Source organism: Mobula hypostoma, chromosome 5 (assembly GCF_963921235.1).
Source record: "Mobula hypostoma chromosome 5, sMobHyp1.1, whole genome shotgun sequence".
NCBI classification, from domain to species: Eukaryota; Metazoa; Chordata; class Chondrichthyes; order Myliobatiformes; family Myliobatidae; genus Mobula; species Mobula hypostoma.
Genome location: NC_086101.1, coordinates 22,874,254 through 23,123,200, shown reverse-complemented (window position 1 = coordinate 23,123,200; position 248,947 = coordinate 22,874,254). Strand labels below are relative to the sequence as shown.

Below are 248,947 nucleotides of genomic sequence, written 5' to 3'. Positions count from 1 at the left end.
TCAACAGCATTTAGTGATTAATTCCAAATGATCTGTTGTCCTGTTTGATGTGAGGTTGAGGAGAGTATTGAGGTCTGAAAAGAATTCAAACAATATCCATCATAGAATGATTTGGGAAATTATTGAGTGAGCACAGAACAGCATTCAATACTATTTCCCTAACCTTGGTTTTTAACTGCTGGGCATTGGGTCAATCCACCCCACCATTTGGTATTTATGAATCAGCGAACTTGGATATGTTTGGTATCACCTCAGTGTCTGAAGGTGATGTGAAATCAGAGATGAGGTCAGTGGGGTGAGGTGGGTGGAAACAGACTCTTAGATGCCATGAACTAACTGGGAGAAGCTGGGTGGGACTGTTGGTGCAGAGAAGTGGAACTGTTGGATGGAAGAATGAAATTCAATCTAGACTCAATGCTGTAAATGATATAGTTGTGATATCAGGGCAACTCAATGCATTGGAGGTGTGGGAGCAAGGAAGAGCTGGTGGTGTTTGGAAATCCTTGAAGGTTGACAGACTAGTTGCAGTGGTAAAGAAATCACATGAAATAGGACTATTGAATCATCCCCTTATGTGATAACATGGGATTTTGACCTTCCAATCTACGTTACCATGGTCTTGTAGTTTATTGTCTGCCTGCATTGCAGTTTCCCTGTAATTCTGCACTCCGTTATTGTTCTACCTTGTACTACCTCAATTCACTGTTGTAATGAAATGATCGATTTGGATGATACCATACCAGCTTTCTGATCCTTTGATTTATTCAGTGAGAGAAAATGAAATAATTAGGATATTAAGGGATGCTGACACATCTTGTAGTACAGATTCAGGCTCAGCTGGAATATTGTGCTCGGTTATGTGTAGCTCACCGTATGACAGACATTATTCAGGATACAGAAGAGACTTACTTGATGGACAGAGGGTTGGGGAAACTCAATTCCATATGGACAATGGGAATATGGAGAGAAAGAATTACAATAGGTTTTGAAGGAGATGTTCCAAAGCTTGAAGGATTTCATAGAAACAGTTTCTGGGTAGGAAAATGAAGTTTCCAGGTCAAGAAGAAAGAGTAGCTGACGAGGGCAAATTGGACAATGTTACCAATCACAAATGAGAAGAACAAATTTCATTTTTTTGTCTGCTTCACAACTTCCCAAAGCACCTTACATCCAGTGAAGAGCCTTTGGATCTGTGGGAACTGATATAATGTAGAAAATATAGCCAATATCCAGTCAGCAAGCTCCCACACAGGGCAATATGACCAGATTATCTGCTTTAGTGAAGCTGATCGACGGACAGTTTCATTGCACTCTCTTCCTCGAGATGGCACCATTGGTTTCTTCACATTGACTGGAAAGTCTGCAGAACCTCAGGTTACATCAGATCTGAGAGGCAGCATGTCCAACACACAACACACCCTCACTGGACTTCATTGGAACTACTCAACCTGGACTTCATGCTCGTCCCTGGAGTGGGACGAATGCAGAATTTTCTGATCAAGAGCTGTAACAAAAATATTTTAAAATTCATTCCTTATTCTTTTCTGATTCAGCAGTAGCAGGTATCCACAAAGGAGGCACTGTACATGTGTTAAAGTCATAAGATTCCAAGGATTCTAAGTACATTATTATCAAAGTATACATGCAGTACTCAACCCTGAGATTTATCTTCCCCACAGACAGCCACAGAACAAAGAAGAGCCATGGAACCTGTTCAAAGAAAAATAATCAAACTTACCCTCCACTCCATGCGCAGAAGAAAACAAATCACGTAAACGGCAACAAATAAAATGAGTTAAAACACATATAACACAAAATCAAAAGACATAGTTCAGTTCAGCTCAGTGTTCATTAACTGCAGTCTGCTCTGATTCAAAATCACCCAAAATAGCAACAAAAAAGGACTGACTCAAAAACTAGTTTTGTAGCTTGGGGAAAAATGCATACGCAGGACAACAAATATTTTTTCGGGTATTAAATTCCTTTACCTGTTTTAGATGTTTTAATGCAGAGAGAGGGTATCAAAATAAAAATGACAAAATAATTTTTAAAAAGTTCCTGCTGTTATAATCTCAATTTAATTTTGGTCCACACCCTTGTAACAGACGCAGTATGAAAATTAAACAAAATATGCAAAACCAATACGGTAATGGCAATTCTAAAAAAAAATACAAACAACATTAGAATCCCACCAACCCCGTACCTTGCACACAACATCAAAAATATCAATAAATACATCTCATCTTAACTACTTTGGCACACACGTGCTTAACTTTACCTAACTTCCAAACACATATATGCTTGACTTTGAAACAAGTTCTCCTCGTTCATGCTACTAGGCCGATGAAGAAATTCGCACAACCACGCAATCCAGCACTGAAAAACTTACTCGCGAAAATCTTTCCTCGGCAACTTTGGAAAAGCAGTCAAACGTCACTTCCTCCAGAAAAGGTACTCTTTGTTTTACCCCACACCTACATCACCATTTTCTCTTAAAGGCACAGGCAGCTATTTTAGCATCACCAGGGTGAATACATAAGTGCATTTTAACAACAAAAATAATATTTAACAGTCACCTGGTTACATTCTCCCCTGTACAGGTAAGCATCCTCGATTACTCGCTCACTGCAAAGGGATTTTTAACCTCTTTAACTGCTTCTCTGAATGGAGCTGAACCTGGACGAGCCAGTATCTGTGACACTGCTGCAGGACTTATGGAGGCCGCATCTCGGACTGACCTTGGTCCGTGATGTGGGTTAGAGTGCTGTCCAGCGTTTACTCTTTTACTCCTGTGGGGTACTACAACAGGAGGACCACCAACATCTGACCCTATATAGAAACCATAGAAACATTACAACACAGAAACAGGCCTTTTGGCCCTTCTTGGCTGTGCAGAACCATTTTTCTGCCTAATCCCACTGACCTGCACCTGGACCATATCCCTCCATACACCTCTCATCCACATACCTGTCCAAGTTTTTCTTAAATGTTAAAAGTGAGCCCCCATTTACCACTTTACCTGGCAGCTCATTCCACACTCCCACCAGTCTCTGTGTGAAGAAGCCCCCACTAATGTTCCCTTTAAACTTTTCTCCCTTCATCCCTAACCCATGTGCTCTGTTTTTTTTCTCCCCTATCCTCAGTGGAAAAAGCCTGCTTGCATTCACTCTATACCCATCATAATTTTATATACCTCTATCAAATCTCTCCTCATTCTTCTACGCTCCAGGGAATAAAGTCCTAACCTATTCAACCTTTCTCTGTAACTCAGTTTCTCAAGTCCCGGCAACATCCTTGTAAACCTTCTCTACACTCTTTCAACCTTATTAATATCCTTCCTGTAATTAGGTGACCAAAACTGCACACAATACTCCAAATTCGGCCTCACCAATGCCTTATACAACCTCACCATAACATTTCAACTCCTATACTCAATACTTTGATTTACAAAGGCCAATGTACCAAAAGCTCTCTTTACGACCCTTATCAACCTGTGACGCCACTTTCAGGGAATTTTGTATCTGTACTCCCAGATCCCTCTGTTCTACTGCACTCCTCAGTGCCCTACCATTTACCTTGTATGTTCTACCTTGGTTTGTCCTTCCAACTTGCAATACCTCGCACTTGTCTGTATTAAACTCCATCTGTCATTTTTCAGCCCATTTTTCCAGCTGGTCCAAATCCCTCTGCAATCTTTGAAAGCCTTCCTCACTGTCCACTACACCTCCAATCTTTGTATCATCAGCAAATTTGCTGATCCAATTTACCACTTTATCATCCAGATCATTGATATAGATGACAAATAACAATGGACCCAGCACTGATCCCTGTGGCACACCACTAGTCACAGCCTCCACTCAGAGAAGCAATCCTCTACTACCACTCTCTGGCTTCTCCCATTGAGCCAATGTCTAATCCAATTTTCTACCTCGCCATGTATACCTAGCGACTGAATTTTCCTAACTAATCTCCCATGTGGGACCTTGTCAAAGGCCTTACTGAAGTCCATATAGACAACATCCACTGCCTTCCCTTCATCCACTTTCCTGGTAACCTCCTCAAAAAACTCTAATAGATTTGTTAAACATGACCTACCACACACAAAGCCATGCTGACTCTCCCCAATAAGTCCCTGTCTATCCAAATACGTGTAGATCCTATCTCTTAGTACTCCTTCCAATAATTTATCTACTACTGACGTCAAACTTACCAGCCTATAATTTCCCGGATTACTTTCTGAACCTTTTTTAAGCAAGGGAACAACATGAGCTATCCTCCAATCCTCCAGCGCCTCACCCGTGGATACTGACATTTTAAATATATCTGCCAGGGCCCCTGCAGTTTGAACACTAGTCTCCTTCAAGGTCCGAGGGAATACCCTGTCAGGTCCTGGGGATTTATCTACTCTGATTTGCCTGAAGATAGAAATCACATCCTCCTCTTCAATTTGTATTGGTTCCATGACCTCACTACTTGTTTGCCTTTTTTCTATTGACTCCATGCCACTTTCCTTAGTAAATACAGATACAAAAAACCTATTTAAGATCTCCCCCATTTCTTTCGGTTCCATACATAGCTGACCACTCTGATCTTCAAGAGGACTAATTTTATCCCTTACTATCCTTTTGCTCTTAATATACCTGTAGAAGCTCCTTGGATTATCCTTCACCTTGACTGCCGTCTTCTTTTAGCCCTCCTGATTTCTTTCTTAAGTTTTTTTGCACTTTTTATATTCCTCAAGCACCTTATTTGCTCTCTGTTTCCTATACATGTTATACATCTCTCTCTTCTTCTTTATCACAGTTCCAATATCCCTCAAGAACTAAGGTTCCTTATTCTTACTCACTTTGCCTTTAATCCTGACAGGAACATACAAACTCTGCACTCTCAAAATTTCTCCTTTGAAAGCCTCCCTCTTACTAATCACATCCTTGCCAGAGAACAACCTGTCCCAATCCACACTTTTTAGATTCTTTCTCATTTTTTTCAAATTTAGCCTTTTTCTCATTTAGAACCTCAACCCAAGGACCAGATCTATCTTTATCCATGATCAAGTTGAAACTAATGGTGTTATGATCACTGGAACCAAATTGTTCCCCTACACACACTTGCGTCACCTGTCCTAACTCATTTCCTAATAGGAGGTCTAATATTGCATCCTCTCTAGTTGGTACCTCTATATATTGATTTAGAAAACTTTCCTGAACACATTTTACAAACTCTAACCTGTCTGGACCTTTAACAGTATGAGAGTCCCAATCAATATGTGAAAAATTAAAATCCCCTACTATCACAACTTTATGTTTCCTGCAGTTGTCTGCTATCTCTCTGCAGATTTGCTCCTCCAATTCTTGCTGACTATTGGGTGGTCTATAATTCAACCCCATTAATGTGGTCATACCTTTCCTGTTTCTTAGCTCCACCCATATGGCCTTGGTGGACAAGCCCTCTAATCTGTCCTGCCTCAGAAATGCTGTAACATTTTCCCTGACTAGCAATGCCAAACCTCACCCTTCATCCCTCTGCCTCTATCACATCCTCATCATCAGCCATAGGCGCTTCTGTCTCAGTTCCAGAAGATATTCTGTCAAGTCTGCAGTCACGATTCTGTACACCCTGTTCTGACACATCTTCTACCAATATCACACCATTCTCTAAATCCTCAGAATCTGATTCACGTCCCAGGGGAGGGCTACCCTGAATTACAGGAGTTTGTAATCTCCTTTGAGTTGCTGGGGTGGGAAGGTTCTCTCAGGGCCTGATGTCTACCTTATTCACCCTCTTGATAGGCCCTCTCTCCAAAGGTTTCACAGTGTTTGTGCTGTCTGGTACCTACACCAGCCTGTAGACAGTTGATTTCCAAGCATCCTGGACCTTATTACAGCCTAATCATCTGTTCCTGAGGTAAACCAGTGCATTTAGAGCAATCTTGGGACAATGAATTTTATTCTCCTACAAGACAATGCATTCTGCAGCCTTCTGTTCAGAGTATTCTTTCACTCTGGCATGGGCATCACTCAGTCGTTTCTGGTCTACGGCTAACCAGTCATATTTCCTGTTTACAGACTGTTCTTACCCCAGCAGAGCATCACTGGCAAGTTGAGATCAACACTGAATAGTAGGTAATAAGGGGAATATCCGGTGGTGGCGTGAGGTGTCACATTATACACATACACTAACTTGGGTAGATGCTCGAGTAGAACCTGCGTTTCTTTTCTGGGACAACGTACGCAACAAATCATGCATCGTCCTGTTGAAACACTCACACTGAGCATTGCCAGTGGGATGATGGTGTGTAGTACGGCTTTTCTTTACCTGTACAGTTTTCAGAGCTCAGCTATGACCTCACTTTCAAAGTTACGGCCCTGGTCAGAATGCAACCTCTCAGGAACACCGTACTTCATAAACCATTCCCTCAAGAGCACCTTTGCTGTGGTATCCACATTTTGCTCCCGAGTTGGGAATGCTTGGGTGAACTTTGTAAAAATATCTGTGACTACTAAGACAGCAACAACTTCGAGCAGCCTAGAAGTAAGAAATTATTTCATGGGGGGGGGAACAGGTCTTAAGGTGAGGCATCTTAGTTAACACACAATGCGTACAATTTTTCATCCACCGTGCCACATCCTCGTGCAAGCCCACCCAGACACATCTGCTTCTCAACAAGTGCGGAGTACGCTCTATGCCTTGATGGCCCAGAGAGTCATGTACAGACCCAAACACTTTACTCCTTAAGCTGGTTGGCAGCAGAAGCTGATAACACTCCCCGTGCTTCTCATCCTCAACTACACAGTACAGTAACCCCTTACGCTCCCTGATGCAGTCCCAGTACTTTAACAGAGTCAAAACAGGTTTAGGCAGAGCTTTATGTTCCCTGCCATTTGTTTTTTTTTTCTGGTCCCATAAGTTTCTGAAGACACTTAACACAGGGTCTTGCTGCTGAAAAGTGTGCAAGACCACAGTAGAATAACCTGGGAAGTTTGGGGTGTTTCCTTGCATCAGACCAGTGTACATCACTACGACCAGCTTCAAGAGCTCAGATTTGCTTAACCTTACAGCTTTTAACCAGTGCCGGGTCAAGAGCAGTGCCGCGCTCGATCAGACTGGAGATCGCCACAGATGCGACAAACTCAGCATCCGCTGAGATAGGCTCAGGCTCCCCTGCAAATGGCTGCCCAGAGAGAGCATCAGCCACAGTATTGCTCTGACCTGCACAATACTGACATCTCTGCTCAATTTCTCCCATCTTGGCAGTTTTCAAGTGGGATAACGGATTATTATCAGTTATTACGGTGAATCTGGAACTCAATAAGTAACCACGAAACTTCTCCACTATAGTCCACTTAAGTGCAACCAGCTGTAATTTCATGCTGCTCTAATCCCTATCATTCCATTCAGCATTTCTCAATCGTCCGCTTGCCTATGCAATAGCCTTCTTTGCCTCTCCCTGTTGCAGATATAAGACAGCTCCTAGTTCATGACTGCTTGCATCGGTCTCCACTATGAAAGGGTATGTGAAATCGGCAAAGCCGAGGATAGGTGTACAGGTCAGTTTCTCTTTGAGCAAGTCAAAGGCAGTTGACATTCTTCCACCCAAGACTGCTTTAACAGCTGATTTACTTTACTAGGACTCCCTGCACCAAGACACAAATTCACTACATCATGCAGTGGACCTGCAGTCTTTGAGAATCACTGAACGTACTGTCTATAATAACTACAAAAACCAAGAAATGATCTTAAGTCTTTGTAGATATTCCGGGCCATTGCTGAACACCCGAGACCTTCTCGGGATCTGTGTCCATCCCCCTGGCTGATACCCGGTGTCCTAAGAACTTAATCTCTGACTGCAGAAAATAACATTTTTACAATTTCACCTTCAGACCAGTCTCCTTGAGGTGCTGAAGCACAGTGTCAAGTCTCTCCAAGTATCCCTGGAAAGTCCGTAAATGCATCAAAATATCATCCAGTTACACAAGCATAATTTGGAAGACTAAGCCATTCATGGTTGCCTGCACGAGTCTTTCAAAAGTTGCCGGCCTACTGCAGACCCCAAATGGCATGTGAAGATATTCATATGGACCAAATGGGGTCGAGAAAGCAGGCTTATGCCAATCACACTCCTCTACCGCCACTTGGTGGTAACCACTTGCGAGGTCTATTGTCCAGAAAAACTGCGCTCCCCGCAGGGTATCAAAACTCTCATCAATACACGGGAATGGGAACACATCCTTTTTAGTCGAGATTCAGTCTCAAATAATCTACCCACAGTCTTATGCTACCATCAGCCTTCCGTACCAACACTTCAGGTGAGACATATGCACTATTGCTGTCCTGAATCACACCCTTCTTCAACAACTTTGAGCTGTGCACTTTCACTTCACTGTACTGATTGGGCGGAATTTGCTGTGAAATGGGCTCATCAAGAATTAACTAAGTTTTAAGCTTGACCTTGTCAGTGTACCCAAGGCCTTCATCTTCGACTGCAAAGATAGCCAGGTACTTATCCAGTAATGCTCTTAGCTGTGCTTGTTGTTCTTCACTACCCCAATGTCGAGCTTGTTTAGAATTGACTTTAACTTGTGGTTACTACCCTCCTCCTTTACACCAACAGTCACATGTTCAATGCCAGCTGAGATCCGCTGAAATCTTACAGCACATTGCTGATCACTATCTACGCACTCTAACTTTGACAGTATACCCAGTCGGGTCTTTGTGAGAGCCATACCTCCTCTTGAGAGAGGTTTAAAACCTGTACTGGTACTGTATGACTACGAGAGTCAACGAGCATGGGAATAACTACTAGACCACCCGGTAGTGGGGTGTTATGTGGCTCAAGTAACATCTTATGGTCAGTCCCAGCATCTCCAGTGGCCTTCCTAGCCACAGTGATAACTATAGATTCAGCAGGTATGTGTTCAGTATCTTTTCCCGATACTCTGACTATGGCTTTCTTTTCAGTAGTGTGCATCTGCACTTTCTAAAAAAACATCGCTCCAATCAGAATCCAACTTTCCTTCTAGGGTCATGTCAAATTCTGTGTAGAAAGGTTGTCTACAATGGTTTATAATGTTCATACCTATAATGCACGGGGCAGGTTGTTCAAAGTTAACAGGATCCCTGAAAGGCACAATTTGGTATCTTCATGCCCATTGCTTGAACCTCCAGCTCCAGATACCCAAGGTAAGGAATATCAAGACCATTAATGGCTGTTAACCTAAGCCAGCCAGCAGTGGACAACATATCATCATTCTCTTCATTCAAGTGTTCACGAAAGAACTGCTCAGTCAGGGTGCTCACTTGACCACCTGGGTCCAACAGACAATGGACAGCAAAACCTGATATCTTCTATTTCGTAATTTATTTTTTATTGAAGTTCATTATCAAACAAACATTTCCATAAGATGTATTTCAGATATTGTACATATCTATCATATAGTCATATTTGCCACAAATATCCACATAATATTTATCTGAGGTATACACTTATAGAAAAGAGAGGAAAGAAAGAACAAGCAAAAGGAGAAAACTATGTACAAGTAGGGAGTGATTTTTTTTACAACATATTCATTGATTTGGGAGAATAAAATCAGGCCTGTGAGGTGTTACGTAGTTAAACGATTTTTCCCAGTATGAATCAAATTGTTCCAACTTACTTCGGAGAAAGAAGTCTGAGAATCGAAGCGGGAGTGAGGAGGAAGCCATTTTTCTGTCTGTCTGTCTGTATCTTGTTTTACGGCAGTTGGCATCCAGCTTAATGGTGCATTACCGCCACCCCCTGCTCCAGAATGTGCACTAGACATACATTCTAAATCCCTTCACCCAATCTCACACACACACACACACACACACACACACTTCACCCTCCCATCTTTGACCATCCTAGTATCCTATTTCTGTTTATCTGTCATATCCTATAAAAAAACCCCTGTACCCCTTAAAAACGCTAAAAATACCCGGACTTGTGCTCTCTCACCCATGCCCAGCAACCCTTTTAATGTGAATTCCTGCACTCCCAACTCCCTTAATTTAATTCTCATCATCTCTCTTTGTATCCCATACTTCCTGCAACACAAAACTACATGTTCTACTGACTCCTCTTCCTGACATTCCTCACACAATCCTGTCTGGTGTTTCCCTATCATTTTCAATGTTTTGTTTAATGCACAATGCCCCAGCCTTAACCTAGTCCACACAATGCCCCAGCCTTAACCTAGTCCTCTCTTCTGTTTCCATTACCTACCCTAGTAACTGCAACACTCTTTTGTATTTGATATAAATGCCTCCCTTTCCCCTCCCTGTCCCATCTTTCTTGCCACATTCGGTTGACTTTTTCCCAGATTACACACTTAACCTCTGCTTTACTGATACTAATGTGCATTTCCACATTTTCTTTCTTTAACGCTCTCTTTGCCAACTCATCCACCCTCTCATTCCCCTTCACCCAAGAAAGCCATTTTTGAATTTTTTTTTTTTTTTCATTGGTGTTCAGAAAGGTGGGACTGTGCAGGTGTGTGACGTCGGGCAGTGAAGCACGGAAGATTTAAAAGGAACACAGCCTTATACAGCGGGTAGCATAGTTTGCGGGCTGCGGAGTGAGCCGGGAGCAGAGTGACGGCTTAAGGGCTTCGGCTCAACGGGCTTAGGCAGAAACGGGCAAGGCGAAGAGGGTTTGGTATTCATTTTTTGTTGTTAGTTGAGGAGAGGGGAAGGATGAGTGTGAGGGCAATTTGTTGTTCTCGGTGCCAGATGTGGGAGGTCCTGGTGTCTCCAAGCCTCCTGGACGTCCACATCTGCACCAGCTGCGCCGAGATCTGCTCCTAAGAGACCACGTTAGGGAACTGGAGCTGCAGCTCCATGACCTTCGTCTGGTCAGGGAGAGTGAGGACTTGATAGAGAGGAGTTACAGGCAGGTGGTCACACCGGGGCCACGGGAGGTAGACAAGTGGGTCACGGCTAGGAGGGGGAAAAGGAAGAGACAGGTAATAGACAGTACCCCAGTGGCTGTGCACTTTGACAATAGGTACTCCTGTTCGAGTACTGTTGGGGGGGACAGCTTACCTGGGGGAAGCGACAGTGGCCGTTCCTCCGGCACAGAGTCCGGCCCTGTAGCTCAGAAGGGTAGGGAAAGGAAGAGGAGGGCAGTAGTAATAGGGGACTCGATAGTAAGGGGGTCAGATAGGCGATTCTGTGTACGCAATCCAGAGACCCGGATGGTAATTTGCCTCCCTGGTGCCAGGGTCCGGGATATTTCTGATCATGTCCAAGATATCCTGAAGTGGGAGGGAGAGGAGCCAGAGGTTGTGGTACATATAGGTACCAATGACATAGGTAGGAAAAGGGGAGAGGTCCTGAAGGGAGAATATAGGGAGTTAGAAAGGGAGTTGAGAAAATGGACTGCAAAGGTAGTAATCTCGGGATTACTGCCTGTGCTACGTGACAGTGAGCGTAGGAATACAATGAGGTGGAGGATAAATGCGTGGCTGAGGGATTGGAGTAGGGGGCAGGGATTCATGTTTTTGGATCATTGGGGCCTCCTTTGGCGCAGGTGTGACCTGTACAAAAAGGACGGGTTACACTTGAATCCTAGGGGAACCAATATCCTGGCGGGGAGATTTGCGAGGGCTACTGAGGTGACTTTAAACTAGAATGGTTCGGGGGTGGGAATCAAATTAAAGAGACGAGGAGAAAGGAGGTTAGTTCACAAATAGAGAAGGCTAGTAAACAGTGTGTGAGGGAGAATAGGCAGGGGACAGAGATCAGGAGCACTCAGACCAAAGATGTAGGGGACAAGGAAGAAAAAGATAACAAAGTTGTTTGCTCCATTAAGGATAAAAAGAGAGTAAGAGGTGGAGAGTTTCTTAAGTGCATCTATTTTAATGCTAGGAGCATTGTAAGAAAGGTGGATGAGCTTAGAGCATGGATTGATACCTGTAGCTATTAGTGAAACGTGGTTGCAGGAGGGGTGTGATTGGCAACTAAATATTCCAGGATTTCATTGCTTCAGATGTGATAGAATAGGAGGGGCAAGAAGGGGAGGTGTTGCATTGCTTGTCAGAGAAAATATAACAGTGGTCCTCTGGCAGGATAGATTAGTGGACTTGTCCAGGGAGGCTATTTGGGTGAAGTTGAGGAATAGAAAAGGTGTTGTGATGCTTATAGGGGTGTATTATAGACCACCTAATGGGGGCCGAGAACTGGAGGAGCAAATTTGTAAGGAGATAGCAGATATTTGTAGTAAGCACAAGGTTGTGATTGTGGGAGATTTTAATTTTCCACACATAGACTGGGAAGCCCATTCTGTAAAAGAGTTGGATGGTTTGGAGTTTGTCAAATATGTGCGAGATAGTTTTTTTGAAGCAATACATAGAGGTACCAGCTAGAGAAGGGGCAGTGTTGGATCTCCTGTTAGGGAATGAGATAGGGCAGGTGACGGAGGTATGTGTTGGGGAGCACTTCGGGTCCAGTGATCACAATACCATTAGTTTCAATATAATTATGGAGAAGGATAGGAATGGACCTAGGGTTGAGATTTTTGATTGCAGAAAGGCTAACTTTGAGGAGATGCAATAGGATTTAGAAGGAGTGGATTGGGACAATTTGTTTTATGGGAGGGATGTAATAGAGAAATGGAGGTCAATTAAAGGTGAAATTTTGAGGGTACAGAATCTTTATGTTCCTGTTAGGTTGAAAGGAAAGGTTAAAAGTTTGAGAAAGCCATGGTTTTCAAGGGATATAGGAAACTTGGTTTGGAAAAAGAGAGGGATTTACGATAAATATAGGCAGCTTGGAGTTAATGAGGTGCTGGAGGAATATAAAGAATGTAAAAAGAATATTAAGAAAGTAATTAGAAAAGCTAAAAGAAGATACGAGGCAGTTTTAGCAAGTAAGGTGAAAATAAATCCAAAAGGTTTCTACAGTTATATAAATAGCAAAAGGATAGTGAGGGATAAAATTGATCCCTTAGAGAATCAGAGTAGACAGCTACGTGCGGAGCCAAAAGAGATGGGGGAGATTTTGAACAATTTCTTTTCTTCGGTATTCACTAAGGAGAAGGATATTGAATTGTGTAAGGTAAAGGAAACAAGAAGGGTAGTTATGGAAGGTATGATGATTAAAGAAGAGGAAGTACTGGCGCTTTTAAGGAATATAAAAGTGGATAAGATTCCGGGTCCGGTTGAGATATTCCCTAGGACCTTGAGGGAAGTTAGTGTGGAAATAGTAGGGGCTCTGACAGAAATATTTCAAATGTCATTAGAAATGGGGATGGTGCCGGAGGGTTGGTGTATAGCTCATGTGGTTCCATTGTTTAAAAAGGTCCTACGAGTAAACCTAGCAATTATCGGCCTGTGAGTTTGACGTCAGTGGTGGGTAAATTGATGGAAAGTATTCTTAGAGATGGTTTATATAATTATCTGGATAGACAGGATCTGATTAGGAACAGTTAACATGGAATTGTGCATGGATGTCATGTTTGACAAATCTTATTGAATTTTTTGAAGAGGTTACTAGGAAAGTTGACGAGGGTAAAGTGGTGGATGTTGTCTATATGGACTTCAGTAAGGCCTTTGTCAAGGTTCCACACGGAAGGTTAGTTAGGAAGGTTCAATCATTAGGCATCAATATCGAAGTAGTAAAATTGATGCAGCAGTGGCTAGATGGGAGATGCCAGAGAGTAGTGGTGGATAACTGTGTGTCAGTTGGAGGACGGTGTGTAGCGGTGTGCCTCAGGGATCTGTACTGGGTCCAATGTTGTTTGTCATATATATTAATGACCTGGATGATGGGGTGTTAAATTGGATTAGTAAGTATGCAGATGATACTAAGATAGGTGGAGTTGTGGATAATGAAGTAGGTTTTCAGAGCTTGCAGAGAGATTTAGGCCAGTTAGAAGAGTGGGCTGAAAGATGGCAGATGGAGTTTAATGCTGGAAAATGTGAGGTGCTACATTTTGGTAGGACTAATCAAAATAGGACATACACGGTAAATGGTAGGGCATTGAAGAATGCTGTAGAACAGAGGGATCTAGGAATAATGGTGCATAGTTCCCTGAAGGTGGAATCTCATGTGGATAGGGTGGTGAAGAAAGCTTTTGGTATGCTGGCCTTTATTAATCAGAGCATTGAGTATAGGAGTTGGGATGTAATGTTGAATTTGTATAAGGCATTGGTAAGGCCAAATTTGGAGTATTGTGTACAGTTCTGGTCACCGAATTATAGGAAAGATGTCAATAAAATTGAGAGGGTAAAGAGGAGGTTTACTAAAATGTTGCCTGGGTTTCATCTCCTAAGTTACAGAGAAAGGTTGAACAAGTTAGTTCTTTATTCGTTGGAGCGTAGAAGGTTGAGAGGGGACTTGATAGAGGTGTTTAAAATTATGAGGGGGATTGATAGAGTTGATGTGGATAGGGTTTTTCCATTGAGAGTGGGGGAGATTCAAACAAGAGGACATGTATTGAGAATTAAAGGGCAAAAGTTTAGGGGTAACATAAGGGGGAACTTCTTTACTCAGAGTGGTGGCTGCGTGGAACGAGCTTCCAACAGAAGTGGTTGAGGCAGGTTTGATGTTGTCGTTTAAAGTTAAATTGGATAGATATATGGACAGGAAGGGAATGGAGGGTTATGGACCGAGTGCAGGTCGGTGGGACTAGGTGAGAGTAGGAGTTCGACCCGGACTAGAAGGGCCGAGATGGCCTGTTTCTGTGCTGTAATTGTTATATGGTTGTTACATGGTTATGATTAACAGATGCTGTTATCTTCTCCATTTTGTAAAATTCCATTGTAATTTCCAGTTGGGCTCTCCTGTGATAATCATCTCCTGGTAAGGATCTTTTTACCAGCTACCAGCAGTATATTCATTAAATATTTATCTCTTTTCAACCGTTCTTGAGGTATATACCCTAAATATATGGTCTTACTTTCTAAGGGTATTTCACATTTAAAGATGTCTTGTAGGGCATTGTGTATCCCACTCCAATAGTCTTTGATAATGGGGCATTCCCAGAAAATATGATAATGGTTTGCATTTAGATTTCCACAATTTCTCCAGCAAACAGGGAGGTTACTATTATAATGGGATTTCTGAGAGTGTGTAATAAAATATCTGATCAAGTTTTTCCATCTGAACTTCCTCCATTTCTGTGAACTGGTACACTTCCATTGATACCTCCATATTATTGTCCATTCTTCCTCAGATATAATTATCCTTCCATCTTTCTCCCATTTTGTTTTAACGTATGAAGTCGAATGTGTTTTAAGATTTGACAAACCCTTATACACGCTTCAAATGATTCTACTACCGTTATCTGAATTATATCCTTTTCTAAATAGCTCTATCAAACATGTACTTGCCTTGGTTACATTTTTAACCATCCTATTAACACACTGCCGCATCTCTAAATACTGGTAAAAGTTTTGTTTTTCTAATAAGTGTTTCTCTTTAAGCATTTCAAAACTGAATAGTCTTCTTTTTTTCATTATATTGCAAAGTACTGTTATTCCTTTAGCTGTCCAGTCCTTAAATCTAGCATCCAGTTTATTTGGCGTAAAATCTGAATCATATGCACACCATTTAAGAATTCCAATATCTCCCTCTAGTTTACATTCTTTTAAAATAGTTTTCCATATTATAAGAGTCCATTTCACCCATGGGTTATCAATAGTATTTAAGTACCTTTGTAGGTTGTTATCAGCCAAAATTGCCTGTATGCAGATGGGAAGTATCCTCTTGTCAATGTTTTTCCATTGAGCATCATATGATGGGTTGCACCTACATATCACGGCTCTCAACTGTGCTGCAAATTAATAATCTCTAAGAGAAGGTAGGCCCCATCCCCCCTTTTCCTTGGCTAATTGCAAAGATTTGAGACAAACTCTAGGCCTTTTACCTTGCCATATATCTCTTGATAACATTTTGTTCCATTCATTGAATTGGTTTTGATTAATCTCTGTTGGTAGGGTCTGAAAGAGATACAATAGTCCGGGCAGCATATTCATTTTAATAGATTTAATGCTTGCACTGAGACTAAAAAGGAGAATTAGGTTCCATCTTGTTATATCTTCCTTAATTTTTTATACATAGGCTGATAATGAGTCTATAAGGCTAGAACTTGCGGGTGTGAATTAGGATGATGTTTTTGCAGGGAAATATACTATGGACATGTGGTTGATATTTAGCGATCTTTTGCAGGATGTTAGGGATAAATTTGTCCCGGTGAGGAAGATAAAGAATGGTAGAGTGAAGGAGCCACGGGTGACAAGTGAGGTGGAAAATCTAGCCAGGTGGAAGAAGGCAGCATACATGAGGTTTAGGAAGCAAGGATAAAATGGGTCTATTGAGGAACATAGGGTAGCAAGAAAGGAGCTTAAGAAGGGGCTGAGAAGAGCAAGAAGGGGACATGAGAAGGCCTTGGTGAGTAGGGTAAAGGAAAACCCCAAGGCATTCTTCAATTATGTGAAGAAAAAAAGGATGACAGGAATGAAGGTAGGACCAATTAGAGATAAAGGTGGGAAGATGAGCCTGGAGGCTGTGGAAGTGAGCGAGGTCCTCAATGAATACTTCTCTTCTGTATTCACCAATGAGAGGGAACTTGATGATGGAGAGGACAATATGAGTGAGGTTGATGTTCTGGAGCATGTTGATATTAAGGGAGAGGAGGTGTTGGAGTTGTTAAAATACATTAGGACGGATAAGTTCCCGGGGCCTGACGGAATATTCCCCAGGCTGCTCCACGGGGTGAGGGAAGAGATTGCTGAGCCTCTGGCTAGAATCCTTATGTCTTCGTTGTCCACGGGAATGGTACCGGAGGATTGGAGGGAGGCGAATGTTGTCCCTTGTTCAAAAAAGGTAGTAGGGATAGTCTGGGTAATTATAGACCAGTGAACCTTACGTCTGTGGTGGGAAAGCTGTTGGAAAAGATTCTTATAGATAGGATCTCTGGGCATTCAGAGAATCATGGTCTGATCAGGGACAGTCAGCATGGCTTTGTGAAGGGCAGATCATGTCTGACAAGCCTGAAAGAGTTCTTTGAGGAGGTGACCAGGCATATAGATGAGGGTAGTGCAGTGGATGTGATCCATATGGATTTTAGTAAGGCATTTGACAAGGTTCCACATAGTAGGCTTATTCAGAAAGTCAGAAGGCATGGGATCCAGGGAAGTTTGGCAAGGTGGATTCAGAATTGGCTTGCCTGCAGAAGGCAGAGGGTGGTGGTGGAGGGAGTACATTCAGATTGGAGGATTGTGACTAGTGGTGTCCCACAAGGATCTGTTCTGGGACCTCTACTTTTCGTGATTTTTATTAACCACCTGGATGTGGGGGTAGAAGGGTGGGTTGTCAAGTTTGCAGATGACACAAACGTTGGTGGTGTTGTAGATAGTGTAGAGGATTGTCAAAGATTGCCGAGGGACATTGATAGGATGCAGAAATGGGCTGAGAAGTGGCAGATGGAGTTCAACCCGGAGAAGTGTGAGGTGGTACACTTTGGAAGGACAAACTCCAAGGCAGAGTACAAAGTAAATGGCAGGATACTTGGTAGTGTGGAGGAGCTGAGGGATCTCAGGGTATATGTCCACAGATCCCTGAAAGTTGCCTCACAGGTAGATAGGATAGTTAAGAAAGCCTATGGGGTGTTAGCTTTCATAAGTCGAGGGATAGAGTTTAAGAGTCGCGATGTAATGATGCAGCTCTATAAAACTCTGGTTCGGCCACACTTGGAGTACTGTGTCCAGTTCTGGTCACCTCACTATAGGAAGGATGTGGAAGCATTGGAAAGGGTACAGAGGAGATTTACCAGGATGCTGCCTGGGTTAGAGAGTATGCATTATGACAGAGATTAAGGGAGCTAGGGCTTTACACCTTGGAGAGAAGGAGGATGAGAGGAGACATGATAGAGGTGTACAAGATAATAAGAGGAATAGATAGAGTGGATAGCCAGTGCCTCTTCGCCAGGGCACCACTGCTCAATACAAGAGGACATGGCTTTAAGGTAAGGGGTGGGAAGTTCAAGAGGGATATTAGAAGAAGGTTTTTTACTCAGAGAGTGGTTCATCCATGGAATGCACTGCCTGAGTCAGTGGTGGAGGCAGATACACTTGTGAAGTTTGAGAGACTACTCGATAGGTATATGGAGGAATTTAAGGTGGGGGCTTATATGGGAGGCAGGGTTTGAGGGTCGGCACAACATTGTGGGCCGAAGGGCCTGTACTGTGCTGTACTATTCTATGTTCTATGTTCTATAATTGCATTCTGTTAATTTTGCCAAATCTTTTGGCATAATGATGCCCAAATATTTGAAAGACTCTGTTTGCCATGCCCTCGGATATCTACTTTCAATTTCTCTTGGTGGGCTATAGTTATATGAAAGTAATTGGGTTTTATCTATGTTGATCTTGTATCCTGATATTTGACCATATTGTTTAAAGGATTGCATCAATTTAGGTAAAGAGTATGTTGGTTGCCATAGATAGATCAAAATGTCATCCACGTAACAGCCCAATTTATGCTCTGTCCCGTTAAACCATAGAAACCATAGAAACCATAGATAAACCACAGCACAGAAACAGGCCTTTTGGCCCTTCTTGGCTGTGCCGAACCATTTTCTGCCTAGTCCCACTGACCTGCACACAGACCATATCCCTCCATACACCTCCCATCCATTATCTGTCCAATTTATTCTTAAATGTTAAAAAAGAACCGCATTTACCACCTCGTCTGGCAGCTCATTCCATACTCCCACCACTCTCTGTGTGAAGAAGCCCCCCCAATGTTCCCTTTAAACTTTTCCCCCCTCACCCTTAACCCATGTCCTCTGGTTTTTTTCTCCCCTTGCCTTAGTGGGAAAAGCCTGCTTGCATTCACTCTATCTATACCCATCATAATTTTATATACCTCTATCAAATCTCCCCTCATTCTTCTACGCTTCAGGGAATAAAGTCCTAACCTATTCAACCTTTCTCTGTAACTCAGTTTCTCAAGTCCCAGCAACATCCTTGTCAACCTTCTCTGCACTCTTTCAACCTTATTAATATCCTTCCTGTAATTTGGTGACCAAAACTGAACACAATACTCCAGATTCGGCCTCACCAATGCCTTATACAACCTTATCATAACATACCAGCTCTTATACTCAATACTTTGATTAATAAAGACTAATGTACCTGAAGCTCTCTTTACGACCCTATCTACCCGTGACGCCACTTTTAGGCAATTTTGCATCTGTATTTCCACATCCCTCTGTTCTACTGCACTCCTCAGTGCCTTACCATTTACCCTGTATGTTCTACCTTGGTTTGTCCTTCCGAAGTGCACTACCTCACACTTGTCTGTATTAAACTCCATCTGCCATTTTTCAGCCCATTTTTCCAGCTGGTCCAAATCCCTCTTGAAGCTTTGAAAACCTTCCTCACTGTCCACTACACCTCCAATCTTTGTATCATCAGCAAATTTACTGATCCAGTTTACCACATTATCATCCAGATCATTGATATAGATGACAAATAACAATGCACCCAGCACTGATCCCTGTGGCACACCACTAGTCACAGGCCTCCACTCTGAGAAGCAATCCTCCACTACCACTCTTTGGCTTCTTCCATTGAGCCAATGTCTAATCCACTTTACCACCTCTCCATGTATACCTAGCGACTGAATTTTCCTGACTAACCTCCCATGCAGGACCTTGTCAAAGGCCTTACTGAAGTCCATGTAGACAACATCCACCGCCTTCCCTTCATCCACTTTCCTGGTAACCTCCTCGAAAAACTCCAATAGATTGGTCAAACATGACCTACCACGCACAAAGCCATGTTGACTCTCCCTAATAAGTCCCTGTCTATCCGAATGCTTGTAGATTCTGTCTCTTAGTACTCCCTCCAATAACTTACCCACTACCGACGTCAAATTTACCGGCCTATAATTTCCCGGATTACTTTTTGATCCTTTTTTAAACAACGGAACAACTTGGGCCATTCTCCAATCCTCCGGCACTTCACCTGTAGACACCGACATTTTAAATATATCTGCCAGGGCCCCTGCAATTTCAACACTAGTCTCCTTCAAGGTCCGAGGGAATACCCTGTCAGGTCCTGGGGATTTATCCACTTTAATTTGCCTCAAGATAGCAAACACCTCCTCCTTTTCAGTTTCCATGATCTCACTACTTGTTTCCCTTAACTCCATAGACTTCATGCCAGTTTCCTTAGTAAATACAGACGCAAAAAACCCATTTAAGATCTCCCCCATTTCTTTTGGTTCCGCACATAGCCGACCACCCTGATCTTCAAGAGGACTAATTTTATCCCTTACAATCCTTTTACTCTTAGTATACCTGTAAAAGCTCTTTGATTATCCTTCACTTTGACTGCCAAGACAACCTCATGTCTTCTTTTAGCCCTCCTGATTTCCTTCTTAAGTATTTCATAGTAATAGTAATTCATAGTAATCCCATTAATGGTAATTCCCCTGATATCTTCATTTTGTTTGATGTATTGAGCTAGTGGTTCCAAATATAATGTGAAGAGTAGCAGTGACCATGCAAAACCCTGTCTCCTGCCCCTTTCTAGGGTAAAACTGACTTTAATCTGAGCAGTAGGGTTGTTATATAGTGTCTGTATCGTTTTAATAATTCTATCATGGAAACCAAATCTATGTAAAACTCTGTAAAGAAAATTCCAATTAACCGAATCAAATGCCTTTTCAGCGTCCATGCTTATCATTATTGCTTCGATTTTATTTTTTTGTATATGATCCATAATGTGAAGTGTCCTTCGTATATTATCTTGTGTTTGGCGGTTGTATAAAACCCGCCTAATCCTTATGTATCAGTATGGGTAGAAAATCTTCTAATCGTTTGGCCATGATGCAGGTAAATAATCTATAATCTACATTAAGAATGGATATTGGTCTAAATGACCCACATTCCATTTTATCCTTGCCTTCTTTCGGTATAACTGAGATTATCACTTCCTTCCATCTGGGTGGCATTTGTCCCTTTTTTAGAGCCCAGTTCAGTGTGGGGAGTAAAACAGAAATTAACACTCACAACACGCTGGAGGAACTCAGCAGGTCGGGCAGCATCCGTGGAAAAGATTGGTCGACGTTTCCGGCCAGAACCCTTTGTCAGGACTGTAGAGGGAAGGGACAGAGGCCCTATAAGGAAGGTGGGGGGAGGGTGGGAAGGAGAAGGCTGGTAGGTTCCAGGTGAAAAACCAGTAAGGGGAAAGATAAAGGGTTGGGGAAGGGGAAGCAGGGAGGTGATAGGCAGGAAAGGTGAAGAAGGAATAGGGGAAAACACAATGGGTAGTAGAAGGAGGCGAAACCATGAGGGAGGTGATAGACAGCTGGGGGAGGGGGCAGAGTGACATAGGGATAGGGGAAGGGAGGGGGAGGGAATTACCGGAAGTTGGAGAATTCTATGTTCATACCAAGGGGCTGGAGACGACCTAGACGGTATATGAGGTGTTGCTCCTCCAACCTGAGTTTAGCCTCATCATGGCAGTAGAGGAAGCCGTGTATGGACATATCTGAATGGGAGTGGGAAGCAGAGTTGAAGTGAGTGGCTACTGGGAGATCCTGTCTGTCTTGGCGGAAGGAGCGGAGGTGCTCGACGAAGCGGTCCCCCAATCTGCGTCGGGTTTCACCGATGTAGAGGGGCCGCACCTGGAGCACCGGATGCAATAGATGACCCCAACAGACTCACAAGTGAAGTGTTGCCTCACTTGGAAGGACTGTTTGGGGCCCTGAATGGTGGCAAGAGAGGAGGTGTAGGGGCAGGTGTAGCACTTGTACTTACAGGGATAAGTGCCAGGTGGGAGATCCGTGGGGAGGGATGTGTGGACCAGGGAGTCGCGGCGGGACTGATCCCTGCGGAAGGCGGAGAGGGGTGGAGAGGGAAAGATGTGCTAAGTGGTGGGGTCCTGTTGAAGGTGGCGGAAGTTGCGGAGGATAATGTGTTAGATCCGGAGGCTGGTGGGGTGGTAGGTGAGGACAAGGGGAACTCTGTGTTTGTTGTGGTGGCGAGAGGATGGGGTGAGGGCCAAAGTGCGAGAAATGGAGGAGATGCGCGTGAGGGTATCATTGATGACGGCAGAAGGGAAACCACGATCCTTAAAGAAAGAGGACATTTGAGATGTCCTGGAACGGAAAACCTCATCCTCGGAGCAGATGTGGCGGAAACAGAGGAACTGGGAATAGGGAATGGCATTTTTGCATGTGGCGGGGTGGGAAGAGGTACAGTTGAGGTAGTTATGAGAGTCAGTGGGCTTGTAGAAGATATCAGTGGACAGTCTGTCTCCAGAGATGGAGACCGAGAGATCGAGAAAGGGGAAAGAAGTGTCCGAGATAGACCAAGTGAATTTGAGGGCTGGGTGGAAGTTAGAAGTAAAGTCGATGAAATTGACGAGCTCGGCATGGGTGCCTCATTTTTAAGTTCTTTGTACCATTCTGCCGTATATCCATCTGATCCTGGTGACTTGCTTAATTTAAACCTACTAATTGCAGCTTTTAGTTCAACTTCAGTTATGTCGGCAGTCATCGTTCTATTTTTGTTCTTCGCATAAAGTGGGTAACTCTCGAGAATTCAGGAAGGTGTCAATTTGGGTTATGCTTCCCCCTGGAATTTGGGAATATAGAGTTTTGTAAAACACTTCAAAAGCTTCTTGAATTTCGCTTAGCTTATATTTTATCATTTTTTTTCCTGGATCCCTAACTCTATGAATTGTATTTTCTGCTTTCTTTTTTTTTCAGTTTCCATGCTAGTATTTTTATAGACTTAGATCCACTTCCTTTATAAATGTATCTAATGTACAATATGTTATTTCTTGTCAGTGGGAAATTGCATGTGAGCAATATTTACACGGTATTCACTCAGATCGGGGTTTGGGTGATCGAAACATCCCAACTTCCCAGTTTGGTGGGACCGAAGTCATACCAACCCTAGACATACAGAGCTCCGGAAAGGTGGTTTTCTCACCACTGAGTACAGGGGCTGTTACTGAGGGGCTAATGAGCCATGTTTCTAGAGATACCGGATAAAAAAGGGTTTCATATACATAAAACTTGACCTTCACAACTGCCTGCGCCAAAGAACTCGACAGATTCACCACTCTCTGGCTGAAGAAGTTCCTCTTCATCTCCATTTCAAGAGGATGCCCCTCTATTCTGAGGCTGTGTCCACAGGAAGCAACCTCTTCATATCGACTCTATCAAGTCATTATATCATTCGATAGGTGTCAATGAAGTTACCCCTCTTTCTTCTGAATTCTAGTGAATACAAGCCCAGAGCCATCAAACGGTCTTCATATCACAAGCCATTCAATCCTGGAATAATTTTTGTGATCCTCCTTGAAACCCTCTCCAGTTTCAGCACGTCCCTCTCCAGTTTCAACATAACATCCTTGCTTTTATAATCTAGACCTCTTGAAATAAATGATAACATTGCATTTGCTTTCCTCACCACAGACTGAACCTGCAAATTAACCTGCAGGGAATCCTGCACAAGGACTCTCAAGTACTTTGCACATCATTTTTTTTGTATTTTCTCTTCATTTAGAAAATACTCAAACCTTTCATTTCTTCTACCAAAGTGCATGACCATACACTTCCCACACTGTATTCCATCTGCCATTTCTTTGCCCATTCTCCTAATCTAAAGTACTTCTGTAGCCTCTCTACTTCTTCAAAACCACCTTCCCCTCTACTTATCTTTGTATTGTCAGCAAACTTTGCAACAAAGCCATCAATTCCATCATCCAAACCAATAACATAACAGAAGAGTTGGTCCCAACACAGAGCCCTGTGGAACACCACTAGTCACAGGCAGTCAACTGGAAAAGGCCCCTTTAATTCCAACACTTTGCCTCCTGCCAATCAGCCACCGCTTTATCAATGCTAGAATCCTTCCTGTAATACCATCTTTCCTGTTAAGCATCCTCGTGTGTGGCACCTTGTCAAAGGCCTTCTGAAAATCCAAGTACATAGCTTCAGCCAATTCTCCTTTGTCTATCCTGTTTGTTGTTTCTTCAAAGAATTCCAACAGATTTCTCAGGCAGGATTTTCCCAATGCGGACTATGGTCTATTTTATCATGTGTTTCCAGGTACCCTGAGACCTTATCTTTAATAATCGTCTCTAACACCTTCCCAACCACTGAAGTAGTGTAATTAGCTTATAGTTTCCTTTCTTCTACCTCTCTCCCTTCTAGAAGTGTGGAGTGACATTTGCAATTTTCTGGCCATCCGGAATGATTCCAGAATCTACTGATTCTTGAAAGATCATTACTAGTGCCATTACTAGTGCCTCCACAATCTCTTCAGCTACCTCTTTCAGAACTCTGGGGTGCACTCCATATGGTCCAGGTGATTTATCTACTTTCAGTCCTTTCAATATTCCAAAAACCTTCTCTCTAGTAATGGTAACTTCATGAACCCTGACACCTGGAATTTCCACCATACTGCTAGAGTCTTCCACAGTGCTTAATAAGATGAGAGCCCATGGAATTATAGGAAAGATATTGGAATGGGTGGAGCATTGGCTGATAGGCAGAAAGCAAAGGGTGGGAATAAAGGGATCCTATTCTGATTGGTTGCCGGTTACTAGTGGTGTTCCGCAGGGGTCGGTGTTGGGGCCGCTTCTTTTTACAATGTATATCCACGATTTGGATTATGGATTAAATGGTTTTGTGGCTAAGTTTGTGGATGACACCAAGATAGGTGGAGGAGCAGGAAATAATGAAGAAACGGAAAGGTTGCAGAGAGACTTAGTCAGTTTAGGAGAGTGGGCAAACAAATGGCAGATGAGATACAACGTTGACAAATGTATGGTTGTACATTTTGGAAGAAGAAATAATCAGGCAGATTATTATTTAGATGGGGAGAAAATTCAAAAATCGGAAGTGCAAAGGGACTTGGGGGTCCTCGTGCAGGATATGCTAAAGGTTAACCACCAAGTTGGATCGGCGGTAAGGAAAGCGAATGCTATGTTGGCATTCATTTCAAGAGGAATAGTGTATAAGAGTAAGGAGGTGTTGATGAGGCTCTATGGGGCATTAGTGAGACTTCATTTGGAATACTGTGTGCAGTTTTGGGCCCCCTATCTTAGAAAGGATATACTGATGTTGGAGAGAGTTCAGAGAAGATTTACGAGGATGATTCCTGGAATGCAGGGCTAACATATGAGGAGCGTTTGTTGGCTCTTGGACTGTATTCATTAGAGTATAGAAGAATGAGAGGGGATCTCATAGAAACATTTTTGAATGTTAAAAGGGTTGGACAGAGTAGATGTGGAAAGGTTGTTACCCTTGGTGGGTGAGTCCAGGACAAGAGGCCATAGTCTTAGAATTAGAGGGTACCCAGTTAAAACAGAGATGAGGAGAATTTTTTTTCTCCAAAGGGTCGTGGATTTGTGGAATTTGTTGCCACATATGGCTGTGGAGGCCCGATCATTGAGAGTGTTTAAGGAGGAGATTGACAGGTATCTAATTAGTCAGGGTATCAAGGGATATGGGGAAAAAGCCAGAAATTGGAACTAGATGGGTGAATAGTCTAGCTCATGGGGAGCTGCGGAGCAGACTCGATGGGCCGAATGGCCTACTTCTGCTCCTTTGTCTTGTGATCTTGTGAAACTTGGACCCACCAAAGACTCTTCACAAAACCATGACTCCCCGGACCATTCCACCTGGTTAATATCCCTGTTCTAATGTGATAGAATCACAGCTTGATTATATACAAGATGCCATTGGGCCATCGCTACAGTGAGAGATGTTTATTGTTGATATTAAATTAGTCTTGCGGCCTTGTCCTCTCTTCAGAGTTCTGTGAATGCTGAGTGTATATTAAACCACATTGGAAGCGATTCTTGAATCTGTTTCCACCGGATCGTCATCCAGTGAATCTCAGAATATGACAACGTGCTGTGAGTTTTACTTCCCGACTGTTCTACTGACACACACACCCCACATTGTCCCCGGGGATTAAGGACACTCTTGTTGCCGGAGACAATATGGACACGCTTCACTCTCCCAGCTTCCTGCTCTGCAGAGAATACAGAAATATTCCGTATTACGGGTGTCTTTAATTCCTGGCACCGTTCCAGTAAATCCCTCACCATCCCGTCCAAAACCAGGAGTTCCATCCTAGAGTGAGGAGTCCAGAACCAGATACAAAAATCCAGTTAGAGCCAGCAAGCGTGTATAAAGATTCAACACTGATTTCCTTATTATTGTGCTTTAGATTTCATTTGTAAACCTCAGGTTTGTGTCTGATTTGACCTAATCTCAAATAATACCGAGGCAGCCTATAGAGAAGAAGTCAACACCCTGACACAGGGATGTCAAGAAAGCAACCTTTCCCTCAATGTCCCAAAAAGAATGGAGCTGCTTGTGGACTACAGGAGGAATGGAGACAGGCTCACCCCTATAGACATCAATGGATCTGGGGTTGAGAGGGCAAACAGCCTTAAATTCCTCAGCATACAGATCACCGAGGATCTCGCATTGTCTGTACGTACTGGTTGTTTGGTGATAAAAGCACAACAGATGGCTGTAGAAGTTTGGTATGGGCCCCCAGATGCAAAGGTCTTTCTAGAGGGGCACAGTTGAGAGCATCCTGACAGGCTGCATCACTTTTTTTTAGCGTGTCGCACCAGACAGTCAGCCATTCTTGCCTGGCGCGTGGTGTCAGGATTGGTCTCCTTTCGAATTAACCGGGTCACAATATGAACGTTCCTGACTCGACCCTTGTATTTTTTCCGAGGCCTAATGGCTAGCTCGACACTCAACCCGGCACGGATGGAAAGCGTGCTCGGGGGTGGTCCGAATTGGATTTGAACTCGGGAGCCTTCGCTCCGGAGTCCGGCGCTGACGCCATTGCGCCACCAGCCGGCCAGGCTGCATCACTGCCTGGTATGGGAACTGTACTTCCCTTAATTGCAGGAGTCTGTAGAGAGTGCTGTGGACAACCCAGCGCGTCTGGAGATATGAGCTTCCTACTGTTCAGGATATTTCGATATATGCCTCTCGGATTTTTGCACTACCTTACTTTCCATTTTTCTATTTTCTATTTATGATTTATAATTTAATTTTTAAATATTTACTAATTTTACTATTTTTAATATTTAATATTTGTAATCCAGGGAGCGAGAAGCGCCGAATCAAATATCGCTGTGATGATTGTACGTTCTAGTATCAATTGTTTGGCGACAATAAAGTATAAAGTATTTATAAAGAAAGGTACTTAAAAAGGGCCCAAAGGGTCATTAGAGACCCGAGTCACCCCAACCACAAACTGTTTCAGCTGCTACCATCTGTAATGTATTGTGTGAGTATTCGTAGAGTCAGAGTGCATATGACGTCAGGATGTGGAAAAGGTTTAAAAAATGGAAGTCTGGTGAATAAACGTTGGTTCTTCAACCTACAGCGGTGTCCGAGTCACATCAATATTACATGGTGTCAGAAGAAAACACGAAAAATGACAAGGAAGAGAAGACACGTAAAAGGTGTCACAGTTACAGCCACCGTCAAGTTTAAGCCCACAAGGTAATCTTGATGAAAACTGGAAAATATGGATCCAGAAGTTTGAGCTGTTTTGCACGGCTAGCGGCCTAGCTGAAAAAACGGAGAAAGTGCAATGTGCTACGTTTCTGCATGTGGCGGGAGAAGAGGCAATAAAGGTTTGCAACACGTTTGTCTTCCAAGATGATGAGCAAGAAAAAATTGAAGTGTTGGAAAAAAAAAGTTTCAAGGTTACTGCGAACCGAGAAAAAACTTACCGTTCATCCGACACCGGTTTTTCACGAGGGCTCAAGGTCCGACGGAGACCATAGACGCCTACGTAACAGATTTAAAGAGCAAGGCAAAAGACGTTTGGATAACTGCATGATTCTTTAATACGTGACAGGATTGTATGCGGCATACGAGATGATCAAGTGAGAGGCAGGCTATTGAGAGAGGCAGATCTTACATTAGAAAAGGCGATTGATGTTTGCCGTGCCAGCGAGATCACGTCAAGTCAGGTTAAAGTGCTTAATGAAGAGATTGAAGTGCACAAAGTAAAAACTGTGAAAACTAACAAGAGTAGGACAAAGCCAGCTCCACAGGATGATCAAAAGGAAGTTAATTGCAACAGGTGTGGTTATAAACATGGATACAGAAAATGTCCAGCCTTTGGTCAGACATGCAAGTTATGCCAGAAAAGAAATCACTTTGCAAAGATGTGCAAATCGAAGGAGCACACAAGGAAAATGCATGCTGTGGAACAGAGTGAGGGCAACAGTGACATGTTCATTGGCACAGTTGAAGTGGAACAGGAGGTATGCATCAAGAATATTGACAATGCAGAGATGGAGGACGAAGATGATTGGACCCAAGATCTGATAATAAACAGGAGGAAAGTGACATTTAAGCTTGACACTGGGGCAAAGTGCAATGTAATGTCGGCAGAAACATTCAACTCACTGGACATCAGAGGAAGACTGGAAAAATCCACCTGCAAGCTTGTTGCATATTTCGGCCACAAGACGGCGCCACTGGGCAAAATAGCACCCACCTGTGTATACAAAGGTCAAAAATGCAAGATCGTGTTTGAAATAGTTCAGCAACATGTTTCAGCAATACTGGGCAAAGCAACATGCACAAAGCTAGGCCTGGTGAAGCGAATCTAAGGTGTTGAAAAAGAAAATGACATTCTCAAAGACTTTGATGACTTGTTTTCTGGATTAGGATGTTTACCAGGGAAACACCATATCAGGATTGATCCAACTATTGCACCAGTCCTGTATGCCCCGAGAAAGATTCCAGTAGCTCTCTGGGATCAAGTAGTGGGGGAGCTACACAGAATGGAACAGATGGGAGTCATAACAAGACAAATAGAACTGACCGACTGGGTGAATAGTATGGTGACAGTGGTCACAGAAAAAAAAGACCAGGATTTGCATGGATTCACAAGATCTCAACCAAGCCATCAAAAGAGAGCACTATCCGCTGCTCACGGTTGAAGAGGTTGTCTCCCGCATGCCTAATGCAAAATACTTTTCAGTATTAGACACAAATCAAGGCTTCTGGCAGATCAAGCTGGATGAAGAAAGTTCCAAATTATGCACTTTCAACATGCCCATAGGGAGATATCGTTTCCTGCGTCTACCCTTTGGGATTTCTTCTGCATCAGAGGTATTCCAGAGATCCGTGGCACAAATGATTGAAAGCCTGGACGGGGTGGTCAACATCACTGATGATTTGCTGATATGGGGTGATACAACTGAGGAACATGATCAGAGACTGAGGAAGCTCCTGGAGAGAGGACGTGAGTACAACCTAAAACTGAACAAAAGTAAATGTAAGATCAGGACTACAGAGATCAAATACATAGGTCATGTGCTCAGTGCTGATGGGTGAAAACCAGATGATGAAAAGGTCAGAGCTGTGGTACAGCTACCACCACCCAAAGACAAGCAGACAAGCATTGAGCTTCATGGGCATGATACAGTACCTTGCCAAATTCATTCCCAACTTATCAGAGGTCAGCGCTCCACTCTGAAAGCTACTAGAGAGCAACACTGAATGGCATTGGGAAGACAAACAAAAGAAAAGTTTTGACACATCGAAGCAGTTGGTTACCATTGCACCAGCGCTCAAGTTCTATGATGTCAATAAACCAGCGACGATGTCTGTGGATGCCAGTTCGGAAGGAATAGGAGCTGTTATACTGCAGGATGGGAGGCCTGTGGCGTATGGATCATGAGCACTTACGGACTGCCAATGCCGATATGCTTAAATCAAAAAGGAATTATTTCTGTAGCAACAGGCAAAATTTAAGGATGGTGTGTTGCCTCCCTGGTGCCGGGATCCAGGATGTCACGGACTGATTGCAGGGAGTCCTCAAGAGTGGAGGTGAACATCTGGAAGTGGTGGTGCATGTCGGCACAGATGACGTGGGGAAGAAGAGGAAAGACTTTCTGCAGCGTGACTTCGGAGAACTCAGAAGAAGGCTGAAAAGCAGGACTTCCAGGGTGGTTATCTCCGGTTTGCTTCCAGTTCCTCGTGCTGGAATGGGCAAGAACAGGGAGATAATGGATCTGAATGTGTGGCTGAGGAACTGGTGCAGGAAGCAAGGATTTACATTCTTGGACCACTGGAGTATGTTTCAGGGTAAGGATGAATTGTACAAAAGGGACGGGTTTCACCTTAATAAGCGGGGCACCAGCATTCTGGCAGGCAGGTTTGCCTCTGCAACATGGGTGTGTTTAAACTAAGTAGTGGGGGGGAGGGGACGAACTGGAAATATAAGGATGGAGATAAAGGGAAAGTGAGAATAAGAAAAGTTAAGAAAGACAGCAGAATCAACAGAGCAGAAAGCTCAAGAAGGGATTTAACAGTACGGCCAAGTGAAGTAGGAATTGATATGGGAGGTGAGGGGAGTAATGAATTAAAAGTATTGTATATGAATGCATGGAGTATAAGAAATAAAGTGGATGGGCTTGAGGCACAGTTGGAAATTGGTAAGTATGATGTTGTGGGAATAACAGAGACATGGCTTCAAGTGGACAGGGCCTGGGAAATGAATACTCAAGAGTATACATCCTATCGAAAGGACAGACTGATGGGCAGAGGGGGTGGGGTGGCTCTGTTGGTGAGGAATGATATTCAGTCCCTTGCGAGGGGGGACATAGAATCAGGAGACGTAGAGTCAGTATGGATAGAACTGAGAGATGCTAAGGGTAGAAAGACCCTAATGGGAGTTATCTATAGGCCCCCAAACAGTAGTCTGGATGTAGGGTGTAAGTTGAATCAAGAGTTAAAATTGGCATGTCGCAAACGTAATGCTACAGTTGTTATGGGGGATTTCAACATGCAGGTAGACTGGAGGAATCAGGTTGGTACTGGACCCCAAGAAAGAGAGTTTGTGGAGTCTGTCCGAGATGGATTCTTAGAACAGCTTGTACTGGAGCCGACCAGAGAGAAGGCAATTCCAGATTTAGTGTTGTGCAACGAAACAGATTTGATCAGGGACCCCGAGGTAAAGGAGCCATTAGGAGGTAGTGACCATAATATGATAAGTTTTAATCTACAATTTGAGAAGGAGAAGGGAAACTCGGAAGTGTCAGTATTACAGTTGAACAAAGGGAACTATGGTGCTATGAGGGAGAGCAGGCCAAAGTTCAATGGAACAATACCCTAGCAGGGATGACAGTGGAACAGCAGTGGACAGTGTTTCTGGGAATAATGCAGAAGGTGCAGGATCAGTTCATTCCAATGAGGAAGAAAGATCCTAAGGGTAGTAAGGGGAGGCCGTGGTTGACAAGGGAAGTAATGGACAGTATAAAAATAAAAGAGAAGTATAACATAGCAAAGACGAGTGGGAAGCCGGAGGATTGAGAAACTTCTAAAGAGCAACAGCAGGTAACTAAAAAGGCAATACGTGGAGAAAAATGAGGTACGAAGGTAAATGAGCCAAGAATATAAAGGAGGATAGTAAAAGCTTCTTTAGGTTATGTGAAAAGGAACAAAATAGTAAAGACCAAAATTGGGCCCTTCAAGACAAACGGGTGAATTTATTATGGGGAACAAGGAAATGGAAGACGAGTTGAACACGTACTTTGGATCTGTCTTCACTAGGTAAGACACAAACAATCTCCCAGATATAATAGTGGCCAAAGGACCTGGAGTAATGGATGAACTGAAGGAAATTTATATTAGGCAGGAAATGGTGTTGGATAGACTGTTGGGTCTGAAGGCTGATAAGTCCCCAGGACCTGATGGTCTGCATCCCAGGGTACTTAAGGAGGTGGCTTTAGAAATCGTGGACGCATTGGTAATCATTTTCCAATGTTCTATAGATTCAGGATCAGTTCCTGTGGATTGGAGGGTGGCTAATGTTGTCCCTCTCTTCAAGAAGGGAGGAAGAGAGAAAACAGGAAATTATAGACTGGTTAGCCTGACGTCGGTGGTGGGAAAGATGCTGGAGTCAATTGTAGCCCCCCTGGCCACCCTTAGGGTCGCTTGGCTCGCTGTCGTCTAGGGAAACAGCCTCGGCCCCGGCAAACTGGATAATTCGTTTGTGTGGATGCTGTGTGAGGTACCCCACCCCGCCCAAATAACAGACAATACACCAGATGCAATTAAATGATTTACAGTTTATAGATATTACTGGAACTATATAATTAAAAGAGAATAAAATATAAAAGGAAAATAAAAGGTGCCACACTTATCAAAGTTCAATCTCTTCGTGCACAAAAACCGTTGGAGCTCAAGGACCTTCTTCTTCACCCTGCGACCCCCTCGGACCACCTCAACCGGCCGCCTGGGACCAACAACGTTGGTCGACCAGACGCTCCACACGAGTCCGTCTCCATCTCCTCTCCTCGCCGAACGTCCGCTCGGGGTCCGACCCCGTTAGCGGACTCACAGCACCTGGTCCATCCTCTGTCTCGCTCTCCCGCCTTCTGCCCCCAAACCCCCTCGCAAACAGTATCTTCAAATACACCAAAACCATAACAACTATCCCAATTGGTTAATAGCACCCTCTTATCACACTCTAGACCACAATAAACTGCTAGCGCAAACTTTCTCAGCGTTAAAGCACAACAAAGCCGCATTCCCCAGATTAACATAACAAAAACGCCATTTTAATTAGCCTCCGCAGTAACATAAAAATCGAAACCCGCTTACACAATTATAAAAGATGAAATTATGACAGAAACGGCTGTTTCTGGGTTTCCAACCCCCAGTCCCTGTTCTGTACTCGCAGACACACAGACAATGAAAAATCAGGCCTTTAACTTATGGATACACTGATACAGGAGTTTCAACCATTTGAGTCATGTTTAAATGTCAGGACTTAGTTTCAACAGTTTCAGGTAATACACTTTGTCTGTTTAGAGTCATAGAGTCATAGAACCATAGAACACTACAGCATGGAAAACAGGCCCTTCGGCCCTTCTAGTCTGTGCCGAAACTTTATTCCCCTAGTCCCATTGACCTGCACCCAGTCCCTAACCCTCCAGACCTCTCCCATCCATGTATCTATCCAATTTATTCTTCAAACCTAAGAGTGAGCCCGCATTTACCACATCAGATGGCAGCCCGTTCCACACTCCCACCACTCTGAGTGAAGAAGTTCCCTCTAATGTTCCCCCTAAACATTTCCCCTTTCACCCTAAAGCCATGTCCTCTCTCATTTATCTCTCCTAATCTAAGTGGAAAGAGCCTGGAGAAGTACAACACAGAAATAGGTTCTTCATCCCATCTAGTCCAGGTTGAAATGATTTAAGCTGCCTACTCCCATCAACCTGCACTGGGACAATAACCATCCATGTCCTTACTGTCAACGCACCTATCCAAACTTCTCTTAAACTGGCCAGTTCGGTTATAAAGTTAAAGTTCAAAGTAAATTTATTATTAAATTACATATGTGTCACCATGTACAACCCTGGGATTTATTTTCTTGTGGGCATACCCAATAAATCCAGACAATAATAACCATAATAATATCAACGAAAGGCTTGGGTGTTCAATGGTGTGCAAAAGATAAGAAACTGTGCAAATACAAAATGAAAGAAATAGTAATAATAAAAAAATAAATAAGCAATAACCATCGAGAACATGAGATGAAGAATCCTTGAGAGTGAGTCGATTGGTTGTGAGCACATTTCAAAAGATGGGGCAAGTAAAGTTGAGTGAAGTTATCCCATTGGTTCAAGATACTGATGGCTGAGGGATAGTAACTGTTCCTGAAACTGGAGGTGTGGGTCCTGAGGCTCCTGTACCTTCTTTCTAATGCCATCAGTGAGAAGAGAGACTGTCCTGGATGGTGGGAGTCCGTGATGATGGATGCTACCTTACAGCGACAGTGTTTCATGTAGATGTGCTCAATGATGGCGAGGGCTATACCTGTGCTGGACTGGCCTGTATCCACTACTTTTTGTAGGAGTTTTCCTTTAAGGCCATTGGTGTTCTCATACCAGGCTGTGAGTCAACATACTCTGCATGACACATCTATAGAAGTTTGTCAAATTTTTAGATGTCACGCCGAATTTCCACAAACTCCTAAGGAAGTACAGGCACCGCTGTGCTTTCTTCATAATAGCATATACATGCTGGGTACAGGACAGATTCTCCAAAGTAATAACACCAAGGAATTTAAAGTTGTTGATCCTCTCCTCCTCTGATTCTCTGATGAGGTCTGACTCGTGGACCTCGAGTTTCCATCTCACTTCACACATGGGATGGCTTTCTAGATATTGTACCTGGACCCTTGTAACTTTCTTGGTCGCAACACTTGAATGCCTCTGATCTGGCTCTCAGCAAATTGTAGATCACATGGTTTATCCAGGGCTTTTGATTGAGGAAGATTCTGAATGATCATGTGGAAATACACTCGTCTACAACTGTTTAATCAATTCCAAGGCAACCATGGTGTATTCATTCAGATCCACAGATGAGTCCCTGGACGTGGTCCAATGCACTGATTTAAAGCAATCCCATGGCCTCTCTTCTACCTCCCACAATCAGCTTTTTGTTGTCCTTATCTCCGCAGCTTTGCTTTTCAGCCTTTGCCTGTATGCAGGGAGGGGAAGGACAGCCGAGCGATCCGATTCATCACAGTACAGTCTGGGAATGGGATGGTAAGCATTCCTTATCTGAGTATAACAGTGCTCTAGTGTGTCGGAACCTCTGGTGCTACAGGTTATACGCTGATGGTTATTGGGCAGAGTTTACTTCAAACAAGCCTGGTTAAAGTCCCCGATTATGATTTGAAATGCATTGGGATGGACTGTTTCTTCTTTGGTACCTTACAGTGACAGCGTTTCATGTAGATGTGCTCAATGATGGCGAGGGCTATACCTGTGATGCAGTATCGCAAGTGCTTGTTTATAATTGGTCACTGGTGACATGTAAACTGTGGTCAGGATAATGGAGGAGAACTCCCTAGGTAAATAGAACAGATGGCACTTAACCATTAGGTGTTCAAGGGCAGGTGAACATGAGTTTGACAAAACCACCACATCAGAGCACCACCAACAGCTTATCAGGAAACACAGACCTCCACATTTTAACTTTTCTGAATCAACAGTTCAGTCCATATGGAAAATCAAGAAGCCTTCCAGTTTGATCGTTGTATCTGGCATGCTGGGAGAAAGACAAGTCTTGCTCAGACGCAGAAAACAACAGTCCCTCATTTCCCTCCGATACAGCAATCTTACTGTCAGGTTCTCAGTTTTGTTCTCCAGTGACTGCACATTTGCCAACAAGATGCTGGGTAGAGGAAACCTCATCTCTTTGTTTCTCAGCCTTGCTTGGAGTCCCCCTCCCCCCCACCAACCCACCTCATTTCTGGCTGTAGTGATGAACCTTCGTTCACTTAAAGGTGCCCTACCTGCCTGGTCTGCCGAGACCTTCAGACGATCATGAAATTGTCACCCATGACTGTGCTGCCACACATAGCTCCAACATGTTGATCAAATTTGCAGATGACAAGACATTGATTGACCTTATTTCTAGGGTGACAAGACAGCCTACAGAGGAGAGGTTAACACCCTGACACCGTGGTGCCAAGAATACAACCCCTCCCTCAATGTCCAAAACACAGAAGAGCTGGTCGTGGACTACAGGAGGAACGGAGACAGGCTCACCCTGATCAACATCAATGGGACTGTAGTTGAGAGGGAGAGTAGTTTCAAGTTCCTCAGTATACACATCACCAAAGATCGCACCTGGACTGTAAACACTGGCTGTGTGGCAAAGAAAGCACAATGGCATCTCTTCCACCTCAGGCAACTGAAGAAGTTCGGCATGAACCCCCAAAACCTCATGATCTTCTACAGGGGCACCATTGAGAGTATCCTGACTGGCTGTATCACCACTTGGTACGGGAACTTCACCAACCTCAATTGCTGGGCACTGCAGAGAGTGGTACAGACAGCCCAGCGCATCTGTGGATGTGAACTTCCCTCCATTGAGAATATTTACAACAGCAGGTGCAGAAAGAAGGCCTGGAAGATCATCGGAGACACCAGTCACCCCAACCATAAACTGTTTCAGCTGCTTCCATCCAGCAAATGGTACCACAGTGTTAAAGGCAGGACCAACAGGCTATGGGACAGCTTCTTTCTACAAGCTATTAGACTTTTAAATTCACATCTCTGTACATTGCGATGGAGTCATAACGCAAAGATCTTTACTCACTCATATTGTGGAATGGATATAAGATTTTAAATAAATTCAAATTCAAATCTGTGGATCATTAAGTTGATTTAAAAGTACATTGCTTAGAGGGAAATTACATGCTGCAGACTGCAGTTCTGTTATAAATGTGTCAATCTACGTTGTTAACTGTTTGTTTCTATGTACAGACATCGCCTGATCTCCTGGGCATTTCCAATATTTTCCACTACATCCCTCTCTCTTCATCTCCCCACTCTGTCTCTGTGTCTTCCCGTCTCCCACCCCCTTGCTCTTTCAGCCTTCCTCTCTCCCATTTCTTTCTGCCCCGTAATCTCCCTGTGCTGTTCCCTCTATTCCCCTCTCTCACTCTCTGTTCTGCTGTTCCTCTCTCTCACTCTCTCTCTCTCTCTCTCACACACACACACTCTCTATCTGCTTCCCCTCCATCTCTCTCTGTCTCCCACCACCTCCCTCCCCACGTTCCTCTCACTCTGCCATCAGCTGGAGCAGCTCAAACTCTGAGTACTGGAGCTGATGTAACTGCAATCTGTAAGAACATCGGGAGAACATTGGGAGCGGGATTAGGCCACCCGGGCTCACAAGTCTACCCCTCCATTCAATACGATCTGTCCCAGGCCTCATCTCCTCATCTATGTCTTTTGCACACCAGTTGAACACCCAAGTCTTTTGTCGATATTGTTATGGTTATTATTCTCTGGATTTATTGGATACACTCACAAGAAAATAAATCCTAGGGTTGTACATGGTGACACATATGTAATTTAATAATAAATTTACTGTGAACTTTAACTTTATCAGAGAACTGGCTAGTTTAAGAGAAGTTTGGTTAGGTATGTTGATTGTAAGGACATGGTTGGTTATGGTCCCGGTGCAGGTCGATGGGAGTAGTCAGTTTAAATCATTTCAACATGGACTAGGTGGGCTGAAGAGCCTTTTTCTGTGTTGTTCTACTCTATGACTCTAAACAGAGAAAATGTATTACCTGAAGCTGTTGAAACTATGCCCTGACAGTTTCAACATGACTGAAATGATTGAAGCTCCTGTATCAGTGTATTCATAAGTTAAAGGTCTGATATCTCATTGTCTGTGTGTCAGCTTTGAGTGTCCTATGTACTTGAACCCCAAGATCCCTCTGATCCTCCACACTGCCAAGAGTCTTGCCATTAATGCTATATTCTTCCATCATATTTGACCTTCCAAAATGAACAACGCCACACTTATTTGGGTTGAACTCCAATTGCTATTTCTCAGCCCAGTTTTGCATCCTATCAATATCCCGCTGTAAACTCTGTCAGCCCTCCACACTATCCACAACACTACTAACCTTTGTGTCATCAGCAAACTTACTAACCCATCCCTCCACTTCCTCATCCAAGTCATTTATAAAAATCACAAAGAAAAGGGGTCCCAGAACAGATCCCTGAGACACACCACTGGTCACCAGCCCTTTCCTCTTTTGTCCTTTGAAAAATGTGTGAAAACTTTTCTTCGAGAGAATTAACTTATTCAATGTTTCTGAGGGATGAAGAGTCCAAACATGGATTCCGGATATGAGATGCTCATATTTCAGAGGGATATGGGCATTCAGGGAAACTGTTGATGGGTGGACAGTTAAAATTTGGAATTAGAATTTAACATCTTGGAAAGATTGGAATATTTGGGGAGCAATTCTATAAACAAGAGAATATTTGTAGATGCCAAAAATCACAGTAACACACACAAAGTGCTGTAGGAACTCAGCAGGCCAGGCAGCATCTATGGAGGAGAGTACAGTCGATGTTTCGGGCAGAGACCCTAGTTCAGGACTGTAAAAAAGAGATGAGAAGTCAGTGTAAGAAGGTGAGGGAGGGGATGGAGAAATACAAGGTACTGTAGCAGGTGATAGGTGAAACAGGGAGAAGGGAAGGGTGACGTAAGGAGCTGGAAAGTCGATTGGTGAAAGAGATGAAGGGCTGGAGAAGGGAGAATCCGATGAGATGATGGAAGACAATGGAAGAAAGAGAAAGGGGGAGGGGGCCCCAGAGGAAGGTGATGGGTAGGTAAGGGGATCAGATGAGAGTGGGAAACGGGAATGAGGAATGGTGAATGGTGAAGGAGGGGGGGAGCAGTTACTGTAAATTCGAGAAATCGACGTTCATGCCATAAGGTTGGTGGCTACCCAGATGGAATAAAAGTTGTTTCTCCAAACTGCGTATCACCTCATCGCAGCAGTAGAGGAGGTCATGGACTGACATGTCAAAATAGGAATGGAAAGTTGAATTGAAATCGGTAGCCACTGGGAGAACTCACTTTTTCTTGCAGACAGAGCATAGGTGCTCGGCAAAGCGATCTTCTGATTTACGTCAGGTCTCAGCGATATACAGGAGGCCACAATGGGAGCACCAAATACAGTAGATGACCCCAGCAGACTCACAGGTGAAGTGTTGCCTCACCTGGAAGGAGTGTTTGCCGCCCTGAATGGTAGTGATGGACGTGGTGAATCGTAGTGATGCAGGTGGTGTAGAGGTAGCTGTGGCACTGGATCCGTTTGCAAGGATAAGTGCCAGGAGGGAATTCAGTGGGGAGGGATGAACGCATGGAAAGCCCCTCCTATTCTACTGCTCTGTTACGGTATATATTTGTAGAAAAGCGGAAACAATATGGAGTTCTAAAGGTGAAATCGAAAAAATTTAGAAATAATCATAAAATATTGATTACCAGTTATATTTTGGGCCATTTTGCTGCTAATGAGGTGTTTAGTTGTTGTTCTTAATCTAAGAAAGAATAAAATAATTAAAATTCTTGTTTAGACCTTAAGAGGATAAAACATAGGAGCAGAATTAGGCCATTTGGTCATCAAGTCTGCTCTGCCATTTCATCATGGCTGATCCATTTTGCTCTCAACCCCATCCTCCTGCCTTCTCCCCAGAATCTTTTATGCCCTGAGAAATCCAGACCCGATCCATATCTGCTTTAAATACACCCAATGACCTGGCCTGACAGCTCCCTGTGGCAACAAACTCCACAGATTCACCACCCTCGGGCTAAAGGAATTCTTCGTCTCCATTCTAAATGTTTGTTCTTTTTAATAGACAGTAGGTGCAGGAGTAGGTCATACGGCCCTTCGAGCCAGCACAGCCATTCACTGTGATCATGGCTGATCCTCCACAATCAGTACCGCGTTCCTGCCTTCTCCCCATATCCCTTGACTCCACTATCTTTAAGAGCTCTATCTAACTCTTTCTTGAAAGCAGCCAGAGAATTGGCCTCCACTGTCTTCTGAGGCAGAGCATTCCACAGATCCACAACTCTCTGGGTGAAAAAGTTTTTCCTCAACTTCGTTCTAAATGGCCTACCCCTTATTCTCAATTTGTGGCCTCTGGTTCTGGACTCCCCCAACATTGGGAACATGTTTCCTGCCTCTAGCATGTCCAATCCCTTAGTAATCTTATATGTTTCAATCAGATCTCCTCTCCTCCTTCTAAATTCCAGTGTATACAACCCCAGTCGCTCCAGTCTTTCAACATAAGACAGTCCCGCCATCCCGGGAATTAACCTTGTGAACCTACGCTGCACTCCCTCAATAGCAAGAATGTCCTTCCTCAAATTTGGAGACCAAAACTGCACACAGTACTCCAGGTGTGGTCTCACCAGGGCCCTGTACAACTGCAGAAGGACCTCTTTGCTCTTATACTCAATTCCCCTTGTTATTAAGGCCAACATGCCATTAGCTTTCTTCACTGCCTGCTGTACCTGCATGCTTACTTTCAGTGACTGATGAACAAGGACACCTAGATCTCGTTGTACTTCCCCTTTTCTTAACTTGACAACATTCAGATAGTAATCTGCCTTCCTGTTCTTACCACCAAAGTGGATAACATCACATTTATCCACATTAAACTGCATCCGCCATGCATCTGCCCACTCACCCAGCCTGTCCAAGTCACCCTGCATTCTCATTACATCCTCCTCACATTTCACACTGCCACCCAGCTTTGTGTCATCTGCTAATGTTACTTTTAATACTTTCATCTAAGTCATTAATGTATATTGTAAATAGCCGCAGTCCTAGCACTAAGCCTTGCGGTACCCCACTAGTCACCGCCTGCCATTCTGAAAGGGACCTGTTAATCCCTACTCTTTCTTCCTGTCTGCCAACTAATTTCCTATCCATGTCAGTACCCTACCCCCAATACCATGTGCTCCAATTTTGCCCACTAATCTCCTATGTGGGACCTTATCAAAGGCTTTTTGAAAGTCCAGGTACACTACATCCACTGGGTCTCCCTTATCCATTTTCATAGTTACATGCTCAAAAAATTCCAGAAGATTAGTCTAGCCTGATTTCCCTTTCATAAACCCATGCTGACTTGGACCGATCCTGTCACTGCTATCCAAATGTGCCACTATTTCATCTTTTATAACTGACTCCAGCATCTTCCCCACCACTGATGTCAGGCTAACTGGTCTATAATTCACTGTTCTCGCAATTCCTCCGTCTCCGCCGCATCTGCTCTCAGGATGAGGCTTTTCATTCTAGGACGAGGGAGATGTCTTCCTTTTTTAAAGAAAGGGGCTTCCCTTCCTCGACTATCAACTCTGCTCTTAAACGCATCTCCCCCATTTCACGTACATCTGCTCTCACTCCATCCTCCCACCACCCTACTAGGAATGGGGTTCCCCTGGTCCTCACCTACCACCCCACCAGCCTCCGGGTCCAACATATTATTCTCCGTAACTTCCGCCACCTCCAACAGGATCCCACCAAGCACACCTTTCCCTCCCCCCTCTGCATTCCGCAGGGATCGCTCCCTACGCAACTCCCTTGTCCATTCGTCCCCTCCATCCCTCCCCACTGATCTCCCTCCTGATACTTATCCGTATAAGCGGAACAAGTGCGACACATGCCCTTACACTTCCTCCCTTACCACCATTCAGGGCCCCAAACAGTCCTTCCAGGTGAGGCGACACTTCACCTGTGAGTCGACTGGGGTGATATACTGCGTCCGGTGCTCCCGATGTGGCCTTTTATATATTGGCGAGACTCGACCGCTTTGCTGAACATCTACGCTCTGTCCGCCAGAGAAAGCAGGATCTCCCAGTGGCCACACATTTTAATTCCACATCCCATTCCCATTCTGACATGTCTATCCATGGCCTCCTCTACTGTAAAGATGAAGCCACACTCAGGTTGGAGGAACACCGTCTGGGTAGCCTCCAACCTGACAGCATGAACATCGACTTCTCTAACTTCCGCTAAGGCCCCACCTCCCCCTTGTACCCCATCTGTTACTTATTTTTATGCACACATTCTTTCTCTCACTCTCCTTTTTCTCCCTCTGTCCCTCTGAATATACCTCTTGCCCATCCTCTGGGTCCCCCCCCCCGCTCCTTGTCTTTCTTCCCGGACCTCCTGTCCCATGATCCTCTTGTATCCCCTTTTGCCTATCACCTGTCCAGCTCTTGGCTCCATCCCTCCCCCTCCTGTCTTCTCCTATCATTTTGGATATCCCCCTCCCCCTCCAACTTTCAAATCCCTTACTCACTCTTCCTTCAGTTAGTCCTGACAAAGGGTCTCGGCCTGAAACGTCGACTGCACCTCTTCCTACAGATGCTGCCTGGCCTGCTGCGTTCACCAGCAACTTTGATGTGTGTTCCTTGAATTTCCAGCATCTGCAGAATTCCTGTTGTTCCTGTTTATAATTCACTGTTTTCTCTTTCCCTCCTTTCTTAAAAAGTGGGATAACATTATCCATCCTCCAATCCACAGGAACTGATCCTGGATCTATAGAACATTGGAAAATGATTACCAATGGTCCACAATTTCTAGAGACACATCCTTAAGTACCCTGGGGTGCAGACCATCAGGCCCTGGGGATTTATCAGCCTTCAGTCCCATCAGTCTATCCAACACCATCTTCTGCCTAATATGAATCTCCTTCAGTTCCTCCGTTACCCTAGGTCCTCCGGCCACTATTACATCTGGGAGATTGTTTGTGTCTTCCCTAGTGAAGACAGATCCAAAGTACCTGTTCAGCTCGTCTGCCATTTCTTTGTTCCCCATGATAAATTCACCCATTTCTGTCTTTAAGGACCCAACATAGGTCTTAAATAATTTTTTCCTCTTCACATACCTAAAGAAGCTTTTACTATCCTCCTTTATATTCTTGGCTAGTTTACCTTCGTACCTCATCTTTTCTCCACGTATTGCCTTTTTAGTTATCTTCTGTTGCTCTTTGTAAGTTTCCCAATCCCCTGGCCTCCCACTCATCTTTGCTATGTTATACGTCTCTTTTATTTTTATATTGTCCTTGACTTCCCTTGTCAGGCACGGTCGCCCCTTACTCCCCTTAGAATCTTTCTTCCTCTTTGGAATGAACTAATCCTGCACCTTCTGTATTATTCCCAGAAATATCTGCCATTTTTATTCTGAGTCTGTGCCCTGTGCTCCTAGATTCCCTCTGACTCCTAGAACGGAAACATCCTCTCCATATCCACTCTATCTCTGCCTTATTTACCATAAGTGGAATCATTTTTACTTATGGTTTTAACAACTGTATCTATGAAAGTTGCAGCAAGGCAAGGATTAAGATGAGGTGCTGACAGAACAGTGTGCAAACATTGTACAGTTACTGAGCTAAACATGGTAACCCAAGCAAAACTCAATCCCTGACAGCCCAGCTCATCTTTGCTTAGCTTTTTTGCCAAGCCTGAGAACCAAGGCCACCAGGTGTACCAAGACAAGACACTGACAACTAATTTCTTTCAAGTTACTGACATAGAACCTCATTTCCACAAAGTCAGTTTTTGTTTTACCATCCCAATCTGCTCCAGCCATTTTTGTTACATGGTTCGGCAACTCTAAGGAAGATGCCCAGCTCCTTCAGTTTATCAGACCTGATGGTGATTGTGATATTAGATTGGTCCAGTGACCTCGCTCTGACCAATGATAATGATTCAGATGGTCATAGATGTCGGTGAGTTTGTGAACTGACCATGGACACAATACAGTGACATCATGCATGTTGAATGAGGTGTAGACCGGGGGTACCTCCATCGCCTGACAACAACACCTCTCTTTTCCCTTTGTTCTTCCTGATGGTTTGCCAAAGGTTTCTATACAGCACAAAAACAGGGGAGAGTGAGCACCCGTGCCTGATACCAGAATAGATGGGGGAAGCTCTCTGGTTCCCACCAGTGGATTTGAACTACACTATATGTGTTTGTGTGGAGCAGTTTGATGCAAATCCTGACTTTGGGGAGCATTTCTATTATGATCCACCTTCCATCAGCAGATGAATTCCTGAGTGATCGGCAACAGAGATCTCTGAGTTTTTGATCACGGTTTCTCCCCTTCTATTGTAAACACCTGGGTTATCTTCCAGTTCATCTGGATATGCAAGATGGAGTGAGTCCGACAGGTCGCGGTGCACAATTCCCCAGAGAAAATTGCACCAAATGTTGCCTTCATCCTGGAATGACCACCTTTGTGTGTGGCTGCATCAAGTTGTGTATGGATCTAAAGCACGTGGACACTGAGTGTCAATGTGCTGAGGTTCTACCCGTCACTGGTGTTGCGGCGGATGGGTCTGCCCTGTTCTCCGGACACTTACGCACATCAGACAGATATCCGGTGCTGCTAGGAGATCAATTCAGTGAAGGACTCCCTTAGATGTGTCCGAAACCTGTTGCTCTTCCAGCACAGTGAGGCGCCTGTAAGGAACGCTGCCGGCACACTCAGGCTGTGTGAGGATGTGCTGGGGACACACTGAAGCTCAGTGCAGCCAATGCAAAGGCTCGGTAGGGAAGGAGCACAGTCTGGGATCTTTCTGCTCCTGGACAGGGAGGGCCTGAATCGGCTCGGGTAGCCCCTCAAACAATGTCATAGTGTGTCATCTGAGGGAAACACATGGGCGGCAATTGTTTTTTAACAGAGTTAACACCGCTGAATATATTGACCATGTGATGAATAGGATGTAAATGTTTTCTTTTCTCTTTTTGTGTCTATTTTATTATGAACAAAGATCATTTATGAACTTAAAAAAGGAACTCCTAAAACAAACAAGTTTTACTTATTCGTACAAACTCTTGCTCCTCCTCCTTGTCGATCACAAAACCGGAAATTGAAACTGAAACGAGCGAAACAGGAACTTAAAATCATTAACAGACATTTTAACTGTTGCCATTTTCAGCTTTACTGTTTACCAATCGTTATGAGTTCACTCCACATCAGTCTCCTCCACTCCCCGCTGGGAAGCTCCGTGACCTGGTGTGCGGACCCTCCTCTGCTCTCTGTCCGCCAGCGAATGGGGTCAGTATCCCAGAGCAGGTCCGGCACCGATCGGTTGAGCGTCGGACCCAAGAAACGTCAACCCCGGGTTATGTCCCTTCTCAGTCTCCGGATATTTTCACTCGTTCGCCTTTTCTCGCTTCTGCTCCAGCTTGGTGTGATCGGTGCCGAAGGTAAGGGAATGACTTCATGTGTGAATCCGAAAGCCGCAGACTCCATTTCCGTGCTCGGAGACTGTGGTGTCACGACAGATTACTGACTGAACGAGCTTTTTCTTTTGGGGGAACTGCAGCTTTGCAAGCTGAAGTCTGTTGTCCGAGGCATAAGTATACAGATACATACAAATGATACGGCCATTCGCTTTTTTAACAGCACAGTACATTACAAACATGATAAAGTTCATTTAACTTTGTTCACGTGACTGAAATTATACACAACTTACATCAGGGGTCCCCAACCTTCTTCGCACTGCGGACCGGTTTCATATTGACAATATTCTTGCGGACCGGCGGACTGGAGAGGGAGGGTGGGGACGGCGGTTGCCAGCGGACAAGAGTAGCAGTCAAAGACGCTGGGTTTACCCCGATAAAGACTACAATGACCATGAAGCCTTGCGCGGGTACCAGTGCGTATGCAGGCACGATTTTTTTCTACAAATCGTTTTTGGCGATTCTTTTCACGGGGAGGGGGTGTTAATCTCGACCGGAATATAGATAATTAGCTAATACACTAAATTTCGTTTCTAAAAGGGTTTATCTAACGAATTTAATATTAAACTCACAGCGCATATTTTCCTCGCATGAATATAGTGAGAAGTCAATTATCAGGGGAGGACAGGGGAACTTGAAGTAAATGTTGAAAGAACTTCCAGTAGAAGTGGTAGAGGCAGGTTCGATATTATCGTTTAAAGAAAAATTGGATGGGTATATGGACAGGAAAGGAATGGAGGGTTATGGGCTGAGTGCAGGTCGGTGGGAATAGGTGAGAGTCGCATTCGGCACGGACTAGAAGGGCAGACATGGCCTGTTTCCGTGCTGTAATTGTTATATGGTTATATAAGTCAATAGCATCATAACATTTTAAGTATCTTTTGGATATTAAACACGCAGCACATATTTTCCCCGTATGAACGTATAAAATCATTACAACACACCAATATCGCTGAATAAGTGGGAGCCCTGGGCTTGTTTTCCTGCAACAAGACGGTCCCATCGAGGGGTGACGAGAGACAGCGATACTCGAACGGGGTTCCTTATGTCCAGTCTATTCCGCAATTTAGTTTTCGTTGCATTCATTGCAGAGATACAGTGCTTTCGTGGTTATCTCAGGATATTCAGCCTTGACTTTGATCCAGAATGCCGGCAGAGATGTTATGTCAAACATACTTTTCAGCCCGCCGTCATTTGCAAGCTGGAGGAGTTGATCTTCTTCCCGCGCTGAAATGGATGACGCGCGGGTAATGACCTCGATGCCTAAGGGCTCAACAGTGGGCGTGACAGGGAATGAGGAAAGGTGCAGCGGACTCATATCGCCAAATCATATCGTTTCCTCGCTGCCCGGTAGCGCATCCTCTGTGGCCCGGTACTGGTCCACGGCCCGGTGTTTGGGGACCGCTGGAATATGCCAACAAGTGGTGGATGAGATTTAATATCGAATAGATAACGAGGAAAGAGAACACAACTTTTTGAGGGCGTTAGATGAGCTCTGAGTTTTGGGTTTTAATTTTTGTATATGTGGGCTCAGTCTGGTTTACGAGCGGGTAAATTAGTGAATACAGAGACCTGGCTATTGTGTGCTGTGTACTTAATATTTCAGAAATATTAGAGTAACATTGTAAATAAATTGTTTGATTAAGCAATCGTTATTTAAATAGTTCATTACAGATTATATATAACAGTACTGAATGGCCGTCATCACGCCGTACGTCAAAGGTACACGGCTTGCTTAAACACAAAATATTCTGCAGATGCTGGAGTCAAAGCAAATCCAAGATCCGTTATGTATTTTAATTAGTTTAAACGAGGAGTTCAGGGCTTCCCGTTGACCTGGGGAGGCAGCTGAGGCCGGATGTGGTGTTGGACCAGACAGTCAGCTATTCTTGTCTAGCGCATGGTGTCAGAATTGGTCTCCTTTTCGAATATGAATATTCCTTTGTATATTTTTTACGGGATCAATAAAGTATGACTATGACTGGCTCGACGCTCAATCCGGCACGGATGGAAAGCGTGTTTGGGGGTGACCCGACTTGGATTCGAACTCGGGAACCTTCACTCCAGATGATGCCATTGCGTCACCAGCCGGTTGTCCTCATCGAGTTGATGGTTCCCTGGGAGGACCGCAGTAGAAAAGGAAAAAATAGGCTGTGATTAATTCATTTACTGAAACTGAAAATCCTGACATTTTAATCGGGACTGAATCTTGGCTTGACCCTTCGATTAAATCTGCTGAGATATTCCCTCCTCATCTCCAAATTTTTAGAAAGGACAGAAACTGTAGACGGGAGGGGAAGATGGCAGCGCGCCAGGCGCACACAGCTCTCTGGTGAAAAAATGATGTCGTATCTGTTAAATAGGGGCCGTGGACAATTTCTGATTTGATGGAGAATGGACGTGAAAACACAGAGGAACATCTGGAGAAATTTCTGAAACGCCCATTCGCCGCTGTTATTACTGTGCGGGCGGGAATCTTTTGGAGGGTAGGCCTCAAAATCCCCAGTCTTGCCTGCTTTTGGTGACCGAGAAAGAGGTCGAATCGCTCGGACAGAGATGGCGCTCGGTACTCGGTGTCGGAGAGCTGATCAGAGTTCGAAGTTTTCAGATGACTCAGAGTCGGATTGTGGTCGGCATGGCAGGGAGAGTTTTTCTTCCCTCTCTCGACTGCGTGAGATGTGGGACATTTGAGTGTCTTTGAACTTTACTGTGCTCATGGACTTCTTCATCAAGTTATGGTATTGTTGTAACTATATGTATAATTATCATCAAAGTTGCTGGCAGGTCAGAGAGCATCTGTAGGTAGAGGTACAGTCAACGTTTCAGGCCGAGACCCTTCGTCAGGACTAACTGAAGGAAGAGTTAGTAAGAGATTTGAAAGTGGGAGGGGGAGGGGGAGATCCAAAATGATAGGAGAAGACAGGAGCGGGAGGGATGGAGCCAAGAGCTGGACAGGTGATTGGCAAAAGGGATACGAGAGGATCATGGGACAGGAGGTCCGGGAAGAAAGACAAGGTGCAGGGGAACCCAGAGGATGGGCAAGGGGTATATTCAGAGGGACAGAGGGTGTAAAAGGAGAGTGAGAGAAAGAATGTGTGTATAAAAATAAATAACGGATGGGGTACGAGGGGGAGGTGGGGCATTAGCGGAAGTTAGAAAAGTCGATGTTCATGCCATTAGGTTGGAGGCTACCCAGACGGAATATAAGGTGTTGTACCTCCAACCTGAGTGTGGCTTCATCTTTACAGTAGAGGAGGCCGTGGATAGACATGTTAGAATGGCAATGGGATGTGGAATTAAAATGTGTGGCCACTGGGAGATCCTACTTTCTCTGGCGGACAGAGCATAGGCGTTCAGCAAAGCGGTCTCCCAGTCTGCGTCGGGTCTCGCCAATACATAGAAGGCCACATCGGGACCACCGGACACAGTATATCACCCCAGCCGACTCACAGGTGAAGTGTCACCTCACCTGGAAGGACTGTTTGGGGCCCTGAATGGTGGTAAGGGAGGAAGTGTAAGGGCATGTGTAGCACTTGTTCCGCTTACAAGGATAAGTGCCAGGAGGGAGATCAGTGGGGAGGGATGGGGGGGACGAATGGACAAGGGAGTCGCGTAGGGAGCGATCCCTGCGGAAAGCAGAGGGGGGGGAGGGAAAGATGTGCTTAATGGTGGGATCCCGTTGGAGGTGGCGGAAATTACGGAGAATAATATGTTGAACCCGGAGGCTGGTGGGATAGTAGGTGAGGACCAGGGGAACCCTATTCCTAGCGGGGTGGCGGGAGGATGGAGTGAGAGCAGATTTGCGTGAAATGGGGGAGATGCGTTTAAGAGCAGAGTTGATGGTGGAGGAAGGGAAGCCCCTTTCTTTAAAAAAGGAGGACATCTCCCTCGTCAGGACCATGTCCTCCTTTTTTAAAGAAAAATGTCCTCCTTTTTTAAAGAATCCTGTCTTCTATCATTTTGGATCTCCCCCTCCCCCTCCCACTTCCAAATCTCTTACTAACTCTTCCTTCAGTTAGTCCTGACGAAGGGTCTCGGCCTGAAACGTCGACTGTATCCCTTCCTAGAGATGCTGCCTGGCCTGCTGCGTTCACCAGCAACTTTGATGTGTGTTGCTTGAATTTCCAGCATCTGCAGAATTCCTGTTGTTGTTTGTTGTTATATGTATAATTATGTGGTTTTGTCAGTTTTTTAAGTCTTGGTTTGTCCTGTGTTTTAGTGATGTCACACCGGAGGAAATAATGTATCATTTCTTAATGCATGCGTTACTAAATGACAATAAAAGGGGACTACGTGTCTTCATAATCTAAACTCTCAGGGAGGCTGTGTGCTTATTGGTGTGAACAATACTATTCCTTGTTTTGAAAGAACTGACTTAGGCAGTGACGCTGAGCAAATTTCGTGTCAAGCTACACTTTAGGGACAAATGGTGCAGATCGGGAGTTTTTACCGTCCACCTGATGCTAATTCTGGGCCTCTTTTAGACCTTGAATCAAGCATTTCCAAATTAAACACCTCGTCGCTTCTGTTTATAATCCTGAGGTGTGTGGGGGCGGGGGTGATTTTAATGTCCCAGGTGTAGATTGTACTGACGGCACACAAAGTGAACCAAAAGGTACCAGACGCGATGATACAGGTGGCACCGAAAACACCTTAGATTTATTGCTGACTTCGCATCCAGATTTAATTTCAGAGGTTTCACCGATTCTTATTGAAGAGTGATTGCACAGTCGATTGGTATTGAAGAGTGGACATTGCCAATTGGTATTGAAGGGTAGGCACAGCCGATTGGTATTAAAGGGTGGACATTACACAGCTGATTGGTATTGAAGGGTGGGCACAGCCAATTGGTATTGAAGGGTAGACATTGCCATTGTATAGAAGCACAGCTTTCAGGCTGAGCACTGAAGAATAAACAGCAAAGGCTCAATTGGGTTGTTTGATCTTGGGTCCACGGAGACTCCATCTTCCTCTCACCCCACCATTTCTGAACACCCTAAACCGCCCTTTTCCTCAGACATTTCCACCCCGCCCCCACCCCAATCCCAGCTCTCATCCGTCCTGGGTCTTCCCTGTTCCCTTTGATCTTCTCCTCTCTGAGGCAGAACGTTCTGTCCTCAGTAAGGGCCTCGCCTTTGTCCCCCTGTAACCACACCTCAGTGAGATCCACACCTACCACGACGCTGAATTCTTCTGCTGCCTTCGTTTCCCAGCCTATTTCTTTGACAAAGACGCTCCATCCCGGACCAATGACACCTTCTCCCATCTTCAACCCTCCTCCTCTTCCTGGACTTCTGCCTGCCAACTGCCGATGGAACATTAACCATCTGGACTTTAACACTCTGCACTCCAATTCCAACCTCACTCCTTCCGAATCCTTTGCTCTCCACTCCCTCCACACTAATCCTAACCTCACCATCAAACCCGCAGATAAGGGGGCTGCTGTAGTAGTCTGGAGAACTGACCTTCACCTTGCTGAGGCCCAGTGACATCTCTCAGACACCTCCTCTTACCTACCCCTCAATCAGGATCCCACTAAGGAAAACCAGGCACTATCTCCCACACCATCACCAACCTTATTGACTCTGGGGATCTTCCATCCACCATCACCAAACTCATAGTGGCTGCACCCCACACCTCCCATTTCTACCTCCTACCCAAGATCCACAAACCTGCTTGTCCAGGCAGACCCATTGTTTCAGCTTGTTCCTGCCCCACTGAACTCATATGGGCAGACCTCGACTCTGTCTTATACCCCCTAGTTCAGTCCCTTCTTACCTACATCCATGACACTTCACACGCCCTGGATCTTTTCAATGATTTCAGGTTCCCTGACCCCCATCATCTTATCTTTACTATGGATGTCCGGTCGCTATACACCTCCCTCCCCCACCAGGAAGGCCTCAATTCTGTCCGTTTCTTTGTGGACACCAGACACAACCAGTTCCCCTACACCACCACTCTCCTCCGCCTAGCGGAACTTATCCTCATTCTAAATAATTTCTCCTTTGGCTCCCTCACTTCCTTCAAACAAAAGGTGTAGCCATGGGCACTCACATGGGTTCCAGCTATGCCTGCCTTTTTGTCAGCTACATGGAACAGTCTATGTTCCAAGCCTACACTGGTCACCACCCCACACTTTTCCTATGCTACATCGACAAGTGCATTGGTGCTGCTTCCTGCACCTGTGCTGAACTCGTCAACTTCATCCACTCTGCCATCAACTTCCACCCTGCCCTCAAATTTACCTGGTCCATTTCTGACATCTCCCTCCCCTTTCTCGATTTCTCTGTCTCCATCTCTGGAGACAGCTTATTTACTGAAGTCCATTACAAACCCACAGCTAGCTGGACTATATCTCATCCCACCCTGTTACTTGTAAAAATGCCAACTCTTCTCTCAATTCCTCCATCTGCTCTCAGGATGAGGCTTTTCATTCCAGAATGAAAGAGATGTCCTCCTTCTTCAAAGAAAGGGGCATCCCTTCCTCCACCATCAACAGTGCCCTCAACTGTATCTCTTCTATTTCACCCACGTCTGCACTCATCCCAACCTCCTGCCACCCTACAAGGGATAGGGTTCCTCGTGTCCTCAGCTACCACACCACCAGCCTCCACATCCAGCACATAATTCTTGAAACTTCCGCCATCTCCAATGAGATCCCACCACCAAGCATATCTTTCCTCTCCCCCCACCCCGCAAATTTCTGCTTTCAGTAGGGATTATTCCCTATGTGACTTCCTTGTACATTTATCCCTCCCCACTGATCTTCCTCCTGGCATTTATCCTTGGAAGCAGAACAAGTGCTACACCTGTCCCTATACCTCCTCCCTCACTACCATTCAGGGCCCCAAACAGTCCTTCCAGGTGAGGCGACACTTCACCTGTGAGTCTGTTGGGGTTATATACTGTGTCCAGTGCTCCCGATGTGGCTTCCTGTATATTGGTGAGACCTGATGTAGATTGGGAGACCGCTTCGCCGAGCATCTACGGTCCATCTGCCAGAAAATACGGGCTGACCCAGTGGCCACCCATTTTAATTCCACTTCCCATCACATTCCAACTCCGCTGTTGTGATGAGGCTACACTCAGGTTGGAGGAACAACACCTTATATTCTGTCTGGGTAGCCTCCAACCTGGTGATATGAACATCAATTTCTTGAACTTCCGGTAATGCCACCCACTCCCTCCCACCTTCACCATTCCCCCACCCCTTTTCCCTCTCTCACCTCATCTCTTTGCCTGCCCATTGCCTCCCTCTGGTGCTCCTCCACCCTTTAATCTCTTCCCTGGCCTTCTGTCCTCTTCTGTCAGACTCCCTCTTTCTCCACCCCCGTATGTCTTTCACCAATCAACTTCCTAGTTCTTTACCTCATCCCTCCCCCTTCAGGTTTCACCTATCACCTCGTGTTTCTCTCTCCTCTCCCCGCCACCCACCTTTTAAATCCACTCCTCAGCTTTTTTTCTCCAGTCCTGACAAAGGGTCTTAGCCCGAAATGTGTCCTGTCTGATGACACAAAGGTTGGGGGTGTTGTGTGGAGAGTTGTCAGAAGTTACAGCGGGACATCGATAGGATGCAGAGCTGGTCTGAGAAGTGGCAGATGGAGTTCAACCCAGATAAGTGTGAAGTGGTTCATTTTGGTAGGTCAAATTTGAAAGCAGAATACAGAATAAATGGTAAGACTCTTGGCAGTGTGGAAGATCTGAGGTATCTTGGGGTCTTTGTCCATGGGACACTCAAAGCAGGTTGGCAGTGTTGTTAAGAAGGCATATAGTGTGTTGGCGTGGAATTGAGTTCAAGAGCCATGAGGTAACGTTACATCTATATAAGACTTGGTCAGACCCCACTTGGAGTACTGTGTTCAGTTCTGGTCACCTCACTACAGGAAGGATGTGGGTACTATAGAGAGAGTACAGAGGAAATTTACAAGGATTTTGCCTGGATTGGAGGATATGGGAATAGGTTATGTGAACTTGGCCTTTTCTCCTTGGAGCGATGTTGAATGAGAGATGACCTGATAGAGGTGTATAAGATGATGAGAGGCATTGATCGTGTGGATAGCCAGGGTTTTTTTTTCCCAGGGCTGAAATGGCTAACACGAAGGAACATAGTTTTAAGGTGTTTGGAAGTTGGTACCGAGGGGATGCCAGGGGTATGTTTTTCACAGAGAGGGTGGTGGGTGTGTGGAATGCACTGCCGGCGGTGGTGGAAGCGGATACAGTAGGGTCTTTTAACAGCCCCTTAGATGGATACATGGAGCTTAGCAAAATAGAGGGCTATGCGCTAGGGAAATCCTAGGCAGTTTCTAGAGTAGGTTACATGGTCAGCGGAACATTATGGGCCGAAGGGCCTGTAATGTACTGTAGTTTTCAATGTTCTATGTTCTGTGTTCCACTTTTTGCTATAGATGCTGCCTGTTCTGCTGAGTTCCTGTAGCATTTTTTGTGTGTTGCTTGGATTTCGAACATCTGCGGATTTTCTCTTGCTTTCCATTGTTGTGGGTCATGTTGGCAACCCAAAGTATGCCCATGCTTGGGCAAGATAGTAAACTTTTTAACTTACATTGTGGGCAACATTTTAAATGACTTGAATTATAAATTGAAATAACATCTATAGACAATTCCAAAATATGGTACATCATAGGGAAATTTCAAGGTGATTTTCATGATCACTAGCCCAGAATCCACAAGATAAACCCAACTATATTCGGAAAGCATAATCTTTGTTGTCCAGTGTAATCATTCGATCACGATGCTGCATGATGGTGTCTCCAAACAAGACACAGTCCATCACAATGCATTTCAAATCATAGAGACTTCAACCAGGGTTTTTTGAGGATAACCCTGCCCAATTACCACCTACATATAACCTGTAGCACCAGAGGTCCCAACACATCAAAGCACTGTTATATTCAGATAAGGAATGTTCCATAACCAGACCACATCTCGGTAAATTCGATCGCTTGACTGTCATTCTGCCTGCAGTGAGGCAGAGGCTAAAAGTAAAGCTCCAGAGATCAGGACAACAACAAAGCAGTGGCTGCAGGAGACAGAGCAGCGGCTAAGGGATTGCTTTGAATCATTAGACTAGGTTGTGTTTGAGGACTTAAAGAAACATAGAAAACCTACAGCACAATACAGGCCCTTCGACCCACAAAACTGCCAAACATGTCCTGACCTTAGAAATTACCTAGGGTTACACATCACCCTCTATTTTTCTGAGCTCCACTCATCTGGGCATCTGAATGAATACACCATGTAATGGACTTAAAACAGCTGTAGATGAGTGTCCTCACAAAATCATTCAGTTTTCCCCAAGCTGAAGCCCTGGATGAAGCATGAGATCCAAAATCTGCTGACGGCCAAGAAAGTTGCAAGAGGTCCACATACGATCTCCAGAAAGCCATCTCACTGGCTTGAATACTGTCACCTCTTACAAAGTTAAATCAGGTGACATAGGCAAGAACAGGGCTTTGCTTCCAGATGAACTCAGGTCCTTCTAAGCTCACTTTGACCATCAAAACATGGAGGAACCACCACAAACTCCTACAGTCCCTGATGATCCTGTGATTCCAATCCCTTGGGGCTGATGTGCGAGCAGCCTTCCGGAGTGTGAATCCATGAAAAGCTTCCAGCCAAGTACTAAAGACCTGCACTGGAGTGTTTGCGGAGATCTTTAACCTCTGTCTTTGTCAGTCTGAGGTACCGACCAGCTTCAAGCAGACTTCACCTATACCAGTATCAGACGTCCCACCCTGCAAAAACTCATTTGAGGGAGGTAGCACCATCAATTTCCGGGAGACTCCCAGAACTTCCGGGAGAGGTGGGATGTCTGCAGTATTTTGCACTTGGATTTTTAGAAGGCTTTTGACAGGAGGCTGCTAAACAAAATAAGAGCCTTGAGAATTACAGGAAAGATACTAACATGCACAGAGCATTGACAGATTGCCAGGAGGCAACGTGTGGGAATAAAGGGATCCTTTTAAGACTGGCTGCCGGTGACTAATGGTGTTCCCAATGAGTCTGTGGTGAGACTACTTCTTTTTCGTTGTATGTTAACAATCTGGATGATGATGATGATGGCCTTGTGGCCAAGTTTGTGGATGCTACAAAGATAGAACATGGAACTGTACATCACAGGAACAGGCCAATTTTGGGCTGAAGGAGCTAAAAAGTACCCAAACACTAATCCCTCCTACCAAGACCATGCGAATATCCCTCCAGCCTCCTTACATCCATGTGCCTAACCAATCATCCCTTAAAAACCTCCAATGTATTTGCCTCTACCACCATACCAGGCAGTGCATTCCAGGCATCCAACACTCTCTGAGTAAAAAGACTTGCCCCTCACATCCCCCTTGAACCTTCAATGTCCACCCTCTGGTATTAGATATTACAACCCTCGAAACAGATACTCCCTGTCCATTCTATCTAAGCCTCTCCTAATCGTTTAAACCTCAATTTGATCTACCCTCAGCCTCTACCACCCAAGAGAAAACAACCCAAGTTTATCCAGCCTCTCATGATCGCACATGCCCTCTAATTGAGGCAGCATCCTGATAAACCTCTTTTGCACCCTCTTCAAAGCCTCAACATCCTTCCTTTACTGTGGCGACCAGGCTGCACTTGGAGTACTGCAACCGTTTTGGGCCGCATATCTCGGAAAGAGTCCAGATGAGGTTCACAAGGATGGTTCCAGGAATGAAGGGGTTAACGTCTGAGGGGCATTTGGCAGCTTTGGGTGTGTACTCACTGGAATTTAGAAGAATGCTAGGGTATGTATTTGAAACACTGAATGTTGGAAGGACCAGATAGGGTAGATGTGGAGTGGGTAGTTTAGAGGAAGTAGAGAGGCTACAGTAGAACTTAGATAGATTCAGAGAATGGTAAAAGAAATGGCAGATGAAATACAGTGTCGAGAAGTGTATGGTCATGCACTTTGGTAGAAGTAGTAAAAGAATGGACTGTTTTCTAGATGGAGAGAAATTCAAAAATCTGAAGTGTAAAGTGATTTGGGAGTCCTCATGCAGGATTCCCTGATGGTTAATTTGCAGGTTGAATTGGTGGTGAGGAAGGTGAATATAGTGTTAGCATTCATCTCAGGAGGACAGGAATATAAAAGCAAGGGTGTAATGCTGCGGATATATAAGGCACATGAGGCCTCACGGAGTATTGTGTGCAGTTTTGGGCCCCTTATTTAAGAAAGGATTTGCTGACATAGGACAGGGTTCAGAGGAGCTTCACAAGAATGATTTTGGCAATTAAATGGTTATCATCTGAGCAGCAATTATATGCTCTGGGCCTGTTCTCACAGGAAATTAGAAGAATGTGGGAGTATTCTCATTGAAACCTATTGAATGTTGAAAGAATGTTGAACGTTTTCAGTTCTGGTCACCTCATTATAGGAAGGATGTGGAAGCTATCGAGAGGGTGCAGAGGAGATTTACCAGGATGTTGCCTGGATTGGAAAACAAGTCTTATGAGATAAGGTTAGCAGAGCTGGGACTTTTCTCTCTGGAGCATAGAAGGATGAGAGGGGACTTGATAGAGGTCTACAAAATTATGAGAAGCATAGACAGGGTGGATAGCCAGTACCTGTTTCCCAGGGCACGAATAGCAAGCACCAGAGGGCATATGTACAAAGTTACGGGAGGGAAGTTTAGGGGAGACATCAGGGGGTGTGAGTGCCTGGAATGACTTGCCAGGGATGGTGGTGGAGGCTAAAACATTAGGGGTATTTAAGAACCTCTTGGACAGGCACATGGATGAAAGAAAAATAGAGGGTTACAGGGTAGTGTGGGTTAAGTATGTTTCTTTTTTAAGGAATACATGGGTCGGCACAACATCGAGGGCTGAAGGGCTTATACTGTGCTGTAGTATTCTAGTGTCTGGTGTCTAGTGTCTAGATAGAGTGGGTGTGAAGAGAATGTTTCCTACAGTGGAGGAGTTTTGGACAAGAGAGTACAGCTTCAAACTAGAGGGGCTCCATTTGAAAGCCCTTAACTCCAAGTCGAGTCATCGGGACTCCGTCTTTTTAGCAAGCTTTCGTATTTTTACGAGGTTGAGTTGCGAGCTCAATGCTCAACCCAGCACAGATGGAAAGCGTGCAAGGGAGCCGGCTGGATTCAAACTCGGGAGCCTTTGCTCCGAAGTCCAGCATTGATGACACTACACCACCAGCCGGCCGTTTGGAATAGAGCTGAGGAGGACTTTCTTTAGCCAGAGGGTGCTAAATCTGTGGAATTCATTGACACAGATGGCTGAGGAGGCCAGGTCTTTGGATGTACTAAGGCAGAGATTCATAGGTTCTCGACTAGTCAGGATGTGAAAGATTATGAGGAGAAGGCAGGAGAATGGGATTAAGAGGGAATGGGATCAACCATGATGAAATGGCGGATCAGGAGTGATGGGCCAAAGAGCCTAATTCTGCTCCTATGTCTTGTGGTCTAAGCTGAGGTTGATAGGTTGGCATGAAGAAGGGTCGTCAAATGTGTTTACATTTGGCAGAGGCAGACTGGGCAAACTGAATTATTAAGTTGTGTTTTATTTCATCCTTGCATCCAAAGCTACAATCCATTTGGTTTAAGTCTCGTGCACCCAAGCTGCCTTCTCCTTTGCAATATTTTGACAGTTTAGCTTAGATTGAGTTAACATTGGAGAGTTAATTATGTGTAAATTGGCTGCCAGAACCAGGTTCTAAACTGTGGTGAATGGTCTTATATCTGCTAATGTAATAGGTGCTCATTTTCAGTCATACAACCATAAGACACTGGAGCAGAATTAGGCCATTCAGCCCATTGGGTCTGACCTGCCATTTCATCACAGCAGATTTAAGATCCCTCCCAATCCATTTTTCTGCTTTCTCTCCGTAACCTTCGAGACCCTTACTAATCAAGAACCCATCAACCTTCACTTGAAATATACTCAATGACCTGGCCTCCAGAGCCATTCCATGGCAATGAATTCCACAGATTGACCACTCTGGCTGAAGAAATCCCTCCTCATTTCTGAGGCTGTGGCTCTCTGTGTCCATTCCATCTTTGCCTTTCAATATTGAATGTGTTTCAGTAAGGTTCTCTTCCTCCCCATGCTCTCCCCATGACCACCTTCTTCTAAACTCCAGCAAGTAGAGGCCCAGACCCAACAAACGCTCCTCGTACGCTGACCCTCTGTCACCCGGTTCCAGTGTTTCACCACTGTCTTCCCGGATTTAACAGTTACATTTTCTTTTCTTGCCCTCATCAGTCAAAAGAGAAGATGCCGTTGCAATGCTTGGTTCATCAGTTTTACTGGATTCGGAAGTCGAAGTTAACCCACAGAAGCAAGAGATCATTTGGACATTCATCAGCAGCCACAACAGCCCTGTCACCATTTTACATCACATCCCGAATTACAGGAAGTGGGTAGAGCCCAGTGAACAGTTCAAGTTGCGCCTGGGTTTTATTCTATCCAATGGCTGTTTGATGATAAATGGATTAAAAGCCGGGGACCAAGGAGATTACAGTTTGGAGGTAGATAACCGTGTACTGAAAATAATACAGTTGTCCCTCTTCGGTGAGTACATGAATAACTGATTCAAGGTTCAAGTTTATTTAACACGTGTACAGTGCTGTGCAAAAGTCTTAGGCACATAAATGTATACAGTAGCCAGGGTGCCTAAGACTTTGTACAGTTTGATATATTATGTCTTTCCATTTGCCAAATACTATTAGATCAATAGTATTAAGTGTTATTTGGTAACTGGAAAGACATATTATTCAGTACTTGGGCACCCTAGCTATATATATGTACTTCAGGCTTTGGCACAATATTGTACATGTAGGTTTATCAACATTGGGACTGGCTCTTTAGACTATTATCTTCCTCTCAGTCAGAGACATAGATGACAACTGAAACAGGCCTTTCAGCCCACGAACATTTTTGTTAGCCCTGACATAGCCCTTGTTATTGCTGTTCCTCACTTTGCCCTGACACCTCATTAATTGGTCATCAGTCCCATTCCTGGTACGGCTGAGGGCATATACCAGCTTGGAACATGAGACGTACAAGACACGTTGGCTGAAAGGCAAGTCCTCCCTTCCCCACACATTTGATGAAAGGTGGGAGCCGCAGCAGCCGTAGTAGTTTGAGGCTATGCCATCAGGGTTCAGAGTTCAATTCCGGCTCTGTCTGTGAATGTTTGTACGTCCTTCCCGTGAGCACGTGGGTTTCTTCACAGTGCTCTGGTTTCCTCCCACTGTCCAAAGGCGTACTGGTTAGTGGGTTAACTGGTGATTGTAAATTGTCCCAGAATTAGGCTTGGGTTAAACAGGTGGGTTGCTGGGCGGTGTGGTTCGTTGGGCTGGGAGGGCCTGTTCTGCACCATATCCCAAAATAAATGTCACACAGTGAGGTTTCATTGCAAGTCATCAGTTCATAATATGTGGCATTGATTAACTGGACTCTGGAAACTCACACTCCTTCCTCAAAAACACTTTATTTACTTGTGCACAAGGAGAACTGCATGACCCCTGTCACCGCACTGTTCTGAAGTCTGAACAGAGAAAATGCCACTCTCAGAACAAATTGAATTGCATTACAGATGTTGACCAGCTGGTACATGTTCAAGTTCCTGACTTGCAAAATTAATTGCCATTCAGGATAGTTGTTGCCTGATCCTGGAATCCTTATCTGATCCGCCTGTGCCAAATAGCCCCAGTCCGCTGCTGTGCTATGTTCTCCAAAGACCTTCCCTAGTGACCTATCTTGGCTGCACTGACTGCACATTGTCTGCATTCTGTGCTTGCCAGGATATTATCGTGACCTTTGCCTTGCTGCCCCTTCCAGAGTAGCACAGTGCTTATCACATTCACCTTACAGCGCCAGTTGTCACTGACTGCAGCTCAATTCCCGTCACCGTCCGTAGGCATTTTGTATGTTCTCCCTGTGACCGTGTGTCTTTCCTCACACATTCCAAACATGTACGGTTGGTGAAAAAGGATCTAGTGCTTTCCTGGCGTATGTGACAAATAAATTGTTCTCAGACTCCCAGCCGGCTATAGGTATCGATTTTAACCAATGTTTCAATGACAAGGTCTGCCATCTTCATTGGGGATGATGTCTGGGCATGTCTAGTCCGGTGGTATTTATACCCCTGTTGTCCCTCTCTCCTGAATGGTTAGTCCTCATCCAATCAGGTTTCCACTGAAACCCATATGAAGGAGCACAGGCAATGTATCCGTTTGGGTTACCTGGAGATATTGGCAGTGGCAGAACATTGTGTTCACGATAGCCATAGGATTGACTTCGACGGCACAAAACTGTGCCAACCAATGGGTTTTGGGACCACCTGGTGAAGGAAGCACTTGAAATAAAACTAGAGGAAAAGAATTTTATCCAAGGCAAAGGTCTTCCTCTAGCTATGAACTGGAATTTATTTGTAAGCAAGGTGGGATGGCAGAAACCTGATTGGATGAGGACTAACCATTCAGGAGGGGTGGAATACAGGGGTGTAAATACCACCGGACTAGACATGCCCAGGCATCGTTCCTGATGAAGATGGCAGAGTTTGTCATCGAAACGTCAGTTAAAATCGATACCTGCACCTGCCTTGAAGCCCAAGAGAGTTTATTCATTTACAATTAGGGTTAGTGAGTTGTGTTTATGCTACGTTAGCGTGTCAGCACGTCTGGACTGCACAATCACAAAACAACACATTCAACTATACGTTTTTGAAATACAAATAAAACTAGACTTTCTGCCCTTTAGATAACCTGTTGGAAGCTACGATATTGACCAGCTCCTCCTTCCTTGCTTCTACTATCTGGCTCATCTGCAACGTCAGTGGAGATCCTCAGAAGTATCAATGGTGGAAAAATGGAGCAGAAATCTCCCAGTTTCACCAGCTTATCGATGGCAATCGGACTCTAATGATCATGAATGCCTCAAGACATGACTGTGGAATTTATACCTGTGCGGCAACCAATCCAGTCAGCTTCATCCAGGCTAACCACACCCTGTTCATTTCTGGTGAGTTTGGTTTGCAAATCTTATTCTAAGAGTAAATTTGACATCATCGTTTAGTGGCCAGCTTTGGAAATCAATCTGTCAGCACTGGGAGTGATAAAGTTCATAGAAATTTTGCAATAGGCTAAGAGGCCATTGGGTTCATCTTATCTGTACTAGCTCTGAGTAATCCACCTACTCCATCTTCCTGCTCCACAATTAAATCTGTCTCGATTACAACAATTCTTGAGGCAAAATTTGGCAACATACCCTGACCAGCTTGGATTCTTTTGCTAATCATTGTCCTTCTACATCCTGCAGTTCTCAACCTCTCTGGTTTCAAATCCCTCTATCAGATCTTCTCACGTCCTTCCCGTTCCACAGAGAATGGCTTCAGTCTCTTGTCAAGTACCCCGTAACAGGAATAAAGGAACCAGCAGAAATAGAAACCACTTTGGAGTCTAGTATTGCTAATAACTAATAATATTTAATAATAACAGCACAATACAGTAAACTAAGTGAAGATAAATCAAACAGATTAACAAGAATCATATATATAAGTAAGTAAATCAATAAGTGTGGAAAAATATGAATGAAAAATCCAAGCTTCTTTAAGTCGAGGGGTAAAAAGATACAGTCTTAAGATGTTGAGCAAAGTTCAATTCAGTTCAGTTCATGGTATGTAGTTGAATGGTGGTGGAGAGAGAGAGAGAGTGAGTTGAGTCTTCAGGTGAGCTGTTGTCGTCGATTTCCTCATCGTCCTCCGAAATCCTTCACAAGTCACCGACTGTGACTTCAACAACAAAGGGGACCGTACTTCGGTGTGGTGGAGCTGTCTACCCAGGTCTGGGTCAGACACATGGACAACTCCCCACCGATGTTGCCTTTGAAGTTTCACTGGCAGAGCAATTGGATCAATCCGCCTGGTCGATCCTCCAAAACCCACTTTCTCTGCGGGCACAACAATGCTCATTCAGTGTTGCGATCATGTGTCTGAGGTCTGTATCATCTGACCTCCTATTTATCTCACCATGCTGAGCATCACCTGTCATTCAAAGAGTCCCTCCTTCCTTTGTCTGTAAAGGAGTGCGAGCAGGCAACAAGTCCTTGGAAGTAACATCAATAATGTGCTGTCGGTCACCATAGCAACCTTCGAGCTGCTCAGTGCTGTCTCCAAACCCAACTCAGTAGAAATACAAAGTCACTTCCAGTGCCTTAAAGTGACAGTCCAACCGTCAATCTTCCTCTCTTTCTCTCTCTTTAAAACAAACCATCGATGATAAATAACTCTCTCTCTTTCTCTCTTCAGACAGTTAATAGGGGCACTCCTGGATCCCCTCACACCCTTCAGTCCGCCCACACGGCTGTCAATCGAGGAACCTTGAAATGAGGCTGAAGAGGGGTATTGTCTTTATCTCTGTAACTCTGAGCCACACTTTCCGCTTTCTAATTTTTTATTATTTGTCATCTATTCAGCCCTCATCTGCAAATAATACTTTTTCCTGAACAGACAAACACTTAACCTGTCATCGAATAAGGGGTGTAATAGAAACATAGAAAACCTACAGCACAATACAGGCCCTTCGGCCCACAAAGTTGTGCCGAACATGTCCTTACCTTAGAACTAACTAGGCTTACCCATAGCCCTCTATTTTTCTGAGATCCATGTACCGATCCAGGAGTTCTTAAAAGACCCTATTGTTTCCGCCTCCACCACTGCTGCGGGCAGCCCATTCCACACACTCACCACTCTCTGCGTAAAAACCTTACCCCTGACATCTCCTCTGTACCTGCTTCCAAGCACCTTAAAAACTCCGTCCTCTCGTGATATCCATTTCAGTCCTGGGGAAAAAGCCTCTGACTATCCACACAATCAATGCCTCTCATTATCTTGTACACCTCTATCAGGTCACCTCTCATCTTCCGTCGCTCCAAGGAGAAAAGGCCGAGTTCACTCAACCTATTCTCAAAAGGCATGCTCCCCAATCCAGGCAACATCCTTGTAAATCTCCTCTGCACACCTTTTATGGTTTCCACATCCTTCCTGTAGTGAGGCGACCAGAACTGAGCACAGTAATCCAAGTGGGGTCTGACCAGGGTCCTATATAGCTGTAACATTACCTCTCGGCTCCTGAACTCAATCCCACGATGGATGAAGGCCAATGAAGCGTATGCCTTCTTAACCACAGAGTCAACCTGTGTCACAGCTTTGAATGTCCAATGGACTTGGACCCCAAGATCTCTCTGATCCTCCACATGGCCAAGAGTCTTACTGTTAATACTATATTCTGCCATCATATTTGACCTACCAAAATGAACCACCTCACACTTATCTGGGTTGAACTCCATCTGCCACTTCTCAGCCCAGTTTTGCATCCTATCAATATCCCGCTGTCACCTCTGACAGCCCTCCACAATATCCACAACACCACCAACCTTTGTGTCATCAGCAAATTTACTAACCCATGCCTCATCTTCCTCATCTAGGTCATTTATAAAAATCACAACGAGTAGGTACACCACTGGTCACCGACCTCCATGCAGAATATGACCCATCTACAACCACTCTTTGCCTTCTGTGGGCAAGCCAGTTCTGGATCCACAAAACAATGTCCCCTTGGATCCCATGCCTCTTTACTTTCTCAATAAGCCTTACATGGGGTACCTTATCAAATGCCTTGCTGAAATTCATATACCATAGTCATAGTCATACTTTATTGATCCCGGGGGAAATTGGTTTTTGTTACAGTTGCACCATAAATAAATAGTAATAAATATACACTACATCTACTGCTCTACCATCATCAATGTGTTCAGTCACATCCTCAAAAAATTCAGTCAGGCTTGTAAGGCACGACCTGCCTTTGACAAAGTCATGCTGACTATTCCAAATCATATTATGCCTCTCCAAATGTTCATAAATCCTGTCTCTCAGGATTTCGTCCATCAACTTACCAACCACTGAAGTAAGACTCACTGGTCTATAATTTCCTGGGCTATCTCTACTCCCTTTCTTGAATAAGGGAACAACATCCACAACCCTCCAATCCTCCGGAACCTCTCCCGTCCTCATTGATGATGCAAAGATCATGGCTAGAGGCTCAGCAATCTCCTTCCTCGCTTCCAACAGTAGCCGAGGGTACATTCCATTTGGTCCCGGTGACTTATCCAATTTGATGCTTTCCAAAAGCTCCAGCACATCCTCTTCCTTAATATCTACATTTTCAGTCCACTGCAAGTCAACCCTACAATGGCCAAGCTCCTTTTCAGTAGTGAATGCTGAAGCAAAGTATTCATTAAGTACCTCTGCTTTCTGCTCCGGTTCCATACACACTTTTCCACTGTCACACATGATTGGTCCTATTCTCTCACGTCTTATCCTCTTGCTCATCACATACTGGTAGAATGTCTTGGGGTTTTCCTTAATCCTGTCCGCCAAGGCCTTCTCATGGCCCCTTCTGGCTCTCCCAAATTTATTCTTAAGCTCCTTCCTGCTAGCCTTATAATTTCCCAGGTCTCTGTCACTACCTAGTTTTTTGAACATTTCGTAAGCTCTTCTTTTCTCCTTGACTAGATTTATTACAGTCTTTGCCCACTACAGTTCCTGTACCCTACCATCCTTTCCCTGTCTCATTGGAACGTACCTATGCAGAACCCCACGCAAATATCCCCTGAACATTTGCCACATTTCTTCCATACGTTTCCCTGAGAACATCTGTTGCTAATTTATGCTTCCAAGTTCCTGCCTGATAGCCTCATATTTCCCCTTACTCCAATTAAACATTTCTCTAGCTTGTCTGTTCCCATTCCTCTCCAATGCTATGGTAAAGGAGATAGAATTGTCATCACTATCTCAAAAATGGTCTCCTACTGAGAGACCCAACACCTGACCAGGTTCATTTCCCAATACCAGATCAAGTACAGCCTTTCCTTTTGTAGGCTTATCTACGTATTGTGTCAAGAAACCTTCCTGAACATAGCTAACAAACTCCACCCCATCTAAACCCCTCACTCTAGGGAGATGCCAATCAATATTTGGAAAATTAATATCTCCCACCACAACAAGCCTGTTATTATTACACCTTTGCAGAATCTGTCTCCATATCTGCTCCTCACAAACTCTCCCCAATAGGCTTAGCAAATCTCCCTGCCAGGATATTGGTCCCCCTGGGATTCAAGTGCAACCCGTCCTTTTTGTACAGGTCACACCTGCTCAAAAAGAGGTCCCAATGATCTAGGAATCTGAATCCCTGCCCCCTTCTCCAATCCCTCAATCACACACTTATCCTCCACCTGATTCTATTTCTATACTCACTGTCACGTGGCACAGGCAGTAATCCCAAGATTACTACCTTTGATGTCCTGCTTCTCAACTTCCTTCCTAACTCCCTATAGTCTGTTTTCAGAACCTCCTTCCTTTTCCTGCCTATGTCATTGGTACCGATATGTACCACGACCTCTAGCTCTTCTCTTACCCACTTCAGGATATCGTGGATGCGATCAGGAACATCCCCTACCCTGGCACCTGTTAGGCAAACTACCTTCTGTGTTTCTTTCCTGCATCCACAGAATCGCCTGTCTGACCCCCTAACTATGGAATCCCCTATCAATAATGCCATCCTCTTCCTTTCCCTACCCTTCTGAGCCACAAGGCCAGACTCTGTGCCAGAGGCATGACCACTGTTGCTTCCTGCAGGTAGGCTGTCTCCCCAACAGTATTCAAACAGGAGTACTTACTGTTAAGGGGGACAGTCACTGGGGTACTCTCTAGCATCTGCCTCTTGCCCTTCCCTTTCCTGAGTGTTATCCACTTGTCTGTCTCCCGTGGTCCCGGTGTGACCACCTGCTTATATCTCCTCTCTGTCACATCCTCACTCTCCCTGACCAGACGAAGGTCATTGAGCTGCATGTCCAGTTCCCTAACGCAGTCCTAAAGGAGCTGTAGCTCGATGCACTTGGCACAGATATGGCTGCCCGGGAGGCCGGGAGGCTGGGAGTCTCCAGGACCTCTCACATCTGAAACCGAGCACAGAAAACCAGCCTCACACACATACTTTCTGTCTGTATTCTATGCAGATAACCTACATCACCTTGACCCATTATCACCGAAGCCCCATTGAGCCAAAGCCTTCCTACGCTGTCGCCCTCTACTCTGACACCCACCACTCCAGCGCCCGCTGTATAAATGTCTTCTTTTTAAACTCATCTCAGTGTTTTCACTGGCTGACGTCCACGCACTTGCGCAGTCGTGCCCCGATCAAAAGGCTGAAGACATATTTTTTTCCTCCTGATTCGGTGGACAATGAGCTAAGAGTACTGGTTAGAAATTGAAATAATGTATTGTCATCTACTATAATCCTTGGACCGTTTTATTTTGCTGATGAGTAGCCACTTTCTGTGGATGGTAGCCATGGTAACAGTTGGTAACCTTTTTCCTTAAAAATAACCACACTAAGCCATGATATGTGCTCCTTTTAATTTGTTATTTATTTATGAGATACGGTGCGGAATATGCCCTTCGAGCCGTGCCACCCAGCAATCCCTTGATTTAGTTCTTGCCTCATGATGGGACAATTTGCAACGATCAATTGACCTCCCAGCCAGTATGCCTTTGGACTGTGGGAGGAAACCCTTGCAGTCAAGGGGAGAATATACAAACTCCTTACTGGCTGCGGTGGGAATTGAACCTGGGATGCTGGTACTGTAAAGCGTTGTGCTAACCACTACACTACGTGTGGTCCCATGGTAACGTAGCTCTTCTACGACTTGCATCTTAATCCCTGGTCAGGTGACTTGCTGAGGAGCCGGGGTTAGCAATGTGTCTTCTGGGCCTGGGGAAAGAATATCCATCACGCCCCAAGATTTGCATCTTCTGTCAGTTTGGAATGTTGCTCAGAGTTGTTCATTCTTGGCTGGCACAGCAAGTTGCTGTCTAGTAAGTGCTCCTGAAAGGGCATGTAGAGCACGTTGGTACAGGCGTGAAGTCACAGGCTGGTGAGACGGGGCAGGGGCTGGCGCTTTCCCATCCCTGCAGGAGATGAAGGGAACAGTAGGCTTGTTGCAATTCATAGAAAATCCCTTCGTCATCTCTGTGTAACATTGTTCAAAGTTATTTTTTAATTGCAGGTTTTCATCAAGAGGACGTTGCAATAATTGTTCTGTCGGTGATCTCTTCGGTACTTTCTATTTTGCAGTGCTCGCAGTGCTCGCTGCTGAAGACAGACAAAGGTATTTATCATCATGTCCCAAATAAATGAAAGGAATGCAGGTTATTTTCTCAAGTTAATTTTTGTTCTTTAAGAATTGTCTCAAATAAGTGGCTGCCCTGATTAACCGATGGCCCAGTTAACTGGAATCCACTGCACGTACTGTAGAGGTCACCATATACTAAGTGGAGTTTCATTTTCTTGCAGGCCTTTGCAGGAAAGTAAAGAAATACATTTGGATTTATGAAACACTTTACATAGAGACTGACAAACAGCTCATGTGCAAAAGAAAACAAATTGTGCAAATAATTTAATGAAATAATATTGAGAACATGAGTGGTAGACTCCTTGAAAGTGAGTCTGTAGGTTGTGGAATCAGTTTAGAGTTGAGATGAGTGAGTGAGGGGGCTAAGCACACAAACTGTGCTGATGGTAATTGTGGAGGAGATGTCGTTGCCAATCTGAACTGACTGGGATCTGCAAGTGAGGAAATCAAGGAGGGATTGATTACAATCGTTGACTTAGACAGGGAGGTATTGGGGCATTCAAATTTCAGGGCTGGAATTTGAAGGGTCACACATAGCCTCTCTCTCTCTCCCCCTCTCTCACGCACGCCCCTCTCTTGTGCACAACCCTCGCACACTCACCTCCCTCCCTCCCTCTCTGATACGCATAAGCTCTTCAAATCCCAGTTGAGCACCACTTCCTGGAGAGTAACTGAGGGTCCCGATAGATGCTGGACCAACCAGCAAAACCCCAATGAATTAAAAGCACCAGGGGAAGGAGAGGTGTCCCTCGGACCACATGCTGGAAGATCCCTCAAAACTGGTTCATCAGTTGCCAGTGGGCTCCCTGGACAAACACCACTTGTTCAATGTTTAGTGTCTCTGCATTCAGGCATTTTGGCCTGCAGCCCCATTTGGGGAACAGTTTCCACCCTGGACTAGAACACTGTCTAGTGCCCGAGAGCATCCAGGTACAGTGATGACCCAGTCCTCGGCCTCACAGCAGAGTTCAGGGTGAAACTGCAACTTCTGGGCTGCTGTAGGCTAATGCTACCACAACTCCCATAATCATTGGAATGATGCACACATGATTCACATTGCGTTCTTTCCTCCTCCACTGGGCTCACACACAGGGAGACTGCATTCTATCTGTCTTTTCCGTATTCAGCCCATGGATAATCAGATGGCATACTACGAGATGAGCTGTTTTCTGGTGCTTTTTGCTCCTCTCTGCTCTCTCCTCTTTGCTGCCAGTGTCCGTCAGCTCTGAGACTCCTCCAGTGCTCTGGTGGCTACTCCACCCCCGGGCTGGTATTTGAGTTGAGTGCCACCAGGAGCCTGACTGGTCCCGAGTTCCAGCTCCGTTACCGCGAGCTCGCTCTCTGATTCCTGTGTCCAACCATTTATGTAGGTCTCACATTTGGACTGTTCTGGATTTTTCTCGATTGCAGCTGTGAGGCGGGTCAAATGCTTGAGGCATTTCCTGGATATCTGTACCATCATGACCTACGTCACGACCCTCATGAACTGTGTCACGACCCTCAGCAAACTTATCCTCACGAAAGGTACGTGTGTGTTGTTCTGTATGTGCATTGTTCTGATCAGTGTGGAATTCAGCACACCCCTCCACCTTCACATCCAGCACTCAAGGACAGGCAGGTTGGGTATCTGGACTCCAGAAGGCATGTGAAGGAACTCGTAAATTAAAGGCATAATTATAAAGCTGGGAAAACAGTTGTTGGTTCAGTGCGGGGAGCCAGTGTGTAGGGGTAACCTGCAGGGGCTGAAGTTGGCAGGATTTGGGTCACGGTGCTGTACAGGAATGCGTGGTGGGCCTTTTGGAGGAAGGATGTGGAATCTTTCGCGAGGTGTTTTCCCAGGATGCTGCCTGGACGAGAGCTGGTCTCCCAGGACAGGTTGAGCGAGCTAGGTCTTTCTCATCAATGGAAAGGGGGATGAGGGGTGACTTGAGAGAATTATACAAGGTAAGAAGCGTAGATCGAGTAAATAGCCAGAGACTTCTTCCCCAGGGCTGAAACAAGGAGGCACAATTTTAAGATAGGTATAGAAGAGATGTTAGAGGCAGTTTTGTTTAATACACAGAGATTGGTGGGTGTGTGGAATACCCTGCCGGGGTGGTGAAAGAGGTAGATACATTAGGGGCATATGAGAAACTCTTGGGCACTTGGAGGAGAGAAAAATGCAAAGCTATGTAGGATGAGAGGAAAATGGAAAGTGATGAAGGAGGGATGGGTTCGATTGATCTTAGACTAGGTTAAGAGGTCGACACAACACCATCTGACCAGGGCTCTACTGTTCTGTAAAGTGCTATGCAACTGCTCCTTGGATTGACTGGGCTGATGATGTGAAATGCGACTTTACCAAGTTGGTCAAGTTTGACCGGAGAGGTGACATTGTGAACCAACTGGCAGAATGAATCACCAGAGATGAATAGATTATGCAAACAGGCAGAACTTTAACAAATGGATTTCATTGTAGTTAACGGTCAGTAAATATGTGTCATGGGCCCCGGATTTTGAAAAAGGACAGGACAAGAGTGGATTCTAAACAAGAAGCTGTGGAGACTGGAGCTGCAGATACTGGAATCTGGAACCGCAAACGATCTGCTGCAGGATCTCAGTGCGTCAGTCAGCATCTGTGGGAGGTGGAAGGACTCTGGACATTTCCTGGGTGAAACCCTACATCAGTAACTTGCACTCCAAAAACAGATAGAAATGGGCTCTTTGTACTGAATCCTTACCATTTATCGAGCATCCACTTGCCTTCTATATATTGGCGAGACCCGACGCAGACTGCAAGACCGCTTTGCTGAACACCTACGCTCTGTCCGCCAGAGAAAGCAGGATCTCCCAGTGGCCACACATTTTAATTCCACATCCCATTCCCATTCTGACATGTCTATCCACGGCCTCCTCTACTGTAAAGATGAAGCCACACTCAGGTTGGAGGAACAACACCTTATATTCTGTCTGGGTAGCCTCCAACCAGATGGCATGAACATTGACTTCTCTAACTTCCGCTAATGCCCCACCTCCCCCTCGTACCCCATCCCTTATTTATTTTTACACACATTCTTTCTCTCACTCTCCTTTTTCTCCCTCTGTCCCTCTGACCATACCCCTTGCCGATCCTCTGGGTTCCCCCCGCCTTGTCTTTCTCCCCGGGCCTCCTGTCCAATGATCCTCTCATAATCCCTTTGCCTATCACCTGTCCAGCTCTTGGCTCCATCCCTCCCCCTCCTGTCTTCTCCTATCATTTCGGATCTCCCCCTCCCCCTCCCACTTTCAAATCTCGTACTAACTCTACCTTCAGTTAGTCCTGACCAAGGGACTCGGCTTGAAACGTTGACTGTACCTCTTCCTAGAGATGCTGCCTCGCCTGCTGCATTACCAGCAACTTTGATGTGTGTTGGTTGGGGCATCTGGGACCAGGAGACCTGGGGCCAGGGTCAATTGCAGAGTACTGTTCTGTTTGTTTTAATATTAGGAATCGCGTTTCCCCAGAGTGAAAAGAAGTAATGTTCTGTCTGGAAATTCATTGGGGCACGAGGGGCATCAGTCACTTTTGCTTGGCCGGTGATGTCATTCCCTATATGACAATGTCCGGTAGGGGAACTGCAAGTTAATTGGACCATGCTGTCCTGGGAGTTCCCACCACTGGGCAGTCCCTGGGCCATTCTCTTTCACCACTGCAGCTCCAAACTCTAGGATGCCTTCCAGATGTTAGTCACTGAACTTCATCCACCGGGTCATCAGAGTGTCCTGGCTTTTCTCCACCCACACCTCTGCACACCTGCTTGAATTATTCACGTAAACATGTTTGCAACATTCAGGGTCAGGCGGCGTCTGTGGAGTGAGAGGTGGACAGTGAAATGCTGTCTCCCCCCCCACCCCCCACACTGTTTGCAACGACGCACCTCTTTGCACCAGTGGTGAACCCAGTGATGCTTATCCCATCATCTGAGTCGGTCTGGAGAGCCGGTGGTTCAGGTCTGTCACCGTCAGATGGAGTGAGGTTAGAAATCTGTGTTTCATTTTGCGGAGATGGGTGAAGGGCTGAGCTGAAGAAAGTGAGCTGTGTGGAGGGGCAGAGACCAGGAGAGCCTCTCGAGTGTTTCAGCCTGGTCTGGTCTACCCACAGCTGGTGAGAGTGCAATTCAGGGGAACAAATGCTAAGGGGTGTAACGAAAAGGAATAAAGAGAAATAAAAGAAAGGATGGCACTTCTGAACAATCTATCACTTCTATAGATAAGATGAAGAAAATTGTCTGGTGATAATTTAGTCAATAGGCTATATAATTAAAACAATTACATCACATGGGCAATGCTCGTTAAAAAGTACAAATTTTATAAAAAGTATTGTTTTTAAAAAAGTGGTTTCCAACAAGAGGTTTCACCCTCAGGTGAAGCAGGTGAAAAATAGATCCAGCATTGCCCCCCTCTACAGGAACAGTATATAAAGCACAGTTCTGGGGAAGTTACAGAATGGGAATCCTGCGTCTCGTTGTTTAATTTCCCGTTTATTACTGAGTGAACCACTGACCATTGCTGTGGGGTCTTTGCTCCCCAGGTTCGGACCCTGTCGTAGTAGCGGTTTATTGCACAGTGTCCCTTCAGCTTCTGACTTTGGGTCTGCTGCTCGCTGTCCACTGGCTAGACTGTCTCAAAAAGAGGGCAGGTAAGAGACTGGATCATTCAATGTACAACCTCTCAGTGAAAGAAAGGAACGGAGGGTTATGGGCTGAGTGCAGGTAGATGGGACTAAGTGAGAGTAAGAGTTCGGCACGGACTAGAAGGGCCGAGATGGCCTGTTTCCATGCTGTAATTGTTATATGGTTATATGGTTAATGCACTCTAATCGTCACACTTTGTGTTTGACAGCTATTTTGGAAAGGACCGTAGCTGGACTTCATGTCATCGTGATCATCACTTCAGTCATTTTTTTGGCATTATTAAGTCATCCAGACTGTGAGTTTGCCTGGAGCTCTTCATCATTGTTTATGGCAATGCATGGTTTTGATCATTTTCTTTGTTACACACACACACACACACACAGCTGGTTTATTGATCACTGCAGAGTGGCTCTCTGCTGCTTCCTGCTCCCTCCCCTCTCCTTTCCCCAACCACAATGTCCCTCTCCCTGACCCCTTCCCACTCTCAGTCCACAATAGAGACCCATAGCAGAATCAGGTTTATCATCACTCACATATGGCATGAAATCTGTTTAACTTTTTGTTTTCAGCAGCAATACATAAACTTACTACTGTACTGTCTCAAAGTGTTAGGCACCCAAACTAGACTGTACCTAGGAGACAGAAGGGATGAACTTAGAAAAGTTAATAATTATGAAAGGCAGAGATAAGCTGGACAGTCTTTTCCCCAGGGTCAGGAAGTTGAAGACACGAGGGCATAGATTTAGGTTGAGAGGGGAAAGATTTGAAACAGACCTGAAGGACAGTTTCTTTTAAAACAGAGTGTGATCAGGGTGTGGAACAATTTAATAGGGGAACGGGTTGAGACAGGTATAATACCAGAAGCTCTGGGAAGTGTTTAACACCTGGACAGGTACATGGAGGGACGGGCCATGCACCATCCTGTCTTTGCCATTGCTCTGTGAATTTGCTGTGGAAGGTGCATTGGATGTTTACTGTATTGTGGATGTGGGCACTTGCTGTCAGTTTACTCAGTTTCATCATGTTGCACATTTTCAGATCAAGGCTGTGAAAGCAGCTTTATTGTCTGGAGGGTATTCTTTGGAGCAGTGATCGTGGATGCTGTGGTCTTTCTCTTCAACTTCGTTGTCGAACACCGTAAGTAAATACCAAACCATTCAGCAGCTGCTGTATCGCTTCCCAGAGTAAAGACCTTCCCCCGATCTCACAGCCGCTTCAGCTCCTACGAGGGTTTCCCAGGCTCTGCTTGAGTTCCCTCACGGAGCTGCTAGCCGTGCAGGTGGGGTTTTGCACTCCTGCTGGGATGCAGAAGTTGACAACCTCCCAGCTGAACTCCAGTGATACCCCACTGGGCTCCGTGGAGACTGATGGAGAGGTCTGATAGAGCGCAGAATAGGCCCCTCGAGCCGTGCCGTCCAGCAAACCTCAATTTAATCCGAGCCTAAACACGGGACAGTTTGCAGTGGTACGTCTCTGGACTGTGGGAGGAAACCCACACGGCCATGGCGAGAGCATACAAACTCCTTACAGGCAGTGGTGGGAATTGGACCCTAGTTGCTGGTACAGTAAAGCATTGTGCTGACCACTACATTACTGCAACATCTGTAAAGGATCGATTTCTTAGATGGAATCAAAGATGCAAATGAAGGCATCAACACTGAAGAAACAGCACCAGATATTTTGTTAAAATAGATTCCTACTGTTTGTCAAAATTTCATTTTGTGTGTTTAGAAATTGACTAATTTACACCTAAAAATTAATATATTGTGTGTTCATAATGCTGCTCTCTCTTGGACACTGATTCACCCAGCCCAGAGGATCTGGGGTACATACTGTGACCTCACTGTAGCACAGGGGGGCTCACCGGGATCCAGAACCCATGTCTTACAGAAATTGCCTCATAACTTAAGAAAGAATCTTTTTCAGGTTTGCAATAATGAAATGTTTACAATAGTACAAGATACAGTGTGTGTTCTCAGTTAATTATATTTGTGTTAGAGTAAATGTTGGAAATTATCATTAAAATGAAAGGACAAGGTGTTAAGGTTTATGCTGAGAATTCAGGAGAATGGTTTTGAGGGGGAAAATAAGTCAGCCATGATGGAATAGTGGAGCAGACTCGATGGGCCAGATGGTCTGGTTCTGCCCCTATGTCTTATTGTTTCAGAGGGAGTGTAGACAGGGCGATGTGATGTGGGTAGCTACAGGAAACAGATGTTCCTGCTTTACATAAAGATTAGTCTACAAACAGCTCTTGGGAACTGAGGTCTTGTGTAACACCGGGTCTATCTGTATACAGTTACTCTTGAAGTTATAGAACTACTTTGTCTATTCACATTCCCCAGTTAACTTGTAGAGATTACCTGTTATTGAAATATTCCCTGTGAGTTGGTGCCTGGATTCCTCAGTCTGCCGCAGTCTCTGTAAGCATGTCCTTCTCCGCCTGTCACCCTTCCCCTTGGCGTGATGCTTCTGTTGATTGACTGGGATTCACCTACTTCCTGTAACAAATGCACTTTTGTCATTTTAGTATCCTGCAGAAAGGAAAATTCTGAAATTGACCCAGCAGATCCCACAGCTTCTGATGAACTTCTGATGTCTGATTTAAAAAGCGTACATCAGTCTTCATTTTCAGACGACATTTCCAGTTCAAAGCCTCAACGGTCTGAACTCAGTCTTGATGACACCTTGGTTTCCCAGCCAAATGCTGAGTCACAGGAATCTTGCGTACCGGAGAACGAAGAGAAGAGCTGTGCAGTTGAAAACGAAAGCCTGGATAGGAACAACATGGAGTCATAGAACACTACAACACATCTCGTCCGTGGTGAACCATTTCAATTGCCAAATCCATCGACCTGCACCCCAAACATCCAGAGGTTCATAGTATCATGAACCCTGTGATGGGAATAAAGAACCAGCAGAGATGGAAAACACTTTGTAGTCTAGTATTGCTATAAACTAAAAATATTTATTTGTAATTACGCAATACAGTAATATAAATGTAGATGAATCAAACCGGTTAGCAATGATTCAGTATATAAGTAAGTATATCAGTCAGTGTGGAAATATATGTACGAAAAACCAAGCTTCTTTAAGTCTAGTAGTAAAAAGATACAGTGTTACGATTGTTACGTACCCCGTAACTGGGTTGCCAAACCAGCAGAAATGGATCACTCAGTTGGAGTCTGGAGTACTAGAACTAAGAAAGTTTTATTACAGAAACAAGCAACACAGTAATCGAAAGGATAATAAATGCAACAGTTCAGTGATGATAAACACACATGTGCACAGAATTAAGATAACAGCATCAATCAAGCTCTATCGTTGTCTAGGGGTTAAATGACCAATTTCAAAATGACTCAAAGTTCAGTCCAGTTTGTAGTTCAGTTCGCAGTAATCGTTGCCATGGCGATGGACAAGGTGGGGGAAGAGAGACAGAGAGAACAACTCATCATTCAGCACAGCTTCACTCACAGACCAGCGGGATGGCTCACAACCAGCTTTTGGGCAGGTCCTTGGTGATGTCACCTGAGGTCACCGACTGTGACCCCTCCTCCAGATGCGGTCGATCCTCTGCAGTGAACCCGGCACCCAGGCAAGGGCGGACACACACCGGGTTCCCGCTGATCGTACCTTTCCACCCTTGTCGTTGTCTGGGACTTCTCACCCACTCGTGAGAAGCGCACCGCTTCCAGGGTCTCGTTACCTCGGGTGGCGTGTGTGTCTGTCTTAGCGAACCTGTCCCTTTTTATCCCCCTGCTGGGGTATCGCCTGTCCATCACTTCAAACAGTTCAGGGTTCAAAGGGGGGAGCCGCTCCAGACAGCTCTTCCTCCCACATCCCTTCATTACACATCTCCAGACGCTGCTCCATTGTTCCTTATCTCTCCTTCCCCTGAGGGCAGGTGGCAGACCAACTGCTGATGCCACTGATGCTAGCCCAGGCCAGCAAACATCTTAATTTTATGTGTATTCTCGTAACACGATGTTGAGTAAGGTTCAGTTCAGTTCAGTTCGTGGTATTGAGTTGAGTAGTGATGGAGAGAGAGAGAGAGTGAGTTGAGTCTTCAGGTGAGCTGATGCCGTTGATCTTCTCGTCATCCTCCGAAATCCTTTACAAGTCACCGACTGTGACTTTAACAAGGGGGACCGGTCTTCTGTGGTGGAGCTATCACCCCAGCAAGGGTGGACACATAGACAACTCCCCACCAGTCAACCCCTTCTCCTCCACTGCAAGAGCGATTGGATCGATTCTCCAAAACCCACTTTCTCTGCGGGCACGACAATGCTCATTCAGTGTCCAGATCATGTGTCTGAAGTCTGTATCATCTGACCTCCTATTTATCTCACCGTGCTGAGCATCAACTGTCATTCACAGAGTCCCACCTTCCTTTGTCTGTAAAGAAATGCAAGGAAGCACAGCTGTCCTTAAACATCAATAATGTGCTGTCGGTCACCATAGCAACCTTGGAGCTGCTCGGTGCTATCTCCAAAGTAGAAGTTACCTCCAGTGCCCTGAAGTGACAGTCCAACCATTAATCTTCGTCTCTCTCCGTCTCTCTCTGTCTCTCTCCCTCTCCCTCCCTCTCCCTCCCTCTCCCTCCCTCTCCCTCCCTCTCCCTCCCTCTCCCTCCCTCTCCCTCCCTCTCCCTCCCTCTCCCTCCCCCTCCCTCCCCCCCTCCCTCCCCCTCCCTCCCCTCCCTCCCCCTCCCTCCCCTCCCTCCCCCTCCCTCCCCCCTCCCCCTCCCTCCCCGTCTCCCTCCCTCTGTCTCCCTCTCTCTCTCTCTCTCTTCAAACAGTTAATAGGGGCACTCCAGGATCCCCTCACAATAGGTTCATTTATTATCAAAGCATACAACTGGAAATTGCTGTCGGGGTAGAACCCGGTTGACAGTGACCGAGCAGCCCCATTAGCAATCTCGTTAGAGGTTTCTCAACCCAGAATGGCAGAGCTTGCACTGTGATGTCAGCCTGTTTCTCCTGAATCACCTCTTGCAACAAGAGCAAGGATAGAAATTGTGTCATTCCAGTTGAAGGTGAAATCCATGTAAGACACATCAAAGTTGCTGGTGAACGCAGCAGGCCAGGCAGGATCTATAGGAAGAGGTACAGTCGATGTTTCAGGCCGAGATGAATGGTCTTGGCCTGAAACATCGACTGTACCTCTTCCTATAGATGCTGCCTGGCCTGCTGCATTCACCAGCAACTTTGATGTGTGTTGCTTGAATTTCCAGCATCTGCAGAATTCCTCGTGTTTGCATGTGAAATCCATGTGTTCATCCTAATTTATCTCAGAATTGAGAATTTGTGCAGCAAAAAAAACAAGCACAGGTTTAATGTGCTAGATTATATTTGAGCGTGATCATGTCACTTAGTAGGAAAATATTTTTTTAAAGTCTTGTATAAAATTGTGTCTTAGGCTATATGTTTTTTCACATTAGGAGTAGGTAATGGAGGCAGCAGTTAGGGCAGTCGAGTGCTCCGTTTGCAGGATGTGGGAAGTCAGGGCGAGCACAATCATCCCTGATGACTACACCTGTAAAAGGTGCATCCAGCTGCAGCTCCTGACAAACCCGAGTTGGGGAACTGGAGCTGGAGCTGGGTGAACTTCGGATCATTTGTGAGGCAGAGGCAGAAATAGACAGGAGTTACAGGGAGATAGTCACCTCTAAGAGTCAGGAGACAGGCAGCTGGGTGACTGTCAGGAGAGGGAAGGGCAATAGACAGAATGAGCAGAGCACCCCTGTGGCTGTTCCCACTAATAATAAGTACATTGTTTTGGATACTGTTGATGGGGACGACCTACCAGGGACAAGTTGCAGTGGTTGCATCTCTGGCACTGAGATTAGATTAGGTTATGAGGATTCTCAGTTCTCTTTTATTGCCTGGACCCTCAGCTCAGAAGGGAAGGAGGGTAAAGAGGAGAGCAGTAGTGATAGGGGATTCAATAGTTAGGGGGAAAGATAAGAGGTTCTTTGGAACAGATCGAGAATCCTGGATAGCCTGTTGCCTCCCTGGTGCCAGAGTCCGCGATATCTCGGATCGAGTTCTCAGTATTCTCAAGAGGGAGGGTGAGCAGCCAGATGTCGTGGTCCATGTAGGGATCAATGATGTGGATAGGAAGAAGGAGGAGGTCCTGCAAAGAGAATTGAGGGATTTAGGTGCGAAGTTGAAGGACAAGACCTCCAGGGTTGCAATCTCAGGATTGCTACCCATGCCACGTGCTAGTGAGGCTAGAAATAGGAAGATAATGCAGCTGAATACGTGGCTAAGGAGTTGGTGCAGGAGGGAGGGCTTCATGTTTCTGGACAATTGGGCCTTGTTCCAGGGAAGGTGGGACCTATAGACAATAGGTGCAGGAGTAGGCCATTCAGCCCTTGGAGCCAGCACCGCCATTCACTGTGATCATGGCTGATCATCCACTATCGGTATCCAGTTCCTGCCTTATCCCCATAACCTTTGATTCCGCTATCTTTAAGAACTCTATGCATCTCTTTCTTGAAAGCATCCAGAGACTTGGCCTCCACAGCCTTCTGGGGCGGAGCATTCCATATATTCACCACGCTTTGGGTGAAAAAGTTTTTCCTCAATTCCTGTTCCGAAGGGACGGGTTGCACCTGAACTGAAGGGGGACTAACATCCTTGTGGGAAGGTTTGCTAGTGCTGCTCCGGGGGGGGGGTTTAAACTCGATTTACAGGGGTAGGGGAACCAGAGTGTTAGAGCAGATAGTGAGGTGGAAGAGGATAAAGGTCATGCGGGAACTGCAAGTATAGTGCATGAAGTAAAGCCAGATCTAGCATCTAAAGAGGCTTTGAGGAAAGAGAAACAGAATAAAGGGTGTAAAGGTAGTAAGGTAGAAGGGCTAAAGTGCGTGCACTTCAATGCAAGAAACATCAGGAACAAAGGTGATGAACTGAGAGCTTGGATACATACATGGAATTATGATGTAGTAGTCATTACAGAGACTTGGCTGGCATCAGGGCAGGAATGGATTCTCAATATTCCTGGATTACAGTGCTTTAAAAGGGATAGAGAGGGGGGAAAGGGGAGGAGGGATGGCATTACTGGTCAGGGATACTATCACAGCTACAGAAAGGGTGGGTAATGTAGCAGGATCCTCTTTTGAGTCAGTATGGGTGGAAGTCAGGAACAGGAAGGGAGCAATTACTTTATTGGAAGTATTCGATAGGCCCCCTGGTAGCAGCAGAGATACCGAGGAGCAGATTGGGAGGCAGATTTTGGAAAGGTGCAAAAATAACAGGGTTGTTATCATGGGTGACTTTAACTTCCCTAATGTTGATTGGCACCTAATTCGTTCCAATGGTTTAGACGGGGTAGAGTTTGTTAAGTGTGTCCAGGATGGATTCCTACGGATTCCTGTCACAGTATTGAATTGTTATCTCTTGTTTTAGCTTTGCAACATCTTGAAGTGTATGTTGGTTCTACTCAGAAACCACTCACAGTTTATACTGATCACAATCCATTAGTGGTTTTGAGTAAGACGAAAAACAAAAACAGAAGATTACGAAATTGGAGTTTAATGTTACAGGTGTACAACATTTTGATCACTCGTATTAGGGTAAAGATAATGTGATCGCTGATTGTTTGTCTAGATGTTAAATGTACAATGAAAATTTGTTTTTGTTTTGGGGTGATGTTTTCACATTTGTAACACTCCTACTGTACATTAGTTTGTAAAGGGCTGAAAGACAAGTTTGTATATATTGTGTATTTTGTAAATTTTGTACCTTTGTATTTTTTTGGTATAAATTGTTAAAATTTTGTTCTTCAAGAGACCAAAAATTTATGTGTGTATTTATTTATTTATTTTGGCGAGAAGTGTTACATGCTCCAGGAGATCTGGTTTTTTTTCTGAGAATGATGTAATGGCCTTTTGGAGGTCACCTGATGTGATTTTTCTGCTGATGTGAGGTCACATGATGACATGCACCATGACTAAAAAGGGTCAACCCAGATGATGCAGTAGGGTTTTTAGTTTGTAAATTTCCAGGTAGAACGTGCTGTATCCCCGTTTCTGTTGCATGTTTATTTTTGTGACGCACTTTCATTTTTAGAACAGAGTGTTGTGTCCTGTTGCAAGATACCATACTATTGGACTGGACATTTTTGCCAGATGTGTTGATTTACCCAATTCCAACAGTAGAAGGGAGAGTGAAGAATTTATCGGAGTACAGGATCGAGGGATCGAGAGGAGTTGGCATCATTTGGCAGTTTAACAAAGGATCGACCGTATTGAGTCTTCGTTGGCAGAGTAGCAACCTGCATTGATGGATAACTCTTGCCAAAAAGAGCAAGGAGTTCATGCAAAAGGTTTGCGCTCTCTAAAAGAATTTAAGGTCAGTTGTTTTAAACTGTTTATTTTCGGCATCGTGAATCCTTCAGACAGAACCAGCAGGAAAGGTGCGTCGGTGAAGAAATCCTTCTCCAGGGAAGTCTCTCCCAATTGAATGTGTAAATCTGTTGGTCTTTCGAAGTTATCGCTTTAAGAATTATATCTGACTGTATCTCTTTAAGAACTGTTTTTGCATTTAACGCTTTAAGAACCAATAAAATAGTAAGGTGAAAAGTAAAAGTGGCAGGCAGGCAAATCCAGGGCAAAAATCAAAAAGGGCCACTTTTCAACATAATTGTATAAGGGCTAAGAGAGTTGTAAAAGCAAGTCTGAAGGCTTTGTGTGTCAATGCAAGGAGCATTCGTAACAAGGTGGATGAATTGAATGTGCAGATAGTTATTAATGAATATGATATAGTTGGGATCACAGAGGCATGGCTCCAGGGTGACCAAGGATGGGAGCTCAACATTCAGGGATATTCAATATTCAGGAGGGACAGACATGAAAGAAAAGGAGGTGGGGTAGCATTGCTGGTTAGAGAGGAGATTAATGTAATAGAAAGGAAGGACATTAGCCGGGAGGATGTGGAATCGATATGGGTAGAGCTGCATAACACAAAGGGGCAGAAAACGCTGGTAGGAGTTGTGTACAGGCCAACTAACAGTAGTAGTGATGTTGGGGATGACATTAAACAGGAAATTAGAAATTCGTGTGATAAAGGAACAGCAGTTATAATGGGTGACTTCAATCTACATATAGACTGGGTCAACCAAATTAGTAAGGGTGCTGAGGAAGAGGATTTCTCGGAATGTATGCGGGATGGTTTTCTGAAACAACATGTCCAGGAACCAACTAGAGAGCAGCCATTCTAGACTGGGTATTGAGCAATGAGGAAGGGTTAATTAGCAATCTTGTCATGCGAGGCCTGTTGGGTAAGAGTGACCATAATATGGTGGAATTCTTCATTAAGATGGAGAGTGACATAGTTAATTCAGAAACAAAGGTTCTGAACTTAAAGAAGGGTAACTTTGAAGGTACGAGACGTGAATTAGCTAAGATAGACTGGCAAATGATACTTAAAGGGTTGACGGTGGATATGCAATGGCAAGCATTCAAAGATCGCATGGATGAATTACAACAATTGTTCATCCCAGTTTGGCAAAAGAATAAACCAGGGAAGGTAGTGCACCCGTGGCTGACAAGGGAAATTAGGGATAGTATCAATTCAAAAGAAGAAACATACAAATTAGCCAGAAAAAGTGGCACACCTGAGGACTGGGAGAAATTCCGAGTCCAGCAGAGGAGGACAAAGGGCTTAATTAGGAAAGGGAAAAAAGATTGAGAGAAAGCTGGCAGGGAACATAAAAACTGACTGTAAAAGCTTTTATAGATATGTGAAAAGAAAAAGACTGGTAAAGACAAATGTAGGTCCCTTACAGTCAGAAACAGGTGAATTGATCATGGGGAACAAGGACATGGCAGACCAGTTGAATAACTACTTTGGTTCTGTCTTCACTAAGGAGGACATAAATAATCTTCTGGAAATAGTAGGGGACCGAGGGTCTAGTGAGATGGAGGAACGGAGGGAAATGCATGTTAGTAGGGAAGTGGTGTTAGGTAAATTGAAGGGATTAAAGGCAGATAAATCCCCAGGGCCAGATGGTCTGCATCCCAGAGTGGTTAAGGAAGTAGCCCAAGAAATAGTGGATGCATTAGTGATAATTTTTCAAAACTCTTTAGATTCTGGCTTAGTTCCTGAGGATTGGAGGGTGGCTAATGTAACCCCGCTTTTTAAAAAAGGAGTGAGAGAGAAACCGGGGAATTAGACTGGTTAGCCTGACATCGGTGGTGGGGAAAATGCTAGAGTCAGTTATCAAAGATGTGATAACAGCGCATTTGGAAAGCAGTGAAATCATCGGACAAAGTCAGCATGGATTTGTGAAAGGAAAATCATGTCTGACGAATCTCATAGAACTTTTTGAGGATGTAACTAGTAGAGTGGATAGGGGAAAACCAGTGGATGTGGTATATTTGGATTTTCAAAAGGCTTTTGACACAGGAGATTACTGTGCAAACTTAAAGCACAGGGTATTGGGGGTATGGTATTAATGTGGGTAGAGAATTGGTTGGGAGACAGGAAGCAAAGAATGGGAATAAGCGGGACCTTTTCAGAATGGCGGGCAGTGACTAGTGGGGTACCGCAAGGCTCAGTGCTGGGACCCCAGTTGTTTACAATATATATTAATGACTTAGACGAGGGAATTAAATGCAGCATCTCCAAGTTTGCGGATGACACGAAGCTGGGCAGCAGTGTTAGCTGTGAGGAGGATGCTAAGAGGATACAGGGTGACTTGGACATGTTAGGTGAGTGGGCAAATTCATGGCAGATGCAATTTAATGTGGATAAATGTGAGGTTATCCACTTTGGTGGCAAGAACAGGAAAACAGATTATTATCTGAATGGTGGCTGATTAGGAAAAGGGGAGGTGCAACGAGACCTGGGTGTCATTGTACACCAGTCATTGAAAGTGGGCATGCAGGTACAGCAGGTGGTGAAAAAGGCAAATGGTATGCTGGCATTCATAGCAAGAGGACTCGATTACAGGAGCAGGGAGGTACTACTGCAGTTGAACGAGGCCTTGGTGAGACCACACCTGGAGTATTGTGTGCAGTTTTGGTCCCCTAATCTGAGGACAGACCCTCTTGCCATAGAGGGAGTACAAAGAAGGTTCACCAGATTGATTCCTGGGATGGTAGGAATTTCATATGATGAAAGACTGTATCGACTAGGCTTACACTCTCTGGAATTTTGAAGATTGGGGGGGATCTTATTGAAACGTATAAAATCCTAAAGTGATTGGACAGGCTAGATGCAGGAAGATTGTTCCCGATGTTGGGGAAGTCCAGAACGAGGGGTCACAGTTTGAGGATATAGGGGAAGCCTTTTAGGACCGAGATGAGGAAAAACTTCTTCACACAGAGAGTGGTGAATCCGTGGAATTCTTTGCCACAGGAAACAGTTGAGGCCAGTTCATTGGCTATATTTAAGAGGGAGTTAGATATGACCCTTGTGGCTAAAGGAATCAGGGGGTATGGAGAAAAGGCAGGTACAGGGTTCTGAGTTGGATGAGATGTTTCTTCCAACCCTCTCTTATTGTCCAAGACCCGATTACAGAGAAGGGTGTTGAATCTAGCTACCAGTCTCTGAGGGATGATCTCGTTCAGCGCCGAGCTGACGTCGATGAACAACATAGAAACTTAGAAAATAGGTGCAGGAGTAGGCCATTCGGCCCTTCGAGCCTGCACCGCCATTTATTATGATCATGGCTGATCATCCAACTCAGAACCCTGCATCCTGGCATCGCTTTCGAGGTGGGACAGGACGGACTGGGCTGCGGCAATGCCATCATCAGTGAACCAGTTTGAGTGGTAGGTGAACTGGGAAGGGCCCAATGTCGCTGAAAGGTGGGATTTCATACGATCCATTACCAGCTACTCAAAGCACTTCATGATCTATCGTTGAGCGCAGGGTGGACTTGTAATCAGTAATGGTTTATATACCTTGCCCCATGCTCCGCCTGTCCCTGGTGTCACAACGGTGTCTATGGATTTTCTCTGCGTACTCACACTTTGGCCTTCCTGATATCACGGGTCTTGCTGACATTATGTTGTCCAGTCTCCCGATCTAAAGGCAGCGCCCCGATCCCCAAGCAGTGCACGAACCTCCCTCCGCAGTCAGAGATGGTATCTGGTTTGCCCTGGCATTACCCGTTTGATCCCGGTAAAGTCCTTAATGCACTCTCCCGTGCAGCCGGTCACCGATCCCGCAGATTCAATGCCGATGTGATGATCGTAGGTAGCCGCATTCCTGGATATGTTGCAGACCGTATTTTCGAAGCAACTGTGCAGCGCCTTCTGGCCAGGTCCTGATCTCCCTGTGAGTGGGTTTGACTCCTCACCAGTGCTCTGTATGCGGGGATTAGCAAAAGGGATTGTGGTTTGCGTATGCGAGGTGATGGCCGGATATGACCTTCAGGAGCATTTGTGTAAACATGTCTAACATATTACAAACAGAGAAAATCAGCAGATGCTGGAAACCGAAGTAATAAGCACAAACTGCTGGAGGAACTCGGCAGGCCAGGCAGTATCAACGGAAAAGAGCAACCAGTCGACTTCTCGGGCCGCGACCCTTCATCAAGACTGATATCTTCTCTCCCCGGTTGCGAAGCTGACATGTTGGTAGAACCATGGCAGGACTGTCAACTTCTTACTCGGACTCCTCATCTTTTTTTTCCCTCCAGTCCCGATGAAACGTCGAATGTGCTCGTTTCCATAGATACTGCCCGGCCTTCTGAGTTATTCCATCGAGCATTGCGTGTATTGCTTGGGTTTCCAGCGTCTGCAGATTTCTGCACCCGGCCATCTTTAGCTGCTCTGTCAATGACCTTCACACTGTCATAAGGTCAGTTCTGTCGGGCAATGAAACAGTTTGTGCCTCACATACAGAACCTTGGACTATGCTGAGGCCAGGGGTGATGAGTAGCAAGTGCTGTTGGAGGGAGCTGTGAGGGATCGAATGGTGGAGTGTCTGTTGGTCAGGAAACCAATGTGATGAGAAAATAATAGTCCTCAGTAAAGTGAAACGTAATCTCCAGAACCCTGACCCGTGCACTGGGTTGCAATGTGGGGTATTTACAGTGAATGTCGGGTGCTGAAGCAGCAGAGGGTGAAGTGAGTCTGTGACACTTGCTGTGAAGCTTCATGAGAATGGAGTGTGAAAGTGTAGCCTTTGGTGATGTGTTGGAACTATTGAAGGGTTAACAAGCTGATTCAGGGCAAGAGGGAGAAGGCCGGTTGGGAGAATTCACTAGTGATGGCAGTTTGATGGAGTATTTGTGATGGGAGGTAATCTCGGTGATGTAAAGCCACTCTGATAGTGAGATAATGTGTCCCTCAGTGAGAGTGAACCCCCGCTGGGATCGTGTTTGTGTCCCAGGGATCAGGGAACTGGTGTAATCCTGTTGGTGAGTGAGAGACTGGGGCAGCTCAGGCGATCGGGACAGAGTTATGTTTCAGGTCAAACACTCTTCATCTGATTAGTATTTACAACATTTCTATTTTAGAGTTTCACTGTCTGCCGCTTTATTTTAAACAAAAGAGATTCTGCAGATGCTGGAAATCCAGAGCAAAACACAAAATGCTGGAGGAACTCAGCAGGTCAGGCAGCATCTATGAAAGTGAACAACCAGTCCTGAAGAAGGGACTTGGCCCAAAACGTGGATAATTTGTCCATTTCCATCAATACTGCCTGACTGCTGAGAGTTCCTCCAGCAGTTTTTATTTTATTTATTTTTAAATTTATTGAGATAGGATATGGAACAGGCCCTTCTGGCCCTTTGATCAGCGATGCCCAGCAACACCCCAGTTTAATCCCCACCCAGTCGCAGGACAATGTAGAATGACCAATTAGCCTACCAACCAGTCCGTCTTTGGACTGTGGGAGGATACTGGAGCACCCAGAGGAAACCCACGCTGTCACAGGGTGAAGGTACAGACTCCTTATAGAAAGCAGTGAGTGTGTGTTGCTGTGGCTTTGTTTATTGATTTCCTCAAACAAGACTTGTTCACTGCCTCTGATCAACAGTTTGAGGCTCAGCGCCTTTGCGTCGGGGAAGGAAAGGACACGGGTGTTCCAGCGGTGACCAGCAGAGGGAGCCCCAGGACAATGTAGACTCTACTCCGAAGGGAGATGTGCGATCAGTACAGGGAACCGGTGAGGCTGCACCTGGAGTACTGCGCGTTGTTCAGGTGTTCTTACCTGTGGAAGGATATACTGCTTTGGAGGCGGTGCAGAGGAGGTTCACCAGGTTGATTCCAGATATGAAGGGGTTAGTCTGTGAGGAGATATTGAGTTGCCTGGGACTGTACTCGCTGGAATTCAGAAGAATGAGAGGAGATCTTATAGAATCATATAAAATTATCAAAGGGATAGATAAGATAGAGGCATGAAAGTTGTTTCCACTGGTAGGTGAGACTAGGACTAGGGGATACAGCCTATTCAGGGTAGTAGATTTAGGACGGAGATGAGGAGGAACTGCTTTTCCCAGAGTGTAGTAAATCTGTGAAATTCTGTCCAATGAAGCAGTGGAGGCTACCTCAGTAAATATATTTAAGATAAAGTTCAATAATTTTTTTCGTAGTAGGGGAATACAAGAAACACAACAGAGTCACCCAACAGGACAAACAAATAATTCATGTGCAAAAGACAACAAATTCTTCAAATGCAAGAGAGAGAGAGATAAATAAATATTGAGAACATGAGGTACTCTCCACCACATACCTATAGAAGTTTGTTAAAGTTTTATTTGCCACACTGAATCTTCACATACTTCTAAGGAAGTAACGGCACTGCCGTGCTTTCTTCATAATTTCACTTACACACTGGGCCTCGGACAGGTTCTCTGAGATGATAACACCGAGGAATTTAAAGTGGCTGACCCTCTCCACCTCTGAGGATTGGCTCATGGACCTTTGGTTTCCTCCTCCTGAAGTCACCAGTCATCTCCGTGATCTTGCTGACATTGGTTCCAAAATGCGCTGGCACCTGCGCTCAGGTAATAAGGGGCAGTTGACACCAATAATGACCAGAAAATGCTGACGTGTCACCACCAGCACTGGAGCCACAGCCAGGACTGAAATGAGACTGACACTGAGGAAAGAGTGACCACCTCAATCTCTCACCCCCTGCCCCAACCGAAACCGATCACACAGGCAGAGGAAGTGCCAAACAGGAGAGGTTAAATTGGAAGGGAGCCAACAGGTAAAGGGATGGGGAAGGATTATTTTGCTGAATACCGCTGCCTCAGGAGACTGGGGGCAGACAGATGCCATAAGCACCCAGCTCCAGTAGAGTGTGAACAGCACAGTGTCCAATACATACCAGCGCTGGGAAACCGGGAGTTGTAGAAAGGCCAGTAGACCCCCACCCACACCTGGAATCCGGGAGCAGACAAGCATCTGGCGCGCCCCAGTTCAGAGAGATGGAGGATGTGGGTCAACTGGAGCAGGATGTTGGAGGAGGAACAGTGACCAGTCACTGCCCAGACACACCACCACATCACCTCACACATTGGAGGACCATCTGCAGAACCTCAGGCAGTTTACCAAGGCTGTGGGCATGACAGTTCAGACTGAGTGACAAGTGGATGAGACCTGTGGTTCCAGATCTCAAGCATGGAGATACAAACAGGCTCTTTGGACATGCACAGTGAGAAGAAAACTGTGTGATGTGTGTTGCCAAGGTCAAGGCTGATGTGACTTTGCCACAAGAGTGTGGTCTACTACATCTCCACAACTACTGCAGGAGGTCACAATGGTGTCCCCATGGTTTGTTTAAGTGGTCGGGTGAAGAGGTTCTTTGTCTGCAAAGGGGTTCAGAGAGCAAGACAGGATCAGAGGGAACTGCGCAAACTCCAGACAGAGTTGGAGCAACTCCTGCTCAGGTCCACACCATGGAACGGGATGTGGAATGCTCACACTTCTTGTTCTAAAAGGCTCACAGTGGTTACCTGCGACCCTCAGCTCTAAGGAAGAGGGCGTCTCAGTAGCATCCTCACAGATGGACATGTCGAGGATCTGCAGATCCTTCTATGCCAGTATCATGGTCCGTTCCGTGAAGTCTGTATTCTGCTTCACGGTCCGGTCCATCGACCCTTGCTCCAGGTTTTCCTGTCTACCCTGTTTCTGTTCTTGTTGAGCTCTAATTGAGGCAGCTGATGCTTGTTGAGGCTGGCTGCATAAATACCTTCAGAGACCCAGGCGTGGCTGCTGGATTGTTCTTGTCCTTACTCCTTGTATCCCTTCCCCTGCCTTCTGTTTCCTCGCCTGAAGCCCTGCCTTGTCTTGTTGGTAACTCTCGCCTCGCCTGAAGTTCTCGTCTCGCCTTGCTTTGCCAGGAGCCTTGCATTGTCTTGCTGGTAACCCTCGCCTCATCTCGCCTGCAGTCTTGTCCTGGAGCCACCCTGTACCTAGCTCCCTTCCTGCCCTTTGCCTCTGCCGGGTAAGCCAGGCCGTCTTGCCATTACCTGCGGTTGGTTCTCTCCCTTCCTGTCACTTGCCTCCGCCGGGTGGAGATCCGCACCCTGCCCAGGAGTACTGCGCCCTGCCCAGTAGGAGCTTCTAGTCTCCTGCCTCGATCCTCCAGCCTCACCTTGCCTCAAGTCTCCTGCCCCCAGCCTCCTGCCAAGCCTCGCCTCAAGGCTCAATTCTCCAGCCTCCAGCCCAGCCTCATCTCAATTCTCAAGTTTCCAGCCTCCTGCCAAGCCTCGCCTCAAGTCTCTAGCCTCTAGGCTGAAGACTCCAGCCTCCTGCCTATCCTCAAGCCTGAAGACTCCAGCCTCATCCTACCTGCCAGCCTAGCCTCATCCTTGCCTAGTTCTGGGGTCTGAGCCAGAGGCAAGACACAGGTACTGGGTGCTTGTCCAGTCTCTGGCTCGAAGTCCAAGCCCGGGCTACTAGCTCTTTTGTCCAGTCCTGTTCCAGGTTCCTCGTTTTCCTGTCCATGTCCTTGCCATCGCCCTGTATCCTACTCCTGTCCCTAGAACTTCAGTGTCTGTGTCTTGCACTTGGGTCCATTCGCAGCCACCGCCTTATGACAGCCAGACATTATGACAGAGAGGTCATGGACAGCACAGCCTCCCAGAACTTCCTGTCCTCAACCAGAAGCAGTAAACGGGAGAGTCTGGACTAACCACTGACCCGGGAGAATCTGACTGGCTCCATCCACTCCTTCCACTCAGATAAAATTGCCAGGTGTGAGGGCTTACCGGCTGAGTTATACTCAGCTCTGTGGGACTGAAAGGGACCATGCCTGCTGGAAGTGTACAACACTATGCTTCTGGCTGACAGCAGGTCAGACTCCACAGGGAAGGACAACATTACCCTCATCCACAAGTAGAAAGGAAGATGGCTGTCATCAGGAGTTGGCAGTCCATCTCACTGTTGAATGTAGATTACAAGATCATGTCCAAGGCCAGGACAGGGTCAACTCTGCTCTAGGATGGATGATCCACCCAGACCAAACCTATGCTGTACCTACAGGAGGATCTTTGACAGCCTTGCCCTTGTCGGATATACCATGCCTACATGTGGGATTGGGGGGAGTGGATGCCTGCCTGATCATTTTGGACCTGGAGAAACCTGTCCTCAGAAAATCCAATACATAAGTGATGGATGTACTCTCCAAAATAAACTTTGAGATGGGATTCAGGAACTGCTCTATACAGATGTATGTAGTACAGTATAAATCAATGGGTGGGAAGAAGAGGCAGGGAACAAGTGTGGAGTCAGACTGGTTTTCCATTCTCCCCTCTCTTGTGTGCTGTATAGAACCCCTTGCCAAAGTAATCATGATGAAGAGGGTGACATTGTTGGGCAGTGGAGGGGATCCAGGTAAAAACCTTGTACATTGACAACATCAGCATCTTCTGCTGGGATCCAAGGTTAGTTCTCAGACTGATCAGCATCTGCTACCAGCTGAAGTTGACATCAGGGGCCAGGGTTCAACCACACGAAGAGTGAGGCCATGCTCTTCAGCAACTGGCCCGGCTGATCCAGTGTCCCTTTCACCATTAAGATCGAATACGTGAATGTGCTGGGGATCTGGTTCGTAGGGGCCAAGGTGTAAACAGGAATTGTCTGGAGTGGATTCAGAAGGTCAAACAGAAATTGGGATTGTGTGGAGGTCGCTCCCTATCAATAACTGGGAAGAACCTAGTCATCAGGTGTGAGGTGCTCTCAGGATTGCTGTACTTGACACAGGTGTAGGCCACTTCTCCCCACCAGACCCCGAACTTTCCACCCACAACCCCTCTTCTCCAACTTGGGAGTCACCCGAGAATTCTCCAGGTTCCTCTGGGGATCCAAGAAGAAGTGGGTCACAATGAAGAAATCGCTTGATAACAGGGCCAAAAACGTTCACAATGTCACTCTCATCCTGATTACCACCTTCCTGTGCAGCTACTTCAGGGTGTGTGTGGAAATTAGGCGAAATTTGGTCTGCTGGAAACCTGTTGGTCTCCCGGCAGAGTGAGAGGTCACTGAGGGAATGCTGATGACGGACACTCTGAAGTTCGGTGCAGTGTTAAGACTCCGTGGGGAAGGACCTAAGTCTAGGTTCCTTCTGCTGCAGGACAGGGAGGAGCTAAATGGGGTGGAAAATCCCCAGAGAGGAAGACCTGCTGCGCTCCTCCAGTATTTTGTGTGTGTTCATGTCAATCTCTTGCTCCTCCCCTTCTCAAAATATCGTCACGGAGGAATTTTAAAACCCGGATAAGAAATTAATTATTTTTACCAAAAAGGCTAAATGTTATGTATTCACTTGGGATAGCTTAGCCAGTGTTGAGTCTTTGTTGATGCCGAATCGTGCCCCAGCTCCGTGACCGGGTGTGCCGACACTGCTCTCTGCGTGACAGTGAACGGGGCAGTCTCCCAGAGCAGGTCCGGCACCGAACGGTCGGGAACGGGCATGGGTCGGGTGAGTGCCAGCACCGGAAAACTTCATTCCCGGGTTGAGAAGCCTGGCTCACCCCTCAGCCTCCGAATATTTTTACTCGTTCAACTTTTCTGGCTTCTGCTCCAGCCTGGTGTGATCGGTGCCGAAGGTAAGGGAATGACTTCATGTGTGAATGCAAGAGCCACAGTCAACATTTCCGTGCTCGGAGACTGTGGTGTCACGACCACAGATTGCTGACTGAACCAGCTTTGCGAGCTGAAGTCTGATGTCCGAGGCATAAGTTTACAGAGTATAAATAAATGACACGGCCATTAGCTTTTTTAACAGCACAGTACGTTACAAACATGACAAAGATCATTAACTTTGTTCACGTGACTGAAATTATACACAATTTACAGGAACAAATAAATACAACACATTGGTGCCAGCTGAGAGAGAGAAAGCGGTAGTGTTCGGGGTTTTCAGTTCAATTCCAGAGCCTGACTGTAATAGTAAATTGGAGGGACATGTAAGACTCTTGTTTTGCATGTCATACAGAACCACTGCGACATCAGTACATTGAGGTGGAACAAGGGACTGTGTACAACAACGGAATGAGGTATGAAGTGTTACAGGTCCCAGAAAGCTCAGTGCCAGCAGACTGTGAGGTGAAAGGGCATGATGAGGTCAATTGTGAGGTCAAGTCTCCATGTCACCGTGCTAGGGAACCATTCAAGGATCCATGAACACATTTATTTGCCATAAATATTAATATGTATTCGGAATTTGCTGTAAACACAAGAAGTCCCGGTGAAGGGTCTCAGCCCAAAACGTCTATTGCTCATTACTTCCTGTAGCTCAAGTCCGGGTATTTTTAGCGTTTTTAAGGGGTACAGGGGTTTTTTATAGAATATGACGAATAAACAGGAATAGGATACTAGGATGGTCAAAGATGAGAGGGTGAAGTGTAGGTTTGTGTGTGTGTGTGTGTGTGTGTGTGTGAGAGAGATTGGGTGAAGGGATTTAGAATGTATGTCTAGTGCACATTCTGGAGCAGAGGGTGGCAGTAATGCACCATTAAGCTGGATGCCAACCGCCGTAAAAACAAGATACAGACAGACAGAATTCCTGTAGCTGCTGCCTGAGCTGCTGAGTTCCTCCACCATTTTGTGTGTGTTGCTGCGAATTTGCTGTTTCTCTGCTGACCTGACATGAACATTGTCCTTCAGAGATCAAAGTATTGAGTACAGGAGTTGGGATGTTATGTTGAAGTTGTACAATTTGTCAGTCCTAATTCGGAGTATTGTGTGCAAGTTTTTGTCACCTATCACAGGTAGGTTGTAGAAGATTGAAAGAGAAAATTTATAAGGATGTTGCTGGGACTGGAGGACCTGAGTTATAAGGAAAGATGGAATAAGTTAGAACCTTATTCCCTAGAATGTAGAAGACTGAGGGGAGATTTGATGGAGATATACAAAATTATGAGGGGTATAGATAGGGTAAATGCAAGCAGGCTTTTTCTACTGAGGTTGAGTGCAACTACAACTGAAGGTCATGAGATGAGGGTGAAAGGTGAAATGTTTAAGGGGAACATGAGGGGATCTTCTTCACCCGGGGGTGGTGAGAGTGTGGAATGAGTGGCCAGTGCAAGTGGTGGATGTGATTTCAATTTTAGCGTTGAAGAGAAATTTGGATAGGTACATAGATGGGAGTGGTGTGGAGGGCTATGGTTTGGGTGGAGGTCAATGAAACTAGAAGGTTTAAATGGTTCAGTATGGACAAGATGGGCCGAAGAGCCTGTTTCTGAGCCGTAGTTTTCTAGGAATATGACTTTAAAAGAAAAGTATTCAATCATTATAAAAAGAATGAATGATATAAAAGTAAATTGATTGGTTAAAGTACAGATATGGAACAGAATGTGTATAAATACATAAATACCAGCCTCTGTTCGCAATGTAAACAATTTTATAAAAAGTGGTTTACAATGCAGTCCAGTGACTGAGGTAATAGATGGAGGTGGGCTTACTCAAATAATTGGTCTGATTAACTACCTGGTGAAGAAACTTTTAAGATATGAAGTTTTTGTTTCAATAGTCTCATAATAGGTGGGTAGGAGTTGTTCTTGAGCCTGGTGGGATGAGCTTTCAGGCTTTTGTATCTACTGCCCGATGGGAGAGCAGAGAAGAGAGAGTGTGCGCGGTAGATGTGTCTTTGATCGTACTGACTGCTTTCCTGAGGCAGCGAGGAGTGTAAACAGAATCCAGGAACTGTCTCCGAGCTCCTATACCTCTTGCCTGATGCCAGCATCAAGATGAAGACATGTCAGGGACAGTCAACGTCGTTGATTATGGAATTCTCAGAAGTTTTGTTTTGACTTTTTATGCAGGTGGAATTAAGATTTTAAGACCATGAGATATAGGAGCAGAATTAGGCCATTTGGCCCATTGAGTCTGCTCCACCATTCAATCATTGCTAATCCAGTTTCCTTGTCAGCCCCAAACACCTGCCTCCCACACCCCACCCCCATGTCCCTCCATGCCCTGATTAATAAAGAATCTCTCAGCCACTGCCTGAAATATACCAAATGACTCGGCCTCCAAAGCAGCAGTGAATTCTACAAATTCACTCCTCTCTGGCTGAGGAAATTCCTCCCCATCTCCATTGTAAAGTTATGCCCCTCTATTCTGAGGCTGTGTCCTCGGTCTCAGACTCCCCCACCATAGGAATCATCCTATGACAGTGTGCAGTCAGACTGTCAGGAAGGGCAGCCGGATAATAGGACAAAATTGCAGCCAGCAGGACAAATATTAGTGCATTAGGGATGCAGAATCAAAAAGGCTGGCAGAAACAGTACTCAGAGTGTAATATCTCGATGTATGGAGTACAAGAAATAAGGTAGATGAGCTTGTTCCACTTTTACAGATTGTTGGGTATGATGTTGTGGCCATCACTGAATCGTGGCTGAAGGATGGTTGTACGGTAGTTGGAAACTGAATGTCCAGGGTCACACATTGTAATGGAGGGATAGGAAGGTAGGCAAAGGGATTGGCGTAGCTCTGCTGTTTAAGAAAAATGGCATCAAATCATCAGAAAGATGTGATATAGGATCAGAAGATGTTGAATCCTTGTGGGTTGAGTTATGAAACTGCAAGGGAAAAAGGACCCTGATGGCATTTATATACAGGTCTCACACAGTGGATCACAGATTACAACGGGAAATAGCAAAGACGTGTCAAAGGGTTAATATTATGATAGTCATGGGAGATTTTAACATGCGGGTAGATTGGGAAAATGAGGTTGGTAATGGATCCCAAGACAGTGAAATTGTTGAATGCCTACGAGATGGCTTTTTAGAACAATTTGTTGCTAAGCCTACTAGGCTTTCAGCTATACTAGATTGAGTGTTATATAATGAACCGGCGGCGATTAGGGAGCTTAAGGTAAAGGAAGCAATAGGAGACAGTGATCGTAATATGATGGAGTTCAACTTGAAATATGATAGGCAGAAAGTGAAGTCCGACACAGCAGTATTTCATTTTTTTTTCAATCGTTTTATTAATTTCCAAATTTATAAATATATCAACAATATTAGTACACAGAGACTGGGATTACATTATTGATAATTATCATTTGCAAATATAAACTTAGTAAGAAAATTTTTTTTCAAGGTCTTGTGTAAAACTTTCTCTCAGGCTACAATTTTGTTCATATTGCTTTGGCTTATAGTTTTTAGTAACTTCGCTTTTCAACATTGTTCATGTTGTAAATAGTATTAATAAAAATCAATTTACAATCTTCATTTAAATTAAATCTACCAAGTCTACCTTTAGAAAAATTAAATCCCATTTTGACTTAAGCAGATATTTATTATTTATAAGATTTTAAAATTTATGAAAGGAAAGGAAAGAGATTAATATCAAGAAACTTTACAAGAAGGGTTGGCTAAAATTCATTCTCTACTAAAAAGAGCATTGACAATTATTTTTGGATTATTATATCTACAATTTACTGATCATGCTAACATACCATGAGCTGTTCATATAATAATTTTTATACAGGGGTTCCCTGAGACCAGAAAATTATGCCAAGGCTTCCTCTAGTTTGAGAAAGACTGCTCTACACTCATAATTATGTGGCTAGGCACAACTCAAATGCCATCTCTAAATTTGCTGATAACCCAACTATTGTTGGGAGAATTTCAGGTGGCGATATGAGGGAGTACAGGAGTGAGATAGTTCAGGTGGTTCAGGGGTGTTACAGGAAAACCCTTGCACTCAGCATCAGTAAGACCAATGAACTGATTTTGGATTTCAGAAAAGGTAAAATGAGGGAAGACACACCAGTCCTCATAGAGAGATCAGAAGTATAAAGAGTGAGCAATTTCAAATTCCTGGGTGTCAACATCTCTGAGGATCTGTCCTGGGCCGAACATATCAATGCAGTAACAATGGAGGCATAACAGCTGCTATATTGCATTGGTAGTTTGAGGAGATTTGGTCTACTCACTAATTTCTAGAGATGTCCTGTGGAGAGCTTTCTAGCTGGTTGCATCACCATCTGGTATGAGGAGCTATTGCACAGGATCAAAACAAGCTGCAGAAAATTGTAAACTCGGTCAATTTCATCACGGGTACGAGTCTCCCAAGCATCCAGGACATCTTCAAGGAGAAATGCCTCAGAAAGGCAGTATCCATCGTCAAGGACCCCATCACCCAAGACATGCACTCTTCTCATTGCTGTCACCAAGAGCCTAAAGGCACACATTCAATGATTCAAAACAGCTTCTTCTCCTCTGCCATCAGCTTTCTGAATGGATATTGAACCTGACTTCTGTACATTCTCTTTTTGCACTACTTCCAAAGATCAAACTTGGGAACAATAGGCCAGTGAGCCGAATATCAGCGGTGGGAATGTTATTGGAGGGGAGTTTGAAGAGCAGAAACGACCAGCAATTGGAAAGACAGAACAGCTGTGGAATAGTTCTCATGGCTGTGTATGAGGGAAAGAGTCTGTCACAAATTTGATGGTGTTTTTTGAAGAGGTAACAAAAGTGATTGAGGTTGGGCATTAACTGTTGACTATGTGGACGTTAACAAGGCCTACAGGGTACACTAGTCTATCTCTGGTTTGTTCCACACTGGAGGCTGGTGGAGAATTTGGATCATGTGGGATCCAGGATGAGCCTTTCACTTGAATATAACATTGTCTCAGTGGAAAGAGATTGGAGAGGGTAGTAATGAGTTGCTATTCAGATTGGAGGCCTGTGATCAGTGGTGTACTGCAAGGATCAGCCCAGAATTCACTGTACATGGATTGCCACTTGATGGATTCATGTCATCCTGGAGGGGTTTGCAGAATCTGATCAAATGTGAAGGGTGTAGCCCGGAGGAGAGGTCTTGGGCATACTCCAGTTTTATATTCATTCCATCACCCAGGGAAGAGTTCCACTGGACCAGTTGGATCACCCTGGGCCATTGGGTGTCAGACGTTGGGGGGTATCCTGTCAGGGATGCACAGACAGGCACCTCCCTGTTTCAATCCAGTTAACAGGAGTCATCTTGCACTCATTTCCAACTCAGCACCTGCAGCCTATTCAAACCCAGCTCTCATCCACAATCATTGTTTACACATACAAACCAGCCAGTCTCAGTCAGTGGTCCTATCCTTCTGTTACCTGGTCATGTTCAGTTTCATTTGTGTTTTGGTTTGTGGCCCCACGTGTCTTGTTATTTTGCAGTCTATTATTTTGCACTCCCCAGTAAATTATTTCAGCTGCTCTGTGTTTGGGTGAGGTGTCCTCTACAGTTCCTGACAGTCTGGGAGCTTTGTGGTACCATTTTTGGGAAATTGTTTGGTTACATCTGCAGAGAAGGGAAGTGAAAGTCACGTTTATTTTCATATAATGGTAGGGGACAACTTACCAGTGGGGAGCCACAGTGATCGGGTCTCTGGCACTGAGTCTGTTGTTGTGGCTCAGAAGAGCAGAGAGATGAAGAGGACCGCAGTGTTGATAGGAGATTCCTTAGTCAGAGGAACAGAGGCGAGGTTCTGTGAGCGTGATGTAGACACCCGGATGGTATGTTGCCTGCTTGGTGCAAGGATCAGGGATGTTTCAGATCATGTCCATAGCATTCTTAAGGATGAGGGTGAGCAGCCAGAAGTCTTGGTACATATTGGCACCAACGACATCGGCAGACAAAGTGAGGAAGTCCTGAAGACAGATTTTAGGGGGGCTAAATAGAAAGAAGAGAAACAGGATGTCCAGGGAGTAATCTCTGAATTCATGGCTGTGCCACATGCCAGTGAGGTTAAGAATAGGATGATATTGCAGATGAAAGCATGGTTGAGGAACTGGTGCAGAGGGCAGGGTTTCAGATTTCTGGATCATTGGGATCTCTCCTGGGGAAGGTTTGACCTGTACAAAAGGCACGGGGTGCACCTGAACCCAACGGGGTCGAATATCCTTGCAGACAGGTTGGCTGGAGATGATTAGGTGGGTTTAAACTAATTTGACCGGGGATGGAAATCGGAGTGATAGTGCTGAAGATGGGCTCGTTGGTTTACAGACACTCAATGTGCAGTGGGATTCCTAGCAAGGAGAGGCTGAAGGTAGGTCAAAATTGTAGTCAACTGGATGAGTTGCAAAGTAAAAGGCAGACAAATTCGAAAAAGGTGAACACAGGACTAAAGGCGATATATTTGAATGCATGCAGTACATGGAATAAGGTCGATGAACTTGTCATACAGTTCCAGATTGGCAAGAATGATGATGTGGACATCATGGCTGAAAGAAGATTATAGTTGGGAGCTTAATATCCTAGGACACACATTGTATCATAAGGACATACAGGAAAGCAGAGGGGTGATGTAGATAGACAAAGAATAATTGGTTGATGTGCCTTTGGATTTTCAGAAGGCCTTTGTCAAGGTGCCACACATGAGGCTGCTTAATAAGCTATGAGCCCAGGGTTTTGCAGGAAAGATTCTAGCATGGACAAAGCAGAGGATGATTGGCAGGAAGGAAAAAGTGGAAATAAAGGGAGCCTTTTCTGGTTGGTTGCAGGTGACCAGTAGTGTTCCACAGGGGTCTGTGTTGGACTGATTCCTTTGTCACCAACTTAGATGATAGAATTGATGGCTTTGTTGCAAAGTTTCAGATGATATGAAGATGGGTGGAGAGGCAGGTCGATGTGGAAACAGAGAGGCTGCAGAATGGGCAAAGAAATGGCAGATGTAATATTGTGTCAGGAAATGAATGGTCAAGTATGCACTTTTGTAGAAGAAATGAGAGTTGACTATTTTTTAAATGTAGAAAAAATACAAAAAGTATCTAAGGCACACAGGGATTTGGGAGTCCTTGTGCAGGATTCCCAAAGGTTAATTTGCAGGATGAGTCTCTGGTGAGGAAGGTAAATGTGACGTTAGCATTCATTTCGAGCAGACTGAAATATAACAGTAAGGATGTAATGTTGAGACTTTATAAAGCACTGGTGAGGCCTCACTTGGAGTATTGTGTGCAGTTTTGGGTCCCTTATCTTTGAAAGGATCTGCTGAGAATGGAGAAGGTTCTAAGGAAGTTCACGAAAATGATTTCAGGATTAAACAGCTTATAATATGAAGAGCGTTTGATGGCTCATGGCCTGTTTTCTCTGGATTTTAGAAGAATGAGGAGTGACCTAATTTACACCTATTGAATGGTGAAAGGCCTTGATAGAGTGGATGTGGAGAGGATGTTTCCTATAGTGCAAGTCTCTAAGACCAGAGAGCAGGTGAGAGTTAATATTAGACCACTTGAAAATGATGCTGGCGAGGTAGTAATGGGGGAAAAAAGAAACAGCAGATAAACTTAAGTACTTTGTTTCAGTGTTTATTGTGGAAGAAACTATCTCTGTGCCAGAGATCTGTGAGTGTCAGGGAGCGGGAGTGAATGCCATTGCTATTACAAAGGAAAAAGTGCTAGGCAAACAGAAAGATCTTGAGGTAGATAAGTCACCTGGACCAGATAAACTACATTCCAGAGTCCTGAAAGAGGTTGCTGAAGAGATAACGATGCATTAGTCATGATTGGTCATGGCATGGTCCTAGAGGACAGGAAAATTGCAAATGTCCCTTTATCATTTAAGAAGGGAGGAAGAGAACAGAGGAAATTATAGGCTAGTTAGCCTAGTCTCAGTGGTTGCATAAGCATGAGATTTCAGGGTACTTGGACACTAATGTCATGTACCCCGTGACAGGTTAAAGAACCAGCAGAAATGGAAAACACCTTGGAGTCTGGTATTGCTATTAACTAATACTATTTATTAGTAACTACGCAATACAATAATATAAAATCAGATATATTAAACAGGTTAGCAATGATTATATACGCTGTGTGTGTGTGTGTGTGTGTGTGTGTGTATATATATATATATATATATATATATATATATATATACACACACACACATATATATACATATATTTATATATATACATATATGAAAGCTTCTTCAAGCCTAGGGGTAAATGGATACAGTCTTACGATGATGAGTAAAGTGCAGTTCAGTTCATGGTATTGCGTTGAGTAGTGATGGAGAGAGAGAGGGTTTTATCTCTTCAGGTAAGCTGATGCCGTCGATCTTCCCATTGTCCTCTGAAACTTCCAAGTTAGCCAAACTTGACCAATTTAAGAGCACCATCTTCGAGTGATAGTCTACCAAGCCAGGTGAGAGTTAGACACACTACTAGACTCCACAAGGTCACTCTTTCACGCACTAACAATCACAGATCGATACTTTGTAATTGATCCACAGTCCCACACTCGTCGGCACCTAAACAGGATAGTGGTAACTTCGCCACACTCTTGTGCGTCTGCGTGTCCCATCCTGTGAAACAAGCAGTTACGCTGGTTTAAATACTGTTGTGCTGATCACCAGCTGTCCATCAAGAAGCTCCTCCCTTCTCTCTCTGTAGGAACACAGAAGCTGGAAGTGTCCTTGCAAAAGTGTAAATATGCTGCAGAGAATCCATAACACCATCTCAAAGCAGCCTTCGCCTCTCTCTCTTAATAACAAGGTGTCTGTGTTGGACATCTCTCTTTCTTTTAAAAGCACAGTTCACAGGCATAATTCAGGATCCTGTCACACTAACGGTAAAATAACTCAACGTCAGCCTGGTTTTTATAAAGGGAAATCTTGCCTGAAAAATCTGTTAGAATTCTTTGAGGAAGTAACAAGCAGGGTGGGCACAGGAGAGGCAGTGGATGGAATTTACTTAGATTTTCAGAAGGCATTTGATAAGGTGTCACACGAGGCTGTTTCACAAGATAAAATCCTTTGGTGTTCCAGGAAGGTTACTGGCATGGATAGAGGAATGGCTGACAGGCAGGGGGCAGCGAGTGGGAATAAAAGGGGCCTTTTCTGGTTGGCTGCCAGTGACTAATGGTATGCTTCAGGGGTCAGTATTGGGACCGCTACTTTTCACGTTGTCTGTCAATGATTTTGGTAGTGTAATTGATAACTTTGTGGTAAAGTTTGCAGATGATACGAAGGTAGGTGGAGGGGTAGGTAGTGCTGAGGAAGCAATGCGATTGCAGCAGGACTTAGACAAATTGGAAGAATGGGTAAAAAAGTGGCAGATGAAATACGGTGTTGAGAAATGTATGATAATGCATTTTGGTAAAAGGAACAAAAGTGCAGACTATTCTAAATGTGGAGAAAATTCAAACATCCGAGTTGCAAAGGGACTTGGGAGTCTTTGTACAAGGCTCCCAGAATGTTCATTCACAGGTTGAGTCTGTGGTAAAGAAGGTTGATTAACCTGTGCGGGGTGTAGGGAGCAGGGTTCACATTTATGGATCATTGGGATCTGTTCTGGGGAAGGTATGACCTGTACAAACAGGACGTGTTACACCTGAACCCGAGAGGGTCCAATATCCTTGCTGGCAGGTTGGCTAGGGTTGATTGGCTGGGTTTAAACTAATTTGACCAGGGGAGTGGGAACCGGAGTGATAGTGCAGAAGATGAGGGGTTATTGATAGGTTCATGGTCCAAGGTAGAAGGAGTCAATTTTGGAAAACCTAGCACATTTCTTTTTCAACATAGTCCCCTCCTACATTTACACGCTTAGTCCAGCGGTCGTGGAGCATACGAATCCCTTCTTTGTAGAAGTCGGCATCTTGGACCTCCAGAAGTGGTCCACACCAGCGGTGGTTGATAAGTTTGTGGTAGAAGGAGATGTGTTATACAGCTCTGGTTACGTGCATGTGCAGTTCAATTCTTTGAGTGAATATGCAGAAGGTTTGAAGTTAATAACTTATCTCCTTCCACCTCAGGCCACAAAAATATCAATCACCCAATGCTGTGGACCACTTCTGGAGGTCCAAGACGCCGACTTCTGCAAAAGAGGGATCGGTCTGCTCCATGACTGCCGGACTAAGTGTGTAAATGTAGGAGGGGACTATGTTGAAAAATAAATGTGCTAGGTTTTCTAAAATTGACTCCTTCTGCCTTAGGCCTGAAAGTCGTGAGTTCGAGCCCCAGCCAAGGGGTTGTGTTGTGTCCTTGAGCAAGGCACTTAATCACACATTGCTCTGCGACAACACTGGTGCCAAGCTGTATGGGTCCTAATGCCCTTCCCTTGGACAACATTGGTGTCGTTGAGAGGGGAGACTTGCAGCACGGGCAACTGCTGGTCTTCCATACAACCTTGCCCAGGCCTGCGCCATGAAGAGTGAAGGCTTTCCAGGCACAGATCCATGGTCTCGCAAGACTAACGGATGCCTTTACTTACTACCTTAGGCCTACTTTAGGCCAGAAACTTATCAATGACCCCTCGTAGTTGGTTTACAAACAGAGGCAATGTACAGTGAGACTCCTAGCTAGGAGAGGCTGAAGATTGGGCAAAATTACATTCAACAGGATGAGTTGCATCGAAAAAGGTGAATACAGGAATACAGATATTATATTTGAATGTGTGAGGTATACAGAATAAGGTGATTACCTTGTTGTACAGTTCCAGAATGGCAAGTATAGGTTCAGGGTAGGTTCCGGTAAGTTTTCTGTTCAGATTGTTTAGTGCAGTTTAGTTCAGTGAGAATGCCAGGCAGGATGTTGGAATGCTCCTCTTGCAGGATGTGGGAAGTCAGGGAGCCCTCCGGTGTCCCTGACAACGACACCTGCAAGAAGTGCATCCAGCTGCAGCTTCTAACAAACCGCGTTAGGGAACTGGAGCAGGAGCTGGATGACCTGCGGATCATTCAGGAGAATGAGGAGATTATAGATCGTAGCTACAGGGAGGTAGTTATGCCAAAGTAGCAGAGGACAGGAAATTGGGTCACTGTCAGGCGAGGGAAGGGGAAAGGACAGGCAGAGCAGGGTTCCCCTGTGGCCATTCCCCTCAACAACAAGTATACCGCATTGGATACTGTTGGGGGGGGATGACTTACCTGGGACAAGCTGCAGTAGCCGGATCTCTGGCACTGGGTCTGGCTCTGCAGTGCAGAAGGGAGGGGGGAAAAAGAGGAGAGCGGTAGTGATGGGGGACTCGATAGTGAGAGGTACAGATAGGAGATTCTGTGGTCGTGACAGAGAATCCAGGATGGTTTGTTGCCTCCCAGGTGCCGGGGTCAAGGATGTCTCTGATCGATTGCATGACATTCTGAAGTGGGAGGGTGATCAGCCAGATGTCATGGTGCACATCGGTACCAATGACATAGCAAGGAAGAGTGAGGAGGCCCTGGACAGTGAGTATAGAGAGCTTGGCAGGAAGTTGAAAAGCAGGACCTCGAGGGTGGTAATCTCAGGATTGCTACCTGTGCTAGGTGCCAGTGAGGGTAGGAATAGGATGCTCTGGAGGATGAACAAGTGGCTGAGGAACTGGTGTAGGGAGCAGGGTTTCAGATTTCAGGATCATTGGGACCTCTTCTGGGGCAGGTGAGACCTGTACAAGAGAGACGGGTTACACTTGAACTACAGGGGGACCAATATCCTTTCAGGGAGGTTTGTTAATGCTATTGGGGGGGCTTTAAACTAGATTTGCAGGGGGATGGGAACCACAGTACCAGAGCTGACAGTGTGGCTGCGGTGAAAATAAATTACGTTAAAAGTTCAAGCAAATCCGCTGATAGAAAGGTTGTGAGTGGTGGTAAAAATCTTCTGAGGTGTATATATTTCAATGCTAGGAGTATTGCGGGGAAGGCGGATGAGTTGAGGGCGTGGATTGACACGTGGAATTATGACGTTGTAGCAATTAGTGAAACTTGGCTACAGGAGGGGCAGGACTGGCAGCTTAATATTCCAGGGTTCTGATGTTTCAGATGTGATCGAGGCAGAGGAATGAAAGGTGGGGGAGTGGCATTGCTTGTTAGGGAAAATATTACAGCAGTGCTCAGGCAGGACAGATTAGAGGGCTTGTCTACTGAGTCCTTGTGGGTGGAGCTGAGAAACAGGAAAGGTATGGCCACATTAGTGGGATTGTATTACAGACCACCCAATAGTCAGCGAGAATTGGAAGTGCAAATCTGCAGAGAGATAGCAGGCAACTGCAGGAAACATAAAGTTGTGGTGGTAGGGGATTTTAATTTTCCATATATTGATTGGGACTCCCATACTGTTAGGGGTCTAGATGGTTTAGAGTTTGTAAAATGTGTTCAGGAAAGTTTTCTAAATCAATATATAGAGCGACCAACTAGAGGGGATGCAATACTAGATCTCCTTTTAGGAAACGAGTTAGGACAAGTGACAGAAGTCTGTGTCTGTGTAAAACTTTGGTTCCAGTGATCATAACACCATTAGTTTCAACTTGATCATGGACAAGGATAGATCTGGTCCTCGGGTTGAGGTTCTTAACTGGAAGAAGGCCAAATTTGAAGAAATGAGAAAGGATCTAAAAAGCATGGATTGGGACAGGTTGTTCTCTGGCAAGGATGTGATCGGTAGGTGGGAAACCTTCAAAGGAGAAATTTTGAGAGTGCAGAATTTGTATGTTCCTGTTAGGATTAAAGGCAAGGTGAATAGGAATAAGGAACCTTGGTTCTCAAGGGATATTGCAACTCTGATAAAGAAGAAGAGGGAGTCGTATGACGTGTATAGGAAGCAGGGAGTAAATAAGGTGCTTGAGGAGTATAAGAAGTGCAAGAAAATACTTAAGAAAGAAATCAGGAGGGCTAAAAGAAGACATGAGGTTGCCTTGGCAGTCAAAGTGAAGGATAATCCAAAGAACTTTTATCGGTATATTAAGAGCAAAAGGATTGTAAGGGATAAAATTGGTCCTCTTGAAGATCAGAGTGGTCGGCTATGTGCGGAACCAAAGGAAATGGGGGAGATCTTAAATAGGTTTTTTGCGTCTGTGTTTACTAAGGAAACTCCTTAGTAAAATTAAAATTAAAGTGGATAAATCCCCGGGATCTGACAGGGTGTTCCCTCGGACCTTGAAGGAGACTAGTGTTGAAATTGCAGGGGCCCTGGCTGAAATATTTGAAATGTCGCTGTCTACAGGTGAGGTTCCGGAGGATTGGAGAGTGGCTCATGTTGTTCTGTTGTTTAAAAAAGGATCGAAAAGTAATCCGGGAAATTATAGGCCAGTAAGTTTAACGTCGGTCGTAGGTAAGTTATTGGAGGGAGTACTAAGAGACAGAATCTACAAGCATTTGGATAGACTGGGACTTATTAGGGAGAGTCAACATGGCTTTGTGCGTGGTAGGTCATGTTTGACCAATCTATTGGAGTTCTTCGAGGAGGTTACCAGGAAAGTGGATGAAGGGAAGGCAGTGGATATTGTCTACATGGACTTCAGTAAGGCCTTTGCCAAGGTGCCATACATGAGGCAAAGAAATGGCGGATAGAATATGGTGTCGGGAAGTGTATGGTCATGCATTTCAGTCGAAGAAATGAAAAGGTCGACTATTTTCTAAATGGAGAGAAAATACAAAAATCTGAGGCACACAGGGATTTGAGAGCCCTTGTGCTAGATTCACTAAAGGTTAATTTGCAGGTTGAGTCTGTGGTGAGGAAGGTAAATGTGATGTTAGCATTCATTTTGAGAGGACTAGAATATAAAAGCAAGGTTGTAAAGTTGAGACTTTATAAAGCACTGGTGAGGCCTCACTTGAAGTATTGTGTGCAGTTCGGGCCCATAATCTTCGAAAGGATCTACTGAAAATGGAGAGGATTCAAAGAAGGTACACGAAAATGATTACAGGATTAAATGGCTTGTCATATGAAGAGTGTTTGATGGCTCTGTGCCTATATTCACTGGAATTTAGAAGAATGAGGGGTAACCTAATTTAAAGTTAGTGAATGGTGAAAGGTTTTGACAGAGTGGATGTGGAAAGGATGTTTCCTTTGGTGGAACTGTCTAAGACTAGAGGACGCAGCCTCAAAATAGAGGGGCATCCCTTTTGAATGGAGATGAGGAGGAATTTCTTTTGCCAGGCAACGGTGAATCTGTGGAACTCTTTGCTGCAGGAAGCTGTGGAGGTCAAGTTTTTAATGTACGTTTGTATATTCAAGGCAAAGGTTGATAGATTTTTGATTGGTCAGGGCATGAAGGGATTCAGGAAGAAGGCAGGAGTTTGGAGTTGAGAGGAAAATTGGATCAGCCATGATGAAATGGCGGAGCAGACTCGATGAGCCAAATAGCCTAATCTTGCTTCTGTCACCCAACAACCTCCAGTTTAACATGAGTCCAATCACAGGACTATTTAGATTAGATTAGATTAGATTATGAGGACACACATTCCTCTTTTATTGTCATTTAGTAATGCATGCATTAAGAAATGATACAATGTTATTCCAGAATGATATCACAGAAACACATGACAAACAGACTTAAAAACTGACAACCACATAATTAAAACATATAGTTACAACAGCGCAAAGCAATACTGTAATTTGATAAAGAACAGACCATGGGCACGGTAAAAAGTCTCAAAGTCTCTCGAAAGTCCCATCATCTCACGCAGATGGTGGACCTCCAGCACCACAAACTTGCCGATGCAGCATCCTGGAAGCATTTGACCACAGTCCGATTCCGAGTCCGTCCGAAAACTCCGAGCCTCCGACCAGCTCTCCGACACTGAGTACCGAGCACCATCTCTGCCGAGCGCTTTGACCCCGGCCCTGGCAACAGGCTTTAGCCAAAGCCGAGGATTTGGGGCCTTCCCCTCCGGAGATTCTCGACTGCACAGTAGCAGCGGCAGTGAAGCGGGCATCTCTGAACTTTCTCCAGGTGTTCCTCCGTGCTTCTCATGGCTGTCTCCATCAAATTGAATTGAATTGACTTTATTACTTACATCCTTCATATACATGAGGAGTAAAAATCTTTACGTTACGCCTCCGTTTAAATGTGCAATATGCACTTATAGTAATTTATAATAAATATTATGTAGAATAGGATAGTCAATATAACATAGAAATACAGTTGCTTCAGCATGAATTAATCAGTCTGATGCCCTGGTGGAAGAAACTGTCTTGGAGCCTCTTGGTCCTGGCTTTTATGCTGCAGTACCATTTCCCAGATGGTCGCAGCTGGAACAGCTTGTGGTTGGGGTGACTTGGGTCTCGGGCCCTTTTTACACACCTGTCTCTGTAAATGTACCCACTGCTTAATAGTAGCAATAACAAGAGGGCATGTTCTGGATGATGGGGGTGCTTAATGACTGAGTTGAGCAGTGGGCTAAGCACGTGTCTGTGAGGTGTGCCAGTGTTTGTCAGCGAGGTGGAGATGTTATTTCTGATCTGCACAGATGGTGGTCCTCTGGTGAGGAAGTCAATGACCCACTTGCAGAGGGAGGTACAGCAGCCCGGGTTTTGGAGTTCTTCAATCAGAACGGTGGGACTGGTTGTGTTAAACACTGAGCTATAGTCAATTAGCAGCATCCTGACAGAAATATTGGTATTGTCCAGGTGACCAAGGCTACAGATCAAGTTGCTCTACACAGCTTGGTCCCGAAACTGCAGTAAAATGTCCAATAACTTCTGATCATGTAATATTATTTCTCTGCTGTAGTTGTCTCACTTTCACCTGCTCTAGAGTTTAAATGATTGTATTTTCTTTTTATTCAAATCAGCTGAAAGGGAAGAAGTGGTTGGTGTCCTTGGTTCATCAGTTTCACTGGACCCTAATACCACCGTTGATTCCAGCAAGAATGAAATCCTTTGGACTTTCAAAGCCAGCAACAAAAGCGAATATGACATTTTGGATCACATCCCAAGTCACGCCGCATCAGAACCAAGCGAACAGTTCAAGGACCGTTTACAATTCAACGCTTTGAGTGGTGCACTGACGATAAGCGGATTAAATGCCAGTGACCAAGGAGATTACACCTTCTCTGTTGATGGGAAAGAGTTGAAAATAATGGAGTTGCTTGTCATTGGTAAGAAGTTTCAGATATTTGTAATGTAATGTGTGATTTATTAATGGTGGAATCTGTCATAGAAACTATGATCTGTTATTTTTATTTACATCAAAGTCGAAGTAGGATAACCTCTGCTGTGACTCATCAACTGAGTCCTCGGAGGACTTTGAAGCTGGTGATACGAGAACAGGAGAATTTCTGCAGAGAACCTGATTCTCCTCTCATAGAAACATAGAAAATAGGTGCAGGAGTAGGCCATTCGGCCCTTCCAGCCTGCACCACCATGCAGTATGATCATGGCTGATCATCCAACTCAGAACCCTGTACCTGCCTTCCCTCCACACCCCCGATCCCTTTAGCCACAAGGGCCATATCTAACTCCCTCTTAAATATAGCCAATGAACTGGCCTCAACTGTTTCCTGTGGCAGAGAATTCCACAGATTCATCACTCTCTGTGTGAAGAAGTTTTTCCTCATCTCAGTCCTAAAAGGCTTCCCCTTTATCCTCAAACTGTGACCCCTCGTTCTGGACTTCCCCAACATCGCGAACAGTCTTCCTACATCTAGTCTGTCCAATCTCTTTAGCATTTTATATGTTTCAATAAGATCCCCCTCAATCTTCTAAATTCCAGAGAGTATAAGCCCTAATCGATCCAGCCTTTCATCACGTGAAAGTCCTGCCATCCCAAAAATCAATCTGATGAACCTTCTTTGTACTCACTCTATGGCAAGAATGTCTGTCCTCAGATTAGGGGACCAAAACTGCACACAATACTCCAGGTGTGGTCTCACCAAGGCCTTGTACAAGTGCAGTAGTACCTCCCTGCTCCTGTACTCGAATCCTCTTGCTATGAATGCCAGCATACCATTCGCCTTTTTCTCCGCCTGCTGTACCTGCATGCCCACTTTCAATGACTGGTGTACAATGACACCCAGGTCTCGTTGCACCTCCCCTTTTCCTAATCGGCCACCATTCAGATAATAATCTGTTTTCCTGTTCTTGCCACCAAAGTGGATAACCTCACATTTATCCACATTAAGTTACATCTGCCATGAATTTGCCCACTCACCTAACCTGTCCAAGTCACCCTGCATCCTCTTAGCATCCTCCTCACAGCTAACACTGCCGCCCAGCTTTGTGTCATCCGCAAACTTGGAGATGCTGCATTTAATTCCCTCGTCTAAGTTATTAATATATATTGTAAACAACTGGGGTTCCAGCACTGAGCCTTGAGGTACCCCACTAGTCACTGCCTGCCATTCTGAAAAGATCCAGTCTATTCCCACTCTTTGCTTCCTGTCTGCCAACCAATTCTCTATCCACATCAATACCATACCCCCAATACCATGTGCTTTAAGTTTGCACACCAATCTCCTGTGTGGGACCTTGTCAAAAGCCTTTTAAAAATCCATATATACCACATCTACTGGTTCTCCCCTATACACTCTACTAGCTGCATTCTATGAGATTCATCAGACATGATTTTCCTTTCACAAATCCATGCTGACTTTGTCCGATGATTTCACCGCTTTTGAAATATGCTGTTATCACATCTTTGATAACTGACTCTAGCATTCTCCCCACCACCGATGTCAGGCTAACCGGTCTATAATTCCCCGGTTTCTTTCTCCCTCCTTTTTTAAAAAGCAGGGTTACATTAGCCACCCTCCAATCCTCAGGAACTAATCCAGAATCTAAAGAGTTTTGAAAAATTATCACTAATGCATCAACTATTTCTTGGGCTACTTCCTTTAGCACTCTGGAATGCAGACTATCTGACCCTGGGGATTTATCTGCCTTTAATCTCTTCAATTTACCTAACACCACTTTCCTACTAACATGTATTTCCCTGAAAACATAAACATGAGGAATTCTGCAGATGCTGGAACTTCAAACCACACACATCAAAGTTGCTGGTGAACGCAGAAGGCCAGGCAGCATTTCCAGGAAGAGGTACAGTCGATGTTTCAGGCTGAGTGTCCTGACGGAGGGTCTCGGCCCGAAACGTCAACTGTACCTCTTTCTAGAGATGCTACCTGGCCTGCTGCATTCACCAGCAACTTTGATGTGTGTTGCTTGTATTTCCCTCATTTCCTCCATCTCACTAGACTCTCGGTCTCCTACTATTTCCGGAAGATTATTTATGTCCTCCTTAGTGAAGACAGAACCAAAGTAGTTATTCAATTGGTCTACCAAGTTCTTGCTCCCCATGATCAATTCACCTGTTTCTGACTGTAAGGGACCAACATTTGTCTTTACCAGTCTTTTTCTTTTCACATATCTATAAAAGCTTTTACAGTCAGTTTTTATGTTCCCTGCCAGCTTTCTATCATAATCTTTTTTCCCTTTCCTAATTAAGCCCTTTGTCCTCCTCTGCTGAACTCTGAACTTCTCCCAGTCCTCAGGTGTGTCGCTTTTTCTGGCTAATTTGTATGTTTCTTCTTTTGAATTGATACTATCCCTAATTTCCCTTGTCAACCACGGGTGCACTACCTTCCCTGGTTTATTATTTTGCCAAACTGGGATAAACAATTGTTGTAGTTCATCCATGCGATCTTTAAATGCTTGTAATTGCATATCCACCGTCAACCCTTTAAGTATCATTTGCCAGTCTATCTTAGCTAATTCACCTCTCATACCTTCAAAGTTACCCTTCTTTAAGTTCAGAACCTTTGCTGCTGAATTAACTATATCACTCTCCATCTTATTGAAGAATTCCACCATATTATGGTCACTCTTACCCAAGGGGCCTCTCACGACAGGATTGCTCACTAACCCTTCCTCATTGCTCAATACCCAGACTAGAATGGCCTGCTCTCTAGTTGGTTCCTCGACATGTTGGTTCAAAAAACTATCCCACATATATTCCAAGAAATCCTCTTCCCCAGCACCCTTACCAATTTGCTTCACCCAGTCTATATGTAGATTGAAGTCACCCATTATAACTGTTGTTCCTTTATTGCACGCATTTCTAATTTCCAGTTTAATGCCATCCCCAACCTCACTACTACTGTTAGGTGGCCTGTAAACAATTCCCACCAGTGTTTTCTGCCCCTTAGTGTTATGCAGCTTTACCCATATCGATTCCACATCCTCCTGGCTAATGTCCTCCCTTTCTATTGCATCAATCTCCTCTCTAACCAGCAATGCCACCCCACCTCCTTTTCTTTCATGTCGATCCCTCCTGAATATTGAATATCGCTGAATGTTGAGCTCCCATCCTTGGTCACCCGGGAGCCATGACTCTGTGATCCCAACTATATCATATTCTTTAATAAATATCCACACATTCAATTCATCCACCTTGTTACTAATGCTTCTTGCATTGACACACAAAGCGTTCAAGCTTGCTTTTACAACACTCTTCGGCCTTATACAATTATGTTGAAAAGTGGCCCTTTTTGATTTTTGCCCTGGATTTGCCGGCCTGCCACTTTTACTTTTCACCTTACTACTTTTTGCTTCTACCCTCATTTTACACCCCTCTACCTCTCTGGACTTATTCCCATCCCCCAGCCACATTAGTTTAAATCCTCCTGAACAGCAGTAGCAAACGCTCCCCCTGGGATATTGGTTCCAGTCCAGCCCAGGTGCAGACCGTCCTGTTTGTACCGGTCCCACCTCCTCCAGAACTGGTTCCAATGCCCCAGAAATTTGAATCCCTCCCACTTGCTCCATTTTTCAAGCCAGGTATTCATCTGAAATATCCTCCTATTTCTACTCTGACTAGCACGTGGCACTGGTAATAATCCAGAGATTATTACCTTTGTGGTCCTACTTTTTAGTTTATCTCCTAACTCCCTAAATTCACCTTGTCGGACCTCATCCCGTCTTTTACCTATATCGTTGGTCCCTATGTGCACCACGACCACTGGCTGTTCACCCTCCCACTCCAGAATGTCCTGCAGCCGCTCAGAGACATCCTTCACCCTTGCACCAGGGAGGCAACATACCCTCCTGGAGTGTGGTTTGCGGCTGCAGAAATGCTTATCTATTCCCCTTACAATCGAATCCCCTATCACTATAGCTCTCCCACTCCTTTTCCTTCCCTCCTGTGCCGCAGTGCCACCCATGGTGCCATGAACTCGGCTGCTGCTGCCTTCCCCTGATGAGACATCTCCCCCAACAGTATCCAAAACAGTATATCTGTTTAGGAGGGAGATGACCTCAGGGGACTCCTGCATTATCTGCCTACTGCTACGCTGTCTAGTGGCCACCCATTCCCTTTCTGCCTGTGTAGCCTTTACCTGCAGTGTGGCCAACTCACTGAACGTGCTATTCACGACTGCCTCAGCATCGCGGATGCTCCAGTATGAATCCAGTCGCACCTCCAGCTGCTCAATGTGGTCTGCCAGAAGCTGCAACTGGACACATTTCCTGCACACATAGTCGTCAGAGACACTGGAAGTATCCCTGATTTCCCACATGCTGCCGGATGAACAAACCACAGGGCAAGTCTCAGCTGTCATGACCTAGCCAATACGCTACGGCCTCGCCGCCTTCCTTGCTTCAAATAAAATACCACTGCAGACCGTTCTCCTTTTAAAGGAACTTAGCCGGCCTTACCTCACTTGGAGTGAAGCTCGTCCTCAGCCTCTGCTCGCCGAAGCCTCTCGAGACAAAGCCTTCCTACTCTGTCTCCCTCAACTCCGTCGCCCGCTCCGTCAAACGGCTCTCTTTTAAATACTCCCGCTGCCTCAGGGGCCGACTTACACGCGCTTGCGCAGTCCTGTCCCCATCAACCGCCAAGAAAAATGGCTGATTTCCACAAACTGCTCTCTTTTAAGTACTCCCGCTGCCTCACGGACCGACTTACACGCACTTGCGCAGTCCTGTACCGATCAACTGCCGAGAAAAAATCACACAGTCTTACATTTTTTAAACACAAATAAAGTGACAAATGAATAACCACGATTTCAATAGCTATAATTTCCTACTGATTTCTAACATATTGAATATTTGTAAAATTACATACTTACAATAGTTGTACATCCCAACTAGTAGAATCCTTTTGAAAGCTTCTGAGCACAACCTCTGAACACCCAAAATATATCTCTTTTGTTAAAGTGCTGAAGGATTGCTCTCTGAATACAGAACTGGCCAGAAAATTTTAGAATTGAGATGCAGAAAAATTGCTTTAGTCAGAGGGTGGTAAATCTGTGGAACTTGTTGCCGCGAGTGGCTGTGGAGGTCAAGTCATTGGATGTATTTGAGGCAGAGATAGATAGGTTCTTGATTAGACAGGGCATCAAAGGGTATGGGGAGAAGGCAGGGGTGTGGGGATGACTGGAAAAATTGGATCAGCCCATGATTGAATGGCGGAGCAGACTCGATGGGCTGAATTGCCTACTTTTGCTCCTATATCTTATGGTCTTATGGTCTTATATTAACTGACAAAACAGACCTGTCCTGAACTATGCATCGTGACAGGGATACACTTTAAAATTGTGATAATACAGACAATGGCCACTAAACAACTTCCCTGATCACACCCTGTGGATTTAAATGACCACCAATCAACATGAACATTCATGTGTTGTCTCAGAAAGTCCCAAAAGCTCCAAAACCTGGGAATGGGTGAGCAGTTTCAAGATCCTGGGTGTCAACACCACTGAAGATCTGTCCTGGACCCTACATTTTGATGCAATTACAAAGAGGGCACAACAGAGGTTATATTTCATTATGAGTTTGTGGAGTCTTGGTATGTCATCAATGACTCGTGCAAGTTTCTACAAATGTACATGGAGAGCATTCTAACTGGTTGCATCACCGTCTGGTATGGAGGGGCCACTGCTCAGGATCAGAAAAAGCAGCAGAAAGTTGGAAACTCAGCCAGCTCCATCATGGGCACTGACCTAGTATCAAGGATCCTTCAAAAGGTGATTCTTCAAAAAGATGGTCTCCATCATTAAGGAGCCCCATCACCCAGGACATGCCCTCTTCTCAATGTTACCATCAAGGAGGAGGTACAGGAGGCTGAAGACACACACTCAACATTTCAGGAACAGCTTCTTCCCCTCTGCCATTAGATTCCTGAAGGGACAATGAACATATGAACACTACCTCACTCTTTTTTGATCCCCTTTTGCACCACTTATTTGATTGATTTTTTAATATATTTTTACATATATTATATTGATTACAATGTACTGCTGCTGCAAAAGAACAATTTTCACGACATATGCCAGTGATACTAAACCTGATTCTGATTCTGATTCAATGATTAGTTTCAGTCATCTTAAACTATCAGTTGAAGGTGGAGGGGCAGGTCGTGTTGAGGAGGCAGAGAGGCTGCGGGAGGACTTTGACAGATTTGGAGTTGTGTCAGGTGGTCATGCACTTTGTTGTAACTGTGACAAGTCTGGTCATGACACAGCCCAGCCCAGTACAGTGCAGTGGTCTGCAAGGATTGCAAACAAGAAGGTCACAAGACAGGTGACTGCCAGGAGGAGAAATACTACAACCTGGAGACACTCACAACACGCTGGAGGAACCCAGCAGGTCGGGCAGCATCAGTGGAAACGATGAGTCGACATTTCGGGCCAGAACCCTTCGTCAGGACTGTAGAGGGAAGGGGCAGAGTCCCTATAAAGAAGGTGGGGGAGGGTTGGAAGGAGAAGGCTGGTAGGTTCAGTTGAAAAAACAGTAATCTGAAAGACAAAGGGGTGGGGGAGGGGAAGCAGGGAGGTGATAGGCAGGAAAACAATGGGTAGTAGAAGGAGGCGGGACCATGAGGGAGGTGATAGGCAGGAAAACAATGGGTAGTAGAAGGAGGCGGGACCATGAGGGAGGTGATAGGCAGCTTGGGGAGGGGGGCAGAGTGACATAGGGATAGAGGAAGGGAGGGGGAGGGAACTACCGGAAGTTGGAGAATTCTATGTTCATACCAAGGGGCTGGAGACTACCTAGACGGTATATGAGGTGTTGTTCCTCCAACGTGAGTTTAGCCTCATCACGGCAGCAGAGGAGGCCACGTATGGACATATCTGAATGGGAGTGGGAAGCAGAATTGAAGTGGGTGGTTACCGGGAGATCCTGTCTGTTCTGGCAGACGGAGCGGAGGTGCTCGACGAAGTGGTCCCCCAGTCTGCGTGGGGTTTCACCGATGTAGCAGGGGCCGCACCGGGAGCACCAGATGCAAAAAGGCAGGCCATATCGACAAAGACTGTTCAAAATGTGCTGGCACCGAGGCACGGGTAATAAAATGGGGAGCTGACACAAAGAATGCCCAGACAAATATCAATGTGTCAGGATGAAGCAAGTGTAGGATATCAGTGACCATGCAGAGGAAACACCAGACAGGAGAGGAAAAGGCAGAAAGGGGATCAATGGATGAGGCAGGAATTCTGCTGACCATTCACCAGCCCTGGGAGACTTGGGACAGCACAAAGACCATCAGCTCCCTGGCCCCAGGAGACTGGGAGTAGCATAGTGCCTTGGCAACACCAGCTCTGGGAATTGAAGTTGTACATCGACCTCTGACCACCACCCCCCACCCCAAGCTCTGGCAGGCTTGGAGCCATCACTCCTCCCCTCCAGTTCCGGGAGTCCAGGAGCAGACGAATGTCCAGCATACCCCAGCTCAGAGAGGCAGAGGGTGTGGGTTGACCAGTGCAGGATGTTGGAAGGGGACCAGGACCAACTTACCCTCAGGCACAGCACCAGCATCGCCACACTGGTGGGAGGATCATCCTCAGTTCCTGAGCCCGCAGTGTGGCAATTCACCAAGTCCGTGGGCATGACGGCTCAGGCTGAGTGACCTGGACAAGAAATGTGATTAAAGAACTAATGCCTTATTGTAAAATTGGCATTTTGAACGTAAGCAGTGTAAAGAGAACAGTGTGATGTGTCAACACCTTATAGTAACTGGTTAAGGTCAACGTCAGTGTGACGTTTTTACAGGAGTGTGGGCAAACACACTCTGCAACTACCAGAGTTGGTTGTGATGGTGGCCCCATGGTCTGTCTGTGTGTTTGGGGGCAACGATTGTCATCCTTCTGGCCAGGAATTCTGTTACAAGGTGACAACTTCTCAATCACCCAAGTCAGAGAGGTGGTTGGGGGGGGGGGTGGCTCCTTGTGGCATACATAATGTACTGAAACACTCTGCTCTGGTTAATTAACACGTACACCTCACCCGTGTGGAGCGAGAGACTGGCCATCCTCGAGCCGCTCCCACCACTGCCGGTGACGTCACAGCTGGTCATTCTGGTTGGTGACTTCAACTGCGTCATCGATACAGCGGGTAGTGCCGACAGCAGGCTGGACAGCTCCTCCACATTCCTGATGAAAACAGTTAAAATAGACAAGCTGCACAATGCCTTCAGCACCCCTTCAGAAGGATGGTGATGGTTTACTGACTGAGTTGTACTCGGCTACGTGGGACTGATGGGCCCAAACCTGCTGGGAGTGTACAATGCAATACTTCCAGCTGGCAGCACGTCAGACTCCATGAGGAAGGGCAGCATTCCCCTCATATACAAGTAATAGGGGCAAAGGGGTGACATCAGAAATCCAAGACCCATTTTACTGTTGAATGTAGACTATAAGATCCTGTCTGAGGCCATCACCAATAGGGAAAAATATGTTTTAGGATGGGTGATTCACCCAGAACAAACCTGTGATGTACCTGGCAGGAAGATCTCCTCCACAATGTCCATCAGCACAGGTGCACCACACGGCTGTGTGCTTAGCCCCTGCTCTACTCACTTTACACTGATGACTGTGTGGCTACGTACAGCTCCAACGCCATTAGTCCGTGAGCCCGTAGAGTTGGTCGGTACCATCTGAGGGGATTAATGCTCATAGTGATTTTTGGCAACGTATAGATCTCTGGAGTTAGAAAATATGTGATAGCATTGCACCAGTGGTAGCTTTATGTGTGCAATCATGCATTCTATAACGCTACCCTAAAATAAGCATTTCTGAAAAGTAGCCAATATAAAGTACAACATGTATATTCAACCTAGTGGTATTTTGTCATCAGTGATCCCTCCACATTGAAATTTGTCACAATGATAGCTGAGTTCAAGCACTTTCTATCAAATGTTGTTATAAAATTCTACATTGAAAACAATGTCATTGGTGGCACTCGCAGTACAGTACCCAATTTCAGTAGAATCATTCATTTCATTTTTAGAAAAATATTTACCCGTTGTTTATTTTGGAAAAGTCAGTAAAAACCCTAGGACACATATAATCACATGGATTTGTGGAGAATTTATTCAGGAATTCAAATCAGTAATCACCTTTTGTATATGTATATTCCATATTAACATCAGTACAGCAAAAAATGTTACCTCACTCCCCGCCCCGACCCAAAAAGTTAAAAAACCTCATTTGGAGAGATTTCTGGAGTTTTATCAATGTCATGATATTTTCCATATTGTTGTATCAAATCAAAACAATCTTAAGCTTTTGTCATAGCATATAGAATTACAGTACAATAATTCAAATGTGGGGTTCCACACGGCCATAGCCTAGGTACCATTTGGTTGTAAAATGAATATATTTAATCAAAGACTGCTTTCCAAACTTTGTTTCCCATACTTTCATAACCTATTAATAATCATAATAATTTTCCAAGTCTTCCACGTCTTCCACATCTTCATCTGAACTTTCCACACTCTCTGAGGTGGATGCCTGGTTCTCACAGTCTGCCAGTCTACACATGTCAGTACAGCTGAGGCCATTTGCGACACACACACATCTTGGGAGTGAACATTTTTCTGGACAGTTACAGGCCAGTAGATCCAGGATGGCATCGGGTGCCGGCTGGCCTTCCATCCAGTGCACCACCAACTGTTCAGCTTCCTCTCTCTCTCCATCTTCCATCCTCTGCCAACAGGGCTTGGCACTTGTGGGTCCTTCTCCAAACATCTTCTCCATATACCAGCCTGGTAGTTGGCTCACTGTGCATGTTTTGTTAAGCAGTCCTTGCATGGTGGGAGTTGATGACTTTCGATTTCACCATTTTTGGCACAGAAAAGGTGATACCTGAGCTCATTGACCTTGGTGGTCGATGCTTTTGGGACGTACAGAAGACATGTAAATGCCTCCAGTTTGTCCATCAGTTCTGGAGAGAGGTCCCATTCCTGACCCAACTCTAAGAATGTGTCCTGAGTTTCCCTGTTGCTGGTCAGAATTTTTAAGGCACTTGTCTTCCCTTTGCCTGCAAAATCGCTTACAGTGTCACATCCTGTATATGTGAGCAACCCGATGAGAGCCCTACAAACCTCTATGCCAACAGCGGCAGCAAGCTTCCTGATGTCTACAAGCCTTGTACGGGTTCTAGTGACACACTTCTGGAACAATGGGGCCTCAATCCAGTCACAAAATGCTAAAGACATGATAAAGACATCTGTGTCTTCTGAGCAGATCACTACAGATTGGTATCCCTCTCTCGTGGCATGGGCAGCATGGAGAAGTAGGCGGCCATCTGCTTCTTCTTGTTGACACTGAAGAGCTGACACCTCCTCACTGTCTTGAGATGTGATTCTGTAACATTTGTCATTCACAGTTGCATACAGAATCTTCTCCTGTAGCTTTGCTCTGTACTCTGCCTTCCTCCATTCATGGGCTATGAAGCTAATGAGACTATTTTTGTTACTGACTTTGGTCAGGAACCTCCTCCACTGTCTCACCATCTGTGTGCCTGTGATACCTTGCAACTCATGACCAGTCTCTTCACCCCGTAGAGATCTTTCACTATTCTTGATAGAATTCTCCTTGTATATGTCGAACACAACATCTATTCTGCTACTCTGACTGTCTTCCCTCAGAGCCATAACTGGAATTGTTGTGGCAAAATCTCTGAAAGTAACATGATCACCTTTCACTCTTTGGACCAAGTTCATTCCATCAATCACTGCAGCAGTGTTTCCTGGGAGTTGCTCTCCTACTGCTACATTTTTCTGCAAGGTTGTGGCTAAAGTAGCTTTATTTGTCTTTCTCAGCGATCGTTCTGGTGTGGACAGGGCCCAGTGCAATGGCCCAAGGGGATGACGAAGGATATCATCCATATGTAGACTGCGCCCTTATGCCATCACTATGATGCGTCCAAACAAAGACCTGTCTGCTTTCAAGATGATCGCCCTCCCATTTGATTTCACTTCTCTCTTCTTACACATATCATTGAATGTTTTCAGCTTGTTGGTTTTCATTGTGTCATGGAATTTCTTTGCTGGTGGGTCTTCCTCCAGTCTCTCATCCTTGAAGATTGCATAGCTTTGCTCACCAATCTCATATGGCTTCATCAGGTTGGAGGCAATGTCCTTGGGGCTGCCTTTGCCATTGAGATGCTGATGAGGTCCCGCTTCTCGCAAATGGGTTGACCCATTCATGTATGAGGCTAACCATTGCTGAAACTGCTTCCTCATCTTTCTGGATTCTTGTCTGCTGGAGCTCCGCATGACAAAACTCTGATTTGTTGCCTTACACCATCTCCCTTAACTGTCCCAGGAATGCACTGCGGTGCTCAGTTGTTATCTAGTAATGCTTGATAGCTCCAGCATTCAGGCTGAACCGTGATCTGCCTCCAGGAGTCTGTGTGTCTTTGTTCACTGTGGCTTCAATAGCCTGGTCCACAGGGATCTGCCCAAAGAGGTTGTTACTTGACAGCTGCACTGAAAATTGGCCTGTCTTGTAGGCCTCATACACAGAAGGATTCTTCTCTGGGAGGTTCATCTTCTGAGCAAAGTAAGGGGACAGGTACCTGGCATAATTCATCTTATCATTGGCAAAGCACCATGGGATCATGGTTCTTATAGCATGGAGGTGCAACTCCCAGTCCCCCTCACGAGAGGTGCACAGAAGCCCCAGTACCATGTTCTCTACCATGTCAATGTACGATATCAAGAATGCGAATCGCTCTCCATTGTTGAGACAGAGGTGTTCCAGAAAGTCTGTCCACAGGGTTATCAGCTCAGCTAAGAGTGGACTTCACAGCAGATTGTTCAACTTCTTTTGGTTCAAGTCATTGGCCATGTCGTTCACATGGTCTAAGAATGCTTTGATCATTGCACTCCTCTCTGGAATGTTGTCCTCAACCCACGGTGTGAACTCTGCCCATGCGAGTCTCATCAGTGCTTCACAGATGTACTTGTGACCCTGACAGCACGATTGTAGTGTTTACCATCAAGGACTCCATTGATGGACCCCTCTGCGACAATTCCAGCCTCTATGCATACGTCCTTTAGACCAGCATCCTGAAATCGCTTTCCTAGGATGGCTAAGGCATTACGTATGGTATGGAATGTCCCCATCCTGAGAAGAATGTTGGAGAAGTGCTTTTTGTGCTTCCAGGCGATTTCAGTGACTTTTGCATAGAGTGCTTGATCCATGACTACCACAATTGTTTCTAGATGAAGTTCCTTCCTCATCAGCTCTGATTGGTTCAGGATCTCTCATTTCATTTTAAAATCTTTTTATTGATATATAATCTTCTACAGCTATAAAATACAGAAATTCAACAAATTAGTGTATGTATGTATATATATATATATAATTAATAAAGCTGAAGAAAAAAAACTTATACTAATGGAACAAAAATTTATAAAAGAAAAAGAAGGAAAAAAGAGAACCCCAGCTAACTTAAAAAAAACCCCATTAACTATAAAACAAAAAAAAAGAGAAAATAAAACCATTAGGAACCAACTCCCAGAGCAAAATGTCTTACAATCATTTATATATATATATATATATATATACTAAAGAAGAAAAAGAAAACAACAACCGCCAAATCACATTTATATAACATAAAATTGGAAGGAAACCATGTAAATTAATTAAATTTAAATGATAATATTTAGCAAAAGAGCCCCAGCTTCTCTCGAAATCAAATCAGGGATCAAAAGTTCTACTTCTAATTTTTTCCAAACTAGGACATAACATTACTTGGGAAAACCATTGAATTACATTGAATTAGTGCAGGAGCAGAGGTATCTTTCCACTTCAATAAAATAGCCCTTCTTACCAACAATGTAATGAATGGAATTACATGTTGGTTTGGAAATGAAATACCCTGAATATGATGCGGAACTATTCCAAATAGAACAGTCAATGTATTAGGTTGTAAATTAATTTTTCAAAGCTTTAGAAATTGTAGAAAATGCAGATTTCCAAAAAGATGGCAATGAGGCACATGATCAGAACATATGTGACAAAGTAGCTACTTCATTTTTGCACCTAACACATTAATTATCTTTTTTAGGAAATATTTTGGATAGCCTTTCCTCTGTTAAATAATAACAGTGAACAATTTTAAACTGAATTAAACAATGATTGGCACATATCGAAGAAGAATTAACCATTTTCAGAACTCGCAACCAATCTTCCTTAACAAAAGTCGTATTAAGTTCTCTCTCCCAATCTTGTTTAATCTAGTGAGAGGTTATCTTTTTGTAGTAAAAATAAATTATAAATTCTACCAATGGAACCTCTCACTAAGGGATTCATATTCAGAAATGGTGTCCAACAAATCAGATTCTTTCATATATGGAAAGGTAGAAACATATTCTTTTAAAAAATGTCTAACCTGTAAATATTGCAAGAAATGTGTATGAGAGAGAGTGTATTTGCTAATTAACTCTTCAAAAGACACCAATCGACCATCACTAAATAAATCTGCAAAAGAACAAATCACCTTATTTCTCCATAAAAGAAAGATGGGATCAGTAATTGAAGGTTTAAACAGCAAATTTCGAAATACAGGACTAGACAATTTAAATTGTTTAAAATTCAAAGAGTTGCGAAACTGAAATCAAATCCGTAAGGACTGTTTAATAACAGGGTAGAAATTTAAATTGGAAATTTTAGCAAGTTGTAAAGGTAATGGAGCTCCTAATAGTGAAGTTAAATAAAATTGATTAATAGCTTTAAATTCCAAATTAATCCAATATGGTTTTTGGTTCTTATTGAGCCAATATATCCAAAAACATAATTGTCAAATATTAACAGCCCAATAATACAATCTTAAATTAGGTAGCGCGAGTCCACCATCTTTTTTAGATATTTGTAAATGAAATTTATTAACTCTTGGTTTTTTATTATTCCAAATAAAGCACAAGATATTAGAATCAATTTGATCAAAAATTTCTTTGGTTAGAAAGATAGGAATATTTTGAAAAATATATAGAAATCTAGGTAAAATCATCATTTTCACAGCATGAATATGACCTATTGAAGAAAGTGTAAGAGGATTCCATCTAGAAAATAATTGTTTCATAGAGTCCAATAAAGGAACTAGATTATCTTTATAAAGATCTTTATTTTTGTAATGATAATACCCAAATATTTAAAAGAATTCACAATTCTAAATGGAATATCCTTATATATAAAAACAGGAACACTTAAAGGGAACAATTCACTTTTGTTTAAATTAAGTTGATATCCTGAACATTTTCCAAAATCATTCAATAATTCCAAAAGATTAGGAATAGATTCTTCAGGATTTGAAATATAAACCAAAAGATCATCTGAACAAAGAGAAATCTTATGTATGGTCCCATTTATAGAAATACCATGAATACTTTTAGCTTCACGAATTGTTATAGCCAAAGCCTCCAATGCGAGATTAAATAATAAAGGACTTAATGGACACCCTTATCGAGTACCTCGTAAAAGTGAAAAAAGGGAGACCTAAGATTATTAGTAATAATGGTAGCGATAGGGTTCTTATAGATCATTTGAATCCACAAGTCCATTCAACTCTATCAAATGCCTTTTCTGCATCCAGAGAAATAACACATTGGGGTGTTTTGGATAATGGTGAATATATAATGTTCATCAATCTCCGAACATTAGAAAAAGAGTAACGGCCTCTAATAAAGCCAGTTTGATCCATAGAGATAATTTTAGATAAAATGTTTTCCAAACGATTAGCTATTATCTTGGAAAGAATTTTAGCATCCACATTTAATAGCGAAATAGATCTATAAGATGAGCATTCAGTAGGATCTTTATCTTCCTTAAGGATTAAAGAAACAGAAGCTTCATAAAAAGAAGAGGGTAAATTATCTTTCTCAAAAGATTCATGAAATATTTCCAAAAGGTATGGAGAAAGTAATTTTTGAAATTTTTTGTAAAATCCTACCGAATAACCATCGAGTCCAGGAGCTTTACCTGATTGCATTGACCATATAGCTTTCTGAATTTCATGCTCGACAATTGGAGCATCAGGGGTCTGTTGATCTTCAGCAGTAATTTGAGGAAATTCAATCTTATATAAAAAAGCTTTCATTTTAGAGGGATCTGCTGGAAACTGAGATTTATAAAGATCGGAATAAAAATCCTGAAAGATATTATTAATAACTTCAAATTACTTATTATATTTCCATTAACTTTACGAATCTTTAAAATTTGTCTTTTAGTTTTAGCAGCCGTTAATTGGGAAGCTAATAGCCTATTATTTTTATCCCCAAAAATATAAAACTGACTTTTTAATTTAAGCAAATATCCTTCAATAGGATAAGTTAATAATAAATTATATTGTGATTGTAGTTCCACTCTTCTTTTAAGCAAATCAATGTTTGGAAAGATTGTCTTAATATTATCTAATTCTTTAATTTGTTTAGCAATTTTATCTAATTCTATTCTTGTCTGTTTCTTCAACTTAGCTAAATAAGAAATAATCTGACCACGTAAATAAGCTTTTAACGTATCTCAAATTACTAACTTTGAGACGTTTCCTGTATTATTAAAGAGAAAATACTCTTTTATCTGAGTTTCAATAAACTCAACAAAATCTGAACTTTGTAACAAATGTTGTGGAAAACACAAAGGTGGTCTTGTAGAAACAACATCTTTCAAATCAAATATTAAATTTCAAGGAGCATGATCAGAAATAACAATTGCATCATATTCACATTTCTGAACATTAAGTCAAGTCAAGGGTCGGCTATAAAATATTCAATTCTCAAATATTTATTATGAACATGTGAAAAAAAGGAATACTCTCTATCAGTAGGATGCATATGTCTCCAGACTTCAATTAAAAAGGAATTAATAAGTGATGCAGATTGATTAGGGAGTTGATATCTAGATGATGATTTATCTAACAAGGGATTTAAGTGAGTATTAAAGGCGGGAGGAGAAGATGGCAGCGCGATGTAGCGCGCACAGCTCTCCGGTGAAATGATATCGTATCTGTTAAATAGGGGCCATGGACAATTCTGATTTGATGGAGACAGACGTGAGCAGCACAGAGGAACATTTGAAGAAATTTCTGAAATGCCCGGCTCGCTACCGCTGCTACTGTGTGATCAAGAATCTCCGGAGGGAAGGCCCTAAAATCCCCGGCTTTGCCTGCTGCTGGTGACAGAGGCTGAGGTCGAAGCATTCAGATAGAGATGGTGCTCGGTACTCGGTGTCGGAGGGCTGAACAGAGCTCGAAGTTTTCGGACGACTCTGAGTCGGAGTGTGGTCAGGCATGGCAGGGAGAGTTTTCTTCCTTCTCCCGTCTGTGTGAGATGTGGGACTTTCGAGAGACTTTGAACTTTTTACTGTGCCATGGCCTGTTCTTCATCAATTTATGGTATCGTTGCACTGTTGTAACTATATGTTATAATTATGTGGTTTTTGTTAGTTTTTCAGTCTTGGTCTGTCCTGTGTTTCTGTGATATCACACCGGAGGAATATTGTATCATTTCTTAATGCATGCATTACTAAATGACAATAAAAGAGGACTGCGTGTCCTCATAATCTAATCTAATCTATTAAAATCTCCACCCAATAATAACATAAATTCATTTAAATCAGGTAATAGAGCAAAAATATCTTTAAAAAATGAAGGATCATCAGTATTTGGTCCATATATATTAACCAAAACCATTTTCTTATTGTAAATTGTTCCTTTAACAATCAAAAATCTACCATTAATATCAGATATAATATCCTCCTGATTAACGGGAATATTGGAATCAATAAAAATGGTAACACCCCTAATTTTACTTTGAGAGTTTGTGTGAATCTGAAGATCCTTCCAAAATTTAAAAATCGATTGTTATCACATAACCTGACATGCGTCTCTTGCGCAAAGATTATATCAGGTTGGAATCGATTAATAATTTTAAATGTTTTCTTACGCTTAATAGGATGATTCCAACCACGGACATTCCAACTTAAAACATTTAACTGTTTAACTAACATCATGAAACTTTATATCTAGAGAAAACAATTAAACACATGTCAGGATAAAGAAATTTTGAATGGTTGTGATAAACAACAACTATAACAATTTGTGAACGCTCCGGAATTCCATAATGGGAATAAAAAATAGACATAAAAAAAGAGAAAAACCCACCCAACCTCCAAAGCCCAGAAGTAAGTCGATATTAATCGACACAAGCCCCAAGAAATGCATAGAAGCAATCATGAACTCCACCTGCCTAAGTAAAAGGTACAAATTTTAAAAAAGTAATCTGTCTCCTTCTCCCAGGTATGCGACTCATTACAGTCGACATACAACCCATTACAATTAAATGAGAAAAAGCAGTTAACAGAAATGACCTTCAATTTGGAAAGTAACCTTCATAACACTAAATAAGAAAAAAAAGCACTTCCAAAACAATTTCTTGAAATAGTTGTATAGAAGAGAAAACACCGCCATCTTTAAATTTTTACATCTATAAAATGTAACAAAAAACCCGAATAGTAGTTAAAAGTTCTTAACAAAAACATACAAAGCAAAAAGAAACAATTAATTCATATATGTAGCAAACGGAAAGAAATTCTAAACGGTTTAAAATTTCTACAGTCTTCCAATAGATCCCATAAGATATCTTCTAAACTTAAAACCGTCCAAACCAGTGTATTTCAAAGATAAAGGTACTTTTTAATACCAAGACTTTCTGTACTTCTCAATTCTTTTGATCTCATCATTCCTTATATTGCAAAACAATCGAATAATTGTAAGTCTTTTAAACTTCAGGCTTCGGACTCATCTGGGAGAGAATTAATAAAACGCAGTACATCGGCTGGATCTTCAAAGATACGAACCCCAGTGTCTTTAGTGAAAAGCCTTAATTTAGCTGGATATAAAGAAGGAAGGGATACATCTGTTTTTGAAAGGCCATTCGCATTGCGGTCGCGAATTCAGAACGTTGCTGAACAACTTTGCATGGAAAATCTTAAAAGAAACAAATCTCAGAGCCTTGAAATTTAAACAGTCTTTGTTTTTTGCCAGTTTAATAATACGGTCTTTGTCTCGAATACGGAGGAAATGCGTGATAACATATCTGTTTTCACCTTCTCTCAGTTCCAACCCTATGGGCTATTTAATTGTCGGGCAATCATGAAAATGCCTCAGGAAATAGAGATTGAAACGTTTTAGCAAAATAGTCCAGTATGTCGGCAGATTCTGATTTCTCTTTCAATCCAACAATTCGAATATTATAACGACGATAACGAGCTTCCAAATCAACAATCCAACGTTGTGCTTTTTCCAAACGAGAGGAAATATCAGCCGCATTACGAGTTACTTCTTTAAGATCCAAGCTCAAAGAATCAATTTCTTCCTCCAAAGGAAGAAGGAAGTTGAGTTAATTCAGCGACGATAGAGCTCATTTGACTCTCTAATCTTTTAGCCCAGGTTGGCTCTTCAGAAGCTTCGTCAGTTTTTTTGGATTTACCATTACCTATATCGGGATTCCTTTTAGTGCTTCTCAAGGTAGCCATAGTTATAACTACCACTTTGAAAGTTCCGACTGAATAAAGTTAAAATTTCAAAGTTTAAGTCGGGAAAGGGAGAAATTAAAGGCAGACAGAAAGACACTGTGTCTTACATGTCCACAGGCGGAAGGCGGAGTCGGTTCAGGATTTTTAATACTGTGGTCAACTCTGTGGCTGGTGAATTGATTGTTGGCAGATACCCAACAATATCTTGTGAGATTGGTTCTTGGTCCCTGGTGCTGATATTAAAACCAGTCCAGCTTGGGATTATCTGATTCTCTGGATCTGTTTGCCTTGCAAGTGTCCACACCAGGTTCTTCTTGCAAGCAAGAAGAGCAGCTTCCTTGGTTTCCTGGACACAGTGTTCCCTGTTGGGAGAGGCTGTGGGCCCATGCAGAAAGCTACCACCTCTGCAATGCTATCACATATTTTCTAGCACTAGGGGTGTATACCTTGCCAAAAATCACTATAAAAATTATTCCCCCCAGATGGTACCACCGGACCAAATTTGGGGTCCTGGCTCACGGACTAAAAATAAATCCACTTAAACCTCAATACAACAGAAACAAATGCTAAACTTAATGTGTTTCCTCGGTTGTGGGTAACCATCTCACTTGAGCATTGCTCCTGTCGTAATCGTGAATATTCCCATCCCTGTCTTCCCATACTCACAATCACACCAGAAGAGGAGGTTAAAGAATAGATGTGACATTCCTGACACTTGTTCTCCTGAGGCCTTTCAGATCTGGTTCAACTTTAATTTAGTTTTTTAATTCAATTTTAAGGCACAATATTTAGATTAGGGCACATAGATAACAGAGCGACTATCTACCATCGTCAGATACTGCTACAATACGGAGATTACCCACAAACAAACCCTCATGAAGATCTGCTGGTTAAATTATGTGACCTCGGCTTGCTGAGGGGATCGGGCCTGCAGTCCTAGGAGTCGTCTGATGCCGGTAGCCGGAGGTGGGGAACGTCGTAAGCGGTGTGCGAGGAAGCGGAGGCGAGATAAGCGGGAGTCCATCCCAGGCAAAAAGCAAGCCCTAGCCGGCCGGATCTTCCGTCCATTCTGCTCTCCAATGTCCGCTCCCTGGACAATAAATTGGACTACATCCAACTCCAACGAAATACTCGGCAGGAGTACAGAGTCTGCTGTGCCTGTGTTCTCACCGACGGAATTCTGGATGCCGCCGTTCAGCTTTCTATTTACGTAACAGTTTCTTCCCCCAAGCCATCAGGCTCCTCAATACCCAGAGCCTTGACTGACACCCTCTGCTGTGCCTATTGCTGACTATTGTGCCCCACTGTGTCTGTTGTCTTGTTTATTATTTATTGTAATGCCTGCACTGTTTTGTGCACTTTATGCAGTCCTGAGTAGGTTTGTAGTCTAGTGTAGTTTTTGTGTTGTTTTACGTAGTTCAGTGTAGTTTTTGTATTGTTTCATGTAGCACCATGGTCCTGAAAAATGTTGTCTCGTTTTCACTGTGTACTAGACCAGCAGTTATGGTCGAAATGACAATAAAAACTGACTTGACTTGAAAACATGACAGATGTGTGACCTGACTTCATGTCCTCTTCATCACCACTGCAGGCAGCCTCTAACCACATAGGTAGCTTTCAATCTCTGATCAGAACCAGCAAGTAACCCAACCTGCCATACAAAACAGCTCTCTGAATTACCGCGCGTGGCACGGTGGTGTAGTGGTTAGCACAACACTTTACAGAACCAGTGACCTAGGTTCAATTCCTGCTGCTCTCTTTAAAGAGTTGTACATTCTCCCCGTGACCGCGTGGGTTTCCACTGTGGGCTCCAGTTTCCTCCCACAGTCCAAAGACCTACCGGGTGGTAGGTTAATTGGTCATTGTAAAATTGTCCCATGATTAGGCTGCAATTAAATAGGGGCTTTGCTGGGTGGTCTGGTTCCAAGGGCCAGAAGGTCCTATTCCGCGCCAAATCTCAATAAATAAATAAAACTAAATTTCTGCCAACTTTTACATATGGAGTTTTTTCTAAAAGGTCTTTTTAAAATTATGCCAAGTCCAAAAGAGTATTTAGTAAGTCAAGACTTGTGTCAGTTCATGGTCAGTGTCTACCGCCATTAACTGATTACTGATTCCCCACTAAATTAATCTCTGATTAAATGGACAGTTCAAGTTCGAGTATCTGAACATTTATATACAGGTATAAATAGACTTTTTTCAGCAGCAGTGCAAAGCATTGAAAGTTGAGGACAAAGATAAGTTAACGTAAATTTAAATTAATATAAATAATGCAATTTAGTTGTTTATGTTTACAACAATACTAGTGCAAGTTGAAAGAGAAAGAAATGCAGTCCAAGGTTCAATTAGTGTTTAGATTGACTCAAAAACCCGATGGCAGTGGGAAAGAAGCTGTTGTTGAAACCTGAGGTATAGGTCTTCAGGCCTCTGTTCCTCCTGCCTGATGGCAACATCGAGAAGAGGAAATGGTCTTGATTGTGTGGGTCCCCGTCTTCCTGAGATATTGCTTCTGTCGGACATTCTCGATGGTGGGGAGAGCTGTATCTGTGTCGGAACAGGACCAAAGAGCTGACCCTACTCACTTCCTTGGTCTCAATGACACTGGCCACCAGGCTGTTGTTATGACACCTCTCTACAGCCGACTCCCATCTCAGCTCTGCATGCCACCTCATCAACAGTGGTGTGATCGGCCAATTTGTTAAGAACTATGCTTAAACAGATAGCTGTAGGCATAGAGAGAATGAAATCACACAGCCCTGAGGTGCCGCCGTGTTGAAGGTCTGTGAGAAGGAGATGAGGTTTTCAGTCCCCACTGGATACAGTCAGGATAAAAGCAAAAGAGAGAGCATATAATGCAGCAATAATTAGTGCATGGATATAGTATTGGGAAGGCAAATACAAAAAAGGAAAAAGGAGAGAAAAGATTAACTATCAAACTAGTCACTAGACTCTGAGGAATGGAAAATTACAAATGTCACTCTTTAAGAAGGGAAGGAAACAAAAGGCTGGAAATTATAGGCCAGTTAACCTGATTTCATTGGTTAGAAAGATGTTGGAGTCCAATACAAAGGATGCAGTTTCAGGGAACTTGGAGCCTTATAATAAAATAAACCAAAGTCAGCAAGGCTTCCCTAAGTGGAAACCTTTCCTGATTAATCTGCTGGAATTCTTTGAGGAATTAACAGGCAGGATAGACAAAGGAGAGTCAGTAAATGTTGTTTACTTGGATTTTCAGAAGGCCTTTAACAAGATGCTGCACATGAGGCTGCTCGACAAGATAAGAGCCCATAGCATTACAGGAAAGATGCAAACATGGATAGAGGTTTGGCTGCCAGGCGGGAGGCAAAGAGTGTTTTTTTCTAGTTAGCTGCTGATTAAGTAGTGCAGTTTTGCACAGGTCATTGTTTGGACCACTTCTTTTCACGTTACATGTTAATGATTTGAATGATGGAATTGATGGCTGAGTGGCCACGTTTGTGAACGATACAAAGATAGGTTGAGGGGCAGGTAGTGCTGAGGAAGTAGGGAGTCAGCAGAAGGACTTAAAAAGATTAGGAGAAATGGCAAAGAGGTGGTATTTAGAACATCATAACGGGAGGTGTATGGCCATGCACTTTGGTTGAAGGAATAAAGGAGCAGACTCTTTTGTAAATGGGGAGCAAATTCAGAAATTAGAGGGGAGCAAAGTGACTTGGGAGTCCTTATGCAGGGCTCCCTAAAGGTTAACTTGCAGATTGAATCGGTGGTAAGGAAACCAAATGCAATGTTAGCATTCAGTTCAAGAGGACGAGAGATTCACAAGAATGATCCCGAGAATGAAAGGGTTAATGTGTGAGCTTTTTGATGGCTCAGGGCCTGTAGACGCTGGAGATTAAAAGAATGGGGGTGGGGGGGATCTCATTGAAACCTGTTGAATTTTGAAAGACCGAGTTGTCGTGGAGAGGATATTTCCTACAGTGGGGGAGACCAGAGGGCACAGACTCAGATTTTGAAGATGTCACTTTAGAACAGAGATGAGGAGGAGGGTGGTGAATCTGTAGAAGCCATCACTCTGGACGGCTGAGGAGACCAAGTCATTGGATATATATAAAGTGGAGATTTATAGGTTCTTGATTAGTCGGGGCCTCAACAGTTATGGACAGAAGGCAGGAGAATGGGGTTGAGAGGAAAAATAAATCAGCCATGATCAAATGGCAATGCAGACTTGATTGGCGTAATTGTCTAATCTGTGGGGTTATCTAATCTGCATTGTCTAATCTCTTTAATCTGCCTGTTCTTGTAGAAATTAAAGATACCATCACACATTGGACAAACTGACACGTCATTGATCCCATTCCAGTTAGTGTAAAATGGATGGTAAATCCCCCAGTGATCACAAAATATCCAACCTTAAAAATGAGCTCATTTATCAGTCCTTTGTCAAAATCTCCACCTGGAGAATATTTACCATAGAACCACAGGACACTACAGTACAGTAAACAGGCCATTCAGCCCTTCTAGTCTGTGCCAAAACTTTATTCCACTAGTCCCATTGACCTGCACCCAGTCCATAACTCCCCAGACCTCTCCCATCCATGTATCTATCCAATTTATTCTTCAAACTTAAGAGTGAGCCCACATTTACCACGTCAGATGAAGCTCGTTCCACACTCCCACCACTCTCTGAGTGAAGAAGTTCCCCCAATATTCCCCCTAAACCTTTCCTCTTTCACCTAAAGTCATGTCCTCTCGTATTTATCTTTCCTAATCTAAGTGGAAAGAGCCTACTCGCATTTACTCTGTCTATACCCCTCATAATTTTGTAAAACTCTATCAAATCTCACCTTATTCTTCTACGCTCCAAGGTATAACCTGTTCAATCTTTCCCTGCAAATCAACTCCTGAAGACCCAGCAACATCCTACTAAATCTTTTCTACACTCTTTCAATCTTACTGATATCCTTCCTATATTTAGGTGACCAGAATTTGGTCGTCAGAATCAGGTTTATTATCACCAGCATGTGTCGTGAAATTTGTTAACTGAGCAGCAGCAATGCAATGCAATACATTATATGGAAGAGGAGGAGAAAAATAAATAAATAAATAAATAATGGTGTACGTATATTGAATAGATTACAAATCGTGCAAAAAGAGAAATAACATGTATTTAAAAAGTGAGGTAGTGTTCACGGGTTCAATATCCATTTAGGAATCGAGTGACAGAGGGGAAGAAGCTGTTCCTGAATTGCTGAGTGTGTGCCTTCAGGCTTCTGTACCTCCTACCTGATGGTAAAAGTGAGAAAAGGGCATGCCCTGGGTGCTGGAGGTCATTAATGATAGACGCCGCCTTTCTGAGACACCGCTCCTTGAAGATGTCCTGAGTACTTTGTAGACTGACTAAATTTACAACCCCCTGCAGCTTCTTTTGGTCCTTTGCGGTAGCCTCCGCCCCCATACCAGACAGTGATACAACCTGTCCGAATGCTCTCCATGGTACATCTATAGAAGTTTTTGAGTGTATTTGTTGACATACCAAATCTCTTCAAACTATCATCAATGTACAAACATGCTTCAGGTGAACATTTTGACAAAGGACTGATAAAACTCAATAATGGGTTCAATAAAAAACACACACACCTCGTATGTCTTAAAGAATTAATCTGTTTATTTAAATCAGAGATCGAATTTTTTTTATCAGATTGATGGTGGCAGTTATTGATAGTGGACTGATACGGATATAGATTCAACAACCTATATTGCATCTCATTAATCAGTAGTTTCTCCTTTAGATAAGCTGTCAAAACCTTCAATCTGGATCAACGGCAGCTCTCTGCATTCCACCATCCAGCTCAGCTGTAATGTTGATGGAGATTCTCCGTGCTACCAATGGCGGAAAGATGGAAGAGAGGTCTCCCAGGATCAGTTGATGGATGGTAACAAAAGCCTTGTTATCCGGAGCGCTTCCAGAAGTGACTGTGGAACTTACACCTGTAATGTCACCAACCCTGTCAGCTCTGTCCAGGCAAACTACTCGCTAACTATTCACGGTAAGCTTGTTTATTTATGACATCATGAGGTTACAGTTCATTATCACCTGCTGTTGGTGGGCTTTTGAACACAGTCTGTGCAAATCTGTAGAGGAGCAGAGAGAGTAAAAGTTAATCAAAACTCTTTTAACTACAAACGTTTGTATAAGTTATAAGCAGTTTAATAGAATATAAAATGAAAAAAAAATCCTCCTGAAAATGGGAGCGTTGGTCTGTTTCCTCGATTCATAGAAGCTGTCCCTCGGACAATGAATAGGATGGCGATGGGACATGTAGGGCTAGGTTGCCCTATGAAACTAAATTTCCCTCGGGATTAATAAAGCATATCTATCTATCTGTCTATCTATCTATCTATCTATCTATCTATCTTGCTGGAACCTGGACTGTTTCCTCACAGTGAGGTGGGCAGGCAGAGCCCACTGCAGGTCAAATCACAATAACAGTTCCTTCAGCCCATCATCCGCTTTAGTTCAAGAGCCTGATGGTTGAGGGGTAACAACTGTTCCTGAGCCTGGTGGTGTGAGTTCTGAGGCTCCCGTACCTTATTCCTGATGGCAGCATTGAGAAGAGGGCACGTCCTGGGTTCTAGTGGTCCCTGGTGATAGATGCTACTTTCCTGTGAGAACAATTCATGTCGATGTACTCAATGGTAGAGATGGACTGGGCTGTATGCACTTCATTTTGTAGGATTTTCCATTCAAAGGCACTTGTGTTTCCAGACTAGGCTGTGATGTAGCCAGTCAATATACTCTCCACCACACATCTACAGAAGTTTTAGATGTCATACTGAATCTTCGCAAACTCCAAAGGAAGTAGAGGAGCTGCGATTCTTCATATACACACTTACATGCAGGGCCCAGGACAGATCCTCCAAAATAATAACACCAAGGAATTTAAAGTGGCTAACACTCTTCACTTCTGATCCTCTGATGAGGACTGTCTCATGGACCTCTGGTTTCCTTCTCCTGGAGTCAATAATCAGCTCCTTGGTCTTGCTGACATTGAGTAAGAGGTTGTTGTTATGGAACCACTCAGCCAGATTTTCCATCTCTCTCTTATATGCTAATTCAACACCACTTTTGACAGTGATGTTATCAGTAAACTTGAACATGGCATTGGAGTTGTGCTAAATCGCATAGTCAGAAGTGTAAAGCGAGTAGATCTGTGGACTAAGCACTCAGCTTTGTGGTGTACCTGTACTGATGGAGATCATGGAGGAGATGTTTGTGCAAATCAGAACTGACGGGGTCTGCAAGTAAAGATATCGAGGATCCAAGTCCACAAGGAGGTGTTGAGGCTGAGATCTTGAAGCTTATTGATTATTTTTGAAAGGATTATGATATTGAATGCTGAGCTGTATTTGATAAAGAGCATCCTGAAGTACCCACCTTTGCTGTCCAGATAAGTTACTGAGTGATAATCATTGAGACATGTTGCCATGTTCTTCTTAGGCACCAGTATAATTGAAGCCTGCTTGACGCAGGTGGGTACCTCAGACTTCCGAAGCGACAGATTAAAGGTCTCAGTGAACACTCCAGCCAGTTGATCAGCCAGGTACTGCGCCTGGGCTGAGTATTTTCATGTGTTCACCCTCCTGAAGTCTACTTGCATGTTAGCCTCTGAGATTGAAATCACAAGAAGATCAGAGCCTGTGGGAGTTTGTGAAGGTTCTGCCACATTTTGATGGTCAAATTGAGCTTGGAGAGCATAGAGCTCATCTGCAAGTCAGGCCACACTTAGATCCCCTCCAGTTCACCTACCAGCCCCGACTAGCAGTTGAGGATGCCATCGTCTACCTGCTGAACCGTGTCTACGCCTTCCTGGACAAGCCAGCGAGCACTGTGAGGGTCATGTTTTTTGACTTCTCTAGTACGTTCAACACCATCTGCCCTGCTCTGCTGAGGGAGAAGCTGACAGCGATGCAGGTGGATGCTTTCCTGGTAATTCTTGATTACCTGACTGGCAGACTACAGTACGTGTGCTTGCAACACTGTGTGTCCGACAAAGTGATCAGCAGCACTGGGGCTCCACAGGGGACTGTCTTGTCACACTTTCTCTTCACCATTGACACCTCGGACTTCAACTACTGCACAGAGTCTTGTCAACTTCAGAAGTTTTCTGATGACTCTGCCATAGTTGGATGCATCAGCAAGGGAGATGAGGCTGAGTACAGGGCTACGGTAGGAAACTTTGTCACATGCTGTGAGCAGAATTATCTGCAGCTTAATGTGAAAAAGACTAAGGAGCTGGTGGTAGACCTGAGGAGAACTAAGGTACCGGTGACCGCTGTTTCCATCCAGGGGGTCAGTGTGGACATAGTGGAGGATTACAAATACCTGGGGATATGAATTGACAATAAACTGGACTGGTCAAAGAACACTAAGGCTGTCTACAAGAAGGGTCAGAGCCGTTTCTATTTCCTGAGGAGACTGAGGTCCTTTAACATCTGCCGGACGATGCTGAGGATGTTCTACGAGTCTGTGGTGGCCAGTGCGATCATGTTTGGTTTTGTGTGCTGGGGCAGCAGGCTGAGGGTAGCAGACACCAACAGAATCAACAAACTCATTCGTAAAGCCAGTGATGTTGTGGGGATGGAACTGGACCCTCTGACGGTGGTGTCTGAAAAGGGGATGCTGTCCAAGTTGCTTGCCATCTTGGACAATGTCTCCCATCCACTTCATAATGTACTGGTTGGGCACAGGTGTACATTCAGCCAGAGACTCATTCCACCGAGATGCAACACAGAGCGTCATAGGAAGTCATTCCTGCCTGTGGCCATCAAACTTTACAACCTCTCCCTTGGAGGGTCAGGCACCCTGAGCCTATAGGCTGCTCCTGAACTTATTTCCTGGCATAATTTACATATCACTACTTAACTATTTATGGTTTTATTACCATTTAATTATTTATGGTGCAACTGTAACGAAAAGCAATTTCCCCCGGGATCAATAAAGTATGACTATGATTATGACTATGACTATAAGTGAAGCCCTGATGAGTCCTGTGTCATTTGATTTAATTTTATAAGAGGTGATGGTATTCAAGCCCTGCCACAACTGTTGAACATCCTTCATTGATTCGAGTTTAGTCTGAATTACCACTTCGCCCATGAGATGACTTTCCGGAGATCGTACTTAGACCTCTTGCAACTTACCTAGTTACTAGACTTGAATACCTCTGGTAAGGCCCTCGGCAGATTGTGCATCTCATGGTTCATCCAGGCCTTCTAGTTGGAGAAGATTCTGAATGATTTTGTAGGAACACACTCATCTACAACTGCTTTAATAAAGTCCATGACAACCATGGTGTATTTGTTGTCCTTATCTCTGGAGCTTTGCTTTCTAGCCTCTGCCTGTATGCAGGTAGGAGAAGGCAGCCAAGTGATCAGATTTAACAAAATGTGGTCTGGGCATGGAACAGCAGGCATTCCTATAATAGAGATCTAGAGTGTTGGGACCTCTCGTGCTACAGGCTATATGCTGATGATAATTAGGCAGGCTTTTCTTCAAACAAGTCTGGCTGAAGTCCCTGACTATGATATGAAATGCATCAGGAATTGTGTGCAGACGTGTTCCAATACTGCTGTTTAGGTACCTGTTGTTTTGATGTTGTTCCTTATTCTGATCTTCACTTTGACGTTTCCCGTTCCTCTTTGAATAGCACTGAATCAAAAGGGCTGAAGCCTGTCTCCAGAATTTAAAGAAACAATCCTTAGTGCAGCATTGAAAAAGGCTCGCAAACTTAAACGTGCTGTTTTCAGAATAGAAATCAATCCATGCTCCCGTCTGTCACCTCATCTTGTCAGAGGACACTTGAGTTTCACACTTATAAAAGTTGATAGGTTCTTGATTAGTTGAGGCACGAAGGATTACTGGAGAAGGGCGGAGACTGGGCTGAGAGGGAAATGCATCAGCCATGATGAAATGGTGGAGCAGACATGATGGGCCAAATGGCCTAATTCTCCTTGTATATCTTATGGTCTTCTGGCCTTATAAGACAAAAGCAGAATGAGAAGATAAGTTCTTTCAGGTGTTAAGGCCAACGATCGTCAACCAAAGTCACAAAGAATAGTTTACCTATTGGTCTATTGAAGTACCTTGATCTATTAATGGTCTATTGAAGCCTGTTGTGTGAAGACTGTGGCTGTGGCTGAGGTTCTTCCAATTCAACTCTACCATGTACACTGAGAAAAATCTTCTGAGTTTATGGAAAGCGTGTTGAAAACATGAGGTCTTTCTTTTTATCTCTGAATAAGCTCACCAAAGAGACTGAACTTGTGTTGGCAATACTTGGTTGTCATGACAACAGTGTCTCGTTTGTTCCCTTCAGAAAGCATAAAGATGTCAGTCTTGGCTTCCAGGCAAGCTTTTCTAGTGTCATTATAGCACTGGCATTTACCCAGCCTGTGGAAAAATGCCCGAGTGTGTTGTGTTCACAAAACCCTGAACAACTCCAGTCCAGGTAATTACCACTCACAGTGAAGAGAAACATAGTGAAAAGTGTGGTTGACAATGCTACCAAACAGCACGAACTAACCATTGTGGATGTTGTCACGATCACTTGGCTCTAAACTTTTTCACGCCCTTGCTCCAAGGAGCTGAATTCCAGAGGGAGAGAGATAGACTTTGATATCAAGGAATAATTTAATCAAGTGAAGCAACAGGGTACCCCAGTGGCACTGAAGTCAAGGAACATTGGAAGGTGTATCGTCCAGTAGTTGGAGACATACCTCACACGAAAGAAGATGGCTGGGACATGAAATGGAGGTCAATCATTGCACAGTTGTTGCAGCCCCACTGTTTGGTCTCCTCAGGACAGTGGCCCCTCGCCCAACCTCTTTCCATTGTTAATTGGTCACCTTCCACTCTATCGCGTAGCTGGAGGTGAGGATGGTTACTGATGACTGTGCAGTGTCTATTTCAATTGGTAGCTGGTCAGCCAAAAGGAAGTATCGAACTCCAGCCTGCAACAAGACCTGTACAACACTCAGGCATCCGGCACTGAATATTAGAACACAGAATTTAGAACACTACAGCTGAGTACAGGCCCTTCAGCCCACAATTTTGTGCCAAACTTTTAACGTACTCTAAGCCCAATCTAACCCTTTCATCCTACAAAACTTTCAGTTTTTCTATCATCCATATGCCATGTAAGAGTTTGCTAGAATACCCTTAATGTATCTGGTACCATCTCTGGCAGGGTGCTCCATGCACTCACACTCTCGGTGTAAAAATAATGTACCTCTGACATCCCCCCCTCACTCTATGTCAATAAGACCAAGGAACTGATTGTAGACTTCAGGAGATGGAAACCAGAGGTCCATGATCATCAGAGGATCAGAACTGGAGAGGGTCAGTAACTTCAAATTCCTGGATGTCACTATCTCAGAGGATCTGTCCTGGACCCATCAAATAATTATTATTGTGGGGAAAGCACGACAGCACATCCTCCAGAGTCTGCAGAGCTCCAACATATCAGCAAAAACACTGGCAAACTTCTATGGATGTTTGCTGACTGGCTGCATTATGGCCTGGTATGGGAACACCAATGCCTTTGACCATTGTAGCATGTGTAGAGAGATTTCAAAACCCTCCCAACTATTGAGCTCATCTACATGAAGCGTGGTCGTAGAAAAGCAGCATCCATCATCAAAGATCCTCACCACCCAGGCCGTGCTCTTTTCTCGCTGCTGCCATCAGGTAGAATGTACAGCTGTCTCAGGACTCACACTACCAGGTTCATGAACAGCTACTACCCTTCAACCATCAGGTTCCTGAACAAAAGGGGATAGCTGCACTCATTTATGGACTCTGCTGTATTGTTATTTCATGCTTGTTATTTATTGCTATTTATTTATATCTGCATTTACACAGTTTGCTTACCATTTCTGATGTTTACAGTTACTGTTCTATGGATTTGCTAAGTATGCCTGCAGAAAAAGAATGTCAGGGTTGTATAAGGTGACATGTTTGTTAGTAAATTGTACTTTGAACTATACTACCCTCAAATTACCTTAAAATCATGCTCCCTTGTATTAGCAATTTCCACCCTGGGTAAAAGTCTCTGGATGAGCACTCAATCTGTGTCTCTTATCATCTTATAGGCCTCTATCAAGACATCACTCATCCTTCTTTGCTCCAGAGAAGAAAGATCCAGCTCATTCAATCTATCCTCATAAGCTCTGTTCTCTAATCCATGCAGTGGCCTCGTAAATCTCATCTCCATTCTCTGTAAGGCATCCACTTACTTCCCATACTGCAGCAATCAGAAGTGAACACGATATTCCAAGGGTGATCTAAACAGGGTTTTATAGAGTTGCAACATTACCTCGTGGCTCTTGAACTCAATCTCCAGCTAATGAAGGCTAACACACCATTCTCCGTAACAACCCTGGCAACTTGTGCACTAACTTTGAGGGATCTGTGGACATGGACCTGAAGAGCTCTCTGTCATTCTATGCTCCTAAGAATTCTGCTATTTTCCCTATAATGATGCCTTCAAATCTGACCTTCCTAAGTTAATTCTTTGACATTTTTCCAGGTTAATTTTTCTATCTGCCTCTTCTCAGCCCAGTTCTGTTTCCTGTCAGTATCCTGATGGAACCTATGGCAACTGTCTACATTATTCTCAATTCCACCAGCCTTTGTGTCATCTTCACACGAACCCACCCACATACTAACACACCCTTCCACTTGCTCACCCAAGTCATTTATAAAAAGCACAAAGAGCAGGGATTCTACGTAGCAGGAGAGATGTGTAGCAGGAGAGAGATTTAAAAGAAGTGCAGGAGTGCAGTCAAGACATGCTGCACACCACAGTTCCCAAGGAGACATTTCATTGTGCAGGATTAGACACTTGGTATGGTCCAATAAAGAGAAGTTATATTTAAGCAGAGCAACAAATGTGGGAATGGCCAGTGTGTGAATGGGCCAGAGTTAGATCAGGCTTTGGCAAGGAGAATTGAAGGCTGTAGGTAAAGTTTCATTTGGTTTAGTTTTCTTTCTTTCTTATTGCATAGTTAGAGCAGTGTGGATGCCAGGGAGGAAAATGGAATGCTCCTCTTGCGGGATGTGGGATTGCAGGGAGACCTCCAGTGTCCCTGATGACTTCACCTGCAAGAAGTGCATCCAGCTGCAGCTTCTATTAGACCATGTTAAGGAATTGGAGCTGGGGCTGGATGAATACTGGGTCATTTGGGAGGCTGAGGGATTAATTGACAGGACATACAGGAAGGTGGTTACACCCAAGGTGCAGGACACAAGTAACCATCAGGAGGGGTTATGGTCTTATGGTCTACTGGGAAGGGGGTAGGCAGCCAACAACTGGTACACCACTTTGGATACTGTTGAGCGGAGGGAGGGTGATGACCTTGCAGAGGAAAGCCACAGAGGTCAGGTCTCGACACTGAGTCTGGCTCTGTGGCTCAGAAGGCAAGCGGGGGAGGGAGGGTGGAGCAGAGGCGAGCAGTAGTGATAGAGGATTCGTTGATTAGGGGAACAGAAAGGAGATTCTGTGGACCAGAATGAGATTCCCAGATGGCATGTTGCCTTCCCAGTGCCTGGGTCAGGAATCCTTAAGTGAGGACACAAGCATCCAGAGGCTATGGTCCACGTCGATACCAATGACATGAGGTGAAAGAGTGATGAGGGAGTTGGGTGCAGAGTTAAAGAATGGGACTTCCAGAGTGGTGAACTCAGGATTGATACCTGTGCCATGCGCTGCTGAAGCCAGAGATAAGACGATCATACAGTTTAGCTTGTGGCTATGGAGATGGTGCAGAGGGAGAGCTTCAGATTGTTGGATCATTGGGCTCTCTTCCAGAGAAGGTGGGAACTGTACAGAAGGGACATGATTCACTTGAAATGAAGGGGTCTAATATCCTTGTAGAAAGGTTTACTGGTGCTACATGGCGAGGGGAATGGAGGGTGTAACTGGAGTTGCAGGGGGTAGAACCAGAGCACCAGAAGAGATAATGGAGTAGTTGTGGAGAAAGATGTTGTTAAGCCGACATGCAAAGTCAGGAATCAAAAGGTCGAGCATGGTGGGACTAATGTTCTGAGTTGCGTATATTTCAATGCGAGGAATATTGTAGGAAAGGTGAATGAGCTTGGGACATGGATCAGCACATGGAATTATGAGATTGTAGCCATTAGCTGCAAAGTTTGATTGCTTTAGGTGTGATGGAGCGGGAGAGCTTAAAGGGGGAGGAGTGGCATTACTGGTCAGACAAAGTATCATGATAGTTCTCAAACAAGACAGATTGGAGAGATTGTTTACTGATATTATATGGTTGGAACTGAGAAATAGAAATGGGATGACCATGTTAATGGGATTGTACGTATTATAGACCACAGACCGTGGGATTTAGAGGAGCAAACTTGTAGAGAGGTTGCAGACTGCTGCAAGAAGTCATCTAGTGATCATAATGCTATTAATTTCAAAGTAGTTATGGAAGAGGATAGGTCTGGTCCTCAGGGTGAGATTCGAAATTGGAGAAAGGCTGATTTTGATGGTATCAGAAAGGATCTGGCAAGTGTGGAATGGGACAGTTGGTTTTCTGGCAAAGGCATACTTGGTAAGTGGGAGACCTTCAAAAAAGAAATTTTGAAAGTACAGTGTGTACGTTCTTGTCAGAATATAAGGCAAGGATAACAGCTTTTCAAGAGATGTGTATTGAGTCCCTGGGTAAGAACAAGAAGGAGATGCATAGCAGGTATGGGTAGGAAAGAGAACATAAGGTACTGGAGGAGTATAAGAAATGCAAGAGAACACTTAAGAAGGAAATCTAGAGGTTAATTGAAAGCAAACAAGGTGAAGAGGAATCCCATGAGGGGGAACTTTTCCACTTAGAGGAGGTGGGAGTGTGGAACAAGCCACCAGCAGAAGTGATGGATGTGAGTTTGATTTCAACATTTAAGAGAAATTCTGATCAGTACGTGGATGGTAGGGGTATGGAGGGCTATGGTCCAGGTGCAATTCAATGTAACTGGGGCTTTAATAGATCAGTATGGAGCAGATGGGCCAAAGGGTCTGTTTTTGTGCTGTGGTGTTCTATGGCTCTGTGACTCTGTAACAGATCCCTGGAAAGTACCACTGCTTACTGTCCACCAGGCAGAATATGTTCCATCTACAACCACCCTCTGGGCAAGCCAATTCTGAATCTACACAAATAAGAGTCCTGACAAAGGATCTCTGCCCGTTTACTCCTTCCCATTGAGCTTCCCCAGCATTCTACACGGTCAAGTTCACCTAGATCCCATTTCTCCTGACTTTCTGAATGAGCCTAACATGGGGAACCTTATCAAATGCCTCACTAAAATCCATATACACTACATCCACTGCTCTAGCTTCACCAATATCCTTTATCACATCCTCAATTAATTCAACAGGCTCATGAGGCATGGCAAGCCTCATGCTGAAAAAGAGCTGGACAATGTTAATCACCAACAAGAGAGAATCAGACCATCTACCCTTGACAATCAATTGCATTACCACTGTGGGTCACCCACAATCAGTCTGCCTAAAGTCACCACTGGACAGACACTCGACTGGATCTGTGCATAAGGTCTGCAGCTACAAGACATCCCAATGCCTTTTGACCATCTACAGGGTTGAAGTCAGGAGTGGGATGGAATACTCTCATGGACCTAGATAAGTACAACATCAACTCCTGAGAATCTTAGCAGCCTAACCACCACCGTAAGGATTCCAGGACTCACCACCAGGAAGAGCTCGAGTGATGGGAAATAAATGGTGTTCTTGCAGATGTGCCTAGACTGCAAATGAATATTTTTGGAAAAATTGGAAAGCATAAGCTTCAAGTGCTGTGTGAGCTTGATCTAACAGGTGGAAATTTGAAGGACTTCAGGCAGTTAGATTGTTACAACAAGCAATGTGGTCATCTTCTCTGGAAATCCCTTTATTTTTCTAACATGGAAACTTTTTTCATTGCAGGTCTTCTTCTGGCAGATATTATCATTCTGGTATCATCGATTACTGGAATAATATCTTCCACAGTATCATTAACCGGATTGATTATACTGTACTATTTCAGCAGAGAATTGAAAGAGGGTAGGTGTTAAATCTCTGTTCTTATACACCCAGGGGTAACCAATTAAATTAGTCTGACCAATTTAAATTTTTCAGCAAATGTATGGTTGTGGGATTTTCATTGCATTCCAAAACTATATAGGAAGTAATCATCTGTTTATTTTTTCCCATCATTGCTAAGTGAACTCCATCTCACAGTTGAGTGATATTGGAATTGGAACTGGTTTATTGTTGTCACATTTTCATGGATATGGCAAAGAGCTCGCCTTGCAGACAGTTCATACAGATCAAATCATTACATGGTGCATTGAGGTCATACAGGATAAAACAATAACAGAATGAAGAATAACATGTGACAGCTACAGAGGTTGTGTGGTACAGGTGAACAATAAGGGGCAAGGTTGTAATGAGGTAGGCTGTAAGTCAACATTCCATCTTATTGTCCCAGGGAAATATTCAATTGTCTTATTATTGCAGGATAGAAACTGTCCTTGACCTTTTGTTGTAAGCTTTTAGTAGACAGAAGAGAGAATGGTCAGGGTGGATAGGGTTACTGATTATGCTGGCCAGTTTAAGTGTTGAGAAAGTCCATGGAAGGGAGGCTGCTTTCTGTGACGTGCTGAGCTCTGTCTACAACCCACAGCAGTTTCTTGCAGTCTTGGACAGAGCAGTTGCCATGGAAGATGTGAGGTATCTGGGTAGAATGTTTTCTATGGTGCATTGAAGCAATGGTGAGGGTCAAAGGTGACATGGCAAATTTCTTTAGCCTTCTGAGGAAATAGAGAGGGATTGGCAAACTTGCGGGTCATATACGCTATATGGTTGGACCAGGACAGGCGTAGCCCTCTCACTGGGCTCGTATACAATCTTGGCTTGTTAGCCAGCTCTGCTAACAGCCTCGTTACTCAGTGGTGAGAAGGCCACCTTTCATAATCAATGTACGTCTAGGATCAGTATGATTTGGGGTTTAACCAAACAGGAACATAGTGATATTCTGATTGAAGAAACCTCGATTTGAGCAAATGCTGTGTAAATGCTGCCCATACGCAATTATCAGTTGGCAAAAAATAACAGATCGTACACAGCATAAATTGTAAAGAATTGTATTTACTAATTTCAGCTTGATCAAGCAGTTATTAAGAGAAAGAAAAGAAAAAAAAATAACAGCATCCATTACAATTAATCCAGTCTAAATGTGCACAGAATGTTGGCACTTGGATTGTCTAAAAGTTGGGTATGACTATTATTCACGCTGCTAAATTCTCATCACCAATCACTATAGAGCTTCCCATCTTGGACTTCTTCATTTCATAAAGCACTCCTCGCATTCACATCTTCCCATGGGATCAAATCCAACAGCTATCTCTCCCAATCTTCTCTTCATCTTGCACCAAAAAGTCCTCAAACCCCACTAGTATCCATCACAAATCTCTCTCTACCCAGCTCTCTCTAGAACCTTCTCCTGATTTGTTCTCTCAAGACTCCTACATTGAACATCATTGTTCCTTATCTTTAGCCAAAACTAAAACATTCTACCAGCAAGATGTATTGCTTGTACAGTAAACTACGAAAGGAAATAGTCTACAGTATTAGAAGAAGAAATCGTAACCAGGGCATTACACAGGGTATTGGCAATGTTCACCCCTTGGAACCTGAGGCTCTCAACCCTATTCACTCCAAGTGAGTGTCTCATGGGTGAAATACATCCACGAGGAGTGGTCTGTAGCCACTTCTCAAAAGCAAATTAAAAACTGCAAATTCCAGAAATCTGAAATATAACAAAAATGCAGAGTGGATTTATGAGAGTGTCAGTCATAAACACAAGCAAGTCTGCAGATACTGGAACTCCAGGGTGTTACGAGAGTATTGCCAGACCCTGAGGGCCTGTATTATAGAGAGTAATTGGGCAGGCTAGGACTTTAATCCATGGAATATAGGGTACTGAAGGGTGATCTCAAAGGCATATAAAATTATGGGAGGAATAGATAGAGTGAATGCACCAAATATTTGAGGGCTTAGTTTTAGTGTAACAGAAGAACTGCATAATGCAGTTGTTCCCAACCTTTTTTATGCCATGAACCCCTGTCATTAATTGAGCGATCATGAACCCCAGGTTGGGAACTCCTGATATAAAGGGATCAAAGGGCATTCACACAGAAGGTGATGGATATGTGGAACCAGCTACCAGAGAGATTAGTTGAGACAGGTACAATAACAACATTTAAAAGACATCTGGGCAGGTAAATGGATAGGAAAGGTTTAGGGGGATATGGACAATTGCAGGTAAGTGGGACCTGCTTAGGTGGGCAGCTTGGTCATCATGGACAAGTTAGGCCTAAGATCCTGTTTCCATGCAACAACACAACTCTGGCGTGGATGCCATATTAGACCACTAGCACTAACTTGAGGCCCAGTCCTCGCTGTGACCAAGATTACGCAGCCCACTCTGCTGTTTGCCAATAAACCAGTGACTCAGACTTGCAGCATGCCATCTTAACAGTGTCCATCAGCGTCTTACAATCTCAAGAGAGCAACTAAGATGATTACTTGCTTGACAGTATTATTTCTTGACTACAGCTCCACCTTCAAGAAAAAACCTCTCTTATCCATGGATTTCTGGGAGTTAATTTATGCATTCATGATCTGAGCAGATCCTTAAAATTGAATATTTTTGAGGCCTTCCTTTGAATTTTTTTCGATTGCCCCTGAGGTGCTGTAGATGGAATAGATCCTTCTGTTCACTTCATGCCCCATTCCCAGAACCACGTTCTCTCTTCTCCCCTCTCCCATTGGGCAGAAAATACAAAATCCTGAAAGTAAGTAACACCAAACTCAAGGATAGCTTCTATCCCATTGTTATCTGTCACCTGAACAGACCTCTTGTCTGATAATATGGACTCTTGACCTCATAACCTAGCTTGTTGTAATCTTATACCTTATTGTTTAACTTCACTGCACTCTCTCCACAGATTTTACACTTTGTTATTCATTTACTCTCCCTCAATGCACTGTGTAATGATCTGATCTGAATGAACAGTATACAAGACCAGCATTTGACTGTATCTTGGTACATGTGACCATAATAAACCAATACCATCACTACACAACCACGTTTAAGAACAGCTGGTTATCTGATACTGTGTACCTGTCATGCTGCAGAAAGTTTTTCTTACACCTGTGCATATGTGTACTTGTGCATCTGACAATAAACTTGACTTTGAACTCCAATAAGCATAATTCCCCAGAAAAAAAATCAGAATAACACAGGTATGCATTAGAGTGGATAATTCCCAACAGGCTGACACTGCCAGGGATATGCACAAGGAATCTTTGTTTCATTCCTTGATGTGCACAAGTTGGATGTGGGGTGTTTTATTGGCAGTGCAAGATAAAGAAGTTAAGATTAGCTTTAGAAAATCGAAACAGACAGTGAAATGTGCCATTTGGGTCATTACTTGCGATGTGCTTGGGGCATTCCTCAAGCATCACCATGCTTCCAATGCCAACAACTCACTGACCCTAACCGTACATGGGATGTGAGAGGAAAACAGAGCACCAGGAGGAAATCCACATGGTCCCATGGAGAACATGCAAGCTCCTTCCGGGGAGTGGCAAGAATTGAATCCAGATCAGCAAGTGCTTGCATTGCAATGTGTAAAGCACTATCCACTGCACTTTGTAAACTTTACCACACTTAGAGAGCTTCTCCTTTGTGCTCTCCTCCTGCTCCTGATGACAGTGAGCGTCCAGACCTCCAGTACCCTCACCTTTAAGATGCAGTCTTTTGCTTAAGAGGTTGTACTGATCCATAACTAATATAATGTGCTCTTAACTCCACAAACTAGTACAGTTACCCAGGACCTTGTCCTTTGCAAGGTGGGCTGTTCACCTTCTCTCTGTAATGCATCATTGAGAGGGTTCCAAGTATTCTAACAAGTGTCTGCATTTCTCTACAGGATCACAAAAGCCCCTGTTTATATGTAATGATCTGTCTCTAGCTACCATCTCTATTGCCCTCATTTTCCGGATTGGAATAAAAGGTATGTGCTAAATATTATTCATTATTGACATGAAACTGATCAGTTCGGGCAAGGAGGAAAGCGGAAATGTGTAATTTTATCATTACAGTGTTGTTATTCTCACTCAGCCCACAGTGGGGGAGGTCAGCCTCTGTGATATGGACCAACCCACCGTTGCACTTTCAGCAACACTTTGAAGCTAATCACATTTGCTGTGTCAGGAACTGCAATGTTGGTAACTGGGTCCAGAATGGAAAATCGGACTGAGCTATTCTTCCAGTGGCAGAGTTAAGAGGCTGTTATGTTGGAAGTAGAGGTGTCCTCCGAATGCACTCCACCATTCAGTAAGATCATGGCTCGCTTTACACATCAACTCCATTCTCACTATCGGAGTTATGGTATAGCTACATAACGTGCTGCATCGTCACCCCTGGAGGACTGTAAGTGAGGGGGTTCTCATTGAAACCTGTTAAATATTGAAGGGCATAGATAGAGTGTATGTGGAGAGGATGTTTCCATAGTGGGAGGAATCTAGGATTAGAGGGGACAGCCTCAAAATAGACGGACATCCATTTGGAACAGATTTGAGGAGGAGGGTGATGAATCTGTGGAGGCCAACTCATTGGGTGTATTTAAAGCGTAGTTTGATAGGTTCTTGATTAGTAAGGGTGTCAAAGATTACAGGGAGAAGGCAGAAGAATATTATGGTTGAGAGGGATAATACCTCAGCCATGCTGAAATTGCAGAGCGTACTCAATGGGCTGAATGGCCTAATTCTGCTGCTGTGGTCTTATGTTTCTGGAGATCATTCATTGGATAGAAACACAAAGTAAACAAAATGATAACTGAGTTCAAGGAGCCAAATTATGATCCAATACAACACATAATTAGTTGTTAACTTTGGGGATATTTGATACATTAATACATTATGGGGAAATTGTCAGGTAGATTGGAAGCAAGTATTTCTATTCGTTTGGGAGTCTGAGACCAGAGATGCAGAGCCAAACAAAACTAGAGCTAAGATTTCAGAGTGAAGGTAAGGAAGGGAGAGAGATGACAATAAACTGAACTTGAATTTGAGATGCCAGAGGTATTGGATAGATCAGTTCCTAAAGGAAGATCAGCTGTTAGCGTTCAATGGCGATTGGTGGAGTTTTGAGTAAAGGTATGAAGGGATAGGAAGATGTGTGTGGAGTCAGGTAAGGAACAGACATACACTCATTCTGTGCATAGCAGGTTCAGGGGCTTAAACACCCTGATCATGTGTCAATCTTTGTGTCTTTCTGGACAGTCCATCACCATTTTCTCAAGGACCTGTCAGACGCAACTAGAGATGATCTTTATAAAGTGTGAGGGAGTATTGGTGAATGGTTGTGCATTATGCTCATTTAAATTCCTTCATTTATTGTGGGTCATACCTCCAGGAGCTGCCTCTGAACCAGTCGTCGTTTTAGTCGTTGTGTTTGCCCTGCTGGCTTTCAACGTGTGCTTGGCTATCAGCTTTTGGAACTTGGGCTGTGAGTGTATCAGAAAGTTCATAGACTGCACAGGTAAAGAGAAGATGATTTATAAGAGAAAAAAAATCCCATCTGTAAATGTTGAAAGTGTCCTAATCCATTCCACTGTTGCACTTACCAGATTTGCGAACTTTGATTAACTTCTGTGGCATCATGAGTTCCATCATTGTGCTCGTCTTTTCCATCGTCATCCTTGCTGAGGAGATTCATCAAAGCAGTGAGTTTACCAACAGCCCCTCAATGTCTTTTGTTTTAGTTCTATGGATTGTGTTCAGCTTTGTGAAGTCTCCACTGTAAACAGCTGAATGACTGAGGACAGGAAAGGCTATCATCCTGGTCCAGGCTGACTGAGACTTGGGGAAAATTTAAGTGATCTCATTTATCTACTTAATTCCGTACTCCTGCCAGATTCAGGAGGGAGGCAGCCAACTTCTGGACTACAGGTCCAGAGAGGCATGGGAGCCTGGAAATTACATTCAAGTAGGTAAATGAATTTTTATATAGGGTTGAGAAACTACATTTTAGAAGTACAACTTTCCTGAGGTTCAATACTGTCTTTGAGAGGATGGAGACAATGGGGACATCAGCAATTTGGGATGGACCATACCCTACAAACAAATAAATTAAAATAAGTTAACCTCATTGCAAACAGAGGGCACAATGAAGCAAAGTTTTCCACAGATCCTATTCTACTCACACTCATTGAGTCAACCTTGTGTTGCAGAGTGAGAACACGCAGATCCTCAGCAGTATTTCCACTCATTATAGAATGCTGGATGAAAGGCCTTGCCTAAAACCAGTGAGAGTGAATATTGGAGAGGTGTCAGAAAATATTCTCTGAAACTGGTCCCTGAAACACCCGGACAGGTCAATGGGGAAGGAAGGACAGCTCACACTCACCCTGGAATCAGCTACGTCAGCTGATGTGTAAAAGTTGGCCTGTGGACACTGGATCAGATTCCCTTTGTCAGAATTAATCTTGTCATTGTAGAGTGTTCTAACATAGAATCAGGTTATTCACTGTAGATCATTAGAACTACACTGGTAGAATGTATGTCCTTAAATGGTCCATCTGGTTTATTCTCACTCTCCCGCCTGCTCTTAATCTTCTCAACGTTTCTCTGTCGTCTTTTCCCTGAGACCAGACCTTGGCTTGAACCTCATTTTAAGCTCAGTACTTTCTTGGGAGTTGGGCTTGAACCAACAATTTACTACCAAGGAGGCAAGAGCCTCTGCGACCCAGACAATAGTTGCTGAATGAGGAAAATTACTAACCTATTCCTGTCACTAATCAAAGAGAAAAAAGCAAAATGTTATTCATCAGGCCTGGGAAGGAGGGATCGGTCAAGCTCCATATCATGATTAATGATATGGTAGTGGATTATAAACAGCTGGTGCCTGAAAATCCAGTAAACACAGATCTTCTGACACTTAGCCTTGGTTGAAAAGGAGGATTCTCCTCAGGTTATAGAGTTGTACAACACAAAACATGCCCTTCAGCCCACCAAGTCCATTTCAATATTTTCACCATCTACACTCATCCCATTTGGCTGCATTAGGACCATATCCTTCCACACCTTAAGTGTCCATAAGACCATAAGACGTAGGAGCAGAATTAAGCCATTCAGCCCATCAGGGCTGCTCTGCCATTCCATCCTGGCTCCTCCTGCATCTCACTCAACCCCATACACCTGCCTTCTCACCATATCCTTTGCTATCGTAACCGATCAGGAAACGATTAACTTCCACCTTAATATGCACAGACTTGACCTCCACTGCAGTTTGTGGCAGGGTATTCCACAGATTTACTACTCTCTGGCTAAAAAAAAATCCTCCTGAACTGTGCTCTAAATGGTCTCACCTCCATTGTGAGGCTGCGTTCCCTCCTGTTCTGGATACCCCCACTATAGGAAACATCCTCTCCACATCCACCTCTATCTGGTCCTTTCAACATTTAGGAGGTTTGAATGAGATTTCTCCCCCTCCCATACCTGCATTCATCTACATCCCGGTGAGTGCAGGCCAAAGCTGCCAAACCCTCCTCATGTGTTAACTCTTTCTTTCCCAAAATCATCCTTGTGAACCTCCTTGGACTCCCTCCAATGACAACACATTGTTTCTGTGATAAATGGCCCAAAACTGTTGACAATACTCCAAGTGCAGCCTGACAAGTGTCTTATAAAGGCTCAGCATTACCTCCTTGCTCTTATGTTCTATTCCCCTTGAAATAAATGCCAACATTGCATTTGCCTTCTTTACGACAGGCTCAGCCTGTAAATTAACCTTCAGGGAGTCTTGCATGAGGACTCCTAAGTCCTTCTGTACTTCTTATGTTTGAACCTTCTTCCCATTTAGGTAATAGCCACACCATTGTTCGTTTTACCAAAATGCATTATCATACATTTCCCAACACTGCATTCCATCGGCCACTTTTTTGCCCATTCTTCCAGTTTGTTTAAGTCCTGCTGCAATCACATTGCTTCCTCAGCACTACCTACTCCTCCACCTATCTTTGTGTCATCCTCAAACTTTGCCACAAACCCATCAATTCCATTATCAAAGTCATTGACAAACAAGGTGAAAAGTTGCGGTCCCAATACTGACCCGTGAGGAACACCTGTCTGTCTAAATATCTCTCCAACATAGTTAACAAATGTCATTTTGCATCCTCTTGCCTCTTCAGCATTCCTGAGTTTAATTCTCTCACTACAGACAAATGTGACTTGAACTCTGCAGATTCAGGAATTTCCTCCCTAAATATCTGCACCCCTCTGCCCACCCCAATGCCTATCACTTGTTCTTCTCATTTAAGATATTGAGCAAATGTCTCGCCAACAGTCCTGGTAGCCAGGCCTGGTGATTCCATTCCAAATATGAGTTCTGTGTTAAGCTGCAGTGTAACATTAGTTTTTGTTGGTTCTCCTCTTGTAATTCAAATGTGACTTTGGACTTTTTTCAGATCGAGGTTGTCATGTCACATACCTAACCTGGAGCACCCTGTCCCTGTTGTTCACTGTTGTTGCTATAATCTTCTCTGCATGTTTTACAGTATTGTGGAGTAAGTATATTTTACATAAGGGCTATGTTGTACTGTCAGAGTTTGCCACTGGGTCCAGCTCGAGCATTACTTAACTAGAACTAACTTGAAGAATGGGTGGTGGGGTGGAGATACATCTTTACCAAAGGAGGTGTGAAACACTCCTTCCCTCCGCTGGCCTCAAGGCACACTTGGCAAAGTGTAGTGGCTGCTTAGCTCGCAGACCAGGGTCACTTGAAGCCATCGGAGCAGGTGGTGGATGATCGTATCAGTAGCTGGTGCGTATCACGAGTCCTGGTTATGTGTCCACTGACGCCAGGCAGACAATCTATGAAGAGTATTGGTAATATCTTGGGCCACCCATTGTGTAAAGACACTGCCTAGAAGATGGCAATGACACACCATTCCTGTAGAAAAATTTGCCAAGAAAAATCATGGTCATGGATAGAGAGAGGAGGACCATGGTCTCCCATGTCAAGCAACACAGCACATAATGATGAACTTGATGAAAGCTTGGGAGAGAATTCTGTTCCTTCATATCACACATTACTGATGTTTACACTGAGGGCCAAATGCCTGGTGTTTTGTGTGGGATGGGTTGTTATTCAGTCCAACAACAGAATCCAGCACTATCTCAAGTAGACCTATCACAAGCAACACACATAGAAGTTGCTGGTGAACGCAGCAGGCCAGGCAGCATCTCTGGGAAGAGGTGCAGTCGACGTTTTGGGGCGGTAGACGTATTACAGCTGGGATATGATTTAGTTACTTACTGGTCCACGGAGATCAATCGTGGGACTGTTTTCATTCAGTGACTGGGTCTGTAGGAGACAGTGTGACTGAGGGTTGATCACTTTCCTTGTGCAGCAGCTCCCTTGATGCTTGTGAATGTATTACCATCCTGGGATCTTGTAGTCTCATGGCCCAAACCTGAAGCAGATTCTGGGTTGTAAAAAGAAGATTTAGCGGAGATGCAGGGATGTACTTCAGGGATTCACTCTCAGAAGGGGATGAGTGGTGGAAGTTCATGTGAGAATTTCTGAAAGCTCCAATGGGAGGACAGGAATTCTGGGAACAGGACATTAAGTGAACTGAAGCATTATACCATCTGCAGCACGTCCTGGGGCAATACAAGAAAATTCAAAGGAATTTTTCAAAGGTGCAAAAATATTCAATTATGAGGATCCACTCAGAGCAATAATACATAAAGTAACACCCAGAAATCCATCGGATGTGAGAGATTTTCTCCTGAGGGAATTTCATGCACAGAGGCCAGAAACTTAATGCAAAGAGAGATCTTCAGGCTACCCACTGATTGGGTGGGAGATGGCATCCTGACGACTGCTCTCCAATCCCAGGAGATTCCATGCAGCCACTGTCACAGATTCCTAATAGATAATGGATGAGGTGGAGTTTCTCCCCAAAATCCTGTGCAGGACCTGGCAGGTGAAGTGCTTTGATTTCTGAATGTTTTGTCCTTTCCACTGGCAGGACCTGCACCTTCCTCAGGCCTGTTAGCTAGATATACCATCAGCATTGACTGTTCAAGTAACAATGGAAGACACTCGCCAACAGACTGAAACACAACAATAAATCAGAGACAGTTTTAAAATATTTAGTGGAATAAATGAGATAAATCATATGACAAATGCAAGGACCAAGAAGCATTTTATTTCATTCTAGAAGGAGGTGAAGGTTCAAGCAGAGAATCAGAACATCAAGTAACACCACAGGTAATGATTTGCTTTTGGTTCAACGTTGTATGTTTTTTGACTGATGATCTGACACTGAATTATGATGAGTTCAGAATGCCACTGGTGGACAGGGCAAATCTAGAGTGTGTTTTAGGCTGGGCTAATGATGTCACAGACACTTACCCAAGGGAACACTGGATTGTTTTTACACCACTCACTGTATTTACATCACACGTACACATGTACATCATCCCAAGCTGATAGCGTTGCAAAGACATGTCCCAGATAGAGAATACGTTAACCCCAGGGTAAAATCATCAAGGCAGGTTCGTTACATCCAATTTATTTGTTTCAGCCATCACATCCTGACTATTTTATTGTTGAGGATATTTTCTGTGAAACGGGTGTCCCACCTCCAGTGACCCAGATTCATTCCTGACCTCCAGTCTCCTCTCTGTGGAGTCTGCACCTTCTCCCTGTGACCGTGCGATTCTCCCGGGTGCTCTGGTTTCTCCCCACATCCCTGGGGAGAGAAGGGGGAAGGTTAACTGGTCCCTTTAAACTGCAGCTGGTCTGTGGCTAAGGGGAGGAATCTGGGAGATGCTGGGAATGTGAGCAGAGTAAAAGAATTCCAGGATTAGCATTAAACGGATCGTGGATGGTCAGCACTGACTCGATGGGTCGAAGGGTCTGTTTCCATACTACATCTCTTTCTGAATCTAAATTGTTGTTAGCTCCGGTCTTCCTGTTTTCATTGATAACTCTCTATTTCATTCTCTGTCTTTATCTTGTCCATTCTGCTCTGTCTAAATTTGAGCAACACAGAAAGGAGATGATTGTAAATTATTTAAACAAATACAGAGACAAACAAAATATTAAGTGCAAGGACTAAGAAACATTTCATTCACCATAGGAAGAAGATGAGGGACAAGCAAGAAATAAAAGGATCGGGATTACAGCAGGTAATTCATTGCTTTTAGTTTAATTTTGTGGGTTTTTAACTGCAGACCCTAGTCGATTCGGATTGCCCACAACCTCTCCTCCACAATTTCCATCAGCACTACAAGGCTGTGTGTTAGACCCTGCTCTGCTTACTTTTCACTAATGACTGTGTGGCTAATCACAGCTCCAATGACATGTTCAAGTTTGCTAACTGCACCACTGTTGTGGGCTGTATCAAGCTGGTGATGAATCAGAATACGGGAGGGAGATTGAACATTCGATTGAGTGGTGTCACAACAGCAACTTCTTAATCAATGTCAACAAGACTAAAGAGATGATTATGAACTTTAAGAGGAGGGAAGCAGAGGTCCATGAGCTTGTCCTCATCGGGCATCAGAGTTGGAGAGGATCAGTAACTCTAAATCCATGGTGTTATCATTTCAGAGAATCTACCCTCAGCCCAGCATGCAAGTACAATTTTTAATAAAGCATGTCAGCACCTCTACTTCCTTAGGAGTTTGTGCAGATTGAGTACAACATCTTAAACTTTCACAAACTTCTATAGATGTGTTGTGGAGAGTATATTGACTGGGTGCATCACAGCCTGGTAGGGAAACGACAATGCTCTTGAATGGAAAACCCTACAAAACGTGGTGGATATGACCCAGTCCATCACGGGTGTAGCCCCCCCACAACCCCCCCCCCCTGGCCACCCTCAGGGTCGCTCGGCTCGCTGTCGTCTAGAAACAGCCTCCGCCCCAGCAAACCGGATAATTCGCTTGTGTGGATGCTGTGTGAGGTACCCCACCCTGCCCAAATAACAGACAATACACCAGATACGATTAAATGATTTACAGTTTATAGATATTACTGCAACTATATAATTAATAGAGAATAAAATATAAAAGGAAAATAAAAGGCGCCACACTTATCAAAGTTCAATCTCTTCGTGCACAAAAACCGCTGGAGCTCAAGGACCTTCTTCTTCACCCTGCGACCCCCTCGGACCACCTCGACCGGCCGCCTGGGACCAACAACGGTGGTCGACCAGACGCTCCACATGAGTCCGTCTCCGTCTCCTCTCCTCGCCGAACGTCCGCTCGGGGTCCGACCCCATTAGCGGACTCACAGCACCTCGTCCATCCTCTGTCTCGCTCTCCTGCCTTTTGCCCCAAAACCCCGCGCATACAGTATCTACAAATACACCAAAACCAGAACAACTATCCCAATTGGTTAATAGCACTCTCTGATCACACTCTAAACCAAAATAAACTGCCAGCGCAAACTTTCTGAGCGTTTAACACAACAAAGCCGCATTCCCCAGATTAACATAACAAAGACGCCATTTTAATTAGCCTCCGCAGTAACATAAAAGTCGAAACCCCCTACACTGGTAAAGCCCTCCCCACCATTGAGCACATCGACATGGAGTGTTGTTGCAGGAAAGGAACTTCCGTTATCAGGGAACAAGTCACGCTCTCTTCTCACTGCTGCCATCAGGACAAAGGTACAGGAGCCTCAGGACTCACATCACCAGGTTTAGGAACATTACCCCTCAACAGGTTATTACCCCTCAACCATCAAGCTAACTTCACTCAACTTCACTTGTCCCATCATTGAAATGTTCCCACAATCAATGGACTGGCTTTCAAATATGCTTCATCTTATGTTCCCAATATTTATTGCTTATTTATTTATTTGTTATTATTTATTTTTCAATTTGCACAGTTTGTTGTATTTTGAACTTTGTAGGTTTTGTAACTGCTGATTAATTATGAGCCAAGTATATGTCTAGAGAGCAAATTCAGAGTACACATCGCAGATAGGTAGCAGATGAAACAATGGGATCTATTTGTAGCATCACACTACCCAGCAACTGTAGTTACATCACACCCTCCCAACCTGATAGCATTACAAAGACCCCCATGCCATATTTAAGTTCACAGACACCACTGTTATAGGCCAAATCAAAGATAGTGATGAATCAGCATAGAGGAGGGAGATTGAAAATCTGGCTCAGTGGTGCCACAACAACAACCTCTCACTCGATGTCAGCAAGACCAGGGAGATGACTATTGACTTCTGAATCATTGGGATCTCTTCTGGAGAAGGTCTGACCTGTACAAAAAGGATGGGCTGCACCTGAACTGGAAAGGGACCAATATCCTGGCGGGCGGGTTTGCTGGAGCTGTTGGGGAAGGTTTGAACCAGTTTGGCGGGGGGGTGGAATCAGAATGTGAGTGCAGAGATTAGGGTAGAAGGACAAGGGCATGATATGTGTTCTGAGTTGGTGAGGAAGGACAGGCAGGGGACAAAAGATAAATGTAGCCAGTTAGAGGGGTTGTGTCTATTTCAACTCTAGGAGTATTAGGAAAAAAGGGGATGAACTTAGAGCATGGATCAGGTCGTGGAACGACGATGTTGTGGCCGTTACAGAAACTTGGCTGGAGGAAGGGCAGGACTGGCTGATGCAGGTACCGGGGTTTAGGTGTTTTAAAAGGAATAGGATGGGAGGTAGAAAAGCGGGGGGATGGGTAGCATTACTGGTCAGGGATAGTATCACGGCTATAGAAAGGGAGGACGCTGCAAAGGGAGTGCCCACTGAGTCAGTGTGGGTGGAAGTCAAAAATAGGAAGGGATCAATTACTGTGCTGGGATTAGTCTATAGTCCCCCAAATAGCCATCGGGACACCAAGGAACAGATAAGCAGGCAGATTTTAGAATGGTGCAGGAAATACAGGGTTGTAGTTATGGGTGATTTCAACTTCCCTCATATTGACTGGCACCTCCTGACTGCAAGGGGGATAGATGGGGCTGAGTTTGTCAGGTGTGTTCAAGAAGGATTCTTGACACAGTATGTGGACCGGCCGATGAAAGGAGAGGCCATACTGGATCTAGTTCTGGGTAATGAACCTGGTCAGGTGGCAGACCTCCTGGTGGGGGAGCATTTTGGTGAGAGTAACCACAACTCCCTTAGCTTCAGCATAGCTATGGCAAAGGATAAGAACAGACAAAATGAGAAAGTGCTTAACTGGGGAAGGGCTACCTTTGAAGGGATGAGGCAGGAACTAGCAAGAGTAAATTGGAAACAGATGTTCAAGGGTGAAAGCATAGAAGTAATGTGGAGGAAGTTTATGGACCACTTGTGCTGGGTTCAGGATAGGTTTGTCCCACTGAGACAAGGAAAAAATGGTAGGAAAAGGGAACCGTGGCTGACGAAACACATGAGGCAACTCGTCAAGAGGAAGAAGGAAGCATATGTTAGATACAAGAAGCAGGAAGCAGGAGCGGCTCATGAAAAATATAGGGAAGCCAAGAAGGAGCTTAAGAAAGGACTTGGGAGAGCTCGAAGGGGGCATGAGAAGGCCTTGGCATGTAGGATTAAGGAGAACCCCAAGGCGTTCTATGCATGTGTGAGGAACAGAAGGATGACAAGGATGAAGGTGGGGCTGCTAAAGGATAAAGAAGGCAACGTGTACCTGGAGGCGGAGGAGGTTGGGGAGGCCCTAAATGAATACTTTGCTTCAGTATTCACAAGTGAAAAGGACCTCGATCAGGGTGAGGTTGAAATAGAACAGGCCTGTGTGCTGGAAAATGTGGAGATTAAGGAAGAAGTAGTATCGGATCTTCTTAAAAACATCAAGATTGATAAGTCCCCAGGGCCAGATGTGATATACCCCAGGTTGCTGTGGAAAGTGAGAGAAGAGATCACTGGAGCAGCAGCTATGATCTTTGAATCCTCTTTGGCTGCAGGGGAGGTGCCGGAGGATTGGAGAATGGCAAATGCAGTTCCCTTGTTTAAAAAAGGTAATAGGGAGAATCCTGGCAACTATAGACCGGTGAGTCTTACGTCAGTGGTCTGCAAACTAATGGAAAGGATTCTTAAGGACAGGATCTACGAACACTTGGAGAAGTACAGTCTACCTAAGGATAGTCAACATAGCTTTGTGAAGGGAAGGTTGTGCCTTACGAGCCTAATGGAGTTTTTTGAAGAGGTAACAAAAGAAATTGATAAGGGAAGGGCGGTAGATGTGGTCTACATGGATTTTAGCAAGGCATTTGACAAGGTCCCCCACGAGAGACAGCCAGAAAGTCATGAGGCATGGGATCAGTGGAACCTTGGCTGTTTGGATAAAAAATTGGATTACAGGAAGAAAGCAGAGAGTAGTAGTGGAAGGAAACTATTCTGCCTGGAGGTCGGTGACGAGTGGAGTGCCATAAGGATCTGTCCTGGGACCCCTGCTCTTTGTGATTTTTATAAATGACCTGGATGAAGAGGCGGAAGGATGGGTGAGTAAGTTTGCGGATGACACGAAGGTTGGAGGAGTTGTGGTTGGAGCTGTAGTTTGTGAAAGGTTACAAGAGGACATAGACAGGATGCAGAGTTGGGCAGAAAAGTGGCAGATGGAGTTCAATCCGACTAAGTGTGAGGTGATGCATTTTGGAAGGACAAACCAGAAGGTTGAGTACAGGGTTAATGGTTAGTTACTTAAGGGTGTGGATGAACAGAGGGACCTTGGGGTTCAAATCCCTCAAGGTCGCTGCAAAGGTTGATAGGATAGTTAAGAAGGCTTTTTGGATGCTAGGCTTCATTAATGGGGGATTGAGTTCAAGAGTAGAGAGGTCATGTTGCAACTCTACAAATGTCTGGTGAGACCACACTTACAGTATTGTGTTCAGTTCTGGTCACCTCATTATTGGAAGGATGTGGAAGCTATGGAGAGGGTGCAGAGGAGATTTACCAGGATGTTGCCTGGATTGGAAGACAAGTCCTATGAGGCAAGGTTAGCAGAGCTGGGACTTTTCTCTCTGGAGCGTAGAAGGATGAGAGGGGACTTGACAGAGGTCTACAAGATTATGAGAGGCATAGATAGGGTGGATAGCCAGTACCTGTTTCCTAGGGCATGAATAGCAAACACCAGAGGGCATATGTACAAAGTTAGGGCGGGGGGGAAGTTTAGGGGAGACATCAGGGGTATGTTTTCTACACAGAGGGTGTGGGTGCCTGGAATGACTTGCCAGGCATGGTGGTGGAGGCTAAAACATTAGGCACTCAACTTTCTGGTTTGTCCTTCCAAAATGCATCACCTCACACTTATCCGGATTGAACTCCATCTGCCACTTTTCTGCCCAACTCTGCATCCTGTCTATTAGGTATTTAAGAGCCTCTTGGACAGGCATGTGGATGAAAAAAAATAGAAGGTTACGGGGTAGTGTGGGTTTAGTACTTTTTTTTAAGGAATATATGGTCAGCACAACTTCTATTCTAGTGTCTTTTAGTGTCGTCTGAAACTGACAAATTTCGATAGATGTGTGGTTGCATCACATCCTGGTACAGAAACCACAAAGCCCTTGTACAGAAAAGCTAGCAAAGAGTACAGGATATGATCCAGTCCATCATGGGTAAAGCCCTCCCCACCACTGAACACATTTCTGCAGAGTACCGTCACAGGAAAGCAGCATCCACCATCACGGATTCCCCCATTCATGCCATGTCCTTTTCTCTTCCATCATCAGGAAGAAGTCACAGGTGCCTCAAGACCTGCACCACCAGGTTCAGGAACAGTTATTACCCCTCAACCATTGGGCTCTTGAACCAGAAGGGGTAACTTCACTTGCCCCATCACTGAAATAGACCCACAAACTACGGGCTCACTTCCAATGACTCCTCATCTCATGTTCTCGGTATCCATTGTATGTGGAGCCGCTTGGAAGTAGTGATCATAATATGTTTGAGTTCAGTTTCAAATCTGAAAAGGAGAAGCTGTTATCAGGTGTATCGATATTTCAGTGGAACAAAGGAAATTAGATTAGATTATGAGAACACTCAGTCCTCTTTTATTTTCATTTAGAAATGCGTACATATGCATTAAGAAATGACACAATGTTTCTCCAGAGTGATATCACAGAAAACAGGACAAACCAAAGACTAACACTGACAGAACCACATAATTATAATATAGTTACAGCAGTGCAAAGCAATACCACAATTTGATGAAGAACAAACCATGGGCACGGTAAAAAAAGTCTCAATGTCCCCGAGTCGATCAACTCCGAGCCCCGATAGCAGGTGGCAAAAGGGAGAAACTCCCTGCCACAAACCTCCAGGCACCGTCAACTTGCCGATGCCTTGGAAGCAGCCGACCACAGCCGACACTGAGTCCGTCCGTCTGAAAACTTAGAGCCTCCAACCAGCCCCTCCGATACAGCCTCCCAAGCGCCATCCTCTGCCGAGTGCCTTTGACCTCGCTCCGGCCGCTGAAACAAGCAAAGCCAAGGATTCAGGGCCTTCTGCTCCGGAGATTCCGGTTACCACACAGTAGCAGCTGCAGCGAAGCAGGCATTTCAAAAGTTTTCCAGATGATCCTCCATACTCTCACGTCCATCTCCATCAAATCAGGATTGTGCACGGCACCCTACTTGACAGATAACAGACACCATTCACCGGAGTGGCCGCTGCGCGCTGTGTCACACCGCCATCTTCTCCTCCCTGATATCAGGACACCTGGCTGATGTCTGTGGAAAATACGGCTCAGATCGCTTTGCAACTTCCATAAACTACCCAGAATAGTTGGTAATTGGTTTATCATTGTCACATACATTGAGATAGAGTGAGAATCTTCCGTTTCTGCATTCTAGATGAACAAATTACTCTACACAGAAGTACTGATAGGAAAAGAGGAAATAAATGAATGCAGAACATATTGGTACAGGAAGTGCAGTGCAGATGGACAAACAAGGTGCAGAGGCAACGAAGAAGTAGACCGTGAGATTGTGTTTGCCTTAATCATTCAAGTGCTCTGTTCACAAGTCTGAATACAGCAGGTTAAAATCTATACGTGATACCAGAGGTGTGCATACCCGAGTGTTTCTGTAAACAGTAGAATATACAGTAAACCACACACTGACCCTGGTGATGAGACCTCAGTGGTGGCAGGGTATTCATTAGTTTCACAGTCTGAGGGAAGAAGCTGTTCCCCTGTCTGGCATCCTAGAACTGATGCTTCTGTACCTCCTTCCAGATGATAGTGGGTCAAAGAGATTGTGGGATGGGTGGGGATTCTCCACTACACTTCTTTGTCTGAAACACTTCCGATAACTGTCACAGATGGTGAGGGAGACCCTGGTTGTCCTCTCGGCCATCCGTGTTAGCTGCCCTCGGTGGAGTGATGCTGTCTGATGCTTTGCAGCCTTTGTACCACAGAACAATGCAGCCAGACAGGAACTCTCAACGCAAGTCTCAAATACTGTCACAGGTTTGTTAAAACAGGGTGTGATCAGACATGCAACGTCTGGGTTAGCAGTCCTGCCTGGCCAGGGAAGAAACCGGACAGCAGCCGGAGGAAGATGGTGGTTATCACCAGTTAAGAAACACGCCCCTCCATTAACTGCAGCTGCCTCGGACATGTCACAGGAGACAAGAAATAGTATACGGTCATAGATCAGGGCAATGCACTCTTTTCCATTCCCCTGTCACCAGTCACAGGATCAACATGGAGAGGTGGACAGTACACTTTAACCAAATTGCCTCGGCTGTATATGCATCACTCTGTCCCAGGGTTCTGGTCCTGTATCCTGGCTGGTGCAGCAGAGTAATACAGACCCTTTGCAAAACAACTACCAGCCTGCTATTGGGTGTTGGTGGAGACGAAGGCCTTAACCGAAAGGAGGAAGCAAAGTCACTCTGACACCCGACCTCCCTATTCTGACGTGGGTGCTCTCGGAGAGCCCCACCACCAGGGTGGGGAGGGCTCAGCAACTCTCTAGGGTGACAGGGAAGTGGTACATTGCAGGACAGGCAAATAATGGCTGGGAAGGAGTCAGCAAATTACAGGAAAGTGTAGCCCACGTACCTGTGGATAGGAACCGTGCTGAAACTGCCCATCTCCCCCACAGGGCGACTCCATTTCCTGTTGCTTGGGGTGTACCGTATGGACAGTTGTCCGAAACAGACAAACGCCACCCCGGTTTACGGACGGCTCCAGTCGCTGGAGAGCCGGTGTCCAGGGTGGGGAGCTGTCTCGCTGAACCCAGTCACAGGTGCAGTTCTGCAGCAGCAGGGGAAGGCGATTCCAGCCAGCGGGCGGGACTGGTGGCTGTCACCTTCCCGGTGCAGCACGAACCGAGTCGGGTGCACAAATACAGACTCACGGGCAGTGCGAATGGAATGGCTGTGGGGGTGACAGGGAGGTAGCAATGAAGCTGACAGAAACAGGGATAGTCCCTGCGGGGGCAGGCAGTAACTCTACGAATAGATCTGAAAATTGCCACATAACATGGCTAGTCATTTGGGACTGCATAGCAATCAAATGGGTGAAATATTGAGGTATACGACTACCTGTAGACATGACTAAAGAAGTCCATGGTAGGTCAAGTCTAACCATTCTTAGAGAGTTTTTCGAGGAAGTTACCAGAAAAGTTGATGAAGGCAAGGCAGTGGATGTTGTGTACATGGCTTTAGCAAGGTATTTGACGAGGTCCCACATAGGAGGTTGGTCAAGAAGGTTAACTCGCTCGGCATTCAAGATGAGCAGCAAATTGGATTGGATGTTAGCTTTGCAGAGGACACCAGAAATCAGCAGGTGGTTGCCTCACTGACTAGAGGCCTGTGACTAGTGGGGTGCGCGCAGGGATTGATGCTGGGTCTGTTGTTGTTTGTCATTTATATCAGCTATTTGGATAAAAATATGGTTTACTGGATCAGCAAATTTGCGGATTACACCAAGACTGGGGATTCTGTGCACAGCGAGGAAGGTGATAATGGCTTTTAGTGGGATCTGGAGCAGCTGGAAAAATGGGCTGAAAAATGGCAAATGAAATTTAATGCAGACAAGTGTGAGATTTTGCAGTTTGGTAGGGCCAACCGGGGTAGGTGTTACACAGCAAACGGTAGGACACTGAGGAGTGTGGAACGCTCCGTGAATTCAGGTCAATAATTCAGTGAAAGTGGTGTCACAGGTAGATAATGTCGTAAAGAAAACTTTTGGCACACTGGTCATAAATCATAGTATTGAGTGCAGGAGATGGGATGTTATGTTGAAGTTGTACAAGACATTGGGGAGGCCTCATTTGGAGTAAAGTGTGCAGTTTTGGTCACCTGCCTACAGAAAACGTGTAAGGTTGAAGGAGTACAGAGAAAATTTACAAAGATGTTGTCAGGTCTGGAGGACCTGAGTTATAAGGAAAGATTGAATAACTCAGGACTTTATTCCTTGGAATGTAGATGATTGAGAAGAGATTTGATAGAGGCAAACAAAATTATGAGGGGTATAGATAGGGTAAATACAAGCAGGCTTTTTCCACTGAGTTCGGGTGGGCCTACAATCAGAGGTTAAAGGTGAAATGTGAAAAGTTTAAGGGGAACATGAGGGGAAACTTCTTCACTTAGAGGATCATGAGAGTGTAGAACGAGTTGCCAGCACAACTGGCCCATGCAAGCTCGATTTCAACGTTTAAGGGAAGGTTGGATAGGTACATGGATGGTAGGGGTAGGGAGGGCTCTGGTCCTGGTGCAGGTCAATGGGAATAGACAATTAAAATGGTTTGGCACAGAGTAGATGGGCTGAAAGGTCTGCTTCTGTGCTGTACTCTTCCATGACTCTGTGACTCCAAGTTATTACTGCACGTGATACTTGTCAGTGGGTTAAAAGGACAGCACTCTCTGAGAAGCCGACTGTCCACGTTAAAAGGGTGGGGTGGGGGGTGGGGGAGGCTGGTCCGGCTCATGTACAGGAGACTGATTTCATTGGACCTCTGCCACAGCAGCAATGCTATCAATTCTGCTTGCCACCCATTCAGGTCTATCGTCAACGGAAATTCCTGTCCAAAAGCTGACCAAGATCACGCACAGAAGTGAGTCAGTTATTAATGGGACCCTCACGTGATAGAATCAGTTCATGGGTCTCATTTCTTGGGAGAAGCTGTGAAAGACTGGGCTGCCAAGAACAGCATTCATTGGTGTATCAAGTACCCTGTTACCCCCAAGTATCAGGGGCTGGTCAAAACAACGAGTGATCTTTTAAAACAATGGATTTGTGTGTTGTCACCATCACACCTAACCTTGTACAATCTAAACAACAGACCATTACCCCAAGGATTGCCAATGAGCAGGATGATGCAGAATCGGATGAGGAAATGGGCACTGAAGAAAGGGCTCCCATTGTGGGAGGGAGAGTGTGAGTGCACCTTCCAAATTCTGTGCTTTGCAAGAGGGAGATTGTAGAAAATGGAGAGAGTAACACATACTGCGTATCAGTCAGTACAAGGGCAAGACTGATGTGTGTAAACAGGGAGGAATTGACCAAACGAGAATGATTTAAATTTCTGTATGATTGATAATAACAAGCACTTTGTTTTCTTCCAGGTGAAATAACAGCACTGGAATTAGTCCTGTCACAGCATGGACTTTACCCTGAAGAGGGATTATTGTCTGGACATACCGGAGACTAGTTACAGAAGAAGAAGACATCTCTCGATAAAAGACATACACATTGGTGAACTATAAGCACAGTGAATTGTGATCCAGTTTGCATTAGTCAAAATAAAGTATAGATCTGAGGAATAACTAGGGGATGTAAAATAATCATAATATTACTTGCACTCATAGTGTAGTTTATTTTAGCTGTTGCTTATTTAGAATTCGTATTATAATCCAACTGAAATAATTACTTTATTCTATTTCTAGTTAACCTGTATTTACCATAATGTTTGTATAATTTTTGCAGGCAAGAGTGAGGTGTTGCACTTTGGTAGGACCTTCCGGGCAGGTCTTACACAGTGAACGGTTAAGGTACAGAGGAGTGGGATCTGGGAATACAGGTTCATAACTCATTGAAAGTGGCATCACAGGTAGATAGGGTCATAAAGAAATCTTTTGGCACAATGGCCTTCATAAATCAACCTACTGAATACAGGCCTAATTTTGACAATTGTATGCAGATTGGTCACCCGCTGCATACAAGAACACTTGGGGGCAAGTTCAGCAGGAAATTAGAGTGGAGTAAAGGGAACTACAGAGGCATGGGAGAGGAGTTGGCAGGAATTCATTGGAATTCAACACTGGCAGGGATGATGGCAAAGCAGCAATGGCTTGAATTTCTGTAAGCAACTCATAAGCCATAGGATATATACATCCCAAAGAGGAAGAAGTATTCTAAAGGCAAGATGACACAAACCATGGCTAACAAGAGAAATCAAAGCCAACATAAAAGCAAAAGAGAGGGCATATAATAGAGCAAAAATTAGTGGGAAGTTAGGGGATTGGGAAGCTATTAAAAACCATCAGAACGTAACTAAAATGTTATTAAGAAGGTAGAGATGATTACAAAAGTAAGCTGGCCAATAGTATTAAAGAGGATATTAGATATTTCTTCAGATACATAAAGTGTAAAAACGAGGTGAGAGTGGATATCGGTCTGCTAGAAAACGATGCTGGAGTGGTAGAAATAGGGGGCAAGGAAATGGTGGACGAACATGAATAACTACTTTACATCAGTCTTCACTGTGGAAGACACTAGCAGTATGGTGGAAGTTCCAGTTGTCAGGGTCACAAAATGTGTGAAGTTACCATTTATTGAGAGAAGGTTCTTGCAAAACTGGAAGGTCTGAAAGTAGGTAATTCATCTGGACCAGATGGTGTGCACCCCAGGGTTTTGAAAGAGAGGGCTGAAGAGATTGTGAAGGCATTTGTAATATTCTTTAAAAAATTACTAGATTCTGGAATGGTTCCAGAGGAATGGAAGATTGCAAACATCACTCCATCCCTCAAAAAGGAAGAGAGGCAGATGAAAGGAAACAGTAGGCCAATTAGTTTGACCTAAGTGGTTGGGGATATGTTGGAGACAATAATTAAGGATGAGGTCTTGGGGTACTTGGTAGCCCATGATAAAATAGACCGTAGTGAGCATGGTTTCCACAAGGGAAAATCTTGCCTGACAGATCCGTTGGAATTCTTGAAAAAATAACAAGCAGGGTAGACAAAGGAGAATTAGTTGATGTTGTGTAGTTGGATTTTCAAAAGGCCTTTGACAAGGTGCCACACATGAGGCTGCTTAACAAGCTATGGTCCCATGGTATCACAGGAAATATTCTAGCATGGATAAAGCAGTGGCTGATTGGCAGGCAGCAAAGAGTGGTAGGCTGATGGTGGATAGCGGTATTCCACAGGGATCTGTGATGGGACTAATTCCGAACTGAGCGTAAATTCGGAATGGGGGAGGGAATTTGCTTCACAAATACAGACCGATGCAACTATCAGGAGCTGCTGGAAAATGATCAGCTGGATGAAAGGAGTACTCTGGTTTGCGTGGAATACCAGTACAGAACAGTATTAGTCAATAAAGTTTGACTGATGTTGTTCTGTTGGAGGGTGGAAGTGAACACAGCCAGCAGAGAGACCGCCCCCAAAAAAAGGGCGCCAAACTATCTTCATCGACGTCACAGCCCCGCCCCCCTCCCCCCCCCACAGGGCCGCATACCAAGGGAGTGCTTTCATGAGCGTTTAAAAGTATTATCACTTATATGAGTTTGGTTGCTTATCAGCGGGGTTCCAGTTTTGTATCTGTTTATTTTGGTTAACAGCTGGTTTCTGGCCCCGCGGTGCGAGAAGAGTTCGGGGTCCCCGGGCTTTGAAGGGTCTCTGACTTCACTTTAGGTTTGGGGCAGCAGCGGTCCCGGAGTTTAATCGGCTGCTGGAGATGTGGACGATCGCTTGCCTTTTGCTGCTGTCCCTGCACGGAGTATGCAATAACGAAGGTAAGGAGCTTCCATTTCGGCTTTGCAGCCGCACGATCACATTGAATTGCACCCGGCCTGCGGCATGACTTTTAAAACTGCCTCGCATTTTCCGCGTGGGATTTCAGTCGGGGGTGTTCAAATAAAGCGCGCTCGGGGGTGACCCGACTTGGATTCGAACTCGCTCCGGAGTCCGGCGTTGATGCCATTGCGTCACCAGCCTGATGTCCTCATCGAGTTGATGGTTCCCTGGGAGGACCGCAGTCGAAAAGGAAGAATAGGCTGTGATTAATTCATTTATCGAAACTGAAAATCCTGACATTTTAATCGGGACTGAATCTTGGCTTGACCCCTCGATTAAATCTGCTGAGATATTCCCTCCTCATCTCCAAAGTTTTAGAAAGGACAGAAACCCTCAGGGAGGCGGTGTGAACAACACTATTCCTTGTTTTTAAAGAACTGACTCGGCAGCGACTCTGAGCAAATTTGGTGTCAATCTACACTTTAGGGACAAATGGTGCAGATCGAGAGTTTTTACCGTCTACCTGATGCTAATTCCGGGCCTCTGTTGGACCGTGTGAAGCACCTTCAATTACTCCAAAAGACTGAGGTTTGGTAAAATACTGAAAGGCGTATTCGCTGTACAATACGATCTCCACAGTGAGTGTCTGCCCCCGGACTGAGGGGGAGGAGCAAGGCAAACTCCTTTATACAGGATCTGTGGGAGGAGCCACGGGCAGTCAGCAGAGGGGTGTGTCCAGGCAGGTAACCGAGTTACAACATATATACATGGTTTACCACATTCACCCCTCCTTTTATTTAAAAAGAGTCCCGCGGGGTGAAGTGACGGACAATATTTACAACAAGTATATTTACAGTTTAAGTCCATCAGGCGGTCGGGTCCATCGCTGTGACCTACGTAGCACCGGCGATGGCGGTTGTGCTGGCTCCGGCCTGACTTCAGATGCCAGCACGTTAGGCGTCGGTAATCCCTCGTGTGTGTGTGTCGTGCCCGGTACGGGAGTGTCGTGTGGTGTCTGTATAGGGTTTGGGGTGCACGGTGTCTCGTAGGTACATAAATCGGTGGGTACGGGGTCAGTAGTCACCACGGAGTGTTCAGGGTAGGGGCCCGGTGCTCCTGCGGGCGCCAGGTCGCGGATGGAGACCGCCCATCAGGTAAAACCACGTAGGCATACTGGGGGTTCGCATGAAGTAAGTGAACCCTCTCCACCATCGGGGAGTATTTATTGCTCCTCGCATGTTTCTGGAGCAGCACTGGCCCCGGGGATGTCAGCCAAGATGGTATGGTGGTCCCAGTGGTCGACTTTCTGGGAAATGAAAAGAGCCGCTCATGAGGGGTGGCATTGGTGGCTGTGCATAACAGGGAACGGATGGAGTGGAGTGCCTCGGGAAGGACCTCCTGCCAGCGGGAGACCGGCAGTCCCTTTGACCTGAGGGCTAAGAGTGTGGCTTTCCACACTGTGGCATTCTCCTTCTCTACCTGTCCATTCCCCCGGGCGGTATAGCTCGTGGTCCTACTGGTTGCAATTCCCCTAGCCAGCAGGTATTGGCGCAGCTCGTCATTCATAAACGAGGACCCTCTGTCACTGTGGATATAGCATGGGTATCCGAACAGAGTGAAGAGCTTGCGTAGGGCTTTTATAACTGAAATGGTAGTGGTATCGGGGCAGGGGATGGCGAAGGGGAACCGCGAGTACTCGTCAATTACGTTAAGAAAGTACGGTGGAGGGAAGGGGGCCCTTAAAGTCAACACTCAGTCGCTCAAAGGGGCGGGTGGCCTTGATGAGTTGTGCCTTTTCGGGTCGGTAGAAGTGCGGTTTGCACTCTGCGCAGACTTGGCAGTCCCTGGTCATCATCCTGATCTCCTCAAGGGAGTAAGGCAGGTTCCGGGCTTTCACGAAGTGGAAAAGCCGGGTGACTCCCGGGTGGCAAAGGTCTACATGTAGGGCGTATAGCCGGTCGATCTGCGCGCTGGCGCATGTTCCCCGGGATAGGGCACCGAAGGGCTTGTTGAGCTTCCCTCCCCTGATAATTGACTTATCACTATGTTCATGCGAGGAAAATATGCGCTGTGTGTTTAATATTAAATTCGTTAGATAAACCCTTTTAGAAACAAAATTCAGTGTATTAGCTAATTATCATCTATATTGCGGTCGTGATTAGCACCCCACCCGGAACAGAATCGCCAAAAACGATTTGTAGAAAAAAAATCGTACATGCATGTGCACTGGTGCCCGTGCAAGGCTTCATAGTCATTGCAGTCTTCGGGGTAAACCCAGCGTATTTGACTGCTACTCTCGTCCATTGGCACCGCGCCCCCCGGGTCGGCCGGTCCGCAAGAATATTGTCAATATGAAACCAGTCCGCAGTGCAAAAAAGGTTGGGGACCCCCGCCCTAATCTGAGGAAAGACATTCTCGCCATAGAGGGAGTACAAAGAAGGTTCACCAGATTGATTCCTGGGATGGCAGGACTTTCATATGATGAAAGACTGGATCGACTAAGCTTATACTCTCTGGAATTTAGAAGATTTTTTAAAATATAATTTTTATTGAATTTTCAAAAAGAATACATGAAAAAAAAGAATCTACCCTCCCCCCCATATATAGTCCTACCTAAAAAGAAAGAAAAAGAAAAAAAAAGAAAAGAACTGCCTGGCTATTGGAAGGTTTCCACATGCTCCGTGGGATTCAAAATGAATTTGGTATAATTATTCGTTACTTTCCCCAAGTGACCAAAGTCTTTATCAGAGCACTTAAATATGCCATCCTATCTTTTGTAAATAAGGGCGCCAAATATTCAAAAATGTTACATATTTATCTCTTAAATTATAAGTAATTTTTTCAAGTGGAATAGAACTGGCCATTTCATTATTCCAACGATCCATACTTAAATACGAATTAGATTTCCAAGTAACTGCTATAGTCTTCTTAGCTACTGCCAATGCAATTTTTATAAATTCTTTCTGATATTTATTCGATTTAAGTTTTGGTTTTATCCCTTCAATATCACCTAATAAAAATAATACAGGGTTATGTGGAAGTTGAATTGCAATAATTTGTTCCAATAAGATTCTTAAATTTATCCAAAAGGGTTGAATTTTAAAACAAGACCAAGTAGAATGTAAAAAGGTACCAACTTCTTGATTACACCGAAAACATTTATCAGAAAAATTTGAATTTAATCTATTTATTTTTTGCAGTGTAATATATAATTGATGTAAAAAATTATATTGTACTAATCTAAGTCAAACATTTATTGTATTTGTCATGCTGTCAAGACAAAGTCTTGACCAATTTGTTTCATCAATAATAATATTCAGATCTGTTTCCCATTTTTGCTATGACTTATGGGTTCCTTGTTTAATTGTCTGTTCTTGAATCAAATTATACATACAAGAAATAAATTTTTTAATTTTCCCTTTTTGGATTAAAATTTCAATTTCATTAGGTTTTGGCAAAAACATTCTTTGACCCAGCTTACCTTTTAAGTAAGCCCTTAATTGAAAGTAACAAAAGAAAGTATTATTAGATATTTTATATTTATCCTTTAATTGTTCAAATGACATCAATATACCTCGTTCAAAGCAATCTCCTATAAATTTAATCCCTTTTTGGTACCAATTATATAAAAGTTGATTGTCCATTGTAAAAGGAATAAGTCTGTTTTGGAACAAAGGTCTCCTTGCTAATAGAGATTTCTGTGTTTCATTATCAACATTTATCTTATTCCATAGATCAATCAAATGTGTTAATATAGGAGATTCTTTCTTTTCCCGTATCAATTTAGATTCCCATTTATATATAAAATCTTCAGGTCTATTTTCTCCGATCTTGTCTAGTTCTATTTTAATCCATGCTGGTTTTCGATCATCGAAGAAAGATGTAATAAATCTAAGTTGATTTGCTTTATAATAGTTTTTAAAGTTTGGAAGTTGTAACCCTCCTAACCCAAATTTACATGTCAATTTTTCCAATGATATTCTTGACATTTTACCTTTCCAAAGAAATTTTCTCACACATTTATTTAACTCTTGAAAAAATTTCTGTGGCAATTGTATTGGTAATGTTTGAAACAGATACTGTAATCTGGGAAATATATTCATTTTTACAACATTGACTCTACCTACTAATGTTATTGGTAATATCATCCATTTGTCAAGATCTTCTTGAATTTTTTTCCATAGTGGTAAATAATTAAATTTATATAAATTCTTTAGATCATTATCAAGTCTTATACCTAAATATTTTATACCATTTACCGGCCATCTAAATTGGGTTACTAATCGACATTGACTATAGTCTCCTTTAGTAAGAGGTAAAATTTCACTTTTATCCCAATTTATTTTGTAACCTGATACCTTCCCATATTCATCCAATCTAGAAGATAATTTATATAACGAATATTGTGGATTTGTTAAATAGATCAAAACATCATCGGCAAAAAGATTAATTTTATATTCCTCCTGATGAACTCTAAAACCCATAATATCTGGATCAATTCTAATTAGTTCTGCTAATGGCTCTATCGCCAATACAAATAAAGCAGGTGATAGTGGACAACCTTGTCCAGTTGACCTTTTTAACTGGAATGGTGTTGAAATTTGAGAGTTTGTCACCACTTTAACTTTAGGGTTAGAATTTAAAGTTTTAATCCAATTTATAAAAGATGTTCCTAACCCATATTTTTCTAGTACTTTAAATAAAAAACCCCATTCTAATCTATCAAATGCTTTTTCTGCATCCGAGGCTACTACTATACTCATCTCCTCCCTTTTTTGTGCCAAATGAATTATACTGAGTAGCTGAGTTACATTATCTGCCAATTGTCTATTTTTAATAAATCCTGTTTGATCCATATGTATTAATTTTGGTAAATATTTAGATAATCTATTCGATAAAATTTTTGCTATTATTTTATAATCCGTATTCAATAAAAAAATAGGCCTATATGATGCTGGTTTCATAGGATCTCTTTTTTTGGCAATACTATTACAATCACTGTTGAAAAAGATTCTGGAAGTTTATGTATTTTTTCTGCTTGACGTATTAGTTCCATAAAAAGAGGAAATAATAAATCTTTAAATTTTTTATAAAATTCAGATTTAAAACCATCTTCACCTGGAGATTTATTACTTTGGAGTGATCCGAAAGCTTCTTCAACCTCTTTTATTGTAAAAGGCATATCTAATCCCTTCTGTTCTTCCAAATTCAATTTTGGAAGAGAAACTTGTGATAAAAACCTTTCTATCTCATTAACATCATTTTGGGATTCTGATTGATATAATTCAGAATAGAAATGTTTAAAAGTTTCATTTATTTCAAGAGGTTTATGAGATATTTTATTTGCCCTTGTTCTAATTGCATTTATTGTTTTGGAAGCTTGTTCTGTTTTCAACTGCCAGGCAAGAATTTTATGTGCTCTCTCACCTAACTCATAATACCTTTGTTTAGTTCTTACAATTGCTTTTTCCGTTCTATATGTCTGAAGCGTATTATATTGTAACTTCTTATTGACAAGTTATTTTCGTTTTTCTTCTGACATATATCTTTGAGATTCTTTTTCTATTTTTGTAATCTCTTTTTCCAATTGATCTCGATCTGCCATATATTCTTTCTTAATTTTAGACGTATAACTTATTATCTGGCCCCTAAGATCTGCTTTCATCGCATCCCATAATATAAATTTATCATCCACTGAATGAAAATTTGTATCCAAAAAAAATTGAATCTGCTTTTTCATAAAATCACAAAAATCTTGACGTTTTAATAATGTTGAATTAAATCTCCATCTATAAGCCACTTCTTCCTTATCAGCCATTATTATTGTCATTAATAAAGGGGAATGATCTGATAATATTCTTGCTTTATATTCCATATTTTTCACTCTGTGTTGAATATGCATTGATAATAGAAACAAATCTATCCTTGAGAAAGTTTTATGTCTATGAGAGTAGAACGAATAGTCTCTTTCTTTAGGATTGATTCTTCTCCATATATCAATCAGATTTAAATCCTTCATCAATGATAAAGTTAAATTTACTACCTTCGATTTTATAACAGCCTTGGTTGATCTATCTAAGACTGGGTCTAAGCAAAAATTAAAGTCTCCTCCAATTAATATTTTTTCATGCGCATCCGCCAAATTCAGAAAAGCTTGTATGAATTTTGCATCATTTTCATTTGGTGCATAAATATTCATAAAAGTCCATAGTTCAGAAAAAAGTTGACAATGTATAATCACATATCTCCCCGCAGAATCAGTTATTACATTTTGTATTCTAATTGGTAACGTTTTATTGATCAAAATTGCTACTCCCCTCGCTTTTGAATTAAATGAAGCCGCAACAACACTACCCACCCAATCTCTCTTTAGTTTCTGATGTTCTGTTTCCGTTAGGTGCGTTTCCTGTAAAAAAGCTAAATCTATTTCATTTTTTTAATATGTGTTAAGATTCTTTTTCTTTTCACTGGTCCATTAAGCCCGTTAACATTAAAACTCAAAAAATTCAATAAATTAGTCATTATTCTTCACAAAGTTACTCCAATCTAAAACATTATTTATCTTCTCAACTTTCATAGTTCCTTGGGGAATCTCTTTAAACTTCACCATGTTGCTATGTGTCTCCCTCCCAACCTTCCAGGCAGAAAGAAAAAAGAAGAAAGAAAAAGTACAAAAAAAGAAAAAACAAAATACCCCCCCACTAATGTTGTGAACGAAAGGATACACAACACTACCCCCCTCCATTTTGCGGGTCGTGGCAAAAGCCACGCTTGCACACATGACTAGCGTAGCAATCGATCAGTGCTTCTTCCAGCTCCTCCGCAACAAAAAAAACATTATATATGTATAGACAAAATTAGTATTACTGTCCCAACTAATATTCCTCCAGTTTTAACCTTTCTTACCCCCCTCATATAATTAATAATATATTTAGACATTCATCCAGCTTCAAAAATCCATCAAGTCCATGCTTTAACCCAATCTTCATCTTCAATCTATCTCTCTCTCCTGGGTTTGTTCTTGTGTCTGGTGAGTTTTCAGAGAATCTCTCACAAACTGCTCTGCTTTCTGATAATCATCAAAAAATCTTCTTTCTCCACCAGACAAAAAAATCTTCAAAGTTGCAGGATAACGCAGTGTAAATTGATATCCATGCTCCCATAGGGTTTTTTCCACTGGATTAAATTTCTTCTTTCTCTTCAAAAGTTCGTAACTTATATCAGGATAGAAAAAAACTTTGTTCCCTTCAATTATCAATGGTCCTTTTCTATCTTTGGCAGCTCGAGCAGCTGCCTGTAGAATCCTTTCCTTGTCTTGAAATCTTAAGAATTTTATTAAAATCGATCGTGGATATTGGTCATCTTTTGGTTTTGGTCTTAAAGCTCTATGTGCCCGCTCAATTTCAATTGATCGAACCTCCTCTTCCATTTGCAAAACATCCGGGATCCATCTTTGAAAAAATTCTATTGGTTTATCTCCCTCCATACCTTCTTTAAGACCAACAATTTTAATATTATTACGTCTACTAAAATTTTCCAACATGTCCACTTTCTCCAAGAGTCGGTTTCTTTCTGAATTCCAGGCAAGCAAATCATTATCTGTTTTTTCCACTCTATCATTCATATGCCCCATTGCTCTTTCCATCTTCTGAAGCTTCTTATCCATTTTGTCCTGTCTTGCCATAACTTTATCATAGCACATCTTCGTATCTCTAAGTTCTTCTCTTACTTTTCTTAATTCAGCCGTTAATTGCAATATAGGTTCTCTCAGATCACTATCATTTCCTTTACTTCCAATCGCTTCCAGTTCTTCCTCCTCTTCTTCACCTATGTTCTCTGCAGAATCCGATTCTGACTCTGAGTCATTTTCAATTGCAGTGGCTGTCGGTTCTTGTAGTTTGTGTTGTGTCAGTTTGCGCATGCGCATTACCGGTGTCTTCTTCGAAGAAGCCGTTGCCACCGCCGTTGCTCCCTGTTCTACCGAGGGAGATCCAACCTGAGTCCGAGGCTCCATCGTTGCAGTAGGCCCTTTTTTCTTCCCGTCTCGCGGCTAATTCGCAACAGCAGACTTCTTTTGTTGCGGTTTAGGAGGCATATCGTAAAGTAATCTTACAAAGTTTATAAATAGTTTTCAGAAAATATTTACTAACTTTGTTTTGTTTAAACGGTACTTTACTGACTTGTTGCGGGAGAGCTGGATTTACACGTCTCAATCCCACGTCATCACGTGACGCCCCCCCAATTTAGAAGATTGAGGGGGGATCTTATTGAAACATATAAAATCCTGAAGGGATTGGACAGGCTAGATGCAGGAAGATTGTTCCTAATGTTGGGGAAGTCCAGAACGAGGGGTCACAGTTTGAGGATAAAGGGGAAGCCTTTTAGGATCGAGATAGGAAAAACTTTTTCACACAGAGAGTGGTGAATCTGTGGAATTCTCTGCCACATTAAACAGTTGAGGCCAGTTCATTGGCTATATTTAAGAGGGAGTTAGATATGGCCCTTGTGGCTAAAGGGATCGGGGGTGTGGAGGGAAGGCTGGTACAGGGTTCTGAGTTGGATGATCAGCCATGATCATACTGAATGGTGGTGCAGGCTCGAAGGGCCGAATGGCCAACTCCTACATCTATTTTCTATGTTTCTATTACACAGCTGATTGGTGTTGAAAGGTGATTGCATAGCAGATTGGATAGAAGAGTGGACATTGCCATTGTATAGAAGCACAGCTTTCAGGCTTAGCACTGAAGAATAAACAGCAAAGGCTCAATTGAGCTGTTTGATCTTGGGTCCGCGGAGACTCCATCTTCCTCTCACTCCACCATTTCTGAACACCCTAAACCCCTCTTTTCCTCAGACATTACCACTCCACTCCACTCTGCCATCAACTTCCACCCTGCCCTCAAATTTACCTGGTCCATTTCCGACACCTCCCTCCCCTTTCTCGATCTCTCTGTCTCTATCTCTGGAGGCAGCTTATCTGCTGAAGTCTATTACAAACCTATAGCTAGCTGGACTATACCTCATCCCACCCTGTTACTTGTAAAAATGCCAACTTTTCTCTCAATTCCTCCATCTCCTCCGCATCTGCTTTCAGGATGAGGCTTTTCATTCCAGAATGAATGAGATGTCCTCCTCCTTCAAAGAAAGGGGCTCCCTTCCCCCACCATCAACAGTGCCCTCAACTGTATCTCTTCAATTTCACCCACGTCTGCACTCATCCCAACCTCCTGCCACCCTGCAAGGGATAGGGTTCCTCTTGTCCTCAGCTACCACACCACCAGCCTCCACATCCAGCACATAATTCTTGAAACTTCTGCCATCTCCAATGAGATCCCACCACCAAACATATCTTTCCTCTCCCCCCGCCCCACCAATTCCTGCTTTCAGTAGGGATTATTCCCTATGTGACTTCCTTGTACATTTATCCCTCCCCACTGATCTTCCTCCTGGCACTTAACTTTGTCAGCGGAACAAGTGCTACACCTGTCCCTACACCTCCTCCCTCACTACCATTCAGAGCCCCAAACAGTCCTTCCAGGTGAGGCAACACTTCACCTGTGAGCCTGTTGGGGTTATATACTGTGTCCAGTGCTCCCGATGTGACTACCTGTATATTGGTGAGACCTGACATAGATTGGCAATGTGGAAGATCCGAGATATATTGGGGTCTGTGTCCATAGGACACTCAAAGGAGGTTGGCAGTGTTGTTAAGAAGGCATATAGTGTGTTGGCGTGGGATTGAGTTCAAGAGCCATGAGGTAACGTTACAGCTATATAAGCCTTGGTCAGACCCCACTTGGAGTACTGTGTTCAGTTCTGGTCACCTCACTATAGGAATGATGTGGATACTATAGAGAGAGTACAGAGGAAATTTACAAGGATTTTGCCTGGATTTGGAGGATGTACCTTATGGGAATAGGTTATGTGAACTTGGCCTTTTCTCCTTGGAGCGATGTTGAATGAGAGGTGACCTGATAGAGGTGTATAAGATGATGAGAGGCATTGATCGTGTGGATAGCCAGGGTTTTTTTTTCCAGGGCTGAAATGGCTAACACAAGGGGGCATAGTTTTAAGGTGTTTGGAAGTAGGTACAAAGGGGATGCCAGGGGTATGTTTTTCACACAGAGGGTGGTGGGTGTGTGGAATGCACTGCCGGCGGTGGTGGAAGCGGATACAGTAGGGTCTTTTAAGAGCCTCTTAGATGGATACATGGAGCTTAGAAAAATAGAGGGCTATGCGCTTGGGAAATTCTAGGCAGTTTCTAGAGTAGGTTACCTGGTCAGCAGAACATTATGGGCCGAAGGGCCTGTAATGTTCTGTAGATTTCTATGTTCTATGTTCTGTGTTCCACTTTTTGCTATAGATGCTGCCTGTTCTGCTGAGTTCCTGTAGCATTTTTTGTATGTTGCTTGGATTTCAAACATCTGCAGATTTTCTCTTGCTTTCCATTGTTGTGGGTCATGTTGGCAACCCAAAGTATGCCCATGCTTGGGCAAGATAGAAAACTTTTTAACTTACGTTGTGGGCAACATTTTAAATGACTTGAATTATAAATTTAAATAACATCTGTAGACGATTCCAAAATATGGTACATCACAGGGAAATTTCAAGGTGATTTTCATGATCACTAGCCCAGAATCCACAAGATAAACCCAACTATATTCGGAAAGCATAATCTTTGTTGTCCAGTGTAATCATTCGATCACGATGCTGCATGATGGTGTCTCCAAACAAGACACAGTCCATCACAATGCATTTCAAATCATAGTCAGAGACTTCAACCAGGCTTTTTTGAAGATAACCCTGCCCAATTACCACCTCCATATAACCTGTAGCACCAGAGGTCCCAACACATCAAAGCACTGTTATATTCAGATAAGGAATGTAGCATGACCAGACCACATCTCGGTAAATTCGATCGCTTGACTGTCATTCTGCCTGCATTGAGGCAGAGGCTAAAAGTAAAGCTCCAGAGATTAGGACAACAACAAAGCAGTGGTTGCAGGAGACAGAGCAGCGGCTAAGGGATTGCTTTGAGTCATTAGTCTAGGTTGTGTTTGAGGACTTAAAGAAACATAGAAAACCTACAGCACAATACAGGTCCTTCGACCCACAAAACTGCCGAACATGTCCTGACCTTAGAAATTACCTAGGGTTACACATCGCCCTCTATTTTTCTGAGCTCCACTCATCTGGGCATCTGAATGAATACACCATGTAATGGACTTAAAACAGCTGTAGATGAGTGTCCTCACAAAATCATTCAGTTTTCTCCAAGCTGAAGCCCTGGATGAAGCATGAGATCCAAAATCTGCTGACGGCCAAGAAAGTTGCAAGAGGTCCACATACGATCTCCAGAAAGCCATCTCACTGGAGAACTGGCAGTTTTGGACTACACAGAAATCAACGAAGAATGCTCAACAGGGCTTGAATACTGTCACCTCTTACAAAGTTAAATCAGGTGACATAGGCAAGAACAGGGCTTTGCTTCCAGATGAACTCAGGTCCTTCTAAGCTCACTTTGACCATCAAAACATGGAGGAACCACCACAAACTCCTACAGTCCCTGATGATCCTGTGATTCCAATCCCTTGGGGCTGATGTGCGAGCAGCCTTCGGGAGTGTGAACCCATGAAAAGCTTCCAGCCAAGTACTACAGACCTGCACTGGAGTGTTTGCGGAGATCTTTAACCTCTGTCTTTGTCAGTCTGAGGTACCGACCAGCTTCAGGCAGACTTCAACTATACCAGTATCAGACGTCCCACCCTGCAAAAACTCATTTCAGGGAGGTAGCACCATCAATTTCCGGGAGACTCCCAGAACTTCTGGGAGAGGTGGGATGTCTGCAGTATTTTGCACTTGGATTTTCAGGAGGCTGCTAAACAAAATAAGAGCCTTGAGAATTACAGGAAAGATACTAACAGGCACAGAGCATTGACAGATTGCTAGGAGGCAACGTGTGGGAATAAAGGGATCCTTTTAAGACTGGCTGCCGGTGACTAGTGGTGTTCCAAAGGAGTCTGTGGTGAGACTACTTCTTTATCGTTGTATGTTAACAATGTGGATGATGATGTTGATGGCCTTGTGGCCAAGTTTGTGGATGCTACAAAGATAGAACATAGAACTGTACATCACAGGAACAGGCCAATGTTGGGCCGAAGGAGCTAAAAAGTACCCAAACACTAATCCCTCCTACCAAGACCATGCGAATATCCCTCCAGCCTCCTTACATCCATGTGCCTAACCAATCATCCCTTAAAAACCTCCAATGTATTTGCCTCTACCACCATACCAGGCAGTGCATTCTAGGGATCCACCACACTCTGAGTGAAAAGACTTGCCCCTCACATCCCACTTGCACCTTCAATGTCCGCCCTCTGGTATTAGATATTACAACCCTCGAAACAGATACTCCCTGTCCATTCTATCTAAGCCTCTCAAAATCTTTTAAACCTCAATTTGATCTACCCTCAGCCTCTACCACCCAAGAGAAAACAACCCAATTTTATCCAGCCTCTCATGATAGCCCATGCCCTCTAATTGAGGCAGCATCCTGATAAACCTCTTTTGCACCCTCTCCAAAGCCTCAACATCCTTCCTTTACTGTGGCGACCAGGCTGCACTTGGAGTACCGCAACCATTTTGGGCCCCATATCTCAGAAAGAGTCCAGATGAGGTTCACAAGGATGGTTCCAGGAATGAAGGGGTTAACATCTGAGGGGCATTTGGCAGCTTTGGGTCTGTACTCACTGGAATTTAGAAGAATGCTAGGGGATCTATTTGAAACACTGAATGTTGGAAGGACTAGATGGGGTAAATGTGGAGTGGGTTGTTTAGAGGAAGTAGAGAGGCTACAGTAGAACTTAGATAGATTCAGAGAATGGTAAAAGAAATGGCAGATGAAATACAGTGTCGAGAAGTGTATGGTCATGCACTTTGGTAGAAGTAGTAAAAGAATGGACTATTTTCCAGATGGAGAGAAATTCAGAAATCCGAAGTGTAAAGTGATTTGGGAGTCCTCATGCAGGATTCCCTGATGGTTAATTTGCAGGTTGAATTGGTGGTGAGGAAGGTGAATATAGTGTCAGCATTCATCTCAGGAGGACAGGAATATAAAAGCAAGGATGTAATGCTGCGGATATATAAGGCACATGAGGCCTCACGGAGTATTGTGTGCAGTTTTGGGCCCCTTATTTAAGAAAGGATTTGCTGACATAGGACAGGGTTCAGAGGAGCTTCACAAGAATGATTTTGGCAATTAAATGGTTATCATCTGAGCAGCAATTATATGCTCTGGGCCTGTTCTCACAGGAAATTAGAAGAATGTGGGGGTGTTCTCATTGAAACCTATTGAATGTTGAAAGAATGTTGAATGTTTTCAGTTCTGCTCACCTCATTATAGGAAGGATGTGGAATCAATGGGCGGGGGTGCAGAGGGGATTTACCAGGATGTTGCCTGGATTGGAAAACAAGTCTTATGAGATAAGGTTAGCAGAGCTGGGACTTTTCTCTTTGGAGCGTAGAAGGATGAGAGGGGACTTGATAGAGGTCTACAAGATTATGAGAGGCATAGATAGGGTGGATAGCCAGTACCCGTTTCCCAGGGCACGAATAGCAATAGAAGAGGGCATATGTACAAAGTTAAGGGAGAGAAGTTTAGGGGAGACATCAGAGGTAAGTATTTTACACAGAGGGTTGAGGGTGCCTGGAATGACTTGCCAGGGATGGTGGTGGAGGTTAAAACATTAGGGGTATTTAAGAACCTCTTGGACAGACACATGGATGAAAGAAAACAACATCAAGGGCTGAAGGGCTTATACTGTGCTGTAGTATTCTAGTGTCTGGTGTCTAGTGTCTATATAGAATGGGTGTGAAGAGAATGTTTCCTACAGTGGAGGGGTCTTGGATGAGAGAGTACAGCTTCAAACTAGAGGGACTCCATTTGAAAGCCCTTAACTCTGGGTGGAGTCATCAGGACTCCGTCTTTTTAGCAGGCTTTCTTATTTTTACGAGGTTGAGTTGCTAGCTCGATGCTCAACCCAGCACAGATGGAAAGCATGCAAGGGAGCCGGCTGGATTCGAACTCAGGAGCCTTCGCTCCGAAGTCTGGCATTGATCCCACTACACCACCAGCCGGCCGTTTGGAACAGAGCTGAGGAGGAATTTCTTTAGCCAGAGGGTGCTAAATCTGTGGAATTCATTGACACAGATAGCTGAGGAGGCCAGTTCTTTGGATGCACTTAAGGCAGAGATTCATAGGTTCCCGATTAGTCAGGATGTGAAAGATTATGAGGAGAAGGCAGGAGAATGGGATTAAGAGGGAACGGGATCAACCATGATGAAATGGCGGATCAGACGTGATGTGCCAAATGGCCTAATTCTGTTCCTATGTCTTGTGGTCTAAGCTGAGGTTGATAGGTTGGCATGAAGAAGGGTCGTCAAATGTGTTTACATTTGGCAGAGGCAGACTGGGCAAACTGAATTATTAAGTTGTATTTTATTTCATCCTTGCAGCCAAAGCTACAATCCATTTGGTTTCAGTCTCAAGCACCCAAGCTGCCTTCTCCTTTGCAATATTTTGACAGTTTACCCTACATTGAGTTAACATTGGAGAGTTAATTATGTGTAAATTGGCTGCCAGAACCAGGTTCTAAACTGTGGTGAATGGTCTTATATCTGCTAATGTAATAGGTGCTCATTTTTGGTCATACAACCATAAGACACTGGAGCAGAATTAGGCCATTCGGCCCATTGAGTCTGACCTGCCATTTCATAACAGCAGATTTAAGATCCCTCCCAACCCATTTTTCTGCCTTCTCTCCGTAACCTTCGACACCCTTACTAATCAAGGACCCATCAACCTTTGCTTGAAGTATACTCAATGACTTGGCCTCCAAAGCCATTCCATGGCAGTGAATTCCACAGATTCCCCACTCTGGCTGAAGAAATCCCTCCTCATTTCTGAAGCTGTGGCTCTCCGTGTCCACTCCATCTTTGCCTTTCAATATTGAATGTGTTTCAGTAAGGTTCTCTTCCTCCCCATGCTGCCCCCATGACCACCTTCTTCTAAACTCCAGCAAGTTGAGGCCCGGACCCAACAAACGCTCCTCGTACGCTGACCCTCTGTCACCCGGTTCCAGTGTTTCACCACTGTCTTCCCGGATTTAACAGTTACATTTTCTTTTCTTGCCCTCATCAGTCAAAAGAGAAGATGCCGTTGCAATGCTTGGTTCATCAGTTTTACTGGATTCGGAAGTCGAAGTTAACCCACGGAAGCAAGAGATCGTTTGGACGTTCATCAGCAGCCACAACAGCCCTGTCACCATTTTACATCACATCCCGAATTACAAGAACCGGGTAGAGCCCAGTGAACAGTTCAAGTTGCGGCTGGGTTTTATTCTTTCCAATGGCTCTTTGATGATAAATGGATTAAAAGTCGGGGACCAAGGAGATTACGGTTTGGATGTAGATGGCCGTGAACTGAAAATAATACAGTTGTCCCTCTTCGGTGAGTACATGAATAACTGATTCCAGATTCAAGTTTATTTAACACGTGTACAGTACTGTGCAAAAGTCTTAGGAACATAAATGTATACAGTAGCCAGGGTGCCTAAGACTTTGTACACTTTGATATATTATGTCTTTCCAGTTGCCAAAGACTATTAACTCAGTAGTATTAAGTGTTACTTGGTAACTGGAAAGACATAATATTCAGTACTTGAGCACCCTAGCTATATATATGTACTTCAGACTTTGGTACAATATTGTACATGTAGGTTTATCAACATTGGGACTGGCTCTTTAGACTATTATCTTCCTCTCAGTCAGAGACATAGATGACAACTGAAACAGGCCTTTCAGCCCACGAATATTTTTGTTAGCCCTGACATAGCCCTTGTTTTTGCTGTTCCTCACTTTGCCCTGACACCTCATTAATTGGCATATCCAGACATCCCACCCTGCAAAAGCTCATTTCAGGGAGGTAGCACCATCAATTTGCGGGAGAATCCTGGAACTTTGGGGAGAGGTGGGATGTCTGCAATAGGGTAGCTCCTGAGCAGCTAGCCAGCTAGTTTAAATAACGTTAGCTATGCTAATAAACGAATGACACCTGTTAAACTCACCTCAACAGGTCTTTTACAGTCTTAACCCACCATCGGCAATAGAAAAGTCACTGTTTCAAACAGTGCAGCGAGCAACACTGTCATTATTTTGACCCGTTAGGCAGGTGTACACTTCAGTGTTGTCTGGGGTGACGAAACATAGAAACATAGAAAATAGGTGCAGGAGTAGGCCATTCGGCCCTTCGAGCCTGCACCGCCATTCAGTATGATCATGGCTGATCATCCAACTCAGAACCCTGCACCAGCCTTCCCTCCATACCCCCTGATCCCCCTAGCCACAAGGGCCGTATCTAACTCCCTCTTAAATATAGCCAATGAACTGGCCTCAACTGTTTCCTGTGGCAGAGAATTCCACAGATTAACCATTCTCTGTGTGAAGAAGTTCCTCCTAGTCTCAGTCCTAAAAGGCTTCCCCTTTATCCTCAAACTGTGACCCCTCGTCCTGGACTTCCCCAACATTGGGAACAATCTTCCTGCATCTAGCCTGTCCAATCCCTTTAGGATTTTATACGTTTCAATCAGATCCCCCCTCAATCTTCTAAATTCCAACGAGTACAAGCCTAGTTCATCCAGTCTTTCTGCATATAAAAGTCCTGTCATCCCAGGAATCAATCTGGTGAACCTTCTTTGTAGTCCCTCTATGGCAAAGATGTCTTTCCTCAGATTAGGGGACCAAAACTGCACACAATACTCCAGGTGTGGTCTCACCAAGGCCTTGTACAACTGCAGTAGTACCTCCCTGCTCCTGTACTCGAATCCTCTTGCTATAAATGCCAGCATACCATTCGCCTTTTTCACCACCTGCTGTACCTGCATGCCCACTTTCAATGACTGGTGTATAATGACACCCAGGTCTCGTTGCACCTCCCCTTTTCCTAATCGGCCACCATTCAGATAATAATCTGTTTTCCTATTTTTGCCATCAAAGTGGATAACTTCACAATTATCCACATTAAATTGCATCTACCATGAATTTGCCCACTCACCTAACCTATCCAAGTCACCCTGCATCCTCTTAGCATCCTCCTCACAGCTAACACTGCTACCCAGCTTCGTGTCATCCGCAAACTTGGAGATGCTGCATTTAATTCCCTCATCCAAGTCATTAATATATATTGTAAACAACTGGGGTCCCAGCACTGAGCCTTGCGGTACCCCACTAGTCACCGCCTGCCATTCTGAAAAGGTCCCGTTTATTCCCACTCTTTGCTTCCTGTCTGCCAACCAATTCTCTATCCACATCGATACCTTACCCCCAATACCGTATGCTTTAAGTTTGCACACTAATCTCCTGTGTGGGACCTTGTCAAAAGCCTTTTGAAAATCCAAATATACCACATCCACTGGTTCTCCCCTATTCACTCTACTAGATACATCCTCAAAAAATTCTGTGAGATTCGTCAGACATGATTTTCCTTTCACAAATCCATGCTGACTTTGTCCGATGATTTCACCGCTTTCCAAATGTGCTGTTATCACATCTTTGATAACTGACTCTAGCAGTTTCCCCACCACTGACGTTAGGCTAACCGGTCTATAATTCCCTGGTTTCTCTCTCCCTCCTTTTTTAAAAAGTGGGGTTACATTAGCCACTCTCCAATCCTCAGGAACTAGTCCAGAATCTAAAGAGTTTTGAAAAATTATCACTAATGCATCCACTATTTCTTGGGCAACTTCCTTAAACACTCTGGGATGCAGACCGTCTGGCCCTGGGGATTTATCTGCCTTTAATCCCTTCAATTCACCTAACACCACTTCCCTACTAACATGTATTTCGCTCAGTTCCTCCATCTCACTAGACCCTCTGTCCCCTACTATTTCCGGAAGATTATTTATGCTCTCCTCAGTGAAGACAGAACCAAAGTAATTATTCAATTGGTCTGCCATGCCCTTGCTCCCCATAATCAATTCACTTGTTTCTGTCTGTAGGGGACCTACATTTGTCTTAACCGGTCTTTTTCTTTTCACATATCTATAAAAGCTTTTACAGTCAGTACGTTTTACAGTCGTACGTTTTATATTTTCTTTTTTTGGAACACTCTGCCATGGTGCGCTCTCGCTTTCTGTTGGTCGCTCTCGCGCTCTCTCTCGTGGTCACATGCTGTCTCGCACTCTCACTTGCTTTCTCGCTTTCTCTCGCGCTCTCGGTTGCTCTTGCGCTCTCTCTCTCTCTCGTGGTCGCTGTGTCTTGCTTTCTCTCACTTGCTCTCAAAAAAATTGATTTCCGTGATATTGTACATAATTTGTGGGCATCAGGCAGCTACTATTAATATGCGGGAGACTCCTGGAACTTCCGGGAGAGGTGGGATGTCTGGCATATCCCAGCTTGGAATGTGAGACGCACAGACACGTGGTTGAAAGGCAAGTCCTCCCTTCCCCACACATTTGATGAAAGGTGGGAGCCGCAGCAGCCGTAGTAGTTTGACGCTATGCCATCAGAGTTCAGAGTTCAATTCCGGCACTGTCTGTAAATGTTTGTACATCCTTCCCGTGAGCACGTGGGTTTCTTCACAGTGCTCCGGTTTCCTCCCACTGTCCAAAGGCGTACTGGTTAGTGGGTTAACTGGTGATTGTAAATTGTCCCACCATTAGGCTTGGGTTAAACAGGTGGGTTGCTGGGCAGTGTGGCTCGTTGGGCTGGGAGGGTCGGTTCTGCACCGTATCCCGAAATAAATGTCATGCAGTGAGGTTTCATTGCAAGTCATCAGTTCATAATATGTGGCATTGATTAACTGGACTCTGGAAACTCACACTCGTTCCTCAAAAACACTTTATTTACTCGTGCACAAGGAGAACTGCATGACCCCTGTCACCGCACTGTTCTGAAGTCTGAACAGAGAAAATGCCACTGTCATATAGAATTGAATTGCATTACAGATATTGACCAGCTGGTACATGTTCAAGTTCCTGACTTGCAAAATTAATTGCCATTCAGAATAGTTGTTGCCTGATCCTGGAATCCTTATCTGATCTCCCTGTGCCAAATAGCTCCAAATAGCTATGTTCTCCAAAGGCCTTCCCTAGTGACCTATCTTGGCTGCACTGACTGCACACTATCTGCATTCTGTGCTTGCCAGGACATTATCGTGACCCTTGCCTTGCTGCCCCTTCCAGAGTAGCACAGTGCTTATCACATTAGCCTTACAGCGCCAGTTGTCACTGACTGCAGCTCAATTCCCGTCACCGTCCGTAGGCATTTTGTATGTTCTCCCTGTGACCGTGTGTCTTTCCTCACACATTCCGGACATGTACGGATGGTGAAAAAGGATCTAGTGCTTTCCTGGCGTATGTGACGAATAAACTGTTCTCAGACTTCCAGCCGGCTATAGGTATCGATTTTAACCAATGTTTCAATGACAAGGTCTGCCATCTTCATCGGTGATGATGTCTGGGCATGTCTAGTCCGGTGGTATTTATACCCCTGTTGTCCCTCTCTCCTGAATGGTTAGTCCTCATCCAATCAGGTTTCCACTGAAACCCATATCAAGGAGCACAGGCAATGTATCCGTTTGGGTTACCTGGAGAAATTGGCAGTGGCAGAACATTGTGTCCACAATGGCCATAGGATTGACTTCAACGGCACAAAACTGTGCCACACCAATGGCTTTTGGGACCACCTGGTGAAGGAAGCATTTGAAATAAAACTAGAGGAATAGAATTTTATCCAGGGCAAAGGTCTTCCTCTAGGTAAGAACTGGAATTTGGTTGTAAGCAAGGTGGGACGGCAGAAACCTGATTGGATGAGGACTAACCATTCAGGAGGGGTGGAATACTGGGGTGTAAATACCATCAGACTAGACATGCCCAGGCACCGTTTCTGATGAAGATGGCGGAGTTTGTCATCGAAACATCAGTTAAAATCGATACCTGCACCTGGCTTGAAGCCCAAGAGAGTTTATTCACGTACGGTTAGGGTTAGTGAGTTGTGGTCATGCTACGTTAGTGTGTCAGCACGTCTGGACTGCACAATCACAAAACAACACATTTAACTATACGTTATTGAAGTACAAATAAGGCTAGTCTTTCTGCCCTTTAGATAACCTGTTGGAAGCTACGATATTGACCAACTCCTCCTTCCTTGCTTCTACTATCTGGCTCATCTGCAACATCAGTGGAGATCCTCAGAAGTATCAATGGTGGAAAAATGGAGTGGAAATCTCCCAGTTTCACCAGCTTATCGATGGCAATCGGACTCTAATGATCATGAATGCCTCAAGACATGTCTGTGGAATTTATACCTGTGTGGCAACCAATCCAGTCAGCTTCATCCAGGCTAACCACACCCTATTCATTTCTGGTGAGTTTGGTTTGTAAATCTTATTCTGAGAGTAAATTTGACATCATCGTTTAGTGGCCAGCTTTGGAAATCAATCTGTCAGCACTGGGAGTGTTGAAGTTCATAGAAATTTTGCAATAGGCAAAGAGGCCATTGGGTCCATCTTGTCTGTACTAGCTCTGAGTAATCCACCTTCTCCCTTTTCCTGCTCCACAATTAAATCTGTCTCGATTACAACAATTCTTGAGGCAAGATTCGATAACATACCCTGACCAGCTTGGATTCTTTTGCTAATCATCGTCCTTCTACATCCTGCAGTTCTCAGCCTCTCTGGTTTCAAATCCCTCTATCAGATCTTCTCACGTCCTCCCCTGTTCCACAGAGAATGGCTTCAGTCTCTTCAGTCCGCCCACACGGCTCTCAATCGAGAAACCTTGAATTTAGGCTGAGGAGGGGTATTGTCTTTATCTCTGTAACTCTGAGCCACCCTTCCTGCTTTCTAATTTTTTATTACTTGTCATCTATTCAGCCCTCATCTGCAAATAATACTTTTTCCTGAACAGACAAACACTTAACCTTAACATTTAAGCAGAGTGGGAATAAATGGTACCTTTTCAGAATGGCAGGCGGTGACTAGTGCGGTACCGCAAGGCTCAGTGCTGGGACCCCAGTTGTTTACAATATATATTAATGACTTGGATGAGGGAATTAAATGCAGCATCTCCGAGTTTGCGGATGACACGAAGCTGGGCGGCAGTGTTAGCTGTGAAGAGGATGCAGAGTGACTTGGACATGTTAGGTGAGTGGGCAAATTCATGGCAGATGCAATTTAATGTGGATAAACGTGAGGTTATCCACTTTGGTGGCAAGAACAGGAAAACAGATTATTATCTGAATGGTGGCCGATTAGGAAAAGGGGAGGTGCAACAAGACCTGGGTGTCATACACCAGTCATTGAAAATGGGCATGCAGGTACAGCAGGCGGTGAAAAAGGCGAATGGTATGCTGGCATTTATAGCAAGAGGATTCGAGTACAGGAGCAGGAAGGTACTACTGCAGTTGTACAAGGCCTTGGTGAGACCACACCTGGAGTATTGTGTGCAGTTTTGGTCCCCTAATCTGAGGAAAGACATCCTTGCCATAGAGGGAGTACAAAGAAGGTTCATCAGATTGATTCCTGGGATGGCAGGACTTTCATATGATGAAAGACTGGATCGACTAGGCTTATACTCGTTGGAATTTAGAAGATTGAGGGGGGATCTTATTGAAACAAATGAAATCCTAAAGGGATTGGACAGACTGGATGCAGGAAGATTGTTCCCGATGTTGGGGAAGTCCAGAACGAGGGGTCACAGTTTGAGGATAAAAGGGAAGCCTTTTAGGACCGAGATGAGGAAAATCTTCTTCACACACAGAGTGGTGAATCTGTGGAATTCTCTGCCACAGGAAACACTTAAGGCCAGTTCATTGGCTATATTTAAGAGGGAATTAGATATTGCCCTTGTGGCTAAAGGGATCGGGGGTACGGGGGGAAGGCTGGTACAGGGTTCTGAGTTGGATGATCAGCCATGATCATACTGAATGGTGGTGCAGGCTCGAAGGGCCAAATGGCCTACTCCTGCACCTATCTTCTATGTTTCTATGTAACCTGTCATCGAATAAGGGGTGTAATAGAAACATAGAAAACCTACAGCCCAATACAGGCCCTTCGGCCCACAAAGCTGTGCCAAACATGTCCTTACATTAGAACTACGTAGGCTTACCCATAGCCCTCTATTTTTCTAAGCTCCATGTACCTATCCAGGAGTGTCTTAAAAGACCCTATCGTTTCCGCGTCCACCACCACTGCCGGCAGCCCATTCCACACACTCACCACTCTCTGCGCAAAAACCTTACCTCTGACATCTCCTCTGTACCTACTTCCAAGCACCTAAAAAACTCTGTCCTCTCGTGATATCCATTTCAGTCCTGGGGAAAAAGCCTCTAACTATCCACACAATCAATGCCTCTCATTATCTTGTACTCCTCTATCAGGTCACCTCTCATCCTCTGTCACTCCAAGTAGAAAAGGCCGAGTTCACTCAACCTATTCTCAAAAGACACGTTCCCCAATCCAGGCAACATCCTTGTAAATCTCCTCTGCACCCTTTCTATGGTTTCCACATCCGTCCTGTAGAGAGGCGACCAGAACTGAGCACAGTACTCCAAGTGGGGTCTGACCAGGGTCCTATATAGCTGTAACATTACCTCTCGGCTCCTAAACTCAATCCCATGATTGATGAAGGCCAACGCAGTGTATGCCTTCTTAGCCACAGAGCCAACCTGCGTAGCAGGTTTGAATGCCCTATGGACTCGGACCCCAAGATCTCTCTGATCCTCCACACTGCCAAGAGCCTTACCATTAATGCTATATTCTGCCATCATATTTGACCTACCAAGATGTACCACCTCACACTTATCTGGGTTGTTCTCCATCTGCCACTTCTCAGCCCAGTTTTGCATCCTATCAATGTCCCACTGTAACCTCTGACAGCCCTCCACACTATCCACAACACCCCCAACCTTTGCGCCATCAGCAAATTTACTAACCCATCCCTCCACTTCCTTATCTAGGTCACTTATAAAAATCACAATCAGTAGGGGTCCCGGAACAGACCCCTGAGGCACGCCACTGGTCACCGACCTCCATGCAGAATATGACCCATCTACAACCACTCTTTGCCTTCTGTGGGCAATCCAGTTCTGGATCCACAAAGCAAGTTCCCCTTGAATCCCATGCCTCTTTACTTTCTCAATAAGCCTTGCATGGCGTACCTTATCAAATACCTTGCTGAAATTCATATACACGACATCTACTGCTCTTTCTTCATCAATATGTTTAGTCACCTCCTCAAAAAATTCTGTCAGGCTCATTAGGCACGACTTGCCCTTGACAAAGTCATGCTGTCTATTCCTAATCATATTATGCCTCTCCAAATGTTCATAAATTCTGCCTCTCAGAATTTTGTCCATCAATTTACCAACCACTGAAGTAAGACTCACTGGTCTATAATTTCCTGAGCTATCTCTACTCCCTTTCTTGAATAAGGGAACAACATCCGCAACCCTCCAATCTTCTGGAACCTCTCCTGTCCTCACTGATGATGCAAAGATCATTGCCAGAGGCTCAGCAATCTCTTCCCTCGCTTCACACAGTAGCCTGGGGTACATCCCATCTGATCCCGGTGATTTATCCAACCGGATGCTTTCCAAAAGCTCCAGCACATCCTCTTCCTTAATATCTACATTTTCAGTCCACTGCAAGTCAACGCTACAATAGCCAAGCTCCTTTTCAGTAGTGAATGCTGAAGCAAAGTATTCATTAAGTACCTCTGCTTTCTGCTCGGGTTCCATACACACTTTTCCACTGTCACACTTGATTGGTCCTATTCTCTCACGTCTTATCCTCTTGCTCATCACATACTTGTAGAATGCGTTGGGGTTTTCCTTAATCCTGTCTGCCAAGGCCTTCTCATGGCCCCTTCTGGCTCTCCTAATTTTATTCTTATTTAGCCTTATAATTTTCCAGATCTCTATCATTACCTAGTTTTTTGAACATTTCGTAAGCTCTTCTTTTCTCCTTGACTAGAATTATTACACCCTTTGTACACCACGGTTCCTGTACCTTGCCATCCTTTCCCTGTCTCATTGGAACGTACCTATGCAGAACCCCACGCAAATACCCCCTGAACGTTTGCCACATTTCTTCCATACGTTTCCCTGAGAACATCTGTTGCCAATTTATGCTTCCAAGTTCCTGCCTGATAGCCTCATATTTCCCCTTACTCCAATTAAATGTTTCCCTGACTTGTCTGTTCCCATCCCTCTCCAATGCTATGGTAAAGGAGATAGAATTGTGATCACTATCTCCAAAATGCTCTCCCACTGAGAGACCCAACACCCGACCAGGTTCATTTCGCAATACCAGATCAAGTACAGCCTCTCCTCTTGTAGGCTTATCTACGTATTGTGTCAAGAAACCTTCCTGAGCACACCTACCAAACTCCACCCCATCTAAACCCCTCACTCTTGGAAGATGCCATTCAATATTTGGGAAATTAAAATCTCCCACCACAACAACCCTGTTATTATTACACCTTTGCAGAATCTGTCTCCATATATGCTCCTCACAAACTCTCCCCAATAGGCTTAGCAAACCTCCCTGCCAGGATATTGGTCCCCCTGGGATTCACGTGCAACCCGTCCTTTTTGTACAGGTCACACCTGCTCAAAAAGAGGTCCCAATGATCTAGAAATCTGAATCCCTGCCCCCTGCTCCAATCCCTCAGCCACACATTTATTCTCCACCTGATTCTATTCCTGTACTCACTGTCACGTGGCACAGGCAGTAATCCCGAGATTACTACCTTTGATGTCCTGCTTCTCAACTTCCTTCCTAACTCCATATAGTCTGTTTTCAAAACCTCCTTCCTTTTCCTGCCTATGTCGTTGGTACCGATATGTACTACGACCTCTGGCTCTTCTCTTACCCACTTCAGGATATCGTGGATGCGATCAGGAACATCCTAGACCCTGGCACCCGTTAGGCAAACTACCATCCGCGTTTCTTTCCTGCATCCACAGAATCGCCTGTCTGACCCCCTAACTATGGAGTCCCCTATCAATACTGCTAGCCTCTTCCTTTCCCTACCCTTCTGAACCACAGGGCCAAACTCTGTGCCAGAGGCATGACCACTTTTGTTTCCTGCAGGTAGGCTGTCTCCCCCAACAGTATTCAAACAGGAGTACTTATTGTTAAGGGGTACTCTCTAGCATCTGCCTGTTGCCCTTCCCTCTCCTGACTGTTATCCACTTGTCTGTCTCCCGTGGCCCTGGTGTGACCACCTGCTTATATCTCCTCTCTGTCACATCCTCACTTTCCCTGACCAGACGAAGGTCATTGAGCTGCATGTCCAGTTCCCTAACGCAGTCCTAAAGGAGCTGTAGCTCAATGCACTTGGCACAGATATGGCCGTCCGGGAGGCTGGGAGTCTCCAGGACCTCCCACACCTGACACTGAGCACAGAAAACCGGCCTCACACACATACTTTGTCTGTATTCTATGCAGATAACCTACATCACCTTGACCCATTATCGCCGAAGCCCCGTTGAGCCAAAGCCTTCCTACTCTGTCTCTCTCTACTCTGACACCCATTTCTCTGATGACCGCTGTATAAATGTCTTCTTTTTAAACTCATCGCACTGTTCTCACTGGCTGATGTCCACGCGCTTGCGCAGTCGTGCCCCGTTCAAAAGGCTGAAGACATTTTTTTCCTCCTGATTCAGTGGACAATGAGCTAAGAGTACTGGTTAGAAATTGAAATAATGTATTGTCATCTACTATAATCCTTGGACCGTTTTATTTTGCTGATGAGTAGCCACTTTCTGTGGATGGTAGCCATGGTAACAGTTGGTAACCTTTTTCCCTAAAAATAACCACATTAAGCCATGATATGTGCTCCTTTTAATTTGTTATTTATTTATTGAGATACGGTATGGAATATGCCCAGCAATCCCTCGATTCAGTTCTCGCCTCATGATGGGACAATTTGCAACGATCAATTGACCTCCCAGCCAGTATGCCTTTGGACTGTGGGAGGAAACCCTTGCAGTCAAGGGGAGAATGTACAAACTCCTTACTGGCTGCGGTGGGAATTGAACCCGGGACACTGGTACTGTAAAGCATTGTGCTAACCACTACACTATGGTCCCATGGTAACGTAGCTCTTCTACGACTTGCATCTTAATCCCTGGTCAGGTGACTTGCTGAGGAGCTGGGGTTAGCAACGTGTCTTCTGGGCCTGGGGAAAGAATATCCGTCACGCCCCAATATTTGCATCTTCTGTCAGTTTGGAATGTTGCTCAGAGTTGTTCATTTTTGGCTGGAACAGCAAGTTGCTGTCTAGTAAGTGCTCCTGAGAGGGCATGTAGAGCACGTTGGTACAGGCGTGAAGTCACAGGCTGGTGAAGTGGGGCAGGGGCTGGCGCTTTCCCATCCCTGCAGGAGATAAAGGGAACCGCAGGCTTGTTGCAATTCATAGCAAATCCCTTCGTCGTCTCTGTGTAACATTGTTCAAAGTTATTTTTTAATTACAGGTTTTCATCAAGAGGACGTTGCAATAATTGTTCTGTCGGTGATCTCTTCGGTGCTTTCTATTTTGCAGTGCTCGCAGTGCTTGCTGCTGAAGACAGACAAAGGTATTTATTATTGTGTCCCAAATGAATGAAAGGAATCCTGGTTATTTTCTTGACTTAATTTTTGTTCTTTAAGAATTGTCTCAAATAAGTGGCTGCCCTGATTAACCGATGGCCCAGTTAACTGGAATCCACTGCACGTACTGTGGAGGTCACCATATACTATGTGGAGTTTCATTTTCTTGCAGGCCTTTACAGGAAAGTAAAGAAATACATTTGAATTTATGAAACACTTTACATAGAGACTGACGAACAGCTCATGTGCAAAAGAAAACAAATTGTGCAAATAATTTAAATAAATGGTATTGAGAACATGAGTGGTAGAGTTCCTGAAAGTGAGTCTGCAGGTTGTGGAATCAGTTTAGAGTTGAGATGAGTGAGTGAGGGGGCTAAGCACACAAACTGTGCTGATGTTAATTGTGGAGGAGATGTCGTTGCCAATCTGAACTGACTGGGATCTGCAAGTGAGAAAATCAAGGAGGGATTGATTACAATTGTTGACTTACACAGGGAGGTATTGGGGCATTCAAATTTCAGGGCTGGAATTTGAGGGTCACACACAGCCGTCTCTCTCCTCCTCTCCCCCTCTCTCATGCACAGCCCTCGCACACTCACCTCCCTCCCTCCCTCTCTGATACACATAAGCTCTTCAAATCCCAGTTGAGCACCACTTCCTGGAGAGTAACTGAGGGTCCCGATAGATGCTGGACCAACCAGCAAAACCCCAATGAATTAAAAGCACCAGGGGAAGGAGAGGTGTCCCTCGGACCACATGCTGGAAGATCCCTCAAAACTGGTTCATCAGTTGCCAGTGGGCTCCCTGGACAAACACCACTTGTTCAACGTTTAGTGTCTCTGCATTCAGGCATTTTGGCCTGCAGCCCCATTTGGGGAACAGTTTCCACCCTGGACTAGAACACTGTCTAGTGCCCGAGAGCATCCAGGTACAGTGATGACCCAGTCCTCGGCCTCACAGCAGAGTTCAGGGTGAAACTGCAACTTCCGGGCTGCTGTAGGTTAATGCTTACCAGAACTCCCATAATCATTGGGATGATGCACACGTGATTCACATTGCGTTCTCTCCTCCTCCACTGGGCTCACACACAGGGAGACTGCATTCTATCTGTCTTTTCCGTATTCAGCCCATGGATAATCAGATGGCATACTACGAGATGAGCTGTTTTCTGGTGCTTTTTGCTCCTCTCTGCTCTCTCCTCTTTGCTGCCAGTGTCCGTCAGCTCTGAGACTCCTCCAGTGCTCTGGTGGCTACTCCACCCCCGGGCTGGTATTTGAGTTGAGTGCCACCAGCAGCCTGACTGGCCCCGAGTCCCAGCTCCATTACCGCGAGCTCGCTCTCTGATTCCTGTGTCCAACCATTTATGTAGGTCTCACATTTGGACTGTTCTGGATTTTTCTCGATTGCAGCTGTGAGGTGGGCCAAATGCTTGAGGCATTTCCTGGATATCTGTACCTTCATGACCTACGTCACGACCCTCATGACCTGTGTCACGGCCCTCATCAAACTTATCCCCACGAAAGGTACGTGTGTGATGTTCTGTATGTGCATTGTTCTGATCAGTGTGGAATTCAGCACACCCCTCCACCTTCACATCCAGCACCCAAGGACAGGCAGGTTGGGTATCTGGACTCCAGAAGGCATGTGAAGGAACTTGTAAATTAAAGGCATAATTATAAAGCTGGGAAAGCAGTTGTTGGTTCAGTGCGGGGAGCCAGTGTGCAGGGGTAACCTGCAGGGGCTGAAGTTGGCAGGATTTGGGTCACGGTGCTGTACAGGAATGCGTGGTGAGCCTGTTGGAGGAAGGATGTGGAATCTTTCACGAGGTGATTTCCCAGGACGCTGCCCGGACTAGAGCTTGTCTCCTAGGACAGGTTGAGCGAGCTAGGACTTTCTCATCAGTGGAAAGGGGGATGAGAGGTGACTTGAGAGAATTATACAAGGTAAGAAGTGTAGATCGAGTAAATAGCCAGAGACTTCTTCCCCAGGGCTGAAACAAGGAGGCACAATTTTAAGATAGGTATAGAAGAGATGTTAGAGGCAGTTTTGTTTAATACACAGAGATTGGTGGGTGTGTGGAATACCCTGCCGGGGTGGTGAAAGAGGTAAATACATTAGGGGCATATGAGAAACTCTTGGGCACTTGGAGGAGAGAAAAATGCAAAGCTATGTAGGATGAGAGGAAAATGGAGAGTGATGAAGGAGGGATGGGTTCGATTGATCTTAGACTAGCTTAAGAGGTCGACACAACACCATCTGACAAGGGCTCTACTGTTCTGTAAATTGCTATGCAACTGCTCCTTGGATTGACTGGGCTGATGATGTGAAATGCGACTTTACCAAGTTGGTCAAGTTTGACCGGAGAGGTGACATTGTGAACTAACTGGCAGAATGAATCACCAGAGATCAATAGATTATGCAAACAGGTAGAACTTCAACAAATGGATTTCATTGTAGTTAACGGTCAGTAAATATGTGACATGTGCCCCGGATTTTGAAAAAGGACAGGACAAGAGTGGATTCTAAACAAGAAGCTGTGGAGACTGGAGCTGCAGATACTGGAATCTGGAACCGCAAACGATCTGCTGCAGGATCTCAGTGCGTCAGTCAGCATCTGTGGGAGGCGGAAGGACTCTGGACATTTCCTGGGTGAAACCCTACATCAGTAACTTACACTCCAAAAACAGATAGAAATGGGCTCTTTGAACTGAATCCTTACCATTTATCGAGCATCCACTTGCCTTCTATATATTGGCGAGACCCGACGCAGACTGGGAGACCACTTTGCTGAACACCTACGCTCTGTCCGCCAGAGAAAGCAGGATCTCCCAGTGGCCACACATTTTAATTCCACATCCCATTCCCATTCTGACATGTCTATCCACGGCCTCCTCTACTGTAAAGATGAAGCCACACTCAGGTTGGAGGAACAACACCTTATATTCTGTCTGGGTAGCCTCCAACCTGATGGCATGAACATTGACTTCTCTAACTTCCGCTAATGCCCCACCTCCCCCTCGTACCCCATCCCTTATTTATTTTTATACACACATTCTTTCTCTCACTCTCCTTTTTCTCCCTCTGTCCGTCTTACCATACCCCTTGCCCATCCTCTGGGTTCCCCCCCGCCTTGTCTTTCTCCCCGGGCCTCCTGTCCCATGATCCTCTCATAACCCCTTTGCCTATCACCTGTCCAGCTCTTGGCTCCATCCCTCCCCCTCCTGTCTTCTCCTATCATTTCGGATCTCCCCCTCCCCCTCCCACTTTCAAATCTCTTACTAACTCTACCTTCAGTTAGTCCTGACCAAGGGACTCGCCTGAAATGTCGACTGTACCTCTTCCTAGAGATGCTGCCTGGCCTGCTGCATTACCAGCAACTTTGATGTGTGTTGGTTGGGGCATCTGGGACCAGGAGACCTGGGGCCAGGGTCAATTGCCTAGTACTGTTCTGTTTGTTTTAATATTAGGAATCGCTTTTCCCCAGAGTGAAAAGAAGTAATGTTCTGTCTGGAAATTCATTGGGGCACGAGGGGCATCAGTCACTTTTGCTTGGCCGGTGATGTCATTCCCTGTATGACAATGTCCGGTAGGGGAACTGCAAGTTAATTGGACCATGCTGTCCTGGGAGTTCCCACCACTGGGCAGTCCCTGGGCCATTCTCTTTCACCACTGCAGCTCCAAACTCTAGGATGCCTTCCAGATGTTAGTCACTGAACTTCATCCACCGGGTCTTCAGAGTCTCCTGGCTTTTCTCCACCCACACCTCTGCACACCTGCTTGAATTGTTCACGTAAACATGTTTGCAACATTCAAGGTCAGGCGGCGTCTGTGGAGTGAGAGGTGGACAGTGAAATGCTGTCTCCCCCCCCACCCCCCACACTGTTTGCAACGACGCACCTCTTTGCACCAGTGGTGAACCCAGTGATGCTTATCCCATCATCTGAGTCGGTCTGGAGAGCCGGTGGTTCAGGTCTGTCACCGTCAGATGGAGTGAGGTTAGAAATCTGTGTTTCATTTTGCGGAGATGGGTGAAGGGCTGAGCTGAAGAAAGTGAGCTGTGTGGAGGGGCAGAGACCAGGAGAGCCTCTCGAGTGTCTCACCCTGGTCTGGTCTACCCACAGCTGGTGAGAGGGCAGTTCAGGGGAACAAATGCTAAGGGGTGTAACGAAAAGGAATAAAGAGAAATAAAAGAAAGGATGACACTTCTGAACAATCTATCACTTCTATAGATAAGATGAAAATTCCTTAGTGATAATTTAGTCAATAGGCTACACAATTAAAACAATTACATCACATGGGCAATGCTTGTTAAAAAGTAGAAATCTTATAAAAAGTATTATTTTTAAAAACGTGGTTTCCAACAAGAGGTTTCGCCCTCAGGTGAAGCAGGTGAAAAATAGATCCAGCATTGCCCCCCTCTACACGAACAGTATATAAAGCACAGTTCTGGGGAAGTTACAGAATGGGAATCCTGCGTCTCATTGTTTAATTTCCCGTTTATTACTGAGTGAACCACTGACCATTGCTGTGGGGTCTTTGCTCCCCAGGTTCGGACCCTGTCGTAGTAGCGGTTTATTGCACAGTGTCCCATCAGCTTCTGACTTCGGGTCTGCTGCTCGCTGTCCAGTGGCTAGACTGTCTCAAAAAGAGGGCAGGTAAGAGACTGGATCATTCAATGTACAACCTCTCAGTGAAGGAAAGGAATGGAGGGTTATGGGCTGAGTGCGGGTTGGTGGGACTAGGTGAGAGTAAGAGTTCGGCACGAACTAGAAGGGCCAAGATGGCCTGTTTCCGTGCTGTAATTGTTATATGGTTAATGCACTCTAATCGTCACACTTTGTGTTTGACAGCTATTTTGGAAAGGACCGTAGCTGGACTTCATGTCATCGTGATCATCACTTCAGTCGTTTTTTTGGCATTATTAAGTCATCCAGACTGTGAGTTTGCCTGGAGCTCTTCATCATTGTTTATGGCAATGCATGGTTTTGATCATTTTCTTTGTTACACACACACACACACACACACACACACACACACAGTTGGTTTATTGATCACTGCAGAATGGCTCTCTGCTGCTTCCTGCTCCCTCCCCTCTCCTTTCCCCAACCACAATGCCCCTCTTGCTGACCCCTTCCCACTCTCAGTCCACAATAGAGACCCATAGCAGAATCAGGTTTTTCATCACTCACATATGGCATGAAATCTGTTTAACTTTGTTTCCAGCAGCAACACATAAACTTACTACTGTACTGTCTCAAAGTGTTAGGCGCCCAAGCTAGACTGTACCTAGGAGACAGAAGGGATGAACTTAGAAAAGTTAATAATTATGAAAGGCAGAGATGAGCTGGACAGTCTTTTCCCCAGGGTCGGGAAGTTGAAAACACGAGGGCATAGATTTAGGTTGAGAGGGGAAAGATTTGAAACAGACCTGAAGGACAGTTTCTTTTAAAACAGAGTGTGATCAGGGTGTGGAACAATTTAATAGGGGAACGGGTTGAGACAGGTACAATACCAGAAGCTCTGGGAAGAGTTTAACACCTGGACAGGTACATGGAGGGACGGGCCATGCACCATCCGCTCTTTGCCATTGCTCTGTGAATTTGCTGTGGAAGGTGCATTGGATGTTTACTGTATTGTGGATGTGGGCACTTGGTGTCAGTTTACTCAGTTTCATCATGTTGCACATTTTCAGATCAAGGCTGTGAAAGCAGCTTTATTGTCTGGAGGGTATTCTTTGGAGCAGTGATCGTGGGTGTTGTGGTCTTTCTCTTCAACTTCGTTGTCGAACACCGTAAGTAAATACCAAACCATTCAGCAGCTGCTGTATCACTTCCCAGAGTAAAGACCTTCCCCCGATCTCACAGCCGCTTCAGCTCCTACGAGGGTTTCCCGGCCTCTGCTTGAGTTCCCTCACGGAGCTGCTGGCCGTGCAGATGGGGTTTTGCACTCCTGCTGGGATGTAGAAGTGAACAACCTCCCAGCTGAACTCCAGAGATACCACACCGGGCTCCTTGGAGACTGATGGAGAGGTCTGACAGAGCGCAGAATAGGCCCCTCGAGCCGTGCCGTCCAGCAAACCTCAATTTAATCCGAGCCTAATCACAGGACAGTTTGCAGTGGTAAGTCTCTGGACTGTGGGAGGAAACCCACACGGCCATGGCGAGAGCATACAAACTCCTTACAGGCAGTGGCGGGAATTGAACCCAGGTTGCTGGTACAGTAAAGCATTGTGCTGACCACTACATTACCACAACATCTGTAAAGGATCGATTTCTTAGATGGAATCAAAGATGCAAATGAAGGCATCAACACTGAAGAAACAGCACCAGATATTTTGTTAAAATAGATTCCTACTGTTTGTCAAAATTTCATTTTGTGTGTTTAGAAATTGACTAATTTACACCTAAAATTTAATATATTGTGTGTTCATAATGCTGCTCTCTCTTGGACACTGATTCACCCAGCCCAGAGAATCTGGGGTACATACTGTGACCTCACTGTAGCACAGGGGGGCTCACCGGGATCCAGAACCCATGTCTTACAGAAATTGCCCCATAACTTAAGAAAGAATTTTTTTCAGGTTTGCAATAATGAAATGTTTACAGTAGTACAAGATACAGTGTGTGTTCTCAGTTAATTATGGTTGTGTTAGAGTAAATGTTGGAAATTATCATTAAAATGAAAGGACAGGGTGTTAAGGTTTATGCTGAGAATTCAGGAGAATGGTTTTGAGGGGGAAAATAAGTCAGCCATGATGGAATAGTGGAGCAGACTCGATGGGCCAGATGGTCTAGTTCTGCCCCTATGTCTTATTGTTTCAGAGGGAGTGTAGACAGGGCGATGTGATGTGGGTAGCTACAGGAAACAGATGTTCCTGCTTTACATAAAGATTAGTTTACAAACAGCTCTTGGGAACTGAGGTCTTGTGTAACACCGGGTCTATCTGTATACACTTTCTCTTGAAGTTATAGAACTACTTTGTCTATTCACATTCCCCAGTTAACTTGTAGAGATTACCTGTTATTGAAATATTTCCTGTGAGTTGGTGCCTGGATTCCTCAGTCTGCCGCAGTCTCTGTAAGCATGTCCTTCTCCACCTGTCACCCTTCCCCTTGGCGTGATGCTTCTGTTGATTGTCTGGGATTCACCTACTTCCTGTAACAAATGCACTTTTGTCATTTTAGTATCCTGCAGAAAGGAAAATTCTGAAATGGACCCACCAGATCCCACAGCTTCTGATGAACGTCTGATGTCTGATTTAAAAAGCGTACATCAGTCTTCATTTTCAGACGACATTCCCAGTTCAAAGCCTCAACGGTCTGAACTCAGTCTTGATGACACCTTGGTTTCCCAGCCAAATGCTGAGTCACAGGAATCTTGCGTACCGGAGAATGAAGAGAAGAGCTGTGCAGTTGAAAACAAAAGCCTGGATAGGAACAGCATGGAGTCATAGAAAACTACAACACATCTCGTCCATGCCGAACCATTTCAATTGCCTAGTCCGTCGACCTGCACCCCAAACATCCAGAGGTTCATAGTATCATGAACCCCGTGATGGGAATAAAGAACCAGCAGAGATGGAAAACACTTTGTAGTCTAGTATTGCTATAAACTAAAAATATTTATTTGTAATTACGCAATACAGTAATATAAATGTAGATGAATCAAACCGGTTAGCAATGATTCAGTATATAAGTAAGTATATCAGTCAGTGTGGAAATATATGTACGAAAAACCAAGCTTCTTTAAGTCTAGTAGTAAAAAGATACAGTCTTACGATGTTGAGTAAGGTTCAGTTCAGTTCAGTTCGTGGTATTGAGTTGAGTAGTGATGGAGAGAGAGAGAGAGTGAGTTGAGTCTTCAGGTGAGCTGATGCCGTTGATCTTCTCGTCGTCCTCCGAAATCCTTTACAAGTCACCGACTGTGACTTTAACCAGGGGGACCGGTCTTCTGTGGTGGAGCTATCACCCCAGCAAGGGTGGACACATAGACAACTCCCCACCAGTCAGCCCCTTCTCCTCCACTGCAAGAGCGATTGGATCGATCTTCCAAAACCCACTTTCTCTGCGGGCACGACAATGCTCATTCAGTGTCCAGATCATGTGTCTGAGGTCTGTATCATCTGACCTCCTATTTATCTCACCGTGCTGAGCATCAACTGTCATTCACAGAGTCCCACCTTCCTTTGTCTGTAAAGAAATGCAAGCAAGCAGAGCTGTCCTTAAACATCAATAATGTGCTGTCGGTCACCATAGCAACCTTGGAGCTGCTCGGTGCTATCTCCAAAGTAGAAGTTACCTCCAGTGCCCTGAAGTGACAGTCCAACCATTAATCTTCGTCTCTCTCCGTCTCTCTCTGTCTCTCTCCCTCTCTCTCCCTCTCTCTCCGTCTCTCTCCCTCTGTCTCCGTCTCTCTCCGTCTCTCTCCGTCTCTCTCCCTCCCTCTCCCTCCCTCTCCCTCTCCCTCCCCCTCCCTCCCCCTCCCTCTCCCTCCCCCTCCCTCTCCCTCCCTCTCCCTCCCCCTCCCTCCCCCTCCCTCCCCCTCCGTCTCCGTCTCTCTCCCTCTGTCTCCGTCTCTCTCCCTCCCTCTCCCTCCCTCTCCCCCTCCCTCCCCCTCCCTCCCCCTCCCTCCCCCTCCCTCTCCCTCCGTCTCCGTCTCTCTCCCTCTGTCTCCGTCTCTCTCCCTCTCTCTCCCTCTCTCTCCCTCCCTCTCCCTCCCTCTCCCTCCCTCTCCCTCCCTCTCCCTCCCCCTCCCTCCCCCTCCCTCCCCCTCCCTCCCCCTCCCTCTCCCTCCCCCTCCCTCCCCCTCCCTCTCCCTCCGTCTCCGTCTCTCTCCCTCTGTCTCCGTCTCTCTCCGTCTCTCTCCCTCCTTCCCCCTCCCTCCCCCTCCCTTTTCAAAACAAACCATCGGTTATATATAGCTCTCTCTCTCTCTCTCTTCAAACAGTTAATAGGGGCACTCCAGGATCCCTTCACAATAGGTTCATTTATTATCAAAGCATACAACTGGAAATTGCTGTCGGGGTAGAACCCGGTTGACAGTGACCGAGCAGCCCCATTAGCAATCTCGTTAGAGGTTTCTCAACCCAGAATGGCAGAGCTTGCACTGTGATGTCAGCCTGTTTCTCCTGAATCACCTCTTGCAACAAGAGCAAGGATAGAAATTGTGTCATTCCAGTTGAAGGTGAAACCAAATTAGTAAGGGTGCTGAGGAAGAGGATTTCTCGGAATGTATGCGGGATGGTTTTCTGAAACAACATGTCCAGGAACCAACTAGAGAGCAGCCATTCTAGACTGGGTATTGAGCAATGAGGAAGGGTTAATTAGCAATCTTGTCATGCGAGGCCTGTTGGGTAAGAGTGACCATAATATGGTGGAATTCTTCATTAAGATGGAGAGTGACATAGTTAATTCAGAAACAAAGGTTCTGAACTTAAAGAAGGGTAACTTTGAAGGTACGAGACGTGAATTAGCTAAGATGGACTGGCAAATGATACTTAAAGGGTTGATGGTGGATATGCAATGGCAAGCATTCAAAGATCGCATGGATGAATTACAACAATTGTTCATCCCAGTTTGGCAAAAGAATAAACCAGGGAAGGTAGTGCACCCGTGGCTGACAAGGGAAATTAGGGATAGTATCAATTCAAAAGAAGAAACATACAAATTAGCCAGAAAAAGTGGCACACCTGAGGACTGGGAGAAATTCCGAGTCCAGCAGAGGAGGACAAAGGGCTTAATTAGGAAAGGGAAAAAAGATTATGAGAGAAAACTGGCAGGGAACATAAAAACTGACTGTAAAAGCTTTTATAGATATGTGAAAAGAAAAAGATTGGTTAAGACAAATGTAGGTCCCTTACAGTCAGAAACAGGTGAATTGATATGGGGAGCAAGGACATGGCAGACCAATTGAATAACTACTTTGGTTCTGCTTTCACTAAGGAGGACATAAATAATCTTCTGGAAATAGTAGGGGACCGAGGGTCTAGTGAGATGGAGGAACTGAGGGAAATACATGTTAGTAGGGAAGTGGTGTTAGGTAAATTGAAGGGATTAAAGGCAGATAAATCCCCAGGGCCAGATGGTCTGCATCCCAGAGTTGTAAAGGAAGTAGCCCAAGAAATAGTGGATGCATTAGTGATAATTTTTCAAAACTCTTTAGATTCTGGCTTAGTTCCTGAGGATTGGAGGGTGGCTAATGTAACCCCGCTTTTTGAAAAAGGAGTGAGAGAGAAACCGGGGAATTAGACTGGTTAGCCTGACATCGGTGGTGGGGAAAATGATAGAGTCAGTTATCAAAGATGTGATACAGCACATTTGGAAAGCAGTGAAATCATCGGACAAAGTCAGCATGGATTTGTGAAAGGAAAATCATGTCTGACGAATCGCATAGAATTTTTTGAGGATGTAGCTAGTAGAGTGGACGGGGGAAAACCAGTGGATGTGGTACATTTGGATTTTCAAAAGGCTTTTGACAAGGTCCCACACAGGAGATTAGTGTGCAAACTTAAAGCACACGGTATTGGGGATATGGTATTGATGTGGATAGAGAATTGGTTAGCAGACAGGAAGCAAAGAGTGAGAATAAACGGGACCTTTTCAGAATGGCAGGCAGTGACTAGTGGGGTACCGCAAGGCTCAGTGCTGGGACCCCAGTTGTTTACAATGTATATTAATGACTTAGACGAGGGAATTAAATGCAGCATCTCCAAGTTTACGGATGACACGAAGCTGGGCGGCAGTGTTAGCTGTGAGGAGGATGCAGGGTGACTTGGACATGTTAGGTGAGTAGGCAAATTCATGGCAGATGCAATTTAATGTGGATAAATGTGAGGTTATCCACTTTGGTGGCAAGAACAGGAAAACAGATTATTATCTGAATGGTGGCTGATTAGGAAAAGGGGCAGTGCAACGAGACCTGGGTGTCATTGTACACCAGTCATTGAAAGTGGGCATGCAGGTACAGTAGGCGGTGAAACAGGCGAATGGTATGCTGGCATTCACAGCAAGAGGATTCGAGTACAGGAGCAGGGAGGTACTACTTGCAGTTGTACAAGGCCTTGGTGAGACCACACCTGGAGTATTGTGTGCAGTTTTGGTCCCCTAATCTGAGGAAAGACATCCTTGCCATAGAGGGAGTACAAAGAAGGATCACCAGATTGATTCCTGGGATGGCAGGAATTTCATATGATGAAAGACTGTATCGACTAGGCTTACACTCTCTGGAATTTTGAAGATTGGGGGGGATCTTATTGAAACGTATAAAATCCTAAAGGGATTGGACAGGCTAGATGCAGGAAGATTGTTCCCGATGTTGGGGAAGTCCAGAACGAGGGGTCACAGTTTGAGGATAAAGGGGAAGCCTTTTAGGACCGAGATGAGGAAAAACTTCTTCACACAGAGAGTGGTGAATCCGTGGAATTCTTTGCCACAGGAAACAGTTGAGGCCAGTTCATTGACTATATTTAAGAGGGAGTTAGATATGACCCTTGTGGTTAAAGAGATCGGGGGTATGGAGAAAAGGCAGGTACAGGGTTCTGAGTTGGATGATCAGCCATGATCATACTGAATGGTGGTGCAGACTCGAAGGGCCGAATGGCCGACTCCTGCGCCTATTTTCTATGTTTCTATGTTTTACGCAGGGGTTCCTTGATATGTGAAAGTTATTTTACAGGTTCCTCCAGGGCAAAAAGTTTGAGAAAGGCTGCTGTACATCATCAAGCTTATTTAAAAGTACATTGCTTAGAGGGAAATTACAGGCTACAGATTGCAGTGAAAGTAATTTTAAAGAGGTATATTTTGAGGTATTGTCTGCAATATTGTTGAGAGGGTTTGCCATAGGGAATTCGGCACTTCCACCCAGTTCCAGGTTTTGTGGAAGTACCTCCTCAATTATTGTAGTGGTGTATCACAGGAGGGTGATATAAAGCAGTGGAATTCATTGCCACAGGCAGCTGTGGAGCTCATGTTTTATGTATATTTATAGCAGAGGTTGATAGATTCTTGATTGATCAGGCAAGGAGGGATACAGGGAGACGACAAGAGATTGGGGCTGAGAGGAAAATTGGATCAGCCATGATGAAATGGTGGAGAAGACTTGATGGGCCAAATAGCCTAATTCTGCTGCCGTATCTTATGTTCGAGTGTCTTTTGTAAGTTGTTAAGTCAAGTTCATAGGATCCATCGGGTTTTCATGGCAAGGTACGTAAGTAGATTGCCAGGCCTTTCTTCCGCACAGATACCGCTGCTGCCCAGGATTGAACTCAGGACCGTCTGCCTTGAAGTCGAGTGCTGATGTCACTACACCCCCGGCTAGCCTATTTTAATATTTAATATTTAAAATACTTTATTGTACTGTAGTGAAGACTGAAGTGCAGTCACATAAAAAGACCTACCCATGGGCTCGGCTGAGGGCGAATCCGGTTGGTCCCCAGCACGACCTCTTCACCCTGTCCAGATCGTGCGCTTTGCAGTCCTTGCCCGCACTGACTGAGAACTACCCCTAGTGGGAGCCGAATAGGTTGCTGTAATCAGAGAACTGGATGCGATTTACGCTGGATCTGGCAGAGCAATCGTGAGCGAACTGACCACAGGGCTGGGGGGCATCAGAGCTCAACCTGATGGACTTTGAGATGTTTCTTCCAACCCTCTCTTATTGTCCAAGACCCGATTTCAGAGAAGGGTGTTGAATGCCAACGAGAACAGTCTAGCTACCAGTCTCTGAGGGATGATCTCATTCAGCGCCGAGCTGACGTCGATGAACAACATAGAAACTTAGATAATAGGTGCAGGAGTAGGCCATTCGGCCCTTCGAGCCTGCACCGCCATTTATTATGATCATGGCTGATCATCCAACTCAGAACCCTGCATCCTGGCATCGCTTTCGAGGTGGGACAGGACGGACTGGGCTGCGGCAATGCCATCATCAGTGGACCGGTTTGAGTGGTAGGTGAACTGGGAAGGGCCCAATGTCGCTGAAAGGTGGGATTTCATACGATCCATTACCAGCTGCTCAAAGCACTTCATGATCTGTCGTTGAGCGCAGGGTGGACTTGTAATCAGTAATGGTTTATATACCTTGCCCCATGCGCCGCCTGTCCCTGGTGTCACAACGGTGTCCATGGATTTTCTCTGCGTACTCACACTTTGGCCATCCTGATATCACGGGTCTTGCTGACCTTATGTTGTCCAGTCTCCCGATCTAAAGGCAGCGCCCCGATCCCCAAGCAGTGCACGAACCTCCCTCTGCAGTCAGAGATGGTATCTGGTTTGCCCTGGCATTACCCGTTTGATCCCGGTAAAGTCCTTAATGCACTCTCCCGTGCAGCCGGTCACCGATCCCGCAGATTCAATGCCGATGTGATGATCGTAGGTAGCCGCATTCCTGGATATGTTGCAGACCGTATTTTCGAAGCAACTGTGCAGCGCCTTCTGGCCAGGTCCTGATCTCCCTGTGAGTGGGTTTGACTCCTCACCAGTGCTCTGTATGCGGGGATTAGCAAAAGAGATTGTGGTTTGCGAGGTGATGGCGGGATATGACCTTCAGGAGCATTTGTGTAAACATGTCTAATATATTACAAACAGAAAATCTGCAGATGCTGGAAACCAAAGTAGCAAGCACTCTGCCACAGGAAACTGTTGAGGCCAGTTCATTGGCTATATTTAAGAGGGAGTTGGGTATGGCCCTTGTGGCTACGGGCGTCAGGGGGTATGGAGGGAAGGCTGGGGCGGGGTTCTGAGTTGGATGATCAGCCATGATCATAATAAATGGCGGTGCAGGCTCGAAGGGCCGAATGGCCTACTCCTGCACCTATTTTCTATGTTTCTATGTAAAATGCTGGAGGAACTCGGCAGGCCAGGCAGTATCAACGGAAAAGAGTAACCAGTCGACTTTTCGGGCCGCGACCCTTCATCAAGACTGATATCTTCTCTCCCCGGTTGCGAAGCTGACATGTTGGTAGAACCATTGCAGGACTGTCAACTTCTTACTCGGACTCCATCTTTTTTTTCCCTCCAGTCCCGATGAAACATCGAATGCACTCGTTTCCATAGATACTGCCCGGCCTTCTGAGTTATTCCGTCCAGCATTGTGTGTATTGCTTGGGTTTCCAGCGTCTACAGATTTTCTCCTGTCTGTTTTGAAGCTGAAACGATTGAAGTCACCAGCAACACCACAGGGTGACTGGCCTCGAGGTTGCAGATTGCGCCGCGGAGCTCCTGCAACGCTTCCCCAGCAGCAGCACTGGGGAGGAGGGGGGGGAGTAAACTGCAATAATCACAATGGCTGGGAACTCCTTTTGAAGTATAAAGGGCCTACATGCACTATTAAAGTAGAGTTACTGGGACTTGATGTTTCAATCCCTATGGTAAATCGGCACTCTGGATGTTGGCAGTGCGTTTGGAGTGGTGACAAAGAGGGAGGGTAGGTACGTCATCGGGGTCATCAGGTGGGCACCCTCCTTCTTTGACGTTTCGTTGATAAGCCCACGACGTCTCCAGAGGGCTCAACGGTGCTACCTAGCGTCCCAGATACACCCCCCTCAGTTACATACCCTCCTGCCTTCATCTTGCAGCCCAGTTGTTGTCTTTCCTTTTAATCCAAATCCAGTTGCTGCTTTCTTATGTTGCATTTGACAAGGACTTGATTGCTTGTTGGAGGGAGTGACCCCTCACCCCCATCTTCTTCAGTAGACTGGTCGTAGATGTAGCAACGAATCCCCTGCATCCCACTTCTACAGGGAAAATCTTGGTCTTCCAGCCATTCTGGGCAGCTTCAGTTGCCAGTTCAGAGTACTTGGTCTTTTTCCTCTCATAAGCTTCTTCGACACCATCTTCCCATGGTACTGTCAATTCCACAACATATGCCAGCTTGGCTGTTGTAGACCACAGGCCCATGTCTGGCCAGGGTGTTGTAGACTGATGAGCAGGTTCGCTATTACTACCGAGAGACGTTCACACACCATTTCTTTTTGAAGTAGACACATAGACCGCATCCACGGGCTTTACCGGAGTTTGCAGTATTTCTATGCACCCGATAACAGGTTAGGCCTTCTAGCTGAATAGCCGAGTCTGGAATAGTGTCTTGCAGCCACGTTTCTGTCAGGACCAGACCAGCACGCAGCAGTCCCTCATCTCCCACCGGTTCAGACGCAGGCACAGGTCAGCTCTGTCAGTTGGTGATCTGCCAGCGGCGCTCGGTGTCCATTTCCGTGTGTGTGTCTGGAAACATCCCATGGATCACGCAGCTGCTGAGGATGATCCGTGACACAGGCCCTTGCACCTTTCTCCACAACCCTTTCGCAAACACAGAGGTGAGCAAAAGTCTAGTCCCCTCTGTGTCATCACACGGCCACAATTCTGAAATGTAGTATTTCGAAGTGTCATCTTTGTGAAACGTACTGTACCTGCCAAGGAAACTCATCTTTGAACCCACCTCTTGGAAAGTTTATGAGGTGTTGTCGATTTTACTGTTATTGGCCACACCCAGGTTCCGGAACATAGTCCCCAGCTCTGTCAGCACCTCTGCATCACCAGCAGGGGGGTGTACGGCACCAACCTCATCAACGGCAAGCAGACATCCCCTGCAGAGAAACACACAAAATGGGTGGTTCTCTTATCTTGGCAATTTATTTGCAAACGTTTCGTCACTATACGCGGATATATCATTAGTGCGCTGTTAACTTGTGGTGTGTCCTTCTTCTGACTTTTAATGGCAGTTGACAATCCAATTTAAGGTTCATTACAGCCACCAACGGGACTGGATTGTGATGTGGAGATCTGGGAAATAAAACCCAACTAGTTCTTTATCAACTGAAAACTTAATGACCCCAAAATGCCCTATAGATTGTAAATAATGAAAGTCAGTATTGTGAATTGAATTAAAAATCACTTCCATAACTTAATAAAGTTTTTAGATGAAAACAGTCAACCCCCAAAGCTAGAAATGCAGCCTGCACTTGCTTTCTTTCAACCTTATATGTAAAAGAATGTGTTCAATTGTTGTTTCATAATGTTGATAAAACCTACACACCCCTCTGAAGGGTCTTGGCCTGAAATATCGACTGTACTCTTTTCCATAGATGCTGCCTGGCCTGCTGAGTTCCTCCAGCGTGTTGTGTGTGCTGCACCACAGAGTGCTGTTTCCAACAAGATACAAGGAATAATTAAGCATTGTATGCCTAACTCAAGTCAATATAATTCCTTCCCTTGTCTTGCCCCCCTCTCCCATCAACCCAATAGTTTTGTGTATTCTGTAAAGGTGTCTCCCCTTATGCCCATTATCCCACAAGTTTTGCCATAATCCCCTAATTCTTAGCCCCTTAGCTTCGAATTTGCTAAGTGGAAGGTCTCTATCCGCAGATGAACTTTTAACAGCTTTTTTGGCCAAACAACAACCCCGTTCATTCTGCTCGACATCTCTATCTATGTGCAGGGACCCACAAGCAGCAGGCATCAACACCAATACCTTGCATATGAAACAAAGTGTGAAGAGCTTCCGGCAGTAAATCCGACCTACTGCTAGAAGGACCTGTTTTAAGACTAGTCAAAACTGAAAAAGAATCTGAACTAATTATAACTCGCAAGGGCAGATTTCCCCCACCCACTGTAAGCCCATAATGACAGCAACCAGCTCTACAGTATATACTGATAAATGGCCGGTAAAACATTTCTTTATTGTTACCTGTAATTCAGACACAAAAACAGCCACATCAACATTCCCTGTTAAATCAGTAAAAATGGTTAACATACACAATAAATTTCCTTAACTCTCAGGTATATCAAGACCCTTGGACTTCATTAAATAATGCAACATAAAATAAACTAAAGCCATTGGAAAAAAACACAGCGGGGTTACCGGAAAAAAAAACTGCACTGGGACAGATTGTGTAATCCAACAAACCCATTTTCCTAGTGTGATGAAAAACATTGCATCTTGTGGTGTTCTCAACAGTCCTCAAACATTTTTAACAGGTTGATCATTCCTTTGCCCCCTCAAATTAATCCAGTATGTTAACAACAGCTTCAACCTCCTCAGCTGTAAGGATAATTGTCCCATTTCAACCAGTAAAGCTATCTTTCCACACAACACACAGTCTTAAAGCCCGTGCTTGTGTCACATCCAAACATTTTAAATTTGAAGATGAAGCTGATCCTTAAGCCTCACAGCCATAATCAAGTACAGATCTAATTAAACAAATATAAATGGTCAGAGATTTTCGTGCAGCACCCCAAGAATACCCACAGACACCCAAGGATATTTAATGCCCGTCTACATTTCTCAATTATCTTACTGATACGGTGCTTCTGTGTTAGCTATGTCCACCCACATGCTGAGAAATCAGCGCTGACACTTCAAGAGTTTACTATATAATTTCAAGTTAAGTGCAGGTCTATTGATCCTCTTTGTAAAACACACAACTTGTGTTTTAGCTACTGAAAGCTTAAAACCCCATCTATTTGCCCACTGTTCGACCTTATTAATCACTAATTTCATCCTATATACAGCTAAATTGAAATTACCACCTCTGATCCATAAAGCTCTATCATCTGCAAAGAGTGATTTACCCAGCCCAGTATCACTTTCAGAGAAAATATCATTAATCGTAATACAAATTCTGCCTTTTGGGGCCCCATTCTCCATCTCATAGAAGACCTTAGCCTACCCTTTCCTGCATAGACCGTCCAAATAAAAACTCAAAAAATTATATAGCCTTCCTCTCACTCCTAATTTCCATAATTTAATCAAAAGACCCGCCCTTCATAAAATATCATATTCTTTTTCTATATAAAAATACAACTATTGCAACTTCTTTATTTAACTCTGCTTTCCTAATATCATCTTCCAAACAAAACTGAACTCGATGTCATTCTCCCCTTCTGAAATCCATTCTGATAAAATGCTATATCACCTCTTTTTCAGAAATATAATTCAACCCCTCTATCACTATATCTTTCATAAGTTTACACAAATGGGGCATTAGTGATATTGGTCTATATCTAGAAGGATCTGACAGGGTCTTCCAGGTTTTAGAATAGGCAATCCCACTACCAATTTCGATGGGGTTCGGGGGAAGAAGATGGCCTAAACTCCAAATAAGATTCAAACATTTTAATATCTCAAGAGAGTTGTCAGCCATATGTTTAAACATGCAATAACATATCATCCTTTCCTGGACAAACAAGAGAAAATCTGCAGACGCTGGAAATCCAAGCAATACAGTTGATGTTCCGGGCTGAAACCCTGTTGCTCATCCTTTCCTGGAGCCTTCATACCTGTACCATTAATAGCTTTCTTAAATTCACACAAAGAAAACTACATCACTAATACTATCATTGCTACAGCTGGCTTCCATCACATCAGGGTAGTCACTAAGAAACTTATCCTACATAGTTGAGCCTCCTCACTTACATTATCTTGATTATGAATTGCAGTAAATGACCAAGCCAGTAACTCAACCTTTTCTATTTCAGTAACAATTGTATCAGCTTCTTTAATCAATACTGGAATGTTATTAGCCCTATTAATCCCCAAACATCTTCAAGTTTTATATCCCTTCCAATTCTATCATAATATGACATCCAGTAAGCCTTCACTCTTAAAAAGGTCACTCGGAGAGTGATACTTCTTAATTTTCTCAAATGATTTATTTCTCTCCCCAATTGACTCTGCACACTCCTCAGTCCGCCATGGTACAGCTGTTCTCCTACTAATGCCCTTTCTAATAGGAATCACTTCCACCGCAGTTTGATGAATAATATGACACGACCCTTCATTACAGAAATCCACATCATCCTCAACATTCAGCCCTGACAGATGTTCATCACATAAAACCTTAAACTTCTCCCAATTTCCTTTACCAAAATTCCACCTCCTACAACTGGTTTTCTGTTCCCTATATAGATCCAAACACAAGCCTATAAATATTGGAAAATAATCACTCCTCAATGTTTCATCTTCCATTAAATCCCACTCACTCACTCACGCCAGAATGTTCAAAACTAAAGTTAAATCTACGGCAGCTTCAAAACTATTATGAACATTAAATCTCATACTCCTCCCATCAGTAACACTCAAGATGTGAAATATCTAAAAATTCCTCTACAATCAAACCATTACCATCATTCTGCAAACAACCCCACAGTGGACTATGTGCATTAAAATCCCCACACCATACAACCCTTAGTGAGCCAGAGCTACATAAGCTTTCCAGGAATTCAATCGAGCGCTTTCCACAAGGGTGTAAAAATTTACCACTTTCATTCCCCTACCTGTTGAATCAAATACTTCTACTACAAGTGCCTCATATACTTCACTTACATCCACAACTCTGTTCTATCCCTTTCCTTATACAACTTGCAAAACCACACCCTCTACCAACTAATCTATCATGCCCGATTACAATATAATCCTGCAAGGAAAAACTTGAATGTAAACAACCAGGTTTCTTGAATACATATAACATCAGCTGGATGTGTTTAAATCAGAAGTAAACTTCTTAAAGTCTTGACCATTAGAAACCAGGCTTCTCACATTCTATTGCAATAACCTTATAACCATTATGTACCTTCACAAGGAGTCTGAAATACAGACACCCCAACCGTCAGAGCTTCATTTACAGCTTCCCACACAACATAGAAACATAGAAAACCTACAGCACAACACAGGCCCTTCAGCCCACAAAGTTGTGCCGAATATGTCCCTACCTTAGAAATTATTAGGCTTACCTATAGCCCTCTATTTATCTAAGCTCCATGTACCTATCTAAAAGTCTCTTAAAAGACCCTATTGTATCTGCCTCCACCACAGTTGCCTGCAGCCCATTCCACGCACTCACCACTCTCTGAGTAAAAAACTTACCCCTGACGTCTCTTCTGTACCTACTCCCCAGCACCTTAAACCCGTGTCCTCTTGTGGCAACCATTTCAGCCCTGGGAAAAACCCTCTGACTATCCACACGATCAATGCCTCTCGTCATCTTATACACCTCTATCTGCAGCTGTACTCAGATACTTTTCATCAGCTTTCACAACAATTTTAATTTTCTCAGTACGACTAGATGTCTGAGCAGTACAATTCATCATACCCATTATAAACATTACAAATTGCATTTTATCAACCAGTAAGTATCTTTAGTAAAAGAAGTATGTGCCAACCCCTTTTCCTTCTCCTTCTTGCAATTCCTCCATCTCCATCTCTGCCGCATCTGCTCTCAGGATGAGGCTTTTCATTCCAGGACGAGGGAGATGTCCTCCTTTTTTAAAGAAAGGGGCTTCCCTTCCTCCACTATCAACTCTGCTCTTAAACGCATCTCTCCCATTTCACGTACATCTGCTCTCACTCCACCCTCCCACCACCCCACTAGGAATAGGGTTCCCCCGATCCTCACCTACCACCCCACCAGCCTCCGGGTCCAACATATTACTCTCCGTAACTTCCGCCACCTCCAACGGGATCCCACCACTAAGCACATCTTTCCCTCCCCCCCCCCACTTTCCACAGGGATCGCTCCCTACGCGACTCCCTTGTCCATTCGTCCCCCCCATCCCTCCCCACTGATCTCCCTCCTGGCACTTATCCTTGTAAGCGGAAAAAGTGCTACACATGCCCTTACACTTCCTCCCTCACCACCATTCAGGGCCCCAGACAGTCCTTCCAGGAGAGGCGACACTTCACCTGTGAGTCGGCTGGGGTGATACACTGCGTCCGGTGCTCCTGATGTGGCCTTCTATATATTGCTGAGACCCGACGCAGACTGGGAGACCGCTTTGCTGAATACCTATGCTCTGTCCGCCAGAGAAAGCAGGATCTCCCAGTGGCCACACATTTTAATTCCACATCCCATTCCCATTCTGACATGTCTATCCACGGCCTCCTCTACTGTAAAGATGAAGCCACACTCAGGTTGGAGGAACAACACCTTATATTCCGTCTGGGTAGCCTCCAACCTGATGGCATGAACATTGACTTCTCTAACTTCCGCTAATGCCCCACCTCCCCCTCGTACCCCATCCATTATTTATATACACACATTCTTTCTCTCACTCTCCTTTTTCTCCCTCTGTCCCTCTGACTATACCCCTTGCCCAAACTCTGGGTTCCCCACCCCCTTGTCTTTCTCCCTGGGCCTCCTGTCCCATGATCCTCTCGTATCCCCTTTGTCAATCAACTGTCCAGCTCTTAGCTCCATCCCTCCTCCTCCTGTCTTCTCCTATCATTTTGGATCTCCCCCTCCCCCTCCCACTTTCAAATCCCTTACTCACTCTTCCTTCAGTTAGTCCTGACGAAGGGTCTCGGCCAGAAACGTCGACTGCACCTCTTCCTAGAGATGCTGCCTGGCCTGCTGCGTTCACCAGCAACTTTGATGTGTGTCACTCAACATATACCCTCTGACTCCACATCCTGTTCTCTGACTGATAATACTTTATCAACATTTGGTTTAACTTTTTGCAAGGCCTCTGCATAAGACACACTCAACTGTACTTTAACCTGTTGAACTTCAGCTGCCTTCTTAAGCACTTCATGTCCTCTATAAGCTGCACTATGTTCTCCTCCACAATTACATTTAAACTTTACACCTTCACAATCTTCATATTTATGTTCCCCACCACACTTACTGCACCTTAGTTTCCCACGGCATTCTGCCGCAACATGCCCAAACCTCTGACATTTGAAACATCTAAGCAGGTGTGGAATACAAGCTCATACGTTATGACTAGCATACCCCAAACTTTATTAGGGAGCTTCACTTCCTGATATCAACATAGATAAACTATCCATCCATTCTTTCCCCATTTCTGACTACTTGCAATCTCTTTACCATCTTAACCCTGCCTCCCAATAGATGAGATTTCACCTCTTCTATCGAAATTTCCACGGGAACACCCGTTATAATACCCCCAATACCTCTCTTTTCATGAGGCAACATAGACATTTTTTTACCAAGTAACGTTTTCAATCGTAAAGCCTTCTCACAGTTTTTTTTTGTTATCCTTACAAACGATTAACATAGTCCCTCCTCTTAAAGTACGAGTACAATCTATCTTCCCTTATGGCCGGTTTTAATTCTGTAGTTAATTTCATGGAATTGATAGAGGGCGGCTGTTCCGGGTCAAATTTAAACACTAACTTGAAGTCTTCTTTCCTATTTTCTCCAAAATATCCCGCCCTTCCTCTCTATCACTTGGAATCATTCCAATTATTGTGTGTCTTTTTTTCCGTTTTCCAGATCTAGATTCAACTTCATTCCAAACCCCTGCCGCCAACCCGCACTCACCTGAACCCTCCATTTGCGATTGCTTTTCCATATCCTCCCCGCTACCTGAAACTACACTATCTCCCAACATCCCCACGCCATTCACAGCCAGCACCACCAACGACCACTCCTCGAGTTAAACCAGAACCAGCAGTTCAAGCCTTACAGTGTGTCGTCTGAATGCTTGGCCTTTATATACTTATCAATCAGCTGATTGGTCGTCATTACGGAAACTCAGTTGTGATGTAGAAAGATCTCATGGCGGATTGCTTTATAATTATGTAAACACCAAACATTCGGAGGGCACACCACAATTTTACAGCGCACTGATAATGTTTCCTGGTATGGCGATGAAGCCTTTGTAAGTGATTTGCCAAGATCGGAAAACAACTCAACCCAACCGTTAACCACGCGAGCTACACTTTTCTGAATTATTTCCGACACACAAAATGCTGGAGGAACTCGGCGGGTCAGTCAGTGTCTATGGATATGAGTAAACAGTCGGTGTTTCGGACCGAGACCCTTCATCAGGACTGGAGAGAGTTAACGCCAATGGGAAGGTCCGAACAGATCGCATGACAATTCTCCCTTCTGTCGAAACTTCAGGGTCATTCTACTTAAACGAATGAAGTGAAGTGGGGATACTAAGTGCGGCCAGCTGTTTCGTTCAGCTCTGCTCGATATGATCAGTGAAATATTTCATGTTGAATCTGTAATGTATCTGCCGGGGGGATTCCAGAGTCGAAACGCTGCTTCAGGACTGATAGTGAAGAGTGGAAAAAGTCGGTATAAGGACGGGAGGGACAGAGGACAGACAGGAGTCCGGGCGGGGGGTGGGAGTTGATAGAGTGGGGAAGGTTGAAAGATGACGGGCAGCATGCGTCAGAAAGGGGAGGGGAGCAGGGTGGAGTTGAGAGACTGACTGGTGTATGATAGATGGAGGCAGGTAAAAAGTGGATCTAATTGGGAAGAGGGGAGAGTGAAGACTGGAAACACCAATTGGAGAGAGATAAGCAGGAATACAAAGGCTACCAGTGCTGGACTCCACTACCAGGAATCATTGGGGGAGAGGTAGTACCAATGTTTCACGCGACACAGACCATGCCAACCTACCCAAGTGTCCAGTCTGCGTCCCTGGTCACTCTGACCTCCGAGAGCCAGGATCCAGCCCTCTACAACTCAGCCCCCACCCTCATGCGCAACTCTGGCCCACAGTGCAGTCCCCAATCTCTACAATCAACCTCACCCCACAAATTGCCACCTCTACAAAACCCAACCAAAAGCTGGCCTACTTGTAGAAGATCTCCACCCCATCATCCTGTACGTATCTTCTGTAACAGTCCCTTTCTCCTCCCAAGCACCTTGCTCCCTCTTCCACCCCTCAATGTGGCTAGTAGCATTTCCCAGTCTACAGATGAGAAACTCCTTGGCATGTTTTACCTTGTTAAATACTTTATAAATGTATCATGTCTGAGTTGGATTTTGAGGAAGCAATTTCATTAAGAAATTTCCTAATCTTTCTTCAGAAAACACAATACCACCGCTAGTTTAAAGACCTACCCCACCACCAACAACAACAATAACCTTACTCACTCTTCCTTCAGTTAGTCCTGACGAAGGGTCTCGGCCTGAAACGTCGACTGCACCTCTTCCTACAGATGCTGCCTGGCCTGCTGCGTTTACCAGCAACTTTGATGTGTGTTGCTTGAATTTCCAGCATCTGCAGAATTCCTGTTGTTAACAACAATAACCTACTTGCTTCCAGTCAATGAAGTGAATTCTCCTCTCTTTTACGCAACCCAAGTGGACGCCGCTGTAATAACCCAGGTATCCGGGACTAACCTGCGGTCAGGAAAGGCCACTGATAGTAAGACTATTAGACCATAAGATATTGAGCAGAATTAGGCCATTTGGCCCATCGAGACTGCTTCACTATTTCATCGTAGCTGAACCATTTTTCCTCTCAACCCCAACCTCCTGCCTTCTTCCCGTTTTCCTTCATGCCTTGACTGATCAGGATCTGTCAACCTCTTCCTTAACTATATATAAAGTCTTGGCCCCCACAGCTGCCTGGGGCAAAGAATTTCACAGATTCTGGCTAAAGAAATTTCTCCTTGTCTCCTTTCTAAAAGGATGCCCCTCCTGTCTGAGGCTGTGTCCTCTGGGATTACACTCTCCCACCATAGGAAATATCCTCTCCACAGCCACTCTGTCAAGGCCCTTCACCATTCGATAGGTTTCAATGAGGACACCCCACATTTCTCAGAATTCTTGTGAATACGGGCCCAGAGCCATCAAACGCTTTTCATATGACAAGCCATTGAATCCTGGAATCAATTTCCCAAGCCTCTTTTGAACCCTCTCCAGTTTCAGCATATCCTTTCTAAGATAAGGGGCCCAAACCTGCTCACATTACTCCAAGAGAGACCTCACCAGTGCTTCATAAAGTCTCAACATTACATCCTTGCTTTTATATCCCAGACCTCTTGAAATGAATGCTAACATTGCATTTGCATTCCTCACCACAGACTCGACCTGTAAATTAACCTTTAGGGAATCCTGCACAAGTCCCTTTGCACCTCAGCTGTTTTTTGTATTCTCTCTCCAATTTGACAATAGTCAACCCTTTCATTTCTTCTACCAAAGTTCATGACCATACTCTCTCCAATACTGTATTCCATCTGCCCATTTTTCTAATCTGTCCAAGTCCTTCTGTAGTCTCTCTACTTCCTCAAAACTACCTGCCCCTCCACATACCTTCATATAGTCTGCAAGCTTTGCAATGAATTCATCAATTCCATCATCCAACTCATTGATATTAGACGTAAAAAGAATTGGTCCCAACACAGACACCCTTGGAACACCCTAGTCACCGACAGCCACCAGAAAAGGCTCATTTTATTCCCACTCTTTGTCTTCTGCCAACCAGTCACTGCTTTATCCACGCTAGAATCTTTCCTGTAGTACCAAGGGGTCGTAGCTTGTTAAACGGCTTCGTGTATGGCACTTAGTCAAAGGCCTTCTGAAAATCCAAGTATACAACATCCACCGATTCTATCCTGCTCGTTATTTCTTCAAAGAATTCCGACAGATTTGTCCCGCAAGATTTTCCATTAAGGAAACAATAGAATCGGAATTTATTCGCAAATTGTGCCCAGTTGCGACTCAACTTGTCCAATATACCGACTCTATGTTGGCAGTAACATCACTCAACTTACTGAAGCATTTGTCCGGAAGTGTCTATGTGGTTCGTTAATAAGTAAAACGGTGTATGCACTGGAGTTGAATCCAGGCGCTAATTTTGGAGCGGGAGATAGCGGGCGTTTTGATGGAGATAAATTTCGATCCCATTTTGTCCGTCGGTATTTCAAATTTCACATTGATTCTCTCATTGGCATCAAGCATGCATAGCTGTTTCTGGCGACGATCAGAGCACAGTTTCAGATACTGTACTGGAGAAGCAGTTAACCGCAAGCAACGCTCCACGCCTTGTCAGGACCAGTTAATGCAGCCTTGTAGTAAGTAGGTCATGCTCGCAGGAAGAAACTTGACCTCTACAGTGGCCGACGTCCGTCCCATTCTGCTTGGAGGAAAGATTGGCTGCTTCGAGGTTGTAGAACAAATGTTTAATCCTTCGAGGTAGATCGCAAGGTTCTCTACCGATTCCATCGGAATTCCTTCAAGTCTGTGCTTCGTTCTCGTTATCCAGATTTCTTTTGAGCTGAATGGTGAGAGATGCGCAGACTGGAACTTGCGAAACTCTTCACGGGGGTAAAAAAAACCAGGATCTTTTGCAAAGATAGTACATCCCTGACCTGAGCTGAACAACAGCAGTATCATTTCCTATAGTGGGACCAGAGGGCACAACCTCGTAATAGATAGACGTCCCTTTAGAATAGAGATGAGAAGGAATTTCTTCAGCCAGTTAATCTATGGAATTCATTGCCACAGACGCCTTGGAGGCCAAGTCATGGTATATATTTAAAGTGGAGTTGCTATGTTCTTGATTTAGTAAGAGTGTCAAAGGTCACAGAGAGAAGGCAGGAGAATGGGGTTGAGAGGGAGCCATCATAGAATGGGCCGAATGGCCTAATTCTGCTCCCATCTCTTATGGAGACCGCAGAGAGAAACAAGAGACGGCCAATGCTGGAACCTGGATTAACACACAAACTGCTGGAGGAATTCAGTCCATTGTCCATTGCCCTCTGGAGACCTGCTGAGTTCCTCCAGAGCTTTCAGACCATAAAAACATAGGAGCAGAGTTAGGCCATTCGGTCCATCGATCTGCTGCGCCATTGCATCATGGACGATTTATTATCCCTCTCGATCCCGCTCCCCTTCCTTCACCCTTTGTGCGTGGCTCACTTCACACAGACGCGGCTGCGCTGCTGAGTGTTTTCAGCGTTGTCTGTTTTGATTCTTGTCAACATAGTGGAGTGTAACAAGATTACGGGGCATCGCGCTGGTGTGTACTTTCCTCCGGAGGGTCTCAGGGCGGTGAGTCGACGGATGGTCCGCTTATCAGCTTGCTCCGCCGGGGGAGGTGTGAATGCTCAGCTCCTCGGTCCAACACGCAGCTGTCACTGCCGCCGGACTCTGATCACCACCCATTGGTCCTCTCAAGCACCACCCTCACTCATCTACCGACTACTCCCCCGTCGGTCTGTTTTTAACTCTTCAAACGGGTACCAGGATTATTGTCCCGTCCTGATGAAGGGTCTCACTGTTGATTCATGTCCATAAGATGCGGCCTGACCTGCGGAGTTCCTCCAGCATTTTGACTGTGTTGTTAATGGTAGGTTGTTGAGACAGGAATCTCACCCGCTCCCGGTACCCGAGACTGGATGAGCATCAGTACGGAAAACTCCGTGAACTCAACGTCCCTCCGCAGTTTAACACATCCCGCAGCACCATGCGGTTCACAGAGGCTCCTGGAGTGTGCGGTCTCGCTATTTTCACTTACCTCTCTGCTGTTAACGGTGAGATTCTCCGCGGTTAATGATCGGAATTCTGTGTTGTAGCGGTTATTTAGGATGCAAGCATGTTAGAGGAATTATCTGGGATAACCCGTCGGTTCCACACGCCGTTCAGGAAAGTTGATCTATAACTGTCTCAGTTCAGGCCTCGGGTTCGTGTAAACAACATGACGACTGAGCGGCCGACCTGGAAAGCCGGCAACGACTCGATGGGCCGATCTGCTCCTGTGCTGTCTGATTCGAATCAGTATCGCTGCTGGCCGAACCAGAACTCTTCGAGATCACTTCAGGCCGATTTTCCCAGGGTTGGTCCCGGTCTTGTTCCACAACCTCCCAACCCCGGCGCTGTCCACCAGTCAGTGTATAACGGTGACGGGAAGGTACAGAACTACCGCTCTGGTTGGTCCTTCCCGGGGACAGGTGGGTTGTAGCAGTGGATGCCCCGGATAGGGGGTGATGTTTGGAGAACTCAGTGGTTCTCAGATCTCGCATTATACCCAAGAACGTCGCGCGGTGGTGAGATGCGTGAAACACGGACAAAGTTTATTTCAGTTAGTTACATTCTGCAGCCCCAACAATACTTGTGTTTACTGTTTAAATGTCGCCACTTTATATTATAACAATCCCCATCTCCACCTTTAGCCGCTCTAACACTGAGGATGCATCAGGACAGAGTGAATGGAACCGCCGGCCAGTCCGTGCTCCTGCTCGCCTCTTACACAGTCCCGGACCCACACGGTTATCTGCGGATCACATGGACCAGAGCGGGGAATGTTCTTGCAAAATACACCTGCTTCTTGTTCCAACACTGCGAATCCGGTCAAAGTCACCCCTTCATCTTTGTTTCCAGCGACTTTAAACACAGGATGCAGCTCTTCCCGGAGAACGCTTCGCTGTTACTGAGAGATTTACGGATCAACGACAGCGGAATTTATGAATTGGCCATTAGCCACTCTATGGGAACGAGAAAACGCAACTTGACCTTGATGGTTCGGCCTGACGCTGGGAATGGAAAAGAGCTCGTGGGTAGGTTCCACATTGGGCGCATTGTCGGGGCAAGCGCCAGTTTTTGTGGGCGATCTCTCCGTAACCTTTGATGCCCTTCTATCAAGAATCTGTCAACCTCCGCTTTAAAAAAAAACACCCACTGACTTGGCCTCCACCGCCGTCTGTGGCAATGAATTCTACATATTCACTACTCTAACTAAAGAAATTTCTCCTAATTTCTGTTCTAAATGAACATCCCTCTATTCTGAGGCCAAGCCCCCGGTTCTAGTCCCCTCTATAGGGAACATCCTATCCACGTCCTCTCTATCTAAGCCTTTCAATATTCAGCAGGTTTCAGTGAGATTCCCCCAGTTCCTGCGAGTACAGGGCCCAGAGCCACCCAAACGCTGCTCATACGCGGGGTCACTCTCGTGAACCTCCTCTGCACCCTCTCCAGTGGCAGCACACCCTTTCTCAGACATGGGGCCCACGACTGCTCGCAGTACTCCAAGGCTGAACAAGGCCTCGTAAAACCTCAGTTTATCTGTTGGATCCCGCTGGACTTGCCGTCGACTACATTTATGATTTACTTTCCGAAGATTAGATGCGCATTTAGTTCACTATTTCGTAGCCTACATCCACACAACAACAATCTCCAATTAGACAGTTGTTCCATTCAGAGAGAGTTCCGGTCCCCTCTCAGTCGGAGATCACAGGTGGATGCAGACGTGTCCAGAGTGGGCCGCCTGCGTTGATGGAAAAAACCGAGTTACGCTTCGGGTCAGATCAGGGAACCGTTGTGGATAAAATAGGGTTTCAGGTGCAGGGAGGAAGGTGGGGGAGAGGGCCGAGTTCTGTGGTGCGGCGGAAGGCTGAAAGATGTCAAAAGACGGCGTGAACATTTCCGGCCATTATACTGTAGTTTCGTTTTCTGCTAATTTAGGTTGTTTCTCTGTCACTCTCGAATGTGTTGAGGGCACTGATTCTGCCAGGGATCCAGATAAATCCGGCAGATGAAGTGTAATGCAGCGCATGCGATATCAAAAGGCGGGCTGTCACCTTACTGGGGAGAAGCTGAAAGTAAGAATGAGGATTATATTTATCATCACCGATGTCTGACATGCCAGAACGTGAATGAGAATTGGAATATATAGCCAATTGCCATTCACATTTCGCCATGTCGGACTATGGCCCCTTCTACAGTCACGATGAAGCCACTCTCAGGCTGGAGGACCAACACTGCATTCCGTCGAGGCGGCCTCCAGCCTGACACCGTGAACATTGATTTCTCCCCTCTCCCCAATCTCGCTCTCCTCTCACCTCTTCTCTTCTCCTTAACTTCATATCACTTTCTCTGTTGTCCCTCTTCCTTCCTTTTCTTTCCATGGTCCACTCTCCTCACCTATCAGATTCCTTCTTCTACAGCCCTTTCCCTCTTCCACCTATCACCTCCTGGCTTCTTACCTCATCCACACATCCCATCCCAACCACCTTCCCCCTCACCTGCCAGCTTGCACTTCCCTCCCCCACCTTAGTATTCTGTCTTCTTACACTTTCCTTCCCAGTCCTGAAAGCCCAGAAGGTCGACTGTTTTTTCCCCTCTATAGATGTTGCCTGATGGGCTGAGTTCCTGTCCTGGTGGGCACTGACAAATGACTGAACCCAGGTGCAGAGGGACGACAGACTCCCCTGTCGAGACAGAAACAGGAGTTTATTCATAGGCATTCCAACAGAACATCGATGGCTTGACCAAGCGACACTGCGAGATGATTCATTCTCAAAATACAAGGACCCCACAATAAGTGCTAATTGGGAGTCCACTTTAAATCATCCACAGTACATGGAAAGCCCATGCCAATCAAAATAAACTTGACAAGATTACACAGAAAGCACAAGGGATTCAAGACTTCAGATAAAAACAACAATGAACGAATACAGTTACAGAGGTCTGTGGGGTTCAGGACAGTTCCTCCATCATTTTCTATGTGTTGTTTAAGATCAGGGAGGTTTCGTTACTGCGGCCAAGGTGTTGATGAGGTCACACCTAGGGTACTGTCCACAGATCTGGTTGCCTTACCCAAAACAGGCTTTAGTACCATTGGTGGGAATACAGAGGAGATCCACGAGGCTAACTCTGGGGGTGAGATGCTTGTCCTGTCATGATGAATATATACAGTAAATGGCAGGGCCTTTACATTCTGATGTACAGAGATATCTTGAGATGCAAGTCCCTAGCTCCCTGAGAGTAGTAACACAAATAAAGAAGATGTACATGCCGACATTAGCTGGGGTGCTGAGTATAAATGTCAGGAAGTCATGTACGTGCCAACGTTACTTGGGGGGCAGAGTATAAATGTCAGGAAGTCATGTACGTGCCAACATTAGTTGGGGGGCAGAGTATAAATGTCAGGAAGTCGTGTTGCGGTGGTGTAAGACTTTGGTTCGGCCACAGTTGGAGCATTGTCTGCAGCTCTGGTCACCACATAATGGGAAGGAAGTGGAGGCTTTGGGGAGGGTGCAGACCAGGTTCACAGAATGGTTCATGGGTTAGAGCATTAGCGATAAGTACAGGTTGGATAATCGTGGATTGTTTCTTTAGAGCAATGTTGGGGGTCGGGTGGGGGGGAAGTTAGGTGCACAATAAGGCAGGGAAATTTGTCCTACTGTATCCATCATCAGTGGACTCCACCACACAAGCCATGCTCTCTTCCCACTGCTGCCATCAGGAAGAAGGTACAGGAGCCTCAGGTCTCACAGTACCAAGTTCAGGAACAGTTATTACCTCTCAACCATCAGGCTCTTGAAGCAGAGGGGGTTAACTTCACTGCCCCATCACTGAACTGTTCCCACACCTATGGGCTCACTATCAATGAGTTTTCATCTCACGTTCTTGATACTTATTGCTTATTATTTTTTATTATTATTATTATTATTGCTATTTCTTTTGTGTTTGCAGTTTGTCGTCTTTTGCACATGGGGGCTGTCTTTCATTGATTCTGTTACTTTCTTGGATTTACTGAATATGCCCACAAGAAAATGAATCTCAGCGTTCTATATGCTGACATACAGTGATTGTAATTTGATAACAAATATACTTTGAACTTTGAATCCATTATTAGGGAGTCCCATCACCCAAGACATGCTCTCTTCTCATTGCTACCATTAGGGAGGAGAGCCTGAAGGTACACACTCAATGATTCAGGAATAGCTTCTTCCCCCATCAGATTTCTGAATATGTAATTTAAAAAAATATATGTACTGAAATTTACAGCTTCTATTATTATGTATTACAATGTACTGCTTTCGCTGAACAACAAACTTCACAATATACGCCAGTGATATTGAACCTGATTCTGATTTGGACTTGTTTTACCAACTTCATCAGAGTCGCAAGTACTATCGTTTCTCTCGCCTCAGTACGTAAGGAGCATCCTTTATATTTAACTGGACTTAACTGATTGCTTGAACCAAAGTGTTATTTTATTAATTGCATACGATGCAAATACTTCCCCTCCGGTTGATTGAGGAGTTCTGATGAAGTGTTAACGGATGCACATCGATGATGTGTAACTGTAGAAATGCACGGGAGCTGCTCTGTAGAGTCTGGTTAATATATAACCGTCACCATGTGCAGTGAGATTTTAATTCATCACAGCACTCTAGCACTTGTAAAAGATTTTTGAGCATTTCTCAAGCCCCTCCTACATTTGCCTTTCCCTATCACTGTCTTGACTCTCCTTTGGTAAGAACTACAATGCCCCCTGTGCTCAGGTACACTGTTTCTTTGGCAATGTCGGCAGTCTTGTCTTTGTCCATTTTAAAATGTGGCACAACTGTAATCTCTCCCCAGAGTCAGGACAGCCAGCTCTCTAAATCAGACTAACTAGCTGCTGTATGAAGAGTGTACAGTAGCACAGGAATCGCAGGTACTGAGATGATGTGCTAACTCCCATCTGACTAATAGCAACAAGAAACAATAATGGGGTTGTCTTTCAGTGCTCAGGCAGTGGCAAATACTTGGGGAGTTACAAAAGTGATATCAGAGAAAGACACAGGTTTAATGTATATAATATGATATTTAATATATTTATTGGGACAAATAAAATATTGTATTAGATACACTAAATCTGTCTCTCCCTCTGACATAAACCTCCATAAATGCTGCATGGGGTAAACCCTTTGAGCCAAGCTGCCCAACAACCCTCCAATTTAATCTGAGCCAATTAACCTACCAATCCCCCAATTTAATCCGAGCCATTTAACCTACCAACTGGTACCTTTGGACTGTGGGAGGAAACCAGAGCATCTGGAGGAAACCCACGTGGTCTTGGGGAGAACATACAAACTCTTTATAGGTAGCAGTGGGAATTGAACCTGGGACACCTGTACCATATAGCGTTGTGCTAACCACTACGCTACTGTGTTTAATATGATAGAATGGGAGGTTAACTAAACTTGGGTTGTTTCCTCAGGGGCGGAGGAGACCAAGGGGAAACTTGATAGACTTTTATGAGGTTGCGAACAGCGAGATAGCTTAGACAGCTGGTAACTTTATCCCAGGGTCGAAATGTCTAATGCAAGGGCATGCATTTAAGGTAAGAGGGATAAAGTTCTATAGAGATATGCAGGGCAAGTTTTCTTTACACAGGATTATGGTGAAAGCAGATTGTGGTGATTAAGAGGCTCATAGGAGAGGTACATGAATGTGCAGAAAATGGGGTGATATGAACCTGAAGGGATTAGATGTAATTAGCTGAATTACTTAAGCACAACTTTGTGGGCCAAAGGACCTGTTCCTGTACTGTACTGTTCAATGTTGTTAGTAACAAGTGTGTAAGTAATTCAATAGTTTACTCACGTTTCTGTCTGTGATATTGAAGTCTAAATTCAAAGTGGTAATGCGATTGAAACTCCAATTTTTCGCACCTTCCTTGAATCAATATGTTGGAATGACAGTCGTTATTGATGAAGTGTCTAATGTATTATTTGTTTCACAGGTACAGACAAGAAACAAATGCCAGCCGTAGCTAACATTCGATATGTTAGCCTTGTTCTTATTTTTATCTTCTTGGGTTTTACTGTGAAAACACACAGAGGTAAGCAGTGATCGTGTGACACTCTCTCAATGGCCTTCAGTACATTCTGAATAGAGGGACGTCCACTGAGACAGAGATGGGAAGGAACTTCTTTAGCCTGGGAGTGGTGAACCTGTGAAATTTCTTGCCACAGGTGGCTGAGGAGGCCAAGTCATTGGGTATATTTAAGGTATAGGTTGATAGATGCCTGATTAGGCAGGGCATGAAGGAATACGGGGAGAAGACAAGAGACTGGGGCTGAGAGAGAAATGGATCATCCATGGTAAAATGGCCGAGCAGACTCTATGAGCCAAACGGCCGAATTCTGCTCCTATATCTAAATGGTCTTATGGTCTTCTACAGCTGTGTGGCAGATTGACTGGTTGTATCATGGCCTGGTATGGAAACACCAATGCCCTTGTATGGAAAAACCTAAAAAAAATAGTGGATACAGCCCAGTCCATCATGAGTAAAATCCTCTTCCACCATTGAACACACCTACACAGAGCATTGTCACAGGAAAGCAGCACCCATCATCAAAGACCCCCACCTTGCAGCAGCCTCAGGATCTGTACCACCAGGTTCAGGAACAGTTATTACCCCTCAGCCATCAGGCTAATGAGCCAGAGGGGATAACTTCACTCGCCCCCCCCCCACACAACTGGATTCACTTTTAAGGACTTTTCATCTGATGTCCATGATTGTATTGCTTATTTATTTGTTGTTATTATTTCCTTTTTTTCCTTTCTTTTTGTATCTTCACAGTTTATTTTTGCACGTTGGTTGCAATCCCTCCTTTTGGGTGTGGCCATTGATTCCCTCTGTTGTGCTTCTTGTATTTACTGCGAATGCCCACAAGAAAAGGAATCGATATGGTGACATGTACTGTATGCTTCGATAATACATTTACTCTGAGCTTTGAATTGCCTACAGGCAACGTAAATTAAGTAATGGAAGTTATTTCAATGTTGTGCATTTCTCAGGCATAAGATGTGTCAACTTCAAACTTGTTATCTGTTATCATCATTCAGAAGTTATAAAGAGCAGAACAATCCCCTCTCTCTTCTGGTTAGCACTGTCTAGCTGTGGCTTCAGTAAGTGCATCACACATAGACCAGTAATTGCTTGTAATGGTGACAGTGGAACGGTGAGCTTGACCCAGAGCTAGACAGTGAAAATGAGCAGGAATAAGAAACTAGAGACCACGGTGTTCGAGACCTTTCCTTCCATGTATGGCTGCTTGTGTGTAAGGGCTTTGATTTTGGACACCGTGCATTGTGGGTTTGATAACTGATCAATGATAACTGCTTTTTGCATAGTAGGGGAATTAAGGGTTATGAGGAAAAGGCAAGATAAGTGGAGAGGAGTCCATGGCCAGATCAGCCATGATCTTATTGAGTGGTGGAGCAGGCTTGACGGGCCAGACGGCCGACTCCTGCTCCTATTCCTTACGTTCTTATCAATGCCAGTGCTTTCCTCATTAGGCTGTGGACGGTCTCAGCAGGAGGCAGGGAAGGGAAACGCCCCTCAAGCAGACTGGGTAAGTGAAGACATTTGTATTGAAATTGGTTTATTATTGCACCATGTACCAGGGTACAGTGAAGAGCCTCTCTTTCATACTGTTGATACTTTACGCAGTGCGTCGAGGAAGAACAATGTAAAACTATAACAGAATGCAGAACAAAGTGTAACGGCTACAGAGAAAGTGCAGAGCAGGTAAACGATAGGGGCGATAGGGTGCAAGATCATAACGAGCTAGTGTGAGGCATACTCCATCTTGTGGTACGGAAGATCTGTTCAAGATTCCATTAACAGTGAGATTGCTGCTCTTTTTTGAGCTTGGTGGCCCATGCTTTCAGCTTTTGTCTCTCCTGCCTGATGGCCAGGTGGGAGGGGTGGGAGAGCATGTCGGGGTGGGTGAGGTCTTTGATAATGCTGGTTGTTTTACTGAGGCAGAGGCTGTTGAGGGGAGGCTGGTTTCCGTGACACACTGAGCTGTGTCTACAACTCTCTGCCACTTCTGTGGTCATGTGCAGAGCAGCTGCCGAACCAGGTAGGATGCTTCCTATAAGAATCGGCAAGAATTGACTTTGTGGATGGGAAATGAATTGCTTAAACTGCTTTTTTTTTTTGCAGTTTGGATTTGAAATTCCCAAACCTGCTGTTTTCCTGGCATTGCCGAACCCCTGGGAATAACCAATTCCCTCTCCTCCCAGGATATCAGCTGTGGAGTCCCAGTACCCACGTTGACTGAGTTGACCCTGTGTTGAGATGGAGAGCTGTCATTGTGAGGCTGAACTGACCACAGTGCCTGCTTGTATATTTAACACTGACCATAAAACACAAAACCGTACAGTGCACAAACAGGCCCTCTAGCTCACAATGTCGTGCTGAACTGACAGAGCTAATGTCACCATCCCTTCTGCCTGGACGTGCACCATATCCCTCCATTCTCTGCACTAAGAATCTCTTTAACACCTCTGTCCTGCTTTCCTTCTGTGACAGAGCATTTCAGGCACCCATCACTCTCTGTGTAACAAAATCTACCCCGCACATCTCTGTAAATAAATACCATTCTAGTGTTAGGCATTCTGACCCAGGAGAAAGATACTGGCTCACAGACAAGAGAAAATCTGCAGATGCTGGAAATCCAAGCAACACACGCAAAATGCTGGAGCAACTCAGCAGGCCAGGCAGCATCTATGGAAAAGAGTGCAGTCGATGTTTCGGGCCGGGACCCTCCGGCAGGACTCCTGATGAAGGGTCTTAGCCTGAAATGTCGACTATACGCTTTTCCAAAGATACTGGCTGGCCATTCTTTTTATACCTATCGTAAGGTTATATGAGAGGAGGACTCCTTTGGAGTCTGTGGAGATTCAGCATGACATCCAAAACTTAGACAAACTTCTATAGATGTGAACTGGAAAGTATATTGACTCGAGCATGGCTTGATTTAGAAACACCAATGCCCTTGAATGGAAAATCCTACTAAAGGTAGTGAATTTGCCCAGTATACTACAGGTAAAGCCCTCCCGACCATTGAACACACCTACATTCATCATCAGAGATCCCCACCACCCAGGTCATGGTCTCTTCTCGCTGCTCCCATCATGTAGAGTAGTGGTCGCCAACCTTTTCAAGCCCAAGATCCCTTACCTCGGCCTTAGTGAAAGGCAAGATCCACCTACTAATCGTTTAGACATATGCATGCGCACTGGGCAGAAAAGACCCGAAGTAAGACCCCGCAACCCGGAAACAACCTCTGTTTACAAACAGCTTTCTGTAGCGGGAGTATTGTTATATAACTATTATCTGAATCAGTATTACTTATTTTATAATGCTCACATTACAACACCTTTAATTCTATGTTTCACTATTTAATTTTATTTCAACAGAAAAATAAAGGAATAAAAATTGACTGTTGCACTCAGTGTGATGACTGGGGCTGAATACTTTCTGCTAGTTCCCTGAAATTTGGCTCATAACTACAGACAGCCAGTCTGAGACAGTCTGTGAGGTGTCTGTCAGTAAAACAGCTCCTGTACTCAGTGTTGTAATATGAGCATTACAAAGATAAGTTAATGCCAATTAGGATAATGGTTATATAGCAATACTCCCGCTACAGAAAGCTGTTTGTAAAGCGAGGTTGTTTCCAGGTCGTGGGGTTTTACTTCTGGTCTTTTCTGCCCGGTACGCATTTTTCATTTTTTTTCAGGATCTACTGGGGAAGTCTCAAAGATCGACTGGTTGGCAACCACTAACGTAGAGGGTACACGAGCCTCGGGGCTCGCACCACCATGTTCAAGAACTGTTCCTACCCCTCAACCATCAGGGATAACAGTACTCACTTGCCCCATCATTGAACTGTTCCTACAACAAGGATCTCACTTTAATCTCATCATCTCGTCATTTATCGCTATTTATGTATATTTGCATTTGCACAGTTTGTTGCCTTCTGCACTCTGGTTGATCTTTTATTAATGCTGTTATAGTTACTATTCTATAGATCTGCTGAGTATTCCCACAGGAAAATGAATCTTAGGATTGTATAGGGTGACATATATTACTTTGATAATAAAGTTTACTTTGTAAACTTCTATTAGGCTTCACCTCAGCCTTTGCTGCTCCTGTGAGAATAACCTAAATTTGTCCAGCTTTGTCCTCAGAGCACATGCTCTCTAATCCAGGCGGCACGTTGGCTGGAAATGGGTGGGGTGGATCACAGGGGCGGAAAGGTCCGGGTGAAGGGACATTAGGGAGGGAGGCGGCCCCAGAGGGAAAGAACCCTCATTGGCAGAAACAGAATGGGCAGATGGGGAGGGAGTGTCTTCCATCATCTTTACAACACCCCTGTGCCCACTTAAAGTTCACAGTAAATTTACTAACAAAGTATGTAAATGCCACATGCTACCCTAAGATTCATTTCTTTGTGGGCATTCACAGCAGAACAAAGAAATAATATAGAATCGATGAAAGACTACACACAAAGACTGACAAACAACCAATCTGCAAGACAAATTGTGCAAATACAAAAAATAAATAAATAACATTGAGAACGTGAGTTGTAAAGTCCTTGAAAGTGAGTCCATAGGTTGTAGAAGCGGTTGAACGTTGAGATGAGTGAAGTTATCCACACCAGTTCAGGAGCCTGGTGGTTAAGTCTGTTGCTGCACCTGGTGGACTGAAATCTCAGGCTCCTGTACCTCCCTCCCGCTGGCAGCAGTGAGAAGAGAGCAGGGCATGATTGTGGGGTTGTTGACGATAGATGCTGCTTTCTTGTAGCAGTGTGCTCCTTGTAGATGTCCTCAATGTGGGGGAATGTTTTGCTTGTGATCACACTTTCTGATCACACTTTGCACAGTGTGATCAGAAACCTAGATTATTGTAACCAAATTGAAATAAACCCCAATTGTTTGGTGACAATTGATTTCTTTGCCTCTCCTACAATGAAATAGTGGCACCGAGGCTCTGTAGAGACGAGATCTGACCTTTAGCTACAGCTTATGTTCACTCAAAGCCTGGTGCTGTGTACAGCAGAGATAGCAACACCTCAAAGCACAGAAGTGACAGACGGAAGCATGGGTGAATTGAAGTGGCTGAGTGCGCTTCACTGCAGAACCTGAATAGACAGGTTTAACCACAACGTTTCAACATCTCTCCCTAGTAATCTATTTGTAAGATCTGAGACTCTGGGACATTTTTTTCATTAAATAGAACAAATCTGTTCCTGGTCACTTTCAACACAAGTTCAGCAAATGATTATATCCCCTGCAAACTTAGCTCAGTCACAAACAGCATGGCTAATTTAACCACAGATATCTAAATGGTTCATGAGCCTATTAACATGATCTCACTATTCCTTTTTTGCATTATTTGCTTAATTTTGAAAATCATGGTCATTGCCACAAAACAGCAAACATCACAACGTATGTCACTGGTAATAAACCTGGTTTTGATTCTGGTTCAGGAAGAGCCAAGAATTGGGACTGGTAGGGTGCAATTTCCATCACCGGAAACTGCAGGGAAGAGCATCTTGAACCAGACCCCACACGTTCCATTAGAGCGACACTGCACTAATTTGAACTGAACTGAATGAAACTGAGCATTCCTGGACTGTTTCAAGGACTGTGCTGTTTGATGTTTAATATCCTCTGTGTTATCCGCTCATTTTTGCCGTTTGCTCGATTTGTTGTTTTTTTTGCCCATTGGGTGTTTGATGTTTTCTTTGAACGGGTTCCATGGTGTTTCTTCGTTTCGGGGCTGCCTGTGGGAGGATACATCTCAGGGTTGTGTACCGCATACATACTTCGATAATACATGTACTTTTGAGATTTTGACTTTGAGCGTAGAACAATGGTCAGTACGGGACAGGAACAAGCTCTTCAGCCCGTGATGGCTGTGCCCAACATGATACCACATTACACCATTCCCTCCTGCCTGCACATGATCGATATCCCCCTATTCTCGACACATTAGTGTATCCACCTTCAACCTCTGGAACAGCACCATCTGATCTGCTTCCATCATTGCCCCTGGCAGCGTGTTCCAGGCACCCACCACTCTGTATGTAAACAAAAATACTTAGCCCACACATCTTCTTTAAACCTTTCTGCTCTCATTTTAAAACTCTGCTCTCCAGTGTGCATCATTTCTATAATGGGAAATAGATTGTGGCTGTCAATGCTGTCTACGCCTCTTATAATTTTATAAACCTCCAACCGGTCTCCTGTCAGCCTCTGACACTCCCTGTTCGTTCAACCTCTTCTTACAGGTCATACCCTCTAACCAAAGCAGCATCCTGGGAAATGGCTTCTACACCCTTTCCACAGGCTCCACACTCTTCCTGTAATGAGATGACCAGAACTGCACACAATACTGTAAGAAGAACACAGGCAAAGTTTATATAACTGCATCATTCCTTCCTGGTTCTTTTACTTTCTATGCCTAGCAATGGAGGTAACCATGCCCCACAGCTTTTTACCACTCTGCAAGTTGCATTGCCACCTTCAAGGAGGTTTGGATTGATTTGATCATCTACAAATGAAAGCCTAGTAGTTCACAGAATGTTCAGTGAAGGAATAAATGTTGTGTTCACTCACACGGCTTAACCCTCAGGACATTACCCATGTTAATCAGTTCATACAAAATGATCAAAGCCAGGGGAACAGTATCGAAATTTCACTCCTGACTGAAGGTTTCAACTTTTCAAAGGTTTCAAGGGTACATTTCATGTCAGAGAAATGTATACATTATACATCCTGAAATTCAGTTACTTCACAAACATCCATGAAAACCGAAGAGTGCCCCAAAGAATGAATGAAAGTTAAATGTTAGAACCCCAAAGCCTCCCCCCCCCAGCTCCCCCCATCCATGCATAAGCTGCAGCAAAGCAACGACCCTCCTCCCCCACAGGCAACAAAAGCACCAGCACCTCCACCGAGCACTCAAGCGTGCAGCAAAGCATCAATAAAATACAGACTTGCAGTATCCCAAAGACTACTCGTTCACCCAGTAATTCAACGTACCACAGGCTCTCTCTCTCCCTAATAAGGGAAAAAGAGGTGTCCCCATATTCAGAACGAGAGGGGAGACATAACAAACAACTCGCTGATTAACGATGTCAAAAGTCTGTTGGTGTTGCTTTTTCCGAGCTCTGTGCCCAAAGAACTTGGGTCTCTGAACACACAGCCAGCAGCCAGCTCGCTGCTTACGATCTTCCGTTTCCCATGATACACCAGTTTCTGCAGTGGCACCGACCTCGAGTCCTCTCGCCTCCAGAGCCACAAAATCCTGGAACCCTGAAGGTGCACTAGTCCTGTAGGCCGTGTCCTTGGCATAGGGAATAGCAGCCAGTCGTGAGACCCCAAGAGTGGATCCCATTCCCACAAGGAACCGAAGTCAGAATCAGAATCAAGTTTATTATCACTGGCATGTGTCATGAAATTTGTTAACTTAGCAGCAGCAGTTCAATGCAATACATAATATAGAAGAAGTGGGAAATAAAATAAAATAATAATAATAATAATTATTATTATTATTTATTATTTACTTATTCCTGGTAACTCCAGTTCAGGGTCTTCAAAAGAACCTTGAAAGGGAAAAATAAAGATATTAAAGATAGACAATGAGCTGTTTCCAAGGATGCAAGCAAAGCAGTCGCCGTTATCTGTCAACTTTAAAGTCAAAGTAAATATACAAATAAAGTAACACATATCAAAGTTGCTGGTGAACACAGCAGGCCAGGCAGCATCTCTAGGAAGAGGGGCAGTCGACATTTCAGGCCGAGACCCTTCGTCCAGACGTGTGTTGCTTGAATTTCCAGCATCTGCAGAATTCCTGTTGTTTGCGATATAAGCAAAGTACATGTGGTTTGGTTGGTTGGCATCCATCTCTCTCAAAGGACAATGGGTGATGACTATCATCATTACAAGCCTGGTTGGAAGGTATGGAGATCCTGAGATACCCAGTCATCAAGATCGCCCTCTCAGCTTCACCCGTGTAGTCCAAAGGAAAGCTTAGGAAGCAATACGTTTGGGACCAGATTGGCTGCAGGAGCTGCTGGAAGGATCTTCAGTGATGTCCAGCTGCCATAGGGCTCCACTCCGGATTTGCTGTCGGAGTTTACTCCCGTAGCCTTCGTCTCTCCCAAGGTTGCCCACAAGGCAGTGGGGCTACCTACCCATAGCTGGGATCCACACACCGGTGCAGGGGCCAGACCTCCTCCCCATCCTCTGTAGTCCGAAAGGAGTTCAGTTTCTGTGTGTCGCCAGCGAGGAGGCACAACATGAGGCTTGCTGTTGGAGAGGCAGGGAAAGACTTACACATGCAGCTCTCCTTTTCACAAGACTGCTAGTCAGTGGTGGAAACTGAAAGTGAGAGCGACAAGCACTACCCACTGCACTACCACACTAGATGCATCACAACAACCATTTTGACATCAAAATGCATATATGACACCATATACTACATTGAAAATAATTTTCTCACAGGCAATTACAGGAAAAATAAAAAAATACAATGGAATTTATGAAAAACTATATATAAGCAAAGACTGACAATCAACCAATGTTTAAAAGATGACAGATCGTGCAAACAAAAATACCAAATAAATAAATAATATTGAGAACATCAGTCATAGTGTCCTTTGAAGTGAGTCCATTGAAGAACAGGTTCAGAGATGAGGTCAGTGAAGTTATCCACACTGGTTCAGGAGCCTGATGGTTGTCAGGTAATACAGTGGATTCTGATTAATTGGGCCATCGGTTAACCAGGGCAGCTACTTTCTTGGGATAACTCCTAAAGAACAAAACTAAATCAAGAAAATAGCCGGGATTTCCTTCATTTATTTGGGACACTCTGCTGCTTAAGTGGCTCAGGAGACTGTTGCTGAACAATTTCTAATTTGTATCAGTCACATGCATATCGCCCGCCATTAGACACTGCACTGTGCTTAGAGAAAACCATTTTAAAATAGCGTCACTTGCATGTGTCAGCGTTGGTTTCTTACAGGGATAGCTGCTGAGTAATAAGCAGTAAGATAATTCAGAACTGTTTTGCTCGCTGCTGGTTTAAGCTTTCAAGCTCAAGGGTGCCAGAAATGGCCTGGAGTGAAAATGAAATGATTTCACTACTTCAACAAGTAATGAAGAATTTGAAGGCTTCAACAATCATCTTGAATGGTGCAATGAAAATAAAGATTTGAAGGATGCAATCGTCAAAAGCATCATTTGAAGGCAGTCCACTATCTGTACTAGTGTCTGCGGTGATTTTGTTCAATTACAGTCAATCAAAATAACTTTGCAAATGAATTCCTCTGTCATTAACTATTAAGAACCAATACACAGTTTTACAATACGCATCAAAGTTGCTGTAGAGGCAGTCCATTGTCTACACTAGGTGTCTGCACTGATTTTGTTCATTTACAGTCAATCAAAAGAACACAGCATACTGGATGAATTCCCCTGTTGATAACTACTAGGCACTAATGCAGAGTTTTATATACTCTAGTAGGTTTTGTAGTGTTCTAATTTGTTCTGTATTTCATTTAAATACAAAATTTCACTTGAACGGAAGTCAGCCGCTTAATTGGGCCAAAATGTACTGGTCCTGATGTGTCCCAATTAACCGTAATGCACTGTAATTGCTTCTGTACCTGCTGCCTGATGTAGTAGCGAGAAGTGAACATGGCACTTGATGATGTGGATCTTTGACGATGGGTGCTGCTTTCTTGTGCCAGCACTCTGTGTAGATGTGCTCAATGTGGAAAGGGCTGTGCCTGTGATGAACTGGGCTGTAGCCACCTCTTCCTATGGACTTTCCTATTCCTGTGGCATTTTGCAACCAGTTAGGATACTCTCAACTGGTCACCTATAAAAGCTTGTCAAAGTGAAACTTTTCTCAAGAGTGACCAAATGTCCAACGAATTGAGGACTACCAAGTGGGTCTAATGGGCAGTGACTTCAGCAGTCTGACAGCGAACTGGTCTACCGGTCTCTGAAGGGCGGATGGAATAGGGGTTGCTCAGTCTAGACCCATGTTCAATCGGAGTTAGTCTCTTTCAATGATCACAACACCAGGGTGAAGAATAATGCCACAAAGACCTCTTCATTTCTCCCATTTTTAAAGAGAAAGGTTAGATGTATCTGTCACCTGTACATCAAAACATTGAAACACTTGGTGAAAGATGTGCTGGGGAACAGCCCACAGGTGACACTAAACTTCTGGCACCAACATAACATACGCACAACTCTCTAACCACAACTCATATGTCTTTGTAATGTGGGAGGAAACCAGAGCACCCAGAGGAAGTACGTGCATTCTCGTGGAGAATATGCAAACTCCTCACATGCAGTGGTGGGTACTGAACTCTGATTTTACAGATTGTGTTGTAAAGCATTGTGTTAACTGCTCGGTGCCATGGCGTCCCATTGCCTCTCCCACTCTCAGCCCATTTCTTGGGATTTAATTCCCTCTGACCATCTTCGGCAAGGGTAACATCCTTCTTCAGGAAACAGCAGTTTCCCTTCCACGTTAACTACAGCTCTCTTTCTCCTTCCAAGCTGCTGCCTGACACAGAACATCCAACAGTAGAGTCCCTTGTGTCCCTTCAGTTCACAACGTTGTGCTGGCCTTATAATGAACCTAACCCATCTCCACTTTTCTATTGTCTATTTGCTCCTTGTTGGCACGTAGCCAAGTGGTTAAGGCATTCATCTAGTGATCTGAAGGTCGCTAGTTCGAGCCTTGGCTGAGGCAGTGTGTTGTGTCCTTGAGCAAGGCACTTAACCACACAGTGCTCTGCGACGACACCAGTGCCAAGCTGTATGGATCCTAATGCCCTTCCCTTGGACAACATCGGTGTCGTGGAGAGGGGAGACTTGCAGCATGCGCAACTGTCAGTCTTCCATACAACCTTGCCCAGGCTATATCGGTCTCTACCACCACCCCTGGCAGGGACTTCCACACACCCACTACTCTTTATGTTAAAAAAAAATCACCCCTGTCTTGCTGATTTTCCGGAACATTCTTTGAGATTTCCAGCACCTGAATTTCCTTGCTGTTAGGTAGACAAGTGGATAATGTTCAACCCACACTGTGGGGTGTAAGTAAGAAATATGATAATTCATTTCAAAGTGCAACTGAGAGAGATCAAATGCATTTCATTTTAACCATCTCTTGCGACCTGTTTTGTCTTAAAGTGGCTCCAGAATTCATCGAAGCTCAACCCAGCTGTGGAATTTGCTGAGAGGAAGTCACGGGAGCTGACAGGAAGGACAATGCGGATTACAGATAACACAATACAGACTGTGGTCAGTTTCAGATAGTGAAGAGACGATCTGGAGCTCATGAGGACATTGTTTATGCAGAAGCAGAAGGTATGGAACAAGCATGTTGGATACAACCATTGGAATATGTATCATCAGAACTGGAGCTACCATACCCAGTGACTTTGGATTGCCCTTTCAGTTCCGTGTTCCCATGAGATTCCCGGGTTCTTTGAATCCAGAAATCTGTGCAACCAGAGCCTTGTGCAGCCTCAATGTCTGGATGTTGCTCTGGGGTAGAACATTCCAAAGTCCAGCACTCTCCAAGGGAAGAAACCTCTCTACATCCCAACTCCTGGTAATCGAGGCACTACCCTGAGACTACACCCCAGAATGATGAAGTTCTCCCCACGTCCAGCTCAGGTTGCTGGCTGTGATCACTTCTCCTGATGCTTGGAGGATACAGAAATACACCTGACTCCAGGACTGAGATATTGTGCCCGTGGACACCATCTCTGAGACAATGACTAAACACACCCTGGTTCACCGGGTGTGCCCTCACTAAAGCTCCTCGGGAGATTCACCAAGGTCCCCAGCCTCCATCCTCTCACCGTCTTGGACGTGTGGCCATTGAAGAGCTGGTAGACCGAGCCCCATCCATACAGGAATGTCATAGCATGGTGTTCAGTCACCTGCTGTGGAAGAATGAGGGTCATGGTGGGGTGGGGGCTTCAATGAAATCCGGTAGTTTCTACTGCTACAGGTGAAGAGACACTGCCATTTATCTTGGTGTGTCTCCCGGCTCTGCACGATGGAGCTTGTCCTGATCTCCTGGGCAATGCTTATACAGTCAGTATCTCTCTGCTACTGATGTACACAATGCAAGTGACTTTGCTTGAGCTGAAATCACCGCCTGTGAACAACACACACAAAATGCTGGAGGAACTCAGTCCTTCCAGGTGAGGCAACACTTCACCAGCAGATTCATTGGGTCGTCTATTGTAGCCGGTGCTCCCGAAGTGGCCTCCTCTACATTGGTGAGTCCTGATGTAGACTGGGGGACCCACTTCGTCGAGGACCTTCACTCCCTCTGCATAAAGCAGGATTTCCCTAATTGCAGTCCCTTTTCCCATTCTGACATGGCCTGTGCCATGATGGAGTCACTCTCTGTTTGGAGAAGCAAGTCCTCATATTCCAGCTGGGCAGCCTCCAACCAGATAACATGGACATCAATTTCTCTAACCTGGTAACTTTTCCCCGTCCCCTTCCCTCTTCCATCCCCCACTCAGGCTCCTTTCTCACCTCTCCTCACCTATCGTCTCCGACCTGTGCTCCTCCTCCTTCCCTTTCTCCACTCTCCTGTCCTATGAGATTGCGTCTTCTTCAGCCCATTATGTTTTCCACCTATCACATCCCACCTCCCCTCCCCCACCCACCTACCTGCTCACCTGGCTTCACCTGCCACCTGCCAGTGTGTACACCTTGCCCTCTCCCCAGCTTCTCATTCCGGCTCCTTCCCTCTTCCTTTCCAGTCCTGATGAAGGGTTTCAGCCCCTGAATAAACACATTGGCTGTTTATTCATTTTCATAAATGCTGCCTGACTTGCTGCATTCTTCCAGTATTCTGTGTGTGTCGCTCTGGGTATCCAGCATCTGCAGAACCTCGTGTGTAGCATTCTCTCTGAATAAAGTAAAGTAAAGTAAATTCGTCGGGAGATCCAGAGATCAGGAGATGTGGTTACATCTGGAGGGTGGAGGTGGAATGATCTGCTGCGGAGTGCGGGGGCGGGAGGGGGTCCTTGCTAAATCCTCTGGAGGCCGAAAATACAGACCGTCTTGGGAAATAGAGGACTGTGTGTGTGCATGGGTGGGAGGAAGGAAAGGGGCTTGTGTTTTCTATTGAAACTCAGCAGGCCAAGCAATATCTATGGAAGATCAGAATCAGGTTTATTATCACCGGCATGTGACTTGAAATTTGTTAACTTAGCAGCAGCAGTTCAATGCAATACATAATCTAGCAGAGAGAAAAAATAATTAAAAAAAAAATAATAATAATAATAAATGAACAAGTAAATCAATTACATACATTGTTTATTAAAAAAGTGAGGTAGTGTCCAAAAATTCAATGCCCATTTAGGATCGGATGGCAGAGGGGAAGAAGCTGTTCCTGAATTGCTGAGTGTGTGCCTTCAGGCTTCTGTATCTCCTTCCTGATGGTAACAGTGAGAAAAGGGCATGCCCTGGGTGCTGGGGGTCTTTAATAATGGACACTGCCTTTCTGAGACACTGCTCCCTAATGATGTCCTGGGTGCTTTGTAGGCTAGTACCCAAGATGGAGCTGACTAGATTTACAACCTTCTGCAGCTTCTTTCGGTCCTGTGCAGTAGCCCCTCCATACCAGACAGTGATGCAGCCTGTCAGAATGCTCTCCATGGTACAACTATAAAAGTTTTTGAGTGTATTTGTTGACATGCCAAATCTCTTCAAACTCCTAATGAAGTATAGTCACTGTGTTGCCTTCTCTAAAACTACATCGATATGTTGGGACCAGGTTAGATCCTCAGGGATCTTGACACCCAGGAACTTGAAACTGCTCACTCTCTCCACTTCTGATCCCTCTATGAGGATTGTTATGTGTTCCTTCATCTTACCCTTCCTGAAGTCCACAATCAGCTCTTTCGTCTTACTGACATTGAGTGCCAGGCTGTTGCTGCGACACCACTCCACTGGTTGGCATATCTCACTCCTGTACACCCTCTCATCGCCACCTGAGATTCTACCAACAATGGTTGTATCATCAGCAAATATGTAGATAATAATTGAGCTATTTCTAGCCACACACTCGTGTATATAGAGAGTAGAGCAGTGGGCTAAGCACACACCCCTGAGGTGCACCAGTGTTGATCGTCAGCGAGGGGGATATGTTATCACCAATCCGCACAGATTGTGGTCTTCCGGTTAAGAAGTCAAGGGTCCAATTACAGAGGGAGGTCCTCTGCAACTTCTCAATTAGGATTGTGGGAATGATGATATTGAATGCCGAGCTATAGTCGATGAACAGCATCCTGACATAGGCGTTTCTGTTGTCCAGGTGGTCTAAAGCCGTGTGGAGAGCCATTGAGATTGCATCTGCCATTGACCTATTGTAGCAAAAGGAAAATTGCAATGGGTCCAGTTCCTTGCTGAGGCAGAAGTTCAGTCCAGTCATGACCAACCACTCAAAGCATTTCATCACTGTAGATGTGAGTGCTACCAGGCGATCGTCATTAAGGCAGTTCACGTTATTCTTCTAAGGCACTGATATAATTGTTGCCTTTTTGAAGCAAATGGGAACTTCTGCCCATAGCAGTGAGAGATTGAAAATGTCCTTGACTGCTCTCGCCAGTTGGTTGGCACAGGTTTACAGGGCCTTACCAGGTACTCCATCGGGACCTTCCGCCTTGTGGGGGTTCACTCTCTTTAAAGACAGCCTAACATCGGCCACTGAGAGGAGATTACAGGGTCATCAGGTGCAGCAGGGATCTTCACAGCTGTAGTTGTGCTCTCTCTTTCAAAGCATGCATAGAAAGCGTCAAATTCATCTGGCAGTGAAGCATCGCTGCCATTCATACTATTGAGTTTCGCTTTGTAGGAAATAATGTCTTGCAGACCCTGCCAGAGTTGCCGCGAATAAACAATCGACGTTTCAGACCGTGACCCTGCATCAAGACTGAGGAGGGGTCTTGGACCGAAATGATGACTGTTTACTCTTTCCCACAGATACCGTGGTCTGCTGAGTTCCTCCAAAATTTTGTGTGTATTATTTTGATTTCCAGTATCTGTAGATTTTCTCGTTTGTTTTGCTATTTTGTTGCGTTTCTGCTGACCATGGGTGGTGCTGCAATGCATTGCGACACTTACGGGCTGGCCCCAGAACACCCTTGGGAGTGTTGGTTGTTAAAGCAAACCTGCATTTCACTGTATGTTTTGATGTACACGTGATAAATAAATCTAACTCTTGAATCTTGCATCGTGCTGGTATCTGCTCCATCTAGTGGTGGAAGAGGGATCTGCAGGCTGGGGCGACAACCAACTGCTGCAGGAGCTCAGTGGGTCAGACAGAAATAGTCTAGGTGTCTGGTCTGGACTCTGAATCAGTGTAGAGTAGAGATAGCTCTCCTAATACGAGAGGGCATGAACTTAAAGAAAGAGGATGTTAAGAGGAATTTAAAGAAAGAGAAAGAGGACTTTCTCTTTACATTGGAAGTTGTGGGTGCATTGTCAAGGAGGACGTTGAGAGGCTTTAGATAGGTGCGTGGAAATGCAGAGAATGGAAAATGAAGGCAGAAGGGATTAGTTTAATTGGTGTAGTTCAGCACAACATTGTGAGTCCAAAGGCCTGTTCTTGTGATATACTGTTCTATTATTGAATAAAGATTTTCAACCATCACAAAACAGCCTTTGTCTCAAGACTCCGCACCTTTCCTCCCCTACTCGTCTCCATCAGCCAGATTTCCCTTCTTCACCTGGTTCCACCTCTCACCTACCCCACCCCTCCCTCTCACCTCTCTGTTCTGATGCAGGGTGTCGAACTGAAATGTTGACCCCCCCCCCACACCCCACATCCACAAATGCTGACTGTCTGGCAACTGCTTTTTGCCCTGAATCTTCAATAGTTCCAGCAGAGTGGAAGACAGTAAATTGTTTAAGCAAGGAGGGAAAATGAAAATGGGGGAGTGTAGACCAGTCAGCCAGTGATAGTGAAAATGCCAGGAGCTGCTATTATGGTTTTGTAATCAGATTGGACAGAGTGAGATGAAATTATGTTTGAGAACGATTTGGGATTATAACAGGCAGAGTAGATATCGGCATAAATAAGATGTCCTTTTTCCCCAGCGTCAGGGAGTCGAGGGCAAGGGTTTAAGACCATAGAGGATGAACAGGTTCTTACACTGAGCACACATGATGTACGGCGCACGCTGCAGAGGTTCAATACATGAAAAGCTGCAGGCCCAGATGGGGTTCCAGGACGGGTACTTAAAGACTGTGCTGAACAACTGGCTGATGTATTTATGAGAATTTTCAATCTGTCTCTATCTCAGGTAACAGTCCACAAGTGCCTGAAGTCAGCCATCATAGTGCCTGTCCCGAAGAAACAAACATCAACAATTTGAATGACTATCGTCCGGTTGTCCTCTCACCAACAATAATGAAGTGCTTTGAGATGATTGGTCCTCTCTCACATTAAAATCACTATCCCTGCTACACTGGACTCACACCAGTTTGCCTATAAAGCAAACAGGTCCGCGGAGGATGCCATCTCATTAGCTCTTCACACTGTGCTGACACACCTGGAGGGAAAGGACACATACGTGAGGATGTTGTTTGTTGATTATAGCTCTGCTTTTAATACTGTCATCCCCAGCAAGCTCATCTCCAAACTCCACCATCTAGGCCTCAGCTCATCACTCTGCAACTGGGTCCTGAATTTCTTGTCAGAGCGTTCACAGGCAGTGAGACTGGGCCCTCACCTGTCCTCCACTACTATCCTGAACACTGGTACACCACAATGTTGTGTACAGAGTCCCATACTCTACTCCCTCTTCACTTACGACTGCGTACCTGCATTTAACCCCAATACAATCGGTAAATTCGCAGGCAACACAACATTGATTGGGTTGATCTCCAACAGAGACGAATCAGGGTACAGAGCGGAGGTACAGAACTTAGTGAGCTGGTGCTCAGAGAACAACCTGTCTCTTAATACAGCAAAGACTAAGGAGCTAATTATCAATTTTGGGAAGTCACGGGATGACCAGTACGCTCCAGTCTACATTAACGGAGACATAGTGGAGAGAGTGTCCAGTTTCAGGTTTCTGGGAATACATATCTCAGAAGACCTTACATGATCCACTAACACCACAACAATAGTGAAGAAAGTACAGCAACACTTGCTTTTCCTCAGGATGCTGAAGAAAGCTGGTCTACCTGAACAGATGCTGGTGACCTTTTACCGCTGCACCGTAGAGAGCACCTTAACATACTGCATCTCTATGTGGTATCTCAGTTGTACAGCAGCTGATAGGAAAGCACTTCAGCGGGTCGTCTCTAGCGCACAGAAGATCATCGGGACACAGCTCCCAGCCCTGGAGGACACCTACAGCTCTCGCTGCCTAAGGAAAGCTACAAGCATCTGTAAGGACAATACACACCCATGCAATCATCTGTTTGAACTTCTTCCATCTGGCAGACATTATAAGATTTTCTATGCCCGCACTTCTAGACTGAAAAATAGCTTTTTCCCGGAGCTATAATTGCTCTGAACCAATCGATCAAGCATCATCCATAAATTTGTTATACTGCTACTTTAATACTAGATTTATGGCTGTCATGCATCTGAGTTGTGTTTTTGTACTGCTGGACAGTGCTTGTACTGGCTGGTTACTTGATTTTATTTATTGTTTATTTATTTTATTTGTTGTTTTATAGCATTGAGTACGAGAGTTGCAAACTCATTTTCGCTGTATTGGTGCCTGACAAATTGTACTATGCAATGACAATAAAGATATTTCATTTCATTTCAAGGTGAGAGGGGAAAGATTTAAAAGGGAAGTAACACACACACAAAGTGCTGGCGGATCTCAGCAGGTCAGGCAGCATCTGTGGAGAGGAATAAGCGGCCGACATTTCAGCACGAGACCCTTCATCATTTCCAGCATCTGCAGAATATCTTGTATTTAATAATAAGAGGAATAGATAGAGTGGACAGTCAGCGCCTCTTCCCCAGGGCACCACTGCTCAATACAAGAGGACATGGCTTTAAGATAAGGGGTGGGAAGTTCAAGGGGGATATTAGAGGAAGGTTTTTTACTCAGAGAGTGGTTGGTGCGTGGAATGCACTGCCTGAGTCAGTGGTGGAGGCAGATACACTCGTGAAGTTTAAGAGACTACTAGACAGGTATATGGAGGAACTTAAGGTGGGGGGGTTATATGGGAGGCAGGGTTTGAGGGTCGGCACAACATTGTGGGCCGAAAGGCCTGTACTGTGCTGTACTATTCTATGTACTACGTTCTATGTTTAAAAGAGGATCAGTTTCTCACAGAAGGTTGTGGCTATGAAGAACAATCTCCCAGAGGATGTGGTAGAGCTAGGATTAAAAGGCACTTGGACAGATAAGTGGAAAGGAAAGGGTTAGGGGGATTTGGGTCAAACATGGGCCAGCGGAACCACCTCATGACAGGTAACGTACAAGTTGCGCGGAAGGGGCCCATTTCAATGCTATATAACTGACTATGACCAGTACTGAGATTTTTGATGCACCCGGTGACCCGTTAGGGAATAGCAAACAACCTTAAAGTGCACTGTATTGTTGGTGTTTACTACATGGATTAGGTTAACAGACAGGAAAAGAAAAGAGTTGATTAAGATGGTCACAACTTCTTCCCCACTGGAGTCAGTTTCCTGAACCAATCACCTCCCCTCCCCAGTGGTACTACCACATTCTCAGACCCTTCACTCACCTCTTGTTTATCCGCTGCCATCACCTGTATTTTTGCACTGCAATTTTGTTTGCATTTCTGCAATATTTCCTTATTGTTGTTGTATTTATTGTTTTTATATTATTACCATATATAATGCTGACTGTGTGATGAGCTTCACGTGAGAAAGGAATTTCATTTCACCCCAGTTTATATGACGATAAACTAATCTAAGCTAAGGTCATCATTATCATTACATGCTGTGCTGTATGGTGTGGGTGATCATGGTCTTTCCATGACCATGATTGATCTTGGCAAATTTTTCGACACAAGAGGAAAAATTGCTTTCTTCTGAGTGGTGACTTTACAAGACAGGTGACCCCAGCCTTAATTGATACTCTTCAGAGCTTGTCTGCCTGGCGTCAGTGGTCGCATAACTAGGACTTGTGATATGCACCATCGGCTTGCATGGCCTGCTCCCATGGTTCCACATGACCCTGATCCGGGGGTCGAGCAGGTGCTACACCTTGACCTACAGGTGAGTGGAGGGAAGGATTGCCTTACTCCGCCTCTGGTAGAGACATATCTCCACCCCACCTCCCTAAGTTAAATTAACACACACAAAATGCTGGAGGAACTCAGCAGGTCAGGCAGCATCTATGCTCAGGGATAGAGAGTCAAGGTTTTGGCCCAAGACCCTTCAGGATGAAGGGTTAGCATTAGAAGCATCTCAGCCTGAAATATCGACTCTTTACCCCTCTCCACAGATGCTGGCTGACCTGCATTCCTCCGGCATTGTGTGCATTTACTCTGGATTTGCAGCTCCAATTTTGTGTGTGTTGCTTTTCTACAACAGTGCTGAGCTTCTGAAACAAAATGCTTAATTCCGGCCTGTCACATGGAATGCTGGGCAGCAATCTGAGTGAGAGCTCAAAGAGACTCGACTGACCCAACAAACCTCCAGCAATTGAGAGTATTCACATTACAACAGTTACGATGTGGATTCCACAATAACTCATCAGTAATCCACTTCTCTTTGCAGTATTCAACCTTTGTAATATCGCTGTAGGGATTGCCTCTAATTGCCCGGCAAATAGCACTTAGCCTTCCTTTTCAGACACACATCAATGTTTCCATTCAAAGTTCAAAGTAAATTTATTATCAAAGTACATAAATGTCACCTTACACTTCCCTGAGATTCATTCAATGTTCAGAAGGACAGATCAGCAACTACGTCAACAGAACAAAACAAGATCAAACAGCAAAACAAGTCCCCCTTCCGCACACCCCAGGATAGGCCACCCCCGAGCCTCTAGTTCTCTAGTTCTGGTCGCCTCACTACAGGAAGGACGTGGAAACTATAGAAAGGGTGCAGAGGAGATTTACAAGGATGTTGCCTGGATTGGGGAGCATGCCTAATGAGAATAGGTTGAGTGAACTCGGCCTTTTCTCCTTGGAGCGACAGAGGATGAGAGGTGACCTGATAGAGGTGTATAAGATGATGAGAGGCATTGATCATGTGGATAGTCAGAGGCTTTTTCCCGGGGCTGAAATGGCTAGCACAAGAGGGCATAGTTTTAAGGTGCTTGGAAGTAGGTACAGAGGAGATGTCAGGGGTGAGTTTTTTTTGCAGAGAGTGCTGAGGGCTGCCGGCAACGGTGGTGGAGGCGGATACGATAGGGTCTTTTAAGAGACTCCTGGATCGGTACATGGAGCTTAGAAAAATAGAGGGCTATGGGTAATCCTAGGTAATTTCTAAAGTAAGTATATGCTCGGCAGAGTGCTGTGGGCCAAAGGGCCTGTATTGTGCGGTAGGTTTTCCATGTTTCTATGTTTCCTCGGCTCCAGACTCTCAGATTTGCAGACCAAACCACAGACATGACCTTTGGGCCTCTGGCTCTGGGTGCGACTGGGTTCTCTTATTTATGGTCTTGGTTTTTGTTGTGTGACCCGGTTTATACTCTGATCAGCTCTCTTGCCCTCATAGACCAGTACAGCACAGGAGCAGGTCATTTGGCCCCACACCATTGTGAGGAACCAAATAAATCAGTAAACAAATGAGCCTCCCTTAAGGGAGCTTGTCAAAGGTTTCACTAAAACCTATATAGGCAATATCTACACCCCTGCGTTTATCAATCACCCTCATTACCTTGTCAAAAAAACTCAATTAAGTCAGTAAAGCCCTGCTGGCTTTCCTTAATTAGGCCACGCTTTTCCAAATGCTCATAAATCCTATCCTGACAATTCTCTCCAGTAACTTGAGATTGCCGGTCTATAGTTTCTAGGATTATTCCTGGTTCCCCTCTTGAACAATGGAATAACATTAGCTACTTGTCAGTCCTCTGGGAACCTGCCTGTGGCTAGAGAGGACATAAAGGTATTGGTCAAGACCCCAGCAGTCTCTTCATTTGCCCCTCTCAATAGCTCAGCACATATCCCATCAGGCACTGGAGATTTATTCACCTTAATGTTCTTTAAGAGACCCAAAACTACCTCCTCATTTACTTGAAAATGCCCCAGCATATTAACACTGATCTCCCAGTCCTCCATGTCCTTCTCCTTGGTAAGTACTGTACTCATTAAGGAGCTCACCACTTCCTTTGCATCCAAGCAAATGCTCCTCCCTTTATCATTGAGTGTTCCCATCCTCTCCCCAGTTTTCCTTTTCCTCGATCTATGTATCGAATGCCTTGGGTTCTCTTTAACCCTACTCACTAGTGACTTTTCCTGGCCCCTCCTGGCTTTCCTAGTTCCCTTCTTGAGTTGTTTTCTGGCTTCTTTATAATCCTCAAGGGCTGTTTGATTCTAGCTACCCAAGATTTATGTATGTTTCCTTTTTTTTTCTTGACCAAATTCATTACCTCTCTTGACATCCAAGGTTCTCTTGCTTTACCATCCTTGTCCTTCCATCTGACTGGAACATCCTCGTACGCCAACCCTCTCCACTTGCCAGATGTGGATGTTTAAGAGGTCTGGATAGGTACATGGATGGCAGGGGGATGGAGGTCTATAGTCCTGGTATAGATGGATGGGAGTAGGCTGTTTAAATGGTTTGGCACAGACTAGATGGGGTGAAGAGCCTGTTTCTGTGCTGTACTCAAATGCTCTCTAATTTGCCCTGCCCCAGATCAATACTCTCCCAGAAAATCCATGCTTATCCTTATGCATAGATATCTAAATCTTAAAGACTTGTGGTTACTGTTCCCTAATCTTAGCCTGCATTCTAATCTCCCTATGTTTGTCTCTGCTCCAGCTAGCTATGCCTTGTAATCCAAACACTTCCCTCGTTTAGTGACAGCCCTGCTTTTCTAATCTGACCTTTAAACCACCTCCACTATGGTCCTATTTTCCCAACATCCCTTTCCAGACTGTACCTATCTGCTCAGTGCTGATCCCAGCCAGTATCCAGCACCACCCCTCTTCCTCTCTGAGCTGTCTGGTGATAGGAAGTGTGGATGGGGGGGGGGTGTAAAAGCGCGTCATTGGGCAGGGAAGGGACGGGATTGGTTTAGGTGTGAGCTCAACATATTGAGGAAAATCAGCATCGTGTTCGATCCAGACAGAGACGTGGAGAGAGTTTACGTATGTGTGTGAGGGTGAGTGGGACAGAGTTAGAGGGAGAGAGGAAAAGTTATAGAGAGAAACTGAGAATGAGAGGGAGAGATAGAGAGAGGAAGTTATAGAGAAGGAGAAATGTGGAAAGCGAGTTGAAGAGAGAACAATGTCTCAATATCGCCCCTAGGTGGACACACTCTCAGCACTCCATTAGTCCCTTGGCATTCCATTGCAGGTTTCCGCAAATAAAACCCTTAAACACCTACTATTGAACTCCAATAACCTAAACACAAAAGCACGCTACAAATCTTTACGTGATAATGTCATCACGTCAGACCAGTCTCTAAAATGAAACCCCCAACTCATTGTCGGTGGTTGTGAATTATAAACACAAAATAATCTGCAGATGCTGGGGTCAATCCTGACGAAGGGTTCCGGCCCGAAATGTCGACTGATCTTTTCCACCGATGCTGCCCGACCTGCAGAGTTCCTCCAGCGTGTCGATTGTGAATTATAAACATCCTCCCAATTCTCTCTCTCTCAACTTGCACTACTGCTGTTATGTCTATTTTGTTGTTTATATATAATTTATATTAAATTAAATTTATTTTAAGTCATATTTGTCATGTCTGGAATGTAATATGCTCCTGTACAGAAAGCTGATTCTCATGGTACGTGTATCCCCTGTGTACGGGTAACCCTGACAGTAAACCAGCCGCAAACAACAGGAAATCTGCAGCTCTGGAAATCCGAACAACCCACACGAAGTGTTGGGGGAATTCAACAGGCCAGGCAGTATCTCTGGAAAAGAGTTTATCCACCAGCCACACCCACTACCAGTTGCGTTGTTCCAAAATTAACACAAATTTTAAAAGACAGTTTGTCTTTGAAAAAGCTACAATGACTTGCATTTATTGAACCCTGCAATCACGATCTAGAATTAATTTATTCCAGGGTTATAATTTCTCAAAATTTGCCCTCCCCATTTCCTTCCACCTCGCCCGCTGACTGGGTTCATTTCGCTCTCCTTTATGGACAGGGTTGTAAGTACCCTCCTGGTGTAGGAGCCACGTATCCGTTTTTTGTCTTCTGTATTGTATTAGGTGTTGAGTGTTTCCTTGGGGTAATTTTTCACGCGGGTTGGGGCGTGGTAGAAGCGAATGTGTGTAGTTACTTATTCACACTTAGTTTGTTGGATTAGTCTTGTTGAGTCAGAGGCAACCGGGGAATATTTTTAATTGACCACTGGGATCGCCAATTGGTACGCTTATTTCGTTACTTGGCTTATTTACGATTTTTGTTAA

General features: G+C 44.5%; 3 protein-coding genes across 3 annotated transcripts; all 3 read left to right on the top strand.

Annotated features, from left to right (window-relative positions):
* Positions 1–44,260: 44,260 nt before the first annotated feature.
* LOC134346685 (uncharacterized) lies at positions 44,261–76,137 on the top strand. Its single transcript, XM_063048193.1, has 9 exons — positions 44,261–44,610; positions 57,892–58,200; positions 60,394–60,654; positions 66,757–66,858; positions 68,293–68,406; positions 71,432–71,539; positions 71,743–71,829; positions 72,573–72,671; positions 74,065–76,137. The coding sequence occupies exons 1-9, from the start codon at positions 44,361–44,363 to the stop codon at positions 74,331–74,333; spliced, it is 1,599 nt and encodes a 532-aa protein (XP_062904263.1). The 5' UTR covers positions 44,261–44,360; the 3' UTR covers positions 74,334–76,137.
* A 13,994-nt stretch (positions 76,138–90,131) lies between these two features.
* Positions 90,132–165,346, top strand: LOC134346682 (uncharacterized). Its single transcript, XM_063048189.1, has 12 exons — positions 90,132–90,548; positions 106,428–106,733; positions 131,156–131,413; positions 141,368–141,484; positions 145,420–145,503; positions 146,907–147,032; positions 147,121–147,216; positions 149,959–150,057; positions 151,720–151,769; positions 152,644–152,692; positions 163,036–163,165; positions 165,252–165,346. Exons 1-11 carry the CDS (start codon positions 90,413–90,415, stop codon positions 163,119–163,121), a joined length of 1,407 nt encoding a protein of 468 aa, XP_062904259.1. The 5' UTR covers positions 90,132–90,412; the 3' UTR covers positions 163,122–163,165; positions 165,252–165,346.
* A 967-nt stretch (positions 165,347–166,313) lies between these two features.
* Positions 166,314–199,661, top strand: LOC134346683 (uncharacterized). The gene is made up of 9 exons (XM_063048190.1): positions 166,314–166,389; positions 180,626–180,934; positions 185,587–185,847; positions 191,962–192,063; positions 193,486–193,599; positions 196,624–196,731; positions 196,927–197,013; positions 197,769–197,867; positions 199,261–199,661. Exons 2-9 carry the CDS (start codon positions 180,649–180,651, stop codon positions 199,527–199,529), a joined length of 1,326 nt encoding a protein of 441 aa, XP_062904260.1. The 5' UTR covers positions 166,314–166,389; positions 180,626–180,648; the 3' UTR covers positions 199,530–199,661.
* The last annotated feature ends 49,286 nt before the right edge of the window (positions 199,662–248,947 follow it).

Bases quoted from the DNA above. Each gene is read 5' to 3' on its own strand.
- LOC134346685 (XM_063048193.1), top strand. From the start codon at position 44,361: ATGAGTTCACTCCACATCAGTCTCCTCCACTCCCCGCTGGGAAGCTCC. The intron at 68,407-71,431 runs GTACGTGTGTGT...TTTGCTCCCCAG, and splicing joins CAAACTTATCCTCACGAAAG to GTTCGGACCCTGTCGTAGTA. The intron at 71,830-72,572 runs GTGAGTTTGCCT...GCACATTTTCAG, and splicing joins ATTATTAAGTCATCCAGACT to ATCAAGGCTGTGAAAGCAGC.
- LOC134346682 (XM_063048189.1), top strand. From the start codon at position 90,413: ATGGGTCGGGTGAGTGCCAGCACCGGAAAACTTCATTCCCGGGTTGAG. The intron at 131,414-141,367 runs GTAAGCTTGTTT...TTTTCATTGCAG, and splicing joins CTACTCGCTAACTATTCACG to GTCTTCTTCTGGCAGATATT. The intron at 147,217-149,958 runs GTGAGTTTACCA...GACTTTTTTCAG, and splicing joins TGAGGAGATTCATCAAAGCA to ATCGAGGTTGTCATGTCACA.
- LOC134346683 (XM_063048190.1), top strand. From the start codon at position 180,649: ATGCTTGGTTCATCAGTTTTACTGGATTCGGAAGTCGAAGTTAACCCA. The intron at 193,600-196,623 runs GTACGTGTGTGA...TTTGCTCCCCAG, and splicing joins CAAACTTATCCCCACGAAAG to GTTCGGACCCTGTCGTAGTA. The intron at 197,014-197,768 runs GTGAGTTTGCCT...GCACATTTTCAG, and splicing joins ATTATTAAGTCATCCAGACT to ATCAAGGCTGTGAAAGCAGC.